Source organism: Carcharhinus amblyrhynchos, chromosome 1, assembly GCF_965287045.1.
Source record: "Carcharhinus amblyrhynchos chromosome 1, sCarAmb.v2.hapA, whole genome shotgun sequence".
NCBI lineage: Eukaryota > Metazoa > Chordata > Chondrichthyes > Carcharhiniformes > Carcharhinidae > Carcharhinus > Carcharhinus amblyrhynchos.
In genome coordinates this window covers 129,519,820-129,808,177 of record NC_137324.1, presented here as the reverse complement: position 1 = coordinate 129,808,177, position 288,358 = coordinate 129,519,820, and the positions used below count along the sequence as shown (strand labels likewise).

The window sequence follows — 288,358 nt, the reverse complement described above, 5'->3', positions numbered from 1 at the left end:
TTGGTACCCACATTCCTGCTTTCCACTCCCCTCCCCTCCTCGTACCCGTCCCCACTATCACCTGACCTGGTTGTAGCCTGCAACATGTTGATCCCGCCTCTATATTCACATATAAAGTGTGAGGAGTGCCACTACCTGAGTAGTAATTGCAAGTGTTAGATCAAATCATCATAGAACCCCTAACATGCAGAAGGAATTGACTTGGCCCATCGCATCTGTACCAACTCTCCATCAGAGCATCTTACCCCACCCCTCCTCACCCCTGCAACCCCATTCATTTACCTCACTAATCCCCATAATCTGCACATCATTGGACTGTGGGAGGAAACCGGAGCACCCAGAGACAACCCACACAGACACAGGGAGAATGTGCAAACTCCACACAGACAGTCACCCAAGCCAGGAATTGAACCTGGGACCCTGGCACTATGAGGCAGCAGTGCTAACCACCGTGCCACTCTGGCAATGACAATGTTTCTTCATCAGGCATCTGCTCTTGATCATGAGACTCCACTTGTGGAAAGCAAAAAGTCCATAGTTACACCCTCTGTAACCTGTACTTCATACCAGACTGTGGGATGAGGTGAAGTACGATTTGAAGTGGGGATTTGAGAACATGCATAACACAGGAACATACTAGCACCCTGGATGTTCTCAGTGTTCCCTGTTTCAATGACCCATTCACTTCCTTACCAATCAATTGCAGAACTGTCTCCTCCAAGGGGCTGAGGAATTGCAGACATGGATTGTCCCCCTACCAGTTCTTTTCTGTTACCCATTATGGGCAAGCTTATCCAGTAAGGGAGAAGGAAGACTATCAGTGAATGTATTGCAAAGTGTTTGGGTGATGCCCTGTCACAGTTGAAAAGCTGGACATACGTGTAAACAATGAGACTCACAGTACTGTTCTTGGTAAACGTGAATTACATGAAGTTTAGGCTGATTGCTCAAGATTATTGATGGGTAAATACTGAGGATGTGTTGTATTGAGTAGTGTATGAGGTTGCTGTGCAATGGGGAAGAGATGACATTTGACCACTCATGAGATAAGTGAATGTTTTGTAGCATTGCAATCAAGTCCTCAGGCTGAATAGTCCATGGTGAGTCTGATGGTGGGGTGGAACTTGTTGATATCATCATACAGTTGTTTCAGTGATTCTTCACCATGTGTCCAAAGGAAGAAAATGTCATCAGTGTATCTAGTGTATAGCATCGGTTGAAGGTCCTGTGCAGTGAAGAAGTCTTGTTCGAACCTGTGCATGGAGATGCTGGCATCTTGAGGTGCGAATTTGGTCCCCATGGTTGTTCCATGTGTCTGGATGATGAACAGGTTGTTGAAAGTGAAGATGTTGTGGTCCAGGATGAAGAGGATGAGTTGTAAAATTGCATCTGGAAACTGGCTGTTGTTGGCATTGAATACTGAGGCAGTTGCAGCAATGCCATTGTCATGAGGGATGCTGGTGTAGAGTGCCAAGACACCCATTGTGACGAGGAGTGCTCCTGGTTCAACTGTTCCATGTGTGCTGAGTTTTTGTAGGAAGTCCGTAGTGTCACGACAAAAGCTGGCGGTTCTTTGTACGATGGGTTTCAGGATGCCCTTGACGTAGCTGGAGAGGTTCTTGCACAGGGTCCCATTGCATGATACAATGGGACGGCCGGGTATGTTTGCTTTGTGTATCTTTGGGAGGCAGTAGAGATCTCCAGATCATCGCACGGATGCCATCATATCATCAGGTACATGATCAAGAGCAGATGCCTGATGAAGAAACATTGTTTTTGCCAGAGTGGCACAGTGGTTAGCACTGCTGCCTCACAGTGCCAGGGTCCCAGGATCAATTCCTGGCTTGGATGACTGTCTATGTCGAGTTTGCACATTCTCCCAGTGTCTGTGTGGGTTTTCTCTGGGTGCTCCGGTTTCCTCCCACAGTCCAATGATGTGCAGATTATGGGGATTAGTGAGGTAAATGCATGGGGTTGCAGGGATGGGGAGGGGTGGGGTATGTACATCAGTACATACTCTTGCAACTTGGCCAAGGTTGTCTACCTGATATGCTGCAGGAAAGGATGTCCCGAGGCATGGTACATTGGGGAGACCATGCAGACGTTACAACAATGGATGAATGAAAACTGCTTGACAATCACCAGGCAAGACTGTTCTCTTCCTGTTGGGGACACTTCAGCGGTCATGGGCATTCGGCCTCTGACCTTCAGGTAAACATTCTCCAAGGCAGCCTTCACGACATACGACAGCACAGAATCACTGAGCAGAGACTGATAACCAAGTTCTGCACACGTGAGGACTGCCTCAACCGGGATCTTGGGTTCATGTCACACTATTTGTAACTCCCATGACTTGCCTGGGCTTGCAACATCTCACTTACTGTCCTGTCTGGAGACAATACGCATCTCTTTAATCTATGCTTAATGCTGTCTCCACTGACATTTCACCTTTAATAAGAACATGAGAACATGAGACTTAATTAATAAGACTTGATTAGCTGTAAAGACTCGCATTCTAATCAGTATTTTGTAAACTGTGTGTGCCTTTATAGGCTCTCTTTGAGACCAGGACTCTCCATTCACCTGACGAAGGGGCAAACCCCGAAAGCCTATGGGTTTACTATCAAATAAACTTGTTGGACTTTAACCTGGTGTTGTGAGACTTCTTACTGTGAAAAAAGTTCCTCACAGATCTCCCTTACACTTTCACTCTCTCACCTTGAACTTGTGCTGTCTTGTAATTGACACTTCTACCCTGGGAAAATGCCTCTGACAATTGTGCCTCTCATAATTTTGTAGACCTCTATCAGGTCTCTCCTCAGCCTCTGTCTTTCCATGAAAACAATCTTAGTTTATTCAACCTTTCCTCATAGCCAACACCTTCAAGGCCAGGCAACATCCTGATGAACGTTCTTTGCACTCTCTCCAAAGCTTCCCCATCCTTCTGGTAGTGTGGTGACCAGAACTGCACGCAATAATCTACATGCAGCCTAACCAAGGTTTTATATAGCTGCAACATGATTTCCCAGTGCTTGTACTCAATGCCCTAGCTGAAGAAGGCAAGTATGCCATGTGCATTCTTAATTACCTTGGCTACCACTTTTAGGGAACTCTGGACCTGCATGCCCAGATCCCTCTGTATGTTAATGTTCCTAACAGTTCAACTATTTACAGTATAACTCGCACCAAAATTTAATCCACCAAAATGCATCACCTTGCATTTGTCCGGATTAATCTCCATCTGCCATTTCAGTGCCCAAGTCTCCAATCTATCTCTATCCTGTTGCATCCTCTGACAATCCGCAGCACTTTCAGTAATTCTACCCATCTTTGTGTTATCCATAAACTTACTAATCAGACCACCCACATTTTCCTCTAGATCATTTATATATACTAAACAATAGAGGTCCCAGCACTGATCCCTGCAGAACACCATTAGCTACAGATCTCCACTTGGAAAAACACCCTTCCACTGCTACCCTGTGTTCTCTATTACCAAACCAGTTCTGTATCCACCTAGCCAGACCACCCCAAATCCAATGTGATTTTAGTTTTTGCACCAATCTGCCATGTGGGACCTTATGAAACACCTAACTTATAAATTACATCCACTGCCCTTCCCTCATCAATTATCTGTGACACCACTTCAAAAAAAATCAATCAAATTGGTGAGACATGGCTTTCCCCATACAAACAATGCTGTCTGTCACTAACTAATCCATTTTCTTCCAAAGGTGCATATATCCTGTCCCTCAGTATCTTCAACAAAAGCTTCTCCGCCACTGGCATTAGGCTCACCGACCTATAATTTCCTGGATTATCTTTGCTTCTTTTCTTAAACAAGAGAACAACATTGGCTATTCTCCAGTCTTCAGGAGCCTGGACAGATATGAAGATATCTGTTCAGGCCCCAGATATTTCTTCCCTTACATCCCACAGTAACCTGGGTAGATCCCATCCGGCCCTGTGAACTTGTCTACCTTAATGCAAATTAGGATACTCAACACTTCCACTTATATAGTTGATATATTGACATTCTCTAGAGCGTTCACACACCAATCCCTGACCTTAACATCTGAAATATTGTTCTCCTTGGTGAATACCAATACAAAGTACTCATTAAGAATCTCACTCACTTCCTTTGGCTCCGCACATAACTTCTCTCCATTGTCCTTGAGTTGGCCTATACTTCATTTTGTTACCCTCTTGGTCCTAACATATGCATAAAAAGCCTTAAGATTCTCCTCCCGTGTTTGCGGTGAAGGAATAAACAAAATTGGAGAATCCACCCCACAGTGTTGACACAGGCCATTTGGCCCAGCTGGTTATAAGGCAAGGAGCTAACAAATTAATAACATCGAATGAATGCTACACATATTTATTTGATTCTTTTCTGTTCATTATTAACCCAGTTGAAAAGAATTAGGTTAATGCCTTCCTTAAAATAGTGGACAGAGGAATACCACAGAAATGATTAATGCTTTTGCCCACTTTTGATTAGAAGCATAATCAGCCAACGCTCAACATAGAGACCTGGCAGAGGGCACACAGGTCAAACCTTTCATTTCCTTTCTGACTTGAAAAGAAATCAGTTTGTTCAAGTTAAATCTGAAAACAAATTGGCAGACGTGAATCTCTTGTTCCAAAGTTCAGTGACTCTTGACTTAAGTGGAGTTTGGCCAATGTGAGGAGCTAGGTTTATTAATTCATTCACAGGCAAGAAGCAATAGGGAGAAGCTGAAGATCAGGGAAAGCTGTATGCTGCTCAAACATATCTTGCCCGTAAAGGAAACCAGTCTCCTGAATTACAAGAGGCCCCATTTCACCAGAATGTTCATCAAGCATCCTTTGAGAAAAAGGGAAACTGCTTGTGGGGCTGTGCTTAGGGTCACAGTATCCAGAATCCACTGCAAGCTGTCTTATTGTCAGTCACAGTCTTTGGCCTGGTTAATACTGTTGTACTACCCAGTTTACAGAGGTTGTGGATCTGGTAACGAGAGAAATCAATGATGCTGAACCCAATCGAATATTTGCTTTTGACCGCAAACTTCACCAGTGACTAATGGAGACTTAACTGGTTGTGTTGTTTTTATCATGTTGGTGCAGGATTTTAAATTATTATCTGGTGTTCTCCCCTTCCCCTCTGCCGTATCTCCAAGCACTGACTGTTATTCAGGTTAGAGGGCTGCAGATGGTCTTTCACTGGGTGTTTATGCTGCTTTATATTTGGGGTTTAGGCTGTATACAGGGCAGCCCAGTGTGTTTGCCTTGGTGACAGTCTGGGTCCAGTGGGACCACTCTCTCCTTTGTCAGAAGGTGATGCACATAAGCCCCATTCCAGAGAACTGAGCGCATATTCTGGGCTGATAATCCAGTGTAACACTAAGGGAATACTGCATTGTTAGAGGGCTGTCCTACAGATGAAACATTAAACAGAGGTGCAGTCTATCCTCATAGATAGAAATAAAATATCCCATATGGTACTATTTGATGAAGAGCAGGGGGGTTTATCCCTCAGTCAACATCACTAACAATCAGTTAACTCATTGCTGTTGTTGGGGCTTTGCTGTGTTCCCTCTTTCACAACATTGACTGCACTGCAGAAATATTTGACTTGGCTGAAAAGTGCTTTAGGATGTCCTGAGCTCATGAAATCTATAAATATATAAATATTTCTTTCCACGACTAATTTTCCCCCTTCCTGGACAGGAGGAACTTTGATTGTTCAGTTATTCCAAAAGCCAGCACAAACTCCCTCTTTGGCAATCACAAGTATTTACGTGTGACATACAGTGATGTGGTGAATTGCATGCATTTTCGAAACTGCTGGCTTTACAGATTTTAAAATAAAATATATCATACTTAGATTGATAAAATGAATTGTTTTGTACTACTCTTAAAATTCCGTTGTTTTGCATAATGTGCACAATAAATTGAGGTCAAATAAGTCCGAGAAGCAGGGCACCTGTAAACTCAGCTAACGTTAACTTTTCCATTCCTTCTCTCACATTAAATTCTTGTTGGTTTCATGTGGCTTTTCACCAGACTAATTACGAAGATTGATTCGAGTTCACTCTTGATCCCAACTGAATATTAGGGGATCATGTGCAGACCTGCTTAATACACCTACCCAAGAAATAACCTTAGTGCTGCTCTGAGTCAACCTCTAAAGGATAGCATACATTCCTCAAATTTTTGGACAAGATAGCAAACTGCAGCTTTCCAAAAATCAATTCATGAAGAAGGCTCAGAATTGGTTATTAATGGTTTTATGTCTTATTAAATGCACATTTTTAAAACTTAAAATAACAAAAGCAAGCATAGCACCATTATAGTTAACCAGTAACACATTTTGGGTTAGAGGGTGATATATTATATGAGCAAGGCATCATTACTGATCACAAATATTAAATATACTTTTTGGACCATTATTCCTAAAACATGTTTTGTGAGGGAACAAAAACAAATTGAAACCAGATACATAGCTATACTCTGCTGAACAGAAAAAAATGACATTTGAAGTAAATAATGCCCCTAATAAATTCACAAGACAGTATTGGCATTAAAGACTTATGCAACCTTGTGAAGTCAGACAAACAGTCTACAAGCTAACAGAAAAAACATTCCTGTCGTTTCATTAATTATCAAGTTTCTTCTTTGTAGTCCAGAGGTTTGATATGTAAAATGAATTCATTGCAACTGCACAGGCAATTGAACAGAGACAACCATTGATTTGGCAGCATGTCTTATGTATTACCTGCTTCTTGGAATGCTGTCAGTTTCTGATGAATTGATACACTCGGCACAAATGGACTTTAACCCATTGCAAGCCACTGTTGCATTCAGGGGCAAAGCAGTTCAGATCACATGGAATGTGCTGGCCACCCAGAAAGAGGTACTCCTTAGTCTTTCTCAAACAATTTAGCTCCAAAAACAGCCAGGTAGAGGTTGTTCAGGACTCTCCTCAGAGACCGAACGTCTGCCACAAATTCAGACTAAATTGGAAACTTCTGCTTGAGTCCAGGGGATGAATTTCATAACTGCACAAAGAATCATAAATAAATAAGGTTGAAGACTCAGTCAGACAATAAATGGATGTATTATTTTACTAGTTTGTTAGTTCAGTATCTGGTTAGTATTTCAATTACACTTTTTGAACACATGAATCAACATGATGAGTGTACAATGGTGAACATATTCAAGTCTTCTTATAAAAACCAAATAGCTTTTTTACTATTTAATAATTATGGCAGTATTTTTTCACAAAAATGAACATAACAGCAAGGGATTTTTTAGAGCTTCATGCACTTCTAACTTCTTCTCCAGACATGCTCAGAGGTCATATGAAAATGACCTTTTTGATAGAAATAGGTCATTTTTAACATTTTTAAAAAATAACATTTAGCATTTTGAGGATTTAGTTCTGATGCTAACAATTGTTTCCACAATAATTGTTAAGAGCCATTTTCAGAAAAATGTCTTTAACTGGGATCTTTGCAACGTCTTTATTTTAAATGAGATTTTTGTGGAATTGATTTTTTTGATGTATCAGCAATAGCTTTTTCAAACTGTACTAAATGATACTCTAAAACTGTTATTGTTTGTAGTGTGAAACTTCACTCCTTCAAATCTATCTTGTAGTCTTAAAATGCATTGCTTATTGTTGTGTGAATCAAGGATGGTAAAAACTTGGGAATTTCTGAATAAAACCTTTGGTATTCTGTGGACTATGTAAATACTGGCCATTTTGTCTGAGAATGTTGGGAATTCCTTGAGCTCCATAAAGTTTTAGACATGGTCTAGTCACAGTGGCTCAAAGTAAATAACACTTAGTAAACAACGTACTCACTAAAGTATGAGTGCTTCCTTAAAAGTAACATTACTCGACAAAACATGTCATGCATTTGTTCATTGCTAACCATTTAATTTGATCAGCTGGGTGCATATCAAAGTGCAGTTTTTGATAGTTAGTTAAATATCATTGTCAAGAATTATCACCCGTTGCTACACTTGCCTACATCTCTCCATTTCTGCCCTGTTCATCCTGCTTCTTTCTTTCTTGACTTGTTTTCTTGTATATATAATTGTAAAATGCAGGGAGAATGCCATGTCTTCACCATGTTTTAGTACAAGAATGTGGTAAAGAAAACAACATAGTGTTGAAAAATGAAATGACATAGCCTGTATGCTTTCTGCAGAGATTGCAATAAATTGAAGTTTCCAGTTTAGTTTTGATCTCTGACAGTAGGGCTGATTAAGATGTCACACATGACTGATTCATTTTAACTCGTCTGCACAACTGAAGTGCTCACCACTGCACTTAGAAAATGCATTTACTTTCCAGTGTTTTCTTTGAGGGTATTCCTTTTCCTGGTGATTAAAGAGATAACAATCTCTTTCTTGTCTTATTCAGACTTGACTCTAAAATAATTATAATTCAAAATGTTGTTTGGTCTAAGATCACAGCTTTCAACTCTGTTTCACTAAGAGATGCATTGTCAATATCGTTAATGATGGATATTCCAGCAGGTTTAATACTGGATTAGGGGAGTGTGCCGATACTTAAAAGGGAACCATATTCAATGAGTTTCCACATCATCCAAAATATTAGGAAGGGGAATACCTGTGCATTTATTGGAGAATCTTAATTATCCCTGGTTCCAGTGTTTTATACTTTAAAATAGCTGGCCAGAGGCAGTCTGAAAAGCAGGCATTTTCTGTTATCTCTCCTGTTGAATTATCAGCCTTCACTCAGTGGTTGTGCTGTTGCCTCCGGGTCAGAAGGTTGTGGGTTAAGGTCCCACTCAAGAGCCGTGAACACTTAATCGACATTGACACTTCAGTGAAGTGCTGAAGGGGACCTTTTAAATGAGATGTTAAACTGAGCCCCTGCCTGCCCTCTCAGCTGGAAGCAAAAGATCCTGTGACAATATTTGAAGAAGGGTTTGGGAGTTCTCCCTGGTGACCTAGCTGATGTTTATCCTGCAACCAGCCTCACTAAACAAGATTATTGGATCATTATGTGGGAACTCGCTGTATGCAAATTGTCTGCCATATTTCCTATTTTACAACAATGACTGCACATAAAAGTGATTCATTGGTCATAAAGTACTCTAGGGTGTCCCGAGGTTGTGAAAGGTGGTATATAACTGCATTTTTCTTTCTCTATGCCTGGCCTTCCTCCCTACTTTTCCCCTTCACTTTCATCTTCCCCAACTCCTCTTTCCTCTTCCCTCTCCCCGCCTTTTCCCATTTGCTGAGATTCTCCTCTTCCACTCATGTCTCCATTTCAGCCCTCCACTCACTCCACTCTTCTCCCACTCCTACCCCTCATGCCCCCCACCCCTCACACCCTCCTCCCCGCCACCCCTAAGCTTGTTTCTTTCTCTTTCCTCTCCCCACTCAGCATTGTTCAACTATCTCCATGCTTAACCTCAAAAATGTCCTTGTTCATCGTGGTGAGAGTTAGCTTGTGTATGTGTGAAAATGAAAACCAGGAACTTTGTGATAGCTGGAGTGTAAATAATTTTCTGATATATGTATAAAGTTTAATGATGACACTTGTATTTCCTCTTCACTTTGATTGTTTGGAAATCAGTATTTATGGTATTAAATTGAAACCAATAATGTATGGTATGAAACCATACATTATTGGTTTCGAGTCAATTCTTTCAACAAGTCTTTTCAACAAAGGCATTTATTCCCTATGTTGCTGGTTCCCTCCATTTTTTTACCCAAAGTCATATCCCCAAAGGGTATTGCAATAGGGGTCGGCAACCTCAAATTATTCCAGCTCCATTCCGAGTTCAGTCTAAATAAGTTTTCAGTGTTTATGACTTGTGCCACCAATTACTACAATAAACACATCAAATGTAACACTCAACTACATGTTACATCCAACATGAGGAGCAGGAAAAACATTCAGGACTCTCATAGAATTCCTCGGCATTCCAAATAGAATATGTACCATATAAGATTTTCCACAGTCCAGTCCAGTCCACTGCTGGCCTGTTAGCTGAAACTTTAAAGTAAAGTTAAAGTTTATTTATTAGTGTCACAAATAGGCTGGTATTCACACTGCAATGAAGTTACTGTGAAATTTCCCTACTCGCCACACTCCGGCACCTGTTCGGGTACACTGAAGGAGAATTTAACGTGGTCAATGCACCTAACCAGCACATCTTTCAGACTGTGGGAGGAAACTGGAACACCCGGAGGAAACCCACGCAGACATGGGGAAAATGTGAAGATTCCACACAGACGTTAACCCAAGGCCAGGAATCGAACCCAGGTCCCTGGCGCTGTGAGGCACCAGTGCTAACTACTGTGCCATCATTAGAGTAATGTTATTGTTCCATTACACTATTTTCTCACCATGCCAGATTGCCTCTTCATCCCAGTTGTTGATCATCCTCGGGTATGCAGTAGGGAATAGTTGAAAAAAGTAGGAGAAACTACATGATATTAATTTTAATGAAGAAAAGTTTTAAAAATTATACCATCTGAGTTGAAACATTAATAGGAGATATAAAAGGTGTTCTGAAAATGATTTAAAACTGTTTTAACAAATCTTCCCATCGAGTGCGAGATAGACAGGAAAACAACTCCTCCTTGTGGTCATGTAGCAGTGTTCCAGGAGCCTGACATTGCACGAAACTTACACAGGTAATTGTAAACTTTTAACTCAGTGTATGAGTGGAACCTGTGATAGAGACCTGAATTTTCTTCAAGGCAGGTCATGGGAGTTGGGCAAATTCCTGACCTGGCCACAGGGGCTACTGGGTTTGGAGGTGGACTGTTTAGCAGGCCCACCTTGGTGGCTGTGGGTTCCAGTTCAATTAAAGGTGCAAACACCCTCCACACACCCCCCCCCCAACTCCATCATCCCCCACACTCTCCTCATGCTCCAGCCATACCATCTCATGCTCTTTACCCACTCCCCATGACTCTTATGCCCCTGTTCCAAATTCTGCCCTTCCACCCAGCCCTTTTGCCCCCATATACGTTCAATGCCAAACTATGCCTCTCAACCACCCCCCATGGCCACTCAAACCCTTAAAAGCCAGGTTTTGACCTTCTACCCACTTCCATGCCTGCAAGGACAATATTCTACCCACTTCCATGACTGCTCATACTCTCTGTGCCAGCTATAGCACTTCCATGCCCATTGACCCACTAATCAATGAACCCTATTGAGATCACCAGGTGTGTAAAAAAAAGAGAAGCAATTCAATCATAACTCTCCACTATGTTTAAAAAAAGGTCATTTCACTTGAAGGCAAGAGAGGTGCCAATCATAAAGTACCAATCATCCAGAACCTCTAAAGTATCAATAACAGAAACCACTTAACCTTGTGTAAATAACCAAGTCAAGTTTTCTATGGGGCACAAGAGTTTCACAAGAGTAAGGTTTAAATTTGGAGCTTGTCATGTGAGTGCGATCAGTAGAACCGAAACTGGATGTGAAATCTGTTCCTGCCAACAATTGGCACCAGAGAACAACTATACACTGGCTGGCCAACTCAGAGCCGAATAGCGTGAAATCCACATGGAGAGAGGGCCAGCGCTGCCGGGGGAGAGATGGCGGTGGGAGGGAAGAGATCAGACACCTGAATCAGGTCGGCTCCAGGTGGAGGATATAAAAATAGATGCAGACATATTTCTGATGATGAACCATGTGAGAGAATGGTATGTATGTTTAAATTGGCATTTTAAACTGAAGACAAAGTGAGGAGGAAAATGTGCAGAAGGTCACAATATCCTGAGGAGCTGAAAGCTATGGTAAAAAGAGTGAAAATGGATGAAGCCAAGCACCCGCCACTTCTCTGATGCCTGCCTACAGGTACTAAGAATGCTATCAGAAGTTGATGGGACACATGGCTTGGTCAGAGACAACATTACGAATCAGTAGCCGGGGGATCATCTGAAGGATCAAAATCCAGAGGATGAATGACCATCTTCACTCTGCCAGGGTGGGTAATAAGGCCCTATTTAACCTTGAATAAATATGTATGTGTGGGTCAGCTCATGGGTGTAGAGCCACCAGCTTCAGTTGACACATCTTTTTGTGTTCTTCCTAGACAAAATGGCAGACATGTATGGAGGGGCAAGTTCTCCAATGTGCTGAGCACATAACCATCAGTATTGAAGAGGAGGCTGCAGTGTGCTGGGATATGGAGGAGACTCATTAAAGCAATATTGTCCTTACAGGAGAAGAAGAGTCACAATGCCAAGGAGGGGAGCTGATGTGGTGGGGAGTACTGAATCTGATGTTGCTAACTCTGATGGAGGAACAGATTCTGGAGCTGCTGTGTGAGTGTGGAGCTAGCTCCACAGGTTGTGAGAGGCAGGGGTTTCAGACGTGGATAAGAATGGAGTGGACGCAGGAGAGATTGATAGAGGGTATAAGAAATGGTGAGCTACAGATGTAAGATCAGGAGGTGAAATCCAGTCATCTTTTACATTCATCCATTCAGAAGTCTTTGCTTAGCCAGATTACCAATTTCAGAACCTAACAGAATGCATCAACTCTGAATATAAATGCTGGTAAATATTCAAATATGTTTTTCCTTCCTCAGATGGAATGTCCTCAAGACCACTAAAGCACCTGGAAGATCCTCCATTGACATGGAAAGATGATGTCTAGCCAGATACACTGACACAACATCCTCTCTCTGCACCTTGTGCCACGTCACAAACAGGTACTTCAGTGGGTGTGAGCACTCTGGCACTGATGGCTGAACACACTGGGGAAGGCATAGTACATTCACTTGAGGAGTTCTTGGAGATGGAGTCGTCAGGACTCTGACAGTCAGAGATGATTGCTGTATACCAGGAAGATGCTGAGCCCCAGGCAGGAACATGAGCTTCTGGAGTTGTCCATTAGGCAGTGAATGCTGGATGTCCACTGGGATGCAAATGGAGATCTGGCAGAGATTCCTGAGAGGCTGTGAGCTATGGTCTCTATAATGGTAAAGTCTCTGTAGAGTATGAGCATCTCATTGATTCTCAGCTCTGAATGCAGAGCTTCCCCCAAAGTGAGAGTGGTGACTCTCATAGAAAAGCAGCTATGAACTCAATCAGTGGTTTCTCAGGCTGTGTTCAGACTTACAAGCCTGAGTACCTCAGCAAGTCACTGGCACTGTGAGAGATGGATCAGACACTTAGTGACTCTGTTAGCTGCCCGTCCATCAATGGTGAACAAGGAGGTTCAAACCAACCTCATGTTGGTGGACAATGTGCAGTTTTATGCATGTGGGACTTTTCTCAGGATACCTCAGCTTCTCCATTCCCCTGGCAGTGACTATTGCCTGTGAGAAGATCATTATGACTGAGGAGTCCCCAGCCTTTGTGCAGGACTTTCCCACCCTGATGGAGCTTACTCAGACCCCAGCGACCAGAGGATATCTGCCAAAGTCATGTAGGCCAAAGAATAATAGGCATGTATCCTCTGGTGTGCCCTACTTGGCTGTCTTCATTTGTCTTGTAGATTTTAAAGATGTCCAGCCTTTTGAACAGTGCATTGATCACAAACTTAATGCTGCTCTGTGCTGTGGATTGATTTGATTTATTATTGTCACAGTGAAAAGTATTGTTTCTTGTGTACTACACAGACAAAACATATCGTTCATAGAGATGGAAAGGAGCGAGTGCAGAATGTAGTGTTAGAGTCATAGCTAGGGTGTAGAAAAAGATCAACTTAATACGAGGTAGGTCCATTCAAAAGTCTGACGGCAGCAGGGAAGAAGCTGTTCTTGTGTCATTGTGACACTCCACACAGATTTCTAACAAACCCCTGGAATGAATCTGTGGCTTAAATTTCAGGGCCACTGTTACCTTCAGTACCACTGGCATTGGATGCCCACCTGCACAGTTGGAGGCTATCTCGAGGCCTATCATGTCACATATTGACCTCACTGCCTCCGTTGAGAGGCAGCGCCTTCTTGTGCTCTGGATCTTGGTCATCTCAAGGTAACTGGAAGTTAGCCTGCCGACTCTCCGAGCAGGGTATAGGTGCTTTCCCTGCCTCTTCTCCATTGCAATGCTTGCTAGCTTTGCTTCAGCCCCTTCAGTTGTGCATCTCAATCTTGAGGACAGACTTTGTGAAGTTGTCTGCAGCCGGTTAGCCTCCTTTTCCTTCTTGCCCTCTCCTCATCTGAGGAAGTCCCTCCTACAGAATAGAAAACGTGTATTTATAACCTGTTTGGCAGAGGTTTAACCTTTATTATTATGAGGTCTGTCTGCAAAAAAATTCTGAAAAGATTTAGGCCTCCAAAACTATTTTAAATGAACAGATCCTTTACAAAATGATCAATAAAGCACAAACTCAGAATTCGCAAAATCGCAATTGCTTTGCAACTCTTACCTCCTCACTTCTCTGTTCATTCTAGCACTACACCCCACCCTGGGTCCAGAAAGTTGCAAAAATGCAATTCCCACTTGCCCGCTTTGCTTTTGCGTGCCAAGTGTAAAAGTGAATGGGCCTCTTAAAATTGAAGCTTGTTGGTCCTTTGATTGCCTCAGTAGGCCCATTAATTGACAGTATGCACATTGCCAACGTTAGCAGATGCCCACCTAATCTCGAGATGCGGCGCAATGATGGTGATCGGGACTGCTGGGAGCCCACATAAGATTCTGGCCCAATAGTTGTCTGGTTTCTCAGCCAAGCATACCACTTCTTTTAATATAATAGGAAGCTATGAATGAGTTTCCTTTTTAAATGTTTTTTCCTACACATCCTATTAGCACTATTGGGTTCATTGATTCTATACATTGGATACAAAGAGCCACTAAGCATGGAAATGCCATAGCTTGGCACTGAGCATATGAGGGACCATAGGGAGGATGTAGAAGGGCATAATTTATCATAAGGGACATGAGGGGCCTTGAGGGTTATTGAAAGGAAAGAACTTGGGATAGAGGACATGAGTAGCCATGGGGGTGGATGGAAGGGCAGAGCTTGGTACTAGAATATAAGGGGACATGGAGGTGGTTGGGGATGTACCTTAGCATAGGAGACATGAGGTGGAGCTTTTGAATGCACCTTCATGCAGACTAAGCTTCATGACTCCTCTGAGGGGTCATGAACCATGACCCTTTAAAAACCTGGCCTGACTCCATGTAAATTGCAGAGGAATAATACACGCTTATCTCTGAAATGAAGAAGCTAGGTCAGGAGTGAAAGATCCAGCTTTCTGACACACCCTTTAAAGGCATTGCTGAAAATCGTATAGTCTGGGGATGAGGTCAGGGATCCTGCAATTGGGATCCCATGTGCTATATTTAGTGGGCCCCTGAGTCATTTCAACTTAGTAAAAATTCAGACCATAGTTTGAATAAACATTGCAACTTGCATGATTTTTTATAAAGTCACGACTGCTATAAATATTTTTCAATAGGGGAAGAGACTCAGATTAAAGTTATATATAATCTTCTCAAACATTGGGTACAGTGTCATCAAAGCTTTTTCAAATACCCCACAAACAGAATATTTATCAGGTCCTTGGCCTGCAAATTGGGTAAGATGTCTCACAACACCAGGTTAAAGTACAGCAGGTTTATTTCGTAGCAAAAGCCACTAACTTTCGGAACGCTGCTCCTTCGTCAGGTAAGTGGGAGTTCAGAACTCCCTAGCTGAACTCACTAGCTTCTGGAGCACTGCCCCTTCATCAGGTAAGTGGAAGTTACCAGCACTGCTAGCTGTGCAGATACATGGATTTGGGCCTGTGTCTGTGGGAGTTTGCGCATTCTCCCTGTGGTTGCGTGGGTTTCCTCCGGGTGCTCCGGTTTCCTCCCACACCCCAAAGATGTGCTCTTAGGCTGATTGGTTTTACCAAATTGACACTATTCTCCCCTGAATCTGGCTAAGTTAGGGGTTCCATTCGTAGACATGCAGGGTAGAATAGGTGTAGGGTGATGTGGCGGCACGGGCTCGTTGGGCCGAAGGGCCTGTTTCCCGTGCTGGGTTGTTCTTTGTTCTTACTGTGTTTACCTCAGTCCAATGCCGGCATTTCCACATCACTCAAATTGGCACAACTGTGGAACAAATTCTTTAAAGGACTATTCTTGTCCAGTAAATTACTTTCTAAGATAATTATGTGGCTGAGTGAATGAGGAGTTAGCACTCCTGCGTTTTATTGTGTTTTATGAGCTATCGAAATACAATGCCAGTTAATTCAAGGTGGTTTGTGGATAACCCCACATCAATCTGGCTTCTTTACTCTTCTGAATCCTATTGTATAGATTATAGAAAAATTCCTGCAGCGCTAATTTGCTCCAGGTGGTTAACGGATTTTCCACTTATATTGCAAGGCACTTTCCTAGTTTAGTAAATAAAGAATGCAATGAGATGATAGCGTTGAAATTAAATCATTGCAACTGCCACTACACATTTTTTCAATCATAATTTTAACTGTAAATGTTTGTTCTGTATAAAATACAGCTGAATGTTAATATGTGGGAGAGCATGGATTTCGGAACTAAGATATTAGCCAACTGCTTGGATGGCCATTTAAAATATGGTTGCTGACAACAACAAGGACTCCAACCAGTGAGGCTCAGGAGTCATACAGTGAAAGCTATGTGACTACCAGATGTGTGACTGAATAAGCAATTGGCTGAAGATGTACTTCAGGAGTGTGGGCAGCTCTGGAGCCAATATACACCAAGGCCATGAAAGGCTAGCTGCACTCTGGACAACACTGCACCTCAGCGAGGTTTGGACCTCCAAGAGGAATAGGGCCTCAGCACATGATTCCATGGCGAAGGAGGAGGAATGTAACAAGGCCATACTATCAGCAGCAGTGTGCATTGCTGTCCAGAATGCACTCATTGCAAGCTTCACCTCAGTTCCAACAAATGGCCAGCCACATTTCCTGCCTCCCTGTTTCCCCTCTTGCAAAGAATCCTTACAAACAGCAATCATCCCTTCAGCCCTCACATCCCCACCACCACCACCCCCCCACCCCATTGCTCAGTATCAATTCAACACAAATGAAAAACAAAACAGATACCAGGCAGAAACTAAGAGAGAAAAGTGGGGGTAAGAAATAATATTTATGTAGTTTGCAAATAAAGCAGAATCTCAAGAAATAAACATTGTGTAATCTCTCACCAACCACCACCCCCTCTCCCCCTTGCTGTTTTGGGTGGTTTTTCCACTTAAGAGCTTCTTTCCACGACTGCTGCCATTTTACTCACAGTAGATTGGCCCTTTATTGTGTGGGGAGGCATCTGGTAACCCCTGGTGGCCTCCCTGTGGGCTCTGTGAGAGCCCTCCTAATCTTTCTCAATGTGGTCCATGAATGAGGCCCTGGCTGTAATAATCACCTCCATATTACGCCCCCCCAAACCAATTTCTCCATCACTGTGGGCTGATGGGCCCAGGACATTCGACATTTCCTTACCATTTGCAACGGCAACCTGCTCCTATGGTGTCCTCCCTACCAGTTGCAGCCCTTCTAGTGGCCACTGCTCCTAGTGGCTCTGCTGAGACTGTTGTGCTGCCAGCCCTCAATTGGCTGGTAGTTCTTGGATGCAGTTTTGTATAGGGATGGAAGCCCAGATGGTAACTAATTAGTTATAGAGTCATAGAGTCACAGAGGTTTACAGCATGGAAACAGGTCCCTCAGCCGAACTTGTCCATGCCGTCCTTTTTTTAAACCCCTAAGGTAGTCCCAATTGCCCGCATTTGGCCCATATCCCTCTAGGTCGATCTTACCCATGTAACTGTCTAAATGCTTTTTAAAAGACAAAATTGTACCTGCTTCTATTACTACCTCTGGCAGCTTGTCCCAGACACTCACCACCCTCTGAGTGAAAAAAGTTGCCCCTCTGAACCCTTTTGTATCTCTCCCCTCTCTCTTTAAATCTATGCCCTCTAGTTTTAGATTCCACCTAGCTAGTATCCTCATAAATCTTTTCTGTACTCTTTCTAGTTTAATAATATCCTTTCTATAATAGGGTGATCAGAACTGTACTGTATTCCAAGTGTGGCCTTACCAATATCTTGTACAATTTCAACAAGACATACAATTCCTGTATTCAATGTTCTGACCAATGAGACCAAGCATGCCAAATGCCTTCTTCACCATTTTGTCCACCTCTGACTCCACTTTCAAGGGACTACGAACATATATCCCTAGATTTCTTTGTTCTGTAACTCTCCCCAAAAGCCCAACTATTAACCAAGTAAGTCCTGCCCTGGTTCAGGGGACAAAATGCATCACCTCGCATTTATCTAAATTACACTCCATCTACCAATTGTCAGTTGCTGGATGGCCATACTAATGCATTTGGGGGTAGATCCCACAAATGCAGTGTTTGTTATGTATTTACAAAGGTTGCATTCTTACTTTAAGAGCTGATCACATGATTTGGTGATGATGTCATTCAAGTGTTTGTTCATGCTGCTGTTTTACTTTCAGTTTTGTGCCCTGGATGTAGTCCAGAGAGAACAGCTGTTTAATAAAACCTGGTGTTATACCTGTGCAAACCACATGCTTTTCCATCTGTTAAAACCCACAAGCCCTAACATTGTTAGGACATTACAGAAAGAAAACTGGTGATGAAACAGGACTTTTATAGAATCATAGAATCTCTATAGTGTGGAAGGAGACCAATCAGCCCATCAAGTCTGCACTGACTGACAGAGCATCCCACCTAGGCCATGTCTCCATAATCCTACAAATTTCCCCTGCTAATCCCCCTAATGTTTTGGGAAAAAAGGGGCAACTTATCATGACCAATCCACCTAACCAGCACATTTTCAGACTGTGGGAGCAAACCAGAGGCCAGAATTGAACCCAGGTCTCCGGTACTGAGAGGCAAAAGTGCTAACCACTGCCACTGCCCCATGTTGCCCGCTGATGATTTCATTTCATCGAGAAAAGATCCTAAGGTAGAAAAACAAATTGTGGGTCCTCACATTGGGGAAAAGCAACTACAAGATTAGCCATTAAACTGCCAGGGCAGGAAGACTCAAGTAAGAGAAAGCTCTCAATGGTTTTAAAAGAGGATTTCTTTTTCTGATCAAAGAAGGGGGAGATTCCAGGCAGTCTATGAAATTTGAAAAGAGTGGCTTCTTTGCTGTGCAAGTGGGGTCACTTGAAATAACAAAATTCATAAAGTCAATGGTCTCAAAATTAAAAAAGAGGAATACTGGGAAGACAGTAAAGAAAATAACATACTGAGAAATCTCAAGTTGCTAGTGCCTGCAAGAGAAATGATGGGTCATTAGAATTGATAGGTACTTTTGGTAAGAAACTGAATCATAGAGTTCCTATGCAGAATGTTTTAAGTGTTCTGTACAATCGAATAAAATTGCAAAGGAGTTGCTTGTATCAGTTTTTTGTGGTACAATAGGATGTAATGTTGCTCTGCAACTTGTTTCGTCCAGGAACTAAAACTTATAATGACTTGACAAAGATCCATAAATATCCAGGAAAAGTATTACTCACCAAAGCCACTGATCGTCATGAAATGGTTCAGGTTCCACTGGAAGAATCAAGTGGAAGGCAAAACCATTGCTCAGTTTTTGGCAACCTTAAAAAGGCTGACATAACATTGTAAGTTTGGCATGACATTAGAAGCTTCTCTTTGCAATTGTCTAGTTTGCGGTATCCAAAAAGAGACTACCAATAGAAGATGGCTTACTCAACATGCTTTGACTTTAAAGACAGCAACAGAAATCGCAGTGTTGATGGAACTGGTTGGCAGTTGGTGACTAGTGGTGTGCCGCAGGGATCAGTGCTGAAGCCTCAACTGTTTACCATATATATAGATGATCTGGAGGAGGGAGCTGAGTATAGAGTAACAAAGTTTGCTGATGACACGAAGATGAGTGGAAAAGCGAATTGCGTGGAGGACGCGGAAAGTGCAGAGAGATTTGGATAGGCCGAGTGAGTGGGCGAGGATCTGGCAGATGGAGTATAACATTAGCAAATGTGAGGTTATCCACTTTGGAAGAAATAATAGTAGGATGGAATATTATTTAAATGGTGAAAAATTACAACATGCTACTGTGCAGAGGGACCTAGGAGTCCTTGTCCATGAATCGCAAAAACTCAGTCTGCAGGTGCAGCAGGTGATCAAGAAGGTGAATGGAATGTTGGCCTTTATAGCGAGGGGGATAGAATATAAAAGCAGGGAGGTCTTGCTGCAACTGTACAGGGTACTGGTGAGGCCGCAGCTGGAGTACTGTGTGCAGTTTTGGTCCCATTATTTGCAAAAGGATATATTGGCCTAGGAGGGAGTACAGAGAAGGTTCACCAGGTTGATACCGGAGATGAGGGGGTTAGCTTAGCAAGAGAGATTGAGTAGGTTGGGCCTGTACTCGTTGGAGTTTAGAAGGCTGAGGGGGGAACTTATAGAGACATATAAGATAACGAAGGGGCTAGATAGGGTAGAGGTAGAGAGATTCTTTCCACTTAGAAAGGAAATCAGAACTAGAAGGCACAGCCTCAAAATAAGGGGGGTGGTGTCAGTTTAGAACAGAGTTGAGGAGGAACTTCTCTCAGAGGGTAGTGAATCTGTGGAATTCTCTGCCTATTGAAGTGGTGGAGGCTACCTCATTGAATATGTTTAAGTCACGGGTAGATAGATTTCTCACCAATGGCAGGGCAGACTCAAGGGGCTAGATGGCCTACTCCTGCTCCTATTTCTTATGTTCTTATGACACCCTGACAGCCCCAAGCCCCCCCAACTGGATGGCCAGCGCCAATCTGCTTCATCATCCCTCTCCCAGTGATCCCAATTGCACAGAGCAGCGGGTTCCCCCCACTGATCGCTAACAATAGACCCTGCTCCCCCATAGACCCCATCCTCAATAGGCCCTGTCCCCTTGGCATTCCCGATGCATTTGGTGCCAGGCTGGCACTGCCCAAGGGGCACCCTCCTTAGCCCCTACTTCCTGGAGGGGTTGGTGGGGGGAGTCTCAGTGGCCTCTGTTCCTTCCAACAGAGGCTGCCTATTCAGTCTTAGTTGGGAGCATTAGTAAACTCTGCTGGAGTGAACCACTCCTGACAGAGTGGAGATGCTAGCAGCTCCAGAGACTTCGGTCCCAGGTCTACAAACCATGTTGAAATGCCATTTTCAATATGATAATCAGCTCCCTGCCAATTTCTGGTGCAGAGCTGATTACACTAAAAAACTTGGTCCTGGAGATGGATAGAGGTCATGGCACCCAGTGGAAAGTCCATGAAACAGCCCCCACTGATGATCTCAGGCCTGCTGTGCTACTCAAGGAGTGCAGCAGGCTGGGAGAGTCACCCCCAAAGTATTGAAATGAATGATAGCTAGAATGTATGATCTGCATTGTCTGCATCCTGATTTGAAAGTGTGTGTCCAAGAAGCTTGAGTTAATGCTGCAAGGTGGGTGTCTATTGCAGGGAATGTGAGTGATCATTCCTCCTAGTCTGTGTGGAAGAGTTCTTGAACAACTACATGGAGGATATCCTGGTATAGTTCGAATGAAGGAATTATCCCATAGTTATTTTTGGTGACCAGATCTTGATGGTCAGAATGAAGAAAAAGTGAGGCTGCATCAGTCCTGTGCACGAATAAGAAATACACCACCATAGTCTCCGTTTCATCCTTAGGATTGGCCCAAAATCCCATGGCAACATTTGCATGTAGATTTTGCTAGTCATTTGAGGGTTACATGTTCTTAGTCATAATTGATGCACACTTGAGGTGGCCCGAAGTTGTTATCATGAGATCTACGACATCTGAACAAACCATTAAAAAATGTGATGACATTTTTCAAGTTTTGGCGAACCAGGACAGATTGTTAGTAAGATCAGTAAGTTGTAGATGGTAGTTGGTGAGGTGGGTAAGTGGGTGAGTGAATATGTGGCTAGGTGGGAAGTTGGATGGAGGCTACAGGGTAGATGGGTGAGGAAGCTAACTGGTAAGTTGGATAAGTGGATGAAATGGGTAAGTGGATAAGTGGATAAATGGTTAAGTGAGTAGTTGGTTGGGGGTAAGTTAGAACATAGAACATAGAAAAATTACAGCACAAACAGGCCTTTCAGCCCACAAGTTGTGCCGAACATATCTCTATCTATTAGGCTTACCTATAACCCTCAATCCTACTAAGTCCCATGTGCTCATCCAGAAGTCTCTTAAATGACCCTATCGAATCTGCTTCCACCACCACTGCCAGCAGCCGATTCCACGTCACTATTCAACGAAGCAACATGGCATTTTCCAAAGTCTCTGAGCCCCATTTTACCATCGTGTTGCGCCCTTTTTTGGGCTCGAGAACTTGGTAAAGTCAGGCGTGAGGTAAGTAGTGTGATCCGCGCCTGCCACCACGCTGGTTTCCCCTTTACCAAGGCCCGAAAATGGCTGTGATGTGGAGCACGCCCAAAATGGATTTGCATGTATTTAAATTGACTTAATGGGCTGCACGCCCAACTTTACCAGCACTCCCTCTTTACCACCGCATTTGCCAATCCAGATTCAGCGCGAAACAGACATGCTCAACAAAAGTCCGATTTGGGCACTCCAGTTAGTGAGGAGGTATGTGTCAAGCGTCCGACACTCTCTGTTTGAGACGGTGGGTGCTGGGGTGGGGCGGGGGGGGGTGGGAAGGATGGCTCTCTGCTTGAGATCAGTGGGGGAGGGAACGGGGTGTCAACTGTCACTCTGCCTGAGATTAGTGGGGGGATGGGGGTAGGGGCCTGCGATCAGTCTGGGTGGCAGAGGGGGGTGCAGGATAAGGGTGTCGCTAATGTTGTGGAGGGTGGGGCAATATCCGTGTGGGCTGGGGGAGGCATTATCCAGCCTGGGAGGGATGTGGCAGGGGAGCCACACTATCTTTTTTTTCTGCACATGCGCAATTGAGGGTTCTGATTGGAGCTGCAAGGTTTCGGACATGATAAGCCCCGCCGATAGGCTTTTACAACATGATTCGGACTTGCTGATATTTTTTCAGACTGAGTGTGTATCAGGGCACCCGAGAATGGGTCTAAAAGTCGGATCTGAAACACTCCCTGTTTCAAGTCCACCCAGCACTTAGAATCAGAGAGGTAAATAGGCCCCCTGACTCTAATTCAGAGTTAAAGATTTCATGGAGGGTCCTGGGCAGCAGCAGAATTACCCATCAGATGTTCAAACTTCCAGGATAGGTCTATGAGCCAGGAACCCGTTACACATCTCCAATGATTCGGGAAGCAGAAGATTTTGCCCAAGATATTCATAGCAAGCCATGCTACATCTTCAGCCTTAACACATACGTTACCTTCGGGTCTTTAATTAGCCCTACTCTTTCTTCAATTCCTCTTTTGATCTTTATGTACTTTTGGTTTTATGAGGTGAGTGTCAGTGGTATATGGACAGATTGCAATGTGAAGAAAGGCAGTGGCTGAGAGGGATAGGTTCGCCTGTCAAGTGAGGTAAAGTGAGGAGTGAAGTAGCCATGAAAAGGCAGATTGAGGGGTTTAGGGTGCACCATCAGGATATAAGTGAATGTACCACAATACACATCCTTCCTGCCTGCTTAGCTCATTAAGCTGCAAGAAATGGTGTCTTTAAGAATAGTATAGAATTAGTAGGCACTGAATTGGGAACCCTCAGTGGAAAGTTAGATGCTTTCTGTTCCTGTCTGTCTTCAGAAGTTCATTAGCAGGCAGGGACTGAGGCAAAATGCAGATATACACAATCCAGAACTGATCACATCCTGTTACCTCTATGAGTGTCTACTAAGAACTAGAAGATGACCCTCAGCATGACATAAGCTATAAAGCGACCTTATGCCAAGTGATAGATAGGGGCGAAGTGAACAGTCTGACCTCCTTGGATACCTGTGCTGTATCCATTGGCGAGAAAAGTTTGAAAAGCTGATTTTTACTGGATAAGCTACCAACCCCGAGATATAAAATGTATTAATGAATGCTTGGAGACATGGGGAAATGTTCATCAGGCATCAGTCCTGGTCAGGCAGCCTTCCTCAGATGGAAGCTGGACCACGGAAGACAGGGAGGAGTTCTCCAGCACTCTGACTTGAGAGAAGAGCGCAGCCATCATATACTTCGGAGATCAAGACACGCTGCACCAACCGTTCATCTTTTGGGATCAGTGAACTGTTTGCCACTGCCACAGGTCTTGTCTATTTGGCCAATGCATCATCAGCTTTTGTTCCTTAATAAACTTAACAAATTACCTTAAAATTACTTACAGACATCTGTGGATCCCAAACTCAAAATCTTTCAGTGTAGCACCACACTCCTACTGCTGACCTCATGGATAATCCCAGTCATGCGTGACTTGTTTCGCTGACAGGCTTTTTCCTTTTGAGGTTTGACGTATCTCCGACAGGCCCTTGTAAACCCCAGCATCACATCCAGGCAGGTGTCATTAAAGCAAGGTACAGTCTTTCTGCATCTGGACTGCATTTTGCCAATTTCATCTGCTTTCTTCTTAATTCCTAAATCCATCAAGTTGAAATTTGGAATGTCCCTTCAAACAGCAGAGTAGAAATTTACTCTTGTGGGTCACCATCTCTCTAGTGCACATTAGAGAGATTCCATGGTCACGCAGTTATTGGATTAAAATGCCGCTGGGAGATCTGCAGCAATTACTTTTGGATTTCTTAGGTGCTGGCAGACCTTCCCTCCTCCCAAGGGAAAAAAAAACTGCCCATAGTATTAACTGCAACTCAAATTTACCAATATAAAAACAGGGCAGCTATGTTTCTGGAGCACATTGTCCCAGATTCTAGCAGGGTCTTGGTCTGTTCAAAAATTCTCCTTTGGACAATGCTCAAAGTCAGCATCTAATGAGCATGTGGTGTCTGGATTTGAAGATGAATGCTCATTTTAAAGATACTTGTCAGCCAGAATGTTCTCACATTTCTTTATTGGGAAACCAGTGACGGCATTGTAAGCCACATGGGAAAATTTTAATAATGACACTTTTTTAAATGGAGGAAACCTATTCTCAATGCATTTTATTAAAGCTAGCATTATTTTTTCATCCCTGCCCTTGTATTTTTTTTTTGAGTAGTCGATGTGCCAGTTTTCAAAATGTTTGGTGTTAAGGAATATACCTCTGAGCTATAAATAGAAATCCTTAGAAGGGACAGAGTCCACTCCTCCACAGTGATGTCCAAGTCAGCTCATTTGGTTGCTGCATTGATTCCAGATAAATATAAACTGGCCCCAGGCTACGCTGCTATCTGATTTTGAAGAACGTCATTTGAAAAGAGAATTCACCAACAGTGATTTTCACACTGCAACAAAAAAGAAATGCATTACAATGTCTCAAGCTCACAACAGAAAACAACATTGTGCCACTGAAATGACAACATAAATATAAAAGTGCCTGAAACAATAAATATAAAACCAGACATAAGATATTGGATTTGAACAAGACAGTTTGCCCAGCTGTCAGTTCTATAGATTTCTCCTCACTAACATCTAGGGTCTTGTTCCAAAATTGGGAGAGCTGTTCCAGAGATCAGTAAAGTTCGACATGGTCATATTTCTGGAATCATATCATTCACCTTCATCCCAAACTCCATCATCACCATCCCTCAGTATGCCCTGTCCCACTAGCGGGACAGATGTACTAGAGGTGGCAGCACATTGGTATACAGTTGGGAATGACTGGCCCTGGTAGTCCTCAACGTTAACTCCATATCATATGAAGTCTCTTGGCATCAGGTCAAACATGAGCAAAGACATCTCCTGCTAATGATCGCCTACCCTCCCGTTCAGCTGACGAGTCAGTGATTTACCAAGATCATTGAAGATCACACCAAGAACAATGACACGCTAGCTCGAGGACATCATCATCGAGAGTGACTTAATGGCACCCTACTGACAAAGATGGCCAACTCCTGACGTAATTGTGCCTGTAGAAACTGGTGAGGGAGGGCAGCATGGTGGCACAGTGGTTAGCACTGCTGCCTCACAGCACCAGGGACCTGGATCTGATTCCCGGCTTGGGTCACTGTCTAGGTGGAGTCTGTACATTACTCCCGTGTCTGCATGGATTTCCTCGGGGTGCGCTGGTTTCCTCCCATAGTTCAAAGATGTGTGGGTTAGGTGGATTAGCCATGCTAAGTTGACCCTAATGCCAAGGTAGGGTAAATAAATGGGGTTCTGGGGATAGGACCTGGGTGAATTGTAGTTAGTACAGACTTAATGGGCCAAATGACCTCCTTCTGCACTGAAGGATTCTATGATTCCATGAACTAAAACATTCCTGCAGGAGTTCATCAGCACAGTGTCCCAGATCCAACACTCTTTAGCTGCATTGTTGATGGTCTTCCCTTCATCATAATGTCAGAGGTGGGGATATTTACTGATGATTGCACAATGTTCTGTATCATTTGAACTTTCTTCAATAATAAAATATGTGCCCACATGGAACAAGACCTGGAAAACACTCAGGCTGAAAAATACCAAAGAATATTTGCACCAAACACAGTATCAGAAATAAGACAAGATTCAAGCACCACACCTTGACATTCAACCATATTACTATCATTCAATCTCCCACTATCAATATCCTAGAGGTAAATCATAGACCAGAACCCAGTTATATCAATACTGTCATTGTTAGTCATGATGTGTTGAGTGCCTCAACTCTTGACTTTCCAAAGTCTATCCGCCAGTTACAAGACAGAAGTCAGGAGTGGGATGGAATACTCATAACTTATTCGTATGAGTACAGCTCCAACATCATTCAAGAAGCTTGAACCATCCAGGCAAAGCAGCCCATTCACTATCTTAAACATTCCCTTCCTCACTGGCACACAATTGCAGCAATGCTTACTATCTAAGGATGCACTGCAACCACCCAGCAAGGCTTCTTCAAAAGCACTTTCCAAAGCTATAACCTATTCCATCTAGACGGAAAAGATGATGCGGAGATACCAGTGTTGGATTGGGATGGGTACAGTAAGATGTCTCACACACCAGGTTAAAGTCCAACTGTATTGGAATCACGAGCTTTTGGAGCCCTGCTCCTTCCTCAGGTGGGTGGAGAGGACTGGGAGGGTGGAGTCAGGCTGGGAAGAGGAGGGGTGGTCAGACAGTGAAGGGCAGGGTGGGAGGACTGGGGTGTTAGACCAGTGGGATGGGGATGTCTGATGTCTGGTCAGACCGAGGTCAGACAGGGGTGGGTGAGTACATGGTTGAGGTGGGAAACTGGGGTCCTCTAGTGTGCTAGGGAGTGGGGGGGGGTGGGGAGGGGAATGGGCTGGTATCTATTACTTCAAGGTTAGAAGCACTTTTTTTCCTTCTCAGTCTTTCAGGATAACTATCAGAGTAAAACTGGCAGAACCATCTGAAGTCAGGAATTTGAATCACTTTGTCAGATGGTTCCCAGCCCAGTGCAATTGCCCAGGGGAAGTTAACACTTCTAGACAATTGCTGGGTAAACCCTTATGTGGGAGCCTCCAAGAGTGATTCCCCAGCAGATCATTGGGGTACCCTTCAAAAGTGACAGTGGTGAGCTAGGAAGTTATGGCCCATTTTTTCAGTACTCAAAGGAGCAGTACATAACTTTGATATCTGTTCAAATGCATTACTTTCCTGTAATTCAATTCCATGGAACAACATCTATATTATTTTCTTAGATTCTAACATCATAAACTAATTGATCAATCTCCAGGAAGAAAGTAAAATTTATTTCACTTTTATTAGTGTAAGGAAGCCTTAAATTTTATGAAAATAAAGAAACATCCAGTAGAACTGGTTAAAGAGAAAAACAAAGGCCTCCACTGGCATACAATCATTTGCGACCTTTGGTGCAAATGTTCCCCAAAGCTCGGTTATTGGATCACAGGTACTGGACTGCTTGACATTTAGTCATTCAGAACACCCTGACCCAGGGACCTAACTATTATTAGTCTGGAATATAAAAGGACAAGGGGTATGTACAGGTCATTTTCTTCACTAATTTACATCCCCAAGCTATAACAAAAATAACATTTCACCCAATCATTTATATTTGAATATAAACTTTGCTCAGTACAGAAGGAGTTCATTTCATCCTTTAAAAAAAGTGAAATCCACTGGAAATATATAATTTTATGACATTTATTTAGTACTTGTGGCAGCTCCTGTGTGTTACCTGATCCAAGAAAAGCACATTTTTGGTCAAACGTAGATAGTTTATTTTCCAAAAAGGCTATATTTTATATTAACGAGTTTCTTGAAATGAAAGATGTAAAGTGCAAACTAAAAACTTCAGGGAGGGCATGGGTTAAGTAAAGGATTCCGGCAGGAAAAAACAGTAAAATGAGGAAATAAGAACACTGGTCCAAACTGGCCTTATATACTTCAAGCTGGAACACCAGTAAATGGGGAAATAAGAACATGGTCCAAACTGTTTTTACTTCATAGAACACCTACAGTGCAGAAGGAGGCCATTTGGCGCCTCAAGCCTGCATTGACAACAATCCCACCCAGGCCCTATCCCCATAGCCCCATATATTCACCCTACTAATCCCCCTAAAATCCCCCAAGACTAAGGAACAATTTAGCATGGCCAATTAACCTAACCCACACAACTTTGGACTGTGGGAAGAAACCGGACCACCCGGAGGAAACCCACACAAACACGGGAAGAACATGCAGACTCCGCACAGATAGTCACCCAAACTAGGAATCAAATCTGGGTCCCTAAAACCGTTAGGCAGCAGTGCTAGCCATTGTGCCACAATCTGATAAGCCCAGGGCCTACACCTGAGCACGGGCCTGGACGTGCATGGGCCCATTTCTTTGACAGAGGGGACTACAGGTTATTGGGGACCCATTTCTGAGCATACCAGCCTGGGCCATTTACCCTCTGGTGTTGGGTTACAGGTTGGCTGAATAAATGGATTCTTTCCTTGGACTTGTTGGCCGTATTAAAAGCAAAAAAGTTTGGAATTGGGTTCTGCCAACTGTCATTCATTTTCACTGGTGACTGAATTGAAAACAAATGTATCACTGACTCGATTTTGAAAACACAATTCATCTTCATATTGTCCGTGTGTAAACACAAAACAGATTCACTTTTTTCTTTCTCTCTGTTACAAGTGGAAAAGGCAGAATGATTTATTAGATATTGATAGAAATGTGTATTATGTTGTAAGCTAATGACAGATTTAAATGGGAACCAGCGACAGGGAGAAGAGAGGGTGTTAGAGGAGAGGAAATACTCACTGGGTATTTGTGGAACTACAAGTTGAGGAGATCCAGAGAAGTGAAATGGGGTGAGGATTAAAGGGGGGCATCAGTCACCACATCAGCAGTTAACACACCATTTCACGACATACAGAAATACAATCCCTCTGATTAAGTGTGAATAAGTTACAAGCTGCATTTCTCCATTAAACAAATTAAAACAAAAAAAATTCTCGAATATGGCCAACTCTAGCAGGCTGTAACTAAATCTTCACACATAGACCTAATGAAAACCTTGTGTCTGGACATAAGGAATGGTGGTGGATTTGTCAACCACCTTCTGTCTCCACCAGTGTTCTTTCTTTGATAACCTATTACCATTTTTTCTGACAATGGCTTTGTTTTTGGATCAAAGCAGCCACAGATTCTTGTCAACAGTTTATATCTAGAGCAGGGGCTGGGATAACATGATTGACAGAACCCCCAGCTTGGAAAAATGTCTGAGGGTTGTTTAGTTACTGTTGTCCATTTTAAACATGTCCTCAGCACGCAATGAGAAAAAATCCAAATCCCAAATCTTGCTTGAACCATAATCATTTTATACTGATGCCTACTGCAGTCAATCCTTCCTTTCAACTCAGTTCAAACAATCCACTCTATAAGCACCACCCTGTATCTTCAGCTTTTTATAAATGTGCCTTTCCAATCTTTTTTTCCCGTGAAATAATTGCGACTCCCACTTTACAATTTAAAAGCCTAAATCCTAGAATCAGCTTTGTTCCCTTCTAAACTCTCCCCGGTATATCAATGCATATAGTTGACAGGCTGGATTTTGCTGGGTCTTTGTCTAGACACATGAGATCACTTGGGTACTGCAACTATTGGAAAAGTGGGAAGATGGGAGAGCATACCTAAGAAACTGGCTGGATTTTACAACATTCATTGCAATGGAAGAAGAAGTGAGTGCACTTCTTAACTGTCCAAATTATAGAATATCACTGCATCCAGGTGACCTCGTGTGGCCGGGCATAGACCTAGGACAATGTCTCTTGGGCAACCTAGAACAGTATGTAGTATTTCCAATGTGGTCTCACCAATCTGTAGAGTTCAATTTGACTATACTCAAAATGATTCATCATCATCATAGTTAATTAGCCTTGTTAGAAGCTGCTTATCCAGGTATTTTCTGTATGTGAACAACTGTAACGTCTGAAAACCTGTCTTATTCCATCTTTACTAAGATGTAAACCTCAAACTAAGATGTCTTCACATTTCATGCATTCTGTTCCAATATGCATGCGTTCTAATTATCGGCAATATAATGGATCTGATAGTTGTTGGTTTCATCTTCCTAGACCAAGTGGTGCACAAAGCAGACTTTCATTTGATTTAATAGCGACTCTTTGTTTCAGGCAAAAGTCAACAGCCTGTCATCAGCGGCTAGTAGCTTGTGGGGCATCATTCCACATCAAACATAGCTGACCAGGAGTCTCTCCTGCCCATAATGATTGCCATTGCCGTGCATTGGGAGGATTTTGCTGATTAATGCGCAACCTGTTTGGTTGCATTATGAACGCACCTTGCTTGGCCATCGAGTCCTGGAATTTCTGACTTAGAGGCAGGGAAGCTATCCACAGCATCACAAGACCTCCTGTATCTAATAGTCTGTCAGTTTAATTCAGTCCATTTGGATGCTTTCAATATTTAGTGTGCCTATTATTATTTTCTTGCATATTTGTCATCCAGCCACAGAACTGGGAATCTGATATGGTAAGAATTGCCCAACACGCTATCATTTATCAATGATTTGAAAATTCTATACTTACAAAGTCCAGGCCATTATGTCTCGTATTTATTTTCTGCTTTTATTACCCTGTAATCCTGCATCTTTGTTGTCAAAAATTCTTTCTTATTAAACAGGGGAACACCTCACTTGAAGATGTACCTATTTGAATGTAGGGATCATCACTTATAGAAATAAAGGAAAGAATATATGCACCACATGAAAATAATAACAATCAGAAACAGAGCTGGAAATGGAAAGTAAAATGGAAATCTGAAAGCAATAGCAGAAAATGCTGCAAAACAGCAAATCAGACAGCATCATAGAGAAACATTAGTTGATATTCCTCAACATTCACAGATATTGCAGCTGAATCGGATATTAACATTCAGATCGAGGAGAAAGGTTAAAGAAGTTCAGTAGAAAAAGAATAGAATGATCCTTAAAGTGTCTGAGCAAAGATGATATTAGGAAAGGAGATATTGGTTTGAGTATAAGGAAAAGCTGGATAGACTGGAACTCCTTTCTCTGGAGCATAGGAGGCTAAGGGGTGATCTTATACAGGTCTATAAAACAATGAGGGGCATAGATCAACCAGATAGTCAATATCATTTCCCGAAGTTAGGGAAGTCTAAAATTAGAGGTGAGAGGGGAGAGATACAAAAGGGTTCAGAGTGGCAAATTTGTCACACAGATGGTGGTGAGTGTCTGGAACAAGCTCCCAGAGGTAGTAGTAGAGGCGGGTACAGTTTTGTCTTTTAGACAGTTACATGGGTAACATGGGTATAGAGAGATATGGGCCAAATACGGGAATTAGGGACTAGCTTAGGTGTTTGAAAAAAAGGGCGGCATGGACAAGTTGAGCTGAAGGGCCTGTTTCCATGCTGTAAACCTCTAGGACTCTATGACTCTATGAGGTCAAAAAGAGGCAAAATGAGAAAATAAAATGTATGTGGTGGGTATAAAGACGGCACTCTTATGAAAAAAATTCCGAAGTGTGAAAATGGGAGAGTTTCTGATCCATTTTTTTGGGTAAGTGTAAATAAATCTATTGCGCACTTAGACCAAAAAAACCCTCAAAAATGGTTACTCACTTGAACGGGGGGGCGGTGGGGCTTTAATCACCCAAATGCTGGCTGAGAGCTGCAGGGGGTGAGAGAAGAACAGAATCTGAAGAGAGAGAACTATTAACATTCAGGTGAGGAGGCAAGTTAGGTGTTTAGTGCTTGGATAGATACCTTAGTACACTGGCATGCCATATTCATATACACTTTGATGTCATTTTATACAAATAAATGTTTTGAGTAGTAGCCATTATATATGCCATGTGGTGTCAGAAGTGTGTAGCTGGGACCGAATGGATTTTGATAGCTATGAGGTAGCCAGCAGCTACGAGAAAATATCAGGAAATAGTTTAAATTTCAGTCTGTATTTTTATATAGGACATCGACTGTTGAATGAGTCATTTTGACCTTGAATATTCCAGTACCTGCTCCTGTGGCGATGAAGACAAATCTGAGAATGCTTTGCAAATTCTTCAAGTGTCAATGGCAGAATTTTGAGATTGATACAGAGCTGAACAGTGAAAACTAAACAAATAAAAGAAGCAACTCTGTAATCAGAGTTAGGGAAGAGTGCTATCAGCTGAATTTCTTCCAAGGCCTCCCTGAGGAGCAGAAAAGCCGAACTTGTGAAATTTAGGTGGCTTTGAAGATCTGCTTTGACTCTTACACTAATGTTATTTATGAATGCTATGTGTTAAACACTGTGACTCACAGAGAAAGGAAGAATATTAATCAGTCTGTGAAGGCACACAGACATCTAGCTGAATCTTGAGAGTTTGGGCAACTAAAGGATGATCTGATAAGAAATTGGATTATCTTAGGAACAATAGATTCTGCCATGAGAACAAGTCTGCGGAGAGAAAACTACTCCCAAGAAAACTACTGATGTGTGCAGAAGCTCTGAGGTTGTTTAATACCAGCTGAAGAGTATTGAGGTGAGAATTGAAAAGGCTTTGCACTGCTGAGGCATGGACCAAGCTTTCCAAGCACAAACCAGTGGAGAAAAGAAAGGACAATTTACAGAACAGCTGGCAGAATGATCAAGGCTGGAGTACTGGATGTAAATACTGTGGAGTATACCACTTGAAAGAAGAGAAAGGATGTCCAGCTTAGACAAAGAAGTGTTTTAACTGCAAGACATTGAATTACTTTTCACCCAAATAGTTTGCTGATAACATGAAAAACAAGTATGGAGAGATGGTCATTGGACCATGATTCTGAGGAATCACTCTACACCTTAGAACAGGTTGGCACTTTTGAGTCTCAAGATTAAAAGAGGTTTGTGACTATTAGGATGATGAAACATAGAAACTAGAAGCAGGAGTAGGCCATTCTGTCCTTCGAGCCTGCTCCACTATTCATTTTGATCATGGCTGTTCATCGAAATCAAACCTGATCCCTCCTTTCCATCATATCCCTTGATCTGTTTAGCCCTAAGAGCTATATCTAATTTCTTTCTGAAATCAGACGTTTTGGCCTCAACTACATTGTGTGGTAGTGAATTACACACATCCACAACCCTCCGAGGAAAGAAATTTCTCCTCATCTCTGTTCTAAAAGGTGCTATTATTCCCAAACTATGACTGCTAGTTTTGGATTCCCCCACCATTGGGAATAATCTTTCTGAATCTACCCTGTCTAACCCTTTTAGAATTTTATAAGTTTCTATGAGATCCCCTCTCATTCTTCTAAATTCCAGTGAATATAATCCTAACCAACTTAGTCTGTCATCATATATCAGACCTGCCATCCCAGGAATCAGCCTGGTAAACTTTCGTCATACTCCCTCTATAGCAATGACATCCTTCCTCAGAGAAAGACACCAAAATGGTACACAATATTCCAGATTTGGCCTCACCAACACCCTATACAATTGCAGCAAAACATCCTTATTCCTATACTCAAATCCTCTCGCTATGAAGGCCAACATACCATTTGCCTTCTTCACTGCCTGCTGTACCTACACCTTACTTTCAGCGACTGGTGCACAAGGGTTCCAAAGTCTTGTTTAGTGTCTACCTCTCACAATTTACACCCATTCGAATAATAATCTGTCTTTCTATTATTGCTGCTGAAGTGCATAACCTCACATTTGTCCACATTATACTGCCTCTGCTATGCAGATGCCCACACACTCACCCTGTCCAAATCACACTGAAGCATCTCTGCATTCTCCTCACAGCCCACCCTCCCACCCAACTTTGTATCATCTGCAAATTTGGAGAAAATACATTTGTTTTCTTCTTCCAAATCATTGTGAACAGTTGGGGTCCTAGCACATAGCTCTGCGGAACCCCACTAGTCACTGTCTGCTAATCAGAAAGAGACGCATTTACGCCAACATTTTGCTTCCTATCTGCTAACCAGCTTTCTGTCCATCTCAAGACATTACCTGCAATCCCATGTGCTTTAACTTTACATCATAGTCAATTAGGTGAGACCTTGTCGAAAACCTTCTGAAAGTCTGAATTAACCACATCCACTGGTTCTCTGACTGAAGGAGGAGACCATCAAGTTAATATGAACTGCCAGATGGACACTGATGCTATGTTCAATATCATGAGCTTTGAAGACCTGTGTGAAGTTGCTCAAGTCGATGACCCAAAAATGAAGGTATTGAGAGTAAAATTGAGGGTATATGTCGGAGCAATGCTCACGCCAAGAGAACAATCCAAACTAAGAGTCCGTTACAACAGGAAGGAAGAAGATCTACAGTTCCAGATAGTGGAAACTAAGCAAGATCCTCTCATCTTAACTAAACCAAGTCAAGAGTTTGGTCTGGCAACCTTCCACATATCAGAAGAGATTTGTAGTATTTTGTATGATACCAAGCTGAACAGATCCTGACAAACTACAAAGATGTCTTCTTGTGACCACTATCTTGAAGTTGATAAGAGTAAAGGAAATGTGTCAGCAGCTTATTCTGCCAGGGGGCTGTTAGCCACTAGGGTGTCACAGGCTTGCTGCTGCATCATACCCTTACAATGGCCTCTGTGTGTGCCATCATGATATCCTGGCCCTTGTCAGCACCATCCCCTTCATCAACCTTATTTTTGGAGGAGGCATTTCACTCCTCCATGTCTCCCTCAGCCAAGACATTTCCCCCTTTGTAGTGAAGGTTGTGCATGGCGCAACAAACAATGATGATCCAGGATACTCTCTGCAGGAAATATGGGAGAGACATGCCTGAGCGATCCAAACATTGGAACCTTCTCTTTAGCAGGCCAATGATCTGCTGAATCATGGCCCTTGTGGAGGCACGTGCATCATTGTAGCAGGGGAGCTGAACTTGGAATTCTGGTGATCTGCCGTTTAATGAGTGTGTGTAACATGTTAACGTGTGCATAAGGGTTGCTACATTGATCATCAGGATGTTCAATCAGTTTTAATTTCCCAGAACACAGCTGTAAAAGATCATCTCGCCATTGGAAATTGATGTTTGGATTAACACTAAATTAAGTTTCACCACCCACCAAACTGCTGGCAACATCGGAACATTCCAGCCAGTAAATTGGATGGACAAGCGTCTTGCTAGATCAAGCAAGCCACACAAAGTGATCCAGCACTCAAAGTGCTGCAGGCAGTAGTGATGAAAGGATGGCTGATACCATCAAATACACACCTATTGCTGTAGGAGAGTATACTGGATATGCAGAGATGAAATGTTTGCCCAAGTGTCATCTTGTACAAAGGAAAGGAGCGGCACGTGGCACAGTAGCGAGCACTGCTGCCTCACAGCACCAGGGACCTGGGTTCAATTCCCAGCTTGGGTCACTGTCAGTGTGGAGTCTGCAGGTTCTCCCCATGTTTGTGTGGGTTTCCTCCGGGTGTTCTGGTTTCCTCCCACAGTCTGAAAGACATGCTAGTTAGTTGCATTGACCCAAACAGGCGCTAGACTGTGGCGACTAGGGGGATTTCACAGTAATTTCATTGCAGTGTTAATGTAAGCCTTACTTGTGACTAATAAATAATCTTTTAACTTTAACTACAACCTAGTCCCCAAGATATGAGAAAAGAAGTGCAGAAGCACATCCATGTAAGCTGTCGAGGAATCAAGCCCAGTCGGAGGAAGGCAAAAGAAGTGCTTTAATGGCCAAACATCAGCAATGATATTAAGGACCATGTCAATCAGTACAGTGCTTGGCAAATAAAAGCAAACTAAAGAACCATTCATAACTCATGATATCCCAGACAGAAAAATGGTGAAATTTAGAGTAGATCACTTCACTCTCAGTGGTACTGATCATCTTGTCACAGTTGGCAACTATTGAGATGACTAGAAGCTAGACCAGTTGACATCAACAACTACAGTTGAGATCATAGAATGCCTAAAAGCACTCTTCAGCAAACATGACATTCCCGATATTGTGATGAATGACAATGACCCTCAGTTCACGAGCGAATAATTCAGGTACTTCATCAAGAAATTCAGCACTACTCTTCAGGCAGAATTTTATGAGAAAAATTTTAAGTGTCCAGCTAGTGTGAAAATGGGAGAGTTGCAGATCCATTGTTTGAGTGAGTCCTTACTCCCAATCTTATGTACTTAGCACATGAAGAAATGGCTTAAGCTTCAGTGGATGGGGCTTAATTCACCAGTTAACTTGCTCTCGCAGCAGAGGGAGCTATTGTGCATGTGCAGACCTCTGCTGCTGCAGCCAGCCTGAACCCAGCTCCCCCACACACCACAATTGCTTGGGCCTACAGCCAATCATGAGCTCCATTATACCAGAAAACATCATCCCCCGCTCCCAACCCCATCTCTCAGACCTATCGCACCCCCCAACCAATCACAGCAGAATGGCAGCACGTACCCCACCTTCCTCCACCAATCAGAAGAGCAGAGCAGCAATAGGCCCCCTCCCCTGCCATCGATCACAGGCAGAGCAGCAGCGAGTCACCCTCCCTTCCCTGATTGGGCTGCACCAGCCTAACCCCATCCCTTTAGGCCCCTCCTTCATAGCCCCCATCCTTTTCAGGCCATGCCCCCCCCCCCCCATAGCCCTCACTTCAGGTCCTGCCCTGACATTACCCAGTGGGCATTGCCAAGGTGCCAGACTGACAGTGCTAAGATGTCAGACTGGCACTGCCAGGATGGCACTGCCTAAGGGGCAACCCTTTTGCACTCAATCTCCCCAAGGGACCTCAATGTCCTGCAGTTCTACTGGCGAGGCTAACCTGACTGCTCCCCATTCATGGGGAGCATATGTTTTCCTCACTGGAGAGAAGCTCTTCCAGCGAGGCCATAATGGTAAGTGAGCTGGAGGATTGCACCCTAGGCTCGCTAATGCTATGTTAATGAGCATTTAAATACATTTAAATAAATTATTCAGCCTCTCACTGGAAATGGGCAAGAGGCTGATCTCACCGGAAATCTGGTTCCGGTAAGATCACGAGACCTGAAAAATCGGGCACAATCCTAATTTTACTAACTCGCTCTGACCATCGATTGGGTGGACTGCACTGGTAAAATTGAGACAATCATCTCCACGCTATTGCCAAAGGGATCATCAAAAATTCAATTGATCCAGTACAGATGTGTGGAAAGGAATCGTAGAGAGAAGATTCTGCCTACTGAAGACAAAGTAGTCTTGTTCCACAACCAATGTCACGCCTCACCCAATAGCTGAAACACTACTGAAGCCAGAAGTACTAGTAGGAGTGAATGACAAAATCAATGGGAAACAGCAGATTTCAGTTTGATAAGGCTGCCAAATCATTGCCAGAACTGAGAATTGGAGAGCCAGTTAGAATGCAAACATTCAACACCCTCAACAAGAAGCAGCCCACTTGCCAACTTGGACCTGCATAGAGAAGTTGTGGCCTCAATCGCACACAGTGAAAGTGGATGACAAGGTATATCATTGTAACCACAGACATATAAGTGTAACTGGAGAAGCTACTCCTTCGCAGCAAACAGCCGATGAGTAGATTTAACTTAACCAACTGAATGATCATCAGCCCCAGAGGTCAACTATTCCCAAACAAATGTGATGGATCAGCAGCAACAATTACCACAGCAGCAACACTCGTCATGGCAACAACATAACCCAGAGAGGGGCCAACATCCCAAGAATTAGCAGAAAGCAGGAAAAACTGTCCATGACAACTCTCTGCATGCCATTAGAAGACATGAATGCTGAGGAAAACTTTAAAGTTCATTTATTAATGTCACAAATAGGCTTACATTAACACTGCAATGAAGTTGCTGTGAAAATCTCGTAGTTGCCATACTCAGGTGCCTGTCTGGGACAATGCCTCTAACCATCAAGTCTTTTGGATTGTGGAAGGTAAATGAGAGGCAAGCTTATTGAGACATATAGGATTCTCAGAGGATGTTGCGGAGTTCTCTGGAGGCTAGGTTACGATAAAACTTCAGCCAACACAAGACTCATGAAATCCAATGTCTGGTTTAAAGACATATCTTCATTAACCAGCAATCAATGGGAGAGATAACATTGGTCATTCCAATGCCTCTGTAAAGAGAAAGCTCTGAACTTTCCAATGTAACAAGGTTTCAATACATTCTACATTTTTCATATCAAACTTTCCTGCCTTTCATTAGTTATGATCAAATCATCTTCAATATAAATCAGTCATTAATAACATCTGTCACATGCTCTAGCCAATTGCATTCTACTCTCTGACATCATGGGATTTCATTGGTCCATAGAATCTGGATGCTTCCTCCCTCTGTTGCCTAGTAACCATTGACGCTTAGCTACAAGGAACAAAGTTAACGTTCCCACCACCTCCTGCTATGTCACTGGCCAAACAAGACAGATGTACATTCTCACGTCTTATCTAGGCAGTGTGAAAAATTCTGTTCATAAGTAGCCCTGAGACCCTTACTGCTAGCAACTTTTGCCAATAAGAACAAACTCATTCTGAGGTTTCATTGTTTCCAAAGAATGTGGTTCTCTTTGCAAAGGATTCATCCCATCACCTCTCACAGCAGCCTGTTCTTGCCTAAACTGCATAATTATTTTTATAAAATACAGTTAATACATTTAACATACCAAAATACATGTTTAAATCAGAAATACTTGTTCAAATCTCATTCTTGTATGCCTTTATACAGACAGTTCCCCTGTTAAGCTGTTAGGCTGATCTAAGTTCGTTTCACTAATTGCTAGCATTTTATTAGTGTTTTAAATCCCTGATTATTTGAAATTGCTCTAAACTACTCGGATTTTCTCTAAGTCGATGCTAAGAGATTGTTCGCCTTGTGGGAGAGTCTAGGACCAGAGATCAGAAATAGTGGGGAACACAGGGTTTAGTGAGAGGGAGAAATTGAAGGAAATCAGCATGAGTAAGGAAATGGTGCTGGGAAAATTGATGGGATTCAAGGCCAATAAATCCCCAGGGCCTGATAATCTACATCCCAGAGTTCTTAAGGAGGTGACCCTAGAAATAATGGGTGCACTAGTGGTCATCTTCCAAGATTATAGATTCTGGAACCGTTCCTATGTATTGGAGGGTAGTGAATGTAACCCCACTATTCAAACAAAGGAAGTAGAGAAAACAAGATTACAGACTAATCACCCTGACACCACTAGGAGGAAAAATGCTAGAGTCCATTATAAAAGATTTTATAGCAGAGCACTTGGAAAACAATGGCAGGATCAGACAGAGTCAACATAAATTTATGAAAGGGAAATCATGCTTGACAAATCTACTGGAATTATTCAACGATGTAACTAGTAGAATTAATGAGGGGGAGCCAGTGGATATGGTTTATTTGGACTTTCTGAAGACTTTCTACAAAATCCCACGTAAGAGGTTAGCGTGTAAAATTAATGCACATGTGATTGGGGGTTGTGTATTGAGATCAATAGAAAACTAGTTGCCAGACAGACAACTAAGAGTAGCAATAAACGGGTCTTTAACTGAATGGCATGCAGCGATCAATAAGATACTGCAGGGATTGGTGCTGGGGCCCCAGCTATTCACAATTAATATTAATGATTTAGACAAGGGAATTAAATGTAATATCTCCAAATTTGCAGATGACACAAAGCTGGTTGGGACAGTGAGCTTTGAAGATGAATCAGAAATGTGGACAGGCTGAGTGAGTGGGCAACTGCATGGCAGATACCATATAATGTGGACAAATGGGAGGTTGTACACTTTGGTAGCAAAAACAGGAAAGCAGATTATTTTCTGAATGGGAGAGGGGAATAAGATCTGGGTGTCTTTGTACACCATTTGATGAAGGTAAGCATGCAGGTGCAGCATGTGATAAAGAAGGCAAATGGTATGTTGGTCTTCATAGTGAGAGGATTCAAAGAAGAGCAGCAGGCTGTCTTGTTGCAGTTATGATGTGGAGATGCCAGCATTGGACTGGGATAAGCCCAGTAAGAAGTCTCACAACACCAGGTTAAAGTCCAACAGGTTTATTTGGTAGCACAACCTTTTGGCGCTTTGCTTCTTCTTCAAGTGAGTGGGTGTTGTGTTCAGAAACAGGGCATATATAGACACAGATCCAATTTACAAGATAATGGTTGGGATGCAAGTCTTTACAGGCAATCAAGCCTTTATAGTTACAGACAATGTGAGTGGAGAGAGCGTTAAGCACAGGTTAAAGAGATGTGTATTGTCTCCAGACAGGACAGTTAGTGAGATTTTGCAAGTCCAGGCAAGTCATGGGGGTTACAGATAGTAAGCGATTCTGCAATGTCATGTGTCGTGAATGCCGCCTTGGAGAACGCTTACCCAGAGATCAGAAGCTGAATGCCCGTGACTTTTGAAGAGTCTGGAAGGGCACACTCCTGCCTGGTGATTGTCGAGCAGTGTTCATTCATCCGTTGTCGTAACATTTGTATGGTCTCTGCAATGTATCATGCCTCAGGATATCCTTTCTGCAGCGTATCAAGTGGATGGGTAGTGGTTGTCTACCTGTTACGCTGTAGGTAAGGATTTTCTGAGGCATGGTACACTGGGGAGATATGTAGATGCTATGACAGCGGATGAATGAACACCGCTCCGTAATCACCAGGCAGGAATTCCCCTTCCTGTTGGCAAACACTTCAGCGATCACAGGCATTCAGCCTCTGATCTTTGGGTAAGCATTCGCCAAGGCGGCCTTCACAAGACAACGCAGAATTGCCGAGCAAATACTGATAGCCAAGTTCCGCACACATGAGGATGGCCTCAACCAGGATCTTGGGTTCATGTCACATTATCTGTAACCCCCATGACTTGCCTGGGCTTGCAACATCTCACTTACTGTCCTGGCTTGAGACAATTCACATGTCTTTAACCTGTGCTTAACCCTCTCTCCACTCACATTGTCTGTATCTTTAAGACTTGATTACCTGTAAAGACTCGTATTCCAATCATTATCTTGTAAATTGAGTTTGTGTCTATATATGCCCTGTTTGTGAACACAACTCTTCACTCACCTGATTAGAATGCAAATCTTTACATCTAACCTGCTATTCAAATCTTTGTGGTCTGTTGGCGAACACTTCAGTGGTCATGGGCATTCGGCCTGTGACCTTCGGGTAAGCATTCTCCAAGGCGGCCTTCACGACACATGTCAGCGCAGAGTCGCTGAGCAGAAACTGATAGCTAAGTTCCGCACACATGAGGACGATCTCAACAGGGATCTTGGGTTCATGTCACACTATCTGTAACCCCCAATACTTGCCTGGGTTTGCAAAACCTCACTTACTGTACTGTCTGGAGACAATACACATCTCTTTAACCTGTGCTCGGTGCTCCTTCCACTCACATTGTTGGCCACTTTACGACTTGAATAGCAGGTTAGGTGTAAAGGTTCGCATTCTAATCAGTAATCTGTAAACTGTCTGTGTGTTATATGCACTGTCTGAGGCCAGAGCTCTCCATTCACTTGATGAAGAGGGAAACCTTGAAAGTTTGTGAGTTTACTATCAAATAAATTGGTTGGACTTAAACTTGGTGTTGTCAGACTTCTTACTGTGTTTACCCCAGTCCAACGCCAGCATCTCCACATCAGGGGAGTTCAGAACCAGGGGTTACAGTCTGAGAATACAGGATATTCCATTTAAGACACAGGTGAGGAGAAATTTCTTCACCTAGAGAGTGGTCAGCTTGTGGAATTCATTATCACAGAAAGCAGATGAGGACAAAACATCATATGCTTTCAAGAGGAAGTTAGATATAACACTTGGGGCTGAAGTGTATCAAAGGATATGGGAGAAAGTGGGATCCGGTTACTGAGTTAGATGATCAGTCATGATCACAATGAATGGTGGAGCAAGCTTGAAGGCCGAAAGGCCTACTTCTCCTCCTACATCTTATGGCCGGAGACCCAACACACATAAACTACTTAAAACTTTAAACCATTGAAACTATGTAACCTCTCATCGGCATCTCATCAATTTCTGCTCTGAAATGCTACACAACTTTCTCTAATGTTTGAATGGGATTTGACTCAGCGGTGCTACCACGTGATCTAAGCTTACATGTTAGTGAAGAAAAATGGATTAGTGGAGAGCCATGATGCCGGAGTAGGGTTGGGTTATTGTTTGTTAAAGGTGTTATATGTACAGTTGGCTTCACATCGACTTCCAAGATGAATGCAATAAAAAAGTGATTTTATTCTGCTTGTTTGTTCTACATTTGGTTGAACTCATTTAGGTCCCAGCTGATGAATTTCAAAATTATTCCAAGTATTTAATTTTGGGTGCACAGGCAGTTGGAGCAGGAATAAGCCATTGTGATTTGATTTGATTTATTATTGTCATATGTATTAGTATACAGTGAAAAGTATTGTTTCTTGCCCACTATACAGACAAAGCATATCGTTTATAGAGAAGGAAAGGAGAGGGTTCAGAATGTAATGTTACAGTCATAGCTAAGGTGTAGAGAAAGATCAATTCTACCCATAGTGTCTGCTTCACTACTCAATTAGATCAGAGCAGGCTAAACACTTGGCTGTATCATTCTTGCTATGAATGTTAGAATTGTTTATTGTTATTCAAATTGATTAAGTTTGATTTATATAGTAATATCAAAGTTTCTATCAATCCACTTAGATGTTGCATTGAGAGAAATACGTATTATATTGTGTCCTTGGCTTATGAGTTTACAATCCATATCCTTGCTTACTGATCTTTTGGTGCTGAGGTTTGAGTTAAACATGAACCCATTCTCAACCTGCAATAATTACAATGAAAGCAGTCTTGTAGATATAATATAACCACTATTAACTCAACTGGAACAAAAGTTAGGTGACTTGTGAATGTACTCACAACTTGCTCGAAGATAAACAACATTTTATTTTGTTAGCCCTGAAAGTAGCGCAATATTTTATTCACTTTGCTAATGAAAGACCTTACTGTAAACTGGGAGAACCCAAATTTCCCGCATAATGGCTCACAATACCCTAGTCTTGCACTGACATTTCACAGCTTTTTCTCCATACATCACGCGACACGGGGGTATAATTATTTCACATATGGTACTGTGATTAATAGTTCAGCCTAATATGAATATTTTCCCTTACTCAAAATGAATAATATTGCTATTAAAGAATTTATGTAGAGTTGCTCTAATATGTCATAGTTTCTACAAGCAAAACCATCTAATTTAAAATTTGATCTTTGACCTTATATACTGGTTGAATTCCTCAGCTGGTTACTGTTAAAAGACACAAATGAGACAGTTTATAGGCATACTTCCCAATAACCTAAAGCCAAGCCTCAACATTCATAGCCAGAATTAGATTGTGCTTGTTGTGGAATAACACATGAAATAGGGACATATAATTGGAGAACCAGGTATCTGTGAATGTATGGTATTGACATATTAAGGAATAGACATTGTAAACCACAGATATTTTTGATAGAAGTCTTCAGGGATAGTCTGGTCTTACAAGTTAGCAAGTTGTGGATTCAAGGCTTAGTTAAAGAGACTTCAACATCTACGCTGACGTTTATGAAAATCTAGGCTGACACTACAGTACAGTGTCAAGGGAATTTAAGTTTATTTATTAGTATCATAAGTAGGTTTACATTAACATTGCAATGAAGTTACTGTGAAAATCCCTGAGTCACCACGCTCCGGCACCTGTTCGGGTACACTAAGGGCAATTTAGCACGGTCAATACACCTAACCAGCATGTCTTTCAGACTGTGGGAGGAATCCAGAGCACCTGGAGGGAACCCACGCAGACACAAGGAGAATCTGCAGACTTCGCACAGTCACTCAATCTGGGAATCGAAGCTGGGTTGCTGCTGTTCTGAAGCTGATCACTTTGCCAGGAGCGCTGTACGTCAGAAGTGCTGGCTTTTGGAAGAGAGTACTGCCCTCTCATGTTGATGTAAAAAACTCAATGGGTGGAATTTTACGAGATTTTTTCTAAGTGTCCACTAGTCTGAAAATGGGAGCATTCCAGATCCATTTTGTGCAATTTTATGCACTCTGTCTCTAAAAAGATGGACTAGTCAATTTCTAGCCAGAGAGGCTGTGGGCAGGGCTTAACGTGGCAGGAGGTAGTGCGCATGTGCAGAGCTCTGATGCTGCACATGTGCATAAGCAGTAGCAAGGGTCTGATAGACAGGGAGAGAGCTATCAGGCCCCTGCTACTGTAGGCAGCCTGAAGCAGGAGTTATTGTGTGCGTGCAGAGCTCTGATGCTACACATGCGCATTAGCAGTAGCAGGGCTCTGACAGAGAGCAGTCAGGCCCCTGCTAGTGCAGGCAGCCTCAAACAGCAACCCTCTGTTGCAATTTTGGGATCCTGTGGTCCAAGACGCAAGCCCCACCCTCCCCCACAGCCCTGACCGATTGCAGCTCCCCCCTAACCCTCCCCCACTGATCGTAGCTTAATTTCCTCCTTCTCCCACTGAACATAAGAACATAAGAAATAGGAGCAGGAGTAGGCCATCTAGCCCTTTGAGCCTGCCCCGCCATTCAATCAGATCATGGCTGATCTGTCATGGCTCAGTTCCACTTTCCCGCCCTCTCCCCATAACCCTTAATCCCCTTGCCTATCAAAAACCTATCTATCCGCGTCTTAAATATATTTAGTGAGGCAGCCTCCACCACTTCAACGGGCAGAGAATTCCAGAGATTCACCACCCTTTGAGTGAAGAAGTTCCTCCTCAACTCCGTTCTAAACTGCCCCCCCCCCCCATCTTGAGGCTGTGCCCCCGAGTCCTACTGTCTTTTCTGAGCAGGAAGAGCCTCTCCACCTCTATCCTATCCATCCCATTCATCATCTTATACGTCTCAATGAGATCTCCCCTCATTCTTCTAAACTCTAACGAGTACAAGCCTAGTTTATTCAGCCTCTCCTCATAGCTCAACCCCCTCAACTCCGGTATCAGCCTAGTAAACCTCTTCTGCACTCCCTCCAAGGCCAAAATATCCTTGCGCAGGTGCGGTGACCAAAACTGCACACAGTACTCCAGCTGCGGCCTCACCAATGCCCTGTACAGTTGCAGCAAGACCTCCCTACTTTTATATTCAATCCCCCTCGCTATGAAGGCCAGCATCCCATTCGCCTTCCTGACCACCTGCTGCACCTGCAGGCTGGGTTTTTGCGACTCATGCACAAGGACCCCGAGGTCCCTCTGCACCGTCGCCTGCTGCAGTTTTTCGCCACGTAAGTAATAGTCCTTCCTACCATTCTTCCTACCAAAGTGGACCACCTCGCACTTGCCAACATTAAATTCCATTTGCCAGTTCCTGGCCCATTCGCCCAGCCTATCTAGATCTTTCTGCAGACTCTCCACACCCTCCGCACAATTTGCCGTTCCACCAATCTTGGTGTCATCAGCAAATTTCGACACCATACACTCGGTTCCCACTGATCACGGCCCCCCTCTCTCCCCAACCGATCGCGTGCAGAGTAGCAACGTGCCCCCCCCCCCATTGGTTCTCCACCCGATTGGCTCTGCAGCTAGCCTAACCCCATTAGCCCTATCCCCACTGGCCCCTCCCCTATTGCCCACCCCCCCCCTCAACTGGCCCCACCACTTTGGCCTTGCACTCAGCCTCCCCGGGGTGGCCTCAATGGCCTCAGGTTTCACCAGCGAAACCAACACAACTGTTCCCTGTTCATAGGAAGCAGGTGTTTTCCATGCCGGAGAGAACCTCTCCTGGTGAGGCCATAAAGTGGGCCCGGACGATTGAGCACTGAGCTTGCTAAACACATTGAAATTAACAAATACATAAATTTCAATAAATTAATCAGCCTCGCGTCCATTTCCACCAAGGAGCTGACTGCACCAAAAATCCAGATGCCGTAAAATCACGGCAGCAGCAAAAACAGGCACCAGTCGCACTAGCCATTTTATGTCCAATTTTCGAACGTTCTCCTGCTGTAAAAGGGCAAAGTGGTTGTAAAATTCCACCTAATGTTTCTTGGCCCTTTGGCTAAAATCAAGTCCAGAATTGAGTTAAATGCCTTTTCTTGTCAGCCTGGATCTTGTATGGCTCTGTTGTGGGGACCATGGATTAAGGGCTTGCCTTGTCCACTCTGCGCATTGGCTTTGTAACTCTTAGAAAGGAATAGCACTTAAAAAAAATCTCAATGCACTATGTGCAGAAGAGTTCTGTCTGATATTGGCCAATATTTTAGATCTTGAACAGTCTGGTTCATTGAAGACCTTAATCTATCATCTGTTTCCAAAGGTACATAATCAGCTTCAATCTTGTGTCTCAAATTTTCAGCTTAGCTTTTGATACAAATATTTTCCTATTTTATGTCTGCTTTTTCTTTCTCTGTGTTCATACTGCATTGTCACTCACATGTTCCAGTTCTGTAAGATTGTTGCATGTGGCTTAAATACCCAATCATAGCATGGAACAGTCCAGAACATTCCTCTCACCCAGTGTCGGCTGACTCAGCACTGCCACGTGTTGTTGTAGTCTGGGAACTGTGTTGCTTTTTCAAAAACATTTATCTGTAAGAATTACAGAATTTTACATACCTCTGGTGCCCTCCTGAGATTTTCTTGGGCAGTGTTTTTTCCGCTTTGTACCTTTACTGGGTGGGTGGTGGGGTGGGGGGGGTGCCTATCCTTCATTTTAAGTTCTGTGCACTCCACAACTTGAAGTTAGAGTATTTGACAATGGCTTTTAATATTTCATTGAAGTTGGCTGAGGCTTCATCAATGCATTAGGATTACTATGTCAGCAAATTCACCAGACCTGTGTAAAAATATATTAATTTGGACATCTTCTGATTTCCTGCATAGAACTGATATACTCCAGTAATTTAAAAAAACTCTCCAGAGGACCAGTTTTGTGTCAGATTTGGCCTTTAAATAAATTAAAATTCAAAAGCTAACGTCATTGGCACCCCATGCACCACCTCCAACATTCACTCTCTCCACCACCAATGCATTGTGGCCACAGCATGTTCCATCTACAGGACGCATTGCAACAACTCACCGAGACTCCTTCAACAGGACCTTCCAAATCTGCAACCTCTACCACCCAAGAGGACAAGGGCAGCACCACTACCTGCAAATTCTCCTCCAAGCCCCACACTCTCCTAACTTAGAAATATATTACTGCTCTTTCACTGTCACTGGGTCAAAATCCTGGAACTCCCCCTCTATCAGCACAGTGCGTGTATCAACACCTCATGGACTGCAGTGGTTCAGGAAGATAACACATGGCCACCTTCTCAAGGGCAATTATGGATGGGCAATAAAAACACTGGCCCAGCTAGTGATTCTCATGACCTATGAAAGAGTTTATTAAAAAGTGATTTGGAAGCGTGGATTTCTGATCCATGATTTAAAAAATTAAATTGCAGGTTTGGTTTTAAAATACAAATCTCAGCGACCTAAGTTCGATTCCCAGCTTGGGTCACTGTCTGCATGGATTTTGCATGTTCCCCCTGTGTCTGCATGGATTTCCTCTGGGTGCGCTGGTTTCCTCCCACATTCCAAAAATGTGCGTTTTAGATTGATTGGCCACGCTAAATTACCCTTCAATGTCCCAGGATGCATTGGCTAGAGGGATTAGCAGGGTAAATATGTGGGGTTATGGGGATAGGGCCTAGTTGGGATTGTTGTCAGTGCAGACTTGATGGGTGAAATGGCCTCCATCTGCACTGTAGGGATTCTATGAAAATGTTTCTGAAAATCCAAGCTGCTATGTGCTTCTTCACAAAGGGTTTTCCCATGTTTGCCAGCTTTGGTGACCTCCCACAGGGATGGTGTTCACTATCTCAGTATTTACATTTTTTCAAAATGGCTGCCAGGATCAACTGATTTTCGACTGATGAGTGACAGACTCCTCTGCTTTAATGCTACGTTTTCAGGTCATAGAAGCATCAATTTTTAAAAAAATTATTTTCAAGATGTGGACAACAGTTTCTGGGCTAGAATTTATTGGCTATCTCTAACTGCCCTCCATTTCAGAGGACATTTGAAAGTTAACCACATTGCTGTGGGCCTGGAGTCACATGTAGGCCAGATCAGATAAGGATGGTAGGTTTCCTCCCCTAAAGGGCATTAGAGAACTTGATGGGCTTTTATAGCAATCAAAATGATCATCTATAGGCTTTTAATTTCAGATATTTATTTACTGAATTTTAATTTCACCATCTGCAGTGGTGGGATCTGAACCTGGGTCCCCAGATCCACATCATCCCCAGACCTTGCCTGGGATGTCTAGATTACTAATCCAGTGACAATGTCATTACACTATTGCTTCCCCAAATTCCAGTTTTTGTTATGTTCTTAAAACTGCCTACTCAGTCACAATTAAGTTGCAATGAGTATGTTTTTCTTTGTTCTGAGTGAGCGCAATCACCGTGTGATCAAATGCTGGCTAAGGAATCAGATTTCTTGGACTGTGATTTAAATGGCAATTTCTGATCACAGCAATATTTAACTTTTTTCAGGATTGATGTTATCCAGAGGTTTTACCTTGATTACAGCAATATTTAACTTTTTTCAGGATTGATGTTATCCAGAGGATTTTACCTTGTTAGCTCCTGCTAGGCGTACTGACACTGCACACTCTGGGTATTAAAGCTCAGCATCTAGGCTATTCAATGGTATCTTCTGTTGCAGTGAAGAATTTCATTTTTACCTTCAGCCTCCAAGATTTTCTTTGGAGCTTTTCTCTGCAATTTCCTTCTGTGCCTCTGCTTCTTGAGTTCCACTTCAGGTCAGAATGCATTTTTGATGTTCCTTCAGCTTTCCAGATTTTAATTATCTTCCGCAATCTCTGTGATGTTTTGAGTTATTCCATTCACTGCCACCATGTTACAAGCTGCTGGGCGTTGTTTTATTGGTCTTATGATGATGTTCGTAGTTTCAATTAGTTCAACAGTATGGTGGCATTGGGGCACCGCAGCTAGCACTGTTGCCTCCCAGCACCAGGGGCCCATATTCAATTCTAGCTTCAGGTCACTGTCTGTGTGGAGTTTGTACACTCTGCCTGTGTCCACAAGGGTTTACTTCAGATGCTCCAGTTTCCTCCTACAGTCTAAAGATATGCAGGATTGGCCATGCTAAATTGACTCTAGTGTCAGTGGATTAGAAGGGTAAATATGTGGGGCTACGGGAATAGGGCATGGGTGGGATTGTATTCGGTGCAGAGTCGATGGGCCAAATGGCCTCCTTCTGTACTGTAGGGATTCTATGTTTCTTTGAGTAGGTATTTAATAACTACTAGAAATGATATGAAGGTACAATTAAGGTACAAGCTAGGACTGTCTCCATGTTTGGTTAGTCACATGGCTCTATCCAACACTGCAGAGACATCATGGACCCGATTTTACCATCAAGTTGGTAAAATTGGTAAAAAAAATTTGATAAAGGCAGGTGTGAGGAGAGTAGCACAATCTGTGCCTGTCTCCGCGCCTCCCCCTTCACCAAAAATGGCCATAATCGGGACCATGCCAGAACTGGGTGCGATGGCCGTTTGCATGCATTTAAATTGACTTAATGGGCTGCATGTCCAACCTTACCGGCACTTCCCCTTTATCCATCCAGATGTTTGCCCATCCAAATTTGGCGCGAAACAGACATGCTCTATAAAAATCCGATTCGGGGCGCTCCAGCTAGTGAGGACGTGAGTGCCGAGCATCTGACAGCTCTCTGTTCGAGATGGGTGGGAGGGGGGAAGTGGGTCCGACGGCTCTCAAGGGGGAAGAGGCCCGTGATCAATCTGGGAGGCGGAGAGGAAAAGGGGGTCAGTAACATTGTGGGAGATGGGGCAATGTCTGTGTGGGCTGGGGGAGGTATTATCTAGCCTGGGAGCGATGTGACGGGGAGCTGCATTCTATCCTTTTTCTGTGCATGTGCAGTTGGAGGTGCCGATCAGAGCTGCAGGGTTTTGGGCATGTTAAGCCCCGCCCACAGATTTCTGCAACGCGATTTGGACTCACTGATACTTTTTCAGGCAGAGTGTGTATGGGGGCACCTGAGAGCGGGTCTAAAAGTCAGATCTGAAACACTCAGTTTCAAGTCTGCCCAGCACCTAGAACTAAAATGGTAAAATAGGGCCCCATGTGTTCTCTTACATCACTGTACTGTACTCAATCCCATGTTAACCATTTCTGTGTCTGATCCTTAAACTTGCTAATATTTTCAGGCATTTATTAGTGACTATGTTACATAGGTTGGCCCAAGGTAATGAAAAACATTATAGAAATGTAAGCTATCTTGTTCTTCAAGTTCAACAGTGAATTCTGCTGCTCTTAATTATAGCTGCCAACCTGAACTCTGCCACGCATCACTGACACTTTCTATAATGGAATAGTTTGCTGAGATCAGAGGAGTGCACTTGGAAATGGGAAAAAACAAGCCAACATATTCAGTTTATATAAAATGAGGGTGATAGGGAAGGTGGCAGAAGAGCTGGGGAGTAGATAAGGGGGTCAGTAATGTTGTGGGGGTGGGGCAATGTCCATGGAGGCCAGGGGAAGGCATTATCCAGCCTGGGAGAGATGTGGCAGGGGAGCTAGATAGCAAATAGATATTACCCAGCTACAACCCAAACCCTTATCGCAAAGGGAACAAAACAAAACTTCCCACAGCATGAACTGTGTCCCGATGCCCTTCATATCTGAAACTTATCCTTCACTCACAATGTCAGCCCAACATTGATGTGTCTGATTGATTACTCTATAAACTCTCGAGCGCTTGTCATCAGGAGACAACCAAGATTCTAACCAAAGAAAACGGAGAAAATTAAGGGACATTCTGGCATGGGGGGTTGCTGTTAGAGCATTTTGGTGAGGGAGGTGCTGTCAAAGCTGTGAAAGCCAGGGATGGGGGTGAGCGGAGCAGTCAGAGTGGGATTTAGTATTGTCCTAGCTTTGAGAGGACACAATGGGGAGGGATCAGGTACTGCACATGCACATGATTTGAAGATCCAAATTACAGAAAAACCAGCCCCATTGCTTGCAGGCCAGGACTAAGGACAGTGCCCTCAAAGATGGGACAATCCCATTAAATATGAGGTGATTTAAGTTTATTTATTAGTGTCACAAGTAGACTTATATTAACACTGCAATGAAGTTGCTGTGAAAATCCCTTAGTCACCACACTCCGGCACCTGTTCAGGTACACTGAGGAAGAATTTAGCATGGCCAAAGCACCTAACCAGCACGTCTTTTGGATTGTGGGAGGAAATCGGAGCACCCAGAGGAAACCCACACAGACACGGGGAGAACGTGCAGACTCTGCACAGTCACCCGAGGCTGGGAATTAAACCCAGCTCCCTGGCACTGTAAGGCAGCAGTGCTAACCACCTTGCCGGTTGGTCATCCTGCAGAAGTAACCCTGATCTTATAACTCTTGAGAAGTTGCACTTTAGCCTACCTCCTCAAACCAGCAATACTTTTACTCCACACTGTGTCACTGGTTCCTACATCCGTACAATCCCTTGATCTGGTATCTGGGAGACAACACATGATGGTAGGACTTCTGGTCATGACTGAGAAGTGGCATGTGCATTGCCTTAATCATAGATTCCCCTTAAATACCCCTGACCTATTGGATGGAGTTTTCCCAAAAAATTACTAAGGCCAGGGATTCTCTCTGTGGTGTGATTCTCGGTGGTGGGAGATAATGTATCATTGGCCAGCAGTGGGATCTTCTGGTCTTGCTGCTGTCAATGGGATTTTCCATTGATTCCAACCCACGCCACTGGGAAATGTGTGGTGGGGATGTGAGGTCGGCGGGATCAGAAGATCCCCCTGGCGTGAAGTGACAGTAGAATTCAAGTGTCATAACGGCGTGCAAACTGGAGAGATCCGTGCTTGACTGTCAGGTGCAAACCAGACTGCAATCGCCCCACACTTAGTCATTTTTTTGGGAGAGCAGTGAGGTGCACACTAGTTCTGGGCGGAGGGGGAGGGCTAAACATGCCAATGGGCCTTGCTACAAAGTGATCAGGCATTGTTTGAAAGGTAGCCCCAATCTCACAGTACATTGGGAGACACCCCCCCCTTCGCAATACTGGTCAGTGTCCCAAGTGGGCACTGCCCAGCCTTGTCCCCGACCACATGGGGACTTCAATGGCCTCCAAGTCCTCCAGTGTGACCATTAAGCTTGGTTTCCCCTAATGGAAACCAGTCGTGATTCTTGCTGAGCTTGTGCTGTACCAGAGAGTCAGAAGATCCTGGGAGCTGGAAGAACCCACTGTCAAACGGGCTAAGTATATTTCAATGTGACTTTAAATATGCTAATCAGCCTCACACCCTTTATGGAATTGGTGTGGTCTGCCAAAGGCACGCTGAGTTTGGAAAATCACCTCCATCCTAATGGCTTGTGTAATTTCTCTAACGGAAGCCCTTGTTCGACAGTGCAGTAATTTTATCACAGCCACCATCCCCTGGATCTCCATTTGTCCTAAGTCTAGACCTTCCAGCTTTCCTCCTTTTCTTTGCAGCTTGTCACCCACTTTTCACCTCAGTTTTTCACATTCCTGCATCAATGGCATAATTTCAATTTTGTGGTTCTGACTTTAACCTGTAAAAATACAATGTTATTTCTAATCTTTAATCAACAACAATTATATTTAATCTTTCTTCAGAAATACCTGGCAACAAGTATAAAGGTACCAACATTTATTTTTGTACAAAGGGTTTATATTGCGTATGTAATAGGAATCCACAAAAGTTAATTTTCTCAAAATCTATTTTGCTGCGCAGGTGGGATTCGGAAACATTTCCAGCTTCAATCTGGTTGGAATTAGACCTTTACAATTCATTCCTTTGGTGCCTATTATTCTGTGTGTGAGATATGATTAAGTGAAATGTGTTCTACTGAATGTAATAATGTCAAACTGTTGGTCTCTCCTGCAAAGTTCTGGTATTTTATTAACTTGAATACAATGCAGTAACCTCAGTGATTTGCCAATCAAATGCACCATCAGTGAGAATGGATGTTTATAAAGTGTCCCAGGCCACAGATGATGTTTACATTGCTGAGATTACTGAACAAGACTTTGGCTGTATGAGCACTTCATTTTTGTAGCACAATCCAGAATTCAATATCAATTCAGTTTTGACATGAGTTCTATCCCATGTGCACTTCTTTTAATACCTGTATACAAGTAGCCAGCTTTCATATCATTTTAACCAATCACATGGGAATAATGCAACTGGATTATAATGATGACAAAACTCTTTCACAATCATTCCATTCAAGCTGACAGCAACTTCAGGAGTCCGCACATGTGTAGAATAATATGGAAATCCAGAAGTGGTCGCTGGAGCGATGACTCTTCTGGACATTGTGTACAGTAGAGTTTCCCATGGACTGCAATCCATGCAGTTATGGATTGACAAGGACATTCACTCTAATAATGCTAGTCTCACTATAAAACCTTGGGAAAAGTTACACTTTGTTAAATGAACTGTAACTGGGCTTTTAATTCTGTACAAAATTCATTGGCTCTGAAAAGCTCATTTTATAATTTGTCAATCTCTCCACATATTTTTGAAACATCTTAAAAACTATTTTTCCCCTTTTAAAAACATCTATTTATTTTAGTTTATTTAATAATAGTCACATATTTAATTTGCTACCTGAGAATTTAAATTACAAAGGAAGGATTTTAAGCGTTATTAACTTTCTAGTTTGTGTGAATGAGTACTTCAATTCGATTGGTTACCTTCTGCTTGCTGTCATCTGCTGCACACTATCTGCTTAGTCTGGTGCCAGGTCTGAACTACATCAAGGGAAGGGGAACTTCCAACAACTGAGGTTACTAAATCTTTGTGGACAGTTATCTTTCAGGATGGCAAGTGCCTTTGGTTTGCAATGGTCAGCAAAATCTGGACCATTGAGTTCTCCCCAATGGAAACCTTTTTTCTACTTCATACTACAAGGGCTGTACTGACAACAAAAATCACTGATGGTGGTTTCATTAAAAGAAAAATGTGACAAAAGGTTATTGTAAGCCAGAGACAATACCAGCAAACAATATGAGCTAATTCAGTGTGTGTCTATGTGTATGTATATGCGTGTGTGTGTATGTATATGTGTGTGTGTATATGTGTGTGCGTATATATGTGTATGTGTGTGTATGTATATGTGTATATGTGTGTGTGTATGTGTGTGCATGTGTGTTTGGGTGTATATTTGTGTGTGTGTGTGTGTGTGTGTGTGTGTGTGTGTGTGTGTGTGTGTGTGTGTGTGTGTGTGTGTGTGTGTGTGTGTGTGTGTGTGTGTACGAAAGGGGGGGATCCATGTGTAGGTCATAATTGCTGACATCATTTATCTGGAAATTAAAGTCAACAATTGTGAGAGCATCCTACTGAGGATGCTGACCTGACTGAAATGGTCAGCAGCAAATCTGTGTCAAATTGAGTTACTTATTGCAGTCTTGTACAAGTGAAGAATGAGAATAAATGGTGACTATTAAACATATCGATAATTGATTGGATTGGAATTGCACAGACAGTGACCAAAGTCTACAACAGACTCAACAATTTGGATTCTGTTTGAATAAATCCTGATGGACATTTGTGATTTCTTTTGGCTGTCTTCGAGTGATTTATCTTCATTCACTTGAAGTGTAGAAAGCAATAATAAATAAACTGCACTGCTGAAAAGTCATTTGGAGAAAGTTGACTGACACCTCATAGCAGACTGTAGCCATGCACCATTTTATTTTGTTCCCTGTGGAACAAAGGTCTGGGTTAGAGCCCAGTAATGTCTGTTTATCTCCCTTTTCTTTGCTTGCTTGCTTTTCTCTTTCCAAGTGCACTGCTATGACCTCAGCTAGCTGTTCTATTAAGAAGGTGTCAGTGAGGTGGCAGAATGCCTGATTGTAGTTCTAATTAAGAGCAGCTAAATTTGCTATTGCTGGTTTCTGTAGAAAGAATGACCTTGGAGTTCATTCAGAGTGATAGTAAATTAATTTTGTCTAGCTTTGTAATGCTCCTGAGGGGCAAACTCAGACCTGAGAGGTCCTTGTAGCATGTGAAAGTCCTTCAACAGGTTTTCCTATTTGTTGCGGAGCTCCAATACTTCATCTATGTCATCCTGCAATTTAGCAAAGCCTCATCCAGTCTGTTGCTCAAGGTGTTCCGTATTTTGTCATACTGCTGAAGGGTAATGGATTGTGTTTGAATCTGGCATGGTGGCACAGTGGTTAGCACTGCTGCCTCACAGCTCCAGGTTCCTGGGTTCGATTCTGGTATTGAGTGACTGGCTGTGTGAAGTCTGCACATTCTCCCCATGCCTGCATGGGTTTCCTCCAGGTGGTCTGATTCTGATTTGCATTAGATGGAGAAGATGTCAGTGAGAGGTGGTAGAGTGAGGTTAGTAGCCCCATTCAAGAGCAGTTAAAGTCACTACTGATCAGTCCTATAAGAAACAAAGAATGTAATTTCTATCGTGTCTTTCACAAACTCAGGACCACTAATATAGTAGTCGCTAATATAAAAACAGGTTATGCTTGAACCAGCAAATGAGGCAATCTCTGTGGAGAGAAAAACAGGGTGAACAATATAGGTCAATAACCTCTCATCAGAATGATATATACGTAAGGTCTACTTCTCTTTTAAAGTGTCGAGAATAATTAGGATAGAAACAAGTCAATGAAGTTCTCATAGAGAACAAAATGAGAAGAGTGTATGATTGACAAGCACCAAGCTGGGCTGTAAGGGGTAGGGAAGGGAAAGTGAGGGAGATGATGGGAAAGGAGTAGTGAAACAGTTTGGAGAATCTTTCTGCAAGAAATTGTATGAATTGTTTAAAATCCATTGCACTGAAGATTGAACATGGTCTGTGGAAGGACCAGGCTTTTAAAAAATAAACACCTCTCTGTAATTTAATGCTAAAAAAGAATTTAAAACAAAGCACTGTTAGTTTTAGCTCCCAAGAAAGGTTTGAAGCATGTGATACATTATGGCCAGAAAGTTTAACATGTTAAAACTCAAAATTAAAGTTCACCTAAAGATAGCTAGGCATTGGAACATTTTTGACTGATAATTCTAGACAAATGCATATGCAGCAAATGTATTTCAGTGAACCAATGATGAATAACCATTCACTGGTTCATGATTAAGCTGAAGAAACAACAAACAAAAGATTCCAACGACAGCACTTTTTGATTAGAAATCTCCAGAGTATTGTAATGTAATCAATCACAAGTTTCACGCATCCCTGAAAAACACTGGGCAAATCATTTAACACATCCAATCATCACCATCTAATGTTTGTATATTATTGTTTCACGTTACCACTCACTTTAGCTAGTTGACCTCAGGAGTAAAATAAAGCCAGTAATAAAACCATATGTAGGTGGAAATTAAGTCCATATCTATTCAAAAGTGTTCATTCCAGCAACATTGCCTTCATAACTACTGAATGAATACATATTTTCTGTCTCCATAAAGATAATTTGGTCGCATGTGTCTTAAAAACTCTTTGCGCTAAAATGAAAAATATTTCAAACCTACAAAATATACTTTCAAATGGACAAAAGAAATCTGCAGCTTTTCTTTAAAGCACTTGAACCTCTGAATATTCACAGTTAGTTCTGGCACTGGGAGAAATGAAGAAAGACAAAGGAATGCTAAGGGCTAAAATTCACATGTACACTTTAGAGTTTATTACTCTGAAGAGAGAAAGGTTATAAAATTGGTTTGTATTTTGCAGTGTTCACAATTTATTTCAGTACTTCATCCAGTACAAAAGAAGAAAAGTGGGCCCTCAAATCTTTTAATGTTGTTGGAAAATGCCATTCTCCCTTCGCGACACTTTATCCTCCATTTATATCTTACCAAAATACTTATCAATGCATAGAGTAGTTCCAGATTTTCAATGACGTTGAAATTGATAGTACCTGACTATCATCTGTGGTCAGGGTGGGACTTACTAGAATGTATAAAGCCAATTCTTCCACCTCATTTTATTTGGCTCCCTGTGAGTGAAAAGCAAGACCAAGAAACTAGGCCGGTGGTGTCATTGGATTTTAAAGGGCTGATGGGAGCCATTAAAGGATGCTACTTTGTTGGCTGTAAAATAACTTAGGTGGGAAATAACATGAAAGCAAGCAGAAATGTGAAGAAAGTTTCTACCTTTTGATTCCAGAGCATTGACTATCCTGCTGCAGGGAGTACAGTAATTCTGGAAAAGAATTCAGAGGAAGATCATTAGTTTAAATGTCCTCAGTTACCACAACATGAAAATGTAAACTTTGAGGAGATTTGATTGGAGGCTTCGAAATAAGGTAATAATTAAATTGGCTCCAATAATAATTAAGTTGGTTATTCAAGCTGCAACAATAATAGAGGACCAGGGAACATGAGTACAGAAATTAATGAATGTTCAAGATTGTTGTAATGTATAAGGGAATTCTTTGGGGTGGGAAATTAAAAATAGAACTGAGAGTTCAATGTACAACTATCTATAAACTATAGTGTCAAGTTCATAACATTGGCTTTTATCACTCATATCTACTGAAGTTTATCTTTGTTTAAAAACATGCAATCTTTCAGTTGGTAAATTTTTGGGTGTTTGAATTTCTCTTTCATAGAATCATAGAATCTCTACAGTGCAGAAGGAGGTCATTCAGCCCATCGAGTCGCCACTGACCACAAACTCACCTACACTGTATCCCCATAAACCCATGCATTTACCCTAACCAGTCCCCCTGACATTAAGGGGCAATTTAGCATGGCCAATCTACCTAACTTGCACATCTTTGGAGTGTGGGAGGAAACTGGAGCACCCAGATGAACCCCATGCAGATATGGGGAGAACATGCAAACTCCACACAGTCACCCAACCCAGGAATCAAACTGGGTCCCTCGTGCTGTGAGGCAGCAGTGCTGATCACTGTGCTACCATGCGCCCCAAAACGTTTCTAGATGTTAATAGTTCATAACAATATCATAACAGCAGACACTGCGTTAGTTAGAGGGTGATAGGAGTGATGTGTGGGATGTGGTAGTCTGCAGTCCTGGTGTAAAGAAATTGCAGTTTGGAATGGGCTTGATGGACCGACTTGCTATTTTCTGTCTATCATTTTTGTTTGTCTTCCTGAGTTGTTTGCAGCCAGGATCTAAGTATGCCACAGCAGATCAGGTCACAGGCAATGGCCAATTGGAAGTTGCTGCCAGGGACTAGCATCCAATTTAGTTGATGGCAGCTCTGGAGCCTTGTCAGCGCCACCAATACAGGTGACCTCTGCTAGGGCTGACTGGGGAAGGAGAGAGCATCTACACATTCAGGTGTGTCACATGTCCAAGTTTGCTCATGACACATAGACAGCATTGTAAGTAGTGTTGATGCAAGTATAACATTGCAAAGGGATATTAATAGATTGGACAAACATATTGCAAATGGATTTCAATGTAGGTAAATGTGATATCATCCACTTTGGACCTGAAAAGGATAGATCAGAGTACATTCTAAATGGTGAAAAGCCAGAAAAAACATGTAGCGATACATGTTAACAGATCATTAAAATAATGGACAGGTACAAAAATTAATCAAAAAGATTGGTTCTAACTAATTGTACTGCAACATGATTCTTTTGCAAATCAAAAGATGACTGGCTATCATGACATCAATATTGTTTTAAATGTTAACACCCAAGTAAATTTAACAAACAGTTAGGACAAAGTAATTGGAGCAGTAAAGAAAAAAACACACATTTGTGTCACAACCCTCACATCTTTAGGACCTTCTGAATTCACAGGCCATGGAAGACTTTTGAAACTAGTCATTGTTGTTATGTAAAGACTAACAAGGTAACCAGATTACATATGGCAAAATTTCCACCAGCAATGAGAAAACTCTCTTTTTGGTTGATTGACCAGGCCACCAGGGAGCTTCCTTGATCAACTTTGATTAGAGCCATGGCAATTTTTATATTCACTCAGGCAGCTAGAGGGCTTTTGGTTTACTCAAAAAATGATACCTATTATACGGCAATGCTCCTTTGGTACTGCACCAATTATGGAAACATCAGGTTACATTACTTGTAAGTTCTAGACTAGATTGGGGTGAATTTTATCATCCGGCCCACCGCAGGAATCGGAGCGGGCAGGGACGGACCACGGAAAGGTCCATTGAGCTCGGGTGGGATTTTCTGGTTTCAGGATGAGTGAGGCCAGAAAATCCCACTCATTGGCTGTAAAGTCTGCATACAATGGCTGGGATTCTCCCAAAAAAGAATTCTAAGTCCCCAATTCACATGAAAACAGGAGTAGCTTCCACTGGTTTTTTCACCATGATTTTCAGAGTGATTCTCCGTCAGTCTGTTCATCACAGAGAGCCCCAACATAATTCACTTTGGAAATCAGTGAGTAGGGTCTATTCCCACCCGAGAGGCCTGCAGCATATTGCTGAGCGGGTCACTGCACATGCGCCAATCTTTCGAAGCGGATTTTGGTGCATGTGGAGTGGCCCCGCACTGCTGGTCTCCAGATCGTTGGCCAGCACAGTAACACTCCATTGCTGGGCTTCTGACTCCTGCATCCTCTGATTGCTGGCCTCCCAGACCTTCCCGGGCCAACCCCAATGTTTCCCCATCCAGTCAGCCCCAATGTCCCGATTCCCTCCCCTGACAGTCCCGACCCCCCTGGCACCCCTGGTAACCCTGACTCTGATCACCTCCCTCCCTCTACCAGCAATCCCAATTGCAGACTGGCAGCAGGTCCCTCACCCCCACTGATCGTCCCCCCCCAGTAGGCCCCGTACCCAGTAGGCCCCATCCCTCTGGCCCCACCCACTTGGCACTGCCAAGTTTCCCATTGGGCATTGCCAGTTTGCCCCTTGGGCAGTGCCAGGGTGCCAGGCTGGCACTGCCCAAGGGGCATCCCCCTTATCCCTGATCTCCTGGGGAATCTCAATGGCCTCTCTTCCCTCCAGCGGGGGCCAGGCCAATTATTTCCTATTGTAAACCATGCTGGAGGGAACCATTCCCAGTGGGGTGGGGGGAGACGCAAGTGGTCCTGGAGATCTCAGTCCAGGCTCGCTAATGAAATGGGAATCTGGATTTCCATATGGTAATCAACTCATTCTCCCCAAAAAAGCACTTAAGGCCACAATTTCCAGCACAGAGCTAATTACTCTGGAAATCTTTGCACAGTGGCGCCCAGCAGGAAGCTCACTAAACAGTCTCCACTTTGCATTTCCCAGTCCACTGTTCAAGCAGCACAGCAGGCTGGGAGAATTGCCGCTGACTTTTTTGAAAGCACTACATAGAGTCAATGAGGACAATTTTGGCTTAGGTGTCAGGGTGAAAAACAAGTGATAATCAACTGTCCATTTTACATCTCTCTCAATTTTTATTTTCATTCACTTTTACGTTCAACATAAATTCAGTTTAACTCACAAAGTGGCAGCCTCCCAACTTGTGATTTTTTGTTGTTTCAAGTTACTGGAAAAATGTTTGAAATTTGGCATACTATATTTGGCAAATATAGACATCCATCAGCAAATAACAAATAAACTGAGTGACTGCAATTTTGCAATATGATGGGTAGGATTTTAAAGCCTTGCTCATTCCAGAACCATAAAATCCAGCCCGAGATCAATCTTCCCATGGTCCGCCCTTCATCTGCTCCGATTCTCATGGTGGGCAGGGTGGTAAAATTCCAGCTGGTGTTCCTGGTGTAGGCCAGGAACAGGCATGCAGAAATTTCTTACAATTTGTTGAAACCAATTGCATCTGTTTGCAAGTGAAGAATCTGCTTTTTTTCAGATTTAAGCCAACTGCAATATTGACTTTAACTTACTTTTCACTTGGTATTACAGACCATCTGGAAGGGAACAATAATAATATCCAGAGTTATCATAAACATCAACCTTTGTGTTCTGTCCTATGCAATATTATGATTACAATATTGGCACAGCACTGGGTTGGGTGATTGGAGGTTCCACTAGAGGCTTGAGTACTCTAAAGTGTTTTAACTGCTTCATGAGCTACTTTCTGGCAAATAGTGTGCTGTGAGTTAGATTTAATGAGTAGCAAGTAGTTCCTACACACAAGTCCATTATAGTTAAATACCTATCTCACCGGTATTACATTCAACTGAACATACTAAATGCAAACACAACTCTATAACCAGCAATCCTCCAATTCTGCCAGTAAAAGCGAGAAGTTAACGCTGCTACCACTACAGCTCGACAGCTATATTTATTGTACTAATAAGAATTGTGATTGGAGACATCCATCAGCAAATAACAATCACATAGCGTGCATTTTCCTCAAACAAACTGAAAGGAGTTATCTGGTACAAAATTCATGCCTGATGTGCAATTGAGAAAAAAAGCCGGTCTTAGCGCTGAAATGTAAAGAACAAACCAACTCAACTGAATAAATAGCTGAAATAAAAGTTTCTCAGTTTGAAATGTAGGACTAAATTAACACTGGAGGTAACCCAATACTGAAGGATATTGCTGCCAACTGCTGTTCTTACTTGGTTGATTTCATTTACTGTTCCCCCAATGGACGTAATTTGAATGTACACCGAACTTCAGCACTTATTCCAGACTGTTTTGCGAACACCACAAATATAGTATGCCAAATTTCAAACGTTTATCATTGTCAAGTCTGCCAAAATGAAGCAATCTTTCATTCTGATATTAATTGATAAAACATAGTGAATTTGCATTTTGTGAAGAAAGATCTCTCTGAATCGAGACTTTTTTTTTCTCTCCAGAGTAACATCTTAATATCACATGGTGATTTTGTGTTAAGAAAACCCCAAACCTTGGTTTGTATCTTAACTGTTCTTTCCCTTCCTCAGGTTTTCATTACTTCTAATAAATAAACCAAACTACAACACATTCAGTGGCCAACTTCCCTCTGTCAATGCCATGTGTGCGCCAGTTCCTGGGGCACTATATGGTTGGAATGGGATCAGAGATTTATGATGTGCTAACGGCCTTGAACTGCATTTCCCAGGACATTTCTAATGTTGGCCATCTGATAATTTAAACTGTATCTAAGTTACATAGCGGTGTCTTTCCTAGCATTTCTGGGGGATTCCACTGAGTGCACACTTGGCCCTAAAGGCTGCTGTGTAAAATGGGCTTTCTGGGTGGCAGGGTTGTCGCTGCTTTTGCCCACCAACTCTTACCTCCCCTAGTGCAGAATTCTTTCTCTCATTTCTCTCCCACCTCCCATCGTGTCGTCTCTGAGATTACCCAGTCACTTCCTGCTCTCTCACCCCTATTCCCACCAAACTGATGACTGCCCAGTTTCTCTTTCACTAAAGTCTGCAGACAACTTTTTTTGAAAACTCCACATAGAATCAATGAGAACAATTTTGACTTGGTGTGATAGGGTGAAACAAATGATAATCAGTAGTCCATTTTACATCTCCCTCAATTTTTATTTTAAGTTCATTGTAAGTTTAAGTCGATATTGTTCCCTCTTTTCAGGCACTATCCCTCTCCCTTTCAAATTTGCTGCCATTACCTTACCTCAGATAATGGCTCTGTCTTCAAACTGCCTTTCCTTTCCAAAACTCCCTTCCCTGACCATTAATTTCATCTGTCTTACCGTTCGCTATCTTAGGCTGAACCAGACCCACAACAACCTTGATATCCTATTTGACCTTGAGGTGAACTTCTTGCCATACATTACCAACTCCACCCACTTCCGCCTCACCAATGTTACCTGAATCCTACTCAGCTGATCTGCTGCTGAAATCTTACTTACGGGGCGAAAAACTGCAGCAGGCGACAGTGCAGAGGGACCTCGGGGTCCTTGTGCATGAGTCGCAAAAACCCAGCTTGCAGGTGCAGCAGGTGGTCAGGAAGGCGAATGGGATGCTGGCCTTCATAGCGAGGGGGATTGAATATAAAAGTAGGGAGGTCTTGCTGCAGCTGTATAGGGCATTGGTGAGGGTGCAGCTGGAGTGCTGTGTGCAGTTTTGGGCGCCGCACCTGCGCAAAGATATTTTGGCCTTGGAGGGAGTGCAGAGGAGGTTTACTAGGCTGATACCGGAGTTGAGGGGGTTGAGCTATGAGGAGAGGCTGAATAAACTGGGCTTGTACTCGTTAGAGTTTAGAAGAATGAGGGGAGATCTCATTGAGACGTATAAGATGATGAATGGGATGGATAGGATAGAGGTGGAAAGACTCTTCCCGCTCAAAAAAGACAGTAGGACTAGGGGGCACAGCCTCAAGATAAAAGGGGGGTGGTTTAGAACGGAGTTGAGGAGGAACTTCTTCACTCAAAGGGTAGTGAATCTCTGGAATTCTCTGCCCGTTGAAGTGGTGGAGGCTGCCTCGCTAAATATTTTTAAGACGCGGGTTGATAGGTTTTTGATAAGAGAGGGGATTAAGGGTTATGGGGAGAGGGCAGGAAAGTGGAACTGAGCAGCGACAGATCAGCCATGATCTTATTGAATGGCGGGGCAGGCTCGAAGGGCTAGATGGCCTACTCCTGCTCCTATTTCTTATGTTCTTATGTTCTTATGTTCTTCATTCATTCCTTAGTTGACTCAATTATTCCAATGCACTCCTGGCTGACTTCCCATCATGCCCTATATCAATTTGAGCTCATCCAAAACTCTGCTGCCCACATCCCAACTCACACCAAGTCCTGTTAACTGATCACCTCTGTGCTTGCTGACCGATATTAACAATGCTTCAATTTTAAAGTTCTCATCCTTGTTTTCAAATTCCTCCACAGCCTCACACCTCCTGATCTCTGTAACCTCCTCCAGCCCTCTGAGATCCACATATTCCTCAAATTTTGGGTTTTTGACCATCACCAATATTAATTATTCCACTTTCCTTCCAAAGCCACTACCGCTACCGTCTAGAAAGTCAAGGGCAGCCTACACATGTGAACATCACCACCTGGGAGCTCCCTCTCCAAGCCACTCACCATTCTGACTTGGAATCATGTTGCTGTCCCTTCACTGTCACTGGGTTAAAATCTATGAACTTGCTCGCTAACAATACTGTGGATGTACCGACGTCTCATGGGCTGCAGTGGTTCAAGAAGGCAGCTCACCACCACCTTCTCAAGGGCAATCAAGGATGGGCAATAAATGCTGGCCTAGCCAATGACACCTTAAGCTCTTGAATTCCCACCTGAAGCCACTGTTTCTCATTAAAAAAAATTTTTTTAACTTATTTCTCTGAGCAAGCGTTTTCTTCTACTATCTCTCACCTGGCCCCGTGTCAAATTTGGATTGATAACACTTCTGTGAAACGGATATTTTTCTGCAGTAAAGACATTTGTATAAATGCAAGTTGTTGTTGTCTCTTTTATCAAGGCTACTGATCATTGGCTGATGTTTCTTACAAAAAAACCAGCAGAATAAAGTCATGGTCAAGCTGTTGAAATGAGGTGAAACTGAAAATAAAGCCAAGCGATGCTAAAGCTAAAGTGAAATCAGGCACTCATAAAAAGCACAGTGTCCCATTCGCCCCAGCCCATAGTCTGAACCTCTTTAACATTTCTAGTTTTAATCACTCAATCTCACTGGCTGGGCCTTCAGCTGCTTCGGCCCTAAGCCCTAGAAATTCCTCTTTAATCCTCTCAATCTTGCTCTCCTCCTTTTAAGATGCACCTTAAAACCTGCCTCTTTCACCAAATGTTTGGTCATCACATGTTCTTTACACGGAAATAAACATTTAATTAGGGGACAGATAAAAGAGACAGAATGAAAAAGTAAAACAAAAACGTTGGTATTTAATTTCTTATTAATTTAAATTATTTTTAACAATATCCAACAATTGGAAAGTATGAGGTTATGCACTTTGGTAGGAAGAAAAGAGGCATAGACTATTTTCTAAATGGGAAAAGACTTCAGGAGTCTGAAGCACAAAGGGACTTGGGAGTCCTGGTTCAGGACTCTCTTAAGGTTAACATGCAGGTTCAATTGGCAGTTAGAAAGGCAAATTCATTTCTAGAAGGCTAGAATACAAGAGCAGGGATGTACTGCTGAGGCTGTATAGGGCTCTGGTCAGATTCCATTTAGAATATTGTGAGATGTTTTGGGTCCCATACCTAGGAAGGATATGCTGGTCCAGAGGTGGTTCACAAGAATGACCCCAGGAATAAAGGGTTGTCATATGAGGAGCGGTTGAGGAGTCTGGGCCTATACTTGATGAAGTTTAGAAGGATGAAACGTACAGAATACTGAGAGGTCGAGATAGAGTGAACATGGAGAGGATGGTTGCCCCAATGGGAGAGACTAGAACTCGAGGGCACAACGTCAGAGTGAAGGAACACTCCTTTAAAACTGGGAAGAGGAGGAATTTTTTCAGCCAGAGGGTGGTGAATCTGTGGAACTCTTTGCCACAGATATATAGGAAGCCAGGTATATAAGTATATACAGAGATAGATAGGTTCTTGATCAATAAGTGGATCAACAGTTATAGGGAGAAGGCAGGAGAATAGCGATGAAGATCATTTCAGCCATGATTGAATGGCAGAGTAGACTTAATGGGCCGAATGGCCTAATTCTGCTCCTCTATCTTATAGTCTTTTGGCCTAATAATTAAAATTTGAAGGAATAAGATTCAGACCTACTAAAGTTTATTTTCAGTACCAAAGAGGTTATTTGGCAGTAGTTAAGACTGTTAGAAGAAACTTGCACTGGGGTGGAAAGCCTTAACTTTTCTGGTGTAGGTAATTTGTATCTATGAGGGAAGTACATCAATGTCACATGCTTTGGAGTATTTGAATGGGAAAGCAGTTGGTGAGATGATGTTTTTGGCTAATTTTGGAAAGACCTCATGGGGTGATCCTCCCAGCCTGCTGCTTTGCTTGAGTCATGTACTCTGTTCCAACTTTCTCAGCAAGCTCACCTCAAAGGAAATTAGTCCTAAAAATGCTTGAGTAGCACAGCGGGCCAGGAGCTATCAGCCGAGGCCATTTCACGGGCTTCCCACTGGGTGCCTTAGCCTCTGTGCTTCTCACAGCTGAAGATTTCCAGCGTGATCAGCTCCGCACTGGAAATCAGAACAGAGCTGATTACAATATGGAAATCTTCATTTCCACTTCATTAGTGGGCCCAGGACTGAAATCATCAGTCCCCTTAGCATCTCTCCACCACCCACCCTCCACAACACCCCCAACCCCCTACCACCGCCACCAACTGTACCGCCCCCTTGCACCCCCCCAACCCCCCGACTGTCCTGCTGCCAGGAGTGGTTCACTCCAGGGGGATTTACAACTGCTCCCACTAACAGTGAACAGACAGCCACCCCACTGGAGGGAAGAGTGGTCATGTTTTGTTGGTCACGTGTATGCTAAAATCCAAACCATGCATTGTGAGGCTCTTCCCCAGCCAAACATGTTGCGGAGGCCCAAGATTCTTTGGGTCACGGAGATACCAACCACAAGAGCTAAAGACGAAGGTTAGTTTTAGTTTAGTTATATGAATTTTAAATTATTTTGAATCATTTCTCACGGGCATGTTTAGAGAGTCTTTATGGCACACCACACCAGTTGAGAATCAGTACCCTAGAAAGTGTATGGGCAAATAAAAAATATAATGGACAACAGTTATTGTTGAGAACAAAGTCCACCCCAGCTGAGGGCAAAATATACTCCACATGTTACTTCCACTTACCTTTAGTGCACGGATGCAATTTTAAGCAACTGCGACCCAGAAATTTGGTCAGGCCCAAAAATCAGCATACAGCAGTGGGACACACATCACAAACATCTGTTAACATCCATTATACTGTATCCAGTGTGCAGCCAGTGTTTGGGCAGGGTTGGAAATTGGGCTTTACTGAAACTATTTAAAAGTTGCCATCACCTCTTAATGGAGGCATTACCATGCAGGGAAATGTCAGAAGAGTCAATATGGCTGCAAGCATTCCAGAGAGAACACAGGGATTCTCGGATACAGTGTTCGAGGCCTTGGTGAAAACAGTGGAAGGTTCAGTTCACCCAGTAGAAAGCCAGTCAAGTAACATCAGTAGAAAGTGATTGCTGAGGAGTTGGCTGTAATGACATGGCTTCACAGCCAATAAATGTTCAATAATATCACTAAATTTGTCGATGTTAGAATTTTATCTCGCACCTCAAAAAGTCTCTCCTTGAAATTTCCTCCCCACTGCCCTTCAACCTCCAATATTCACTGTGCCAATCTCTATTCCATCTCTTTAGCCTCCTACTACATTTGAAGCTCACTTCCCCACCTCTCACATCTTGCAAACTTCCATCTTATCCATGTTGTACTATTTATCCAACACTGGCACATTCCAAAGACAGTTCATAACATCACCAGCATGTTCATGTTTATCTTACAAGAGAAAGTCAAGCACAGCAAGAGGAAAGAGGCACTGGCAGGAGAAGGCTGAATCCATCTGCATACCCTTTCCCCACTGAAGGAGTATATTCTGGAGATCAGAGGCCACATGGCTGTGGTAAGTGGAAAAACAGGAACAGATATCACAAAGGCTTTCTTGACGCCTTATTCATTTTAATCCTTCTTACTTCTAACTCTCCCGACACAATCTGCTTTAAGTTCACTCTCAAAACTAACTCTGGTCTTTCTCTTCCATTTTAGGTACTGAAATTTCGAGGCCTACTTGCCACTTCAGGAAGAGAAGGCCAACCTTCCTGAAGCTGCACTATCACTCAACCTGAACCTAGCAAACACCAGTTTTGAGGTTGGTACCATGAACGCTTTATAGGAGGAACTTCATATGGTGAATCACTGAGCACAAAGGTGCAGGAGCTGTGGCAGAGGTAGTGGTGTGGAGGTTTAGGGTGCCACAGATACCTGCTCATTGGACGTAGCTCATATACTTGTTCTGCTGCAGATTTGGAAGGCCCAGGCTACCAAAGGTGTCTGATTATCATATACCAAGAAATGCTAGGTATACAGTAGCCCACAAAGCCTAAAAGCATAAAGCAGTGTGTGGACGTGATAGATGCCTCAAAGGCCTCTGCTGAGAGTTGCCAATGGAAGTTCAGAGTGATGCCATATTGTATCTGCCAAGGCTTTCATGGCCTCTGATCCCCAGATTATACTCCTTCAGTGGGGAAAGGATATGTTCATCATGAGCTCTGCTTGTTATGTGGAACATAAAGAGGGTTGGGGAGTTCCAGGAGAGTCTCTTTGAAGATGCACCTATTATCCTCTTTCAGGGTGCTTTCCTACCTCCCACGCTGCCACTGCCCTTAGAACCATTGAATCCCTGCAGTGCAGAAGGAGGCCATTCGGCCCATTGAGTCTGCACTGAATCTCTGAAAGAGCATCTTACTCTAGGCCAGGCTGCCCTTCACCGAGATCTTACTATTTGCAGGTGGGTCCTCAAGGCCTCAAGCTACTTGAGGTCACCCACCATGACCATCTGAAATGTCCACATTAAAAGTTCAGCAACTTTGCACCTCTTTGCCGGAAGCTATTGGGGTACAGTTTGCAGGAGCATTAGGATGAATAAACCATCACAGAAATTAGGTTTAAGACTTTGTTCAAGAGTCATTCTTAACTATTCCTGTTAACTATTAGGCACATAGAGAATAAAGTTATTGGGAGTACTTCTCCAGCACCCCAGCCCAGGATTTGGTGATAATATTTGTAGTGAAGTGACCCATGGGCTGGACTGAAAGAGGCAATAAGATGACATTAATAGTACAATAATAATAAAGATTGTGAGATTGTTAATGTATTGGGAATGGGAGGGATGGTCCCGATGAAGCTTTCTTGGATGAGTTGTTCTCTGTGAATTCTGGTAGAATGGAGAATAGACGGTTGATACTGTCCTTGTTCTTCCTCAACCTCCTGATGCTCTGATAACAATCAGGACTGGCCCCTCAACAGAATGAAGTTATGCCACATGCAACACACAATAATAAATCCAAAAACTCAGTCAGGCATAAGTATTGCAGAGCTTTGTTAGAATAAGAACACCCATGGTCTGCTTAGTGATATTTCAAATCATGGCATGTCTCTCTCTGGACACCAACTATGCCCCTGTACCCAGATTCCTGACTGGAGTTACAAACTGGGGGAGATATCCTTTATCACCAAGTAAACAACTCTGTGATTTGACAACTTCTCAGAAATAAAGGTTTTATAAAGGACTGTTGAATGAATCACAAGTACTGTTAGAGACCTGGGTACGGATGTCCCTAATACACTGCCTGTTGTTGCAAACGTGTTGGACATTCAGGGAGTATTAGATACTTGGAAGGATCCAGGATAATTTTGGGGGATGTGCAAGCAATCTTGTGTGCAATCTAGAGAAACTTGAACCTCAGGGAAGCTTGCAACACGGAAGCAGGCTAGAGTTTATTCACCAGACTCAGTCACTGAGAATTTCCTCTTGGCCAGAGATTCACAGTCACCTTTGTTGTACACTGTGTGCTGTCATCCAGAGCAGTCTGGAGCAGTTCTGTGGTGTAAGAGATAAAGGTGAGAATGACTTGACAATCAGAGGCAGTGCTGACTGTTCCCTGCTTTCAGGCTGCAGTTATTATTGCAAGGTCCTAATTGACAGCTCGGCCCATGATCATTGGCTAAATTTACTATGTGACAAGTCCAGCACTCATACAGACTAATTTCTGGAAAGGGTCCTACAACAAGCACATATGAGGCTAATATCATCACAGTGAGGTTTTTAATAATGCCAGCATGTACACGGGTCACCTATGAAGAAGCCTAGTTCACTACTGTGAACACTTTGTGCACACAGTCTGACATATAGGACCCTTAGGTGGCCATTTTATGCCTGTAAAATCGATGCAGTGCAATAAAGTTTCTATGTCATCAACTTAAAACATATAGCATTGCAATAGATATAAGTTATACAACATCAATAATTTATCTCCTACAAAAACACAGTGGAAGAGCCTGATATCAAGAAGTTAAAATTGAAACAATCTGGTTTACTCCAATTCACTCCATGGTCTAGGCAGCTGTTGAGCTTTTTTTGTATGTACCTTAACTGATAACATATAAATCACTGTGTCATTGGATTTAGTGTTAATGTCACCTTGGCCTAGATCTCATTGTAAATAAATTCTCAATAGATTCTTATCTTGATATTTTGAGCAGATGGAATAATTTGAACTTCCACCAGTTCTTTTTGTGTATGTTCCTCAAGCCCTTTAAACACTATCAGTTGATATCAAGTTCATTATTCAAAAATTGACTTGTTTTATTGTCCCTGAGTGGACATGTATGGAGAAATAATAGAATGAAGCCTTTCTTGCCTTCAAACAATACCAACTGTTCAAAGGGTTCTGACAAAGGGTCATCTAGACTCGGAACATTGGCTCTATTCTCTCTCATGCTGTCAGAGCGCTGAGGTTTTCCAGCATTTTCTGTTTTTGTTTCAGGTAACTGAGCCCCCCCTCACAAGGAATCAGAGTCACTGTGCCAATGTACACATTTACATGCACATTGTGGCCTGGAGCTAGTAATAGTGATGGTAGAGACTCCAATTTCTTTCCATCACAGGAATCTCTCCTGTTTTTTGTGCCCACTGTTGGCATGCATTGGAAGGATTTACGAATTGATACTCACTGTGCTTGGCTGCACCTACCCTGACCATCAAGTCTGGAAGTGGGAGTTGATCCCGGAATTTATCCCTCAGACCAGGGATGCTACCCACAAGATCTCCTCGGGACGCCCTCCAAGGTTTACATTCAGGAACTATAGAACAGAACATGGTGTGTACCTTTGGAGGAGGGAAGTTGTAATTAAAATAAAAACAGAAAATGCTGAAAAATCTCAGCAGGTCTGATAGCCTCTGTGGAGAGAGAATAAAGTTAATGTTTCAAAAATATCAGGTTGTAGGATATGGAGAAAATGGGGAAGGAGCCATTGAATGAATTGGACTCCCCTGGAAATTAAGATTCTGGTTTACTCTCTCTCCATTGGGAAAGCAACAGAAAACATTCTGCTGTATTTTAAGCCCAATCCTAGCCTGAATATCTACCTTTCGATTTTCATTTCTGTTCTCATCATTATTGATATTACAGGCACAGTAGTAGCTGATACGCTTCCCAAAATGGAAATCTCTGATAGCTTTGGATTTAACAATCTCACCTGAGCGAGACTATAACATCCTGCCTGGTGTCTCGAAATCAGCATCTTCGAGAGAGTCGGTACCAAATTTTGGATCTTGCTAGTTTTTGGTTGGGTGGTTCAGGTCATGTTGGGTCATACATGTCGAATATTGAGGGTATGTTTTTCAAGTAGGAATTGCAAAGGGCAATTTTGAAAGAAATTGAGACAAGGCTGCAAGGTAAGCCAAGGGATTCTTTACAGCTACTTCAGATCCATCACCGTTACCTTGCCAGATGTGTGGCAGAAGCTCTGCTTTTTTTAACATTCATTTGTGGGACATGGGTGTTGCTGGCTGGCCAACATTTATTGCCCATCCCTAGTTGCCCTTATGCCTGTAAATGGCATTCCTATTGAAGTCTTGGTGATGGAGTAGGAGTCTCTCCAAGCAGTTTCTCAGCCATATAGTTGGACAGAGATGTTGGTGAGGAGAGAAGGTCAAGTGTGGTAACTTAAATAAATTTCCATCGCTGGTTTTCAGATAGCCAGATTCGAGACACTGTACCTGTACAATCAATAAATATTTACCCTAACCTCTGAAAACAAACCAACATACTACATTTAAGTTCCTTTAGAAAAATGCAGAAGAGTGATTTTAAATGTCCCTGCGTTCTTTGCCCAGGTCTTGGCTCAGGGCTCAGTACAAACATATGTGTCACCTGCATCATATGTGTCACTTTGAAATTTGAATATGGGCCACAATATGTTAATTGGCCCATCAGTGCAATTGTTTGAAACAAATGCAGAAATACTGTGCAATGCTGGAATTCTGAAATCAAAACAGAAAATGTTGAAATTATTCAACATATCCGACAGTATCTGTGGAGCAAGAAACATAGTTAATAGGCTGAATTTTACCACTTTGTTATCCCAGCATTAGGATGATATGCACTTGCCAACAGCAGGATCACAATTTTATCATGGACAGCCTCCTACTTGGCTGCCTGCAGGCCTCTATCCAGTTAAGGTCAGTCAGTAGGCTCCTAGTGCTGCCTGCCTAACTGCCTAACTAGAGGGCTGGCACCTGTGAAGCCTCAGCAGCACTACCACCAGGAGAGGCAGGCACTGTTGTAGCAGGCCAGAGATCTCAGGAGAACCTCAATATGGAGGCGCCTTTGTAGAAGTAAATACAAAATAAGATTCAGGATCACCAAGTGCAAGGGTCTCACTGCTCGTAGGGCAAATTCCTGCAGGGGGAAATCACTAGTGTTGCAGGACTGCCTTTCCTGCCCACAGCCTCCTTGTGGGAACATGGGGCCTTGCGATGCATTCCAGATTGCTGCAGGGAGGCTGCCTCCATGAAACCAGCAGCCTTCTAACATGATCATCCCAAAGAGACTCGTTGCTTTTTACCAAATCACCAGTCACTGTTCTCACTACCCAGGGCTGATGAAATTCTGTTTAATATTTTCAGGTCAGTGACCTTTTACCAGAAATCATGAGACAAAAAGGTTAGGACAGTGAAGGGCACAGAACATTGGAACAGAGAAGGTATTGGGGTTCTTGAGAAACATTAAGGTAGACAAGTCCCCATGGCCTGATGGGATATACCTCAGAGTACTGAGAGAGGCAAGGGAGGAAATTTCTGGGGCCTTGGGAGAAATCTTTGTAACCTCACTGGCTATAGGGTAGGTCCCAGAGGATTGGAGAATTGCCAATGTTGTTCCTTTGTTTAAGAAGAGTAGCAAGAATAATCCAGGTAATTACAGGCCAGTGAGCCTTACGTCAGTGATATGGAAATTATTGGAGAGGATTTATTCCCACTTGGTATTAGCGCAAGGCAACTTGGTTTTGTGAAGGGAAGGTCATGTCTCACGAACTTGTTAGAGTTTTTCGAGGAAGTGATGAAGATGATTGATGAGGAAAGGGTAGTAGATGTTGTCTACAAGGACTTCAGTAAGGCCTTTGACAAGGTCTGTCATGGCAGATGGGCGTAGAAGGTGAAGTCACATGGGATCAGAGGTGAGCTGGTATGGCAGATACAAAACTGGCTCGGTCAAAGAAGAGAGAGTAGCAGTGAAAGGAGGGGCGACTTGACAGAAGTCTTCAAGGTTAGGAGGGGCATGGACAGAGTGGATCGTCAGAAGCTTTTTCCTAAGATGGAAGAGTCCATTACTAGGGGGCGCAGGTTTAAGATGCAAGGGGCAATGTTTAAAGGAGACATACAAGGCAGAGAGTTGTGGGTGCCTGGAACCCGTTGCTGGGGGAGGTAGTGGAAGCAGATACTGTAGTGACTTTTAAGGGGCGTCTTGGCAAATACATGAATAGGATGAGAATAGAGGGATATGGTTCCTGGAAGGTTAGCGGGTTTTAGTTAAGTCAGACTTGGAGGTCCAAAGGGCCTGTTCCTGTGCTGTAATTTTCTTTGTTCTTTTGTTCTATTACAGAAATGTTGGGGCACATAGGATTTAGTGAGAAGGAAGAACTGAAAGAAATCGGTCATAGTAGAGAAATGGTGTTGGGGAAATTGAAGACTGAAAAATCTTCAATCTTCAAATAGCAGAACTTCAGAGAAGGAGAATTATTATGTGGCAGGCCCAGTCTCCAATCTTCAGACACACACACACACACACACACACACAGATCTACTTCTCTCAAACAACTCCCAACATCATCTGCTTATTTCTCTGTGTAAGCTTAGTATTATCCAGTCATATGATTTTTCCTGTCAAGCGACCTAATCAAGCTTCACTCTGAAAACCCTCAGGGGGAAACATTAAAATAACAACACTGCATTAGTCCAGATTAAAACAAATACTCTTGCAATTAGGATCAAGTATGCTTCTGCAGTGTTAACATGAGCTGCTGGTTACAGGCAAAGCAGTTCTAGGACAATAGAACAGATTGCTAAAGAAATCCTGCACAAGAAACATGACATAAATACATTTCTTAAGGGCACAGTATTGTCACACTTCATCTTTCAATTAAATCAAACGCTGTCTTTTTATATCAGACTATGGGCAGCAGACACAGAAATTCTAAAGAAGAATTAAAATTCAACAGCAGTGGTTCCAGGAGGGAAACCAAGGATTACAGTTTTATAAACTCAACTACCAACAACAGCACCAAGGACTTACAAACATTCTATTGATTTTCCTTTTGTTATTGAATCTTGATTTTACTAGAAGTTAATCTGCTCTGCTTTGTAATTTTGTAAAAATATGTGTAGTTTACATGTGCGTGTGTGACTGTGCATATTTGTGTGTGTATGTGTGTCTGTGCATGTGTGTGCCCTATGTGTGTGTTGTGATACCGTTTACCCTTTTAAATATTTAAATTACTTTACCTCAGTAGATTTTTAGCACATTTAAAACTAACCCCTTACTTGTTTAAACTCAAGAAAGCCTGTCCGAATTATTTGCAATCAGCATGTAAACAGTTAAGTACATACATCCATACATTCTTTTTAAATTTCCAAACTCTGTTACGTTCAACAAAAGTGGGAAAAAGAGGGGGAGTCCTTCTACCCTTCCTCACCTAATCGTAACAATATATTTGTACAGTTTCTGCTACTTTAACAGTGTGTTAACTTGTTTCTGTTAAATGAACCATTGTATCTTAACAGGACGAAGTTGAGACAGGAATTTGACTCCTGTGCATAAAGCAGTAATATCATTTGTAGTAAGGTCTAGGTTTATACATTTTAACCAAACTCCAGAAAAGCATATCTTACTGCACCATTAGCATTGCCCAAACTAGTCATCCTTAAGGCTTCAATAAGTCCTCCACAAAGGCTCATAGCTGCTAAGAACTGATCTGAGATCATTAAAATTAATACCACACAAGGTCACTGCAGCTAGCATAAGAATAAAGCTTTCACTCCATTGGTCTGGATGGAATTCAAGTCCAGCTCCCTGGGATGGAAGAATATTGTGTCAATCCAGATACAGGGTTAAAGGGGGAAAAAAAGCTAGATAATCCCAGAAAACGGATGCAAGGATCACAATGCCTGTACTTGTTCCTCCCAAACCAGGTGGTGCACAAACTACATGCCGCCTGCTCATTACCATGAACTTGGCATACAGCCAGAATTAAACATGCTGTTGAATGTTACACACTGCCACATGGGACACAGGTTCATGCAAGGCTAACACCACTTAAAGTTAGTCTGCACTACTTAAATACAGACTGCACCTCATAAAGGGGAAGTGCATTCTGTCTGGGAAGGAGTGTCTGAGCAGAACCACGTTGGAAAAAAATACAACAGGGCAGAGAGCTTTCTCCTAAGGGTGTCCAAACACACCACTGGAGGATTTGGTGAATGAGGTATGCAGGAAGGGAGAGAGTGCCTTTTGCCACTGGGGATAGGACAAAAGCCATTAGGGTGCTTGTGAAAAGTCTAGCCTTAAGGACTGAGCAGAGCTACAAGAAATTCAAGGACCACACAGTATGCTGGGGTCAGAAAATGCATCTTCAAATGTTATTGCCTTGCAATGGAAACACTAGCCTCACAAACTGCTCCATTCACAGCTCCACTCCCCCACCTCAACCCCTTCAGTAAACTTCCAGCAACCTCTCAACTCAGGCCTCACACTCAAAGTTTCACTTCACGCTCACATTCTCAGCACTGCTAAAAACCTCACGCTCATACCTCACAGCTTGGACACATTTGTTAGCTTTTCAAACATGACAGGCGCATCAAAACATTGTGCCACATTCACTGACACATTTCCCTCTTGCAGGACAATGTGGCAGCCAACAGGAGTTAACCAGTGAGGGACTAGCACAGTCACATTTACTTATTTCCCAGCAGGAGATGGAACTTATCATTGTTGAAGCAGCCATAACTGAGTCAGTGACCAGTCACGGGGCTGAAACCACTTACAGTGATGGTATGCTGAAATCGAATCTTCTTTTTCACACTCCACACCCTGCCCCCATATTCCACAATCCCTCCTTATTTGCTGCTGATGGTGTAAACACGCATCTCTCGCTTCCCCTCTCTCCCTGCAACAAAATCCTACTTTTGTCCCTTTTTTCCTTTCAATAACTTAAAAACTGCAACCTGGCTGGTCCAGGAAGAAGTGGAAGTGGAAAAAGAGATTGATAATGAAGGAACATGGTCATTCAACCGTTTCTACCACTCTGACATGATATGTAATTTAGAATGTAATTTAGAAACATGATTTGTATCTGCAGAGACATTGGCCACAGATAGTTTGGCACAATGGTAGCATTGCACAAATACTAGTTTGCTGGAAGGCAGGCTCACTGCTGCAGAGGACTCAGATGAGGACTTTGATAGGGTGATGTTCAGAAAAAGGCAGTGCACTAAAAGGTTTGGAGCATTGGGAAACCTGCCAGAAAGGCTGCAGTCACTGTCAAGGAGCATGAAGAAGTCTGACAGCAAACTTGTGCAGTGCTTGGAGCTCATCCTTTCCAGTGATGAAATGGTGGCCAATATCATGTGCACGCCTGTGGGCCCAGCCACGATGCAGTGTCTGATGGATAAACTCTCAGCTCCTATTAGCTACACAGCTTCTCAGTGGGAGCTCAGATTGAAGGCACGCAAACTCAGCTTGTCACGATGCACATTCAACCTGCTGCTATCATGGCCAGGGACACCAGTGCTGTAAGGGGGGTTTCAGAGTCACATCCCTGGGGGGGGGTGTGGCAGTAGCTGGGTGGTTTCTCAGGGCATCCTCGCTCCCAGCACTGCCACTCTGCCAGTGCTCTAGTCAGACTGATCAGACAGGCAGTTCAGGCTGCTGCAGCACATGATGAACTGATACAATCTGAAACAATGCCTTCAAAGCCCAGAGCTGCTTGAGGACATCCTGTACAGCCATCTGCAGACTTTCCCAGTTAGAGTGATCAGCCTCCCACCAGCCATGTTACAGGGAAGGCACAAAGGTGATTAGTTGATCTTATATGTAATATTGAATGGGATGATTCACAAAGTTGGATTGGAGTGTTTATTTTGTGGTGGGGTCTCTTGTCATCCCCTTCTTCGTGCCCTTCTTGAAGGTTCTCTGGATTCCTGCCAGTTATATTACCGGGCAGGGGTCACAACAATGGGATTGCTGATTCCACTTATGGAAGACCCAAGGCCCCCTCGGTGTCCATCCTCTGGTGCACTGGGTGCACATGGTCCCTTTCCATATAAGGAAACGACTGGAATGTGAGATACAAGGGGGTCTGGCCAAAACTGGGGAATACACACATACTGTGCTTATTTGGTCAGGGATGAGCACCTTTGGCCACAGCTTCAAGCACAAATTCAGACTTGCCCTTTATGAAAGCAAATTACTGTGGATGCTGGAATCTGAAACCAAAAGAGAAAATGCTAGAAAATCTCAACAGGTCTGGCAGCATCTGTGAGGAGAGAAAAGAGCTGATGTTTCGAGTTCAGATGACCCTTTGTCATTTGACAACCTCACAGATGCTGTCAGACCTGCTGAGATTTTCCAGTGTTTTCTCTTCTGGTTTCAGACTTGCCCTTGCTCACTTCTGACTTGTGCTTGTGTTTAAACTTGGCCAGCCCAAATTCCCATCGGCCCTGGTTGCAGAGGCTGTTGACTCCAGTTTATTTCAGATTGTCCAATTCTGTGTCGGGCCTAGTTGCTCAGGCCATTGGCCACTTGGCCACAATGTGTTCTTCCCATTTTCCCTTCTGATCCTCCATTTCCATCTCCTCCTCTCTCTTCTCCTCGCTGCTTGTCACATGCCTACGGCTGTGCCCCCAGTGGTGGCAAGTTTGTGTAGGAAACGGCAGATTACAATGAATCCTTTCATGTGATCTGCTGAATACTACAGGGCTCTTCCACATTGATTCAGGATGTGTGGCTTAAACACCCCAATTGTCTGCTCAGTGACATTTCATGCAGCAGTAAGACTTCCATTATGCACATGCAGGGTCCAGCAGATAGCCTTTGTTGTCCAGCAGCCAACTCCCTCTGGTTTGATGTGATAACTCAAGTGTTGATGTACAGCGGAAGGTTGCAGGATAAAGGAACCATAATGGCTGCAGGGAAAGTGGACATTGACCTTACCTGAGTCCTTACCTGTTGCAATCCATCTCTAAATTTACATGGGGTTCCCACAAAGTCATGTGTTCATTCCAATTCCCCCCTGCTTCTCGTTGGCAAGGGAGAATGAAATGTATTCACTTCCCTTTGCATACAGAGCAACAGAGACCTCCCTCATGTAATAGAGGACAGCAAACTGGGAAACGTTACAAATATCACCTGCTCTAGCCTGGAAGGAGCCAGAGGCAAAAAGAAAAATTAACGACCATGGTCATTTTCATAGCCACTGGCAATGCCATCCTTTTCCTGCTGCAGTTGCGACTTCAGCAAGTAGCTAATTTCAGTAAGCATTTTCTTAGTGAAAACAGAGATGTCACACACCTATTGCGCACAGAGGTTAAAACAGGAGCAATTCTTCCTAATGATCAAGTGGACATGTCCAGCTGCAGAGTCCTTCTCCTCCTCCTCCCTCTTAGAACAGCTTATTTGTCTCTGTGTCACCTCTTGCTCATCCTCCCTGTCATGCTGCAGGCCAGCTGGGATAGTAATGACTGAGTTACGAAGAAGAGCCCGTCAGGGTCATTCGGTTTCCATTTGCAGGACTGATTTGAATGCTGCCTAGCAATAAAATCAGAGACAGATGGTGGACCAAAGAAAAGTGTCTTAACATTTAATTGTTCTGTGCCCAGATTTCTTAAGAGCTGTCTGGCAAATCTGTAATATTCCCAAGTGCAAGAAGTTAAATAAAGAGCTAAAAATGGAAATACTCCAAGAATCTGCCAAATGTCCAAAGAAAATAAATATATATGTAAAGTGAAAGCTGGGAATAAACAGTGAAAATTAAAATTAGTTAGGCAGGAATGGTGGTCCCAGTCACAGCTGCAACAACAACCTTTTACAGAGTCTCATTGTCAAAGATGAAAGTGAGAATAACAGCTTGGGCTAGGTTTAGAATTGATATTAAAGGGCAAATAAAGGTTAAGTAGTTACTAATTAGCATCCCTAAGTGAAATTAATTGCTTAATTACCATTACTATTTGCAGCAGCTATCTCGCTGAAACAAAAATAGTTTGCTCGTGTTTACATTTTGAATTAAGTGCTTTGTAATCCAAATCCATTAATGCTGTCTTTGTAAACTCTCAGCAGAGGCTTCAGAAATAGAGTGAAGGCTGAAAGGAATGTTTGCATTGACCAATCAAGTTGTGCATTTTTGGGGAAGGATGGGTCACTGTAAGAAAAAGGGGAAAATTAAACATTTCAGATTATTGTACTTTCAACATGAATGGTTGCATCACGTTGTGTTGTGTGGCACTATCTCGTGTTAAATGGGACAGACTTCGAACAGATCTAGCAACTCAAGACTGAGCATCTATGAGGCACTGTGCACCACCAACAGCAGTGGAACTGTACTCCAGCACATCCCCCATTCAACTATTAAGCCACGGGATCAAACCTGGTACAATGGAGAATGCAAGAGGGCATGCCAGGAGCAGCACCAGGCATACCTAAAAATGAGTGTCAACCAGGTGAAGCTACCAAGCAGGCCAAACAACAGAACCAGCAAGTGATAGACAGAGCTAAGCAATCTCACAACCAACGGATCAGATCTAAGCTCTGCAGGCCTGCCACATCCCATCATGAATGCTGGCAGACACTTAAACAACTCACTGGAGAAGGTGGCTCCACAAATAATCCCCATCCTCAATGATGGAGAAGCCCAGCACATCAGTGCAAAAGATAAGGCTGAAGCATTCTCAGCAATCTTCAGCTAGAAGTGCTGAGTGGATGATCCATCTTGGCTTTCTCTAGTGGTCCCCAGCCTCTCAGATGCCAGTCTCCAGCTAAATCAATTCACTCCAAGTGATATCAAGAAACGGATGGAGGCACTGGGTACTGCAAAGGCAATGGGCCCTGACAACAATCCTCCAATAGTACTGAAGACTTGTGCTCCAGAACTTGCTGCTCCCCTAGCCAAGCTCTTCCAGTACAATTACAACACTGGCATCTACCCAACAATGTGCAAAATTGCCCAGGTATGTCCTGTGTACAACAAGTAGGACAAATCCAACCTGGCCAATTACTGCCCAATCGGTCTATTCTCGATCATCAGCAAAGTGAAGGAAGGGTTTATCAACAGTGCTATCAGACAGCACCTGCTCAGCAATAACCTGCTCAGTGACGCCCAGTTTGGGTTTCACCAGGGTCACTCAGCTGTTGATCTCATTACAGCCTTTGTTCAAACATGGACCAAAGAGCTGAATTCCGGAGGTGAGGTGACAGTGACAGGCCTTGATATTGAGGCTGCTTTTGACCGAGTGTGGCATCAAGGAACCCCAAGCAAAACTGGAATTGATGGATATCAGCAGGCAAACTCTCCGCTGGTTGGAGTTATATCTGGTACAAAGGAAGATGGTTGTGGTTGTGGAGGGTCAGTCATCTCAGCTCCAGGACATCTCTGCATGAGTCCCTCAGAATAATGTTCTCGGTCCAACAATCTTCAGCTGCTTCATCAATGACCTTTCTTCCATCATAAGGTCAGAAGTAAGGATCTTCGCCGATGATTGCACAATGTTCAGCACCATTTGTGACTCCTCAGGTACTGAAGCAGTCCATGTTCAAATGCAACAAGATCTGGTCAATACCGAGGCTTGAGCTGACAAGCGGCAAGTAACATTCGCGCCACACAAATGCCAGGCAATGACCGTCATCAATAAGAGACACTCTAACCACGGCCACTTGACATTCAATGGTGATACCATCACTGTCAACATCTTTGGCATTACCCTTGGCCAGAAACTCAACTGGACTCTCCACATAAACACAGTGGCTACAAGAGCAGGTCAGAGGCTAGGAATACTGCAGTGAGTAACTCACCTCCCGACTCACCAAATCCTATCCACCGTCTACAAGGCATAAGTCAGGAGTGTGATGGAATACTCCCCACTTGCCTGGATGGGTACAGACAAGAAGCTTGACACCGTCCAGAACAAAGCAGCCTGCTTGATTGGCGCCGCATCACAAACATTCAATCCCTCCACCACCAACGCTCAGTAGCAGCAGTGTGTACTATCTACAAGATGCACTGCGGCAATTCACCAAAGATCCTTAGACAACACCTTCCAAACCCGTGGCCACTTCCACCTAGAAGGACAAGGGCAGCAGATACATGGGAACATCCACCACTTTCAAGTTCCCCTCCAAGCCACTCAGCACCCTGACTTGGAAATATAGCGCCATTCCTTTGCAGTCGCTGGGTCAAAATCCTGGAATTCCCTCCCTAACAGCACTCTGGGTCAACCCCACAAGGGCTACAGTGATTCAAGAAGGCAACTCACCACCACCTTCTCAAGGGCAACTAGGTATGGACAATAAATGCTCTGATGTGGAGGTGCCGGCGTTGGACTGGCGTAAGCACAGTAAGAAGTCTCACAACACCAGATTAAAGTCCAACAGGTTTATTTGACACTAACTTTTGGAGTCTCAGGCTCCTTCATCAATAGATGCTGGCCAGCCAGTGACACCCATGTGCCATGAATGAATAAAAAAAATTCAAAGGGTTAAGTGTTTGCAGTTTGCAGTTAAGTTCACTATGTTAGATACATTCTGGAAAGATTTTGAATAAACTGGTTGTTTACAGACACTGCCAGCAGGAAGAATTGGGGTTTGACCACGCAGAAGCAGGACAATGATCTCACAGGCTAGAAGGTGTTATCCTACGAAACATAAGAGATTGTGAAAGATTATAAAGACACTATTTTGAAGAAGAACAGAGGAGCTACCTGGTGCTCTGGCCAATATTTATCCCTCCAGTAACATCATCAAAACACATTATCTAGTCATTAATATAATGCTGTTTGGAAGTACGTGAACAAGCTGCCATGTTTCCTGCTTTACATCATTGACTACACTTCAAGAGTACTTTATGAGCTATAAAGTGTTTTGGGATGTCCTGTGGTCATGAAAGGTGCTATATAAATGCTAGTATTTGGCTTGTTCAGATCTTTCTCCACAATCCCTTGACCTTGTTAGATATTAAAGTGAAATTGTACCTTCCTTGAATATATTTTTATGTATCTGTTCAATAAATATTCATTCAGAATAAAACATTTGTGAAAGCTTATATAACAAAAGGATTGAGAACTTTTACAAAAGTGTCAGTCCTTGAAGCTGATGCCTGGGCACCACCTCAGAATCATGTCAGTAAAGTTAGTTTTATTAATTTTATTATGGCAATCATGCATAATGATAATGCAAAATGATTTTTTGTTGCAACATCCAAAATGAAATGAAGGCCTGGTGTGAGCGCGATGAACCTTTGCAGTTAAGTCCACTAGGCCATGGTCTTGTAATTGCTGCCTTGCTAAAATTGGCTTAATTGCTGTTGTTCAGCTACAGGTGTTAAAAAAAATTACCACTCTGTTAAAGTTGTGTGGAAAAATGTGATCCATTCAGCAAAGTTTATACACAAACTCACACATCATCTGCATGGTGTTAGCTGGGCATTTAAATTATCAGCAGGATAGTTATCAGGACCAGTGTTCTTTAACTGTAACATTTGTACTTAATTCCTACACAAGGCCTTTTACAATTGTTGGCTTGCAATTTAAATTTTATTTCCGATTTGATTAACTTTAAACACAGTACTTAAATGTATTTTCCATAGTTATTGTGGAGTACTGTTCTCATTACGTATTTCAGTTCTGTTCCAAAGTATATTTAACCAACCTGTGTGTCCAGTCTGAGAAGCCAACTTACAAAAGCCTTATATTTGCCAACATTTCTATCTTAGCAGGAGACTTCTGATATTAACTTTGCTCTTAGGTTGAATTTCTGTTTCACTGCCATAAAGAATAATAATGCAAATACCTTGGAATCCCTGAATCTGCAGATTTCATATTTTCAAGTCTCGCTTTTTAACCTGAGAGTAAAACAAAGATGTAGAATGGTGCCACCATGTGATTAACACTGGTAACAGCATCACAATAACATTGGGAGAAGGAATAGAAGGTACAGATCAACAGAATTTTCAGTTATCTAGGGATGCTTTTCCAAATTTCATATTCTTTTGTTCTATAATCCAGCCAACAGCATGGAAGCTCATTCAGTGACAGTTGTAGAAGAAAACACCGTGATGTTACAGAATAAAGCTCCCCCCACCCCCCGCTATCACTAAAATCCAGGGTAATGGCATGATGCTAATCTCCAAACCCACTACCCAAGCACTAAAGTGAATACAATCACCAAATGTTAGGAACCAGTAAAAATAAACACTTTGAACAGAGGGTTAACCAAAACAAATGCAACAACTGGAACAACAAGTGATAACGGCTGAACTATATATGAAGAACATAGATAAATAGCACCACAGAAGAACAAATATAATTTCAACAGACGCAAAGGGATGGGGCACAACAAAAGAGGTTAGGACGGAGTTTAACAATTCCAGCAAAGTCAAGATCTCCTTTTGAACAATTCTTTTTTCCCTTGAAACAGATAACAATAAAATGGCAGTAAAATGGAGTGACCAGGACCTGAATTACAGAGGAACACATTTAAGAATAGAGAAGTATAAAATATACTGTCCATCACATACTGCAGGACTGTAATCAAACCTGACTTGTCGATAAGGCCCAGCCGAGATAATAGTAGGGAAACAGTTACAATAGTTTGAGCCAGTTTTCTACCAAATTTCTACCACTGTTGGCCGGTGCATTGGAATAGTCAAGGATAGAAATAGCAAAGGCATGAATGAGGGTTTCAGCAGCAAATGGGCTGAGACAGGGGCTAATTTGAACAATGTTACAGAGGTGGAAGCAGGCAGTGTTAGCGATGATGCAAGTATGTGCTTAGAAGCTTATCTGGAGGGGTTACAACTGGTTTAATTTCCGATTGTTGTTAGGGAGAGAGATGAAATCAATTGTGATGGAATGATTTGATTTTGAGTTGATTTGATTTATTATTATGATTTATTATTATTTATTATTGATTTATTAATATTATTATTATAATATTACTATGCAGTGAAAAGTTTTGTTTCTTGCGTACTTTACAGACAAAGCATTTTTACTTAGGGAAGGAAAGGAGAGAGTGCAGAATGTAGTATCACAGTCGTAGCTCGGGTGTAGAGAAAGATCAACTTAGTGCGAGGTAGGTCCATTCAAAGGTCTGATGGCAGCAAGGAAGAAACTGTTCTTGACACTTGCTGAGGCAGTGGGAAGTGTAAACGGTTTTAATGGATGGGAGGCTGATTTGCATGATTGATTGGGCTACATTCAATACCTTTTGTGGTTTCTTAAGGTCTTGAGCAGAGCAGGGGCCATACCAAACTGTGATACAACCAGAAAGACTGCTTTCTATGGTGCATCTGTAAATGGTGAGAGTTGTAGCTGATATGCCATAGTCTTCTGAAAATGTCGTTTACAATGGCTGCAATCCTCCCGATATTTATTTGGGGGTATTTGTTCATCCAGTACAGGATACTAGATAAACAGTCTGATAATTGAGCAACAGTGTGGGAATTGAGAGAAGTGCAGTGAGATGAAGCTAGGTGGTGTCAGCATATGTGAGAAAACTAAAGCTGTACTTTTGGATGATACTGCAATTGAGAATAGGAGGGGGCCAAAGATCAATCACTGGGGAATCTCAGAGATAATAATGTGAGAGAAGGAAGAGAAGCCATTGTGAATGATAATCTGGCTATGATTACAAAGTGAGAAATCTCACAGCACCTGGTTAAAGTCCAACAAGTTTATTTGGTATCATGAGCTTTTGGAGCGCTGTTCCTTCATCAGGACTCACCTGATGAAGGAGCAGCGCATCAAAAGTTTGTGGTACCACCACCTGTGTGCATTTAGGTGTAAGCTGTTCCATTTTAAACTGGTATATACTATACCTGGAAAACAGCACAAGTGTCAATTCCTAAATGAGCTCAAGTTTTCACTGCAGGAAAAGAGAAAAAGGGAAGTATAAAATTAAGTGAAAGCCAATGCTGTTTTGTTTTTGGATTCCGTCTTTTTTCAGATGATGGGTGGGCAGATGTTGCTGCTGCCCCAGTCTTTCCACCCAAGGAAGACCCAAAGGCAACTTACATCAGAAGACAGTACACTAGATTCAAATGAGGCCTCTGGAAAAGCTCCACAAGCTCTTTAGATTCTGATCATTGATTCCAGAGGAGATCCATAACTTGTGTTGTCTCTGCAAGTGGATCCAAAGAATTTTATGCCATTGAGTGCTGCCATAGTGTCAGGAGGCCCACAGCAAAGCTGAACACTGAAATGTGGAGGTTTATGTCAGAACCAACCTTCTCCTCCATAGGCTGTTTAAAATCTTTGCTGAAAAATGTGCACAGTAATGATGTGAATTTTAAGCTAATTAACCACTAATCTCACTAATAAAAAAGTTACATTTGTGCAATGGGAAATGTGAGTTCTTGTTATTGCAATCATTGATATTTTTTGAATAATCTCTGTAGTTATTAAAAAAAATTATAACCCACAAACCCTCTCATGAGTCCTATTCCCTAAGCAGAGAAAATGCTGCAGATTTTAAATAAATTCCTTTTGCTTTACTGATTTTTTCTTGTCTCACTTATTTGTTCCTATGTGGCTGCCTCAATTTATAATTTGTTTTGTACATTTAAATGTAATTTTTATTTCCTACATTTTGTATTCTGCCTTGAGTTGCAGTGATGTTTCTTCAGTCTTACCAGTCAGCCTTCCTCTTGCTTGTCCCACTAACAGATGTGGAGATGCCGGCGTTGGACTGGGGTAAACACAGTAAAAAGTCTCACAAGAGGATAATATGTCTGAAGAACTCCACCTGTCTTCCTTTAATATTATTTACAAGTGTTGTGTGGGGGGTTGGGGGGGGGGGTGCATGCATAGGGTAATGTCACTGGATTGGTAATCCAGAGGTCCAGGCTCATGTTTTGGTGACATCAGTTCAAATCCCACCACAGCAGCTGGTGGAATTTGAATTCAATTAAAGGGACGACGGTGGCATAGTGGTAATGTCACTGGAATTGTAATTCAGATTCAATTCAATTGTAATTCAATTGCAGTTCAAATCCCACAATGGCAACTGATTGAATATAAATTCAGTTAACGAATCTTGATTTGGGGGGCACGGTGGCACAGAGATGGGGCCTGGGTGGGATTGATGTCAGTGCAGGCTTGATAGGCCAAATAGCCTCCTTCTGCACTGTGGGGATTCTATGATTCTTCTATGAACTTGTCAGTGAGATGTCCCAGCTGTTTGACATAGTATATTTCAAGGGAGGCATGGTGGTACAATGGGTAGCACTGCTGCCTCACAGTGTCAGGGTCCCAAGTTCAATTCGGCCTCTGTGTGGAGTTTGCATATTCTCCCCATGTCTGCATGAGTTTCTTCTGGGCTCTCTGGTTTCCTCCCACACTCCAAAGATGTGCAGGTTAGGTGGATTGACTATGCTGAATTGCCCTTTGGTGTCAGGGGGATCCATAACTTGTGTAATTACATGGAATTGTGGGGATAGAGCCTGGGTGGGATTGTCATTGGTGCAGGTTCGATGTAGGGATTCTATTCTATGATTAGTTATTTTCTCCCCCCAACTCAGGATCCTAAAGCTTCACCTATAAAAGCTGTTGATTTTCTTTTCTTCCGCTTTTTCCAATCCTCCAAGCTTCACATCCACAATTCATCAATGATCAGACATAATTTTTACGGCCTGCTGCACTGCTCGATTGGTACAGCGGGCCAGGAAATATAAGTGGGAGGGCTGTAGCGGAATTCGCAACTGCTAATAAGCCTCATGCTGGGAAACAGTGAGAAGCTAATTACAATATTGGAATTGCAATGGCAGTACCACCCTGGCACTGTGCACCCAACTGGGAGATCAACACATGCACAGTGGTCCTCTCAGCACACTGATGCTGGTCTCTCAGGTAGGATTAGGCCACTTACTGGCACAAATTTTTTCTATATATATGGGAAAATTGCCCCTAATATTTTCGTACAGATTCTCATTTCAAGATTCAAGCTGAAGTTTTTTAAAATGTTGTGAAACACATTTGGCTCATCCAATCCCTTTTCAGATTTCAATACTGCTTTTGACATCAGATTTAAGCTGCTTCCTAGATAATTGAATTAAAATTTTAAGACCTGCCTCTATATAGTGTGATATTGCTTTTTGGAATGTCCTTTTTCTTTGTCAGTAACACAGTGCAATTGAGTGTAAACCCATATTTACCTTTTCTTTATGACTATTAGGGTGCAATCTTACTGGCTTACCATACCAGTCAAAATCGGGTTTGTGCCTGGTTTCTTGCCTCTCACGACCTTGCTGGCTCGCGCCCTTTTAATGATATGATTAACATGTTATTCATGAGTCCTGGATGCTATTGTCTGGGCTCATTTAATTTAGCCCTTAAGCTGGTCAAGGTTCTCACCAGTGAGGATCACAGATGGGCTCCATCAATGAGGGCCAAACATGATGGACTTGCTGGTGGAGGCCATTGAAGTCCTGGATTGTTGGGGGCTGAGCAGGGCTGTGGGACTGGCCACAGTGGTAGTGCCAACCTGGGATTTTTAAAAAATTATATATTAGTCACAAGCAGGCTTACATTAACAGCGCAATGAAGTTACTGTGGAAATCCCCTAGTTGCCACACTCCGGTGCCTGTTCAGGTATATTGAGGGAGAATTTAGCACAGCCAATTCATCTAACCTGCATATGTTTTAACAGCGGGAGGAAACCAGACCACCTGGAGGAAACCCAACCACCTGGAGGAAACCCATGCAGATACGGGGAAAACGTGCAAGCTCCATACAGACAGTGACCAAGCCAGAAATTGAACCCTAGTCCCTGGCGTTGTGAGGCAGCAGTGCTAACCACTTTGCCAATCTTGGCAGTGTCAAATGGTAGGGCCTGACAAGGCAGGGCGTAAGGCAGCAGGGCCTGAGGTGGTAGAAACTGATGAGGTAGGAAGAAGCTCCGTACGGGGGAAGGGAGGAGTTCTGCAGAAGTGGGAGGGCATTGGCCATGGTGCCAATCAGCTGAGGTGGTGATCGAGGGAATTGGCCAGGGCTTCTTGGGGGGGTAGGGAGGATGTCCAGGGAGATCATACTGGGAGATCGGGGTACTTGCGCAATGGCACCCCTAGAGCTCAACAGCTGCCTTCATAAGTGAGCTCCTTTCCACCCCATGACAAGATTCACATTATTACATTGTTGTAAATTCCCATTACTTCGCTCACTGAAAATATTGGCAAGAAAACCCGCTGTTTCCTCACCTGTTTGGCACTTAGAATTATTTTGTGAAAATTCCGCCCTTAATTTTTGTAAATCTTCTTCATTTATTGCTATTAATGTTGATAGAGTCGACACAAAATGGTTACCTGGCACAAAATGGACTCTGGGAAGAGACATTAAGAAGAACTGACTTTAGGCATAGATATCTGCACGAAGAGTTAAAACCTGTAGTGTTTAAATCACTGCAGGAAACTGGTCAGACCTTGAGGCACCTTAAACTTGAGATAAGAATGCCTTGGCTAAAGCCATAGAAACATCAGAAAAACTGTGGATAGAAGTATTGCCCACTATATTAATGAGGCTAAGTGCTACCACAAACCGGACAACCGGATTAACCCCTTATGAACTGATGACAGGATGGGCGATGCAATTACCAGGAAACATCATAACAGGTGGGACCGATGTAGGTCCATTAAAAGACAAAATCAAAAGATATATTTTGGAACTAAGCACCCAACTAAAAGAGATGTGTAAATTAGTAAAAGATTATCAGGAAGAGACACAGACAGCTTGAAATGCTCCCTGACGTCCCAACAGCAGGAAGTCATGTCCTTGTAAAAACATTATCCAACAAACCAGGGTTTGCACCAAAATGGAATGGGCCACATGAAGTTATAATTAGTAGAGGTACCTGTGATATGACAGAGAAAGGTATATGGAAACATTGGACACAGCTGAAATTATGCAAAGAAATGAATGAATGAATTTAAGTGACCAAAGTGCTTTCCCCAAAATAGGTGATACCTGCAAGCAAGAGTAACTGATGCCTTCAGGTTGACAATATAACTTTTGGAAAATTGTTTAAGATTGATACTTGCTTGTTGCTGTCATGTATAAGATCGTGTATGTAACTGTATTACTTTGTGTTGTCACAACTGTAAACTTGACTGGGCCAGAGAATAACCTATTTTACAAGGCTCATATACATTTACATGGGAATCAAACTGTATATTACCCGTTAGCCCAATCTATAGAAGCACCATTTGTGGTCACCCCTGGGGGGACCCCCCATGACTTATATATAGTAGATACCTCAGATGCAGCCTGTAAGGGACAAATTGGCAAATATAAAAGGGATATACAGGGAAGATGTGTGGAATTTGTAAATCCCACAGATCCTGCGTGCAGGGTGTTCCAAGGGGTGGGAGGAAGAGTGTGCTTGGATAATGCAAGCTATCTGCTTTGTTTTTCGGGGCTGGGATGGGGATGTGCATATGAGTTGGTCCCCAAAAATGATTCCTGCGTACAGATGCAGTATGTCAGTCAGTACTGTCGGGTAAATAGGGGTCAGTTTACTTGCACCTGTGATGACCAGAGATGCCTGAATGTAACTGTGGGGAGGCAGCTCATTTGTGGCCAGTGTAATGGGACTCAAATCAGTTCAGCTGAATGGACATACCAGTGGGATCAAGCAGGGAGTCAAGTAAACCGAGCGATTGGCGGTATACACAAACCAATAATCAGGACACCAAATGCTACTGGGCTAAGAAGGAATTTGTATTCCTCTTCAAAGACACCTACACAACAGCAACACCAATCCTCCTGATCCTTTTTGCAGTAGGAACAATAGGACTGTTCCATGCCCTCAGAAGGGGCATATCTGGAGAAAGATAGTAACCCGGGCCATCAGCAAGGAATTCTGCGCTGATTGGAAAACACCTGGCACAATGAGATCATCACTGGGATACGGGTTCCTTGGACCCCTATTTTTGGGGTGGGGGGCAGCAGGAGTAATTAGTGCAAAAATTGGAACCATATTATCTGTGGACTAACAGTCTTGGGAAACAGTATGTCAAAAGCACTGGAGGTTGTCAACCAAGAAATGGCTGAATTGAGATTATGCACACAGCAGACCTGATATTCAGTAGACTACCAGTTAGCCCATCAGTGTTTGGGGGGGGCGGGGTGCAGAGGGAGGTGGTGTGTGGGCAGGAGAGTGGAGTATGTACAGTCATAGGAGACAAATGCATAACATATGCCACAGACAAATCCTATAACATCACCCAAGTCATTAATAAGGGAACAGCTTGATAACGTCAGACAAGGACGCATGGGATTTGCTGGAATGGCTAGTGGGAAAATCCTGGGGGTCCTATTTAATGCATGGACTGATAATTCTCATTGTAATAATAATTGTCTGTTGCCTAATTGTTGGATGCCTTAATGTCTGTTACAAAGTAATGGTGACATGAATTGTGCCAGGAGCCAGCGTAACCATCAAGGAAGAATAAATGATGGAACCCCCAAAGATATCAAGGGCTATGAGAAAGGAAAGATGATGAACATCTACCTGTGACGATGCTGCTGTTGTAGGTCTGTGGATTATTAAATAATACTCCTGATACAAAGGGGGAGTTGTTAGGGTGAAATCAAAATGATGGACACAAAATGGTTACCTGGCACACAAAACGGACTCTGGGAAGGGACAGTAAGAGGCACTGACTTTGGGTACAGACATTAAAACCTGTAGTGTTTAAATCACTGCAGAAAACTGGTCAGACCTTGAGGCACCTTAAAATTTGAGATAAAAGCAGACCCAGAACAATGAGTTTGATAACGAGATCAGCCACTGATGGGGACATAAATGCATAAATGTATCTATTCTATGTAGAACGATGTGTCAACTGTCAATGTCCGTACCTGTCTGCTTATAGCAACGTGTTAACGGTTGATGTCCAAATCTGCCTACTCAACTTGTAATGATGTGTTAACGGCTAATGTCCGTACTATTATCTAAAAAGTATAAAGATTCTCAGCTACCATTGTGTAGTTGAGAAGGTAGCTGCCAGTACTGCGGAGAGCTAGCGCTTTCCCCAAAGCTTTGTCCGAATAAAACTTTTGTTGAACCTCCAAGTCTGACTCCAAAGTGGTGAATTTCCCACAACAATGTGGAGCTGTCAGCATAGTTGATGTTATAGATGACCTGCCTCTTTTATATTTAGGGGAGAATTTCTGTCTGAAACCTACATGGCTGAAATCATGCCTGCTAATCATGGGGAAAGTAGATACACAGAGGGAAAAATCATGATGACAGGATATCTCAAGAGTGTTTTACAGCCAAGAAAGTATTTTGGGATGTTTTAGTGTAAAAAATATAACAGCCCATTTTCTTTTTATTCTTTTATGGGACATGAGTGTTAATGACAAGCATTTGTTGCTCATCCCTAATTAACCTTCAGAAAATGATGGGGAGTTGCCTTCTTGAAATATTGCAGTCCATCTGGTGTATGTACACCTACAGAGCTCTGTAGGAGTTCCAGGATTTTGATCCTATGATAGTGGCGGAATAATGATAGTTCCAATTTAGGATGGTATGTGTATTGGAGGGGAATTTGGAAATGGTGGTCTTCCCATGAATGTTCTGCTCATGCTTTTCTAGGTGATGAGGTTGAAGATTTAGAAGATGCTGTCAAAGGAGCCTTGGTGACTTGCTGCTGTGGTACACACTACTGCCACTATGCATTAGTGGTGCAAGGAATTAATGTTTAAGGTGAAGGACGTGGCGCCAATCAAGTGGATTGCTTTGCCCTGGAAGCTTCTTGCATGTTGCTAAAGCTGCACTTACCTTAGCAAGTGCAGAATATTCCATTACATGCTTGACATATAACTTGGAGATGGTGGACATGCTTTGGGGAGGCAGGAGGTGCCAATTTGCACACAGCAAGCTGCCACAAAGAGCAATGTGATAAAGGTCAGATAACTTTGTTTTCATGATTTAGGGATACTGGCCAGGAAAAACTGCCTCATTCATCCTCAAAATAATACCATCTAGGGTGTTTTATATCCAATTGAGTGGGCAGAAAGAGCCTCAATTTTACACGTCCTCCAAAATACATCCGATACTGAGAACTATCTCAGTACAATGCTGGGGAGTGAGTTTTGATTCTTTTGTCCAAGTCCTGCATTGAGACACAACATTTCTGACTCAGGTACGAGAGCTGACAGTACGAGAAACTAGAGTCAGAGCTGCAGGAGGTTCCAGCAATAGGGAGCACCAAGGCAGTGAAGGGTTTAAACATGGAGGATTGAGGATGAAAATTTTACATTTGAGACATTAGAGGATCTAGAGACAAAATATCTCAAAATATCGTTGACGAGAGCATAAAGCTTGTTATTTGCAATATATTGGAATATGTACAAATACATGTAAGCCAAGGAAAACAACTTAACAACTTGCACCTCAACTGCCTCAGTTGATTAGACATCTCCAGCCAAGACAGAATGCCAAATATGAAAGTACATCAATGTGCACGTATCCCCAACATGTTTGCCCTCCTGAATCAGTGGCCACCCTGTTGGCTGAGTCGTGAGCTGAATGGATGTTGGCCATAACCCCAAAGGAACGTTCTATGACAAGCTTGATATCAGCATCAGACCAACTGGTTGTCCACATTTGCGATACAAAGACATGTATAAGTGAGTCTTCAAGTTGACCAGGGTTGAAGTTGATGCATGAGAAGTCCTTGATGCTTATGGGAGTGCCTGAAGGCAAACGGTTATGAAGAGAATGGAAAAAGCAGAGGACAAAAGAAACAACCAAATGGTGGAAAAGAAAACCCACCGAAGGAAATAAAATCAGTTGACCTCAGGCTGGTCAGCTGTGGGAACGACTGCCACTCTCAAATCAGCCTCTACAACCACAACAGGCAATGTTCAACATTGAAGTGACATATGCCCTGAACAGTGTCCATTATCTTGCAAGATGAATGGATGTCAAATGCAAAATTTAAGTTTAACATTTTAAAATTTAGACATGGCTTATATTGAACATTGATGTACAAATTTTTACTTTCTGTTAAGAATCTTGTTGGAACAATCCTCAGCTCTCATCCAATTGAAGATGTATTATTTTATGTGGTATATATTTAACACAATATACGCATTTGCTAAAAATAATCAATTCTTTATTTGTGTGATTCTTCCAAGATGCAACAAAGTTTTGAATTCAAGCCTGGCACCTCTCTCATCTTGCTAGACATTATATTGATCATAAAATGCCATTATAACACATCAGTTGTTGTTAATATTCAGTACATCCAAGGAAAAAATGCCTGGTTTAATTTTTACAGTAACTGCAAAATATTGAATGTGAATTCTTCCATGTGCAAATCAAATGTTTACTGTATAACTGATAATCATTGACCATTTTGCTTCTTTAGAAAATGTCATGAACTTATGAACAAAACTAAGCAGAGTAAGAAAAGTTCATATATTTATCTTTAAAATACAAATCATTTAAATGTATAACTGATAAAAAAGATGTTTGAAATCAAAATCTGCAAACACAAATCAATTTTCTTCCACATTTAATGATAATCATTATTTTATATGAATGAAACGTTTCAATTAATTGCAAATATCTGTATTTATTCATTCAGATGAGAGGTCACATTTCCACTTCACCTAACAAAGGAACGGCGCTCGAAACTTGTGATTACAAATAAACTTGCTGGATTATAACCTGGTGCCGTGTGACCTTTGCACACCCCAGTCCGACATCGGCATCTTCACATTTATTCATTTAGGCATTGTACAACCCTGTTAAAGCCAAAATGAGTATCATTCTTTGCAAATCAATTTTCTAAGTTCTTTTAACAAGCATTTGTGGTGGTGTGAAAATAATTTATAAAACAATTCAAGGATGTTTCAGAATCCTTTCCACCTGATCAGATGCTAAGCAATTATGTTTCAGTGCAGTCTTCAAGCTTCATGGTGTTTCACTTACCCACATTTTGCACACGCTATAGCAGGAAACAGGTATCACGCTTGTTTTTAGGTTTCGGACCAGTCTCTGGTGGGAAACTGATTAGTGATAATTTTCATGTGGATGAGCCTTGAATTGATACTGAAACATGTTGCCTGTGTAGTTAGGGACAGTGGAAGCAGGAATGGAGGTGGGTCAGATGAAGCTTGAGGGGGTGGGGAGGGGGGGGCAGAGGGGGAACTGACTTATTTCGTCTCTTCAAGGCAGGCTTCATTGAGGCTGTATCAAACACTTCCACATCACCAGAGGGAAGAAAGATGTTACAGGAGACTGAAGATCTGGCATTCACATCAGGACTACCCTCACTTCATGATAATGCTTACAAAATCAAGAAAAGTTCAAAAAGTCTGATAACTTTAAGTGCCATCAAATAAGTCACAGTGAAATATCATGGAGAACATGTTCTTGGCTATCTAAATCAAACACCAAAACCATTATCAGGAAGCACTTATAAGAACATAAGAAATAGGAGCAGGAGTAGGCCATCCAGCCCTTCGAGCCTGCCCCGCCATTCAATAAGATCATGGCTGATCTGTCGCTGCTCAGTTCCACTTTCCCGCTTCTCCCCATAACCCTTAATCCCCTCTCTCATCAAAAACCCATCAACCCGCGTCTTAAAAATATTTAGCGAGGCAGCCTCCCACTTAGTATGATGACTATGCAAGTGAATGCTAAAAGCTTGTATGCCAACTTAAAGAATTCACAAGGTGAGAGTTCACAGTTTTAATGCAAATTGTACTTGGTTTGAACATTTTGGGAGGTGCTGCAATTTGCTTAAAGTGACAAATGTAGCAGCTAGTTCTATTACCGAAGCAACTGAAAAATTCCATGCTTATTTGAAGAAAATTGCTGAAGTGAATACTCACAGAAACAGATCTTTAATGTTGATGACTTTATTGGAACATGTATTTTCAAAAACGAATAGACTGCACCAGGATTTAGGCCCAAAGGTCATTTAATATGCTGAAAATAAGCCAACAAACAGGGAACTTTGGTGTGTTCTCAATATGTCCTCAAGGGTATTGTCAATATTGCTGTTTTATGGAATGAAACTATGTTGGCACATACGAATAGGATGGGGATTTGATGATGTTGCCCCCAAACTCAATGCAAAATCATCAATTTAACCAAGAAATTTGGTTTGAAAAGGCAGAGGAGGTTGATGTGGTGGAATTGCTTGAATCTTTCAGAAAGTACTTATTGAATGTGGATTTACTGCAATTAGATATTCAGTATCTTTCAATTGCCCATGATTCTCATTTGTCTATATCTCTCAGCCACTTTCTTCTATCTGCCACTCTCTCACTCCAGTCTTTTCACACTCCACTTCTCTCCTTTAACCCTATCTCTTTCCCCATATCTATTCCTCCTCTTCCCCAATATTTTTCTCTCATCACTCTCCAACTTTGTCTCCAGTCTCTTCCACTCTCCCTTTCAGTCTCTTCCTCCCCCGTCTCTCACTATCCCTCTCCTAGTCTCTCTCTCCTCTCCCTGGCACCCCATCTTTCACTGTCTCTCCGTCTCACTCCAATCCAATTATGAAAAATGCAAAAAGAACTTAAAATGCTTCTAGGACATTTCAAATGGGTGGTATTATTAGATTTTAAGTGGGTAGAAACATTAGCTTTTCCACACAACGGAGGCAGCACCATTTTAACTCACCATCACCTTCTGAGGAGCAGGTAGGAATGAGCAACAAAAGTTGGCCTTGCAACACTGGTCACATCCCAAGAACAGATATATATATATACACTATATAAATAACTCTTGAAAATTAATGTGACTCCAGATGCTAGCAAAAACAAAATAAAGCAGCACAGTAACATTTGGCATAACATCATCAGTTTGTCCATTATGTAACATATAACACATCACATAAATATGGAAGTGTTTTTAAAGTACTTTGTAAAACTTTTAAATGATTTTATATATTCATGTAGGTTGCAGCAAATTTGGGTGACAAACCCCCTCACATTGTATAAGGCTCATCTCCCCTTGAATGAAATATGTTTATTTTCCATTAGCTCTTCATGGCCTTAATTATTAACTATTATTCAGGACATCAATCCCAACTTCCACTCCCTGGTCTTGGCCTCAGCCTTGCTTTCCTCTACCCCTGGATCTCATGCGCCCACCCTCACCTGTGTCTTCCTTCCAGGTCTCGCCCTCTATCTCCAGCCCCTCCTACCCTAATGCTCCTGCTTTCTATCCATTCCATCTTTGGCCCCAGAGTCTCTACCCATCCCCAAGCCTCACAATGCTACCGGCCGGCACCCCCCCCCCCCCCCCACCCCGCCACCCAAGTGTGTGTCTCCCTTCCCTCTCTCTCAATGGTTGTCACTCCCTTTGTTGACCTCTTCTACAGAAATACAATCTGTTACATTGGGATCTTTTATCATCTTTTTAGTTGGGATACTTCCACCTCACTTTCTGTCTGGAGAGACAGTCTCTGGTGGCAGTGGGTTTTGGTCATCTCCAGGTAGCTCTGTCTTCACCACTGGATCTTGTGTTAAGGACCTTGTCTCTGTTACCTTTCTGGTCTTCTTTCACCTATCATGCCCTCCTGTCACTGGGGGTTCCTATTGAGGATGATGTCCCCGGCCACTACTGGACCCAATATTTGACAGTCTTCCATTTGGACAGGTGGCAATCCTACTGTAATTGGCGGCCTTGCTTCCTGCTCTTAGTCACCCATGATTACAGAGGGTGATGCTCCCATTCAATGCCAAAGTGCTGACTGTCCACTGTCACTTCCACTGTGCAGTACCAAAAGCACCTCGCTTCCAAGGCTGAATTCCCTTCTACTATACTGACCCTCTCAATGGGTCAGGGAGGTTCTCGGGGGGTGCTATGACTGACTTGCCTGTTTGGCACATGTCTCCCTTCAAGCTGGTCAGCAAAGAACAATTCATGCAATCTGTATGTGTGCTGAAAACTTCAACCTCTCTCTTTACAAAATCAGAATGAGCAACTTTAATAACTGTAATTAGCCTTAATCATGGACGGGATAAAGATGGATGGGATCACTGCCCCACGCAAGTGAACTGCCAGGAACAACATTTCAATACTGACATGCTGGTATTTTTGGGCCCCGCCAGCCCCCTCCCTGCCTGTGGAATCATCAAAATATACCTCTGAGGAAAGTTCTTTCTCTTTTTTGGTAAAATGAAAGTAATGGCAATGCTGATGGACAAAAGATTCCCAGATACTAAGAGTGAAATTGCTAACGATTTGGTGTATCATAGCCTGTGTTGAAAGATCTGTTGTTCTCACTATATGTGTATTATAATAAAATAAATCACATAAATGCACTTCTAGTTATTCATGACAATTGTGGATAATTTTTATAGTCCTGGAATTGCAATCTATTTGCGTTCCTTGTTTGTTTGCTGGTGAACTTGATACAACAATTAAAGCAGGTAAGCAGTTAAGTGAATAAAATTACTTTACAAATAATCATTTAGTAACTCATCCCTATAATTCACACCCAATTTTGAGTTTGTTTCTCTTTTTGAAATAGGCTTGACAATGCTTCACCTACAAAAAATTAACAAGCTTACAGTCATAGCTTCACATATCTATATTTACTTTAAAAGCAGGTATATAATCACATCAGTCTAAAATGTTAATGATTCTGTATCTGTATTTCCTCTTCTACTTTTTGCTTGTGTAAGGACTGCTTTAAGGTAAGTTCAGATAACCCTTTATCTAAAGTATTAGAAGCCAAAGATGTTTGCACAGGAAAAGATGGGGAGAAATCTGGTGTCACAGCTGAAGTGTTGCATGTATTATTGACAAGGGATAGGTCTGAATATTGTGAGAATGATGGATTAAATCTTATGATTGGCATTTGTGGAGGGACAACCCTAATGCCTTGCTGTGGAACTGATGTCATCAATGGGGGTGGGATAATAGATTTTGATTCCTTTTTTATGATATGTTTTTGTAGACTTTCATCTTTCAGTTTTGCAATCTTGGTAAAGACAGAGGCAAAAGGTTGAAATCCAGGTTTCCAGGTAAGTATATAATCACAATTGGAGTTGTTTTGTATTTTGTCTTGTTTGAAAATGAGAGAAGTGCGGGATCCTATCAATGAAGTCTGCCCATTCACTATAACTATGTGATCTTTAGTATTGTCCACCATGATACTACTTTTCTCAACACTTGTATTCTGAATATTCTTTGAAAAACAATCAACAAAATTCACATTGTAACTTTCCTCTGCCTGTACGTTCTTTAGGTTATATATACTATCTACATTTTCTCTACAGATGATTGCATCCGTGACACTGTTTTTACATAATTGACAAGGCGGATAATCTGACTCCCTGGGGCTCTCTGAATCCAGAACAGTGGATGTCCAACCATGCTCACCTCTGCAAAACTGATTTGCATTGATCATTATAATTTCTCCATCTTCAGCAGTTTCCTCTTCTGCAGAGCCTCGCCCACTTGAATCTGAATGTCTGGGAGAATGGAATGACTTCTTCATAGGAATGTCCCGTAAACTCAGCTTTTCCAGTGAACTATCGAGAGTCTTTCCAAGCTGATTAGCATTGACATTCTGATGACCTAATGATACTACTGGATGATTCAGATGGTTAATAATAGTAGATATTATTGGAAGTCTTCTATTCAGATTTCTCGAACTTGAATTATTTTTATCTTTTCTTTTATATCTACACAGTAGGCCACCAAAGCACACAGAAAAGAGCAGGAAAATGACAAATGAGATAGAGAGACTTAAAGTGAGGCTGTCAGTTGACTTATCAACCAAGGCATCGAATGACTGAGAAATATTAATTGCAACAATACTAATAGCTGATCTAGATCCCAATAAAGGACTACTGGCTCTAATCATTAACTCAATTATTTCTTCTCCCTTGTAACTGCCTTTAATTTTGTGAACAGAACCTGAAACATAAATAACTCCACTTGTTTGGTTCAGAGAAAAGTAAGGACAAGGCTGCAGAAATGAGAAAAGCACCAATCCATCCATTCCTGCATCTTTATCTACAGCAGTCACTTGTCCAGCTTTTTGACCGACCTCCACGTGCTCAGGAAGAGTAAAATAATACCGTTCTTGGGTAAAAGTGGGCTCATATTCATCAATACCGTGAATGTCCACTTGAACTGTTATAGTTGCTGTTGCATTACCTTTATCCTTTGCCTCAACTATAAATATGCATTTCTGTTGTTGTTCATAATCAATTAATTGTTTGGTGTAGATCCCACCAGTAATTGGATCAATAATAAAATTATTCCAATTGGTATATGTAGAATAGTCAGTCCAAGACAATGTCAGAATAGAGTATGTCACATAACCAAAGGGACCATCGTCATAATCGAGTGCATGAACTGCACACACTGATGTATAGACAGGCTCATTTTCACTGACTGTGCAATTCAGTGTAGGAAATACAAAATAAGGAACATTATCATTGTCATCCAATACATTAATATAAAGGACTGAAATAGCCATATTTTGATGAGTAGTACTGTCATCAACTGCTTGGATAGTTAATGTGAATTTTGCTATGTCTTCATAGTCAAGAGGTAGCTTTAATTCTATAAAACCAGTTTTAGGATCCAATCTAAAAATTTCTTCCTCATTTCCCGAAATTATACTGTATTTGATATCTGCATTTACTCCCTGGTCACGATCATAAGCAGAGACTTGAATAAGTTTATGTTTTACAGGGGTGCTTTCTAGAACTTCGATATGGTATTCTAAACTGTTGAAAACTGGAGGATTATCATTGAAATCAAGTACAGTTATTGACATAATTGTGGTTGAATTAAGCGGTGGGTTTCCTCGATCAGACGCACACACAACCAAACTATAGCTGTTAGTAAATTCTCTGTCTACTACATTTGTTAATACCAGTTTGCCTACCATACTATACTGATTCTCTGTTTGAATCACGGAGTTCTCAATGTGGAATCTGTTTTGTTCATTGCCTCCAATAATAGCGTAGTCAATGTAAGAATTCTCACGGGTCCAGTCTTGGTCTACTGCTGAAAAGAACAACAGAGTGATCCCAGCTGCTGTCTCTTCATTAACACTGATATTATAACCTGCTTGTGTGAATTGAGGAGCATTATTATTGATATCCTGAATTTGTATCTCCACTAGTGTAATGCTAGTCAGCGCAGGATTGCCACCATCCTTAGCTTCTACCAGAAGCTGCACCACAGAGTTGTAAGTTGTATAGTGAACAGTCTTGGTAAATATTGCACCTAAAATCCAAAAAGAAAAGCAAAGTTAACACCCAGAGAAAAGCAGTGACTTCCTTGTTAAATAAGCACATCAGGTCTGACAATGTCATAGGACCCTCATCTAGAATGTCAGTCCCTGGCTCCCCATCAAGTCAAACCTGCTATGAGTTGGGTTGTGGGTCAGTAAAGGTTCAGAAAGGGTTTTCTTTAAAACATATGTTTCCAAGTGAGCTAGGAACAACAACAGTTCCCTTACTCTGGACTTCAGAAGAAAGTTTTAAGCCTGGTCTGTTGTCAGCTCCCACAGATACCTGTCTAAGGCCCCCACCACTTCAATTGTCCAAGTTCCAGCTCCCATTCTTCAGCCAGGTAATGGGTCTGGGCAGTTTCTGGCAGGACTCCAGAAACACTTAGAGATGAGATCTGGCCATAAATATTAACCATGGCTTCACATTCCTGGAAACCAAAGGTTTGCTGCCTTCTTTAGAATTGCGTACACCATACCCTATAAAGCTGGGGCGAAACTGGAGTCCTCACATGCCACAAAATGAATACTTCTATGTATCCTAAACATCAAAATTAGAATTAAACACAAAACATAAAGGCGATCTGTTGTCACTATTAAAAATAATAGCAAAACAGGTTAATGTCTGCGTAATATATCTCAATATATTACTTTTAATACTATCTGTTTAGACCTTCTGAACTTACAGCATTGTTGCATAGAACAGTACTGCATTGCTGCAGGTCACTGAGCTGGATTTTGGATACCAAAATTATTGCCATAGCCCACGTTTTCTGGCTATATGATCAATTAATATGATGAGTGTTCGATCGGCTCTTAACTTATTATCTTACCACTTTCAGCATTAATATAAAACGCCGCAGTAGTCTCTGGAAGGATTCTAAATGAAACTCTTCCATTCACTCCTGAATCTTTATCTGTGGCAGATACAGTCAGAAGGTAGGTATTGACTGGGGAGAGTTCAGGTAATGTAATCTGAAACAACAGATAGTCAGAAAGCCAATTCTTGTACAGATTAATAGAAAGCTATGTGAAATTATTAAGAAAGAGCATAGTTACTGATACAAGTACAGATTTTTGAACTGCAATTTATAGACTATGGTCTTCTTCTACGCTCTGCTACTGTATTACTGCACCTCTTTCATTGTTTTGCCTTGAAAGGGAAAAAAAACCTCTTATTATTTTGGAGTTTAATTTTATTATGTGACCAACGTCATTCCATGATTTACTTCAATAAGTTACCACCTACTGAGTTTCCTCAGTTATAACAGTAATAATAATGTCATAGATTAGGTACTTTTTTTTTAAACTAAATTGTTTCTACAGCTATAGGGTTCACTTTCAAAAAATCTTACTTGTAGCAGACATTTTTCTGTGATTATTTACTGAAGTACATTCTGCTTATTTTAAAATTTAATGGACGCCAGGACAGTACCAATATTTATTTTAAAATCAGTTATTTTTCCATCAGAACAGATTATTGTAGAAGATAGAAAAATGTTTCAATTTAATAACTGTTAAATAACACAGTCATTCAGTAGCTTTGTCTCACTCACTTGTACACTTCAAATGAAACTCAAACATCCCACATCTATTGTCACCCATATTCAACTTGCTATCAGGTTCCTTCAAACAGGAGGGACTCAGGATAAGTCAACCTCGCAACTGGTGAAAATCATACATGCTTAAGCAAGCCAATTGTTCTCATTCCCTCCTCCCTCAAACTGAAATATTCTATAACTGATTTACTTTATCAAGTGGGTTTGTTGTCTATTACTAAGGTCACTAAAATAACAAGGTCAACCGTGTATCTGACACGCACAGAAACTCCTCAATTTCTGAATCTCCGCCACCAACAAATCTACACAGACAGAGTTTCTATCTGACTGATAAAGCATATGCGCTCTTCCCCTTTAGGAAAGAGAAAGGCGAACTAGATGGATCTCAAGTCATTTTTCATCTATCAACTCCTAAGTTCCGACAAAGTATCCAGCATACACAAATCTAGACAGTGTACGAGAAACCTAGCACAGTCAAAACTTAGAAGACACCAAAATGATACAACATACTGGTAAACTTGCATGATTTGATCAGCCAGAATCAACCTCAGACAAGCTCATTAGCGTGCAGGATAATCTAAAGTCAAGAGGAACAATTTCAATCTCAAGTAACAGATTCCATAGACAGGCAAATTATCAACTGTACTCTGCATCTGCCTGGCTGGGGTATCTGATAAACAAAATCGGTCAGAGGATTAACATGATTCAGTGGAAGATAACAGATTACAGTGTGGGTTCCTGGCTAACTTCTGTCCTAATAAGTGGAAGATTCGGGAATCTCAGCAGAAACTGTACCCCATAATACCTATCATTTAATAAGAGTGAACTTCCTGAAACTTCTTACCTAACATCCCTTTTACAGTAGTCACTCAGACTGCAGCGGTTCAAGGTGGCCCAATACCTCCTTCTCAAGGGCAACTAGGGATGAGCAATAAATTTTGGCCTTGTCAGGAATCTTTATATCCTAAGATTACATTTGCAACCAGATTACAATGAGTAGGTGAAAATTGACTATACTAGAATTTTAATGGTTCACCCATTGATTGGGACAGATATAGAGTAAATAGATAAAAAGGAATGTAGGGCCTGATTCTCCCATCGTGACCTGCAATCCTTCTGGCTGGCCCGGTCAGTAGAATCACATGTAGGCTTTTTCCTGGGATTTGCGCGTGCTCTGGGAACACATGCGTGTCTCTCAGAGCCAGAAAACAATTGCAGTTGAGACTGCACTGGAAACTGGTGGGAAGAGAGATAAGTATTTGAATTTTTAAAAATATATTTTAAATATATTTTGCATATCATCAGGCACGACATGGAACTTGCCAGGCCCGATAGCATCTCCCACCCCATCAGGAGTACTTAATTCTGGCAGGGTTTAGAGTAGCTCCCCATGTTCAGGGAACTAGCAGGAGACTCCACCAGAGTGAAGGGAGAGGGGGCAATCAGGGCTCCCAAGGTGTTGGGCAGCAGTGGGAGACGGGGTTGTACCACCTGGGCATGGGCATCCTGGCAATGCCAGCCTGTGTTACCTGGCACTGCCCTAAGTGCACATGCCCAGAAACCTAGCCTGCACATTTTTGGATTGTGGGAAGAAACTGGAGCACCCAGAGGAAACCCATGCAGACACAGGGAGAATGTGCAAACTGCACAGACAGTGATCCGAGGCTGGAATTGAACCCAAGTCCCTGGCACTGTGAGGCAGCAGTACTACTACTGTGCCATCGTGCTGCCCTTGCTCCAGCCCAAGCCCACCCAACCCACAGGGCCCTTCGATAATCTTCCATTTGCAGCCTGGCAGCAGCAGAGGGGCAAACAGCCACTGGACTTACCTTGTTGCCCCCACTGGGGTTCAAAGCTAGGGTGTCAGGGCTGGGGCAGTGCAACATTGGCATTGTTAAGGCACGGGGACTGAAGAAGCTTAAGGGGGGAGGGATTGGGTCACTCTTATGCTTGCATTCTGTAGGAGGGGATTGAGAGGGTGACCCATTACTTGAGTGCTGGAGGGGAGGATACTCCTCTTTGGTGAAAGGTCAGTGATGCTCCACTGGTCAGAGAGGCTTGTTGGGGGAGGGGTGTCATTTAAAAATAGTGCCCGATCTAATCAGATCCCACCTGACAGATGCCGCCAATGCCAGTGTGAAACTCTGTTTTCCTGCTAGCAGGAGCACTTAGACTGTAAACAGAAGAATTCTGCCCTACGTATGTCACTTCTACAAACATACAACACACTGTACTTATACCCGGGATGACACAAATCTGTTTTGTATTTCAAAATATTTATGTTGTATTCTACCTGATACAAGTCTTGAGAGAAGAAAGGTGGATTGTCATTTATATCCACTACATAAACTCGTAGATCTGCATCAGTTGCATGCACTGAATCAGAAACCTTGATCTTCAACAAGTATTCAGGCTGTTCTTCAAAGTCCAGAGCCTCAGTCAAAATGATGACTCCAGTGTTGTGGTTAATAGCAAATTTACCTTCAGGATTACCATTATGAGTAAAATGATAGGAAAGAATGGGGTTTAGATCCATATCACTGGCCATTATCTGTGTAAGAACAGAACCAACTTGGAGGTCTGAAAAGAACAAATTATTTACCAAAAATCAATTAACCATGACCGCATTTTAGTAGTAAATCCCTGCTATCATATTACAAACTGATTAAACATGTATTTGAAGGATCTTTATTATTTTGTTGCTTTAAATTGAAAGTAGAAACTCACAGAGTGAACAATGGGCATTATAAATACAATACTAAAGCAATTTTTGTGAGGAGAATAGAATGGTTGCACTCGCATCAAACCTAAGCAAGCTCATTCTATGGGAGGGACATGATGAACCTGTCAGAACCTGGGTGGGTAATTACTTGGAGGAATGCCCTGAAATAGAACTTTTGCATTCTCATTTCACAGGATGCATACCTCATAGGAACTATAGAATAATCAACAGAAATATCAGTCTAGAAATTACCATTTGGCATGTTATTGAATTAACACAAAATGAACTTGCATAATAATTTGTCTGCAACAACAATAGAGCTGTTAATCCATTAAAATAAATAAATTACTGTCAGCTGGGCAGGGGGGTGGGTGGGGGTGTATCTCTCACACAAAATAAGAAAATTACCCAGTACTATATTCCATTTCTTTCACGGATTGCTGTGCCTATATCTGACATTTTTGAAGTGTTTCGCTGTATTACCACTAGACAATTTGCACCACAGGTCAATATTGGGAGCCATTATCTTTACTGTCAATGAATAAGTAACAATAATGTTATTTTAGTATTTTCAGATTTGTTCTGGAACCTTGAGTTTTAGAAATAGTGTTCCATTAGCATTATTAGAACAAAGAAAAGTACAGCACAGGAACAGGCCCTTTGGCCCTGCAAGCCTGTGTCAATCTTGATGGCCTAACTAAGAAAATACCTTGTGTCTTTACTCTGTATCCCTCTATTCCCTCCCTATTCATATATCCATCTAGATGCCTCTTAAATGTTGCTAATGTGCCTGCTTCCACCACATCCTCTGACAGCATGTTCCAGGCACCCATCACTCTGAATAAAAAACTTTCTCTGCACAACTCTTTTAAACTTTCCCCCTCTCACTTTGAACCAGTGCTCCCTTGTAATTGACACTTCCACTATAGAAAAAGCCTCTGACTATCCACCCTATCTAGGTCCCTCATAATTTTGTACACCTCTATTAGGTCTCCCCTCAGCCTTCGTCTTTCTAACGAAAACAATCCTAGTTTATTCAACCTCTCTTCATAGCCAACACCCTCAAGGCCAGCCAATGTCCTGGTGAGCCTTCTTTGTGTTCTCTTCAAAGCTTCCATGTACTTCTTGTAGTGTGGTGGCCAGAACTGCATGCAATACTCTAAAAGTGGCCTAACCGTTGTGCCAATATGCAATACCTAAATGTTTATGACTGACCCTACTCATTATCTTTGAGTTAACATTTTAAAATTACTGGCACTTGACTCAAACAGAAGTTTACTTATATGGGCACATCTTTATTTCTTCTATGGCAACATTTATATATAACAGCAATCTTAATCACAGTCTCTTGTAATTATTAAAACATCACTGTTCATGAACATCAAAAGATTATGAGCTGAATATTCAGACATGACATTTAACAATCATAGTACATTCCTTCCTCTACTACAAGAGGAATGTACCCATTCAAAATAGGTACTGTTTCCATTAAAATAGAACGATGTTGTTAGAAAATCTGAAGTATTTATACGCTTAATAAGAATTATATTAATAAGAAGGTATATATTATATTAATATTTATATTATCACAAAAAGTAATTGCTGAACCATAGTCTCATATAAAACATAACTATTCATAAAATGCAGCTATTTTCTTACGCTGTCATAAATAGTTAATGTCAAAGCCAACTTACTTTCAGAAACCCTCACAACTTTCAGTGCAGGAACAATTGGAGCATTATCGTTAATATCCACAATCTGAATCTCGATAATGGCTTTTACTGAAAGCCTGGGGCTTCCTCGATCAGCTGCTTGGAGAACCAATCTGTTTCAAACAGAAGTGAGGAAGTTGAAAGTGCTAACTTGATAATACTTGAATACCATCGAACTGTTAAATTATATTGTGTTAATAGTTCAGTGTGACCAAAATTGGTCTTCAGGCCTCAACACCTCAAAGCAGGCTGCAATTGAGGTGCAATGGCAAAACTATCAATGTCTGTTGCCATTAATTCACTGAAATGGGCATCAGTCTTGGAAGTTTACGCGTAGTCAGAATAAAACCCAGAAGTGGATGTCAGTAATTCTACACTTCTTCAGCAAACATTTTTTAACCCCCCCGCCCCCGCAACACCCACAGAATGTAATTAACAGGAAATTTATGAACCGTCAAGACTCTGCATTCTAATACCCTTGGTCTTGCAGTAGTTATACCTTGTTAGTAAAACTACCTTTATTTTAGCATCTACCTTGATCTAATCGTAAACCATTTAAACCACTTCCCTATTTGAAGTTTTAAATGAACATAAAGGGAATTAGTGGTTTCACCTTCTTGGTTTGCTGTCTGTGAGAATAGTTCACAGCAACTGGCTACTGTCTCTGCTTGCTACCATCACTGTTGCTGTGTGGAGATTCGCTTGACTTGGTGCTAGATGTAAACTGCTTTCAGGAAATTAGAAGTTTAGGTCGTACAGAATGCTAACTGTTTGTGGCCAGCTTTCTTCAAGGTCAGCAGTGACTGCCATTCTTTGACACTGTCTGACCTATCATTCCTACAGGAACATGATTCTTGACATTTTCCACCTTTCCACATCACTAGCACTAACCTTTTGGGTTGATTAAATTGAATAAGTACAATAAGCTCTAGGTATTAGAAATGCCTCTGAAGATCCTATCCCAAGAAAGGAAATAATTTATAGTTCCTTTCAAATCACTTTACAGCCACTGAAGTAATTTTGAGTCACTAATGTTAATAGTAGCCAATTTGCTCACAGCTAGTTCCTAATGACCTGACTGCTGTTTCTGTAATATTGAGGCTAAAACCCCTACTCTTCTTCAAAATACTGCCAAGGATCTTTATATATCCACTGGAGGGGGCAGGTAGGCTTTAATTTAATATCTAATTCGACAAAGGTCAATTCTGACAGTACAGTACTGCACTAGAATGTCAGCAAGGATTTGTGTGTTTAGCCCTTCAGGGGAACTTGAATTTGCAACTTTGTGGGGGGCGGGGGGTTTAAAAAATGCTTGCTGAAGAAGTGTAGAATTACTGACATCCACTTCTGGATTTTATTCTGACTATGCGTAAACTTCCAAGACTGATGCCCATTTCAGTGAAATAATGGCAACAGACATTGATAGTTTTGCCATTGCACCTCAATTGCAGCTGAGAATGCCACCAACTGAGCCACGTCTGACAGAGAGCAGAGAATCTTAAAAGGAAGTGTAATAATAGTGTTCAAAAGCATTAAGGGTTTTGGTAGAACAAATAAGGAGAAACTGTATACATTTACAGCTTTGACGCAATCTCACACACTGAGGAGTTGGGAGAGAGACACCCTACCTCAGAAATGGCCCCTCGGATGTAACTAATAGTGTTGATGGGGCGAGGGGTGGGGGCAGTCAATGTAGTATATTTTGACTTTCAGAAAGCATTTGACAAAGTCCTGTATATGACATTATCGTGCAAGAATAAAGCGCTTGGGATTAGAGGAAGTGTATTGAGATGGATAGGAAGCTGGTTGGCAGACAGGAAACAAAGAGTAGGAATTAATGGGTCCTTTTCAAATTGGCAGGCACTAGCTAGTGGTGTGGCACAGGGATTGGTGTTGGGACCCCATCTATTCAAAATATATATTAATGATTTAGATGAGGGAACAAAATGTAACATCTCAAAGTTTGCAGATGATACCACGTTGGGTGGGAGGGTGAACTGTGACAAGGATGCCGACATCCTTCCGGACTTGTTGGGTGAGTGGGCAAATCAATGGCAGATGCAGTATAATTTGGATAAATAAGAGGTTATTTACTTTGGAATCAAAAATAAGAAGGCACATTTCTACCCGAATGGCTGTAAATTGAGAGACAGGAGTGTGCACAAAGTAGGCACGCAGTGCAGCAGGCGGTAAAGAAGGCAACTGGTATGTCAGCCTTCATTGCGAGTACAGGAGCAGGGATGTACTGTTGCAATTATATAGAGCCTTAGTGAGGCCACAAGTACAGTACTATGTTGAGTTTTGGTCTCCTTTTCTGAGGAAGAATGTTCTTGCCCTCGGGGGAGAGAAGGTTTTCCAGGACGATTCCAGCGATGGCAGGACTGATATATGAGGAGAGAGTGACTAGGTTAGGATTGTTTTCACTGGAGATTAGGCAAATGAGTGAGGATCTCATAGAGACTTATAAAATTGTAACAGGACTAGACAGGATAGATGCAGGACGAATGTTCCCATTGGTGGGCGTGTCCAGAATCAGGGGTCACAGTCTGAAGATTCAGATAGACCATTTAAGACAGAGATGAGGAGATACTTCTTCACGCAATGAGTGGTGAGGAAGTGAATTCATTATCACAGGAAGTAGTTGATGCCAAAACAGCAAATCTATTCAACAGATGGCTAGATATGGCACTTGGGGTAAATGGGATCAAAAATTATGGGGAGAGAGGAGGATTAGGCTATTGAGTTGGACGATCAGCCATGATCGTGATGAATGGCAGAGTAGGCTCGAAGTGCCAAATGGCCTCTTCCTGCTCCTATCTTCTATGTTCGTAAAGCAGTTTATATTCATGTGCAACGAGACCTGGACAATATCCAGGCTTGGACTGATAAGTGGCAAGTAACATACACACCGCATGAGTGCCAAGGAAATGACTAATTCCATCAAGGGGGGGTCTAACCATCTCTCCTTGACATTCAATGGTATTACCATTGCTGAATCCCCCACTTGCACCATCCTGGGGAGTACCATTGACCAGAAACTGAACTGGACCAGCTCTATATGTACCATAACTACAAGAGCAGGCTTGAGTAGCAAGTGGTGATCTAGCCAGTGACATCCACACGCTGTGAATGAATAAAAATAATCTGCTGCTGCCACAAAGAAATCATGTATGAATGTCACAGAGAAGATCAGCAGAAGGAGCATTGTACCTCACCCCGAAACATCCTAATGACCTAACCATGTTAGGAAAATAAGTACAGTTGTGCACTCGCCTGCGTCCTGTTGTGCACATCATCACCACTTCTTGCTCTATTTCCACATCAATCTACCAGGTCAAGCCTATGCCACAACATCACTCCTCACACCCACTTATCTCACCCATAGTTCTGTTTTTACACACCTCCTGACATCACTACATATTCATCTTTGACAGCTGTACCCCCTTGTCCTTAAGCAATTTCATGTTTCCCCAAGTCACCTTCAATTGCATTCATTGGGTACTGCTATTAATAGTAACTCCTGGTTTGTTCTTTTCTTCACTGTCAATGAAGAAAACACTGCTCTAGGAAAATGCAGCAAAACAGAGGTGCTTTTCCAAAGATTTCACAATTTGCAAATTTTGGTGATCAATGAAGCATCCTTGACTATTGCAGGTGAGAATACTGGGGCCTTCCAGCTACCTATTAATACTACAATTAATAAAAGCAATCCTTTTGCAGTCAGAAGTGTTGAGTGGAGGATGCACCTCAACCTCCTCAAAGTCCCTCACTTTTTTTTTTAAGTACTTCAATGCCAAGTCTCTCTGAAAGGTACTGGTACAGCACAGCTTCTGGATGAACAGGCTAATAAGTTCCAGAATTCCATGTTTAATCATTCATATGCCGAAATTAGCAAGTCCAATAAGAAATGGACAACATGGACTTAGTTTTAGAAGATAAGGCTGGGTAGATACACGATGATATCATTTTTATGGTAGTGATCATAATTTGGTTAGAGCTGGTGTACTAAATGGAAAGGATAAAGATATATCTGGCCTGTGATGTCTTTGGGGGGCATCCTCTGGAGGAGCCCATCAAGTTTCATACAAAGAACAAAGAACAACCCAGCATGGGAAACAGGCCCTTCGGCCCAACGAGCCCGTGCCGCCGCATCCTCACGTGTCATTGGTGACACTGTGTTACTTTGTTCTTCCCAATTCCCACTAAATGTGTCGCTTTCAAGAAGGGGGAGTGGGGGATATTTACTAGGCCATGAAAATGTCAGAGTCTCCCTGTTGGAAAGCCAGTGCTCTAGCCCTTCCTTCTCCCACTCCATGGGACAGAGAGGCAATTGGAATCAGTTCCAGATGCCTTAACATCATCTGGCAATGCCAGTCCTGGAAGTCCTCTCATAGTTGGAAAATGTTGTCGGGGGCCACAGCCATGGTCCCGTGTGACTGGACCAAGCCCTGGAGAGCCACTACAATGGCCATCTGGGCCTTTGACATGTCCATGAGAAACCTGAACCTGCTGTCTTGGTTCTCAGCAATGGATAGCACAGATTGAGCCAGGCCTTGCAAGTTGTCAGGCACTGCTCGGACCTCTTGTCCCAGGCTCTTCACTATGGCTGCACTCTTTCAGTAATAGCCAGAATTGAACGCACTGCCAGTATCAACCCTGCAAAAGAAGGCTTCTGGACTCCTCCAGATGGCCATGCAGTTGCAGGAATATTCTGGACACACCCTCCTGAAAAGCATGGCTTTGCTTTTACATCTGTAGTAGTGACAGGATGAGCTTGACCAGAAGATCGACATCTGCCTGGAGGGGGTCAGCTTTTTTTTTGTGGGAGCCAGCAGCTCTCTGAATTCCAGCTCGCCTGAAAGTTCATACCTCCACTTGGTGTGCAGAGTGGGTATGCCCCCATCCAACTTTCCTTACTCTCTCCTTTACTGTGATGTCTTAGAGAAGAAAAAAAGATTTTGAGAGGGTGGCCAGGTGAGTTTGGGAGCTTAACATCAATGGCGAATAGCATTCGTGCTTCTATCACTGCTACATTGCTGTTGTCTCTCAGCCAACCAGTTCAGACTTCCATTGTTAATACCAAGGTAATGCAGCCAAAAGCCAAGAACTCAGAGCTGCTCCAGGGCACCTTGGAAAGCCATTTGCACTCTGCCCTAGTAAATGTCAACAGCCTTCCACTAGTCATGCAGTAGCCATTGGGAGAGCCCTGTAAAGTGGCATGTGAACTGGCAAAGGCACCTGCAAAACAGGCACCAAGAAAATAAGTGTGAACAGTTCATTTCTGTTTGTATAAATGAATGTGGTTTTGGATCAGGATGCTACAGAATGATTATTAATTGTTGCTTTTAGGTTCCTGTCCATCATTTTGAAATTCCCACCACCTCCTTGGAAAGAAAAGAATTGAGGCAGGATCTGATAGAATCTCCAAGATTCTGAAACTGACTTAGGGTGGACTTAGAGAAGATGTTTGCACTTCAGGGAGACTTGGGGACTATAACATAAGATAGTCATTAATAAGTCCATGAGAAACTTCTTTACCCAGGGACTGATGAAAATATTGCGGAGTTGAGGCAGCTGGTATAGATGTTTTCACAGGAAATAAGAAAATAGGAGCAAGAGGAGATCATTTCGCCTTGTGAGCCTGCTCTGCCATTCATTGCAATCATGGCTGATCAACGAATTCAATAGCCTGAATCTGCCTTCTCCCCATGTTCTTTGACCTCCTTCGCTCCAAGAGCTATATCTAATTGCTTCTTGAAAACATACAGGAAGTGATTTTCCAAAAAGCAAATCTAAGTGGCCAACAGGCGGGAAAACGGGACATTTTCCCACTTGTTTTCTGGGTGTCATAGTGGAATGGATTTCTAGTGCCGCTGGTGTTTTCACACCAATTGGGAGTGGGTCGCTATTCCTATCCGAGAGGTCAGCATCAGTGTGCAGAAGAGCCACTGCACATGCACTGATCTGTCAGCAGGGAGATTGCCGTTCTACCAATCGCCAACTTCTTCACCCTGGCCAGCCCTCGTCATCCTCCCCCTTCCCCCAGCAATCGCTAATGCAGAGTGCACAGCAGATCTACCTCCCCACCCCACCGACAGACCCCAAGTAGGCTGTGCCCCATTGGCACTGCTTGATGCCTAGTGTCAGGATGGCACAGACAGCCCCCTGCCCCTGACCTCGTGATCAGCTGGATGCCAGTTGTGACTCTTGCTACGGGCCCCCCACTGACATTTCCCAGCCTGCTGCGCTACGCAGGCAGCACAGCGGGCTGGAAAAATCGCGTCAAAAATGTTTTAGCCTCAAATACTTTGTATGCTGGTGAATTTCACAAGCTGACCACTCATTGGGTGAAGAAACTTTTCCTCATCTCTGTACCACAGTCCAGCTTGTATCCTTAGACTGTGAGCCCTGGTTCTAGTCAGCCCACCCTGTCTAGTCCCGTGAAAATTTTATAGAGACTCCCCCACGACCACCCCCCCCACCAACCAACACACTCCTCCTTCACCTGAACTCCAGTAAATACAATCCTAACTGATTCAATCTCTCCTTATACATCAGTTCTGCCCTCCCAGGAATCAGTCTGATAAACGTTCTCTGCATTCCTTTCAGAGCAAGAACATTATTCCTCAGACAAGATAATGAAAACTGTACACAATATTCCATGTATAGTATCACCAAGGCCCTTGCTAGACAATCACAGAAAGGACAAAGGAATAGAAGGATATGTTGACAGGGAGGTGGCTCAGGAGGACCTGTTGGACTGAATATGCTGTAATTATTACATAACTGGTCATGACTGCTTTCCTTACCTGTCTGGATATTTGAACAAATCAACATAGCTGACATGGAACAGGCTTAAGCCAATAACTAAAGTGATAATTGATGATGTTTGACATTACATACACTTAGGTGATATGATTCAGGTAATATAATTCAGAGGCTAACTTCTACCTTCACTACTTGTGTGGTAAACCAGTGGAGAAGATCACCCATTCAATTATTTAACTCTTCTAATTTTAATTTCCATTTACTATACATCCAAGCAGTGAAAACAAACAAAGAACAAAGAACAACCCAGCATGGGAAACAGGCCCTTCGGCCCAAGGAGCCCGCACCGCCATTTCAACAAAGCATTTTCCTATACCTACCCTGCCCCGTGTGTATGTGAATGGTACCCCTAATGTAGCCAGATTCAGGGGAGAATAGTGTAGGGTCAATTTGGTACACCAATCAGCCTAAAAGCACATCTTTGGGATGTGGGAGGAAACCAGAGCACCCAGAGGAAACCCACGCAACCACAGGGAGAATGCGCAAACTCCCACAGACATAGGCCCAAATCTATGTATCTGCACAGCTAGCAGTGATAGTCACTGAGCCGTTGTCTGCTGGTCCAGGATTAAGCACACACAACGACACGAAGTACTAGGCCACTCTCGAAACCTCCAAGAGCAGCCCATGCACGACCCACCGTGTGCATGCCCCTCATTTGACAACAACGTGGACCGACACCTGTGGATTAAAAGGGACAAAGCGTTAACATGTAATACTACATTTCCAGTGTCATCCCGAGGCTCTGACCCTTTTTAATACCGTGTACTGTAACCCTCCATCCGTTTCGCTCATGTGTCTATCTAAATAAACCATAAACAAGTCCAACGTGCCTGCCTCCACCACCTTACTTGGAAGTGCGTTCCATACCCCCACGACCCTCTGCGTGAAAAACCTTCCTCTAGTATCCAAATTATACTTCTCCCCCCTCACCCTTAGATCGTGACCTCTCGTAATTGTCCCCAATCTAGGGAAAAGCCTACCACTGTTGACTCTATCTATTCCCTTCATTATTTTATACACCTCTATCAGATCCCCCCTTAATCTCCGTCTTTCTAAGGAGAGGAGCCCCAGTTTCTCCAACCTTTCCTCGTAACTCAGTCCTTCCATGCCAGGCAACATCCTGGTAAACCTCCTCTGCACCCTCTCCAGGGTCTCCACGTCCTTCCGGTAGTAAGGTGACCAGAACTGGACGCAGTACTCCAAATGCAGCCTAACTAACGTTCTGTACAACTGAAGCATTAGACGGCAGCTCTTATACTCTACACCCCTTCCTATAAAGGCTAGCATTCCGTAAGCTTTCTTCACAACCTTCTCTACCTGTGTTGACACCTTCAGAGACTTGTGCACCTGCACTCTCAGCTCCCTCTGTATTTCTATACTCTTAATCGGTCTACCTTTTATCATGTAACTCCTCCCTACATTATTCCTTCCAAAATGCATCACCTTGCATTTGTCAGGATTAAATTCCATCTGCCATCTATCTGCCCAATATACCAACCTATCTATATCCTGCTGTGTCACCTGACAGTCTTCCTAGTATCTGCCAATCCTGCCATCTTGGTGTCATCTGCAAACTTGGTGATCACACCATGTACGCCCTCTTCCAAGTCGTTTATATATACTACAAAGAGGAGAGGTCCCAGTACTGAGCCCTGCGGCACACCACTGGTGACTGACCTCCAGCCAGAAAAGGACCCTTCCACTACTACTCTCTGTCTCCTATTGCCCAGCCAGTTTTCAATCCATCTAGCTACCTGTCCTTGTATTCCATATGCCTTAACCTTTTCTACCAGCCTACCGTGAAGGACTTTGTCAAACGCCTTACTGAAATCCATATAGATGACAGCAACGGCTCGCCCATCGTCAACCGTTTTTGTCACCTCCTCAAAAAATTCTACCAGATTTGTAAGACAAGACCTCCCCTGAACAAAGCCATGTTGCACATCCCTAATCAGATCGCAACTCTCCAAATGCTCATACATCCTATCCCTAAGAATTTTTTCCAATAATTTTCCTACCACTGACGTCAAACTCACTGGTCTATAATTACCAGGGTTATCCCTACTACTCTTTTTAAACAGCGGTACCACATTAGCTACCCTCCAGTCCTCTGGGACCTCACCTGTGTCCAAGGAAAAGACAAAGATTTGCGTCAGAGGCCCAGCAATTTCATCTTTCACCTCCCTAAGCAGCCTGGGATAAATACCATCAGGCCCCGGAGCTTTATCTGTTTTTATGCTACCTAAAAACCCTAGCACTTCCTCCCTCGTAATGGATATTTCCTTCCACTGATCTACAGCTCCCTCCAAGACATTACACGACACCAAACCTCTCTCCTTCGTGAATACCGACGCAAAGTATTCATTCAGGATCTCCCCCATTCCCTCAGACTCGATGCATAGCTCCCCTCCTTTGTCCCTAAGAGGACCAATTTTCCCTCTAACCACTCATTTGCTCCTAATATGAGTAAAATGCCTTTGGATTTTCCTTAATCCTATCAGCCAAAGCCATTTCATGCCCTCTTTTTGCCCTTCTAACTCCCCTTTTAAGCTTCCTCCTACTCTCTCTATATTCCTCCAACGCACTCTCCGTTCCCAGTTGTTTCGACCTAACATATGCCTCCCTCTTCTTCCTGACCAAGTCTTCGATACCCCCTGTAATCCACGGCTCGCTAATCCTGCCTTTCCCATCCTTCCTCTTTGCCGGCACATGCCTTTCCTGCTACATTATCAGTTTGCCCTTGAAAGCCTCCCACTTACCAACCGTGGACTTGCCAGCTAACAACCCCTCCCAATCAGTGTCCTTCAGCTCCCTCCTAATCCGGCTATAGCTCGCCTTCCCCCAGTTCAGCACCCTCCCCTTCGGACAGCACTCATCCCTTTCCATTTTTATCCTAAAATAGACGGACTTGTGGTCACTGTTAGCCACATGTTCGCCTACCTCAACCTCAACCACCTGCCCCGGCTCATTACCCAACACTAAATCCAGTGTAGCCCCCTCCCTAGTCGGGCTAGTTGCATACTGCTCCAGGGACCCTTCCAACACACATTTTACAAACTCCTCCCCATCCGTACCCCCAGCTCTAGGCACCTTGCAATCCACTCCAGGAAGATTAAAGTCACCCACTACAACCACCTTATTCTTTCTGCACCTATCTAAAATGCCTCTGCAAATACCTTCCTCCACTGACCTCGGGCTGTTGGGTGGCCTATAGTATACCCCTAGCATCGTAATCTCTCCCTTTTTATTCCTCAATTCCACCCACAGCGACTCAATCCCTAAACTCCTCCATATTATCCTCCCTCTGCACTGCTGTGATGTGCTCCTTTACTAACAGTGCCACCCCACCACCTCTCTTCAACCCTCTTCTGTCACACCTAAAACACTTATACCCAGGAACATTCAGCTGCCAGTCCTGCCCTTCCCTTAACCACGTCTCCGTTACTGCCACCACATCTAACTTCCTCACAAACATCAAGGCCCTAAGCTCATCCGTTTTACCCGTCACACTCCTCGCATTGAAACAGACACAGTCCAACGCACCAGGGCCACTCAGAACCTCCTTCCCCCGATAATTTTCCTTTCACCCAAACCTACCCTATCACCCAACTCACTCCCGACCCCAGTGTCTAATGAGCTATCGGTCTCATCCCCACCCCCCGTCTATTAGTTTAAAGCCTGCCTAAACACTCCAGCTAATCTCCCTGCTAAGACATTTGTCCCTCTCCCATTCAAATTTTCCCCATCCCTCCTGTACAGTTGCCCTTCTCTCACAAATACTTCCCAGTGGTCTACAAAAGTAAAGCCCTCTACCTTGCACCAATCCCTCAACCATGTATTCAACTGCATGATCTCGTTATTCCTAGCCCTGCTTGTACTAGGCAGCAGCCCAGAGAATGCCACCCTGGAGGTCCTGCTCTTCAGTTTGGACCCCAACTCCCTAAATTGCCTGCGTACATCTGCCCTATTCTGCCTTCCTACGTCCCTCTCCCCTACATGTATTATTACTTCTGCCTGGGTCCCCTCCCCTTTCAAAACTCCCTCTATCCTCTCCGATATGTCCTGTACCCCTGCTCCAGGGAGGCAGACTACCATCCTGGAGTCACGCTTCTGCCCACAGAACCTCCTGTCAATCCCTTTGACCCTCCCATCCCCCACCACTATCACACTGCCAGCCCCCTTCCTTCCCTCTGAGTCATTCTGGCCCTCCTGTCTATCTTTTGTACCCCTGTCGATGAACTTTTGGGGGCCACTGGAGTGGTCTTTGAACCAGGACTATTCTTCTTCTTCCTCTTAACAGTTGTCCACCCATCCTGCTCCTCAGCCCCTGGGATCTCCACTTGTTCATGGTTTCTAGCCATTAACTCCTCATTCTCCCTGGCCAGAAATGCATCCTCTAAACGCACCTCTAGTTGCCTGACCCAGGCCCTCAAGAGCTGCAGCTCTAAACACTTGACGCAGATGTGGGTCTTCGGGAGACGTGATGCCTCCATGAGCTCCCACATGTGGCACCTAACACAGCTAACGTTCCTCCCCATGTCCCAACCTCACCTGGGTTTGTATTGCTGAAATGCAACACGGGAAAGATAGAAACTGCAACTCACCTCATCTAAGCCTGCTCTCGCCTAAGCGCAGTGAGCCAAAGCCCTTATAACTCTCACTCAGCTCCCACTCACTCCGCTGCCCGCTCCCGACGCTGCCCACTGTCTATCACTACCTTCTTTTTATATCCCCCGCTCTCCCTTCCCGACTAGTCCCTCGCCTAACTTCTGGTACGGAAGTAAAAAGCACTGACAGAAACCCCACGAACCAGAAATGTAGACAGAAAGCGTTTTAAAGTAAATCCAACACTCACCAAGGCCATCAGGTACACTGCTCCGGAGAACAATGAAAACTATTAATTTAATGAGTTATGCACAAATGCTAAACGTAAGAATTTTAACTACAGAATGACATTGCACAAGAAACCAACACAAACCTGTAGGAGGAAATAACTTCTCGATCTAAAATAGCATTAGTTGTAAGAATCCCTCGAGTTGAATCAATAGTGAAAGCTTCGTTTTGGTTTCCAGATATTATGGAATATTCAATTTGCCCATTAAGCCCACAGTCAGCATCAGAGGCAAAAACCTGTTAATAGTAGATAATCAGCAAGGATTTATTCAAATATTTTATTAATTTATTGGTATCAGCTTTATATTGATTTCTTTTGGTCAACTGTCGAAAACTGTAGACAAAGCAGGGATTTTCTGGTCTCCCCGTAGTGCGTTTCTTGCAGCGGGAGACGCTGAGCTATGTGCCAGTGATAGGCGTTTCTGGTCCTGCTTCTATCAGTGGGACTTCCCATTGACTGCATGCCACCCCACTGGGAAACTCACAGCAGGGGTGCATCGTTAGAAGGACCAGGAGATCCCACCAGTGTGAACAGCCAGAAGATTCCAGACAAAGCCTTTCCCATTCTCATTTATTAATCAACATGCATTTATTGCTCATTTTCTGTTCCAATGTGTATTACAAGGGCATGATAACAATAACTTGTAATTATTTTAATGTAATAAATCATCCCATAGAGACATTATAAAACAAAACATAACACTGAGCCATGGAAGCAGATATCAGGACAGATGATCAAAAGTTTAATGAAAGATTTATATTTTAAAGGAGTTACTTTAGGGGGAAATGTGAGGAAGACGCTAGAAAAGCTTAGGGGGTAATTCTACAGCTTACAACCCATGCTGCCGAGGGCATGGCCGCCAATGATAAAGCAATTTAATTCAGGCCTCTTGTGCCGCCCTGATTTTGAGGAGTGCGATATTTCAGAGGGTTATAGGTCTAGAAGTGATTACAGAGATAGGGAATGGCAAGGCTATGGGGGAGTTTGAAAACAAGGTGAAGAATTTAAATTCAAGACATTGCTTAACCAGGAGTCCATACAGATAAATGAAACAGTATTGTTGAGTAGTGAATTATGTGACCAGCAGAGTTTTGGATGACCTCAAGAATATAAGAGGGTAAAATGTGAGCGATTGTCTAGGAGTGCATTTGAATAGTCAAGTCTGGGGTAACAAAGATATATACCGAATATTAAAGATAGAAGGATGGTAGGAGATGTGGTCCTTAATGCAATTACTGTCACTGGAGAGGTAGCATTTGATAGACTAATGGGACTGAAGATAGACAAGTCCCCGAGACCGGATGGAATGCATCCCAGGGATCTGAAAGAAATGGCAGAAGTGATAGCGGATGCCTTAGTAATTATTTATCAAAATTCACTGGACTCTGGGAAGTGCTGGAAGATTGGAAAACGGCTAATGTTACGCCGTTGTTTAAAAAAGGTAGCAGACAAAAGGCAGGGAATTATAAGCTGGTTAGTTTAATGTCCGTAGTTGGAAAAATGCTTGAATCCGTCATCAAAGAAGAAATAACGAGGCACCTAGAAAAGAACGGTTTGATCAAGCAGATGCAGCACGGATTTGTGAAGGGGAAGACGCGTTTAACGAATTTATTGGATTTCTACAAGGATGTGACTAGTGCGGTAAAAAGTCTGACAACACCAGGTTTTAGTCCAACCTATTTATTTGATAATATACTCACAAGCTTTCGAGGGACACCCTCTTCGTCAGGTGAATGGAGAGTTCACCTGACGAAGAGGGTGTCCCTCGAAAGCTTGTGAGTATATTATCAAATAAACAGGTTGGACTAAAACCTGGTGTTGTCAGACTTTTTACTGTGTTTACGCCAGTCCAGCGCCGGCATACCCACATCATGACTAGTGCGGTAGCCAGAGGGGAACTGGTGGATGTGGTGTTTTTAGATTTCCAGAAGGCATTTGATAAGGTGCCTCACAAAAGGTTGCTACAAAAGGTTAGGGTGCACGGAGTTGGGGGTAAGGTGTTAGCATGGACAGAGGATTGGTTGTCTAATAGGAAGCAGAGAGTTAGAATCAATGGGTGCTATTCTGGTTGGCAGTTGGTGACTGGTGGAGTGCTGCAGGGATTGGTGCTGGGGCCTCAACTGTTTACCATTTACATAGACGATCTGGGGGAGGGGGCTGAGTGTAGGGTAACAAAATTTACTGATGACACGAAGATGAGCGGAAAAGCAAATTGCGTGGAAGGTGCAGAAAGTCTGCAGAGAGATCTGGATAGGCTGAGTGAGTGGGCGAGGACCTGGCAGATGGAATATAGTGTTAGCAAATGTGAGGTTATCCACTTTGGTAGAAATAATAGTAGGAGGGATTATTATTTAAAGAGCGAAAAGCTGCAGCATGCTATGGTGCAGAGGGACCTGGGGGTCCTTGTGCACGAATCACAAAAACCCAGTCTGCAGGTGCAGCAGGTGATCAAGACAGCGAATGGAATGTTGGCTTTCATAGTGAGGGGGATAGAATATAAAAGCAAGGAGGTCTTGCTGCAACTGCACAGGGCACTGGTGAGGCCGCAACTGGAGTACTGTGTGCAGTTTTGGTCGCCACATTTGCGAAAGGATATATTGGCCTTGGGGGGAGTGCAGAGAAGGTTCACTAGGCTGATACCAGAGATGAGGGTGCTAGCCTATGAGGAGAGATTGAATAGACTGGGTCTGTACTCGGAGTTTAAAACGCTGAGGGGGGGGTCTTATAGAGACATATAAGATAATGAAGGGGCTAGATAGGGTAGAGGTAGAGAGATTCTTCCCACTTAGAAAGGATAGCAGAACTAGAGGGCACAGCCTCAAAATAAAGCGGGGGGGACAGTTTAGATCAGAGTTAAGGAGGAACTTCTTCACTCAAAGGGTGGTGAGTCTCTGGAATTCTCTGCCCATTGAAGTGGTGGAGGCTACCTCGCTGAATATATTTAAGTCATGGGTAGATAGGTTTCTGATAGACAAGGGAATTAAGGGTTATGGAGAGAAAGCGGGAAAGTGGAACTGATCCACTTCAGATCAGCCATGATCTTGCTGAATGGCGGGGTAGGCTCGAAGGGCTAGATGGCCTACTCCTGCTCCTATTTCTTATGTTCTTAAAGATATGGATGAGGATTTCAGCAGCAGAAGAGCTGAGGCACAGGTGGAGACAGATGATGTGCAGAATATTATTTCAGAGCAAATGTACGATTTCCAGAATAGGTAGTCTTCACGACGACGGGGATATGGTTGAAAACTCATTTTGGGGTAATATGCAATACGAAGGTTGCAAAGCGTCTGATTCAGTTTCAAACTGGCCATCCCAGTGGCCAGGGAGATGGAATGATAGGAAGGAGGCAGAGTTTGTAGCACAGATTGAAGACAGTTGCTGGGATTCTCTCACCTCCCTGTGGTTTTGTTGGTGGCAGGAGAGAGACAGCATGCTGTTGACCGGCAGCAGGATTTTCTGGTTACATCGCTGTCAATGGGATTTCCCATTAATCCCACCCCACACTGCCAGGTAACACATGGCAGAGGTACGATGTCAGCGAGACTAGAAACTCTCACTGACGTAAAGAACTAGAAGATCGTCCAAATAGCTTCAGTTTTCCCAATATTTAGTTGAAAGACATTTCTCTTCATCCAGTACTGGATGTTGATCAAACAGATGGGCAATTTAGAGGCAGTGGAGGGGTAGAGAGAAATGCTAGTGAGGGAAAATTGGCTGCTGTCAATGTAAATGTGGAAACTGAGGTCTTTTTGGATGTTGTCACCAACGCGAACGTGGAAGGTGTCGAGGATAGATCCTTGGGTGACACCAGATGTAACTGTACAGCAATAGGAAAAGAAGCCATTGATGGATATTCTCTGGATACAATTACTTAAATAAGAATGGAACCAGGTGGGGCAGTCCTACGCAGTTGGACAACATTGGAGATGCTTTCAAGGAAGATAACTTGATCAACTATGTGAAACGCTGCAAAAAAGTCAAGAAGGACAAGGAGGATAGTTGCCTTTGTCACAGTCACTTAAGATATGATTAATAATTTTTATAAGAGCCGTTTCAATATTGTGGCGGGGCACTGTGGCAACCTAATTGGATGGATTCAAAGATTGAGTTCCAGGAGAGATGGGCAAGAATTTGGGGAGGTGACAATTTTTGGAGAGGAAAGGTAGGATGGAAATTCCCCACTTCTGAATATAATTGTTTTTTTTTTAAAGCGATTTCAGAGTTTTCACTTCCACCTGAAATGATCTTTTACTAATTTCAATCTACATTCTTACAATTTAACTTGCAAAGTAATATTCTGGATAGGACATGCATTATATACCCTTCTCCCATTGCGATCAATGGAAATGAAGATGAGGAGAGATGCAGAATGGCTACCTGATGCACCATTATCCAAATGTTGAATTATCTACCCTATTTCTAATTTATGCCAATAATCTAATGCAATAACAACCCCATTGGCAGCATAAAAATACTTCTTGGCAATATTATTAATTTGCCTTTGTGGTACTTTAATGTCTCTAAATTGCATTTTCTTGTTTCATATCCACTGGTTCATGAATCCAGGGTTCTGGCTTTCTGCAGGATTCCTTCTGGTCTCCTGCTATAATTTCGGTAGAGGTTAACAAAGCCTTCAGAGAACTGGTATAAGGAGTGATGTGGCAATTTTCAGTGTCTTTTTTCCAGGATGGGATATGGAGACTGATTGCATTGATCCTTGTTTAAAAGTTAACTGTCGGAGATAGGGACAACCCCCATGAAGATGCAAAGGCCAGTTTAGCATAATTTGAGTATAAATGTATTACTGTTTTCTCAATCTCAAACAAATTTTCCAGTCTTTTCACTCCTATTTCTAATTCAGCCACTGGCATTTTAGACTTATTAAGTTGCTTACCTCGAGTTCCATAGTCTCTAATTTAAGTTACCTTTGTGAATGCCTGAACAGAGTTTTTTAATTGTCAACTTTATTGTAAATTTGCTAAGAATACTGTACCTGTTCCACTGTTTGATAATATCTCTCTGGTCATGTATGATTCTGAGATAAGCCTTACCTGCATGACATATGTATTATGGGTTTGGCCTTCCCACATTGATGTCTTATAATGATTCTGTTGAAAACGTGGTTGGTTATCATTTACATCTTCAATTATAATTGTTAACTGGCTGCATGCTATCTGGTGGTTACTTTCTGCCAACAATACCAAATGCATCTCAGTTCTGACTTCATAATCCAGAAACTTGGAATCTTTTACTACAATCTCACCTGCAAGCAAAAACAAAGAGTCATAACACATTGACATATATGTGCAAAATATTTTTTATTTATGACCAATTTTCAAAGAAAGATATTTTCCTATTGTATTTCACCAAGTCTCAATATTAGCTTCTAAGCAATATGTCCTCCATTTTTTTTAACAGCAGGTCGGGATTGTGGCTTGGGGTGGATATCCAAAGGCAAAGGAGAGTCAGGTTAACTATTTGAAATGGAGGTCCTGGGATAGTAATTGGTTATAGCCTACTTTCAGGAACAGAGCCAATAGAGCCAGACAACGTGCATCCCAATCAAAAGGCAGAGGCTTCGAAACTGATACATAAGGATTTACATCATCTGCCAGAAGCAGCTTGCCCATTTCAAAAGGATTAATTTCAGGCTGCTTACATCGCATGCTGCCATGTTTCTGATAGTCCTAGAAGGAGGAAGAATATTTTAAAGAAAGTTAATCACAGGTTATCAGCAGGACCAGAAAATTCTGAAGCGCCGAAGCAGCACTTGCTCAATATTAAATTTGAAAAGAAAACATTTTTTTTTGTTGTGGCCGCTGCTGAGGTGAACAACTGATAGCTCCTCAGAGAAAAAGGCCCAAGGCTTACTCCAGTCACTGCAAGCCAGAAAAGAGATTCAAAAATAAACGCTTCATTAGGCCCTTTATTGATATATATAGGAAGCCTTCTATCTGTTTTAGACAGCCACCAGGGCCAATTCTACAGCACCCAAACTAACATGGCATGAAATTTTTTCCCCCCAATGCTGTTCAGGCATGCATGTTTAGTTCCTCAAAACGGATCTTTGTGCATCCAGTTTCTGCCTAGAAAACAGGCAAAAGACATACTTGGATGATAGGTCATATGACATAAAATATTAAGTCCAGTTCTTTCAGTTTGCAGAGACCAACAGGTGTGTATGATTATAAAAGCAATGAACTTCCATTAAACCATGTAGCCCATTGATTCAGCCCGAACTGGAGCAGTGTCAAATTCTGGGTACCAGAAGATTTGAACGCATTAGAAACATGGAAATGTAGACATGGCAATGTTCAAATCTTAAGTATTAAGCTGTAGGATGGTTCTTCTGCAACCTTCTGCACATTTAGTAAGGACTTTCAAATTGCATGGCTTCACAATTTTTATTATAAATACTGCAACTTCCTAGGAAGTACAATATCCAGCAAAGTTCCCAGCACAAATCCATTTCACTTCAAAGGTTTGTTGTGGCTCTAATTAAAAATAATTGAATAATTTGAACTGTCTCTCTTTCAACTTCCCTGGACACTTTTTTCTCTTACTCGGAACTATACTAACCACATGCTGTAACCTGTCATCTGGTATCTGGGGTGAGGGGAATAGAAAATTTCCTTTTTATTTTAAACAGTGAGCCAGCGGATTTAGAGGTTAGGAGGTGTGATGGCTCCGGTACCATATTTGTTGAATTCCATAATGGCTGATGTGCAGGCTGATCCTCTACCTCAATGCCAGACTCATGCACTCTCCCTATATCCCTGGACGCCTTTACAATCTAGAAATCTATCAATTTCCTTCTTAAATATATTCACAGACTTGGCCTCCACAGCGTTCTGTGGTAGACAATTTCATAGGATCACCACCATCTGAGTGAAAAAGTTTCTCCTCATCTCAGTTCCAAATGCCCTATCCTGTATTCTGAGACTGTGACCCCTTGTTTTATACCTCTCCCCAGCCAGAAGAAACAACATCCCTGCATCCATTCTGTCAAATGTTGGTAGAATTTCAAACGTTGCAATTGGAGCCCCTCATTTTTTAAAATCCCTGTGAACACAAGCTCAGTCAACCCAATCCAAGCTCAGTGAACACAATCTCTCCTTATATGGCATTGCTGCCATCCCAGGAATCAGTCAGGTGAACCTTTGTTGCACTCCCCTCCACAGCAAGTGCGTCCTTTCTTAGAGAAGGAGGCCAAAATTGCATAGAATATTCCAGGTGCAGTTTTACCAAGGTCCTGCAGTAAGACATCCTTGCTCCTTATTCCAATCCTCTTGCAATGAAGGCCAACATACCATTTGCCTTCCTAACTGCTTGCTGTACCCGCATGCATGCCTTCAGTGACTGGTATATGTGGCACTCAGGTCTCTTTTTACATTGACATTTCCCAATCTATCACCATTTAAGTAATACTCTGCCATTCTGATTTTCTGCCTGAAGTGGACAATTTCACACTTTTTCCCAGAATGTCTGAAAATCTGGTCTAAAAACTTGGCTATGTAGGTGGAGAAATGTGCACTAGTATTCACTCAGAGGCTGACACTGAAAAAACATGGGAAAAATCCTCCCAATGATGAGTAGGCATGGCAGAAGTTATCCACTTCAGGCAGAGAAACAGAAAGGCAAAGTATTACTTAAATGGTAATAGATTGATAGATTGAGGAATGTTCATGTAAAAAGAGACCTGGGTGCCACAGTACGCCAGTCACGGAAATCATGCACACAGGTACAGCAAGCAGTTAGCAAGGCAAATGGTACGTTGGCTTTCATTGCAAGAGAACTGGATGTTGGATAAAACGTAGATGGGTGAGTTAGTGAGTTTGCAAACGACACAAACATAGATGGAGTTTAGGATAGTATAGAAGGTTGTCAAAGGATACAAATCAGTTGCAGATACTGGTGGAGAAATGGCAGATGGAATTTAATCTGGGCAAGTGTGAGGTGCTGCACTTTAATCAAATGTTAAGGGTAAGCATACAGTTAATGGCAGGACCCACTGATGTGCAGAGGAATCTTGGGATTCAAGTCCACGGTTCTCTGCAAATGACAACATAAGTAGATAGGATGGTAAAGAAGGCATATGGCAAGCTTGCCTTTATTGGTTGGGGCACTGAATACAAGAGTTCATGTTGCAGCTTTACAAAACTTTGGTTAGGCCACAATTAGAGTACTGCGTTCAGTTCTGGCCACAATACAGAAAGGATATGGAAGCTTTGGAGAGGGTGCAGAAGAAGTTTACAGGATGCTGCCTGGATTAGAGGGTGTTAGCTATAAGGAAAGTTTGGGCAAACTAGGGTCATTTTCTCTGGAGCAGAGGAGGCTGAAAGGAGACCCGATAGAAGTCCATAAAATTATGAAGGAGATAGACAGATTTGACATTCTGTCAGAAAGTTTGACAGTCTGTCAGAATCTGATTCCCAGAGTCGAAATGTCTCATACCAGAGGGAATGCATTTAAGGTGAGAGGGGGAAGTTCAAAAGAGATGTGAGGGGTAAATTTTATTTTTTTTACACAGAGTAGTAGGTATCTGGAATGCGCTGCCAAGGGTGGTAGTGCAGGCTGACACAATAGGGACATTTAAGGGGCTTTTAGATAATGTGAATGTGTAATGAATAGAGGAATATGAACAAGGGCAGACAGAAAGGATTAGTTTAATTTGGCATCATGTTCCACACAACATTGTGGGCCGAAGGTCCTGTTCATGTGCTGTGCTGTACTGTTCTATCTGCAGCAGAGTGAGTGCAGAAAAGATTCATGAGAATGGTTCCATGGATGAGGAATTTCAGGCATGGAAGAAAAATTAGAGAACTTGGGACCGTTTTCCTTGGAGAAGAGACTTTTGAGAGCAGAATTGAAAGAGGTATTCAAAATTATGAGGAGTCTGGACAGAGTAGATAGGCAAAAACTGTTCTCTTTGGTGATAGCATCAAGAACAAGATGACACAGATTTAAGGCAACTGGCAAAAGAAGTAATGGCAACATGTGGAAAACTTTTCATGCAGTGAATGGTTAAGGTCTGAAATGCACTGCTTGAAAGTGTGATGAAGGCAGGTTCAAATGAGGCATTTTTGAAGGAACTGGATTAGTAGCTGAAAAGGAAGAATGTGCAGGGCTACAGATCAACAATGGGGAAGTGGTACTAAGTAAATTCCTCCTATGGAGGACCCAGGTAGTGACAACAAGTATCCTGTGCTGCATCAATTCTGTGATTAATTTCACACCACTACATTTGAAACCTGTCCTTTTATTTTGTACCCCTTTTTCCTCCATTTTCCTATTTCCTTCCATTTTAGAAAGTGTGACACTCTCTCTAGTCTAGTCGTCTTACATTATTGGCCCATTCTTTTCTCTTCTAATTTTTTTTGTCATCTATCAGTTTACTATTTGCACTTTGAAGGACAACGTTATTCACTGTCTGGAAGGATTTTACAGCCGTGCCACAGCATATCTCCCTTCTCATGGGCAATTTAAATTGCCGTTTACTTCAATGGGATCGGAATATCCCGCCGATCCGTTGATATTCTCCATCTTTGGTCTTTCTCTCCCTTTTTCTAATTTTACTGAAACAAAGGACAAAACTTGCATTTATATAGCAACTTTCAAGATGATCCAAAGCGTTTCACAGCCAATTAAGGTTTTTCGTAATGTAGGAAACTGTGGCTGGCAATTTGCAGAAAACAAATTCTCACAAACTATAGTGTGATAAGTGACCAGATAAATTGTTTTAGTAATGTTGGTTGAAGGATAAATACTGTCGAGGATATCAGAAGAACGCCCCTGTTCTTCTTCAAATCTATCAAAGGATCATTCATATTCAATTGAAGGAGCCAAAAGGCTTTGCTTTAATGTCTATTTGAAAGATGACACCTCATACAACAAACACTCGCTCACTACTACATCTGTCAGTCTAGATTGTGAGCTCAAGTCTCTCAACAGAACTTAAATTCATGACCTTCTGACTTAGAGATGAGAGTGACTGACATTTCTATCAATTAAAGTTGAACTTACACGAAATGTGATTACTTCCCCCTTCTCTTTACAACACTGAATACTTGGTGTTTTCATCTTTGTCTATTTATATTTTAAATTTAGATTAGGTACTGTTTCTGTTTTTTTGAATCAATTCTAGATCATTTCCCTCGAAACTGACTGAAGTAAATGTGGTAAATTTAACCTAGCCCTCTAGGTGGAATTTTGCATTTTATTAATCTCCATTTACCCCAATGAGGAGTAAAGTCAGAAGGGGTGTAAAAGCAGCTATGCATTTGAACCTGTTATTTACCCAATGAACGGGTTTGATTAAAGTTGCCAATCTTATGCCAGCTTAAGTCTGGAATATGCACACGTATTGCAAAATTTTAGGGTAAACACAAGGAACTTTTCTTACCAGTTTTTGAATCGATATGAAATGCTCCATTTTCATTCCCACTAAATATGCTGTATATGACCAGCTCTCCATTTGTGGGGTACTTTTGAGCCACAACACTCAATACCATTGTACCTATACAATAAAAGAACAATTGCTGCTGCAATAATGATGGATTATTGGAATTAGTTAGTCAGCACAGAATTTCTATAACTTATAAATACACCATGACTTGTTAAAATAGTGGGCTGAATTTTCCAGCCCTTTCTGCCAATGACCACCCTCTGTAGCACATTTCCTGGTGGAGTACAACCCTAAACGCCGTACACATTAATGGGACCGAAAGGTCCTACTGCCAGCCAATGGTGAGCCCCCTCCACCACTGGAAAATATGCTAGTGGGGCACAGAAACCCCTGCCCAGTGTCTGCAGACCACAATTATCCTTCCCCCTACTGTCATTTTCTTAGACGTACTCATTTACCAATGCCAGATTTTCACACAAGGTAACATAGAACCGACAATTACAAACTATGATGCTAGGACCCTAGAAATGTTGCAGCCCATCTTACACTAAGTTGCTTTTGAAAAGAAAGTTACATTTGATATTGCCTTATCATGAAATAAGTGAAGTCTGTGCAGCATACAGGAAATCTGGTATCAAACAAAAATGTCAATGCAAAAATCCTTAAATTATGATATTCACAACAGTGTTAAAGCTCTCTCGTGACCAAAAATCACAGGATATTAACATGGCTCCTATCTGAACTAAGCTCAGGTAAAAAACGTCTAAAAGTTAATCACAGAATCCATTCGGCCCATCACATCTGCACCGACCACAATCCCATCCACGCCCTATCCCCATAACCCCATGCATTTATTCTAGCTAGTTCCCCTCATACTAAGGGGCAATTTAGTATGGCCAATCCATTGAACCTGCACATATTTGGATTGTGGGAGGAAACCAGAGCACCCGGAGGAAACCCACACAGACTCATGGAGAACGTGCAAACTCCGCACAGACAGTAACCCAAGCTGGGAATTGAACCCAGGTCCCTGGCACTGTGAGGCAGCAATGCTAAGCACTATGCCTCCCCAGAATTATTTGTGATTACTACTTATGTATATGCATGCATACATGGGTGAGTTTGATGAGATGTTAATACTAAAAATTTCAAACCCAACCCCAACCCACCACTTCTGGGTTTAACGGAGATGGAATAAGGTGCAGGCAGTCAACCTCTCCCAGGAGGTCAGCTAGCAAATTAAATATTTTGATGAGACTGGCAACTTCTGCTTTAACTTACTTTGACTCTGCTCAGTTGGGTCTCCATGGGCTGTTGAAACCCAGCAGCTAAAGGGAGGCAAGAACAATAGATGATAACAACTGGTGAGAAGATAAATCCTTCCCCATAACCCTTAAAGCTCCCCCCTGCACAAAGTTTCTCATACCCCAGAGTCAGGGTTTGGAAACCCCAATCCAAATGCTTCCACAAGGAACAGCAGGGAACTAAGCTGAGGCTACAGCCTGCTTCCCACCCAAGTAGAAGCTAAGTATGCCAATCAGGCTGATTCCACAGTGGGGTTCCTAACAAAGAAAAACTACTCATGTCAAAAGTCCAGAACATGCAAGGAAATACAAACCTATGAGTTTTCCAATAGCAACTCTTTGTGTCAGGGGGACTTAGCTAGGGTGAATGCATGGAGTTATGGGGATAGAGCCTGGGTGAGATTGTGGTTGATGCAGACTTGATGGGTCAAATGGCCTCCTTCTACATTGTAGGATTCTAGCAACTCCAATAACAATAGGCTGTGTATATGGCGCTGACACAGTAAAAAGTCTGACAACACCAGGTTTTAGTCCAACCTATTTATTTGATAATATTCTCACAAGCTTTCGAGGGGACAGCCTCTTCGTCAGGTGAATGGAGAGTTCTGGCCTCAGACAGAGCATATAAAGCACAGACAGTTTAGAGATTACTGATTAAAATGCGAATCCTTACACCTAACCTGCTGTTCAAGACCTGAAGTGGCTGACAATGTGAGTGGTAGGAGCACTGATCACAGTTTAAAGAGATTTGTATTGTCTCCAGACGGTACAGTAAGTGAGGTTTTGCAAACCCAGGCAAGTCACGGGGGTTACAGATAGTGCGACATGAACCCAAGATCCCTGTTGAGACCGTCCTCATGTGTGCGGAACTTGGCTATCAGTCTCTGCTCAGCGACTCTGCGCTGTCGTGTGTTGTGAAGGCCGCCTTGGAGAATGCTTACCCGAAGGTCAGAGGCTGAATGCCCGTGACCACTGAAGTGTTCGCCAACAGGAAGGGAACAGTCTTGCCTGGTGACTGTCGAGCGATGTTCATTCATCCGTTGTCGTAGCGTCTGCATGGTCTCCCCAATGTACCATGCTTCGGGACATCCTTTCTTGCAACGTATCAGGTAGACAATGTTGGCCGAGTTGCAAGAGTATTTACCATGTACCTGGTGGATGGTATTCTCACGTACTGTCTGGAGACAATACACATCTCTTTAAACTGTGATCAGTGCTCCTACCACTCACATTGTCAGCCACTTCAGGTCTTGAACAGCAGGTTAGGTGTAAGGATTCACATTTTAATCAGTAATCTCTAAACTGTCTGTGCTTTATATGCTCTGTCTGAGGCCAGAACTCTCCATTCACCTGACGAAGAGGCTGTCCCCTCGAAAGCTAGTGAGAATATTATCAAATAAATAGGTTGGACTAAAACCTGGTGTTGTCAGACTTTTTACTGTGTTTACGCCAGTCCAACGCCGGCATACCCACTATATGGCGCTGACCACGGATAAGATACACATATATCTCAAGCACATGAAACAGATGTAACAGTGTGTATATAAGTTTTCATTATTAGTGGGTGGAATCATCCAAGAATCAACAGTGTCTGATCGCAGGCAGGGTTTATCTGCTGCATTGTGCAGCGTATAGTTCAAAAAATGAACAGGTACAGGTTCTACGTTGGCAGGGTGGCCTCTGATTCAACTTTCCAACTGTGACTAACATTCTGCGGAAAACCTTTCTAACCCTGCTGCTAATGTCTTCGTGCATCCCTAACATCCACAGTGATGCCTAATGTCTATGATGAGCTTGGCAGGCCTCCTCTGGGTGATCCCAGCCTGCTTTCGGGGTCCTGTTTTATGGCCATGACTCCTCTTCGGCCTGTGGTGTTGTTGAAAGGGGCCATAGGAAGAGGGAATTCAGATGGGCCGGACACTTCCAAAGTTTCCTGTGCAGATGGCTCCAAGAATTGCATCTGCTGATCCTTCTCCCAGTGGGTGCCTGAGAGCACCCGACTGCATCCACCACTGATGGAGGAGTGGGGACAATCGCATCCTTGACTTAGGTCAATGGCAAACGTGTAGGTCTTCTTGTGATATTTTCCAGTCACGCCACCGAACACATCGGCCCTAATCAGGCGCACAAAATCCTGGCCAGTGTCTTTCAATCACTGCAAGTGGCCTTCTTCATTCACAAAGGTAAAGTGTCTTGGGCTGGTGAAACCAAATAATATTTTATCAACATCTTTGCTGGCTCATGTCTCAGCAAATAGAATTATTGCTGATACAAATAGGAAAAGACACTGAGATCTCTTGAGCAGCCAGGTGCCACCGGCCTAACTCTTCTGAAAATGGTTGATGACCTCTTCAAACAAGTTTTTGAAAGTCATAACTCCCATTCCTGATATATGGATAGGGTTAATCTTGTCACTTAAGCCTCTGAGTAAAGAATAATGCAGGAAATGGAAAGACTGGTGTGACTGCAGACATTTTGAAAGTTAAATCTGTGAATAGGAATTAGACAACTAGATGAACTATTCTTACTAATGTAATGGAAGTAAAATGACAAGTTACCCACCTGATTTGATGTTTTCAGGAATTGTGATCTCATATGCATTACGACTGAACCAAATTCCTCTTTTATCTGCTTGCTGCTGTATGAGCACAAGCCCAGTGGATGACCTTGCTGGATTACCCTGGTCCATTGCAACAATGGACAGCTGATTTGTACGGAAGTGATTCTGGGATAATGATGCATTAAGATAAATTTCACCTGTAGTGTTATTTACAACAAATGTTGAATCAGGCTCCAAAATTTGGTAAGTAACAATGCCGTGTTGTCCCAAATCATTGTCAGCAGCTTTCACATTGGCAATAATATGGCTAATCTCAGTGTCCACAGTAACATGTGCAATTATTGGGTTTTGCATAAAAATAGGAAAATTGTCATTTACATCTTCAATATGTATCATTACATTAACTGTGGTAGTTTTTGGACTTTGAATGCTGTTATCACTTGCCACTGCTCTGAAGACATATTGTGATTTTGTCTCTCTATCCAATTCATTTGTGGTAACAATTATGCCAGTATTACCATTAATAGTAAATGCTCCAAAAGTATCATCCATTAACGAGTATGCAATTTCACCATTGGACCCATCATCTTTGTCAGTAGCAATCAGATGTAGTATACTTGATCCAACAGGCACATTTTCATTCACAAAAGTACGATAATAATTTCTTTCAAACACTGGGCTATTGTCATTTTCATCCAAGATAATAATCCAAAGTTTTGCACTAGTGGCTCTTTGTGGGCTACCAAGGTCATAAGCTTCTATGGTAAGGGAAACATTATTAAATTCTTCTTTGTCCAAGTGTCTTGTTGTGGCAAGTGCTCCAGAAATAGAATCAATTTCGAATGCATCAGCGAAATTACTACCTGGACAAAGAGGACAGATAAATCAGATAACCATAAATCAGTTTATCTAACATTAGTTGAAATAAAGTAATTGAGAATCCATATGGCCCATTTTAACTACCCAAAATCAGTGGTTTATTATTTCATGGGATGTGGGCATCACTGGCTTGGCCAACATTTATTGCCCTTGAGTAGGTAGAGCTGTGCTGCCAATTTAAACTGATGCAGTCCATGTGGTGTAGGTGCATATAGTGCTGTTAAGAAGGGAGTTCAAAAGGATTTTGACCCAGTGACAGTGAAGGAATGATAATATTGCTCCAAGTCACGATGGCGGGTGGCTTGGAGGGGAACTTGCAGATAGTGGTGTTTCCATGCATCTGCTGCCCTTGCCCTTCTCAATGGTAGAGGTTGTGGGATTGGAAGATGCTGTTGAAGGAAAGGGCGGGTCCCATTTTGAAATGGACCAACCACTGGGCCCCAAATGCTTGTTTCAGGTGAAAGAATCTTTTAATAGGCAAATAATACTGCCATTATAGATTGCAATTTTGGACTCTGAAATGGCGTGCAATTACTCTTTTGAGTGTTTCACAGCAGCAGTCCATGCTCAACCCTTGGCCTTGAATACCCCTTCTCCATAAATTACTTGAAATTTTCACGTTAGGCAACAATTTTGTGTGAATAATTCTATAGTTCTGGAGACCATAGTTTAGGACCTGCTAGAAAATAGGTATCTCTCTCTAGGACTAGCAGCTTGCGTGCCATTGCATAAGGCTGTTGTTTGCTAACTGATTTTGAAGAGGAGCTTATGTCTATGAGGAAAATTGCCTAAATTGGAACTAATAGAGATGGGCAAGCAGTTAAGAATTGTATCTTGTCATGTTTAAGTATTTCAACTGGTACAAGTTATGCTAATTCTTTTTTGTTATAGTTAAGCTATATTGTTAAATAAAGTTTGTTTTAATAAAAGCTTACTAGTAGCTCCATAGCATCACTCCTGGAGTGAAATATTTTATCATAGAATCTTTATAATGCAGATGAAGGCCATTCAGCTCATCAAGTCTGCACCAACTCTCCAACAGAGCATCTTACCCAGGCCCTATTTCCCATAATCCCATGTATTTATCCCACCAATCCCCCTAACCTAGACATCTTGGGACATAAAGAGGCAATTCAGCATGGCCAATCAAATTAATCTGCACATCTCTGGGGGAGGAAACCAGAGCCGCCAGAGGTAACACATGCAGTCACGTTGGGGAGCCTATGGGGTAGTGGTTACTGTTGCTGGGCTAGCCAGACACCAAGGGTAATGCTGTGGGCATTTCACTGTGACAGATGGTGAAATTTCAATTCACAAAACCACTGTTGGTTGTCATAAAAACTCATCTGGTTCACTAATGTCCTTTAGGGAAGGAAATCTGCCATCCTTACCTAGTCGGGCCTACTCCAGACCCACAGCAATGTGGTTAATTCTTACTGCCCTCAAGTATGGGCAATAATTGCTGGCCCAGCCAGCAACATTCACATCTCATGAACAAATAAAAAAAACACAAAGATGATGCAAACTCCACAGACAGTCACCATAGGCCGGAATTGAAGCCAAATCCCTGGCACCATGAGGCAGCAGTGCTAACCAATGTGCTATCCACTATCCTCACACTAATGCCAAAATTAAAAATAGTTGGGGTCTGGTCTAAATTTAAAACATACCTTGGAGTTTCTGATCCGGTCCCTAGCTATTTTTGAAGTAGTGGCTGACTAAAGTGAACACAGTAAATGAGATGTGTAGCGACTTTCAGAAGGCATTCAATGTGTTATCTTACTGGAAGATTGTTACAAACAACTCAGATGAAGAGCAAAGGGGACCTTTAAGGATTTCAGGAGCGTACAGACAATTTAATATGATGCTGAAACATCTGAGGAAACTCAGTTTGGAAAAGCAAGGGATAGGAGTACATAAACACTAAAATATGTTGTTCTGCATAAGTAGATTCCTAACCATTTAATATATAATTTGCTTAATGTGTAATTATAGGTAGATAAAGCAACAAAAAAGTCAAACAGCCTTATGGGGTTTATTAAAAGAACATAGAGAACATTTTTTACACAGCAATGAGGGATGTGGATTTGGGGTGGAGAAGAGTCCTTTAAGGTCAGTGAGGATCCGTACAATAGTTACCGAGAAGGTAGAAGTGGTTTCAACCTTTCTAACAATGTCTGGGCAACTGTTTATTTAACACTGTCAGAAATTTAAACCACAAATTTAAAAATGTGGTTTAAATTTGTGCAATTTAAACCACATGTTTGGATGGTTCCCAATGCAGGGCAGTCTGCACTTTCCAAGCAATTGCTTTTCAAACTTTACCTGGAAACTTCCAGGTTGTGGGGGGAGGGGTCCCTAGGACATTATCCAAGTAACACCCAGTTATACTGTCCTGGAGCCCATAAGTTACAGTCCAAATATGTTTCTGTCTGCTCCAAATGACTAACTGTTGCAAGATTCTCTTATGGATTTGTAATTTTAAAAAATAGAAGCTTTAGCTTACCAATAATTTTATATCTAACAAGTCCATTGTCCCCCGCATCCATGTCCAAAGCCACAATGGTATGAATAATCCCTGATTCCATATTCTCAGAAACATGCAGCTCATGTAAAGGAGGAATGAATTTAGGCTGATGGTCATTTTCATCCAAGACAGTTATCATAATTGTTGCTGTATCAGATTGAGAAGGGGTCCCACCATCTCGGACCAAAACTATCATGTAACATTCATAGCACAATTATTCGAGAAACTGCATTGGTCATCTTAATATTAATGCTTCTTTATAAGATTAACAATATGCTTACATTAATGTAATAATATAATTAATTTATATTTAAATACAACTAATATTACAATGCAACTTTGCAAATAGGATAAATATGGCAAAACAAGTTTAGTGTTGCTTCAAATTAGTTAGTTTCTGTTCCGTGAAAAATTCTGAACAACTTTCTGTTCTGCTTTAATGTTCGCCTTATAAACTATCATTTAAGTAGAGAATAATTCTACATATATTCCATAATTGGTACAGGAGTAAATGCATCTAATTAAATGGCAACAATGCAGTGCTTCTTACCTTTAATGCCAAAATAGTTTTGCATTTCTCTATCCAATACTTGTGTTGTAGTGATGATGCCAGTTTTGGGGCTTATTTTGAATGCATCATATCCAACCCCCGGTAAAATCTCGTATGTGAGTGCAGAATTCAGATCTGCAATTCAAATTCACAGTGGCCTTTAAAATGAATAGATTTTTAAACTCAATGTTATAAATCAACCAAAATAAAAGTTAATTGACTTAAAGTTCTCCTTACAACATCATCTTCAATATAGATCATTTGAGCAAAATGCAGCTGCTTTTGTGTGTTTCCATGTCATTGCTGCCTGATCCCATTTTCTAAATAGAATTCCTAATATGCAGCACTGACATAAAGTGAAGAGTTTTAACTTCCAAAAACAAGTGGGTCTGGTGGGTGTCAAAATTTTTTTAAGAGTTCAAATCTGAGCCCAATCTATCCATTTCCAGTTTGAATGGAGTTGGTTATTTAAATATTTTAATAAGGTTGCGCAATTCAAATTTTATCTGCATTTTAAATTTGATCCTGGTTGGCCGGGTTTCCCAAACCTTAAAAATCCAACACAAAGAGGTGAGGACGGCTATGTGGAAGAACTAAACACCTTTCCAAAATAGCCTGTAGGCCAGGATTAGCCTCGTTCCTTACGAACATCTCTGGAGAGAGATACCTATTTTCTAGCCCATTCTTTAACAACAGAATACTTCTGTGGAATGTTGGGCGGAATTTACTCAAAAATGTTCTAAGTGTCGAAATCACAGGAAAACTGAAGTAATTCACGTTGTATTTTTCAGTGAGAGTTCACACTAGAATCTACCACACTCTGAGCAATGCAAAGGTCACCAACGTGATTAGCATTAAATTTCAGGGGGCAGGGAGTATTCACACTGGAGAGGCTGAAACCAGTGGGCCTCTGTGCACAGGCAGTGGTCCCAAACTGTCATCCCAGCAGTGACGATATCCCTGCAAGCAGACCACCCCCATGCCCCCTCACCTCTTCCAACAATGGCGATACCTCTGCAGGCCAATCACCCCTCCCCAACAGTCAACCCAATCACTGGCCCTCCTCCAGGCCCTATCGATTGGAATGGCATTGGCACAATGGCAAAGTGGTAGCAGGACCTCCCAACCCCACAGATCGCCCCTAGGCCCTGCCCCAGCAGCTCTCGCCCTTCTTCCAATAGGCCCACCTCCTTGGCACTGTCACATGCCCAGTGGGCAGAGCTAAGGTGCCCCTTGGGCAGTACCATGGGGCCCAGAAGTTATTTTTACCTGAATCTCTATCAGAAGCTTCAACCTGGATAACAAATGCTCCAATATTAACGTTTTCAGGAATTCCAACTTCATAAACAGGTTCTGGGAACTTTGGTGCTTCATCATTTATATCAATAATGACAACCATCAATGTCTGTGTTGAGGACTGAACAGGAATTCCGTTGTCCCACCCTGAAATTGTGAGGATATAGGATTTTTTCCTTTCATGATCTAGATGGGAGGCCAAAGTCAGCAAACCTATTAAAAGATACAAGTTTTCATCATCTCTGTTGCCTGCTATGTTAGCAATGTACTATATAATTCAACAAACTAATTTTAGTACCTGATGATTCATCAAGCTTGAAGGTATTGTCTTCATTCCCTGAGATGATGGCATATGAAATTCTTCTATTTTCACCTGCATCTGCATCATACGCAATGATACGATGGACATGGTACCCCACTTCCTGATCTTCCATTACATAGGAAATATTTTCTGACACAAATATAGGTCTATTATCATTTACATCCAAAACAATAATCTGAGCTGTCATTGAGCCTACCTTGCGTTCATTTATGTCTAATGCCTGGTCCATTGCTGTTATTGTGAGAAGAAATGTTTTGGTCATTTCACGGTCAACCGGCATTACTGTGTTTAAGTAACCTTGATAGGGATCTATGTAGAAAGGATTTTCTGAGGAACTTCTAGTCACAACAGAATATCGGAGATCACTATTTGGTCCACTTCCATCATCATCTTTTGCATCAAATATGTGAACAAGAGACCCAACCGGGAGGTTTTCTTGAATTCCAATCACAACTATATCATCTTTAAACCACGGTGAATGATCATTTTGGTCTTCTACTTTAATACTGACAAAAACAGTCATATTCCTTGAAGGAATATGGCTATCATCTTCTGCTATAATCTTTAGCAAATAATGTGAAATTGCTTCATAGTCCAGTTCTTGGCTCTGGTACAATTCTCCTGTCATACCATCAACTCCAAATTGAGAGTGGTCATCACCTTCAACAATGTTGTAATGTACCTTCCGACTGGCCAACAAATGATGGTCATGTAAACTGATAGAGCCCAAAACTTTTCCAGGCCTTAAACCTTCTGGCATGATAAAATATCTTTGATCATTTAGACTGGTCGATTTTTGTACGAGTCTGGGGATAACCTGAGAAAAGATTCAATAACTGTGGATTAATTTATTCAGTTCTTCATACAATACTTACAAATTGAAGTTAAAAATCATGTCCAGAGATTATGCATCATTAGTATTCATCAAATTTCGCCATTAAATGATCTTTAAACACTGCTGCTAAAAGCGAGGATGGAGAATTTGGCACTCAGCCAAATTGCCATTCATTGCAGCAATCAAAAAACTCCGCTGGCATGAACGGTCAGAAAATTCCACCCATTACCTAATCCTCAAATCATTTTCAGAGTACTTAGTTTGCAGTGAAATATAACAACAGATGAGAGATCATTTCCCAGAGTGCCAAAGCAGAAATCTCCCCTATGTTTTTTCCTAATCTAAGAGCAACAAAATAAAATTCATTATATAAAATAACCAACTTATAAATTCCTGTACCTGTATGTTAATTATTGCAGTCTGTTGAAGAGGAGGGCTTCCTGCATCACTTGCCACCACTATTATTTTGTGATGAGATACATAACTGTGCCTGAAAACCTTGGACGTTCTCAGTTCTCCAGTTTTGGCGTCAATTTTGAAGCTATTTGAATAATCTTCTATAATTAAAAAGTATTAAAATGAGAACTTAAAAGAAAATGTCCATCCTATTTCTTTTCACTTCCATGAGCAGGAAGGTGTGGAGTATTCAGCCCACACTTGTTAGTGATGTCAGCAAATAAAATGAGCAAATTTATCAAATATTAGTCTTATCCTTCAGCTATTTTCCTTCACAAGAGAGATCACTTTAATGTTATGTGGTCTTGATGTCCTGGCAATGGACAGGTTGACATGTCATAATTTTTATCCATGCAATTCAATTGTTGGAGGTTAATTAATTGATGTGTAGTAATGCTTGGCAATTATGATTGACACTTGCAAGCGCCAAATTTTTTAACAATCAAGCACGGAACATGAATATCTCATAGCAGCTGCAATGCATAATGCTGAGAACTGCATTGAACTATCAATGCAATGTCTGCTATTAACTTTTTAAATTTAGATCTCTTATGCAAAACAAGCAGAATACAATTTAGATGAACTACACAAAATCCTTTTCTCAAACATCCTTACCTAATATCGAAAAAGAAACAGTGCCATTTTTGCCAACATCTGGATCCGTGGCAAATAGGGTGGTCAAAAATGTGCCTTCCGGTTGAGCTACTAAAACCTACCATTTCAATAAATATACAAAGATTCAGAAGTTAAATTAAACATGAGTAAATGTGTAGTTTAAAATATTTAGCAATGGTAAATACAAATGGTACATTACGGGCATGAAATTGATGGGAAATTGCAGCACAACAATGACACATTAGCAGCGTTGCTATTACAAATGTGTAAACAAATTCAGCAATTTGTGAAGTAAATGAAGAACCCATGGCTTATTATTCTTCACAAGTTGCTGAACCATTTGCACTATTTCACTGTCAGCCTTGACAAAGCCACTATTCATTCACTTTTGATAGTCAGCTCTCCATTTTATTTAATGGTGATCGTCAATTTGCTGGTTTAAGGCCATTATTTGTACTGCAGCCAGTTATATGGCTTGGATGACCTGGTAATGACAATTTCCAGCCAACAAATGTTCTCAGATTTGGGTAGCCAACAAAGCTTCTACTGAAGCTGTGGAGCATCAGCTTTAGGCCCAACTGTGTAAAAATTGGTCTAAAAATGTTTCTTCTTATATCTCTCATGTTTGGCAATTCATTCTAAATAACTTGTCAGAGTACTTTTCACGTCCAAAGGGCTACACTATATAAGTAAGGAAGACAAAAGTATTTTGATGGTCTACTTTTCTAGCATTGCCTGTTCATGCTTGTTATGAACTACCTGGGACAGAATTATTGCTTGAAACACCTGAAGACTAAACCTTCTCTGTGGCACTGATTCTTTTAAGTCTCGTACATCAGTCAAGGACCTGCATACAACAAGGGATAGATACTATCTTTTGATGGGCACTGGATTTCAGAAAATACATTCCCCACATGCAGCAAAGAAACAAGTTCATCAAATTCCCCAGGTTAGCTGCTTTTTCAGGGTGCAAGGAGCTATAACTGGGATAGTCCAACTAGAGAGGGGGCTATACTGGACCTAGTACTGGGGAATGAGCCTGGTCAGGTCATCAAGTTTCAGTAGGGGAACATGTGGCAAATAGTGACCACAATTCTGTAAACTTTAGGATAGTAATGGAAAAAGAGGAGTGTTGTCCTATGGGTCAGGTGCTGAATTGGGGGAAGGCTAACTACAGCCGGATTCGGCAGGATCTGGTGGCTGTTGATTGGGAGAGGCTGTTCGAGGGTAAATCCACATCCACATGGCACGTGGGAGTCTTTTAAGGAACAGTTGATAGGGCTGCAGGACAGTTATGTGCCTATAAAAAGGAAGGAAAGGAAAGGTAGGATTTGAGACCCCTGGATAACCAGAGAAATTGTGGGTCTAATCAAAAAGTAAAAAGAGGCATACGTAACGTTCAGGCAGCTAAAAACAGATGGGGCACTGGGGGAATACAGAGAAAGTAGAAAAGAACTCAAACAGGGAGTTAGAAGGGCAAAAAGCGGTCACGAAATGTCCTTAGCAGACAGGATTAAGGAGAATCCTAAAGCATTTTATACAGACGTTAGGAACAAGAGAGTTGTTAGGGAAAAAAAAAATCGGACCTCTCAGGGACAAAGGAGGGGAATTATGCTTAGAACCAAAACACATAAGTGAGATGTTAAACAAATACTTTGCATCAGTATTCACAAAGGAGAGGGACATGTTGACTGGTAGAGGCTCAGAGGGATGTGTTGACCAGATGGAAAAAATTTCAATTACAAGGGACAAAGTGTTAGGTTTTTTAGGAAACATTAAGACAGACAAATCCCCAGGGCCTGATGGCATCTATCCTAGACATTTCAGGGAGACAAGAGATGAAATTGCTGGGCCTCTAACAGAAATCTTTGTCTTTTCACTGGACACAGGTGAGGTCCCAGAGGATTGGAGGCTGGCAAATGTGGTCCTGTTATTTAAGAAGGGTAGCAAGGATAACCTAGGTAATTATAGACCAGTGAGCTTGACGGCCATGGTAGGGAAATTGTTGGAGAAGATTCTTAGAGATAGGATATATGTACATTTAGATCAGAATAATCTCATTAGCGATAGACAGCCTGGTTTTGTACGAGGGAGGTCATGCCTCACAAATTTGGTTGAGTTTTTTGGGAAGGTGACAAAAACGATTGATGAGGGAAGGGCTGTGGATGTAGTCTATATGGATTTTAGTAAAGCGTTTGACAAGATCCCTCATGGCATGCTGATGCAAAAGATTAAATCTCACGGGATAAAAGAGAGCTAGCTACATGGATGGAAAATTGGCTTGGCCATAGAAGACAGACAGTAGCAGTGGAGGGGTCTTTTTCCGGTTGGAGGTCTGTGACTAGTGGTGTTCCGCAGGGCTCTGTACCGGGACCTCTCCTGTTTGTGGTATATATGAATGATTGTAGCTGGTGTGATCAGTAAGTTTGCGGACGACACAAAGATTGCTAGAATTGCACATAGTGATGAACATTATCAGAGAATACAGCAGGATAGAGATAGGCTGGAAAATTGGGCGGAGAAATGGCAGATGGCATTTAATCCAGATAAATGCGAAACGATGCATTTCAGTAGATCTAATGTAGGGGGGAGCTATACAATAAATGGCAGAACCATCAGGAGTATAGACACACAGAAGGACCTGGGTGTGCAAGGCCACAAATCCTTAAAGGTGGCAGCGCTGGTGGACAGAGTGGTGAAGAAGGCATATGGCATGCTTGCTTTTATTGGACGGAGCACAGAGTATAAAAGTTGGCATGTGATGTTGCAGCTATATAGAACGTTGGTTAGGCCACATTTGCAATACTGCATCCAGTTCTGGTCACCACACTACCAGAAGGATGTGAAGGCTTTGGAGAGAGTACAGAAAAGGTTTACTAGGATGTTGCCTGGTATGGAGGGTCTTAGCTATGAGGAGGGATTGGGTAAACTGGGGTTATTCTCCCTGGAAACACAAAGGATGAGGGGTGACCTAATAGAGGTGTATAAAATTATGAAGGGCATAGATAGGGTGAACAGTGGGAAGCTTCTTCCCAGGTCGGAGGTGACAAATACAAGGGATCACAAGTTCAAGGTGAGGGGGGCAAGGTTCAACACAGATGTCAGGGGGACGTATTTTACACAGAGGGTGGTGGGGGCCTGGAATGCACTGCCAAGCAAGGCGGTTGAGGCGGACTCGCTGGGACCATTTAAGACTTATCTGGATACTCACACAAACAGACTGGAAATAGAGGGATACAAACGAATGGTCTAGTTGGGCACATGAGCGGTGCAGGCTTGGAGGGCCGAAGGGCCTGTTCCTGTGCTGTATTGTTCTTTGTTTGTTCTTTGTTCTAGATCGTTTGGTAAACTCACAGCACTGGGAAAGATGGCCAAGATGATCCTTAACAGCCTTTTTATAGGTTCCTTTTTACAGTAATTAACTTATTTAAATTTGATATTGGTCAATATTATAAAACTTGCTCCCTTATTTACCTTCATACAATCACTTAATGATTAGCCAAGAACATAAGAAATAAAAGTACATCATATAGACCCCATGAACCTGCTCTGTCAATCAACTTTCCTGCCTGCTCCTCATATCCTTTAATTCCCTGAGACACCAAGGGCCTATCTTGGACTTGAAATAATGCTGGAGCATCAACAACCTGCCAGAACACAGAATTGATCAAAATGATCAACCCCTTATCTTGAGACTATGGGGATGATTTCTCCAACTCGCTGTGCATGGTCTGGATTGTGCTGATCTGCTAAAAGTGTGCTGGCCTAAAAGTTGATTTTGTACCCAATGTAAAAAGTTTGCAACCGTCCAAGTCCTTATCTACTAGCGCAAATCAGATCGCACCCTTTCTGGGTTGCCTGGATTTCAATCTCATGCGTGAGTTTGGCACACAATCGTCCCTCCACCAAGAATGTTCCCACCTCTCCGGCAAGAGGTTACGATGGCACAAATCACTACTGATCTCACTACCGGAGGCCTGGCACGATGGTCACGCCAGAGGGCTCAGAGACCCGTGGGTGATATTTAGTCTCTAATCAGCTCTACTTCTTTTACCATTCATTTACTGTTGATATGCCTATGGAAAACTATAGGATTCCCTTTTGTGTTATCTGCCAGTCTCTTTTCATACTGCTTGCTTCTCTTATTTGCATTTTCAAAATTAGAAGCATGCATGTCAAGTGTTTAAATACTAATCTCAACAGATAATTTTACAGTTACACCCACAACTGTCTTTACCTGTGAACACAAATATTTATTTGGCGGTCCTAACTAGGACTATGGCCTTGACCAAACGCAATACACTTTGCTGTTTGGGTAGGTACCTAGCATGTCAGGATCCAGGCTTAATTTGTGGCCCTTTTACAAAATTACAGTTGACGTGCACAAGACACAGAGAAGAGTAGAAGCGGCACAGCAGCACAGTGATTAGCATGCTGCCTCATACAGCCAGCGACCTGGGTTCGATTCCAGTCTAAGGTGACTCTTTGTGTGGAGTTTGCATTTTCTCTCCATGTCTGCATGGGTTTCCTCCGGGTGCTCGGGTTTCCTCCCACAGTCCAAAGATGTGGGGGTCATGTGGATTGGCCAGGTTAAATTGCCCCTTACTGCCCAAAGATATATATATATAGGCTAGGGGGATTAGCAGGATAAAGTGCATGTGATTACAGATTTTGGAGCTCGGGCCTGGGTAAGATTTGATGCAGATTTGATGAGCCGAATGGCTTCCTTTTTCATTTTAGGGATTCTATGATTTTGCATTCCAACGAGCTCAAATTTTACCATCAAGTTGTGCCTGTTTTTGGGCATGAAAAATTAGTAACATCAGGCATGAGGCAAATAGCACGATCCACACCCAGCTCCGTACCTGTTCCCCCTTTACCAAGGCCCTAAAAGGACGCCATCGGGTCCAAAAAGGGCACGATGGCCATTTAAATGTATTTGAACACATTTAAATGGAATTAATAGGCTGCAGGCCCAACTTTACCAGCGCTTCCCCCTTTCTCACTGCATTCGCCAATCCCGAATCACAACGTAACAGACATGCTCCATAAAGTCCAATTCAGGTGCTTCATCAGTGCGGGTTGGTGAGGAGTTAAGTATATAGTGTCTGATGGCTCTCTGTTGCTCACAGGTATCCTTTTGTTGTGTCCATTTTCTTTCGCGGGTTGGTGGTGGCTCTGCAAGTGTTTGGGAGTGGGGGGTGTTGCTCTACAGGGTCTCTGATGTCCGATTTGCAGCTCAGACCCGGGTCTCAATACTGAACTCGGGTCTTGTGGTGCTGCTGGGTCCTAGTGCACTCAGCTCACTTCCAGCTGACGGAAAGCCCTTGCAAATTGCAATACTGCAGCCTCTCAACCTTGTGAGGAACTGTGATTGCGGGGTGCATGTGGCTGGGGGAATGGGGGGGTGGTGCTGTGATTGCAGGGAGTATGTAGCTCGGGGAGTTGGAGTTATGGACAGTGGCTGTTGCTGAGCTAGGGACAAACAGCGTTCCTTAACCTCTACACGTTCCTCTCCATCTCCAACCCCGTCCACCCCTTCAAAGTGATGAGATGGCTTTTGTGATGCAACCAATTGATCTTGCTGTTCTTTTGATTGTTGCTGGAGCTGAGGAAGAGGAGCTGGAGGAAGAATTGCGAGCACAGGAGATCCAGGCCTTACCACTTGCAGGAGTAGAAGGAAACAACCACCAGAGGCAGGAGGTGGCCACCATTCACCCAGATGGGTAGGGGTGGCGGAGGAGGAGGGAGCAGAGACCCTGGCAGTTCTGTGCACAAGTGTCATTTGAACAGACGTCTGACACCGTGTGCCGCCAATGTCTCTGGCTGCGCAACCTGTTGCAGTACCTGACACCTTGAGGCAGGGGGTGCCACCCACTCTCGGTGGCTGTCAAATTGAGAGCTGCTCTGAATCTTTATGCAACTGGCTCATTCCAGACCCCTAGCGGAAATGTTTGTGGCATCTCCCAGTCAGCTGTGCCCAACTGTGTCAAGCAGGTCGCAGAAGCCCTGTATGCCCAGGCTGGGTAGTACATCAAATTTAACCTGGACCAGGCCCATCAAGAGGTCTGGGCTGCAGGTCCACAGCCATTATGGGGATGCCTATCATAGATGGGGGCCATCAACAGCACCCACGTCACCTTCAAGCCCTCCCCCCTACAGAATCTGTGGAGATTCACCAATAGAAAGGGGCTCCACTCCCCGAATGTTCAACGAGTGTGTAACCAAAATATGAACATTATACATGTGTGCATAAGATATCCAGGTAGCGTGCACGACAGCTTCGTTGTCAGAAGCTCTGACATCCCAGAGGCATTTGAGGGGGAGCCCCGGCTACAGGGGTGGCTCACGGGTGATACAGATTACCTGCTTCGGACATGGCTGATGGCGCCTGTGTCTGAGGCGGAGACTCGCTATAATGAGGCCCATATAGTCACCTGCGCGATAGTGGAAAGGCGCATTGGGCTCCTTAAAATGTGATTCTGGTGCCTGCACCAATCTGGCAGGGCCCTCTAATACAGCCTAACTATCTCTTCCTGCACAGTGGTCGTGTGCTGTGCCTTGCACAATCTGGCTGTACAGAGAGGTGATATATTGGAGGAGGAGGAGGACATGGAGGCTGACCAGCTGGGTGTTGCTGGGGACAATGACCAGCAGGAGGAGGAGGAAGAAGGAGAAGAGCATGCCAAGGAACACCACCCAGGCGCTGGAGGGCTGGCAGCTCAAATGAGGCATGTGAGGGCGCAAGGGAGACCCTGTTCGCCAGGTGGTTCACTCACTAGGGGTTTGTGTCTGTAGGTTCAATCCTTCTCCCCCGCTCCCTCTTTCCCCCCCACCCCCACAAAAATTCCTTCTATCTCCTGCAACATTGTCACATCAAAGTGGTGGGCCTGGGTACTCCCTGTTAGTGAGTTTTTGGGCAGGCAGAAGGATGATGACAACTTGCTAAGTACCATGATGATGATGCCCTGGTACAAACTAGCCTGACTCGTACCTAAGTCCACTTGCATGTTGGCACCTAGGCCCATTGTCTGTGTAGTGGGTAAGGGATCTGAAAGCCCCACTAAGGTCCCTGAGGCAGGTGGGGAATCGCTCGTGGGTTCTGGAGAACCAATGCCTTCCTTTCCTCAGTGACAGCACTGAGGGGCCTCCCCAACTGACATCAACATGAAGCATCGCTCTGGTGATCATCAATGGAAGAGGATTCCTATTCAAGTCAAATTAGTCACAGGTGGGTGGTGCAAACACATTTGACCACAATAAATGTGTTTAAATCAGACGTTCTAACATAAAAACTTGTGAACAGGAAACGTTAAGGTGCTTAAATATCTTTCAAAATAGTGCAGCCCTTCACCTGTGCCATATCAGCGCAACTACAATTTCCTAACCTTATGTGGCCTACCACTACGTCTGACTGACTCCTCAGAATGTACATCGTAGGTGAAGGAGGCCAGCTGCCTACCTCGCCCTGTTGCCTGTGGTACGTGTGTGGGGCACAGGACGGTGCCCGGGATGTTTTCATGAACCCTTTTCCAACCCGCTGCCCGAGATGCCCCAGTGTCAGGAAGAGGGGAGTCATAACGTAGAGTCACAGCTACGGTCTCCTGACTGGAAGGTCCCAGCATGGGCTCGAGCCCTTTGTTCTCCATGGGGGTTCCTGTGGGCCCCTGAGTGACTCCATGAGATAGCAGTACTTCTGCAGTGAGCTCCAGAGGCTCAGACGTCACCTGGAACTACCAGTCCTGGAGGACCACCTGCATCCTACCATTGATGGTTGAGCCCTCTGCAACGGCCACTTGAGTCGGGGGACACCTCTCAATGGCCGCATCAAGTGCCCCCTGAGACAGCGGCATGCTTGCAACCCCTCAGCCGTGGCCTTCTGCGACTCGATCGCATTCTCAAGGACTGCTGCCGTAACCTGCTATGTCTCAGTGCTGTCCTGCTGGGTCTCCTGTAAGGTCTTGAGCCTCTCAGCCATAGGCAGCAGAGCATTGAAAAGCCTGTTCAGTCCCTCAGCTATGGCCTGCTGTGACTCAGCCATCGCTTGGAGCCTGCCACTCATAGTGAGGATCCCCTGCCCCAGGCTTTCCATTGCAGATGCCATCTATGCAGTGTTGGCCTGGGAAGCATGCAAAACAGGCAATATCTGATCTGCCTGAAAGCTTTGGGATTCCTCTCAACAGCCTCACAGTTGGTGCAGTGTGTGTCCGTTAGCCCCTCCAGCATTCGCTGGCTCTGTTGCTGCATCTCTAGCAGCTGAGGGAGAAGTGATTTCAGAGGCCCAGTATGTAGCCTAGGGCCAGCTGAGTCCTTGCCTCTGGCAGGCCCCGCGTTATAGAGGCCGTGGACATTCCCTTCTCCAATCGCTGTAACATTATCAGATGTGTTGTGCTCACCACAGTGTGACCCAGATGCTTCACCACTAACTAGACCCACTGATGTGTCAGTATTTGGGATGGTGAGTTGTGAAGTGGAAGCTGACACCAAAACAGTGCCACCCTTGGAGGTTCCTTCATCCATATCCTCCAAGGACTCGTCTGAGCTGTCTGGACCAGAATGGGCGGGAGCTGCAGTTCATGCCTGGAGCCCAAAAGGTCCCCGCGTGTTCAGATGCATCCCTGCAACACAGGACACAAAGTTAAGTGCAAGGGAGAGACAGGAATCCGGGATGCCAAGTACGTGGTTCAAATTTCTCCACTGAACAAAGCACCAAGAAAATTACATTACAGGAACAGGCCCTTTGGCCCTCCAAGCCTATAGCAAGCAGGCTGCCCATCTAATTTTTACCCCCTACCCTTCTGGAGACCATCTGCCTCTATTCCCATCCCATTCACATAGCTGTAATGATGCCCCTTAAAGATCACTATTGTATCTGTGTCCGCAGCCTCCCCTGATAGCTAATTCCAAGCAGCCACTACCCTCTCTGTGCAAATAAACACGCCTCATACATCTTCTTTAAACCTTGCGCTTGCACCAGAAACTCGTACCCCCAAGAAGTTGCCTTAAAGTGAGTGGAGGAAAGACAGATGCTCATGTCTTAACAGCAGCCTGACCATGCTGTTGCTGACAGCCTACTTCTCCCCTTCTCTTGAGGACTCCAGCGCCTGCTCCTCAAAGGAGATGAGGGCCCGAAGGTCTGGCTCACCACTCCAACTTCGCCCTCTCACGTATGTTATGGTTGGGCTTCTTCTGTGGAGACAGGAGGAGCCAGGAAAGAAATGGTGGTGTGACACATGGCCCTTAGATGGCAAGCATAGTGGGGAGGATAGAAAGGAGGTGCTTGAGGGTCAGAGGCTGAAAACATGCAGGGTGCTGGGGATAGGAGGATCTGGGGGAGATTTGGGGGGGAAATGCAAGATGGGTTTCAGTACTCACCCTTGCTGCCCAGATGAGGTCACTGACTTTTTTCCGGTACCGTTTCCCGGTTCGGGGAGCAAGCGCCATGGCACTGACCGAGACAATGACTCCCTCCCAGGCCGCATTTCCATCAGAGCCCCTGGGTCTATGTCCTTCAGGGGGGAAGGAGATGTCCCGCGTCTGCTGCATCCAGCAGCCTTCCGAGGTCACCCTTAGTAAATCGGGGGGCTGGTCGTGCGCACACTTTGTGCAGCAATGCCTGCCTATCCATTCTTGAGTTTTTAATGGAGCTACCCCTCACGAGGGCAGATCAACTGTGGCAGAGCATTCCAGCAAGTTACATGCAATTTGCTTGTTAGCATTGAGGAGAAGGCGCAAGCAATTACAGGTGTGCTGATGAGGGAGGGCCTTGTGTGGGACGGTCAGGGGTGGGGGATCACTCTGCCTGATAGCTGTAGGGTGGAGGGTGGATCTCTCTGCCTGAGATATGGGGGGAGGGCTGCCACTCTGCCTAAGATTGATGGGGGAAATAAGGGTGTCTTAATGTTGTGGAGCGAGGCAATGTCTGTGGGGGCTAGGGGGAGGCATTAGCTGGCCAGGAGGGTTGTGGCAGGGGAGTGTTATTCAATCAGTTTTTGTCTGTGCACCTGCATTTGGAGGCTCCAACAGGAGCTGCAGGGATTTGGGCGTGTTAAGTCCCATCCACAGGCTTGCGCAGCGCTACTCAGAATTGCTGATATTTTTGCAGGCAGAAATTCTCCCAGTGTAAAGTCTGTCCAGCACTTAGAATAAAAATGGTAAAATAGGGCCCAACATCATCTCATATAGCTATGGTCTCTACAAAGGGGCGATATTTGTCTCTATGACTTACGCGTTCACAAGTTATTTGCCACTTTAAAACATCAGTTCAATTGCAAAGTAAAACTGTTTGTAAAATAAAAACATAGGCATTAAAATTCCAATGGGGTTCTCCACGTATCTCACTATAACTTTGGTGGGAGATTGCTAGAAACCTCCCCAGTTCCCTATGAATTTCAGGGCCACAGAAGTTAAAGTTGTATGTGATTACTACACGCAGATTATTTTGCTCTCCTCTTGTCAATCATTTATTTAGACATCAATATCAAAAAAAAACAGATTTGATACAAGTATTTGTAAAGTGACATCACACATCATTACATCCAGGCATATAGAAATTTCAATAGTTAATGTACAATTTTCAGGCATATCAAGTATTCATATAACGATAAATTTAAGAGATCCAAACATGATTCTGAATAAATCTAGACTCACTAAGTTATAAGGTGAATTTTCGTATTTTTGTTCCTTTTGCAGAATTCTGTGCATCAGGAACACATTATAATTGAGGCAAAGAATGAAAATATAGCCATGGATTTTATTAAATTCTTCAGGAAGTGAAATTGAAAACTATTAAATCTTGACAAATGTTTGATACTTACCAGTACCAATACTGAGAGCATACTGTTTCAGCCACTAATAAACTATGCAGCATATCAAAGTATCAAATGAAAATAATGATATTTTTCAACAAGATAATGTATTGGATTTAAAGTGTACTAGGATTTTTCATTCACAATACTTAAAAATCACAGGTAGCACACATGCTATTTTCAATATGTTGATACAATTTTTTAACTGTAGCCAATTTACCAGTAATTAAATTAAAAATGCAAGGAAAATTATTAGTGGTATTGCTTACGTGTAACATAGAGTCTGTGGTCTACACATGCTTTGTTGGGAATAGTGAACTGTACAATGGCTCTTGGGACCTGAACTTGAGGAGTGACTTTAATCCTGCCCGCCTTGCAGGAACGGGGAAAGCAAATGCTTAAAATGGTGGATAAGTGCTCTGTGCGGCAACACTACCTTAGTTCTGACAAATCTGATCACACCAACTCATAATTAGGTAGGACCCCATCAACATTTAACTGCCAATGGGACCCTGCGGTAATTGAATACTCGCCAGAAGAGACTATGCACACTTTGAGCCCCACAAGAAGATCTTGAATTTTCTTAGTTGGCTCACCCACTAGCTATTGGAAGACATTGGCTGGGATTTTCCAGCCCTATCATGGCTGGACATGCTGTGGGGAATGCAGCAGCACAGTCAAAAGTGCATTGACTTTAGTGGGACTGATGGTCCCGGAGTGGCGGGCACGGTCATAAAATCCCACACCAGAAATGGGGGCAGAAAATTGAGAGAGGATGTGGCTCTGCTTTACATTTTCCCAATATCATAACCTCTGGACCTAGTTGCGTATAATGTCAAATACTCAACTTTGCTTACTCTCTGTGCTTATTGGTAGTTACAACTATAGATATATAAAATATTGTTTAATTATCATACACGGTAAATGTCTAAAAGGGTACCATAGACTTGTACAAACCTTGACAGTGAACTCATGCCTAGGTCCAGGATAGGAAAATAATGGTTCATTATCATTGATGTCAGTGACTGTGACATAAATAGTAGTGGAGGCATTTTGTCGAGGCATACCATGATCCGTAACTAATACTGACAACTGGTGCTGAGTATGATGCTCACGATCTAATGCAACCCAGTTAACAATCTCACCTAGAAAAGACAAGAAATATAACATACATATTTCTACTTAAGCAATATATATATTTCTACATGCATAAAATATCTGTAACCAATTCTGCTTTGGGTCCTAGCTTTCATCCCTTTTCTTTTGAAGTTGAGATGAGCATCAACCGGAAACTGGTACCTTCTTCAAGCAGTTTTGTTACAATGATTAATTGTGGGAGATAACTTAATTGAAGAGATATCCTCAACCAGTGTCCAGTCCAGGCCTTAGAGGGAGGGATGGAGGGGTGAATATGTGAGGGAATGAGGGGTAGTGGGTGTGTGGGACAGAGGGGTAGTTTGTGTGACAGAGTGTGTGTTTTGGGAAGGGAGGGGGCGATTGTGTGTGCAAGAGAGGTGTGCAAGAGCAAGGGGTAGAGTTTGTGTGAGGGGGGAGGGTGTGTGTGGGGTGGGGCAAACGTGTGAGAGAGCAAGGGGTAGAGTTTGTGTGAGAGAGGAAGTGTCTGCGTGTGGGAGTCAATGTGTGTGCAAGAGAAGTGTGAGAAAGCAAGGGGGAAGAGAGGTGTGTGAGAGCATAGTGAGGGGGTAGGGTATATGTGAGAGGGGGAGTGAGTGTTTGTGAGAGGGGGGTAGGAGCCGTGTGACAGAGTGAACGTGCATGTGAGGGGGATAAGCATGTGTGAGAAAAGGAGTGAGTGTGTGTGGGAGAGGGGTGTGTGAGAGGATGAGTATGTGAGACAGGGGATGAGTGTGTGTGTGTGTGTGTGTGTGTGTGTGTGTGAGTGTGAGAGAGAGAGAGAGAGAGAGAGAGGGCAATGTGTGCCTAGAGGGAGTGTGTATGAGAGGGAGTGAGTATATGTGAGTAGGGGGTAGAGTTTGAATGAGGGAATGAGTGTGAAAGATGGAATGAGTGAGAGAGTGTGTATGTGAGGGGATGAGTTTGTCTGATAGAGGGGGTGAGAGGGAGTGAATGCGTGAGAGAGAGGAGGGTGAGTGTATGTGAGGGGTAGGTCTATGAGAGATGGGAGTAGAGTGTGTGACAGTGTGTGTGAGAGGAAGGGGTTAAGTGTGTGAAGGGGGGTTAATTTGTGAGGGAGAGTGCGTGAGAAAGAGGGAGAGAGGTGTGTGTGTGTGAAAGACAGAGAGAGGAGAATGAGTGTACGAGAGAGAGAGACGTGCAGGTATCTGATACCAGCATCACTCCTCCCATTAAAAATTACAAAAAGCAAGACTTAAGTATTCTTTTAATAAGAGAAGTTTTTTGATTATCCATTCCTATAATGAGTACTGCTTCCAGGGGTTCATGTTAAGAAGCCAAGGGAGGGTGGTATTACCAGGGCTTAAATGTAAGGAGGCCATGTAGCTGCTGAATGTATTTCTGACTGTGCCCCTAATCCCAAATATGTGAATACAGCTAGAAAATATTTGTTTACATCTGACTTCTGTGATCGTATCTATTTTGTGACACTAAGGGGCATCAGCATTTTTAGAATGCTTGAGGTTTCCTAACGCACATGGCAGGTTAGTAGGGATTCTGTGGCTCAAAAGTTTGGGAACCCTGCCTTTCTAAATGAAAGCTTTCTTTATACTTGATGATGGTTTCAATAACTTCCTATCACTGATGTTAGGCTGACTAGCTTGTAGTTATCTAGTTTAGTCCTCCTCCCTTTCTTGAGCATTTGTCTAATATTAATAATCTTTTAGTTCTTGGGTATTACTCCAATAAGGAGTGAAAAATTGAGATTATTCCTCTATTTTTACATTTGCTTTTTCAGTAACCTAGGAAGCATTCCGTCCAGACCACGTGACCAACTTTCAAGTTGGATCCATCTCAGACCAGGTGATGGGAACTGATCTCCCTAACCATCTGTTCCCACTCCTTTCTGAGTACAGTCCTTGAGAACATCCGGTGGAGATTCCTGGTGGAACCATACTGTCTCTCTTCCTGTATACCTCTGCCACAGCATCTGTCACCCTAGGATGGTCTCTATGCCCTGGTGTTCCATTTTCAATATTATTTGTCCTTTAAGAGGTACAGACTGCATTTAAGAATGGAATGTTATCGGCATCACAAACTCTCATTTCAAGGTTCTTTGAGCCCCAGAGGCAGCCAGTTGTGCAAGAACTTGGCAATGCCACACTTGCTCTGCCTTACACTACGGCATTGAAATTGGAGCACTAAAAGTGTGTCCCACCCTCCTCCAAGAAACTTGGCTCACAACCAAAATTGGGCCAAACCAATGTTTCAGCCTGTATCTTTATGTTTTGGAGTTCAATTTGATGTTCCCTGCTAATATTTTCTTGTAACCTGTCTTTACCTCTTTTCAATCCCCAGCTCTGCTCTTTATAATCAGTAAGTCCAATTGTTCAGCTAGGTCTCAAGGATTGTGGTCATTTACTGAAAACTGCATTACTTTACCTTATAGAGGTCTCTCCTGGAAAACTAGTGAAAGGCACACAAGCGTAGCAGGTTAGACAAATAAGTAGCAGTAGCATGAAGAGGATGCTGTTGGTCAGCCTATGACTGCCTGCAAGAGACATTTTTGCCAACAAAGGAGGCCAATTCCTGATTGCCACATTTACCAAAGACATGAACAATACTGTCTGTATGTTCCTCTTTCCCACCAGAAACATGTAATCATCAGATCTTCGTTATGAACATAAACTCAGAGGTCCCTTACCATCTCACTGAAACCACCTGAAAGCCACCAGAAAAACAATGTCCGTGTGTGCATCAACTTTCATGCAACCATAAAATCTATACAGCGTATGTCCTAATAACTTTTACATCCGAATTTCCACTCGGTGCAAGTACACTGCGACGAGGCCTCTTTATCTTTCCCTGAGGTACTATTTGAATTTTAAGAGTTCATGAGACAATTAATAGCACTATTTCTATAATAATGTGGAAATTTGGAATCAATTTATTAAATTATCATTCAAGTTATTTTTTAAACAAATGATTTCAACACTAACCCTTGGAGTATTCTGTTCAGTGCTTTGTTCCAATCCAAAAAATTTCCATCTATGACCCTACTGGTTTTCTATGTTTATTCCAATTCCATGTTGTACTCCTTATATTCTAACTCCTTATCTTTGTTATTAATTGCCAATGTGAAATATTATCAAAGCTTTTTATTACCAAACAGTGAGCCACTTTCCTCATTTTTCTGCTTGCTTTTCAAGTTATGCCATCTTTTCTAAGCAACTAAACAATTTTCTTTAAAAATAATTTAACATGAAAAGTGCTTACTTTTCCCTCTGTAATTTAATATTATTCTCTTTAATTTATTTTTCTCACACTTAACTGCACGTAATTGCCACTGGGATTAAAGTTAAACTTTATTTATTAGTCACAAGAAGATTGACATTAACACTGCAATAAAGTTACTGTGAAAATCCGTGAGTCTCCATACTCCAACACCTGTTTGGGTACACTGAGGGAGAACCTAGCATGTCCAATGCACCTAGCCAGCACATCTTTCAAACTGTGGGAGGAAACCAGAGCACCCGGAGGAAATGCACACAGACATGGGAAGAACGTGCAGACTCCATACAGACAGTGACTCAAACCAGGAATCGAACACTGGTCCCTGGCACTGTAAGGCAGCAGCGCTAATGACTGTGCCGCCCCGATGCAGGTATTCTCCCTTGCTATCATCGTTACTTATTTGTTACAATTTCTTCATTCATTGTTACCTGTTCTTGAATTAAGTCTGAAGAATTTTCCATCAGATAACAGCATATATGATAATTGACAATTTTTTCCTGAATCTCGATCAGTTGCTTGTACTTTTCCAATCAGGCCCTGAGGAATGGAGTTTTCTTCAGTTGTGAAAAAATAAAAATTTTGTGCAAACTTAGGAGGGTTATCATTTTCATCAGCAACATTAACCGTTACAGTGGCAGCAGCACTTCGCTTTAAGTGATCCTTTGGATTTATGGCAAATACCTTAAAGTGGTAACTATGCTTGGATTCATAGTCCAGAGCTCCCTGAATGTAGATCCAGCCACTGGATGCATGGATACCAAATGTCAATGAATCCAAATTTTGCTGAAGTGAGTAAACTAAGCCCGAAGAAGCTGCCTGCAGACCTTGTCTGTGAGCATGAACTTGCAAAATTCTCATGTTTGATGTTGCAGCTTCACTGACACCAACTTGATAAACCAGTGTTTCAAAAGTCAAATCACCATCCAAATCGTCAACATTCACACATAACTTGAACACAGCGTTCAATGGTTGGCTTCCCCGATCACTTGCTACAATGTCTATACAGTATTGTTGTGACATTGAGGAAAAGGTTCTGTTGAGATAAAGTGTTCCATGGATGTAATCAATAGTAAAAAATTGTTCATAGTCATTCTGTAAACTGTACACGACTATTCCATTTGATCCACTGTCTTTGTCTTCGGCATGGGCAATGTAGACAACTGTTGCTGGTAAGGTGTTCTTTGAAATGGTAATACTTTCAAATTCTTGATAAAATGCTGGTGGATTATCATTGACATCAGTAATTGTTATATTAGCCTGTGTACTGCTAGATATGAGAGAGCTGTTGGTTTGAAACTCAACAGTAAGCAGCACAAAAGGTTCAGCTTCACGATCCAACTGCTTAATGCTTCTGATGAGACCAGAGTTAGGATCAATAGAAAAATAGCCATATGGATCACCAGAGGAAATTCTATATTTTAATGCTAAAGAATCTGAAAAGAGAAAAAAAAAGTTTAAAACATTTTAGATCAAATATAATGGCAAATACTTAGAGCCATAGAAGTTTATAGCATAGGAAGACATATGTTTATGAAAGCTCTTCATAAAGGGCTCAAAATCCTGCCCATCAAAACTGTGTCTTGTACACCTAGGTTAGATTATTAATATATATCAGGAAAAGCAAGGGTCCCAACACTGATCCCAGGAAATAGAATACAAATTTTCCTCCAATCCAAACAAAATCCAATAACCACAACTCTGTTTCCCATAACCCAGGCAGTTACGAATCCATATTGCTACTGTCCTTTTTATTCTATGAACTATGACTTTGCTCAAAAGTCTGTTGTGCGACACTGTATGAAATGCCGTTTGAAAGTCCATGTACACCACATCAGCAGCATTACCCTCATTGGTCCTCTTTGTTATCTCACCAAAAAACTCTAGAAAATTAGTTAAACACAATTTACCCTTAAGGGAATGTTTCTTAATTAACTTGCTTTTTCCAAAGTGACTATTAATTTTGTTCCTAATTATGAATTACAAATTCAAATTAGGAGCAGGAGTAGGCCACATGAGGCTGCTCTGCCATTCAATATGATCATGGCTGATCTGATTAAAACTTCAACCCCACATTCCTGCTTACCCCTGATAACCATTCACACCCTTGTTAATCAAAAATCTATCTAGCTCTGCCTTGGAAATATTCAAAGACTCTGATTCTACTGCCATTTGAGGAAGAAAGTTCCAGAGACTTATGATCCTCTGGAGAGGATTTTTTTCATCATCTCTATCTTAAATGAGTGACCCTTTATTTTATCACTGATACTTAGTTCTAGATTTGCCAGCAAGAGGAAACATCCTCCCCACATCAACACTGTCAATACCCTTCAAGATCTTAAAAGTTTCAATCAAGTATTTTCTTACTCTCCTAAACTCTAGTGGATACAAACCGCTCCAATCTCTACTCATAAAACAACCAATGCATTTCTGGTATTAATCTAGTAAACGTTCTCTGAACTGTTTCTAATGCATTTATGTCTTTTCTTAAAGGAGGCCAATACAGTACACAATACTCCAGATATGTTCTCTGCATAACTGAAGCATAACTTCCCTACTTCTGTAATCAATTCTCCTTGCAATGAATGGTAGCATTCAATTAACATTCCTACTTACCTGCTGTACCTGTATACTTACCTTTTGTGATTCATGCACTAGGACGCCCAGATTCCTCTGCAACTCAGAGCTTTGCATTCTCTCACCATTTAGATAATAAGCTTCATTTTTATTTATCATGCCAAAGTGGACAATTTTGCATTTGCCCACATTATACTCCATTTGCTAGATTTTCGCCCATTCACTTAATGTATGTCCATTTGTATCCTCCTTCCCGCCTCTTCACAATTCATTTTCCTACCTTCTTTGCATCGTCAGGAAATTTAGCAACCATACCTTCAGTCTCTTCATCCAAGTCATTTATATAAATTGTTAAAAATCGAGGCCTCAGCTGATCCCTGTGGCACATTACTTGTCTCATCCCGCCAACCAGAAAAACCCATTTATGTCAACTGTCTGTTTTCTGTCAGACAGCCAACTCCTTGCCAACATGTTACCTTCTACATCATGAGTTTTTTTTTTCATGCAATTACCTTTGATGAGGCACCTTATCAAATGTCATCTGGAAATCTACGTACAATAAATACACTGGTTGCCATTGTTTCCTGAAGCTTTCACACCACCAGGGGGAACCTGTGGTTGCTATTTTTATCTTTACAACCTTTTTTTGAACAAGGGCGGAACATCTGCATTTCTCCTGCCCTCTGGCACCACCCAAGTCTAAGAAAGACTGGAAACACGCCTCTGCAATATCCACTCTCACTTCCTTCAGGCATCCTTGGATGCATCTCATCCGGTTCTGGTGCTTTAGCAACTTTAAATACAGGCCATCTATCCAACACGTTATCCTTATCGACTTTAAATCCTTCCAGCGTTTGAATTATCTTCTCTTTCATTGAGGCTTGGGCAGCTTTTCTTTGATACCTTAGCCATGCCCCTTGCCTGCAGAGTAAATCCTCTTTCTGGCCACTAAACTACTTTTCCTCTTGCCATCTTTTTACCATTTTTATACCTATAGATTTCAGGATACCTTTTAGGTATGCTGCTAGTTTTAATTCATATTCTTGCTCAGCTTGTCCTATTTGCTTTTGCACCTCCCTTCTCAACCTTCTATATTATGCCTCGTTTTCATTTGTAAAATCCGTGCGTCATAAGCAGACATTTTCTTCTTCATCTTATTCTCTATCTCTTTCATCACTGAAGGTCTGGATTTGTTGGCCCAGCTTTTCCCTTCATGGGAACAAACTTTGACTACGCCCAAATGATCACTTCTTTAAAGGTAGCCCATTGTTGGTCACTGCTTTTCATGCCACTGTTTAGATTCCAATTTATCTGACCCAGATGCATTCTTACCCCATAAAAGTTACCTTTCCCCCAGTTAATTGTTCTTACTCAGGATTGTTATTTTTTTTCCTATGCCACAATGATCACTGACCCCTAAATGTTGTCCCCCACTTGGCCAATCTCATTCCCAAGACGCACATCTGGAACTGCTTCCTTTCTTACTGGCTTGGAAACACACTGCTGTAGAAAATTTCCCTGAACAAACTTTAGGAACTCTTGCCCCTTTCTGCCCTTTACATCACTAGCCCAGTCTATACTCAGATAATTAAAATATGCCATTGTAACTACTCTACAATTCTTGCACCTTTCTGTAATTTCCTTGGACATTTGTTCTTCTAAATTTTTTCCATTAAATTTGGAGATTACTACTTTTGAGGTCCCGCTCGTTAATTTCCTACCGAACTCCCCAGACTTTGACTGCAGGACAACATCTCTCTTTCTGCTTATGTTGTTTATACTAATGAGAACTGCAACTGCTAGATGTTCACCGTTCCCTCTCAACATGCTCTGCAGTTATTCACTGACAACTTGGCCTTGGCGAATCCATTCTGGATTCGCATCTGTGGCCTCAGAAACACACATCTATTCCCCAAACTATCAAACCTCCTATCCCTGATTGCTCCCCCTCTTTTCAGTTGAGCTACATGTGTTGCTATGAACTTGGATCCAGATGAACCATGACTCTCATCAATATTCAGTACCACACAGTGGTTCAAGAGTGGGATGCACTCAAGAGACTCCCGCACTACCTGCACATTTCTTGACTTCTGGTGGTCACCAATTCACTCTACCCTGCATACACTTAAGCAGTGGGCTGACCATACCTATAAACGTGCTAACCACAAACAACTCAACCTCTCAAGCTGCCAATTGCTGTTCAATCTCCAAACCCAGAGCTCAAGCTGCTGAACTGACAACACTTCCTACAAAAATGCTCACAGGATACAAGAAGCATCTTGAAATTCCCACACAGTATAGGATGTACACTCTACAGGTTGGAGTAGCTCTGCTATTACAATTAGATAAGAAGCACTGTTACTTTTAAATGGACCTTATTACCATTAATAAACTTTACTGCTGCCAAGTAAACCTTACTACCATTAATAAATTAACAAGAATTTAGATCGGGTTGGTATAATTGAATTGTACTAACCCAAACCAAATTCTTAAGCTTCCAGTGCCTAATGTGAAACAATTACACAAGTTTCGAGTGGTGAGGGATCAAACAAGAGGGAAAACATAACTGACGTCAGCCTCACATCTTGCATGCTGCAGATGCATTTATCCATGACACATGCATTGGTAGGAGTGGCCACCAGATAATAGAGCAGTCCATGTTCAAACGCAGCAAGACTTGGACAATATCCAGGCTTGGACTGACAAATGGTAAATAGTATTCGTACCACACAAGTGCTAGGCAAAGACCATCACCATCGGTCCCTTGACATATTATATTACTGTTGATGAATTTCCCCACTTTCAACATCCTGGGGATTACAACTGACCAGAAATTTAACTGGACTAGGCATATAATTACTGTGGCTACAAGAGCCAGTCAGAGACTAGGAATCCTGCAGCGATTAACTCACCTCCTGACTCCCCAAAGCCTGTCCATAATCTTCAAGGCAGAAGTCAGGAATGCAATGGAATACTATCCACTTACCTGAAATATTGCAGCACCAAAGACACTTTAGAAGTTTGATACCATGCTAGACAAAGCAGCCAACTTGATTGGCACCAGTACCACAAACATTTATCCCTCCATCACCATCTACAAGATGTGCTGCAGGAACTCACAAGCTTCTTTAGAAAGCACCTTCCAAACCCACTACCACCCATAAGGACAAGGACAGCAGATATATGGGAACACAGCCATATGTAGTTTCCCTTCCAAGCTCTCACTATTCTGACTTGAAAATACATTGTTGTTTCTTCAATGTCACTAGGTCAAAATCATGGAATTTCCTCCCTAACAACACTGTTGGTGTAGCTACACCATATGGACTGCAGCGGTTCAAGGTGGCTGCTCACCAGCACTTCAACGGCACACAGGAATGAACATATATGCTCGCCTCACCCGTGAAGACCATATTCCCTGAATTAACAAAACAAAAGTGAAAAATACTCACCATCAAATCACTTAGCTAGTTTCCTGTGATGACATACTTTGATTTTCTTTGGACCCACCCCCCTCGCTAGTCTCACAGTGATTCTCTCACCAGTTCTTTTATCCCTACTCATCTTTCTTGCTATTCTCACAGCATTTCTCTTGCTGCTTCTTTTATTCAGGCAGTGGTCTCACTTCTCCTGCATGTCTCTCAGTGACTCTCTTACCGTTCCTTGTATCCGCGCTGTGCTCTTGCCTCTCCTGCTGGTCCTGAGAAAACTCTCACTTTCTTGCTGCTCCTTCATCTATGCAAAGCTGCCAGCCTCTCCTGTCAGTCTTGCAGTGACTCTCTCACTTCTCCTTTAATTCCCCAGAGCTTTCGCTCTCCTGCTAGGTCTTGCTGCAATTCTTTTCAATTGGTTACTCACGTAGCTATTAACGCACTCAGGATTCTTCAACAAGTGCTGTCCAGTTGCAGAATATCAGTAGAGGTTTCCAAATGCAGACTAGTTGAATACGATTTTCCTCTACCTAGTATGAGCAATCCAAGGAACATGCATGCTGTTTGATTCAGTCAGTTAGTTGTTGAGATGTATGGCCTACGTGTTTAGCATTGCAGTGGAACTGAAATTCATACTGTTCCCCACAAATTACCCTAGAAAGACCAAGTATCACAAATATTTGAACAGTTTCAGCGAGCCATTTCAGAGCACTGCTCTGTGAAGTGGCTATGCAAGAGATAGTTTCCACTAACAGGATGCTGCTGTCAGACTGCAAAGATGTTCTATCACACTATTGAGCAACGTCATGTAAAAATTTCACTGCTTTTGCAAAGTACACAAGTGGTAAGGTACATTTTTGAACCGTTGCAGTCCACGTGGTGTAAATAGATCCACAGTGCTGCAAGGGTATTCCATGATTTTGATCCAGCTACAGTGAAACAGCAATGATATATTTCCAAGGCAGGATTGTGTGTGGTGGAGAACTTATTGGGGTTGGTATTCCCACGTGTCAGCTGCCCAGGTCCTTCTAACTGGTAGTGGTCATGGGTTTGGAAAGTGCCACCTTTTCAACTTTTGAAGAGTGAGTAGAGGACTGGAAGGCAGTAATCACCACCTAGAATAATGTGAGTGGAGCAACAGGGCCATTCACAGCAAGATGGGAGCACTGGGGCCATTCACAGCAAGAGGCCAGTACCACCCTCATGAACTCACTGCTGCACTTTATGAATTCCAAGGGCAAGTCCTGTGGAAAGGAGGGAGGAGAACAGTAGGAGTACGTGTGCTTGTGTATCCTAGACCCATATAGTGGAACCTGCTCTCCAGTCATCTTGGACCAACTTTCCACTAGATCAAGGCCTCACTCCGTCAAGTCCGTATGGTAACAGATGTGCAACAGCCACCCCACATTTAAAGAACTCATACACAGGCATCTTCCATGGCTTAAAATGAACTTTGGAACCTGGAACATCAGGACAGTCATGGGAATCCCCAACAGTGAGACTGGAACAGTGTACTACTATTGCTGCCCAGGAGCTCAGGCCTTTCCACACCAATATCCCCATACTAAAACGAGACCTGGCAGGCAGGGGAACAGCAGCTCAAGGAGCAAGATGATAGTGACAACTTCTGGCAAGGTAAACCATCAGAAGATCACCGTCTCGACGGGGTTTGCTTTGCCATTAAAAAAGAATTAGTTCGCTGTCTCACAGATTCCCCTTATAGGATGCCTCATGATCCTTTACCTTACCTTAGTCCAGAACCAGTGCTACAGTCCTCAGTGCCTGGTCTTCCCAAAGGCCTCTATAATCAGCACTTGAGGAAACACCAAGACTGTTTGAGGAGAATGACCAGGAGATCCATGAGTTGATAAGCTGAGAGCACAAGGCTTTTCTGAACCTGAAATGGCAGTCGAGAGCAAGAAAGCAGCTCTACTAACGGCTGGTGGCTGAAGTCCAACAAAAAACCCTACAGCCCGTTAGCCGACAATCACGAAGCACAAGATTTCTTGAGTGCAATCAAGACTATCTATGGCCCAGACACCCAAGATCCCACTCCACTGCTGGCCAGAAACAGAGAGGCAGTCAGCACATGCTGGAAGGAGCACTTGAAAGACCTCCTTAGCAACTCTGTCTTCAATGCGGGTGTCCTCAACGCCATCCCACAGCATGCTACCCACCACCATCCAGCACAACCCCAACCCGGCACAGAAGTAGAAAAGACAATCCAGCAGCTAATACTTAAATGGAATCCCTATTTAAGCATTAAATCATAGTGGAGAAACACTATTGGCGCAAGTACACGATTTGGATTTCCCTTATGAGGAGGAGTACATGCCAGGAGATCTCAGAGACTTTGTAATAGTGACCCTCTTCAAGAAAGCAGTAATTATAGAGGAATGTTATAGAGGAACTTCTCTGCTGTTGGCCAGAAAGATTGCAAAAATAATCCTTAAATCACCTTCTCCCTTCATCATGCAACAATTACAAGAAAAATGCAGGAAACAGCACCACATCTTGTACATGGCCTTTTACATTGTCAACCACAAGAGATTATGGAGCGTCCGCCTCTGTTCCAGCTACCTTCAGAGTTAGTTTTCATCCTCCGTCTGCTCCACAATATGATCCTGACGAATGAATCCACCATAATGCTAGTTCACATTTGAACTATGGCCAAGTAAGGCTGTATCATGGCACTGATGCTCTTCTCAATCTCCTTTGTTGTAATGCTCCATTTCACCCTTAGCAACCACACTACTGGAATGGATTTAAACTACTGAACAAACAGGAATCTGTTCAACCTGTATTACGTATAGGCCAAGCTTCAAGCCACTGTCAGCACCTTCACTGAGACAGATGAGCACTTGGGTTTTACATAAATCATCCTAAGAAAAAGCTCATCTGGCAACCTGCCTCCCAGTTATCAAAATCCACGATGAGGCCCTGGAGCACTGGTCCACTTACTGTACCCTATCAACAATAGCAGACATCAAAGACGAGGTTCACCATTGCCTTCGGTCACCTGAGGAAAACTATTTGAAGACCAGGTCCTCAGACTCAGCACCAAGCTCATGGTCTACAGAGCAGTAGTAATATAACTCACAGATGTGGACTATGTACAATAGGCACCTCTAAATGCTGGAGAAATACCACCAATGCTGCTTCTGTAAAGATCCTGCAAATCCATTAGCAGGATAGCAGCACCAACGTCAGTGTTTTTCCTCAGACCAACATCCCCAGCATCAAAGCAGATCCTGCTCGATCAGCTTCATTGGCTGAGCCACATCACCTGCATGCCTAACACAAGACTTCCAAAACAAGTGCTCTACTTGGAGTTTCAACAGAACAAGCAAGAGGAAATGCCTCAAAGCCTCCCTGATAAGGTGCAACCTCCCCACCAAAACCTGGGAATTCTTGTCAACGATGTCTCAAGTGGAGGAAAAGCACCTAAGAGCTGAACTTCTGAGTTTCATTGCTGCGAGCGAGCTGAAGCCACGTGTGACAGCAAAAGGAATGTGCGACAACCTGGTCACTCCACCCACCAGCTCCTCCAACCACTCTCTGCCCACTTGTGACAGAGACTGTAGGTCATGCACTGGGTCTCCAATGCAGAACTCATTTTCAGTGTGGAAGTAAGTCATCTTCGATTCTGAGAGACTACCTAAGAAGACTTCAACTTTGCAAGCGATTCTCTAGATGTTGTGGTCTAAAAGCTCAGGGCAATATGGTATATTGGTTCTGTTATAAAACAGTATATCATCAAACTAACCAGAAGCAATGATATCAGCATACTGGATAAGAATTGTAAATAAAGTCACCAGTCATGTAGGAGAACTAAAATAAAATGAACTTAATTCTTTTGCCAAATGTACCAATAGACAATTGATCTTTAAAACTTAACATTAATATCCACAGAATACACCAGTGTCAGTAATTCAATTGCTTTTCCCACTCATGAGAAAAGCATTCAGTAATTTTCACAATCATGAAAGAACAATGGTAACACAATGTTACTGGGACAATGTCACATCTAGGATGCATGCACACAACAGAAAATTATTAATCATCTGGTCATGCTATCCATATTAAAAATAAAACACAATGCATTTAGTTTAATTTAGTGAAATAACAGCTCATCATAATTAGAAGAGTCTTCGTTGCATTGCTCTTTCATCCAGCATCTTGACAATTAAAAGGACTTATGCATACTCTCACCCTATTCAACTTCCTACCCACTAGATGTATCTACTTTTATCTAAAATATCAGAAATAACAATTTCCCACAAAAAAGCTGATGATTTCTAACACATCTAAAGATGAAATAACAAAATTTTTGTCTATTATTTTATATTTCTAAGCATTTCAACATTTTTTTGTTGCAAATATATAAATGTGTAAGCCAAAATATAAAATTTTGGAAGTAAAAGAGAACTGTTGCTAGCACGTATTGGAAAACAATGAGTGTGTTGCCCAGATCTTTCTTTTATTTGTACTAGCAGTGCTGCACACACAAAATGCTCAGTCTATTATTTAAAACACAATGTATAGACATACAATTTACTTTTCAGAAAATTCATAAATTCTCCTTTAACTAAATGGAACACAATTATTATTGAATCCCCTAGTGCACAAAGTACATCTACATGTATTCACATTGTCACAACTTCAAAAAATACTTTCCTTCCTTCTGATTCTTAGAAGTCATTCTTTCGAAATTTCACGATCTGTTTCTTTCTTTTACTCTTTAACATATTATACAGAATCATTGAATAATTACAGCACAGCAGGAGGACATTTGGCCTCTTGTGCTCTTTCTAGCTAACAGCAACTCAGTTTCTGTGATCCCTGTATTTTTATCATAGCTGTGGAACTTCCTACATCTTTAATTCAGGATCTCAAAACTGTAGAATCTTTTGACTCCCTGTCTTTCCATCAACTTACAATCTTAAGCTTTAAAAAGAGCATCAAGTATAGGGCCACCTTTACTCTCCTGATTCATACTTGCTTTCTTTTTTCAACCTTGACAAAATTTTGCACTATAAGCTACAGAATTACTACCCATTGGTTCCTCAGCCCAGGGCAGCAGACTTCCTTTAGGGAGCTGAGAATACCCCTTATCTCATGACCCAACTGAGAATGTGCCAAAAAGCCACTAGAGCGGGTCAGAACATGGGACAAAGGAACCATGAGGGTGTGCGTAGGGAGGAGATGAAAATGGCATTACTGATGTGACACTAATTAAGTGCCAAAAGACATTTTGTTTATACTTACAGAATATTGCTGGCACTACTGGATTAACAAGCAACATTGAAAAGATGACCAGCAGGACCATGTAATTGAACGTGATGTGGGTTGCTATGCAAATTTGTAAGTAAAGTTTTCACTTAATATTGACCAAAGCTGGGAAATATAAAAGAAAGATATCAAGACTGTCAGTTGATAATCAAAAATGATTGCAAATTTTTCTATTCTTTTATTGTCGAATTTACTATTTTTGACAGAGACATTCCATTGGGAACTGCATGCGAATACTTATCTGTTTTTGACATATACATATGCTAGAACTACCAACTTATCTAAATGTTGGGCTTGCTTGCACATTCCTATACATGCCGAGGGTGGAATACCTTTGCAATCAATGCCTCTGAAAGACTGGAAAAGCTGATCCCACAATCTGATCATGACAAAGATCCTAGGAAATTGGCATCAGGTTTTACTAAGTTTTGCGAGAGGGGATTTTTATGGTAATAGATCTTGTATTGGAGGGCTAAGTCACATGAATAGATATACACCTGTCTTTAACACATCAAGCCCAGCACCCACTCTTATTTTAAATGAAATAGAACCAAAAACAAAAGAGATATTGTGTACTGAAAATAAAAGAGGCCCTGGAAAGGACTTGGGCACAAGCAGATGCCACAGCTCTGAATTTAATCAGTTGGATATGCATGAATCCACCCAGTAGTGATCTATCTTGCAATACTCCATATTGTTTCAGTGGGGAGAATGCTTATCCAAGTCTCAGTGGCACATATTGGATTTGCAGAAACAAGGCATAACTATGGCTATCTGTTGGATGGAAGGGGTCATGTTACCTTGGAAATGTGGTTCCATATATTCATCATTCCCATCTTCCTTTTTGGAGGAATCAACATGCTCTCTTGTGGGAACAGACTACTTCCTTGGTATAATGATTCCCCCTGCATGCATATGGAAGGTTGGCACTTGAGAGTTATGCCATTATCTCTGTTTTGGCAATGATACAGCTACTGCCTTCACTGAAATTAATGATGAGATAGTTGCTATATGCTACAGAATCGTATGGTACCAGACTTTATCTTGGCAGCTAAGGATAGAACATGTGCCTTAATTGGATCATTGTGTAATACATAGATACCTGATACTTCAGAAGTCATAACCAATTTAGACACCCACATTATAAAGGAGGTTGAAAAACTCAAAACAACCAACATGCTTTTCTCTACGGAAATGGGCTACAGACTGGCTGGGTTCTCTGGGAACATCAATTGTACAAGAAATAGTGCTCTTCTTCAATGTCATCTTAATGTTCCTTGTAATTATACAAATATTCAAATTTTTAGCAGAGAAGTCCATGAGGGGTGCAGCAGCAGTAACACCAATTTTTGTGGAAAAAGAGGTGTCCCCAATGCCAAATAACTATCTGGAGTACGAGAATACATACTATCAAACATCTATCTAGTAGCCTATTCTTGGGCTAGCCAAGGGCCAAAAGGGAGAAATATGTTACAGGGATTCAGAAAACCCTGGGATTTAGAAACTGATAAGATTACTAAACAGGGGAAATTAACTTACAATAAGGATTACAATATACTTTATACTTATTCTATACAAAGGTACTACTTGCATAGGCACACACATAACTACTGTTATAGAAATTAAACATGTATTTTAGATATTGAAGACGTGGAACCATTCCACGTGCACTGGGTCAGCTCGAGTGCACGCATCTCCAAGCTCCCCTTGGGTCTTGCTTGCCAGGTGCATGCCTTTTGAAAGCAGTCATACATTGCGCCGTTCTGACATCATGCTTTACTTGATGTGAAGCTATTATTCCAGCACATGGGCCCAATAATGATATGCTGATGTATTATAATGATGTTTCAACAGTGAATAGCGTGTAAAATGAGTCAAGGCCTTCTCGTGATATTTTCCACTCATGACCCCAAACCCACCGACATGAATGGGAGTAGAAAAACCGGCTGAAGAATGGGGATATATTTCCATATCAGCACAGGGAAACGACAGCAAACTGACTGCATACCAAACCATGATTCCACACAGCCTGCACCCTCAGCACAGCAGTAAGACCTGGATTACACATGTTCAACATGAGAAAAGGCTTAACTGTTTCCACCTTTGTTGCTTCTGAAATATCCTTGGCACCTCTCAACAGGCCATGGTCAGCAACTTGCAAGTCCTGGAACATGTTTTGTTACATCATTGTCAATTCATTGACAAGCTAAGTCATCTGGACTGGTTTGACCACATTCATCGATGAATGATGGCTGTATACTTAAGAATCTTTTGTACCATCGGATGTCAACCGTCTGTGCTATTGGAGAAGCTATCAGAAACATGGCGCATTACACAAATGGAGTGAAACACCATGAAATCTGTCCGGAGGAAACTCTAACAAACAATACACGTCCAACAGATATCCCTCAATGGTCATTGTGCAAAGGACATTCCACAATTGCCAAAACAGTTGCCAGCCTACACAATGCACTGTGAACCCTCAATGTCACACATGCAGCTAAAGGCTGTGCTTCTCCGAGGTTACATTCATTTGAGAAGCTAAAAGAAAGTTTAAGCCCAGGCACAAGTGCACATGGTGCCTGCCAACGAACCTCTTGTGTGACAATTCTCTGCAGCTGCAAACTTACAAAGCTTCAGGCACATGAGTTTAATTTCGCATTGAGTAAGCAGACAGTGGCACTCATCTTAGCAGCACTCAGATTGTTCGTTCTCTTCCAGCATGAAGCCAGGTTCTCTTGTGGACCTCACGGCCACTGCCATGCATTGCTACTTCCATCCCACCCACCTAGCTCTGGCAGGATGGCATCTTGCTGCCACTTCTGGGTGGCCAGGAGACTCTGTAGCAAAGCATTGCTAAAATATGGGGCCACACATGGTCTGGCGAGAGACATCTGGCTGTGGAGGGGGGTCACAGACAATGAATGCTCTTCTGGGTGTGTTTAAACATGGCATTTACACCTTCGAGCCTGTTAGGTAGCAGGAGTGGCACCAATCTCCTGCCTGCCCCACTTCAAGATTTTCATCGTGCAGAACTGATATTGAGCTGAGAGGCACATAATGCAGCAATTCTTCCTATTCACCAAAGAGTGGGTTCAATGCCGGGTTCCAGTTCTGTCTCGACATCTAAGACTGAATAATTGAAAGTTCCGCCCACGGTTACAAGATGACCAAGATTGGGAAATAAATAGCTCAAGATAAATAATGTTTTGGAAAAAGACACAGAATTGAAAGGAGGAGGAAAAGCCCTGATGGTAAAGCATTACATAAGGATATTAATGAGAAAGGTTCTGGCCTCAGAAGATTATGAAGTAGAATCAGGATGAGTAAAAATTCAGAATAGCAACAATCAGAAAACCCTGGTGGGAGTAGTTTATAGGCTCCTAATAGTAGTTATGCCAATGGATTGAGCATTAAAGAAGAAATCATTGGAGCTTGTGACAAAAACAATGGAATAAATGTGGAGAACTTTAATCTTCATATAGACTGGGCTGAACATTAACAGTCTAAAAAACGAGTTTATCAAATGTTTTTGTGACAGTTTCTTGGCACATGTATTATGGAACCAACCAGGGATAAAACTACCTTAAATCTGGCATTGCGTAATTAAGCAGGATTAATTAGTAACTTCATAGTGAAGGATTCACTGGGAAAGAGTAATCATGGGGGCAATTCTCCCATTCCGGCCTGCAACTTTTCTGGTGAGTCAAGGTGGGATATGCACGTTGTGAGCCTTGTTCTGGGATTTGTGCATGCGCCGGGAACGCATGCGCATCTCCAAGAACCAGAGGACAGTCAGAAACCAGACCACGCTGGAAACTGGCAGGAAGACAGGTAAAGTCATTTGAATCTTTTAAAATGTATTTTAACTATATTTTAAATGTCATTTTTGGGAGCTTGCCGGTCCCGACTGAATCTCCCATCCCGCCAAGAGTATTTCATTGCAGCAGGGTTAAAGGTAGCATCCCACATTCGGAGAACTGGCAGGAGACCTCACTGGAATGCGGGTGGGGGGGGAATGACAATTGGGGATCCCCCCAGGGGGTTGGGCAGTAGGGGGGTGGTGCCCCCTGGCCATGGGCACCATGATGTGGGTATGCCAGCGTTGGACTGGCGTAAACACAGTAAAAAGTCTGACAACACCAGGTTTTAGTCCAACCTATTTATTTGATAATATTCTCACAAGCTTTCGAGGGGACAGCCTCTTCGTCAGGTGAATGGAGAGTTCTGGCCTCAGACAGAGCATATAGAGCACAGACAGTTTAGAGATTACTGATTAAAATGCGAATCCTTACACCTAACCTGCTGTTCAAGACCTGAAGTGGCTGACAATGTGAGTGGTAGGAGCACTGATCACAGTTTAAAGAGATGTGTATTGTCTCCAGACAGTACAGTAAGTGAGGTTTTGCAAACCCAGGCAAGTCACGGGGGTTACAGATAGTGCGACATGAACCCAAGATCCCTGTTGAGACCGTCCTCATGTGTGCGGAACTTGGCTATCAGTCTCTGCTCAGCGACTCTGCGCTGTCGTGTGTTGTGAAGGCCGCCTTGGAGAATGCTTACCCGAAGGTCAGAGGCTGAATGCCCGTGACCACTGAAGTGTTCGCCAACGGGAAGGGAACAGTCTTGCCTGGTGACTGTCGAGCGATGTTCATTCATCCGTTGTCGTAGCGTCTGCATGGTCTCCCCAATGTACCATGCTTCGGGACATCCTTTCTTGCAACGTATCAGGTAGACAATGTTGGCCGAGTTGCAAGAGTATTTACCATGTACCTGGTGGATGGTATTCTCACGTGTGATGATGGTATCCATGTCGATGATCCGGCATGTCTTGCAGAGGTTGCTGTGGCAGGGTTGTGTGGTATTGTGGTCACTGTTCTCCTGAAGGCTGGGTAGTTTGCTGCGAACAATGGTCTGTTTGAGGTTGTGTGGTTGTCTGAAAGCAAGAAGTGGGGGTGTGGGGATGGCCCTGGCGAGATGTTCGTCTTCATCAATGATATGTTGAAGACTCCGGAGAAGATGTCGTAGCTTCTCCGCTCCGGGGAAGTACTGGACGACGAAGGGAACTCTGTCCACTGTGTCCCGTGTTTGTCTTCTGAGGAGATCGGTGCGGTTTTTCGCTGTGGCGCATCGAAACTGCCGATCTATGAGTCGAGCACCATATCCTGTTCTTACGAGGGCATCTTTCAGGGTCTGGAGGTGTCTGTCACGATCCTCCTCATCTTCAACCGATGCTGTACACTAGCAAGACTTCTTCACTGCACAGAATCTTCAACCGATGCTGTACACTAGATACATCGATGACATTTTCTTCCTCTGGCCTCACGGTGAACAATCACTGAAACAACTATATGATGATATCAACAAACTCCACCCCACCATCAGATTCACCATGGACTATTCCCCAGAATCAGTTGCATTCTTGGACACACGCATCTCCATTAAGGACGGTCACCTCAGCACCTCACTGTACTGCAAGCCCACAGACAATCTCACAATGCTCCACTTCTCCAGTTTCCACCCTAAACATGTTAAAGAAGCCATTCCCTATGGACAAGCCCTCCGTATACACAGGATTTGCTCAGATGAGGAGGATCGTGACAGACACCTCCAGACCCTGAAAGATGCCCTCGTAAGAACAGGATATGGTGCTCGACTCATAGATCGGCAGTTTCGATGCGCCACAGCAAAAAACCGCACCGATCTCCTCAGAAGACAAACACGGGACACAGTGGACAGAGTTCCCTTCGTCGTCCAGTACTTCCCCGGAGTGGAGAAGCTACGACATCTTCTCCGGAGTCTTCAACATATCATTGATGAAGACGAACATCTCGCCAGGGCCATCCCCACACCCCCACTTCTTGCTTTCAGACAACCACACAACCTCAAACAGACCATTGTTCGCAGCAAACTACCCAGCCTTCAAGAGAACAGTGACCACAATACCACACAACCCTGCCACAGCAACCTCTGCAAGACATGCCGGATCATCGACATGGATACCATCATCACACGTGAGAATACCATCCACCAGGTACATGGTAAATACTCTTGCAACTCGGCCAACATTGTCTACCTGATACGTTGCAAGAAAGGATGTCCCGAAGCATGGTACATTGGGGAGACCATGCAGACGCTACGACAACGGATGAATGAACATCGCTCGACAGTCACCAGGCAAGACTGTTCCCTTCCCGTTGGCGAACACTTCAGTGGTCACGGGCATTCAGCCTCTGACCTTCGGGTAAGCATTCTCCAAGGCGGCCTTCACAACACACGACAGCGCAGAGTCGCTGAACAGAGACTGATAGCCAAGTTCCGCACACATGAGGACGGTCTCAACAGGGATCTTGGGTTCATGTCGCACTATCTGTAACCCCCGTGACTTGCCTGGGTTTGCAAAACCTCACTTACTGTACTGTCTGGAGACAATACACATCTCTTTAAACTGTGATCAGTGCTCCTACCACTCACATTGTCAGCCACTTCAGGTCTTGAACAGCAGGTTAGGTGTAAGGATTCGCATTTTAATCAGTAATCTCTAAACTGTCTGTGCTTTATATGCTCTGTCTGAGGCCAGAACTCTCCATTCACCTGACGAAGAGGCTGTCCCCTCGAAAGCTTGTGAGAATATTATCAAATAAATAGGTTGGACTAAAACATGGGCACCATGGCAGTGTTGGCCTGTACTTCCTGGCACTGCCCAAGGGACAAAATGCCCATGCCCAGGGGCACTTTGACACTGCCCACAGGACATCAGGGCAGTGCCAAGGGGCATCACTGCATGGGGAGTGGACATCGGGGTAGTCTGGGGCTTGGGGGGTGGGGTGGGGGGCAGGAATTATTGTAGCGGCTCCGGGCTGGCCAGCAAACGGGGAGACTGACAGATCAGGGCCACTGCGCATGTGCAGAGATCCAGAACTGTCAGGCTCCGGTGCGAATCGGCCCAGCCCCCTGGTTTTTAATGAGATTCACGATCGGGACCTCTGCATTGCACAGAGTAGAGAGATTTGAGTGTGTGAAGTTCAACTGAGAAAACAGTCGTGGTATAGAATACTTTTCCCACCAATTCAGCACTTTTGGAGAATCGCCTCCTCATAAGACCACTGAACTGTATGTTAAGATTAAAAATGATATTCTCCAATCACAAATAGGAATCTTAAACAGAACTGATGACATAGTTATGAGAAGAGAACTGGTTATGGTTAATTGGGTAAATAAACTGAAAGGTATGAAGGTCAAACAACACTGTGAAACATTTAAAGAAAGAATTCAAAATGTTCAATATAAATACATTCGATTGGAAAACAAAGGCTGAGCAAGAAAGATCCATCTGTGACTCACTCAGGAAGTTAAGAATATTAGATTAAAGGAAGAGGCTTACAATGTTGCAAAAAAGTAGCAAATCTGAAGTTTGGGAGTGTTTTAGAAGCCAACAAAGGGCCAGTGAAAGTTGATTAAAAAAAGGAAATAGAATGAGAGTAAACTAACTAGAAATATAAAAACAAACATTTAGCATTTTTAAAAGTATATAAAAAGGCAGAGAATAGTGTAAGTAAGCTCTAGTCCCTTAGAAACATAAAAGGAGAAATTATCATAGAGAATGAGGAAATGGCAGAGATATCAAACAAATATTTTGTGTATGTCTTCATTGCAGAAGACACACATTTCATACCAGAATAGACAAAGTGAGGAAATTAATATAAGAGAAAAAGCTCTTCCTTGAGGCTTTTCCTTACCTGGTTGTAATTACAATACTGAAAAAATATTTTTAATTTTTTTTTATCCACTTCACTGAGAATACTTCATGTCAATCCAAATCCAATCTTTTAGCCTATTTACCCAATCTGCACTAAAAACTCCACATTTTAATAACTTTAAGAAATTGCACAATAATACATGAGCGATTGATATCATTCTAAAACAATTAATAATATTTCAAGTCAAACAATCCACAACTTTCTAAAAGAAAAAGTCACGTTTTCATATATCCCAATGTTAACAGATCAATTCTTTAAAAGATTCCAGGATCTGGATCCAGATTTAAATAGACCAGTTCCAATGAAACAACTCCCTCTTTCTCCAGTACTGGCATCAATACCCAAAACTCCTGCCTCCTTGACCACTCTGTCAGCTACACACTTAACCTCTTTGTCCTGATTCTAAGAATCTTAAAAATCATTACCTGAGCTTCCGAGTTTTAATTTTGATCAGTTTCACTAGCTCTTGCAGCAAACTTCCATTTTTAGTTCTACCTATGTTGTTGGTTCCTATCTGGAACACAACGAAAGGATCCTCATCTCTAGCTACAAGGTGATGTCCTTACCTCTGATTCTGGGCAGGCAACCCAGCCTTCAAAATACCTGACTGCAACTGCAGAGTACAGAGCATACTTGCCTATATCACTACTGCATTCTTTTTCACTTCTGTTGCTTGAATGGCCACATTTTTGTCACGGACCATTTCCTCATCCATTCCTATGCCTTCATTCACACGGACAACAAAAACCTTGAAACCTTGTGCTAGTTGGACAAGGGCCAACTCAGAGTCCCCCAATACTATACCTTAGGTCCTGTCAAATGCCTGACTCACAGTCAAAACCTTCTGTTCCTGACCACTAATCAGACAACCTAACCGAAGCAGTGTGGTTGCTTCCTAGATCGTATCGTCTCTCTTCCAGTTGCTCCACAATGTCTGCACCTTATTTTAGCTCAAGAAGTCATCAGCTTCTTTTCCTCTAGGCTTAATGGGCATCTCAACTAAGTATTGAACAGTAATTGAGAGGTTTATAATGCACAGAAAATGCTGTCAGAACTCAGTGCTTTCGTCACCAGTACTTAAAATTTCAGCTCTAATTTCACTATGCAGCAAACTATCATAAATCATGTTAATGAGCTGACCTCTCATTCAGGGGCAGCCATAGCATAATCAGCCCAACCAAGCTGGTAATCAGTGAAGTTTTACAAGTCCAATGTAGTTTATGAATTATATGTTAAAGTTCATACACATTGAAGAAACATAGCTTGATTTGTCTCTGAAGAAGGTTGTGTATCTAAAACCCACCTTGGATTTTTGCAATTCGTACTGTTCCAACAGCACTTCCTATAGGGGCATTTTCTGTTATGGTAAAGGAATAATAAGATCTCTCAAATACTACTGGAGCAAGAGAACTGTGAAGAAGGTGGACAGTTACAGTTGCGTTGATAGGCGAAGTCAGGTTCCCACCATCTCGTGCAGAAATTTTCAACTGCACGTTAGAAACCTGTAAGTGACTGAGGACAGAAGTTAAATAAACTGCACCTGGAAAACAAAAACACATGAATATTAATCTTTATGTTATCAAGTTTAAACTGACATAGTTCAGAGACTTAACAATAAAATGAAGGGAGATTGTCTCCTGTAGTCCTGTCTTCAGTCCATTTAAATGAATGGAAACTATACCGGATATACCGTTTGCAACTATTCTGGATGTTGATGAGACCACATTTGGAATATTGTGTTCAGTTCTGGTCACCTCACTATGAGGAGGATGTGGAAGCACTGGAGAGAGTGCAGAGGAGATTTACCAGGATGCTGTCTGGTTTGGAGGGTGGGTCTTATGAGGAGAGGTCGAGGGAGGTGGGTCTTTTCTCTTTAGAGCAGAGGAGGATGAGAGGCGACTTAGAGGTTTATAAGACGATGAGTGGGATAGATAGAGTGGACATGCAGAGAGTATTTCCTCGGGTGATGTAGCTGTTACTAGGGGACATAACTATAAGGTTCATGATGGGATATATTAGGAGGGATGTCCAAGGTAGATTCTTCACTTAAGAGTGTGGCTGGGGTGTGGAATACACTGCCTGCTGTGATAGTGGAGTCAGACACTTTAGGAACTTTCAAATGCTTGTTGGATAGGCACATGGAGCACACCAGAATGATAGGGAGTGGAATAGCTTGATCTTGGGTTTGGACATAGCTCGGCACAACATTGAGGGCCAAAGGACTTGTACTGTGTTGTGCTGTTCTATGTTCTATATGAAAAAAGACCAAGTGTGCCAATATGCATTACTGAAGTGATGAGAACAATACGCTCCTGAATTTTTTGCTCTTTCGTTTACACAGAATTCTTATTCAGCCTTGGCCGACATTTTCTATTCCTGACTCTCGAACAAGTTTGTAAATTCAACTTGAAATGGCTCTCCAAATTTTCCCATCCCGCCCACGATGGGGCTTGAAACTCCCACCCAGAGTGGGAAAGGAAAGCAAGCAAAAAAGGTTGAGCTGAGTTTCAGGAATGCCATGGGTATGACATAGAAGCTGTTATACTCAGGGCTGTTTGGGTGATTCGTTATGTGGGTAATATTTCAGTTATGTTGAACAATTTTGTTTAATTTTGCACATTAGTCCAGCTAGAAATGCACAATCCTGCACATGTACAGTACAGTATTTCAGCTGGACATTGGCTTTTCAGGGCAATATTCACAACCACAGCTTTAAAGGAGAACTTATTGTTCCTCATTTCTCAATAACGTGGAGATGTTGAACTGGGGTGCGCAGAGTTAGAAGTCTCAGAACACCAAGTTAAAATCCAACAGGTTTATTTGGAATCACGAGCTTTCAGAGCACTGCTCCTTCATCATTTCTCAATAAAGAAGCACTTTTGACTTGCCTTTCAAGATATATTGGCTGCTATATTCCATCCTTACAATAATAGACTTTGTTTGGGAAGATCACACCCAACATTTCCAAGTATCAGAAAAGTGTGAAAACGGGAATTAACCACGCTGGTCTTTTCTGGCTTGTCATGCACCACATCTCACAATACTTAGTGCAATGAAAGAACATGCATGTGATTCGCACCAGCATGGACTCATCGGCTGCTTAACTTACCAAAAGTGGCCACAGCTGTTTGGCATTAACAAGGGGGAGCTGCGTTTAAATGCTAACAATGGACTCTCAATCACTCACGCCAGGAAAATGGCACCACAGAGCAGCTCCGAGACTCATAGAGGGAGAGGTGGGCCACCTGCTAAATGCCATTGAGGAGAGGGTTATTTTGTTCCTCAGGGTGGGCAACAACCCCGGGGTCAGGCTGGCAATACGGTTTGAAGGAAGCAGTGACAACGGCACTCAGTGTCCATTCACTAGCACAGAGGACTAGGAGCCAGCGTAGAAAGAATTGAACGACCTCCTTCGAGCAGCAACAGTAGGTGTCCATTCAGTCCTGGCATCAGTCCTATCCAACAAGCCTGCAATGTCCACATCAATTCATCTCTTGATACAGCTCCCCAGCACCCGACCCCCTACCTTTAGCCCCTCTGCCATCTGTTCTAACAAACCCTGCTTATTGTGGCAGTCATGATGTGGGTATGCCGGCGTTGGACTGGCGTAAACACAGTAAAAAGTCTGACAACACCAGGTTTTAATCCAACCGATTTATTTGATAGTAAACGCACAAGCTTTCGGGGTTAGTCCCTTCGTCAGGTGAATGGAGAGTTCTGGCCTCAGACAGAGCATATAAAGCACAGACTGTTTAGAGATTACTGATTAGAATGCGAATCCTTACAACTAACCTGCTGTTCAAGACCTGAAGTGGTTGACAATGTGAGTGGAAGGAGCACTGATCACAGGTTAAAGAGATGTGTATTGTCTCCAGACAGTACAGTAAGTGAGGTTTTGCAAACCCAGGCAAGTCACGGGGGTTACAGATAGTGCGACATGAACCCAAGATCCCTGTTGAGACCGTCCTCATGTGTGCGGAACTTGGCTATCAGTCTCTGTTCAGCGACTCTGCGCTGTCGTGTGTCGTGAAGGCCACCTTGGAGAATGCTTACCCGAAGGTCAGAGGCTGAATGCCCATGACCACTGAAGTGTTCCCTTCCTGTTGGCGAACACTTCAGTGGTCATGGGCATTCAGCCTCTGACCTTCGGGTAAGCATTCTCCAAGGCGGCCTTCACGACACACGACAGCGCAGAGTCGCTGAACAGAGACTGATAGCCAAGTTCCGCACACATGAGGACGGTCTCAACAGGGATCTTGGGTTCATGTCGTACTATCTGTAACCCCCGTGACTTGCCTGGGTTTGCAAAACCTCACTTACTGTACTGTCTGGAGACAATACACATCTCTTTAACCTGTGATCAGTGCTCCTTCCACTCACATTGTCAACCACTTCAGGTCTTGAACAGCAGGTTAGTTGTAAGGATTCGCATTCTAATCAGTAATCTCTAAACAGTCTGTGCTTTATATGCTCTGTCTGAGGCCAGAACTCTCCATTCACCTGACGAAGGGACTAACCCCGAAAGCTTGTGCGTTTACTATCAAATAAATCGGTTGGATTAAAACCTGGTGTTGTCAGACTTTTTATTGTGGCAGTGCCAGTCTACACCACCCAGTTGCCCGCATCCCTGACATCCTGTGCTTTTAGCTCTCCGAAATTTAATCCCTATTTCCATTTCCACAGGAGAAGATGGCCCATAATCACTGGGAGTGGGAGAAAACCGAGGTGGGCTTCTTGAGTTGCGTCTCTTTACCCCATTCGAGAGGCACACACTGGAGACTTTGAGGGAGGCTGAGGACAAAGTTATGATGGACAGCCAGGTTGCAGAACGCTATGGAGTCAGGATCCACAAAACCTTTATCCATATGACATATTGCAAATAAGTTGTGAACTGCCCAAATTTTTGTCTCTCCCTTGCACTGAACCATGTGTCCTTTCTTGCAGGAAACAACCCCAGTGAAACTGGCCTGTTCTGGGGTTGTCACCAACCAGTCAGGGGTTGCTGCCCACACCAATGCCTGAAGATACCTACAATGACACCCAGGAGGAAAGCATCATGGAAACTCCAAGGAGAGCATGTTGCATTCGACACAAGCATCAACCGCAGCATCCACTAGTGCGGACACAATCACCATGGTGGAAACATCCGAGGGCTTGGGCAGGCAGAGGTCTCCCGGAGCCATGGACACAGCTGGCCCCCAGCCAGGTGCCAGGTGGCTAGAATCAGTTCTCCCAAAGTTCTGGAGATGCAGCAGCAGTGTGTAGTCAGAGAACAGGGAGGAGTCAGACTTGTGTTGCACCAAGGCCGCTGTACCACATAGTGATTTGTCATCAACCTCCTACCTGAACCAGAAACTTGCTAACATGGCCAACTTGGACCCATCACACTGGTGTAATATCACTGGGACCCATGGCAGGAGGCTACAGGCCCCCAAGGTGATGGGCAAGTGGTTGATCCTGGTGGATCCCACACTTCATGCTGAGAGAACCTTGCAGCAGAGGGCCTCCCTCATCACCCTGCCCTGTCGGACCCTTGCTGCAGCCTGTCCTCCATTTACCAACTTCTCCTTGGCATCAGTCGCCACATCCTCCTGAGCACCCTCCACCACCTCAGCGTCATCCCCCTGGTCTTCCTCCACATCTAGGAAGTCTCCCCACTGCTGCGCCAGGTTGTGGAGTGCACAGGAGACCACAAAGACCACCCTCGGAGCTATATCGGAGAGCAAGACCCGAGTGGTCCAGGCAGAGGAACCATGTTTTGAGTAGCCCAATGCAATGCTTGACGACGGACTGGGTGGGGATATAGCTCTCATCGGAGTGGGTGTCCATCTCAGGCCTTCACCCTGGTGTCAATAGCTATGACATTAGCAGATAGCTCTTGTCCCCAATGAGCCATCCCGACAGCCTGGGCTAGTCCCCAAAGAGGCTAATCATGTCCGAACTCTGGAGGATGTAACTGTTGTGCACACTCCTCTGGTGTTGTTACGCATGCACATAATGCTCATCCACTGGTTACACACAATCTGCATGCTCAGAGAATGGAATCTCTTCCAACTGACAAAGCGTAGTGCCTGATTATGCTGGGAACACAGGGCAATGTGCATACCATCTACAGCCCCCTGCACATGGGGCATCCTATTGATAGTGGCAAAGTCTGCAGTCCAGGCTTCTTGCTGTGCCTGGTCCACATCAAAGTTGATGTAGTGGCCTGCCCAGGCATAAAAGGCTTCATCATCTCATAGACGCACTTATGCACAGTGGGCTGAGGGATGCAGAGGTCCCTGCTGGTGACCTCAAAGGATCTGGTGGCATAGAGGTTGAGGGCCACTGTGACCTTCACCGCCTCCAGGAGCAGGCATCTTCCTATGCCATAAGGTCCACAAAGATCTTATAGAACCACAGCCTGCAGCAGCACGCAGCAATCAACAGCCCACTGCAGGACATGAGGGTCTCCCTGAGTCTCCATCTTTTCTGTCCCCAGTGGGTATCCCTGAAGCATAGACAAGAGTGTACCCACCTGGATGTCTGTTGCAGTAGTTTCCAGGAATGGCTAGCACTCCAGGCAGAGGGTGGGAATGCACACTCATGACAAGCATGAACTGGGTTCCCACTGAAGCGAGCACTGCAGAGTCCATGAATGTGAGGGGCTTTGCTAACACCTACTGAGCTGCCCATACTGTAGCAACAGCTGCTAGATCTACTTCTGGTTCCTGCTATTGGGGCCTGGGATGGAACGTCGGCAGAGACCACGGAACCAGTCCAGCAGTCAGATGGCAGGGTAACCGGTGCAGCATTCGTGGAGTTGGAACTCAATCAAATGTACAACCCCTTGGGGAGTTCAGCAATCAGGGGAATGCACGCAACACGGCCCCTAACCAGCACAAGCACCCCTTCTCTCCCCAATGCCCATGCAAAGTCCCCCACCCAACCCCGCAGCATGATGACGGCCGAGACCTCCCCACTGCACCCCAGATAGTGGTGCTCAGTGGTAATCGCCTCCTTGCGCCCCACCCTCACCCTTTGCTACTGCTGCATCTGATCCAGACTTTCATAGAGCAACTGTGATTCATGCCAGCGTGACATAAGTCACCGAGGTGGGAAGCATCGGGGGAGGGGGTGGTGGTGGTGGTGCTATTGATGTTGATATCCATTCAAATGTAAAATGAGCACCAAGTCTTTCACACCAGGAAAAAGTGGAAGATTGCAAACTGCCTGATGCTGGATGCGATGCTGATTCTTCGCCTCACATCCCATCTTGTCATGCTGATCGATGGGCAAAGCATGCCCAATGTGGATTTAAGAAAATAAAACTATCATTAAAAAATTAGTTTTAATCATGATTAATCTTGGGCACACTAGAAAATCATGTTGTAAGGATCAGTTATCAAATGATGATTACTGGAATACTGGAGAGAGAATTGCTATTGGTAACATGTTAAAATGGCACAGGTATCAAGATTACTATGCCTGTTCTAGACAAGAGTCAGAACGCTTAATGCATTTGTACACAAATGTACAAACTAACATTCAGGATGCACATTAAATTCTTAATAATAGCTAGGTTGTTGGACAGCAATGAGTGGAGGTAAGGTGGTTTTTCAGAGGGATGCAAATTTGGAGGGCTTCAAGTTTCTGGCCATTAGCTAGGCGTTGGTGAAGACCCGCTTTTTCAGTTAGGGATTGGTACATTGGTAACTAAAGACCTTAAAATGAAAAGGTAGCTTTATCAGTTTTATCTAACAAGAAATAGGTTTGTCTAATTTATCAAACAAGCAATTAAATTGCCAGAATTTAATTAATTGCTAACTATTACATTACAGTGTGAACAATGTAAAATCCAAATCAAAAGAAATAAAATTGTACCTGTCGAGGAATCTACAGAGAAGAGAGAAGAGAAATTTCCAGACAGAAGTTCATATGACACCTGCCCATTGATTCCCGAATCCTTGTCAGAGGCAATGACATTTATAATCTCTGTTCCAGGCTGTGTATAGCTGCTGATACTGGTCACATATGTCAATGGGTTGAAAACAGGATGGTTATCGTTGATATCCTGCAGCTCTAAGTGGATAAATGACTGAGCACTCAAACCACCCTGTAGAAAAAAAGGCAATACAATTGACACTAATGTAACATTTATGTAATTACATGCTTCTGTATGTGAAAACTGGGAGTTCTAGTTAACATCAATGATGCCTGCTATGGCATATTAGCATGCTTGCAACAAAAATATGTACTACAATTTTAGTTTAATATGAACTCAAAGATGTTGAAAGCTAAGACAGGACTTTCTTCTTTGTTACCACTTATAATATGTCCGATATTGGGGGAGGGATGAGGACCTGTGATGCTAGATACCCATTTTTTTTTAAATATATATCTTCCGGTACTTTAATTCTAATCAAAAAAAGCAAAAGATCAAAATTCGACCCCAGTTCCACATGAGGGACAAACAAGATCCAAGCTGACAAGACACTGCATCCCATCTTGGGCTCAATCAAACAAAATACAAGCTGACAGGATGAGGCATTGCAGCCCCTCCTGGGCTTACACAGAAACTAGGAGTAGGCCATTCATTAAGATCATGGCTGATCATCAAATTCAACACACTGATCCCCCCGCTTCCGCTCTTCAGCCAAGAGCTATATCGAATTTCTTCTCAAAATGACACAATGTTTTTGCCTCAACTACTTTCTGTGGTAGTGAATTTCATACTTTCACCAACTTCTGGGTAAAGAAATTTCTCACCTCAGTTCTCCACAAATTCCTAAGCTCTGGACTCCCCCACCATCAGGAACATTCTTTCTAAATCTACCCTGTCAAAATTTTAAAAGTTTCTATAAGATCCCCTCTCACTCTTCTAAACTCCAATGAATAAAATCATAACCAACTTTGTCGTATGAGGAGACACTAACTGCCTTCCCAGGGATTAACCTGGTAAACCTCTGCTATACTCCCTCTACAGCATCCTTCCCCAGATAAGGACACCAAAGCTGCACACAATACTCCGGGTGTGACTTCACCAACACCCTATACAATTACAGTAAAATCCCTATTCCTATACTCAAATCCTCTCGCTATAAAGCTAACATACCATTTGCCATCTTTACTGCCTGGTATACCTGCACACTATTTCAGCGACAGATGTATGAGGACACCAAGGTCTCACGGAGTATTCACCTCTCTCAATTTACACCCATTCAAGTAACAATCTGTCTTCCTATTATTGGTACCAAAGCGGATAACCTCACAATTATCCAGATTAAACCGCATCTGTCATGCACATGCCCACACACTCAGCCTGTCTAAATCATACTGAAGCATGTCTGCATCTCCTCACAGCTCACTCTCCTACACAACTTATATCATCTGCAAATTTGGAGACAATACATTTAGTTCCCTCTTCCAAATCATTACTATATAATGTGAACAGTTGGGTTCCTAGCACAGATCCCTGCAGTATCCCACTAGTCACTATTTGCCAACCAGAAAAAGACCCATTTATGCCAACTCTCTGCTTCTTATCTGCTAACCAGCTTTCCTATCCATCTCAATACACTACCTGCAATCCCATTTGCTTTAACTTTACATAGTGGTCTGCTATGTGAGACTTTGTTGAAAGCCTTCTGAAAGTCTAAATAATCCACATCCCACTAGTTCTCCTCGGTCAACTCTACGAGTTTGACTTGATCCAACGCTTCAAGTTAGCCAAAAGGACGCGATGGCTTAGAAAAATTGTATCAGTAAAGCCGCGATTTAACCACATTGGCTACCCTGATCCTTTATTCTACCCCAGCTTAGGCAAATCACAGTCACAGGCGTCAGTGCACCCCAAGCGCAATGGGCTAGCCTCTTCCCCTGCCTGATCATGGTTTCACCCCTGCCAGGTTAAGTATGTGTTGCAATAAAATGCATCCTTTAAATTGTAATTAAACACAGCTGTCCCTAATTGGGAAAGGATTAGGGAATCATTGTAAGAGTACATAAATCAATTCACTCCGAGTGTCTGGGAGGAACTGGAGAGATTTATTGTACAGACTCATTTGTCCTCAACAATTGGCTGCTTTTGCCAAGATGGCATTAACCATTTCTAAAGTCCCTGGCTCAACTACCTGCAAGTGAAAGCAGGTACTTATCTTTTCAGGGTCTGCTTCAGAACTGCTTTGATGAACATGTAGCAGGAAGCTGACGCAGGCTAGAACTCCTTTGATTACCTGCGACCTGAAACTTGGAATTAACAACCCACCTATAGTTTTCCAATGTTGCTTTGTTAAATAAAATTTGATCTTCCAAACTCTATATTGCAGAAGGAGACTATTCAGCCCATGGAGCTTGCACTGACAACAATCCCATCCAGACCCTATCCCCATAACCCTGCATATCTCTCTGACACTAATTTAGCATGGCCAATCAACCAAACCTACACAACTTTGCATGCAGATGTGGACTGCAAACGCCTCAGAATCACCCAGTGCCAGAATTGAACCCATGTCCCTGGCACTGTGAGGCAGTACTGCTAACTTAGAGTACAAACTCATTCCTCCACTTCGTTTCCATTTATTTCATTTTTTTTATCCTTTTCATCCATTTTTATTACGTTATATTCTTTTTTATTTTTCCACTGCTAAAATCGCACTTTCCATCTTGTTTTACTCCTTGCCCGCCTCCCCACCAGGGCCATTTGCCACATTCCTATACTCTGCACCTTTGTTCTGCCATTTACACATTCTGAAACTTAATGGATGCTTTTAGCACCATTCTTATTTTTATCATCACAATTTACAACCCCTTCGTCTTTTTGTCAATGCTATTCCTATCAATTACAGTCCTCCCCGATCCCACAGTATAAATCTTATCCGATTTTCCCCATCTTCAGCTCTAATGAAGGGTCTCTTGACTCAAAATGTTGCTCTATTCTCTCTCCCCACAGATGCTGACAGACCTGCTGAGATCTTCCAGCATTTTGTTTTTGTTTCAGATTCCAGCATCCACAGTATTTTAGTCATCTCTACCAAAGTTTCTTTTCACCTTGTAGATTTCTATTGAGCTTCTGCTCTCCTACTATACATGCCAACAGGAAATGCAAGAGATCAGTTAGTACGCATTCAAAATTATCACAAAAAAGTTGATGGGTTCGCCATCATGTTTTTTGTGGTTTTACACAAGAGGGCAAAATCTAGTTTCTGAATGATTATAACTAGTGCCAGACCTAAATACTGATTAGGTGATATATAAGGTTTCCTTCAATTAGGAGGAAATAAGGATTTACAAATAGAACGCGTAACTTACCCCATCCTCAGCCATAACTAACAAATCGTAATTTGGGGGCCCGTCATCTCGATCCATATCCTGGGCTGTACAGACTTTACCAGTAGAGTTGTCAATAGTGAAGAAGCGTGATTTTTCATAGTTGACAACACCCTCATAAAGAGAATAATAGATGGTACCAAAATGACCACTGTCTGCATCTCTTGCGCTAACCTGCAAGCAGAGGAAGGAAATAATACATTTGGAAAGAAATTGCAGTTAGAAAACTTGTTTGAGCACTTGCAATTTAATTCCACCAACATGTTATAAAGAAGGGCCAAACCACCTAGTAACCCTGAATAAATCTTCCCAGAACTGGCCAGGATTATCATCAAAGAGTTGGTTACAATGGATAACTCAAATGCTTGGGTTACTGTCCATTTTGAAATCAATGAAATTTCTATATATGTTCCTAAATTCTACTGACAAAGTTGGCAATTTTAATCTTCTCTCGGGAGACCAGGCACATTAAATAGCTGCCAATTTCCAGCCTGCTTTCTGCTGATGTGGATTTTAATCCATTTTCCAAGAAAAATATACACCTGAAGCTGGTAAAGCCCTTTTAATACATAGATTGGGATTTGACATAATTAGGTCATGAACTGCAATTCCAACATTGGCTTGAGTGGAGTTGTCGCTAGTGGACATAGAGAATCTGGGAGCAGAAGGGGCCATTTTAAGGCAAGCTTTTACTTTGTGGAGCTAGGACGTGGAGGAGGTGGGAAACTCCCACTGCCCACTTCCACCAAATCAGAAGCTCCTTGGCACACATGAACTATCCCTAAACATAGTGACTGCCATTTTGTAATTTCTATTAGAGAGGACTTGCAGGCAATGAAGATAGGTCTATATGATTCTATTATGGATTAATTTTTTAAACTTTTTTCTACCTTCAAGGAATTAGTCGTCAAAGACAAATGACAACATTCTTGACAAAGAAGAATAATCATAAGATAACTTTCCACAGTTGTAAAAGCAGTGTCTCCTTGGACAAATCAAAAAATAGAAACACTGTCTGATCAATCTCAGTGTTCTAATTAGCTTTGTACAGAGGTTTGTTACCAAATTTTGTTCCAGTGTCACTTTGGGATTCCACATCACTGTCATCAATTAGAGCTCTAGGATGCAATCTTGCTCTTCTAACAGCAACAGGTTTATAGTGGGCCTTGACACTGGAGCAGGATAAATTAATCTACCTCCAGCTCCAATAATAGACAAGTTCAGCTAAATAGAAAAGTATATTAAGCACTGTTGAAAACTAGGCTGATACCAGAGTTGAGGTGGTTGAGCTATGAGGAGAGGCTGAATAAACTAGGCTTGTACTTGTTAGAGTTTAGTAGAATGAGGGGAGATCTCATTGAGATGTATAAGATGATGAATGGGATGGATAGGGTAGAGGTGGAGAGGCTCTTCCCGCTCAGAAAGGACAGTAGGGCTAGGGGGCACAGCCTCAAGATAAAGGGGGGGCGCGGTTTAGAACGGAGTTGAGGAGGAACTTCTTCACTCAAAGGGTGGTGAATCTCTGGAATTCTCTGCCCATTGAGGTGGTGGAGGCTGCCTCGCTAAATATTTTTAAGACGCGGGTTGATGGGTTTTTGATAAGCGAGGGGATTAAGGGTTATGGGGAGAGGGCGGGAATGTGGAACTGAGACACGACAGATCAGCCATGATCTTATTGAATGGTGGGGCAGGCTCGAAGGGCTGGATGGCCTGCTCCTGCTCCTATTTCTTATGTTTACACTTATCAGAAGAGACAAGAATGCCTAATTTCAAAAGGAGCAACAACTGCAAAAGAAAATGGTGCTGACTGGTTGGCAAGTGGACCAACTGGTCAAGGCACTGCCATGAAGAACATACCACAGAATACTCAATGGAATTTCAGCAATACTCAAGAAAAGTATCTCCTTCCGCTCATATTTGCATGGCATTGTTCGAAGTCCACGTACAAGGCTTTAAATTTTGGAAATCCAGAATATGAATGTTCAGCTCCTTTGCTGATATTCTTTATTGTTTCGAAAAACGGTCCTGTTGTATGCCCCAGCAAAATATGTTCCACTTATATAGCAGAAAAAGCATGCTGACACACTTAGCGTATTTAATCCAGATCACAGACTGGTCTGCAGCCTTTTATACAGGTGAAAGTTCCTGCCTGCTGTTTAATAGCCTCAATCTAGCAATCAGAACAAGCCTATTTATAAACACTGCAGTTATGAACAAAAGGAAGTACTTGAGATGCAATTAACTATGAAGGGAAATTAAAAACAAAATTTCTGTCTGTTATAGTGTGAACCTGTCATTCAAGAGGTTAGTTAAAGGTATCGAAGAGTGAAATTGAATGTAAACAAAGATTTTCAAAGTATTTGAGCCTTCCATGAAGGCTCAGAAACTTGAACAGAGATGCTGTGTTAAACAAATAGGGCTGAGTAAACTGCTGTGGTGAAAAAAGTTGTTCTTGAGGCTTACTGGATTATATCAAAAATGAATTGTTTGACTTGATCTGGAATTGTCAATCAGAGCAGTTCAAAGTGGTCAGGCTGCACCCATGCTGCTCATTCAGGCAAGAAAACTGAATCACCTTGTGAAACTAACATCTCCTGTCAGTCAGAGGACTTCAAAAGGATCCACTCACACCTGAGGCTTCAGAGCCAGAGCAAGGGAATCCCTCTGGTGGAATTGACATCGCCTGCCAGTCAGAAAACTTCAAGGGGTCTACACATATCTGGAACTTTTGAGACAGAGCAAGGACAATCCTTTTATGTAGAAAAGAGCGCTGCTGTGATTTTGAAGACTTCCAGGTGTTCAGGAAATATTAACATATTAAAGCGACCAGGCAACTTCAAAAGATTTCACAGTAAACAGACCAGAATGAAGGTTCTGAACAGAAAACAGCTTGAGATCACCATGCCAGGAGTAAGCTCCATTTTTCCGAGGGGTAGAAGGACAGTTCAGCCATGACACCCATTCCAGGGGAGAATCCAGACGTCATCCCAGTCTGAGCCCACCCATTCCCCAGATCCTTTAGGGGAACCCTCTCAGTAGAGGAGCACGTGGGCAAAGCACTTACCTCCTTGCCCCACACCCGCAAAATCCAAGATACCACTCTGGGCAGGACCTGCACCAAATTCAGTCCTCTAGACTTCCTGTTTTGGTGGTGGGCAGGGAGACTCACCTGGTGAGAATCCCATTTTTTGCTGAACGCCCAGTTCAACAGACCTTCATGATTCCCATCTAGGGCTAGTGACCCCAGAGAATCGCCCCCATAGTCACTTATCTCTATAACGTATCTGGGTACTAAGGTAGATCTGAAGTTCCCCCTGATGTAGTCCTCCACACAGGCTAATAATCTTTCAAGACTGGTCACAATGCAGCAATGATGCCTTGGGCTTCAACATCCAACAATTTGTTTTCAGGGTAAACTTTAGTACAAGCACCCTCTATCCAGAATGGGTAAAGAGCACTTTAAGGGTAAATATCCAACAATCAGGTTCTGTGGTCAATCCAGGCATATTCTACTACTAATTCCATCACATTTTACTGATCAGATTTTCCCATCCAAGTTTGTTACGATTCATCTGCTCTTCTGTAGCATTGATATATAAATGTCAAGTATTCAACAGTTTGATAAAAGGATACATATACACAGAACTGGACAAAACTAAATTTAAAATCCAGTTAGGAATTAAGAGATTGATCACAATTCCTTCATCTCACATACTTTGGTAATTTACTGGATAATCCCTTCACAAACCCTGAGAGATCATAAAGCTGAAAGCAGTGAAATTAAACTGGTCAGAGGTTAGTTTCAGATAGTGGAAAACCAAATATATTCTAAGATTAGTAGTATGTTACTGGAGTGGGGGTTAATGCACTACAAGAGCACTGCATGGCAGTGCGATTAGCTAAGCAATATTCAACACAGAAATGTCTGAGGTCAGAAAGAGGTTATGAGAAACATCATTGTTTCCTCTGGCAAATTTTGTACAAGATCCTGGTGTGGCAGAGCAAAATCTTCAGTGCAAGGAAGTTAGCAGATGGAAATCAGAAGTTGCTGGATTGTCCATCTGATAACACCACCTTTAGCTAGGTAAAACATCCAGTGGATGAACATAGAACATTACAGCGCAGAACAGGCCCTTTGGCCCACGATGTTGCGCCGACCAGTTAAAAAGCAATGACCCTCTAACCTAAACCAAACCCTTTCCATCCATAAACCTATCCACGGATCTCTTAAACGCCCCCAAACTAGGCGCATTTACAACTGCAGCAGGCAGGGCATTCCAATCCCTCACCACCCTCTGGGTAAAGAACCTACCCCTGACATCCGTCCTATAACTACCACCCCTTAATTTAAAGCCATGCCCCCTCGTGCTAGCTTTCTCCATCCAACGAAAAAGGCTATCACTGTCCACCCTATCTAAACCTCTAATCATCTTATATGTTTCAATAAGGTCCCCTCTTAGCCGCCTTCTTTCTAATGAAAACAACCTCAAATCCTTCAGTCTCTCCTCATAGGACCTCCCCTCCATACCAGGCAACATCCTGGTAAACCTCCTCTGCACCCTCTCCAAAGCCTCCACATCCTTCCTATAATGTGGGGACCAGAACTGCACACAATACTCCAAGTGCGGCCGCACCAGAGTCTTGTACAGTTGCAACATGACACTGCGGCTCCTAAATTCAATCCCCCTACCAATAAATGCCAAGACACCGTATGCCTTCCTAACAACCCTATCTACTTGATTCCCAACGTTCAGGGATCTATGTACACATACACCTAGATCCCTCTGTTCATCCACACTATTCAGAGTCCTACCGTTAGCCCTATACTCTACACATCTGTTATTCCTGCCAAAGTGAATTAACTCACACTTTTCCACATTAAACTCCATCCGCCACCTCTCGGCCCAGCTCTGCAACTTGTCCAAGTCCCCCTGTAAACTAAGACACCCTTCCTCACTATCTACCACACCTCCGACTTTGGAGGCTGTAATTGGGGTGTTTCATAGTTCTTGAACAGCTGGAGGAAGTATGAGGCCATGGGAGATCTGATTAAAGAGTTTAGAGCGGACACATTCAAAGGCTGGGCAGCCAAGATAGAACAGTGAGTGTAAGGATGGCAGGTGGACACTGTACAAAAAGATGCTAGTGCAGAAGAGTGTTGGATGAGCTCCAGTTAATACACAATGGAAGTTGGTAGACAGGTCAGGAGAACATTGGAATGGTTGAGTGGTTAAGGCATGTGGTAACAGAAGAGTTTCGACAGCTGATGGGCTGAGGCAGGGATAGAACAGTGATTTAAGGGAGGTGAAAGTAGGTAGTCTTGGTGAGGACAGGACACAGCATCAAAAGCTTAACTTTGGATTGAAAAGAACACAACAACTGGTTCAGTATCTGACAGGTCTAGGCAAGGCAAAAGAATGAGTAGCTAGGGAATGGAGTTTGTGACAGAGACTGAAGATAACAGGTATAGACTTCACATGTTTAACTGAGGTACTTGGCAAGTTTCCTTCATAAAGGATTATATAGGTGCAGAAATGGAGGAAAATCGGACAGGGAAAATGATACTGTATTGGAGCCCATTCTGTCTCATTCACTTAAATTGATATAAGCTTTCAGATTGCATTACAAACATGCCACTCTCCCATTAGTAACACAAACAGTGGTACACAATTCGGCAGCAAAATACCTGAACAGAACTTCACATATTAGTCCTACTTTACATGACCAGTGCACAAATTAAGTAAATGCAAAAGACAATCACCTCTTTTCAGTAAATAAAAACTATCAGCAAGAAATCACACTACCTACATCTGTCTGAGAGCAAATGCTCAGAGCTTTTCCATTCCATCCTTCTGTCGCAGTGCAAATGGACAACTTGTTCATTGGAAGTGTATATCAGTAGTCTGTGGGTGCATTTCCCATAACTGTCCAATTAACGAACAGAATATCATGGAAGCAATGTCACCAAAGTCCTAAATCACTGGGAGCATAATTTTGTAAAGGCACTCTCGTTTCTACATTCCTTTCTCATGTTTCTGCTCAAATTATGTCATTACTTCAAGCATTGTGATTGTTAGCAGTATTGAAAATTAGTTGTTATTTCTCACAAGTATGATCATTCTAGATGGTACACAATTAGAATTATTGAAATTGATGGTAATTTACACATTAGAAATCTAGCTACCTTAGTGCAAGGTAGGTAATGATATTTGCAGTCCAGATGCCTTTATTTTAGCTAGGTTTAAACTAGTGAAAGAATTCATATGAATTTGAATAGTTTCTGTTCAGCTGTTTTTAAACTACTCAAACGTATATTTATCCATTTCATGCTGCTGCAGCCAGTCTAGCCATTTAGTGGCCTTAGATTCTGATTTTACCTGTAGAATGACAAAAGGTTTAGTTTGGTAAAATTCTTGCATACACCTGTTAGAGCACATATACTAAACTGACACGATATATTTAAATTCACAAGATCAAAGGCAAATAAGGAGGGCTGCTATTCAGTCTATTTTAATTCATATATCCACCATAAGTTCATTGTGTGCATTCTTTGGGTGAAATCTTACCCAAAACTGGCAGTGTTAGCGCGGTGCGAAAAAACGTGTTTTGCACCAACGCCACCAGTGTGTTTTGGGGCTGAATCTTAGTTTTAATTTCTATTCCCACAAGTTTCAAGCTATTCCAGCGGCACGTTCACTAATTCATCTACAGCGCAATGACTTAATTGCTCCAGGCACTGGAGAGCTTCATACAAATGGCTCCCCAACAGCCTGCAGCACTTGTTCCATAACGACTGCAGGGGACCTACATCTGGCACCAGCACATATACTAACACTTGGTAGGTCCAGAAATTAGGCAGCCTTCTGGGTCACTCACTGGTGAGCAACTAGCAGCACAGCAGGCAGAGGCAGGGATGTCCCAGGGAACCGGCACCTGGAGGGATGCTGGATTCATATCCATTATATAACAAAATAAACTCACTTGTTTACACAAAGCTTTAACACTACATCACTGAATATTACTGGCCCAAATTTCTAACCATTCCTACTGGAGTGATTTATCCAGGCTTAGCAAATAAATAACACCTGAAATCCACACTGTGTGCACAAAAAATGGTTTCTAATTCACCCCTTGACCACATAATAGGGAGATTAACTAAAGCTGTGTGAATGGTTACATTAACTTGACAAGGGGATGGGCACCTGGATGAAACATTAGACTGGAAAAAGAAGATGCCCAGAAGAGTGGGAGACACAAACGCCATTAGAGTAAAAGGTATTCAGAAATAGGAAGGGACAAACGTGACACAGTCTAAAATGGGCTTAGATTACAAGTGCATAATGCGGTTGGCTATCCGTAGACATAGATTGTCACATGCAACCATGATAGTGACAAACTCTTTGATCCAGATCTCTGATACTATGTACAATTACACATGAAATATGTGGAATGCTTGAAAAGAATCTGTGTATTCTTAATTCCAAAAATATTATTCATCTATCAAGCTGAATTCACTAGTTCACACACAGCTTTAATACTTCCCCACATTTTTGAATTTTACTGGCCCAAATTCCTAAGTATTTTTAATATTACCGCTTATGAAGAATCTAGGGAAGATAAGGAAGGTAAGAAAAAAAAGGAGCTCGTGAAGCAAGGAGCAATATTGATCAAAGGAAGTTAATTATCCTAGAATATTTAGTTCTCTTGCTTAGTCACTTTGCAACAACAGCTTGTAATGGCTATTAGATCAAACTAATTAATTTTTCTGTGCTATTAATTCATCTAATTTATTGCAAATGCTTTGCACATACAGACGCAGTGACTTCAGCCTTCATCTTTTTCTAATTTTCCCTGACATCATCTTAGTTACTAGTAACATTTTATTACTTTCACTGTCCTTTTTGTGACCAACTCTGCTTAGGTTTACAAACGGCCATGAACAAAACCCAGCCCATCATTCAATCCAGCTTCCCACCCATTGACATGGTCTACACTTCCTGCTGCCTCGGAATAGCAGCCAGTGTAATTAAGAACTCTACATACCTTGGACATACTCTCTTCCACCTTCTTCCATTGGGAAAAAGCTACAAAAGTCTGAGGACACGTACCAACTGACTCACAAACAGCTTCCTCCCTGCTACCATCAGACTTTTGAATGGACCTACTTTGCATTAAGTTGATCTTTCTCTACACCCTACTATAACTGTGATACTACATTCTGCACTTTCTCCTTCCCTTTTATATGAACAGTATATTTTGTTTGTATGCACAAGAAACAATACTCTGCACTGTATGCCAATACATGTGACAATAATAAAATCAAATCAAATCTAAAACAGTACTCTGCTCTAAAGACTTACTGCATTTGAATTTACCCTTTCCTGAATCCTCTCACTATCACCTCTCCTCCCGACATTTAGTTTAAAGCTATATCTTCAGTTCTGGTTATTCAACCCATGAGGACACTAGTGCAGTCCTTCCCAAACAAACCACTTCCTCCACTACTGATGTCTATGGCCCATGAAGCAAAACCTCGGCCTCCCATGGATTGGGGGAGCGCGTTGGAGGGAGGGTCTGTTGAGGAGCAGTGGAGGATCTTTAAGGAGATCTTTCTTGGTGCTCAGCGGAAATTTATTCCGATGGTCAAAAAGGACAGTAGGAGAAGAGGTAATAAGCCGTGGATAACGAAGGAGGTGAAGGAAAGTGTTAAACTAAAAGCGGAGGAATTTAGAGTAGCTAAGAGTAGTGGGCGAGAAGAGGATTGGGAGAGGTTTAAATGTCAACAAAGATTGACAAAGAAGTTGATAAAGAAGGGTAGGAGAAACTATGAAGCTGGGCTAGCGCTTAATATAAAAAAGGATAGCAAGAGTTTTTATAAATATATAAAAAGGAAGAGGCTGGCTAGGGTGAATGTTGGTCCTTTAGAGGATGAGAAAGGGGACCTAGTGGTAGGGGATGGGGATATGGCTAAGGTATTGAATAACTTTTTTGTTTCTGTCTTCACGGAGGAGGACGTGAATAATTTGCCGGGTGTGGGCGGTTTAGAACAGAGTTGAGGAGGAACTTCTTCACTCAAAGGGTGGTGAATCTCTGGAATTCTCTGCCCGTTGAAGTGGTGGAGGCTGCCTCGCTAAATATTTTTAAGACGCGGGTTGATGGGTTTTTGATAAGAGAGGGGATTAAGGGTTATGGGGAGAGGGCGGGAAAGTGGAACTGAGCCAAGACAGATCAGCCATGATCTTATTGAATGGCGGGGCAGGCTCGAAGGGCTAAATGGCCTAATCCTGCTCCTATTTCTTATGTTCTTATGTACTCCTTCAGCGACACATTTAATCTGATTTGTTTATCGATATTCCAGCTGACAAGTAGCTCAAAACCAAAAGGTTAAGATTTTTAATTGGGACCCTAACTCCTCAAATCCTCTCAACCAAACACCATTTCCAGTTCTACCTCTGTTGTTTGTTTCCATGAGAACTACAGCAAGCGATCTTCCCCCTCCACTTTTTTCTTTTCGAACTGCAAGATGTCTTTAATCCTGGTCTGCATTATGTAACTTTCAAAACATTGACTGTAGCTGTAGAGAAGAGTGTCTATTCCCCATGGATGAGCTTACTGCTAACCATGTTCCTATAGGATAAAGCCATATTAACAATCCATTCAGACCTATGGGCACCCCAGATGCAAAACATATATATATATTCGATATAACACAACATCTTTGTTTAAAATAATATGCAGGCTGATCCTTATTATTTACTCATTTAAGATAATTATAATAAACATAGCAGTCTTAAAAAATTGAGACAACATCTGGAGATTTATAACAAAATACCAACAGATAAACTAGTGTTTTCTCACAACCTAAAGGCTCAGCTCAGCGTGAGATAAAAAATAAAATTTAACAAATGTTTAATGCATGATGTAGCTTAATGTTTCCACTGAGCCAACATCAACAATTTCTTCCTCTCATTTAATATCCAATTTCAGCAAGTTTATAAATACTTCAGGAAATGTTCACCAAATGCTCCACAAACTTTCTGAAAAACAATGCATGTTTACAATAACTTCATAATAAAAACCAGTACATCAACAGATCAAGGACTAACATGTTTTCAATAAGCAGACAAAGCTTTGCATTTACATTTCTCACATTTTTTTCCTCATAGTATGCTTAGGACAAAATATTTAGGAGCTAGATTTTGTATTTAGTTTTTTAAAAATATTTGGCAATATTTTGCTGGTTCTGTCTTGTCCCGATTCATAAATCTGAAACTATAGTGCATCAAGACACAAGGAGGTAAATCCAAAGCAAATGTGTAGTAAACATTCACTCAAGGTTTTTCTTCCAGATCAGAACTTGAATGGTTATCATGATCTGAACTCTGTTTACTACTGGCATCCTAATGGTATTGAAGACATTTATTCATTGTGTCACTTAACAGTACACTGCAAACATCTAATGGTAGTACCAGGCAGAGAATGAAAGATCAGAAATGAAGGGGAAGAGAGAGAGAAATGGAACTATACTGAAATACATATTATTTAAAGCACATACTCAATAGAAAACAGGTCATTAACACTGGCTGAACACCAAATAACACTGACTGCTTTTGTTCAGAGACAATAATTGTTTTTTCAGTCTAAATACAGCTGTCATGCTACAGAAGCCAAGACAATAATTAGCGCATCTTAACCCTAAGTCTTGTAAGCATAATATTGTACGAGATTCCTTTATATTAGATATTCTACAATATTATGAAGCATAATAAAAAATGGCCAGGAAAGTTTAAAATATTTTTATTTTCTTTCTCCTGCTAATTACTTCCAGAATTTCCTCCTTTTTTTAAATTTCAGATTTCTCATATTAAGTTCTTGCAATTCCTCTAAAGAGATGTGGGCTCCTACCAACATTAATTTTGAATATTATTCAGAAATGGTCCCAAGCTTGAGTAGACAATCAGTTTAATGTAAACTAGCAGATCTCCCATTTGCTCAAGGTAAACAGTGGGTATTTTAAGAACACAAACGTGATGCTAACTGGAATTACTGGGATCAAAATCAGCATTGGGTACAGATCAGAAGCCTAGAACCTCTAGGAAGTAGACTCACGGTCTGACAGTACAAGGTGATCTTAGGATATTCCACTATTTTGGTACATGGTGATGTTTCAAGTGTGGCAACTTTGGGAGCACCACAGAAAGAAAACGTGAATACTTGGCAGGGACTGAGATCACTTGAAAAGTCCTGGGACTTGAAAACATTAAAAATAAAGATCTCAGGATGTGGGGACATTGGGGATAGTTGTAGCATCAGGGAGTACTGGGAAAATTGATTGAGAACTTATCAGCACTTGAGAAGAATTCCAATATAATCCAGTAGGACTGGTAAGTAGGTTTAGGCACAGTAAAAAGTCTGACAACACCAGGTCTAAGTCCAACCAATTTATTTGATAGTAAACTCACTAGCTTTCAAAGTTTCCCTCTTCGTCAGGTGAATGGAGAGTTCTGGCCTCAGACAGAGCATATCAAGCACAGACAGTTTACAGATTACTGATTAGAATGCAAATCTTTACACCTAACCTGCCGTTCAAGTCCTAAAGTGGCCGACAACATGAGTGGAAGGAGCACTGATCACAGGTTACCAACACTTCAGTGGGCACAGGCATTTGGCGTCTGACCTTCGGGTAAGCATTCTCCAAGGCGGCCTTCACGACAGCGCACAGTCGCTGAGCAGAGACTGATAGCCAAGTTCTGCACACGAGGACGGTCTCAACAGGGATCTTGGGTTCATGTCGCACTATCTGTAACCCCGTGACTTGCCTGGGTTTGCAAAACCTCACTTACTGTACTGTCTGGAGACAATACATATCTTTTTAACCTGTGAAACCTCGAAAGCTAGTGAGTTTACTATCAAATAAATCAGTTGGACTTAAACCTGGTGTTGTCAGACTTTTTACTGTGTTTACCCCAGTCCAACGCCAGCATATCTACATCAAGTAGGTTTAGGAACAGAGCCCTGACAGTTTTGGAGTGATTGCTGAAATCTAGCATTTATAAGCAAAGCAGAGTCTAGAATCCTGCAGTGATGGAGAACCAAGAAAATAGAGTATAAATTGAGCACGGCTATTTCAACTGTCAGGCCCAATCATGCTGCACAGCACTCCTACCCATCAGTCTTTCCCACTAACCCATCTGTAGCCACTTGCTTCTTCTTAGTCAATCTTCTACCAACCAATTTCTCCAGGCAGTCAGTTAATGTGATTGCATATTTAAATATTAATTAAAAATCACAAGCTAAACAGGTGAATTGACAGGTACAGTACATGGCAAAATTAGTAAACAGCAATCAGCTACTGTCTTTTGGCAAAATGGAGCAGTGGCACGCTGTTCAGCCACGAGGCTGCCCAGAACAGTTTAATGTCACTCTCCCTGTGCTGGCAAGTACGGTTGCCCAATGCATAGAATCACACTTAAGCGAAGTGATAGTGGTGTCAGCCAGCATGTTTTTTTCGCCTATTTGACATGGAAGAGATTTTGAGGTTAATTTAAATTATGATGGGCAAAGGGAAAACTGTTGGCATTGCCCTCTTTTGCTTTCCCTCTGTGGAAAAAAAAGACTTCAGGAGGAACATGTCTAGGACAGCAACAGACAAATAAGTCTCACACTCTAACCAGCCAATCAACTATTTTGACTCCTAAAACGAAACAGGTGCATGTCAAGGGGAGAGTTCGTCTACTTTATTATTTTGAAGCAATGAGCAGTGGTAAGAAATACGTAAAACCTGTTGTCAATATTCTGAAGTAAATCAGTTGTTGGTTTACAGCTGATTTTTTTGTTCAGTAGACCGGGCAGCACTTTGCCTTTGGAAAAACACAAAATGCGACACTCCCAATATAACCTTACCCAGTGCAATACACCCACCTGCAAGAAGCAGGTCCCGGGCTCCGAGTGCTCCCGCACGGTCGCCCTGTACAGCTGTCGCTCGAAGACCGGCTTGTTGTCGTTCACATCCTCGACGTGCAGCAGGACGGTGGCGGTGGAGGAGAGGGACGGCTGGCCCAGGTCCCGGGCCACCACCAGCAGGCGGATGACCTGGTGGCTCTCCCGGTCCAGCCATGAGGAGACGGCGGTGGCAGTGGTGATGCTAATGAAGCCGCTCAGCGGATCGATCTCAACTCCCGGCACCGCCTCGTGCTCCAAGATGGCGTACCTGACCGTGCCGTTGGCGCCGGCATCCGGGTCCTGGGCGCGCACCCGCAGCAGCGCGGCTCCGCCGGCGGGAGGCGGCCCCTCGGGGACGCGCGCTGTGTACACGCGGCGCTGAAAGGCGGGCGCATTGTCGTTGATGTCGGTGACGCGCAGTTCGAGCGCTAGCTGAGTGCGCCGCGGCGGCGCGCCTGAGTCAGCGGCGCGCAGGGTGAGGCGGTGGGCGGGGCGCCGCTCGCGGTCCAGGCGGCCGCTCACACGGAGCAGGTAGATGGAGCGGAGCGGCGACTCCAGCAGCTGGAAGCTGCCGCCCTGCTCGCCGGTCTCCTCCTGCAGCCAGAGCCTCAGCTCCCCGGCCGGGCCCAGGTCTGGGTCCCACACCGACACCCTGGCCACCAGCTGGCCCGGGGCCGCTCCCTCCGACACCTCGGCCTGGCCGCTTGGGCTCAGGAAGAGCACGCTGACGGACGGCTCGTTGTCGTTGACATCGAGCAGCCGCACCGACAGGAAGGCGCTGCCCAGCTGGGCCGGGGAGCCGTGGTCCCGGGCTCGGATAACCAGTTGGTGCCAGGGCTGACTCTCCCGGTCCAGCTGCTTCTGCAGCCAGACCTCACCGCTCCGGCTCTCGATGGCGAAGTGGTCGCTCGGGTCGCTTTGCCTCCGGTCGATCTCGTAGGTGATGAAGCCGTTGCTGCCCTGGTCCGGGTCGCTGGCCTGCAGCTGACAGACCCGGGTACCCGGAGCCGCGTTTTCCCAAATCCAGGCCTCATACTCAGTCTGGTTAAAGCGGGGAGGGTTGTCATTCTCATCCAGCACCTTAATGTCCAGCTGCATCCTCCCCGTCCTGGGAGGAGTGTCACCGTCGAAAGCCTGGACGGTGAGCGAATAAAAGTCCCTGATCTCCCGGTCCAGGGGGCCGTTCAGAACCAGGTCCAGGCGGAGACTGTGGACCCCATTTTCGGACTGAAGTTGAAAGATCCCCGGGTTTCCTTGTGTGATCGCGTAGCCTTGGGTGCTAAACTTGCCCGTGTCAGGGTCCCAAGCTTCGTCCAGTTGAAATTTTGTCCCAGTCGGGGTCGTTTCCGAGATATTGAGCTGGACTTTCTCCCTGGGGAAAACCGGTGTGTGGTCATTGACATCCTTGACCAGGATCTCCACCTTCACCACCTGCCCCATAAAAGTTACGGCCACAAACTCGTAGCGATCTGTCGTCTCTCGGTCCAGGACTTTGGCTGTTTTTATAATTCCGGTGTCCACACTGATTCTCAGATCACGGAAAACAACCGATTCTTCGCTTTCCGAAATGAAAAAACCACTGGCTGGTGTCCCATCGGATAAAACCGCGCTAATATCCCCCACTATAGTGTCCGGTGGTTGTCCCTCCTCTATCGACAAATTCAGTCTGTATGGTAGGGCAACCTGACAAATTCCTCCAAATAACAGAGTTTGAATTAATATTCTGAGGCATTTTTTCCGATAAAGACAAAGTTTTATCATTCTTTCTTTCTTCGGTGCTTTTGATATAACTAAAATAAATAGAATAATATTCTGCACGATGAATCAAATCTTCGCATAAGCATCTACATGATGTTCACGTTTCTGTTAATACAACGTGCCAAAGTTGACCGTGGTGCAGAATTCATGTGTCAAAATCCCAGGCGATTGGGCTACGGTGGAAACTTCAACCAAGTCTACAATTTGCGTCTTGCGTCTTCGACAAGTCCCAATGCATCATGATTACAAGTTTTGTTCCTGAAACTCCAAGTCTGCTCGGACACTAGATTTTAAGACTGATTGTATTGGGTACCGAAACTGACACCACATCTTATTGTGATCTGTTCGATTTCTTGTTTTCGCTGGCTGTCCTTGCTATTAATTAGTGCCTGGAACATGTGACGAATCCCAGCTGGTTAAAGAGCGAAGCACAAAGTTGGACTTGTATCGCTTCTGATGAATTCAACTCCCAGTTTACAAGGGAAAAGCTAATCGTTGCCCAGAATCAATCAGGACAGGAAAATCCCATTCTGTTCATCATATCTATCTATTTCTACTCCCTTTTACTCATCTTTCCCCATAGCCTTGCAAATACTTTCCTTTTAAGTATATATTCAATTCCTTTTTGAAAATTACTATTTGACGTACTTGCATCACCCCGTAAGTCTGTACATTCCAGATCGTAGCACCTCGCTGTGTGTAAATAAAAATCCTGATTTCCTCTTGAATTTGACAATTATTTTCAATGTGCCTCTTGTGGTAACACATCCTCTACCCCTGGAAAGGTTATCTCACTATCAAAAGCTCTCGATATCAGTGGCTGCAATTCACATTTTTCATCCTGCCTGGAGGAAAGAGCCCCTTTGATTTGGTGTGTAGAAAGCTTAATTAGAGTGCGTCTGAATAATAGTGTTTTCCCTGTTCTGTAGTTTCATTATTTCATGTGGTAAGAAACAATGTTCGAAAGCTCTGTTTAGAGGTTTCAGTTGGACTTTGATTTTGACATTATTTTAATCTTGAAATTATTTTTTACATCCCGAATTGTTCTGCCAGGGTGATATAGGCTAACCTTGAACTGATGCAGTCCTCATTCTAAAAGCTGTTGGACAACAATGAAGCAAAATGCGTCGAATTTGAGAACTTTTTGCGAGGTTGATGTTGTTTCCATGATGTTTTTCTCAACGGTAGTCGTCCCATTGAAATAAACTTGATGGATTGTTGAAATACATCTTGTAAGTAGTATGTGGCCTTTTTGGACAAGCTGGATGTTGAGTTTAATCGTGAATGCACCAACAAAGCTGACTTATCTACATCTCCAGCTTCGTGAATGTTGACTCCGCTGCATAAATCCAAGCAAATGGTCACAGTGCTGATTTGAGTTCTGTAGATGGTGGCAAAGTTTTCATAGGGGTCAAAGGATAAGCACTGATCAGAGAGGTTCAGGCCTCTACCCTACTGTTACAGCTACATTGTTAAAATGACTTATAGAGTCATAGAGCAATTCAATTAAGATTGTAAGCAACATTTAAGTTAAAATTGTATTGAAAATTATATCCTTTATAATCGTGGTTGCATAAACATTTTTTTGCATTCTCAGGATTGCAGTATTGAAAAGGCTAGCATTTATTGGGAATCCATAGTTGTCATCAAGCGGATGGTGGTGGACTTTGTTCTTGAATCACTACTAGCAGTTTGATAGAACTGAATGACTTGGGGGGAGGGGTTAACAGCTAGTGGTCATGGTCCATTTTAGTATCAATGACAAAGATAGAAAGGAGGATGATATCTTGTAGAGTAAAGAGAACCAGGGAAGAAATGAGTAAAGAAGTCCATAAAAAGTAGTAACCTCCAGATTACTCCCAGTATCACATGCTATCATGACTATTAAAATAGAAGAGCCAGCAGATAAACGTGTGACTGAAGAGGTAGTTGGGATATTGGAATTTGTTCTGCAGAAGATAGAGCCTCTACAGATCGGATAGGGGAATGACAATGGCTCAAACAGGAGAATGGTCTCAAACAAAAACACAAAATGCTGGAAAATCATAGCACGTCTGACAGCATCTGTGGAGAAAGAACTGAGCTAATGTTGAGTCTGGATGACCTGTGCTGTAACTAGTCTGATTCCATGCCAGTAAGAAATCCCTAAAAATAAATTAAGACTTAAGAGTGACTTGCAATGGACCTTTCCAATGGACCTTTATAGTGTCTGTAATTGCTGTATCACATGCTTCCTTTGCCTATTTCCAATATCTTCAGTTAAGTGGTTAGAACCACACTCTTTAGCTGAAATCCATTTCCCTATATACTGAGCATCTTTTTAGTAACAGGAGTTAACCTTTTCTCTGAGCACATCACCTACCCACTGAACATCACTTCGTTGATGGGAACATCCTTCTTCATCCTCCCTAATATCTTTCCTCCACCCTTCCCCTCCATCTCTTTGCCAGTATTCTCCACTACCTTTTCAATCAAAATTATCTAATTCCAGATCTCATTACAGTCTTGGTCCAAACACTGACAAAAGATTTCAAAAGTTGGAGTGTGCCCATGACGACACAGCAGCAACTGAGACATCAAAAACCCAAAACAAAATTGAAGTCACTGGGCATCATGAGGGAAGCTCTTTGCTGTAGAGTCATACTCCCATGAATTATGATGGTTGTGGTCGTTGGAGGCTATTCACCTCGCTGCAAAAACTCCTCAGGGTAATGCCCTAGGCCCAGCTATCTTATCAATGCTCTTAACCTCCACCATCAGGTCAAACATGGAGGTGTTTGCTGATGATTGCAGTGTTCCCACTGGCAATCCTCAAATACTGAAGCAATTTGTGTCCACTTGCAAGACCTGGACAACATTTAGGCTTGGACTAATAAATGGCAACTAAAATTCACACAGCACAAGTGCCACGCCATTACCATTCTATAAAAATAGAGAAACTAGCTATCTCTCCTTGATATTCAATGGTATTCCCATTGTTGAATTTCCACTATCAACATCCTGTAGGGTTACAACTGGAAACTTAACTGGACCTATATACTGTGGCTGCAAAAGTAGATCAGAAGGTGGGAATTCTGCAGTCACTCTTGGGAAGCTCCAGGCTCTTAACATTTTTTAACCAAAGCTATTTTATTTGATTTATTGTCACATGTATTAGTATACAGTGAAGAGTAGTGTTTTCTCTTGAGCTAAATGAGTCATATTTTCCTTATTCTGCAATAAAATGTGGGTGAGGTGTAGATACTCATTTATTCACCAACTTTCTGCTTGTTTTACCCTGACAGTTACTCTGAAAGTAAAAGGGAAAAAAAACTACTTACTCCACAGTATCTATCCAAATACCCAGACTCAACTTTGGATGGTTCATCCTGCAAACATACAACACCTGCTCACCGCACCCCCCCCCCCCCCCCCCCGCTAGCCAGGCCAGGGACTCATCACAGTACCTTCACCCTCCCCCTCTATCCAGTCTGCTCCTGAGTCCACTAATGCCGTCAAAAGAGGGAGTAACTTACCTCTCTACACCCCAAATACTCCACACCAATGCTGCTAGGGCATGCTTTGCTGCTCCTCACCCACCCCGAGTGAAGAGACTTCAGAATCCCAGCAAAAGTACGTTCATTCAGAGTGGCAATCCAATGGAAATTGCCAAAGTTACATGCCACAACTTTCAGACTGAAGGCTAAAAGAATAGACTGCTGAAGGGTGTCATGGCCTGCTCTCTCTCTATCAATGCTGCCTAACGTGTGTTTCTCATTTTATATTTTTATTTCAGATTTTGGGCATTTTCAATCTTTAAGTTATGGCTGAAACAATCTTAGGATACATCCAGTAACACACTAACTCATCCAAGAACATTCACTTTAAAAGTTGAAAAGTGAATGTTATTTTATTTTGTATTCAGTTCTGTTGACTTCATAATTGATGTTTGGCCTTATGTCTGGATCATCAAATACTGCACTTTCCAGATATTCTCATAAAATTGCTGTTAGAAATTAATAACCTTCCTGATTTATGCAATCATGGAAAAACACTATGCACAATGTCTCTTCCTCTGACTGGTGAGGTACATCTGACCTCACATTTAGTCTTTGGTACCTTGATACAACTGAGGTTCATGGTTTGCTTGTTCATCTAACAGGTTATATTTCTGGCCAAATAACCATATTTTCAGATAATCTGGAACCACTCTCAACATGAGCAATGATCTTTTTATGTTATCACTTTTTACAGTTTCAAAATCTAATGAATGAGTAAGGATTAGGAGACAGCTGTCCTCAATTCCTTGTAGTTTTGGCTGTATACTTATGACAGTCATATCAGTATAAGAAGCACATGTTCATTGAATCCCTATATTGCAGCAAGAGGCCATTAGGCCCATTAAGCCTGCACTGGCAACCACCCCACCCAGGCCCTATCCCTGTAACCCCACACATATTTATCTTGCTAATCCCCATGACATTAAGGGGCAATTGGGCATGGCCAATCAATCTAACCTGCATATTTTTAGACTATGGGAGGAAGCTGGAGCACCCAGAGGAAATCCATGCAGACATGGAGAACGTGCAAACACCGCACAGTCACCCAACACCGCAATTGAAACTGGGTCCCTGGAGCTGACAGTCAACAGTGTTGACCACTGTGCCACTTTTAATATTGTAGTTACTCTTGGATCTATTAGGAAAAGCTAACCTCAAGCAAAAAAGAAAGTTAGAAACACTTTTCCATTGAGGAGCAGCTGATATTCATTCCAAATACTTGTTTTGTTTACAATGGTCTGTGAATAATTTAAAAGCTAATGTAATTATCAATATTCTCTCATTTGATATTAAAGACCCTATTAGATTTGCAAAAATTTATTCCAGCACAGAAATTGAGTAAGTGACCTATACTGGGGTTTCCCAAACTTTTCCAGCCTTTTGACCTCCCAAGAGTACTGAAATACCTTTAAGAAACGTTATCTTGAAGAATTAAATGACATACAAAATTAGTGTAATCGGTACAAACATACAGAAAATTCTATTCCTTATTTGTCTACATTTATCATTAAAAAGTTCTCATTCAAAAAATATAGCCAAATCATACCTTTTTGTCATTTTTAATGGAGGAGTAATGCTGATTATACTGACAGTACTGCTAGAGAGCTGGATTTTCATTTCAGACATGCACACATAGACTTGCACCAAAAGAAGCACATGCATTCACTCACCTCTTAGAGGCACTCGCTTGCTCACTCATCTCTTTTGCATTTTCTCTGCATGCACGATGCTCTCACCATCCTACCCCACAATTTGCATATGCCCCCATGTACACAACACCCCTTGCAAAGCTCCTTACCTTGCACGTGACACCACTCCCCTACAGCCACCATCTCCGTCTCCCCCCGCCCCCGCCCCCCCCTTTGCCCAAAACCATCCCCTACCACATTCACATCATTTTGTCTCATCACTTTCAAACTGGAATGTGTTAGCAACTTATGGCTTCTTCCTCTGCAATGTAAAGAAAGGTGGAAGACTGTACCCGTTGGTATTTCTTATTGCTGTCGCTGTAAGGTACAGCCCAAGGAGCTGCTGGAATCTCCTCCAGTTTTATGCGAGATTGCCCTCCAAATTGAGCTCTGACAGTGATTTTAGAACTTCCATTGTTCTGTTTAGCTTACCCCTGCCACCATGGGTGGAATTTTGAGAAAACTTCGAAGTGTCCAGTAGCATAAAAATGGGAGAGTTGCAGATCCTAATCTTGTGCGCAGTGCGTGAAAAAATGAGCCAGACTGTTTGTAGCTACAAACAGGCAGTGGCTGCACGTGTGCAATTGCAACAGCAGAGCCTGGCAGAGAGAGAGAGACATCTGTTAGGCCTTTGCTGCTGCAGCCAGCCTCAACCCAGCCCCCTTCTGGCCCTGCAATTGTGGGACCCCGCAGCCAAGTATAAGTCCCACACCGCCTGAAAATATAGCCCCGTCCCCCCCACCAATTGTAGGCAGAGCAGCAGCAGCCCCCCCGCTCCCTCCACCACCGATCGTTGGCAGAGCGGCAGTGAGCTCCTCCCTCCACCGATTATAGCTGCAGAGTGCACAGCAGTCACCCCTACCTCCCCAATTGGGCCCCCACCCATACTGCCAGGCTGCCAGTGTCATCGATGGGCTGGGTGAGCCGGCAAAATCATGGTCTATGTCTTGTTTTTATGCTGTAGGATGAATATCATTACTGTAAACTAACTTTATTAACAACAGAACAGGAGCATACAACTGAAGGCTTCTGCAGCCTTAATACAACCATTTCATGTGCTGTCTGACCTTTGACTCTCAGATCAGGTGTCCCCATGAAATACACAATATCGCATTTAACACTGAAGCGCACAATCACCCTATTATCACGACAACCATTTCAACTGTACAACTTCCTTCTCAGATTCATACTTGTTTTTTCTCCATTTCATATCTTAGCAACTCTAGTTGAAACTTTTGTTCTTTTACTATCTTTCACAGTGAAGAAGGGAACGGGTTAATGAACTTTTTAATACTTAAAGATTTGTGCAAAGCATTGCAAAACTTGCTTTTGCACTCCTGTAACCTTGTATGCCAGTTAACTCGTTTGTGCGAGCTTGTAACCTTGTATGCTGGCTAAACAAACCACACGTGTCAAGATGCGATAACAGCTAATCACACTAGAGGAACAGAACAGAGACAGTCGCTGCCTTGAGACAGCTACAATCACAATGGACTACGCAAAGGACGAAACCACTGAGACAGCAATAACCACATGATGGATGGCAAACCATGACAGACATCCTGGAGAATTGCAGACGTGACTAGGGGCAGGCATCAGGATGTACAAAAATTTACTCTTATTTGTGTTTGGGTAGAAGTCTGGTGAACCACTTTAGGAAACAGGCTTCTCCCAAAAGCTTTTGTAGTAAACCTACTGTACTTTGACTCACAACTAGTTTCAGAGGTATTATTTACTGATAACACGCAGTTACGAGCTTTTGCAGTTACCAGATCACTATCTTTATCTTGAGTGCACAAGATTATGACTGCAATCTGTTCATATTTTGTTTGTCTTTAGAAGATCTTAAAAAAAAACTTGTATTTTTATCAGTTTTAATTAAATATTTAAGCTCTCACATCACAGAACAATCTGATAGATATTTTTCTGTGTCCTTGGACAATTTTGGCCAGTATTTATTGCCTTGCTAGTTACCCTGTGAACACTGCCAACGACATAATTTGAAATAGGGTTACAATGAAGAGTGCTGGTTGAATTTTTAGAACAATCCAGTTTTGGCTATTTTCTAATGATGGATCAGAATTCAGATTTATCAAATTCTTCACTGTTTCCCTCATTCCATAAGCACTCTATTCTCACAACAAATAGCTAAAAGTAGATTTTACTAGTTTTGATTGCTTTAGAAAGCGATGGCACACAACATTAGAATTCTTTTAAGCTTAAAACGTATTAAATAAATTTAATGGTGAGGCAGAAAAAAATACATTTTTTACAGTACAAATCCCATCCACCACCTTAAAAGAAAAAGAATTATTTTGTAAATATCTTCCACACATTTACTTCCACTGTGGGAACTGTGCCAGTCCAAACTATACATTTTTAAAGTTCTAACTCACTCCAGGTTCAAGCAGCTCCAGTTATTAGCACATCTTCAACAGTATAACTTTCAACCTTTCATCACTGACAAAATATTTGTACAATGCCATAAAACAAGATACAACTTGAGTTACAAATGCTCGAAACACTGCCTAGCCACTTAGCCATCTTCTGGTTGTAAGCAAAATTACACTTTAAAACACATTGGTTCAGGAGCAGTTCACGGATGTATTCTTGTACATGGTTTGATAGGATACTATTTCGCTCCTGTGACATGACATGGTCATAATCTTTGTTGCGTGTTGACAAAATGTCGTACAGAGGATCTACCAACATTCTCTTCTCAACAGGTTACGAAGTAGCATTGATTGGTGGTCAAACAGAAGTCTGCATCTCAGCCAGTGAAAGATTTTGGATCAGGGCAAGAGTACAGGGGAATATTTAAAGAAGGAAGATTACTAAAACCATTAAAATTCACCATAATATCCATTATGATTTTAAGATTAAAGTCACTTAGAATCTCTTCCTTTTGATGATCTCTGGTTTCCAGTTGACGGGATGAGTTTCTTCCGTCTAAGCAAAAAAAGATAAAACAGTTAAAATTTTGTAGACTACCTCTGGAGTCCCTCAAGGATCTATCCTTGGTCCATTCCTATTTCTCATCTATGCACGCTCCTTCTCAGCATCACCTATAAACAATACTCATTTCCAAATATACGCTAACAACACCGATCGCTCGTGACCCCTCCACTCTCTCTAAATTATTAGACTGCCTGCATAAGATCCAGTACTGGATAAGCAGAAATTTCCTTCAATTGCAAAGGCTGAAGCTATTGTCTTCAGTCTCAGCCACAAATTCTTTTTCCTAACCACTAACTCCATACCAATCCCGGGCAATCAATCTGAGGCTATTACAACCTGTGAAGCATACTGAAATATTTTTCACATTAAAGATGCTGCATAAATACAAGGTCTTGTGGGTTCTTGAACGTCCCAAAATATGTCAAGGCTTGCTCAACCCATCATCGGCATGAATTTAAGCAAAATAAAGCTGACAAATTGAAAGATCATGTAATAATACAGCTGAATAATTACAACTTTTAATGTGCACTTTAATCTAACCATAACTGGGTTAAATCAATTAAAATTTTGTTTCAAAACTTCTTATTGTATTTTTAAAATCACATTTTCTTCTCATCTTTAGATATTTTCTGATTCAGTAGTGAGAGAAACTTAAAAACATAGCCAGAGAATCACTTGCAATATCTTCTCTTCCACCCTAGCACTTCTGCCATCCTAGAAGATATATTTAGCCACCTATTTCACATCTACACATTGGCTGTTGTCATCTGTAAATAAATCAAATTCCCTATGTGCGCTGATGCCATCCTTATTATAATCGCTTTTCAACCACTCTGGTTTGTCATGCTGTTCAACATTCAATTCTGGATGAGAAGTTTCCTCTCCACAAAAATATTGGGAAGACTGAAAGCATTGTCTTTGTGCCCCACTACAAATTCCATTCTCCTCTCTGGCCACATACTCGTGCTGTGCCAGGCTATTATAATATTGCGATCCTACTTGACCCAAAACTGAGTTATGACCCTACATCTTTTCCATCTGCAAGACCGTCTCCTTCCATCTCTGTAATACACAATCACCTACCTCTGTCCCTACTTTAGCCCATCAGCTGTTGAAATCCTCAATTATGCTTCTGCTACCTTCTGCAGGTTTGAATTTAGATACTTTTGGCCAGACCCTTATCTTCCACCGTGAATAAATTACAGATCAATTAAAATTCTGCTGCCTATATCCTAATTTATGCTGTCCCATTCACTCTATCCCTGTGTTCGCTATGCTGGCTCCTGGCCCAACAACACCTCAAATTTTAAGTTCGTACCCTGATGTTTAAATTTGTCCATAACCTAACCCCTCTCCAGTTCTAATCTCCTTCAGCTTTACAATCTCATCCACTTCTGACTTCTTGTGCACTCCAAATTTCCTTCAGCCCAAAATAGGTGCCACGCCTTCTGCTTTCTGGGCCCTTAACACTGGAATCTCATCCGGGCATCTCTCTCCCTGACCAAACTTTTGACTTCCTATCCTAATAACTTCGTATGTCTGATAACACTCACATGGAGCACCTTAGTTCCTAATTTTGTTAAAGACATTATATAAATAAAAGATGTTTTGCTATTGACTGAAGTTTCAAGGTACGTTGCAGTGGCTTGATTACTATTCTATTGCTGTTTAATTACATGATTTATATTACACCCAAAGACAAAAATGATATGTCCCCCTTTGTTTCACTATGTATTGCACAATGAATTATTTCAATTTAATTTCTGAAAATTTAATGTGTTTCACATTTATTGTGTAATAAGTTACCTAGTTCATTACAAAGAGATCTATGAATACAGGTTCATAGCTCCTTGAAAATGAAGTCATAGGTGTTTATTACATAGTCAGAGGTTTACAACATGGAAATAGGCCCTTTGGCCCAACTTGTCCACGTCGCCCAGTTTTTAACCACTGTTAGTTCCAATTGCCTGAATTTGGCCCATATCTTCTATAGCCATCTTATCCATGTAACTGGCTAAATGCTTTTTAAAAGCAAAATTAATACCCACCTCTACTTATTATTACCTCTGGCAGCTCGTTCCAGATACTCTCAACCGTCTGAATGAAAAACATTGCCCCTCTGGATCCTTTTGTACCTTTCTCCTTAAACCTATGCCCTCTAGTATTAGACTCCCTCACCTTTTGGAAAAGGTGTTGACTATCTAGGCCCCTCATTACTTTTATCGACCTCTATAAGATCACCCCTATTTCTCCAAGGGAAAAAGTCCCATCTATCCATCCTCTCCATATAAGTCAAACCATCAAGTCCTGGTAGCATCCTAGTAAATCTTTTCTACACTCTTCTATAAAAGGGTGACCAGAACTGTACACAGTATTCCAAGTGTGGCCATATTAATGTTTTGTACAACTTCAACAAGACATCCAAACTCCTGTATTCAATGTTCTGACCAATAAAACCAAGCATGCTGAATGCCTTCTTCACCACCCTGTCTACCTGTTACTCCACTTTCAAAAAGTTATAAACCTGTACCCCTAGATCTCATTGTTCTATAACTCTCCCCAACAACCCATTAACTGAGTAGGTCCTGCCCCGATTCGATCAAAATGCATCACCTCACATTTATCTAAATTAAACTCCAACTGCCATTCATCGGCCCACTGGCCAAATTCATCAAGAACCCTTTGCAATCCTAGATAACTTTCTTTATTGTCCATTATGCCAACAATCTTGGTGTCATCTGCAAGCTTACTATCCATGTTTCCTAAATTCTCATCCAAATCATTAATATAAACAGTGGACCCAGCACCGATCCCTGAGGCACACTGCAGGTCACAGGCCTCCAGTTTGAAAAACAATCCTCTACAACCTGTCTTTTGTCATCAAGCCAATTGTGTATGCAATTTGCTACGTCACCCTGGATCACGTGAAATTTAACATACGCAATAACTTACCATGCAGCACCTTGTCAAAGGCCTTGCTAATATCCATGTAGATAATGTCAATTGCATTGTCCTCATCTACCTTCTTGGTTACCCCTTCAAAAATGCAATCAAATTCCTGAGACATGATCTGCTCACAAAGCCATGTTGACTGTTCCTAATCAGTCCCTGCCCCTCTAAATACCTGTAGATCCTGTCTCTCAGAATACCTTCTAACAATTTACCCACTACAGATGTTACTCACTGGGCTGTAGTTTCCAGGCTTTTCCCTGCAACCCTTCTGGCACAACATTGACACCCTCCAATCTTCACCTCACCTGCGGCTGTCAATGATTCAAACATCTTTGCTAGGGGGCCTGCAATTTCCTCCCTAGCCTCCTATAATGTCCAGGGATACATTCCATCAAGTCCTGGTGATTTATCTACCTTGATGCGCTTCACGACTTCCAGCACCTCTTTCTCTGTAATATGCAGACTCCTCAAGACATCACTATTTATTTCCCCAAGTTTCCTAATGTTCATGCCTTTCTCAACAGCACATACTGATGAGAAATATTTAGAATCTCACCCATCTCTTGTGGATCCGCTTAGATGACCTTGTTGATCCTTAACAGGTTTTCTCTCTCCCTAGTTTTTTTTATTCTTTATTCTAATTCAATCCAATCAAATCAAATCCAATTCAGAGTCCCAACAAGTTGAGACTTTCCTGATCCAAGCTGATAAGACAGGGCTCTCACCTCCTGTCTTGCGCTTGGTCTACATGATCCAAGCTGATTGGAGTAGGTATAGCTTCTCCTCCAAAGCTTGGTCTCATTTGCATCGAGATGCAGCTTTAAAAAATTGCTTCAAATGAAGCTAAAATGTAACCTAATGACTTCAACCAAGTATAGCATGTCGATACTACATTTGATCTTAGCCAAAAGGCCGATACTACACTTGATCTTAGTCAAAAGACTCCCTAGTTACTCTATGTATTTGCAGAAGCTCTTTGGATTCTCCTTTGCCTTATCTGCCAAAACAATCTCATATCCCCTTTTTGCTCTCCTGATTTCTGTCTCAACTCTACTCTGATAACCTCTATATTCTTCAAGGGATCCACTTGATCGCAGCTGCCTATGCATGTCATATGCTGCCTTCTTTTTGACCAAGGCCTCCTTTTCCCTAGTCATCCAGGGTTCCCTACTTCTACCAGCCTTGCCTTTCACTCTAAGAGGAATGTGCTTCCCCTGAACCTTGGTTAACACACTTCTGAAAGCCTCCCACTTACCAGCTGTCCCTTTGCCTACCAATAGATTCCCCCAATCAACTTTTGAAAGTTCCTGTCTGATACCATCAAAATTGGCCTTGCCCCAATTTAGAATTTTAACTTTTGGGCACGACCTATCATTCTCCTTAGCTATCTTATAACTAATGGAATTATGGTCACTGACTCCCAAAGTGATCCCTCACTAACACTTCTGTCTTCTGCCCTTCCTTATTTCCCAGAGGAGGTCAAGTTCTGCCCCTCTCTAGTCGGGCCATCCACATACTGAATGACAAATTCCTCTTGAATACACTCAACTGCTGTCCAAGTCAATGTTGGGAAAGTTAAAGTCCCCAATTATTACTGCACTATTTTTCTTGGAGCTATCTGGTGAGACAGGTCCTAGATGTGTTGCTCATGAGACAAATCCACCCAATTTACACTTTTTATACATCAATACCCATAAAATATTTCTTTTCATCAAAAATGTTATTTTCAACACAGCTTTAAGAATTGCCCTTAAATTTCCCTTTAGTGGTGCCATTTGGCAGAAGCATGGACAATACTTAAATTGTGAGAATGTGTCAAAACATGACTTTAGGGCAACTCTCATGGTTAATTCAAGAATGCCCCTGGGCAACAGCCCGAAACTAAGTCATTGCCCTGCTTTTATATGGTGACAAGCAATATGCCACAAGAGAACTTTACAACAAGGGTAAAATAAAAATTGTAGAAAAGAATGGACATCATCTCAAAATTCATCTCAAGTTTGACATATTTTTAAAATAAATACCAATTCCTTTTTTAGAATATGGTATTAAATTTGTGTACATCAGCATGGGCATTGTTGCAGCTATGGAATAGCACATTCTCCATTTTAGTCATTTCATGTCAGCACAAGAGATTCTTATATGCAAGAGATGTTATATATCTAAATCAAATAAGTCACATTAGTGATTTAATACCACAAAGGATAATTTAATGCTATTGGTTAATATCCCTACAAACCAGATTAAAACGTCAACATATTTACAGCTAGTAGATAAGGCTTTTACCACAGTAGTCTGGATTAAATTTGACTGAAGTCCTAAAGGCAAAATGGTGGTGTCTACTCCTGCAGTCCCTAGTTATACCTATACAGAGAAATAAATACAGAACTACGGCCAATTATTGCTTTAAAAAGACAATCTTTTTTACTAAATAAAGGATTATTAAAATCTATACATACAGCTGTGTCATCTTCCTTGTAGACTTTGATTGTTTTATCAGCCTCTGCTGTAAGTAATCTGCTTTCTGACTGGTCAAAAGTACATGCAAAAATTCCAGATTCACTGTCTAGGGAGCCTGGCTGCACAGCAGCATGTATTCGCTGGAAGTTGTATCCAGTTCTCCAGTCCCATAGGTGCATGGTACCATTATCAGCTGTTAATATAAATTTAATATAAAGACTGATTAGACACAAGCAGTTAAATGAAGAATTGAAACAAGTATAATAATTTCTGAAATTACACAATTTTATTTAAAGTCTGACATATTTGCCAGCAAGTTCCTTTTGTATTATTTTTTGGAAAGACAACATTCTTTAATTCACTTTTAGAGACTGCATCAACATAATAATAATGTATAGATAAAGTAAACCTGTCCACTTCAAACCACCATGAGACAGATCTGTGTTAATTCTAGTTAATATTAATGAAGTTGAGTGATCTTTGAACAATTCATTTTAACCACACATTTTACAAAATACTGTACTTCATTTCACTGCAATACTGTGCAAAATTATGAATTTTTAGTTTCATTTTCATTGTTAATGAGGCAGATTATATAAGTATATGGTCAGATAATTAAGGTACAATTAAGAATTTAATATAAAAACATTATCTAAATTCTAATTATCTTACTCAGTTGCAGTTTATCTCCATTACATCTTTCTCTGAAGCTTACCTCCTGATACCAGCACACCATCTGAGTTGACAGAAAGTGTATTGATGATAGCATTATGACCAGGTAGGTTCTGAATAAAAATACCATCTGGGCATTTCCACTGCTTTATATTATCTGGAGAACCAGAAGCAAAAGTGTATCTATAACAAAAAGGAATACTTTGTATTAAGCATGGAACAAAAAAAATCAAAATGTCAATAAAAAACAAAGAATTTCAATCTTTGCACATCACCATGACTGATATGATGTGATAATCCTCAGCTCCACTTTCCCACCATATCCCCACAACTCCCAATTCCCTTACTAATCAAAAATCTGTCTATCTCAGCCTTGAACATACTTAACAACTTGGTCGTTATGGTAAAGAATTCCACAAATTCACTACCTTCAAAATAATTGTCCTCATCTCGGTCTTAAACAGACAACCCCTTCTTCTGAAATTATGCCGTTTGGTCCTATACCCCACCAGAGAAACAGCCCCTCAACATCTACCCCGTTAAACCCCTCCCGAAAATCTTGTATGTCTCAATAAGGTTGCCTCTCATTTTTCTAAACTCTACTGAGTGCAGGCTCAGCCCATTCAACCTCTCCTCCTAAGAAAATACTTGGGGTCAACCTAGTAAATCTTCTTTGGACTGCCTGCAATGCCAGTCTGCCAAGTTTTGCTCACCTACCTGCTCTGTCTATATCCTTCTGTAGGCTCTGTCATCCTCACCACTTGCCTTCTCATCAATTTTTATGTCATTTGCAAACTTGGCATAGTACATTCATTTCCCTTGTCCAAGTCATTAATATATATTGTAAAAAATATTGAAGGAACAGATAATCTTTAAAACGTACTGTCTTGGATGTAAAATGAGAGAACGAACAGATTTCTTGTGATTGGTTAACGTGACTCTAGTTTTCCCTGCTACCAAGTCCCAGAGTCGTATTGTCGTGTCATGGCTTCCTATAAGAAATAAACAGATGTCATAATGTTCACATTTATATTGTATAGAAAGGGCAATTCTTAAAATAAACAGAGTCGAAATAAACTGAGAAGTACTTCAGCTTACAGCAGCATAAAAGTTACTCTTTAATAGATCTTTTATGATTTGTACAGTCTATAATAAACATACATTTCTATAAACAAAGAAATCAAGATAAAGAAGGTGTTGCACAAGTTTTGCCAGTTTGTGCAGTTTATGATAGACCATTTGTTGATTTAACATGCATGCCAAAAATAAAGCCTGGAGAATTCAATTCACAATTTTAAAATGTTTTGGAAAAAGCAAGGAAACTCTCCAATCCACAGGATGAAGAGACAATCTTCAATCCCTTAGATCATTCTGATGCACAAAATACTTTTTGGGAAACTCAGCAAAATACATGATCAATAAGTGCACCTAAATATCTGGTCAAATCTATACTTTAAGTATACTGATTCTTTAGAGATATTAAAATTCTCAAAAGACAAGTCTGTCAAAGATGTAATTATTTAGACTTGTTGGTACATTCCCGATTATTTCCATCATAGAAATGAATGTAAAAACATTACTCACAAATTAAAGGACAAACAGTAATTCAGTTTGTGAATGGGAAGTGCACGTCATATATAAGACATACAAGTTAGTCCATGTCTTATATCTGTGCATAATAAAATTCAATAATGTTTTGTGTCTGCTTCAGATATATCCCTGGATTCAGCAATCAGTGCTATTTACTCCCATAAGCAGTCAACAGAGTCCCCCTGCACCTTACAACAGCTCATATTGCCCAGCATCATAGTCTGAGAATGTAACACTAGCACCCTCCAGTGATCTGTAATGGATATTGTGCCTGTTACATTTATTTTCACTTGCACTTCAATCTTTCACATTAGCTAAATGACACCAAATAGGAATCAGCGAATTGATTTTACAGACAAGATCATCTACACTAAGCTTCTGGTCACCTGTCATTTTCATTCTCCATCTTGCTCTCACATTTATCTCTTTGCTCTCAGCTTCCTGCAGTTTTTCAACAACGTTCAATATAAGCTTAATAAACAACTTTCATTGCAATTAGGCACTCTAGAGTGCTGAACTCAGCTCAGAGTTCAACTATTTCAGACCTCACATAATATAAGAACATAAAAAATAGGAGCAGGAGTAGGCCATCTAGCCCTTCGAGCCTGCCCCGCCATTCAATAAGATCATGGCTGATCTGAAGTGGATCAGTTCCACTTTCCCGCTTTCTCCCCATAACCCTTAATTCCCTTGCCTACCAAAAACCTATCTACCTGTGTCTTAAATATATTTAGCGAGGTAGCCTCCACCACTTCAACGGGCAGAGAATTCCAGAGATTCACCATCCTTTGAGTGAAGAAGTTCCTCCTCAACTCCGTTCTAAACTGCTCCCCCCTTGTCTTGAGGCTGTGCCCTCTAGGCCTGCTGTCCTTTCTGAGCGGGAAGAATCTCTCTACCTCTACCCTATCCATCCCTTTCATTACCTTATACGTCTCTATAAGATCCCCCCTCCTCCTTCTAAACTCCAACAAGTACAGACCCAGTCTATTCAGCCTCTCTTCATAGTCCAATCTCCTCATCTCCGGTATCAGCCTAGTGAACCTCCTCTGCACTCCCTCCAAGGCCAAAATATCCTTGCGCAAGTGCGGCGACCAAAACTGCACACAGTACTCCAGTTGCGGCCTCACCAGTGCCCTGTACAGTTGCAGCAAGACCTCCCTGCTTTTATATTCTATCCCCCTCGCTATAAAGGCCAGCATCCCATTCGCCTTCTTGATCACCTGCTGCACCTGCAGACTGGGTTTTTGCGACTCATGCACAAGGACCCCCAGGTCCCTCTGCACCGTAGCATGCTGCAGCTTTTCGCCCTTTAAATAGTAATCCCTCCTACTATTATTCCTGCCAAAGTGGATAACCTCACACTTGCTAACATTGTACTCCATCTGCCAGGTCCTTGCCCACTCGCTCAGCCTATCCAGATCCCTCTGCAGACTTTCTACACCCTCCGCACAATTTGCTTTTCCACTTATCTTCGTGTCATCAGCAAATTTCGACACCCTACACTCAGCCCCCTCCTCCAGGGGTGGCACGGTAGCACAGTGGTTAGCACTGCTGCTTCACAGCTCCAGGGTCCTGGGTTCGATTCCCGGCTCGGGTCACTGTCTGTGTGGAGTTTGCACATTCTCCTCGTGTCTGCATGGGTTTCCTCCGGGTGCTCCGGTTTCCTCCCACAATCCAAAGATGTGTGGGTTAGGTTGATTGGCCATGCTAAAATTGCCCCTTAGTGTCCTGGGATGCATAAGTTAGAGGGATTAGTGGGTAAACGTGGGGATATGGGGGTAGGGCCTGGGTGGGATTGTGGTCGGTGCAGACTCGATGGGTTGAAGGGCCTCTTTCTGCACTGTAGGGTTCTATGATCTATTCAGATCATCTATATAAATGGTAAATAGTTGAGGCCCCAGCACCGATCCCTGCGGCACTCCACTAGTCACCAACCGCCAATCAGAATAGCACCCATTGATACCAACTCTCTGCCTCCTATTAGACAACCAATCCTCTACCCATGCTAACACCTTACCCCCAACTCCATGCTCCCTAACCTTCTGAAGCAACCTTTTGTGCTGCACCTTATCAAACGCCTTTTGAAAATCGAGAAACACCACATCCACTGGTTCCCCTCTAACGCACTAGTCATATCCTCATAGAATTCCAATAAATTTGTCAGACACGACTTCCCCTTAACGAATCCGTGCTGCGTCTGCTCTATCAAACAATTCTTCTCAAGGTGCCTCGCTATTTCTTCTTTGATGACGGATTCAAGCATTTTTCCAACAACAGACGTTAAACAAACTGGCCTATAATTCCCTGCCTTTTGCCTGCTACCTTTTTTAAACAGCGGCGTAACATTAGCTGTTTTCCAATTTTCCGGCACTTCCCCGGAATCCAGCGAAGTTTGGTAAATAATCAGTAAGGCATCTACCATCACCTCTGCCATTTCCTTCAGAACCCTGGGATGCATTCCATCCGGTCCTGGGGACTTGTCCACCATCAGTCCCACTAGTCGATCAAGCACTACCTCTCTAGTGACAGTAATCGCATTCAGGCCCTCAACTCCTACCATCCTTCTATCTTTAATACCCGGCAAACTATTCGCGTCCTCCTCCATGAAGACCAAGGCAAAAAACTTATTTAAGACCTCTGCTATTTCCTCATCCCCCACCTCTAAATCCCCCCTCTCATCCTCTAAGGGTCCAACATTTACTCTAGCCAGCCTCCTCCTCTATATATACACACACACACATGTGCAAAACCTAGCGCATTTCCCAGTCTTGCTAAAATGTTGACACAATTTCTCTCTTCACAGACATTGCTAGGCCCGAGTATTACCAAAAAATTATATATCCCTTGTTTTGCAAAATTATTTGCTTCTTAATACATCAATCTCTTTTTTATCTCCAGAAAACAGCTGAGAAGAATTTTAAAATTGAGTCAACTTTGACTTAAAATATATATTTTAAATCAAACTAATTCTAAATTTATAACCGACGCAATCAGAGAAATAGTCAATACCAAGAAGGGCATCAGTAAGTTACAAAAAGATGTAATTAAACTTGCAGCATTATTAAATAATTAACAAATGATGTTCAATATGGATAAGTGTGAGGTGGTACATTTTGGCAGGAAGATCAGGGAGAACACATTACCTTTTTTAATTCATCCATGGGATGGGAGCTGCTGGCTAGGCCAGAATTTACCTCTCCTCCCTAGTTGCCCTTGAGAAGGTGGTGGAGAGTTGCTTCTTGAACCGCTACAGTTAACATACAGTAGATATACCCACAATGCTGTTAGAAGGTAGTTCTGGGATTTTAACAGTGACAATGAGGGACAGCAAAATAATTCCAATAGAAAGAAAATAAGGGGAAGGCAAACAAGCATATGAGAGTTGGTAATAGATGATTACAATGGTAGATTTAGATGAGGAAAGATAGAAGGAAGCTCAAGTGGAGCAGTAACACCAGGATGGAGTGGCTGGGTTGACTGGCCTGTTCTGTGCGTATATATATTAGGTAATCCAATATAAAAATTTCCCAAAATATTTGGGGAAAATGGTCAAAAAAATTCAAAAGATTAACAAAATCACATTGGCTTAGATGGGATGGTGAATGGCTTGGAGGGAAACTTGCAGGTGGTGATTTCTCATGTATCTGCTGCCCTTGTCTTTCTAAATGGAAGTAATCGTGGGCTTGGAAGGTGCTGTCTAAGGATTTTTGGAATTTTTGCAGTGCATCTTGCAGATAGACAGATTGCTGCTATTCAGCATCGATGATGGAGGGAGTAGATGTTCGTGGATGAGGTGCCAATCAAGCAGGCTGCTTTATCATGGATGGTGTCAAGCTCCTTGAGATGGAACTGCATCCATCCAGGCAAGTGTGGAGTATTCCATCACACTTCTGACTTGTGGCTTGTAGATGATGGACAGGTTTTGGGGAGTCAGGAGGCAAGTTACTCACCCCAGTATTCCTAGCCTCTGACCTGCTTTTGTAGTCAATGTGTTTATATGGCAAGTCCAGTTGAGTTTCTGATCAATGGTAACCCCAAGGATAACTGAAGTAATCTTCCCTCACCAACAAGTTTAAATTAGGACTTTAACTGTGTCTGTGAGCTTAGAAGCACCATTTGAGATCAAGCATTTTCAAATTCATCTGAAGTTTCCCATTTAGAAAGGTTTGCAATTACCACTAAGTGCATCAAGTTGAATGCTGAACTTCAATCAAGGTAACAGGGGGGTGAAAATACTCAGTCACTACAAAATGTGTAATCTTAAGTATCAAGGGAAGCTAGATGAGATGAAATATCTTTCTTCATTCAACCAGCTAATGTTTAAAATAAATATACAACTACATTTACCTGTAATAATCTGTGGTTCTCCAGCTTGACATTTCACAGTTGCTACTGTATTTGTGTGCCCTATTAATGTGTGTACATTTGCTTTTGTTCTAATATCCCAAACCTATGCCAAAAACAAAGGAAAAAACATTCTTAGAGGAAATACAATCTGCAATGCAAAACCAAGCTTCAGTATTTCTGATAGAATGGAGAAGAAAGTTTTATACATCACATTAACAAAAGACATTAATCAATGATCAGGTTAATAACTGATTTGTGGTACATGTATCACATCTGTACTGAGTTGCGTAATGATTTTAGAAAATCACTTACCCTTGCAGTTGAATCTCTGCCACATGTTATCAAGACATCAATGGTTGGATGCAAATCAAGCCCATACACTGCACTTAAATGACCATGATAATGTCTGATAACCTAAGTTAAGAAACAGAAATAAGAATGTACAATTGTTCAGAAATTTACAAAATATGCATATTCAGTGCCAAGAGTGATAAGCCAAACTGTAGAACTTCAAATTAATTTTAGTAATGCCCATGCTGTGAAAATTCATACCTTATTGTATTCCAGATCCCAGCATTTCACTTGTTTATCCTCTCCACAGGAGAAAAGGTATGGGCTACGTGAACTGACCGCCACTCCTCGTACAGTGCTGATATGCCCAGTCAAAGAGAGCTTCAGCTTACCGCTTGCCAGATCCCAGATCTATGCAACAAAACATAAAACCAAACAGCATTAAAGACATAAATTAAATCAATATAGTCCCTCACATTTCAATATTTGCCAGATTTTACAAGGAATCATTTCAAGTTGCTAAAACAGTAGCGTTGTTCTACAACTACAGAATTATTTCCTCTGCCATAATAAGCATTACAAACTTCAAGTACAATTAGACAAATGCCGCCAACAATAAAAAAAATCTGATTTTAAAATAGTATTTAGTGCTAGTAACAAAATGCAGTGAACATACAGATTAGTCAGCACTTAGAGGTTCACTTTTCAGAGAAATACCCTTCAGATCCAGGCTGCAGCAAAAACATCAAGCTTTGTTCTCTACAAATATTGACTGCCCTATATTTCCAGCATTATATATTTTTGTTTTGAATTTCCACCATCTGCAATATTTGTTTTACTTCAATATCATCTATTGGGTTATTTTTATTTGATGAACTGCATTCTTAAAAGAATTATGCAATAAAATGGAGTCAATTATAACTGCAGTATTCACTATATCATATTGAATCACTTTTATGTGAAGTCTTTTTCTTTTCTTCTGATAGTAATGCCCATTCAACTATTTCCAATGATAGATGTTTTATTTATTTCCTATACTTCAACAGTTCCAGTTTGCCTCTTCACCCCCAATCTCTCTTCACAGCTTCTTTTCCAATGTTTCTGAAACAGGAAAATTGCCTTACTGATAATGGTAAATGGATTTGTTAATGCTGTTAAATAAGCATCATGGAATTACTTTCTGTGCATCATGAGCTCTGACATGAAGTAATGTCTGCAAAGACGCCATTGGAAGTTTAATGATATTGACCACCAGAGACGTCCAGGGAATTGGTCAAGTCAAAGCCAAATGCAAAGTCCAGTAAAACATGGACAATCTGTAAATCACTCCAGTGAAATATCTGAAACCGTGAATCCCCAAAAATACAATAAACAAAATAAAAATGGTACTTTACAGGGAAGACTGCAGCAACTCCTAGAAAGTGGAGAGTCTGACTTTGCCAGTGTCATACTTAATGCTGGGTCAGTGTTGTAAGACATTTTTGTAAGTTATAACAGCATCAGGCATGCCTGCTGCATCAGACAAGGAAGGAAAAGTAGGACTGGAAATAAAGGAGTTTCCAAAGAAACAAAATCTCATTTGAAAATTGCACTTTCAACATCCAATCTTACCTTAATAGTTCTGTCAGCTGAGCCAGTAACAAACCACTGATTTCCAGGTTCAACTGCAAGACATCTGACCCAACCCAAATGGCCACTGATGACCTATAGGTTAATGAGAGATTCAAGATTAGAAACACTAAATCATACTTTTTCGACCATAAAGGAGCTCCATCAAATATACCAAAAGACGATACCAGACCAAACTAGAGTCTTAGGCTAGCCACACCGACCTCCACTGACTATGGCAAGGTCTGCAAGCCATAACAGGATACAAGATGAATGCATGTAAAATCGCCTGCTCCAACCCTGATGAGCTCAATGCATCTTATGCCCATTTTGAGCAAGAGGTCTGCAATAGTATGCCCTCCAGCCTGGAAGAACCTGTATCTGGGGATCACCACGGCAGATATCGGAGCAGCTTTCTCGACGGTCAAGCCGTGGAAAGCAACTGGCCCAGATGGGGTTCCTAGATGAGATACAAAAGTCTAAGGTCACGTACCAGCCGACTCAAGAACAGCTTCTTCCCTGCCGCTGTCAGATTTTTGAATGGGCTTACTTTGCATTAGGTTGATCTTTCTGTGCCCTAGCTATGACTTAACACTACATTCTGTACTCTCTCCTTTCCTTCTCTAAGAACAGTAAGTTTTGTTTGTAATAGACCTCAAGAAACAATACTTTACACAGTAATTTAATACATGTGACAATAATAAACCAAATCAAATGTGAAGAATGAACAAAAAGATAAAATTACAAATGTGTTACTTGGATAATCATTCCTAATGAAAAACAAAATCTCTCATGTTTTTGACTAAATGTTTTTGCACAAGATTTCAAGAGCTTTTTATACCACTTTTCCAATTGAAATATTTCTATTCATGTTTTTATCAATTATGTTCATAGATTTAAAAAGAATGCACAATCATCCCGATTTTGCTATTGCAGGGCATCTAAATAGCATCTGTCATTAGACTGGCTCATGGATGGGAAAGTTGAACTGATAATAGCATGACGAGGGAAATGGAGGCCATGTGGCCCATCAAGTCTGCACTGACTGACTGAAGGGGCAACTTCCGTTCACCATGGCTAATCCATATGCCTCTCGAGCTGATCCACCTAACCTGCACATCTTTGGTCTGTGGGAGGAAACTGGAGCACTGTGCAGACATGGGGAGAACATGTCGATGCCAGCCAGTGACTCAAGGCTGGAACTAAACCCAGGTCCTTGGTACTGAAGCCACCATGTCACCCCAAAAGGAAACAGTCCCTCCACGTTTAAATCACACATCTAAAAATTTTAAATCTGTTCAACTTTCTTGCTCAAGTGGAAAAAACACCAACATCTCAAGTCTTTCTTTATAACTATAGTTTCATATACCCAAAATCATTATCTATGGCTAATTTCCATTCACAAATCGGTACCATAATCTATAAAGGAACTATATAAAAATGTAGCCTTGTTCATTAGACACTATTTAAAAAATCCAAAATACAGTTAGGTTTTTCTCAATGGTTTTATCTACCAAGTTTCAGGTATATACTTAAACCCCAGGTCTTCCTACTCATTCACATCATTCAGCGTCTTTCACATTCCTCATTTTACTTAACACTAACTACATTAATTTGCATCTTCCACTAGTCTAGCCATTTTATTGAGCTGTACTGCTCTCCTGAAATCGTTTATAGTCCTCCTTGTTGCTTGCAAACACAGAACCTCACCCCACCCCCAACCCACTGTTTTTATGTGGTCTCCAAATTTCAAATTTGCAATTGAGCTTCTCTTATACTTGCTTGTCATCTCTTCTTATACGTGCCTATTAATCTTAGAAGAAAAATTCACGTATTTGCCTAAGACAATTTATTCAATGCCTTCTGAAAATCCATATCCACTACTGCTGCACTCTCTTAACCTACTTAATCAGTCACTCCATCAAGGTTGTTGGTTCCCGCTGATTAAATAATTTCTAAAAGTTCAATTTTATCACAAATTAGATTCAGAGTTTGCCCATAACTGACAGTAAAGCAAGTCCATATTTTCACGATTTATTCTTCCCTCCCTGAAAAGAGAATCATTCTCCTAGCTCACCTCTAGTCTCCTGGCACAATTTACATATTTGAGGATTCAAAAACTGTGGTTCAATCACTGTTTTCTTCCCTCAGAAGCCTTATGTGCTTGCCATCAGGGCAACTGACTGACCCACCTTGAGTTCTGCTAATCTTTTTTTGTACAAGTCACTTTTGATTTAAAAACATTTTTATATGTAATTAGGCAAAAACAACAACATTTTGTCATCATAACCTGAACAATTTTTAGCTGAATATCTAGAAATAAGTTATTTATACAAAAAGTTCACACAATCATTTCCTCACTCTGTACAGTTTCCAAGGTGGATGCCATTGTGGTTTTGGCATTGTAGGAAGTTTCCTTGAAATTAGTGAAGAATTCTTTGTGCCTCCAACTTCCATTAGAGCCTATAACATGTTCAAACATAAGCAGAGGTAAGAAAAGCCAAATTTGTGTATTTTTACTCTTTTAAAATCTATCACTTCATCATAAGCAATCTGTGGTAGCATTTACAATTTCTTGTACCTATCATAGAAATCTTACCATGGAAGACACTGGAGGTTGTGACCGTTCAGCAATGCCTGCATGTCTGTGGATATCAGCAACACTGGCTGCATTACGATTAGCATCCTGTCTGAAATGGAAATAAAACGTATCCCACTTGATGAATAAAATACAAAGATGAGTCAATATTAGTATGCAATTAGAAACAGAAAATTACAAAAGTCACTCAATATTCCCTCAAATATCACTTAATAACTTTTCTTAAACAACAAATGTTGAAACATTCAGTGTTCAGCCAAGGAGCTCACGCTTCAAATTTGTAGGTCAGTTTCCTTACACAGCTACAATTAATAAATACTCCAAATCAACAGGCAAATTAATGGAAACAACGAATTAAGAAATCTTACTGCTTTGCACAGAAATTAGTTCTTTACAGACTCAACTGAAATCTTTGGTTACTGAGCTCCTAAGCCATTGGATTCACAACTTAATATATTATAATTACATTTGGACTAGTATTCATACCAGATTGCAATGTCCTCAATGATTTCACAGAGAAGAGTTTTCTTACCCAAATGCTCCATTATCATGTAGAGAACGTGCTGGAGTTGGAGCACTTGTTTTTACGACAACATCATATCAAATGCAAATAAGCTTATTACCCAAAACTTGTTTATTAGCCAGTTAAAATTCGTGTTTGGGTTAGATTTCCTATTCTTTCCAGTACATATAGGAGAAAAGAACATTTAAGTAATGGAACAGCAACCTCAAAATTCAAAAGTGATACATATTTCAGAAGTTATCAATAGCCTTGATCTTGCTGTCAAATAACAGAAACACCAAAGCAGCATGTCATTATTTATGCATAAATAGTACACCAACTTATGGCACAGGAGTTACTGTCCAATTTGTACCACTTTGTTCTACCATTAGTTGCACAACAAAAGCATTTTGCAGTCCGCCTCATCACTGACACGCATTAAACTGCATGAAGTACAATATGAATGAAACCCACCAAAAAAATTAAGTCAATATTTCTAAGTAACCTTCTTACAATGTTCTTACCACCAACCTCAAAGCTGCTGAAAAATTATTACAAGAATGGTGTCTTATTCCCTCAGGTATCAATGGTCAGTGATTTTAAAAATGGAACCTTTTATGTAAAGATGTATTTTTCCTTCGTCTCTTCTCCCTCTCGATCCAATCTTTCTTCCAAATTTCTTTTGATATCTGAGTTGACATTGAATTCACCCATTCTAATTGATATTTCCCTCTTAGTTGTTCCTTTTAACTTTCAATCGGACTGATTAAGGCCACAGTTAATTACTATGATCAGTCAGGTCATAGATGCCTGTTTCCACCTCTAAATTACTTGACACTACCCGACTCAACTCATCTGCTGCTGAAACCTTTATCCATGTCTTTTACCTCTAGACTCGACTATCCCAGCATATCTCTAGCCAGATTCTGAGCTTCCACCCTGTGTAGACAGTTCCCTGTCTCTTGGACAATCTTTAACAAACTTCATTAAAATTCTGGAAATGTGAACCATTTCCCCACTATAACACATTTTCCATTATATTGTCCTATTCCTCATATTTTAATTGATCTTATTAAAAGATCTGTAAGAAACCAAACCATGTTTCAATTTAAAATAGTTATTTATGGCACAGTAGGTCATTGAGTATTGTCATTCACACTGAGGGCAGGATTTTCTGACCGGGCTTGCCCCAAAGCTGGAAAATCCTGCCCAAGATCAATGGAAGTTCGCAGCCTGTGGAAAAGTTCTGCCTTGAATGTATGCAAGAATCACATTAAAAAAACAAAAACATAAATGTCAAATGTCTATTCCGCAAGATATACTTTCGTAGACTTGAGGAGTTGACCAACGATAAGTATTTAACATAACTTTTTCAAAGTTTGTTATATATTTAGTTGTAAAAACCAGTAAACTGCATGCGACTAAACAGTTTCACAATGATATTGCCAATTTAAACTCCAAAATGTTAAATATTCCAAAGCAACTATCAACTCAATTTCTTCTTTGCTTCAAAGAAAAGATATTAATTTAAATCAGTCAATGCACTAACAATTGTTCCCAGAATTTTTTAAGCAAGGAACTTACCTAGCTTGTGAAGGAGGAAGTGCCAGAGCCAAGGCCTGAGCACTTGCCTCACTGGGCATTTTCTGAACTTGTGTATCAGCTGTTAGAGAAACACCTACAATTCACAGAGACTTAATAAATAATTACATATTAGAGCAGAATAAGTATATACTTTATTTCTAAATTATGCTGCTGTGTCAATAAATACTAATGCAAAATCCTTAATTTCAGAACTGTCGACTGTTACCTTGAAAATTCTGCAGTATTTCTGGTTACCAAGCACACATTTATAACAAATCCCTATCTGTAATAAGCATATTTAGAAGAGATTTGGTTTAATAGAAGTTCATAGTAGCGTTACTTGAACATCAAGACTAGACCACCCGTTTGCAAAATTCAAATTAAACCATTTTAAACAGCAAAGCAAAATTTTGTTTGCATCCTCATTTTTTTCTGCAGTTGCTTTATTTTGCCCCACAGATCAGCTCAGTAACAGTGAATCAGGCAGGCTGATACATAGAACATTGCTGGAACTCACTGCAGATTATAAATCTCAAAAAAAATATATTTTTAAAAAAATGCTACTGACCTGGACCCGATGGATATGGATGTGTACCAGTTATAATGTATTCAGACTCCTCACCTAAAACATAGCACAGCCAAGACATAAAATTTTTATCCTGGATTTCAGAAAGTCGTTCAGGTACATTACTTGTCTGGCAGGTTCAGGTAAGTTTGCAACTGACATATAATTCTAGTATTGCTGGTTGCACTTTGCACTCTGAAGTGACCTATCTTGGTCTGAAAAGACTTCCTTGAATATCATGCAGAATGCAATTTTTTTAAAAATATCTTAAGGATTTTAACTACAAACTAAGATTTGTTTACACTCAAGTGGCTTATATTGAAGTGACAATAATAAATTTAAAGGTACATTACTTTTAATAGCTGTTATACATAATCCACATTGCTACTGCGCAAGAAAATCATTTAAGGCAGAAATTTACAATTAGTAGCCAAAACAGGGGAGAACAATACAACTTATAACTCCATGAAATCCTCCACTAGAAACATTCATTTTACTGATTTCAGAGCCCAAGTGTTATAGTTACTAGAGCAGTCAGCTTTTCTTAAGTTACAAAAATACTTTCATCTTAGGAAAGCATTACTTTTATATGCTTTCCTTTATATCAATTTGGTTCCAAGCACTACTGAAAACTGTTCCTAAATCTCTCTCATTTCACAGTTCCAGAATAAAAATTTATTTAAAAACAAGAGTTTTCTCCCAGAAATACAGGCACAGAGATCAATTAAGAAATAGGGGACAGCATTTCACACTCCAGATGTTAAAGATAGATTAGCATCTTAAGTTGTGTATGAAGTCATAAACATACAATCACATTCATTTCTATAAAACTAAAAACATTTTCTCCATTGTGAAGTAAAAGCATACCATGATTAAGATCATAATGTCCATGATTGTAGGAATCAGATTGTGAACTTTTTTCTCTGATTTCTTTAAGTATAGGCATATGAAGCACAGGACTATACTCTGTTTGAAGCTTCACATTCATCTTGAGCTTGTAACTAATTAAATACAAGTGCAAAAACAGTGAATAAATAGAAAAAAAACAGTTCTCTGAAACAGCTACGTATTACAAACATTTTCATCAAATAGTTTAAAGCCCTTTATTGCTGATACAGTACGCAACCTCAGCCATAATTTTTTTTCAATATTTCTTCACGGGATGGGAGCATTATTGGCTGGGCCAACATCTGTTGCCCATCCCAAACTGCCTTCGAGAAGGTGGTGACCAGCCACCTTCTTTAAATGCTGCAGTGCTGTTAGGAAATTCCAGGATTTTAACCCAGTGACAGTGAAAGAATGGAATGTAGTTCCAGGTCAAGAAAGTGTGTGGCTTGGAGGGAAACTTGCAGATGGAATTTCCAAACATCTACTGTCTTCCAGGGGTCACAGATTTGAACGGTGCTGTCAAAGGAGTTTTGCAGGGCTTATACAAGTGAGTAACCATAAATTATAAAAGTAAATCCTCTTAAATTACTATTGCACTGACCGTTACTTCTCTTTTTACTCATTTCATCTACAGAAATATAAAAAGGTGTGAAATGGAGGAAATTAGGAATACAGAAAAGGCATTTAAAATTATTGTCCAGAAGGACACAAGGGAAACATCTTTGCCTGTCAGCTACTGCTAATGTGCATGTGCAGCATCAGAGGCCTGTACCTCCTTCTGCAGACTGCTGGGCATATTAAGCCCCACCAACAGACTTCTGCACAACAGGCCCGCTTAATTTCGTAGGCAGAGTGCATATGGGGGATGGCTAAAATCACATCCAAAAGAAGGATCGGAAACTCTCCCAGTTTCAAGTTCACCCAGCGCTTAGATTAAAAAAAGGTAAAATACCACCCATAATTGCTGATTCACAGAGTGATAAAGAATGCATCGTAAACAGTGTAACAGTCGGAAATGTGGTAGAGAGAGAAGGAAATGCTAGTTTTTGCCTCCAATATTTGGTGGTGTGTGTTACAGATAAACATTTAATCAAATTCACCTTTTACCTAAATTGGATTAATTACTGTATTAAAAGATGAAAAATTATAAGCCGAGTTCAAACAGAGGAAAGAAGGTCTGAGAAATGACTGCAGTATATATTCAGCAATTCCAAAAACAACTAAAAGAATCAAACGCGACAAGACAAAGATAGCAGGTAGGTGATTGGTTGGAGAATTTTTTTTTTCCTCTCCAGAACACTACAATCCTGGAGAAAAATTATTTGGACATTGAAAAAAACTTGTTTAAATAATTTTTTTTGAGTATTTCCTCCATCATCCATCCTGCTCCTCTCCTACTTTGCAATTGGTTGCAACATTGCAAGTGGCGAGTCTGTGAATTGCAGGACCGACTGAAAGAATTCCAGACAACTGATGTTTTTGGATTTTGGATTTCCAGACTGGAGTGATTACAATATCTGACACAACACTCCTTTTTTTAAAACTTTTCATATACTCTGCTCTTGACATCCTGCTGGACCTAGATTTGGGAATCTAACTAATTTTCTTTTCAAGAAGGTATTTGTTGTGAATCCCATGTATCTCCTCACATGTCTCCCAAGAAATGGTTTCTGTCCACTTGTGCCAAATCATACCCAAGTTTAGTAATATTGTCCATCTCCAATTTAAAACTTTTGGCCTGTCGTTGTCCTCCTCCATGACTGCTAAATGGAATGCAATTATAATCACTGTCACCAAAATACTCTTGCCTGAGATCCTGTTAGAGAAATTTCAAATAATCAGGAATTTAAGGCATTAACAAAATTACTAGAACTAAGTGAAATGATTCCAGATCAGGTTTACAGACTAGCAGAGATACTGTCTGCATAAAGACACACATGATCATAGTATGACATTTGAACAGATATTTCTGATTTAAACATGCATTTGGATTTTAAAATGTATTTCATATGTATTTTTAAAATGATCTGTGCACTTTAGCCAAAAGAAGGCTGCTCCAAGGGCACAATGGGATGAAGACTTAATGAGACAAACCACATTCTTTGGAACAATGGAAGCACAGAATGTGTTTATTCTTATCAGCATAAATTATGGACAGTATGGGTTCCCAAAGCCATAGTATGAGTAGTTGTTCAATTCGTACTGATCAGACAGTGCTCCTCAAACTTGGGAATATCAACTGTCTGACTCAACCATTTGATGTCATTGACAGTTGATGGAAACAGTAGCTTTTAACCCTATCGCTAAGCATCAGGAGCTGCTAAGCAACAGAGGGAGGAAGCATCTGGATTCTACAGACCAACGAAATCCCATGATGTCAGAGGGTAGAATGTATTTGGCTAAGGTATATGACAGCTAATAACAATGATTTGTACTAATGATGACTGGTTCATAACTAATGAGAAGGTGGGAAAAATGAACTTCAAAACATATAATTGTCCTGTCTGATGTATTGTAACTTTAGAGTGGTATTGGAATGCTCAGAGTCTTCTTCAAAGCGAGGTATTGGACTGCCAAACTCTATCTCTCCCAATGATCATTGGCAAAATAAAGATACATCTTTCACCAGGATACTGAGTTCACATTATTTGTGTTAGCTGAAGTTTCTTCTTCGCAGCTTTGTATGAGCTAAAGTTTCTGCATTACTAAGTTTCTGAAAAAAATTCTCAAACAGATCACTTCCACATGCCCAACTTCATTTTCTAAAACTAAACCCAGATTTTCTACTCATTGGCTAAGAAGAGTTCTCCTGAATGTGTTTCAGCGAGTGGCAAAAATTTGGCAGATGGAGTAAAATGTGCGAAGAACTGTGCAGGATGAACAGAAAAAGTATACCATTTAAATAGAGAGATATTACAGAACTCAGTAGTACAGAGATTAGGCTGTTTTGGTATATGAATCGCAAAAAAATCTTTATGGTATAGCAAATGATCAGAAAGGCTAATGGAATGTTGACGTTATTGAATGGGGAATGGAAAAAGTAGGATGGTTTTACTGCAGCTGTCCAGTGCCTTGTGAGACTAGATCTGGAGTACTATGTCCAGTTTTGATTGCCTTAAGAAAAAACGTAACTGCATTAGAAGCAGTTCAGAGAAGGTTCTCGTGACTTTGAGAATGAAGGAGTTAAATGAGAAAAGGTTGGCATTGTGACCACACATCAATCATGATCTGGCTGAATGATGGAGCAGGCTTGAAGGGCTGAAAGGCCTTCTCCCAAGTCTTATGCTCTTATCCATCCTGCTTGTTGCACCCTCAAAGAACGCGAATACATTTGTCAAACATGATTTCCCTTTCATAAAACCATGTTAACTCTGCCTGATCTTCGAAATGTCTTGCAAATATTTTATACTGTGTTCCAACATTTTGAAAAATGATGCACGTTAGGATAACTGGCCTATCTGCTTTTAGTCACGACCTCCTTTCTTTCTATGAGTGTTACATTTTCTGTTTTCCTACAGCTGGGACTTTTTTAGAATCTAGGAAATCTATGGAAGAATGCACCCAATGCATCTACTATCTTTGCAACCACTTATTTTAAGACCCTAATACAAGGGAACCTAATAAGACCTTTTCTCTAATGATTGTTCTCCAGGATTGTACACAAGTGTCCTGGCGACTGATCTTTAATTCCTGTAGACTCCAGGCCAAGCACGAAGGATTGGCAATCCTACATGAGTCAAGGAGAAATATTTTTACCCAGAGGATGGTAGAAGTAGCAAGAGAATAGAAGATAAATAGATCAGCAAAACCATTTCATACAGCGGGATTCAAAAATAGAAAATTCAGAACTCTGCCAAACAATGGAAATTTATCATCCCTGGGGGATCCAGAACTCTGGTTGAAAGGCGGGTAGAGGCAAAAAGCCTCACTGCAGTTATAAAATGCTTGGATACATACTTGAAATGCTGGAACCTACACAGCAAGAATTGTAAAGTGGATTAGTCAGGATTTCTCTTTTCTGGCTGGGTATAGACACAATAGACTAAACAGGCTCCTGCTCTACTGCAACTTTTCTATTTTTCCTGGTTAAGCTGACCCCAAATCCTGAGAATTCTGACAGTATCTGTCTGCACCTCAGGATCTTCAAAAAATAATTTACAGCCAGAGATATTTTTGAAGTGTGATCACTGTTTTAACGTTAAACATGCTGTAACCCATTTGTGCACAGTGAATCTCCACAAAGAACTATGTGACAATGGCCAGAAAATGTGCTTTACTGATGTTGTTTGATGGATAAAAATCATTTGGAACACTGGGAATAAATCTTGCTTAATATGTTATGGGATCTTTTACATTCATCTGAGAAAGAATGGGCCTTGGTTTAATATTTTATCAAAAGGTTGTGATCACAAACAGTGCAACAATCCATACTTGGATTGCTAGCCTTGAATTCTGCACTCAATTCTTTGGAATGGGTCTTGAACCCGAAACCTTTTGCTACCAACTGAGCCATGGCCGATGTGTACAACCACAACAAAGTGGATATGGGCTTTGGAGAAGTGATGCAGAGTATGGAAGTTGATTTCATGTTTGCAGATGATGTTGCTGACTACGTAAGGGCAGTCCATGGATTTAAACGGAGTACATGGTGGAGAATTATGGTATGAATATCAATACAAATAATAAGAGGTTTCAGCATATAAAATTAAGGCATGGCAAAGGGAAACAACACAGATGTTCTAAATGTTCTGCAAAACTTACACATATTATGCACCAAACATAAAACAATTGGGCTTTTGACATTGATGCTAATAAGGTTAGGTGTCTGTTGTATCAATGCACTTGCAGCCCAATGAGAATACTTACGCCTTCAGCAAAAATGATACTTTTAAGATCAAAATAGGTACTCACCTTTTCTCATCTACTGCAATGGGCTTAGCATGATCACTAACAAACATGTCATGGGTTCTCTTCAGAGATCTGAACACCAGTGTGTGTACAGAATGTTTCTGCACCTCCTGCCAAGAAAGAAAATCATAACATATATGAAATTCCAATAGTGAAACTTAACTAAAATATTTAAAACAAATGCAAAATGAATGGAATCACTGAACAAAGTGTATTGATCAATTTCACATAATTATGCATTTAAATACACCATGTTACTATACAATATATCTTGCAGACAATTCAACACCTTATTGAGCCATTATGATGTATTAGTACAATGACACGTTATCACTGGTAATAGAATTAAAAACAAATTGAAAAGATAATTCACCTCCTGCTACCAAATTCTAATGCGACATGTGTTTGGACAGCGACAGTAGATCCATGTCACAAAATTATCAAAAAGGCAATTTCAGACAGTCTTTAGAAATGCTTGGCATAGAAAATTGGTATGCCCACATTGTGAGAATTTCCATTGTTTGGCAGAGTTCTGAATTTTCAATTTTTGAATCCCACTGTATGAAATAACAGTGCTCCTGGAGAGCAGAGATAACTTCACACCATTACACTTCTTTTTTCTGGAATTCTCTATTCACTCTCTGTTCTGGCAACTTCCTTTTTGAAATTATTTCCAACCAGGTCATCGGTTCTCAATTTTAGTATTTCCAACCAATCCTCCACTTGGCATGTCTGCAACTTTCACCAACTTTTACAGATGCACCATAGAAAGCATCCTTTCTGGATATATCACAGCTTAGTATGGTCCGAAGACCACAAAAAACTACAAAGGGTTGTGAACGTAGCCCAGTCCATCACACAAACCAGCCTCCCATCCACTGTCTCGGAAAAGCAGCCAACATAATCAAGGACTCCACGCACCCTAGGCGTACTCTCTTCCACCTTCTCCCGTTGGGAAAAAGATACAAAAGTCGGGTCATGGGTCAACCAACTCTAGAACAGCTTATTCCCTACAGCCATCAGACTTTTGAATGGATCTACCTCACATTTATCATTTATATTAATGATTTGGTTGGGAATATAGGAAGCATGGTTAGTAAGTCTGCATAGTGGACAGTGAAGATGATCTCGGATTGCAAAGGGATCTTGATCAGTTGGGCCAGTGGGCTAACAAATGGCACAAGGAGTTTAATTTAGATAAATATGAGGTGATGCATTTTGGTAGATTGAACCAGGGCAGGACTTGCTTGGTTAATCGTTGGGCATTGGGGAGAGTTACAGAACAAAGAGATCTGGGGGCACAAATTCATAGCTCCTTGAAAATGGAGTGGTGGACACAATGGTGAAGAAGGCATTTGGCACGCTTGGTTTCATTGGTCAGAGCACTGAATACAGGAGTTGGGACATCTGGCTGAAGCTATAGAAGACATTGGTAAGGCCACACTTGGAACAGTGTGTACAGTTCGGATCACCTATTTTAAAAAGGATATTATTAAACTAAAAGAGTGCAGAGATTTACTAGGATAGTTTGAATAATGAGGAGAGGCTGGATATGAAGCATAGAAGGCTGAGGGGTGATCTTATAAAGGTCTATTAAATAATGATGTGCACAGATCAGCTAGATCGTCATTATCTTTTCCCAAAGGTAGGGAAGTCTAAAACTAGAGGGCGTAGATATAAGGTAAAAGGGGAGAGAGATACAGAAGGGTCAACTTTTTCACATGAGCATCTGGAACAAGCTGCCAGAGATAGTAGTTGAGGCGGGTACAATTTTGTGTTTTAAAAAGCATTTAGACAGTTACATGGGTATGATGGGTATCCAGGGATATGGGCCAAACTTGGGCAGATTTAAAGACAAAGGGTGGCATGGACAAGTTGGGCCAAAGGGCCTGTTTCCATGCTGTAAACCCCCATGACTCTATGTTAAGTTGATCTTTCTCTACACCCTAGCTATGACTGTAACACTACATTCTGCAACCTCTCCTTTCCTTCTTTATGAAAGGTATGCTTTATCTGCACAGCAGCAAGAAACAATACTTTTCACTGTAAACTAATATAAGTGACAATAAATCAAATCAATATGTTTGGTGACTACTATACTCTTTTTTTTGTCAAAAGCATCCTGATGCAAATTTCTGTATGTGTTTTGGACTATATCTTCCCAAGTTGTTGTCACAAAAGCAGACTGCTGGAGAGAGTCAAAGAGTTTTATTTTGCCTCTGATGATACTGTAGCTAACCTGAAATGTTCAATATTAGCACTGTGCAACTCAAGTGGAGTAGAATCCATTCCTCAGCACTGACTTTCCTAATTTTAGCAAGTACCATATCTGAGTTAGGCACAGGTATAAATGTAACACACTCTTACGCATAACAACTAGGAAAAGTAGGCCATATGGCCTCTCAATTCTGCCCCATTCAACAAGATCTTGGCTGCTCTGATCTTGGCCTCAACTCCACATGTTCCCCAAACACTTGACTCCTGTACAATTCAAGAATCTATTTGAACCTTGAATACATTCAACAACTCAGCTTCCATAGCAGAAAATTTCAAAGATTCACAACCTCTAATAAATATACAAGAATGCATAACACAACCCTCCTGTAAATCATTCAGAAATCCACTGTTCCCTCATTCCAAATCTCTAAAAGATGGACTGTTTCCATCCATTTCTTTCCATCTCTTTACAAATATCTCATTAACAGTTAACATCCTCTACTTCAAAAAGGGCAGTCCCATTTTTAAAGGTTTACACATCTGGTGTATGATCAATACTTATTCAGACAAATCTTAATTTGTGAGTAAGAGATGAATTTAGATTAAAAAAGAAAAATGTCCAATAATTACAAACTTGAGTATAACTGAAAGTTGGCTAGAAACATATGAATAGGAGTAAACATTTAGCATGCAGTAACAATAATCCCACCGAGGCCATATCCCCATAACATCAAGTATTTAACCTGCTAATCCCCCTAACACTAAGGGGCAATTTAGCACGGCCAATCAATTTAATTGGCACATCTTTGAATCCTGCTCGGCCATTCAGTTAGGATAAGATCATGGCTGAATATTTATCTCAATACCCCTTTTCCACTTAATAGGATCAGGGAAACATAGGATCAACAATTAAGTAATTATGCAGAGTGGGCAGCACAGTGGTTAGCACTGCTGCCTCACAGCACCAGGGACCTTGATTCGATTCCTAGCTTGGGTAACTGTCTGTGTGGAGTTTGCATGTTCTTCCCATATCTGCATGAGTTTCCTCCCACAGTTTGAAAGACATACTGATTAGTTGCACTGACCAGAACCGGCATCAGAGTAGCTTCGTTACAGTGTTAATGCAAGCCTTACTTGTGACATTAATAAATAAACTTTGAAAGAGTATGTGTGAGATCACTCCATTAAGAAGGTCCAATGCATCTCCCTCTTCTGTGATGGACCACAGTCGGGGGTGTAAGAAGTATATATTGTATTTAATCAGCATGCATTTTACTTTCAGCATGACATGGGGGAGGCCTGCAAGGTAAGGTTCCCAGACTTCCTTCCTTTAGGACAGGAAAGGTTTTCTCTCTTTTATCTTCCTGGGCCACTTGTTGAGGGTTTTCCCTCTTGTTCTACAGTGTAGAGTATTCGGCAAGGCCCGAAATACTCAAGAGACTCTATATATTACTGCAAGGCCCAGCAGCCTCAGAACAAACAGAGAGAGAACTCAACTTTCTCTCATTTAATACAGAGCAAGAGCCCATGTTCGCACCTCCACCATGACTGCAGCTCGAGCCGGTTTCCCAAAGCGGGTTCGGGATTCTAGCACCAACCGTCACCTTCCTCTCCTCGCTGGCTGTGGCCAACACGTCTCGCGAGATCAGCCTCGCCTACCCATTGGAGTAGGAGGGACCGCGAGATCAGCCTTACCTTCCCATTGGAGGAGGCGGGACCGCGAAATCAGCCTCGCCTTCCTATTGGAAGAGGAGGGACCGCGAGATCAGCCTCGCCTTCCCATTGGAGAAGGCGGGACCGCGAAATCAGCCTCGCCTTCCCATTGGAGGGAGAGGGAACGCGAGATCAGCCTCGCCTTCCCATTGAAGAAAGTGGTACCGCGAGATCAGTCTCACCTTCCCATTGGAAGAGGCGGGATCGCGAGATCAGCCTCGCCTTCCCATTGGAGTAGGGTCGACCGCGATATCAGCTTCGCCTTCCCATTGGAGGAGGCGGTACCGCGAGATCAGGCTCGCCTTCCCATTGGAGAAGACGGGACTGCAAAATCAGCCTCGCCTTCCCATTGGAGGAGGAGGCAGCGGAACCACAAGGAAAGCTTCAACGATGGGTCTGGCCGCCAGCAACAAATCTGGTGTTGTCAGACTTTTTACCGCTAGCAGCAGGGACAGTCCCGTTTAGCGGTAATGGAGCATATAGACAGTTCTAAGCACAGATGCATTCATAATATTAAGTGACAATAGTATTATGTCCATAATAGTATTATGGACTTGCTGCATGTTATGAAGAGCATTTTAATAATCTAACTTCCGAGCAGTGTACGAGCATCAATCCCAAGGATGAGGCTGCCCAGCCACTGGATGGTCATGATATGGCGAAGTCGGCGTTGGACTGGGGTAAACACAATAAGAAGTCTCACAACACTTTAACCTGGTGTTGTAAGACTTCTTACTGTGTTCAATCTCCCAGTGTCCAGAATCATTCTTTAATGAATGTAAACCTACTTATGACTAATAAATAAACTTAATAAAAGGTTTCCTACTCTCCAGAATCATTCTGTAGCTACAACCTGGCAATTGATGGGAATTGTTCAACAGGGCGGTAGCACAGTGGTTTGCACTGTTGCTTCATGTGTCCTCTTTGCTGGAACTGGGACTGCTGAGATTGCCAGAGCTGCCAGCTAATCAGATCTCCAGGGTGGGAACCACATCCTGGTAAATCTTTTCTGTACCCTCTCCAAAGCCTCCTCATCCTTCTGGTAGTGTGGTGACCAGAATTGAACACTGTATTCCAAGTGGGAAAATTACAGCACAGGAACAGGCCCTTCAGCCTGCCAGCCTGCATCGACCATGCTGCCCAACTGAATTAAAACCCCCTACCCTTCCAGGAATCATCTCCCTCTATTTCCATCCTATTCATGTATTTGTCAAGACACCCCTTAAAAGTCACTATCGTATCTGCTTCCGCTACCTCCCCCGGCAACGAGTTCCAGGCACCCACTACTCTCTGTAAAAAGCCTGCCTTGTACATCTTCTTTAAATATGGCCCCTTGCATCTTAAACCTGTGCCCCTAGTAATTGATTCTTCCACCTTGGGAAAAAGCTTCTGACTATCCACTCCATCCATGCGTCTCATAATCTTGTAGACTTCTATCAGGTTGCCCCTCAACCTCCATCATTTCAGTGAGAACGAGCCAAGTTTCTCCAACCTCTCCTCATAGCTAATATCCTCCATACCAGGCAACATCCTGGTAAATCTTTTCTGTACCTTCTCCAAAGCCTCCACATGCTTCTGGTAGTGTGGCAACCAGAATTGAACACTATATTCCAAGTGCGGCCTAACTAAAGTTGCAACATGACTTGCCAATTTTTAAACTCAGTGCCCTGGCCAATGAAGGCAAACATGTGGTATGCCTTTTTGACTACCTTCACCTGTATTGCCACTTTCAGTGAACTGTGTACCTGTACACCCAGATCCCTTTGCCTGTCAATATTCTTAAGGATTCTGCCATTTACCATATATTTCCTATCTGTATTAGACCTTCTGAAATGCATTACCTCACATTTGTAAGGACTCCAAATGTTTTTTAAAATTTTATTGTCCCATCCTCTTCTTGTAACCCTGCCCATTCGTCCTTTTCAGATAATAATGTCACTCTCTCTTGAATGCCTCAATTCTTCCTGCCTCCATAATACTGTCAGGCAGTGTGTTCCAGGTCATAACCACATGAAAAGATTTTTACTCATATTGCCATTACTTTTGCCATTTTCATTATATTTATGTCCTCTGGTTCTCAATTCTTCCACCAATGGAACAGTTTCTATCCTGTCTGTCCTGACTCCTTATGATTTTGAATATCTCTATCAAATCTCCTCTCATTCTTCTTTTCTTCAAGGAAAATAGTCTCAAGTTCTCCAGTTTATCTATATAATTGAAGTTCCTCATCCCTGGAACCAATCACTCTTGTGAATCTTTTCTGTACTATGCCTAATGCAGATTTTGCCACCATAATTGTACAAAATGGCTGCTGAGTTTTGCAACTTTCTTCACTTTGTACATTTCTATCAGGAATCTTTCAGGCCTGCCTGCAGTGAGAAGCTTGGCGGCAGGAGAACCTAATTTGGCATGAGTCCAAAATTAGCCTCCCAATAGCATAGAGTCATAGAGATAAACAGCATGTAAACATGTCCATCAGCCCAACTCATCCATGCCGACCAGCTTTCCTAGTCCCATTTGCCTGGATTTGGCCCATATCCCTTTAAACGTTTACTATCCATGTACTCGTCCAAATGTCTTTTAAAAGCTATATTTTCGACCGCCTCCTCTGGCAGCTCATTCCATATACTCTCTGTGTTAAAAGTTGCCCTTCATGATAGTCAGAAGCTTTCTCCCAGGGTGGAAGAGTCAGTTACTAGGAGACATAGGTTTAAGGTGCGAGGGGCAAGGTTTAAAGGAGTTGCATGAGACAAGTTTTTTACACAGAGGGTGGTGAGTGGCTGGAACTCAATGCTGGGGGAGGTAGTGGAAACAGATACGATAGTGACTTTTAAGGAACATCTTGACAAATGCATGAATATTATTATAGGAATATAGTTCCCGGAAGGGAAGGAGGTTTTAGTTCACTTGGGCTGCATGGTTGATGCAAGCTTGGAGGGATGAAGGGCCTGTGCCTGTGATGTACTTTTCTTTATTCTTTATTGTTTTCCCTTCTCAATTTTTCCTCTCTCACTGTAACCTATGCCCTCTAGTTTTGGACTCCTGTACCATGAGGAAAAAACCTTGGCTATCTATGATCCCCATGACTTTATAAACCTCTATAGGGTCATCCCTCATCCTTCTACACTCCAGAGAAAAAAGCCCCAGCCTGCCCTGTCTCTCCTTATATTCCAAACTTCTAGCCCTGGTAACATCCTTGTAAAATCATGTTGGCACCCTTTCCAATTTAATAACATCTTTCTCATAGCTGGATGAACGTTTACATTAATGAATTTTGCAGCTTGCTTCTACCTCTGGCTGGAATCTTTCAGGCGTTCTTGAATGTCTTGGTCACATTGTAGGCTGGTGGAAGACCTCTGTGAGGAGTGAGCATCATAAGCAGTGTGGATTGTGAGTTCTTACATTTAATCCTAGAGATTGAAAGGAGGGTCTGGAACTCACATGGACAGTCACAGTCAGAGGGCAGATTTGTGTCAGTTAAGGTGGAAGTACTAATCTTATGGATTGTTAGTGAATGGTTAATGCAGGCAGATGAGGGAGCCGGTTGTGACAAGCCAGGGTACATCTGACCTCAAGAATAGATGGGGTCAGGAGGGGCATGAGCACGTTGACAATAAAGGGAACAGAGAAGTGAGCAGGAATGTCAACATTAATGAAAAGGGGTCCAGGGTAAGGCAGGGGTAGGAAGAGGGAGGCAGCTGAATGGTGAGAGGAGGGAGAGGAATAACAAAATTCTGGAGGGGGATAGGAACTTGGTGGGTAACAGGGTGTTTTGGAAAGTGCTTGGTTTATTGGCAAACCTCACACACACACACACCATGCCGAAACTCTCAAGGTGTTGCTCAACTATCCAGTTTGTAAAATCTTTCAAACACCCCATGATATGGTAGGGCGGTGGGGATTAGAGATGATCACAGAATGAGTACAAGGAGTTATTACTTCCTTCTTTGGGCTGAGTGTAGCAGCTCCCTCCTAATTATTATTCCGCTCTACTCCAAGCTTGGCTGAGTTCTGCTGTCAAGGATCTGATACCCAATAACCCAGCTTTGCTCTATGACTAAGGGGTCACATTCCAGTGAGAACACAGCAAGGTCTGGAATTGATATTCGTTCTGTACAATTTGGCAACTGCTGCTATTAGGGGCAGGGATGAAGGGAGGGAGCTGGATTGCAGCTGGAGTACTGTGTGCAGTTTTGGTCACCGCACTTCCGGAAGGATATATTGGCTTTGGAGGGAGTGCAGAGGAGGTTCACTCGGCTGATACCAGAGATGAGGGGGTTGGACTATGAAGAGAGACTAAATAGCCTGGGTCTGTACTCGTTGGAGCTTAGAAGGATGAGGGGGGATCTTATAGAGGCGTATAAGGGATGGATAGGGGAGAGATAGAGAGATTCTTCCCGCTTAAAAAGGATAGGACTAGGGGGCACAGCCTCAAGATAAGGGGGGAGGCAGTTTAAATCGGAGTTGAGGAGGAACTTCTTCACTCAGAGTGGTGAATCTCTGGAATTCTCTGCCCATTGAAGTGGTGGAGGCTACCTCGCTAAATATATTTAAGTCACGGGTAGATAGGTTTTTGGTAGACAAGGGAATTAAGGGTTATGGGGAGAAAGTGGCAAAGTGGAACTGATCCACTTCAGATCAGCCATGGTCTTATTGAATGGCGGGGCAGGCTCGAAGGGCTAGATGGCCTACTCCTGCTCCTATTTTTTATGTTCTTATAATTCACCGCTCACTCATTGACTAAAGGAGAAGCTGGAGCCAGTCTTTCTTTAACATTGTGTTATTCACATAGTCCAGAGGACACAGGCATAGACTCCCTTTTTCTCACCTTCCCTATCTTAGGTGCAAATTGGCTCTTTCATATACTGAAGAATAATGCCCTAACCTTTCATTTCACTTCATTGTGACAGGATTGCAACATGAAGAAATTCCCCTCTATCTTAGCGCATATTTATAAACAAAAGTTTCTAAAAAATTGAAGAAAGAGAAATAAACTGTACACACACAAGAATCACATTAACAGCCATCCTCCTAAGACTGCCAATAACTTTTCACTGGAAGGTTTTCTTTTGGTGAAGCAATTGGAGAATTGATGGCTTGTATCTGCCCATTTCTCTCATGTGAAATAGGAAGTCTTTAACCTGCATCATAAAGGTGCAAATAAAAATGGCAGGATCTGCCTTCAGTTGGAGACCACCCTATTTTAACAAACTGATGTAACTGAAAAATACCATATTCTGGAAGCATCATTCAAACTTAGACACACATTTAACTCCCAAAGTCGTCCTTCTACATCTAGTAGCACCTTAGGAAATTGGAGAAAACCTCCCACTGGAGATGCTCCTCCTGTAGCTTTTATCTGCATGCTTACATTTCCAAAAGAAGTGCCAAAGAAAAATCAAAATGACCTTTCCCTCTATGGGTGAGTCCACCTTAATCTCTTTGTCTCCTAAGCATTCTTCAAAATCCTGGGCCATGGACCTAGTCGTCGCTGTCTAAATTTCATCTAGTAGCATCTTTTCTGTGTAAAAGCATCAAAGTAATAATGATATTTGACCCCTAGCTCCTAGCTGGGATATCTGTATACATGCCAAACTCTCTCCAATTGCCTAACTCTTCCTGTTTAGCTTCCCGTACTGCTTCCCGTACTAATTTGTTGATAGCTACAAAAATGGCTTGGTCATGGGGACTTGGAATCATAGAATCATACAGTGCAGAAAAGGCCCTCTGGTCCCTCGAGCCTGCACCAACATCTGCTTCTGCTATTTTGCTGTGATGGTTCTGCATTCTCCTGTGTATACTGTGTTGTCTAGTCAGACTGTGACCTCTACTCAACTGCTGAAGCCTTTTTCAGCTACTGCTGTTAGATCCCCTGTGTGTCCTACTGAGGCCCTTCCCACATAGGTGAACGTTTCCTCAACCAGAATTCATCACCCAGCCAATTACTGTAAGTCAAACCACGCTTCCTTTTTTACCATTCCCATGCTCCATTGTCCCAGTCCATGACCTTCACTGCTTATCCATTATTCTGGAAATTCAACCAATTCTAATATTTTCCAGTTGGATTTTCCTACCCATTCACTGTTCTTACATCCCTCCAGTTATTCAATCAGTAGGACTAGGGGGCACAGCCTCAAGATAAAAGGGGGGCGGTTTAGAACGGAGTTGAGGAGGAACTTCTACACTCAAAGGGTGGTGAATCTCTGGAATTCTCTGCCCGTTGAAGTGGTGGAGGCTGCCTCGCTAAATATTTTTAAGACGCGGGTTGATGGGTTTTTGATAAGAGAGGGGATTAAGGGTTATGGGGAGAAAGCGGGAAAGTGGAACTGAGCAGCGACAGATCAGCCATGATCTTATTGAATGGCGGGGCAGGCTCGAAGGGCTAGATGGCCTACTCCTGCTCCTATTTCTTATGTTCTTATGGACAGTTTCAGCACCAGGAACTCTCTTTGGGCAGTTGACCTCTAGACAAAATATCCCTCCCTATTCAGTTTCTCTATCAGCATCTAACTCCTGATTGATTATCTATTGTCCCACTGGCTTTTCCCACAAAATACATGAGTATGTGATGAATAGGGTGCTTTGTCATAATTAAAGGATCAACGTTTTAGTGCATGAGGAGACAGGGAGTAATGGGACTGTGTGCTGGTCTGTGCCAAGGACTGTGAGCCTGTGCAAGAAAAACATCTGCAACTCTGCAGGCCTCTGAAGTGTTCAGGAAAGAAGTTTACCTTGGCTGAGGTGTCCACAATGTTGGGTTGCACTCTTGCACTAATGCCAAGGCCATCTTAGATTGAGACTTATAGGGATCTCTGTGACTGGCTGGAGTGGTTGCACCTCAGCATAGTGAGTCGATTACAAAATTGCCCCTGATCAATCTGCATGAGCTAATGTTGACTAGCCCAATGCTGCTCCTCCCCTGAACGCATCTGTCTGGTACTGCCTGAAAGAGCTCTTTGCCATAACCCTTTGGGAGCAGATGTGAGGTTGACATCCCTGCCAATTCTAGATTTGATACTTCATCCAATTGCCACACACACAGACTTTCTGAAGGCCTCAGTAAATTTGCAATTCCACTTGCAGGCCTCTGAGATCACAGGAAAACTGAATGCTTTGCAGATTCTGATGCACAAACTTAGCACCAGGTCTTTGCATATTAATATAGTTTGGCAAATGCAACTCATAGAATCCTTACAGTGCAGAAGGAGGCCATTCAGCTCACCGAGTCTGCACCATAATCCACCCAGGCCCTATCCCTGTAACCCTACATGTTTACCCCGCCAATCCCCCAGACACTAGTGTTAATTTAAAATGGCCAATCAACCTAACCCACACATCTTTGGACTATGAGAGGAAACCGGATGATCAAATGAACAAACCAAAAGCAGGGCAGACAGTAACTGGTCCAGTTTAATTCAGCTATCATAAATCCAGATATATTAGAGAAAAATAGTGTCCATTACCAAAACAACACTGGGACCTTACAGCCAGCAGCGAATAGAAAACTAAAAAGAAATGTTTCAGCAGCTTGTTCTCCCTGGAATGTGGTAGTTGTTAGATTGGCACAAGCGTGTCTGCCTCACTGTAGCCCTGCTGTGGCCTCTGTATGTGGTTTCACAACATCCTGGCCTCCTTCAGCTCCATCTCCTTCATTGTCCTCCTCACGCAGAAGACATCTCACTTCTCCTCGTTTCCCTCAGCCAGAAGACACCCATCGCGTAGAATTAAATTGTGCAGGGCACAGCAGGCAATGATAATCCAAGACACTCTCCATGGGTAGCATTGAAGTGCTCCACCTGAGCTATTCAAATATCTGAACTTTATCTTTAGGAAACCTAACATTTGGTCAGTTGTGGTCCTTGTGGAGGCATGTGAAGGCAGCATTGTTGTTCTCCACAACAGCGCTGCGGACAGAATCATCAGTCAGGTCTACTGTTGGTATCCCTTGCCCCAGAGGAACCAGCTCTGCAATATCTGAGGTCCTTCAAAGATTTGAGGCACCTGGTAGTGGTTCAAAATGTAGATGTCGTGGGACATTTCCAGGAACTGAGCATAAACATTTGAACTGCACACTTCAAAGAGTGGAACCTCTGATGATGAACCTGACTGGCTGTTGCCAGCGATCTCTCAAGGTCACATGCATACAATCAATAGCGCTCTGCACTTGCCAGAAACCTGAGATTGGTGCAAAACAAAATCCTTTTGCAGGCTGGCTTTCAGTATTCTGATGGAATTGGACAAATTGTTATGTTTTTATGGACTCTAAAGGCATCAACAGGTACAGGAAAAACAAATGAGTATGGCAGTTAGGTAGAGGACCAGCCATGATCATGTAGAATAGTGGAGCTTGTGTGAAGAGCTGAATGACCAACTCCTATTTTCTATGTTTCAGCATTGTTCTCATCTGTTGTCTCTCATGTACACTTCTGTGTCACTGACTGGCAAATACTACACTGGCCCCATCAGAGCCCTAGAAGGATCCACTGGCAAAGAATTTCCAGGTTGTGGCAATCTTCAATGCCTTCAGCATGAGATTCTCTACAAGTTCCTGCAGCCTCAGTCTGTTGTGGCAAGATTATCAGATACGAGCAACCACATTCTCGGACGCGTAAAGATGCCTCTAGTATTGCCTTTAGCTAAATTGTCGATAACTTTACCACCTTTGTTACACCTGTGGTTGGACCAATGCTTGCCATCAATGTTGGCATCCCCGCCCCACCTTGAAGAACTTCTTGGAGGACCAGAGATGGATTTTCCTTCAGTTCATACATGACTCTGCATGGAGACATTGCTCTTTGACCACAGGTGATAAGAGCAATGTGCAAGAAGCTTTCCTCTGACACTATATTGTTGCCTCTGCTACACTTGAGACTCTATGGCGAGATTATTGGCTTGGCAGCATAAGAAGCCTAACCACATGAGCTCTTTTCAGTCATGACCATTCATCCTTGAGCATGGAGGCTTAAAGTCATGAGTTGGCTGCCATCCACCTTGATAACATTCACTTTCCTCCCTTTTCCCCTGCCCTGAAGGCAGTTGATGGCAAACAACACAGAATAAATAGCAGCTCCATCTCTGCAGTGAGACCCATGGCTCAGGGACAAACCTGCTGTTGTGTGTGATTCACCACGTGAAAACAAAAATGTGCATGTTGGACATCCAATTGCTTCATGATTATTAGAGTGTTCCATTTGTCAGTCAATTGTACTGGCATTGAACTCCATCCACCCAAAAAGTTTCTCTACCCACTTTGAAGGATTGCATTTACTGACTAACTGTGTTCTCCAGGTTAGATTAGGAAAATGAATGGTGTCACCTTTGAAACTCACTGTACCATCTTTTGGTTGTATCATGGCTTGATATGACCCCTGCTCTGTCCAAGACCGCAAGGAACTACAAAAGGATCGTGAACGAAGTCCAGTCTATCACTCAAACCAGCCTCCCATACATTGACCCTGTTTACATTTCCCGCTGCCTCGGAAAAGCAGGCAGCATAATTAAGGACCCCACGCACTCTGAACATTCTCTCTTCCATCTTCTCCCATCAGAAAAAAGGTACAAAAGTCTGAGGTCATGTACCAAATGACTCAAGAACAGCTTCTTCCCTGCTGCCTTCAGACTTTTGAATGGGACCGACCTCACATTAAGTTGATCTTTCTCTACACCCAATTGATGACTGTAAAACTTTCCTTTCCTACTCTAGATACGGTGTGCGTTGTATAGCATGCAAGAAACAAGACTTTTCCCTGTATACAAATACATGTGACAATAATAAATCAAATCAAATTATACATCTGAATGTACTGATTTCTGATAGGTGGGGAGCTTAGTTTGGAAGAAGAACTTAATTCTGGCAAGGTGGTCTTTTAATGAGCATGTGTGATATGCTGATGGATACTAAAAGGTTTCCTGACATAGTTCGTCAGGAGGCTCAACCAGCTTTAAAAGTCCCGAGAACAAAATTTTAAAAGTTTGTCCCAACGTTGGGAAATTGGGATTTTGGTCTCGCATCAAAGTAAATTCTTCCCACATGTCATTCTTACCACTGATCGCCAAACATTCCAGCCTAAGTGATGGAGTTTGTGCAGGAGAATGATGCTGTAACAAAGTTTAACTTTGGCGACTCAGTCACCAAGGAGGAGGGAAAGCAGTTTGACCCGAGCGAGGACTAGGTTAATGAGTGATTTGCTGATTGATGAACTAGCACAATTTCAAAACCTCTCATGAAAGGAAAATACAGCAAATGTCAGAAATCAAAATGGAAACAGAAAATGCTGGAAAATCTCAGCAAGTCTGGCAGCATCTGAGAGAAAGGTACAGTTTTGAGTCCAGTATGACTCTTCTTCACAGCTTCAAATTCGATTTCACGTTAAAAATGCTGATTTTTTAAATTACTGTTTGCTTTGGCAACTTTGCACATCAAAATAGAATCATGGAATGATGTAACACAGAGGCTATTCAACCCATTAGGCCTTTATCAGCTCTTTAAAAGATATTCAATTAGTCCCAATCTAATGCTTTTCCCCAAAGAGCAACATTTTTTTCTTTCCAAGCAATTATCCAATCCTATTCAAGAGTTCTACCTTTGAACCCTCACATCCATCAACCCTTTCCAATGTTCTAACAGCATCTTCAATCAATCTCTTTTGGAAATGTCAGTAAGAGAACAAAAACAAGACTCCATTCTGCTGTAAAATATTTTATTGATCTGCATTTGGTGAACATCCCTTCTTAAAGCAATAAGCAAAATAGGAAGATTGCTGCAAAGAGCTGGAAATCTGTGTAGATTTGCTGCAAAATAGAACAGGGGCACATTGAGAATTTAGACAAATTGTATTGCACCTAAGAAAAGCTAAAAAAAGATGCAATTTCAATATTCAAAGAAGAAAAGGCATCAACATTTATCCCTCACCCAACATCGCAATTAGTGATGATAAATAGGTGATGGTTAATTTTAATAAAGCCCAAGAAAATTTGAGGCTAAGACTGAGTAGGATATCTGGAATTGGATTGTACTTTTTAAGCTTTACTTTCTGTTACTACGCCAGCAGTTTATGCTTGAAGAAAATAGTAAATGAAAAAGCTGAATGTGGCTGTTTACTTAATATTATTTTGATTCCAATGTAAGCAGTATGAAAATGTACGTGGAAGTCTCTGTTTAAACAAAGTATTAATCTTGTGCAAATATCAAAGCTCCTCATTTTGAAAACTAAAATCTCAGAAGTCATTGGGTGCTTCTTTAGAAGAGTGTGAAAATGTCTAAACTTATTTTTTGAGGTGACAAACTCACTGTCGTACCTAAAAGTACAACATTCAGAGGAATGATACTCCATAGATTGAGCCATTTGGCCCATCTTGTCCATGCTGACCCAAAGACACCCAGGTGCCCTTTCTAATACCATCTTTTCTACATATCGCCCATAGCCCTGCAGTTTACAGCGCTTGAGATGTTGATCCAGGTACTATTAAATAGAGTGTAGGGTCTCTGCTTCCAACGCCAACTCATGGAGCCAATTCCAGACACTCAGTACCCTTCTGTAAAAAAGCTTTTCCTCATGCTCCCTCTAATCCTACCACTTAGCTTGAATCTATGACCACTGGTTTTTGAACTCTGTGCCAAGGGAAATAGGTTCCTGTCTATTCTATCTCTACCTCTCACAATTTTATATACCCCAATCATGTCACCCCCTCAGCCTTCTCTGATCCAAGGAAAACAACCCCAACCTTCCCAATCTCTCCTCTTAGCTACAATTGTCCAGCTCTGGCACATTCTGCTAAATCTTCTCTGCACTGGCTCCAGAGCAATTACGTCCTTCCTGTAATGTGGCAAACAGAACTGCACACAATACTCCTGTTGTGGCCTCATCAGTGTCATACAGTTCCATCATTATATTGCTACTTCTGTACTCCATACCTCTGCCAGTGAAGGAGAGCTTATGCCCTCTTTACAACATTATCTACCTCTACTGCTGCCTTTAAGGACCTGTGCACTTGCATACCAAGATCCCTCACTTCATCTACCTCTCTTGGTATATTCTCATTTATTGTGTATTCTCATTTTACTTCTTGACCTCCCTAAGTTACACTTATCAGAGTTGAACTTCATCTGCCACCTTCCTGCCCACTCCGCAGACGCATCTATATCGTTTTGGAGCTTACAGCTATCCTTTACTATCCACTACACAGCCAATTTTTGTGGCATCTGCAAATTTCCCAATTGTGCCCCCAAGTTCGAGTCCAAATCATTAATATATAAAACAAACAGCAAAGGGGTCCCAACACCAAGCCCTGTGGAAGATCACTTGAAACAGCTTTCCGGTTACAAGGGCAACTGTCGACCATTATCCTTTCTTTTCTGTTCCCAAACCATCTGTCAGCTTTACTAAGGAAGTTAATGCAGTTTCCATTGATAAATTTTCACTCCTGAGTTTGCGCACAAAGAAAAAGCAATTAGTAGTTTTTACTGCATGAAATTATGCATATTAAACCCACCTTTTGCAGTGTTATTTTCATTTCATTACTTTTCGCTGTGAAGAAGTAAGGCGCTCGGATCCCTTTCTCCAGTTTCGTCATCAGAAAGACGGGCAGGAAAAGTACCTGAGCTACTTTTGAATCCCTTGGAAAAACCACCCCTGGAATGCTGTGTTACAAGAGTTCGGTGTGAGGTGCTAGCCCCATCTTTTCGGCTAAATGGCAAGTCAAACCGTGTAGTTAAACCACTCCCTCCCTCTCGAGTTAGAAAACCTCTATCTGAGTCACCACCATTATTTGTATCTATTCCCTGTCCAAAAGAATGATGAAAGCCAGCTAATCCTGCGCCACTAGTTTTACCATGTCGTACTTCACTTGTCCGAGTTACAGTGGTAACAGAGCCTTTACTCAAGCCGCCTTTTATTCCGAGCCTTTTTAAAACATCCTCCAAATAATGAGGACGAGAAAAGGACAATTCAGACGTATTTCTAGAGAATGTTTCAAAAACAGCACCATGGCCAACGTCTTTTGTGAGATTAAATTTTGGATGTTCTATTTCAGAGAAATGCGTAAATGTGTTTCCGCCACTTGTCCTGCTGCCTTCCATACCTGCATGTTTTCTATCTGCATATTTAGTTAGACTGCTTCCTTTTCTATCGCTAACAACACTACTGCTTGGACTAACACTTCCACCTGCAGGACTTGATTCTAGGGTATATGCGTGCGCAGTTATTTCTTTCCAGAATTCAGGGTACTGTGTTTTACCGAGTGGCCCTGCTAATGAAGCAGCTTTATAAAGGCTGTCCTTTACATTTTCCTTTAAGGGTTTCAATTTGAATACCCTTGTTGTACTTCCATACTGAATCCTTTCCGAACTGGTATAAACCACTGATCTAAAATTTTTCTCAATGTGTACATTTTGTTCTCTGTTAATGTTGTAAGTAAATGCTTGTTTGCAAGATCCTTTGCAAGCCCGTATTTTCATATCAATGTCAACCTGAAAATAAACATAGTTTAAAAGTGTTTTAAAATGTTGCAAAGAATACATTGACAGCTTATTTTACATTTCAAATTGAAATATTGTTCTTTGCCAAATTCCAACATATTTAAAAACACTTAATTCCATTCAGACAAACCAAGCTGATGTCGGGTCCGAAAATCTGTGATCACACCCTACTGCTATGAAGATAATAGGGCAAAACTTATACCTCGTCATGAACTTAAAAGCTGACCCTGGCTGAATTTACAAGACCAGGAGGAAGTTTGTATCGTGAATGGGTACTACAATAGCTTCAACTCGGAATTTGTGCTTCTTGCAGTGCTTGGTTGTAGAGCTAACAGCTCCTCCCAAAGGAGATGGAACCTAAGTTCAAATTGCTCCCACTCCAGGAAGGCCTATTTTCCTGACAGCAGGCAATTTGTGAGTGATTGTGAGGAAATAGACTTATTAGTATCTGAAGTTCCCATTTGCGATAGCATTGAGTAATGCTTTGTTCCAGCCTCATTTCTATTCCATGTGTTTGCTGCAAAGAGAGCGGACACTAAAGAGATTTTTTGACATCACTTGCCCAGGCACCGGGCACTACTAATTTTCCAAAGGATGGGGAATGTCATTGATGATGTGGTCAATGCAGTCATCTTCAAGGCAGACCAGTGACAGGTTGTAATGCCCATCTAAGGAAGGTGATAGACCCTGTTAATGTTACTGGGCCCAGTTGCCAATTCAAGATGGTACCGGGCAAAGCATTCACTCCACACGTTCCACTCTGTTTCAGTCAGCATTCTAGGTGAAGGTTTAGGTCCCACAATCTGCCCCAACTCCTGTTCGCGACCCCAAAAGTGAAAATCCAGCTCAATTTCCTTTTTGTTGCTCAGCTTTGAAATTATAATGTTTTCATCATTGTAAGTGCTAACCTGTAAACCTCCATGAAGATCCAGTTTCCTGCATCTAACAAAATTAATTCTGTCTTTGGTTATTTTAAATAGTAAACAACAATCTGTTAACATTTTACATTTTGTATTACAGCCTCAATTGCAAAAACTATTCATCTGTATTTTTTCCTACCTTGAGCAGGAAGAGATTTAGAATCATAGAATTCCTACAGTGCAGAAGGAGGCCATTTGGCCCATCAAGTCTGCACCGACAACAATCTCACCCTATCCTCATAACCCCACGTATTTACCCTGCTAATCCCCCCGACACTAAGGGGCAATTGAACACCGCCAATCCACCTAACCCGCACAAGTTTGGACTGTGGGAGGAAACTGGAGCACCTGGAGGAAACCCACGTAGACAGATTTGCACTTAACCGGGTGGCATGGAAGCACAGTGGTTAGCACTGCTGCTTCACGGCTCCAGGGACCTGTGTTCGATTCCCAGCTTGGGTCACTGTCTCTGTGGAGTTTGCACATTCTCCTCTGCGTGGGCTTCCTCCAGGTGCTCTGGTTTCCTCCCACAGTCCAAAGATGTGCGGGTTAGGTTGATTGGCCATGCTAAAATTGCCCCTTGGTGTCCTGAGAGGTGTCGGTTAGAGGGATTAATGGGTAAATATGTAGGAATATGGGGATAGGCCCTGGGTGGGATTGTGGACAATGCAGGCCAAATAGCCTCTTTCTGCCCTGTAGGGTATCTATGATCTAATGCATACAACTGCAATTTTGTGAGTGCAAAGTTTGAAAGCAGAGCCTCGTAAAAAAAAGGGGGAAACTATCTAAGGTTTAACAAAACAAGACGGGTCAAAATCCATAAATTTTGTCAATACGTCACAGAAATAATTAATTTAGCCTAAAACATGAACTGAACCTCCACTTCCCCAAAGCAAGGAATTAATTGTAGCATTGAAATGCTAAAGCAAATAATGTGCTTACCTCCAATCTTGTAATCTTATTGAATTGTTGGATCAACATAGATTTTATCAGATTTAGTTCATCAATTTGGATATTGACTCTCTGCTGCAGGATGGTAAGTCTATTATTCAGGAGTTCCACCAGCTGATTGTAAGTGTTCCCATATGCTGAAAATGCAGCAAATGATACAAGGATTCTGTTAGAAATAATCATGGTGGAACAGCTGCAAAAAGCCCTTCATTTATTTAAATTCCAGGAGAAGATTAAAGTTAATTTTACAGATATAAAATTATGGATTTTCATGGGTAGCCTTACTTACACTAGAGAATACCTAAACTAATCTGATAGGTTGACTTAAGGGCTACATCTGTCGATAGATCTATTTGGTGCCTAGTACCAGTCGCACACACAGGACCGAAGCACATGACACACATGTGGCTGCCAAGTGTGGAGGTGGAGAAAGAAAAACAGACAGGTGAGGAGAGACCAACAACAAAGTTACCCTAGCTGGAGGGATTGTGTCTGTGAGGGCTGAGATGGGACTGAGGGATAGGTAAAACAATTGTGCATTGGGAATAGCATGGGAGAGATCAAAGGAATGGAATGGGGATGCCATGAGAAGGATGGAAGGGCAAGAAATGGTTAGAGCATGAGAGGGAGGGGAGGGTGTAGAAGGCATGGCAATGTGAAATGATGGAACTGGTTAAGTGTGGCAAAATGGCTAGAAGAAGTTTTCAGTTTTTAGAAGAATGAGGGGGATCTTATAGAAACATATAAAATTATGAAGGGAATAGATCAGATAGAAGTAGGGAGTTGTTTCCACTGGCAGGGGGAACTAGGCGGAACAGATTTAGGACTGAGTTGAGGAGGAACTTCTTCACCCAAAAGATTGTGAATCTGTGGAATTCCCTGCCCAGTGAAGCAGTTGAAGCTGTCTCATTGAAAGTTTTTAAGACAAAGATAGATAAATTTTTGAACAGTAAAGGAATTAAGGGTTATGGTGAGCGGATGGGGAAGTATAGATGAGTCCACGAAAAGATCAGCCATGATCTTGTTGAATGGCTGAGCAGGTTCCAGGGGTCAGGTGGTCTACTCCTGCTCCAAGTTCTTATGCTCTTATATAATTTATTATTTGAAAAGTATACTTTGCGCTAACAGTGAAGACTGACTAGATTTAAAAGGCTATCAAGTGAGTTGAAAGAATACATCAGTCTTGATTCAATAGACAAAGATGATAATAAGCCCTGCAGAATGTCTAGACAGTCTAATGCCAGTGAGGATTCCACTGCTGAGTCTCAAGGAGTGGTTATGATGATGTAATGCAATAAAATTGGCTAGCAAGTTGTTTTCTATGCTGAAAGATGCTGAAATCAAAGCAGATGGAATGACTATTAGCAGTCACAATACCAGGCAATATTAGCTAGAAATTCTGCATTTAAAGAAGCACCATTGCAATAAAGATACTAATCTGATAGCGGTTCACATATTGTGCAGGAATAGGGGTGGTAATTGAAAGAAAACATGGATAACTGCAGACGCAGGAGGAAAAATTCACCAGTCACAAAAATCCATAAATTTCAACAATTTGAGTCAGGTAGCAATTCGAGTTTAAGGCAAAACCCAGTAACTAGCAAAAGTCAACAATTTTTAAAACTTTTAGATGTGGAAATAAAAGCTGAAGCCTTTTTTAGGCACCATGAACACAGCAACCACTTACCTCCCACTCCATTCAGAGTCCGCCTGATTCTATTAACAGCTTCATTCACAGAAATATGAGTTTTCCCAAAAGATAAGGAATACGACTCCAACATTCGTCGAATGTCCGTTATTCTATCAGCATTTTTCTGATTCTCAATGTTCATTAGTCCTTGCACTCTGCAGCCAGATGGACATTTAGGGCCCTATTACAATGAGACAGAATTAGACTCATTATTTATAATGTATCATTTCACAAATAAATGAAATGACAGTTGTACTACCTACCCAATCGCCATCTGAGCAAATCGGCCATTCCTTCTGTAAACATTGCTTGGATTTATACTGGTCACGATTTTCGATAGGTCGAGGACCACGAGGTACGAAGGCAACGCTTGTAAGAACCTTCAAGTGTAAGAAATCAAAGAATAGGGCATTAGTTTAACACACACAACACTGACTCGCCAACATTAAACTCGTCAAAGTTCTCTAGATCAATTTAAGCTTGGGAGTGCGAATGAAGAATTTGCTGGAGAAAAAATTTGAATAACTGACTCATTTACTTTTAGCATGTGGAAGAAGCAATTTCCAGAAATTAACACACGCGGTTTTGAGTTACTGAATGGTTAAATTTGCATTTTGGTCAAAGAAAGTAAACTTACCACATTAACGAGACAAAGCTGCAAAACCAAGGCCAGTACTGCTTTCATTTTACCAGCTCTGTGACAACCACTTGAGGAAATGTCTCTTCTCCCTTGTTTTCATCCAATTTCAACCCTAAAATCACTGCCAATCATGCATGGACATCCTGTTTACTCAAAATGTGGACATCCTGTTAATTATTTACTACTCTGATGTTGCACAAAGCTCTGTCCCTATCTCAGGCTGTTCCAGATTGCTATTGACCATTTAAGGATCAGTGCTCTTGCATGGTCTCAATGTACCTGTGCAGTTTCAACAAACACCTCCTCAAATTGCTAAGTTGAACATTATATTCTGAAAGAATCATCAAGTACAGAAAATAAATTAATGAAGCAAGGCCCAGTCAGAACACAAAATGAGGAAGTCATGGGTGGACTTCAGATCTTGTTCATCTGCAGAGAACTCCCTCTTCATTATGACCTGCAACTCAATAAGAGAATTCTATAGCACTATGGTGTGGGGACCTCCAGATGCACCAAATTATACTAGCCACTTGGTATATTGTGAAAAGACGGCATGAACAGTTGATGTAGATGTACCAAACTGCATTGTTAATGAGTCACAGCAGGTTCAAATCCCTGGGCCCAACAACTATACGGGCCTTAGAGAAAGCCTTGGGCCCATAAGTTGTATGTTCTTCACTGTTTATTGCACATGCCTCATTTCATTCTCTATTTTACCAAGTCATCCCTGCTGTAACCAAGTCTAATGATCTGAAGTCTAAGTTATATGAGGGGAAGAGGAAATTGGAGCAATTTTTCTTGGAGAGCAGGATGGCTGAACGCATGCAATCTTGTACTATTCAGCTCATTACTGCATCCATTTGGAGAATGGAAAATCATATGGTTGGCGCTGCAGGAAGTTGCCCTCCCTACCCTTACCTCAGGGAGTCATCCCGGATGTCACAGAAACATGCAGTCCCACTGTTCAACACAACTTCCCTGGAGACTCTCCAGGGGTGGCCTGAGCTGCTGTTTATCCGGGACAGCTGCAGGAGGCCTTCCCATCTGCTTAGTAAGACTTGGGCAGAGGCCACAGCAGAGGTTTGCTCCTGTGGGGACCAGTGTAAAGTGCAGGAAGAGAATGAATGACCTGCTGTATTCCACCAGGATAAGTGCACCTCCTGTTCACTGGAAACGACATTCCTAAGGACACCAGGTAGGCTAAGGATACAAGTAAGCAAGGATGCCACACAGGAATTTAGTCTGCAACAATCACCAGCAGATGGGACATAGACCACAATAACACAAGTAACAAGAGCAGGAGTATACCTCATGGCTCATTGAGTCTGCTCTGCCATTCAATACAATCCTGGCTGCTCTGGGGCTTAAACTCCATTTTCCCACCCTGTTCCCCTTAATTTCCTGTAAGAACAAAAATCTGTCCCAGTTTTAAAGATAATCAACCATGAAGCATCTACAATTCTCTGGGGCAGGGAATTCCAAAAATTCACAATGCAAGACTGAAGTAATTTTTCCCCTTTGTCCTTATCCTTAATCTATGCCCTTTGTTTTAGACACTCTCCCCCCACCCCCACCCCCAAACTGGCAGAAACAATCTGTCAGGGCCTTATTTTACTATTTTGATTCAAGTCCTGGGCAGACTTGAAACTGGGAGTGTTTCAGATCCAACTTTTAGACCCGTTCTCAGGCGCCCCCATACATACTCTGCCTGCAGAAATATTAGCGAGTCCAAATCATGCTGCAAAAGCCTGTGGGCAGGGCTTAACACATGCGAAACAATGCAGCTCCCATCGGCACCTCCAACTGCACATTGGCAGAAAAAAGATGATGGAGTGCATCTCCCTTGCCTTATCCCTCCTGGGCTAGATAATGCCTCCCCCTGGCCTCCGCAGACAACGTCCCAGCCCCACAACATTACTGACCTCCTTATTCTCCACCCTTCTGCCATCCAGACCGATCGCATTTTGATCTCAGGCAGAGTGACGGTGAACCCTCCCATTCCCCCCACCGATCTCAAGGCAGAGTGGCAGCAGACCCCCCTTTCCCTCCACTGATCTCAGGCAGTGACAGCGGACCACCCCTCCTCACCCCCACACGACCAATCTCAAGCAGAGAGCTATCAGACACTTGGCACTCACTTCCTCACTAACTGCAGTGCCTGAATCAGACTTATCTGGAGCATGTTAGTTTCGCGCCCATTCTGGATGGGCGAACATGATGGTAAAGGGGGAAGGGCAGGTAAAGTACCCATTGCTGTCACACCTGTTTTAGGCACAGTCCCGATCACGGCCGTTTTCAGGCCTCGATAAAGGGGGAACCGGCACAGAGGTGGGGGGCGGATCACGCTACTCACCTTACTGTCGACTTTACCAAGTTTTTGCTCCCGAAAATGGGTGCAATGTGATGGTAAAATCTGGCCCTCAGTTTGCCCTGCTTGGCCAAACGGGCCACCTAAAATGGCGATTTATAGAGCAATTGGGCAAGAACTGAAACAGCAGCTTAAAAGACAGGGATAAACAGGCTGCAACTCAGACGACTGAACACACAGGATGTGGCCCATCTCCACGGCAAAGGAGACTGCCTGGTCAAACTGGGTTGTTTACCAGACATAGGAGCACCTTAACCCTTTATTTTGGAGGGAGATTAGTGTGTCCTACGTGCCTCCAGCATCTACAGACATGGCTGTTGGGGACACACCCAGAGATCGGTGTGGCAGCGCATGATTAGACTTTATCGATCGGGGTGATCAAGTCCTGATCGATTGATTGGCAATGGCCAAAAGGGGCGCGAAACCCAGCATAAAGGGCATTGCGCAAACAAGAATCTCTCTCTGACCCCACGAACGAGGTACAACAACGGTGACCGTCGCCAACAATGGCCAGCACGAGGAGAGCCACCACACCTGAGAAGGAAGGAAGACCAGAGCCAGAGTGCCAGACCAAACCAAAGGACCAGACTACACAGAGGATGACCAAGACCAGCGCACAGATAAAGACCAATATCTGCCTAGGTACTTGCCAGTCAGGCAAAGTTAAGCCAAGTCTAGTATTAGACTTGAATTTTAGTATTTCTGTATGATAATTTACTGTTGGTTGGGTGGGTGATTACTGATTGTGTATTTAAATAAATATTGTTGCACTAATATGGTGTTTACTTGCAATTCTTTGTCCACCATATAAAGGTTAAAACAGACTGCGGCAGGCACAACAAATTGGCGGCTCTGATGAGACATGGGCAAGAAGTAATTTTGTTGCTCCGATATTGAATCCAACAGAACTTAATGCTCCTGGAGATTTAGCCTGAGCCCGAATTAGCATGGCAAATGCCCCATGTGACGGCCAGGATTTCAAGTATATCAAAGGGAGCGAAAGGTCTATGTTGAACAATTATTTAAGACTCGGAGCCAGCAGGTGTAAACTCCTTATTGAACAAATCACTGCTTTCAGAAATTGTTATTGTCCATGCGTTGTTACTAACAAGGAGGATAGGGGAACTACATAGGTTTACATTAGAATATGGAGGGATTAGTACCGGAACATAGCCCAAAGCTGTACTTGCAGTCCAGTCAACTCCCTCACACTTGTTGTTGAATATAGAATGGCAGGAAACGGCACAGAGATGGTTTCATATGGGAAACAAAAATCAGGGTCTATATTAAAAAGAAAGGGTGGCCCCTATGGGCAGAATCTTGGGGCAATACTGAGATGGGACCAGGATCCCTAGGACAGAAGTATTGAGACGATCTGAGGAAAGTTCAGGGAAAATGGGCAGGCAAATGTGAGAAAGCAACTGCCGTAATGAGCTGCTAGGAACAGAGAAAGAATTAAACACCATTCATAAGAAACTGGAGGAATCGAAGCAGGCGCAGGAGCAAGAGGAGGAGATTAAGAAACTAAAGGAACAGCAGGAGGAGAAGATAAAGCAAATAAGAGCTGAAAAGGACAAGGAGATAGATGAATTGAAAAGAACCAACCAGGCAAATTTATTACATCTGGGCAATTTTCAAACCCAGTATGGGAGAGCCTACCAAGATGCCAACACACTGTCTTGGTGAAAGGTAAAGCTGAGCGAGCAGTAGCACAATTGGAAGCTAAGTGCACTAATCTGCAGGCGGCAATAAAAGAGCTACATCAAGCCCGTAAAGAACAGAGACAGGCAACCGCTGACCACTCCAAATACCAGCGAGAAATTTCACGGCTGGAATCTCTATCATCGGTCCATCTGTACCTTTGGGACAGTAGAGGAAGAGGAGATAGAGGACGCAGATTGGGGAGAGTTGAAGGAGAATGCTAAACTTTATGTTACATGAATCGAGGACTGGGGTCCAACATCATCTTTCCCAGGGAAAGTCATACCCACTGCACCCCCAGATTCACCTCTAGTACCAATGTATCCAGTAATGACTGAACATCAGGTAAGAGAGTCTCAGGGCCCAGCTATTACATACACGACCCTGTTTACAGTGGCACAATTGGCAGAAATCGCAAATAAAATCACTGGCTTTTACACTGGCTGACAACTGCCTGTTTCCAGATGCAATTTTACAACTCATCCGCTTCATCTTGGACCACAATGTCTTTACCTTCAACAACCAGTTCTTCATCCAGGCACATGGAACAGCCATGGGGACCAAATTCACACCTCAGTATGCCAACATCTTCACGACAGCACAGAGTTGCTGAGCAGAGACTGATAGCCAAGTTCCACATGCACGAGGACGCCCTCAACCAGGCTCTTGGGTTCATGTCACACTATTTGTAACCCCTATGACTTGCCTGGGCTTGCAACGTCTCTCTTACTGTCCTGTCTGGAGACAATACACATTTCTTTAACCTATGCTTAATGCTATCTCCACTCATATTGTCTGCACCTTTAAGACTTGATTAGCTGTAAAGACTCGCATTCTAATCAGTATTCTGTAAACTGAAGGTGTGTCTTTATATGTCCTGTTTGTGATCAGAACTCCACTCACCTGACGAAGGGGCAGAGCCCCAAAAGCTAGTGGCATTTGCAATCAAATAAACTTGTTGGACTTTAACCTGGTGTTGTGAGACTTCTTACTGTGTTTACCCCAATCCAACCTCCAGCATCTTCACATCTTAAATAAATGTAGACAAAGGAAAGGGGAACATCCGACTGTCTTTGCCGGTTGTTTATGGATCCACTTCACGGGAGTATATGGGGAATTAGATCGGGCTAGATTACATGAAACTTGTTCATCCAAATGGTCTAGGACATTAGTATCGCATACCACAGAGGAAGGCAAGAAAGCCTGCTCTAATTGTGATCCTGCAGAGACCACACACAATGAAGCAAGGGTTCTTCCACGGTTAGCTTGAGTTTGGGAACAGGAAATTCAGGGAGATCCAATGTCACAGTCAGGAAGGGAAGTGAGAATGCTTCCGACAAGGGCTAGCCAGGATCCAGTATGGAGAAACGAGGGAAGAGGGGATCCCCAACACCAGAGAGGTACAATTCAACCTTACACAGCAGCCCTGGGGAGAGATAGAGGGACATGCTTTGCCTGAGATTGTAGGAGATTCCCACCACCATATACATGGTCTCTGAGACCACCAGGACCACTGGCTCCACCAGTTAGGCCAGCCCCTGGGTTTGAGAGAGAGCACTGCCCACCACTGATAAAAGATCCTGTCACTCCACTATATCCAATTATCCCCACCTATGGAACCCTAAATTGATGGTGTCCGGCTTCCCCAACCTGGGTCTATAGCACCAGGTGAGATAGCATAGGGAGACCCCTAGTTAACAGCAAGGTACGAGGCCACCTCGTAGAATTCCCTTGGGATACCAGAGACTCCCAAACTACCCTGAATATATCAAAATTAAAAACAGGCTTCTCCTGGCCAACTACAGGCACAATCATGCTCAGTGGATTCACAGGACATATGCAGGAGGGGGGCACTTCAGCCCCGATATAGGTCCATCCAGGCAGCATGACGTGTGACCATCCGATGGTGTTAGTTGACCTTCCTCCAAACACTGAACACATTCTTGGGTCCAATTACATGAATAAATGTAATATTTCATTTAATCCAGCTAATGGATGCATTTGGCGGATAGTTACAATTAGCAGAGTGCCATCACCCATTCAAGCTAAGACATATGCTAACTGGGTTAGCACAGTAGGGGAATTCTGGTTTGATCCCTTAGTGATTAGCAGTGATCCAGCCATCAGGGAGGTGCTTCAAAGAAACAATGGGGTGTTTGCGCGGCATAAATATGATTGTGGCCAGATAACTGGAGAGGTGTTAATTGAAGGACTGGATCTGAAACCACAGAGACATTACGGTTTCCCCATACAGGCAAATGGGGAGGTGGCCAAAGTAATTGATAGTCTATTTCAGCAGGGGGGGTGTTGAGACGAGTGGCATCCACAAACAATGTGCCGATATGGCCTGTGAAGAAAATAGATGGATCATGGAGGTTAACAATCGATTATTGCGAATTAAATAAGGTTACCCCACTTATGACCCCCACAGTAGCCACAAGCCCCATCACCATGATGACGCAGGGAGCCCAGGCAAAGTATTGCTGGATATCAATAATGGTTTCTGGTCCATTCCTTTAAATTGGTCCTGCCAATACAAGTTTGCCTTCACCTTCCAAGAACAGCAATACAGTTGGACTTGCCTACCATAGGGTTTCCATAATTCCCCATCCATCTTCCACAGACGACTAGCTACCAGGCTAGAAATGTTTTCCTGACCCGAGTGCCTGGTCCAATATGTGGATGATTTATTGTTACATACTAACACCAAAGAGGAGCATGTAACATTGCCGGATGAATTGCTCACACTGCTCCATTCACTAAGCTGCAAAGTCAATCCTAAAAAGACCCAAACTTTGCAACCCCAGGTCATATACCTAGGTAAAGTTAGCCATGGGAAGAGGGAGATCGAACAAAAAAGGATAGACTCCATTGTGCACCTCGCACTGCCCTGAGATGTGAGTGCCCTCCAATCTTTCCTAGGTCTAGTAGGGCACTGTCATGTGGATGGGTTCGCCACCAAAACAGCCGCACTGTCCGAATTGCTAAAGAAAAATGCAACCTGGAAGTGGTCTGCGCAGAACACAGCTGCAGTAACCAATTTAAAGCATGCCCTCGCCACAGCGCCAGCCTTACTAGTCCCAGACCCAGATATACCATACGCCTTAGAGGTTGCAGCCACACATTTTCAGCAATATTATTACAAGAAAGACACAGCAGAACAAGCCCAGTAGCCTACGCCTCACGAGTATTAGACCCAGTCAAACAGGGCTTCTCCAGGTGTGAACGAAATACCAGCATTTCACCTATATCACCAGACTGAACCCCATAACCATTCTCACTAAACACATCCCAATCCAGCTTCTGCTGGATGGCCACCTTAGAGACGGCTCAGTAAGTCAGGCCCATGATGCCCATTGGACACTACTACTGCAGGGCAGGGACATCACTGTAAAGTGAATCAAAGTGTCCACGTTCCTGGCAGATAATTTAAATGATGGGGGAGATCCACATGAGTGTCAGGTTATAGCCACAGAGGACCCCACAGGTCTGTTTATCCTGAAACAAGAGAAGACACGGTCAGGGAAAAATCAGACAGCCACCCAATGGACAGACTCAGCCATGAGAATTTATTTAGACGGTTCATCCACCATAGAGGATGGGACCAGCATCACAGGATGTGGCATTTATGTGGAAAATTAACAGAGGCAGCCACTAACAGAACTCGCTCTCAAACTACTCAGCCATTTGAGTGCTCAAGCTGCCGAACTAGCATACATGGTGAGCCACCCAAATTTATTTCCAATCTCCGCCAACATACACTCCGATAGCATATACATATGCAGCAGCTTCACTGAGTTATGGGAAGCCAGAGGTTTTATTTCTGTGGATGGAAATCCCCTACCGTCTGCCCCCTTATTAAAATATATTCTGCAGGCCACCAAAGGGTGTACACGAAGAATTATTAAAGTTAGAAGATTTCCCTCTACGACCCTAGTTCTTTCTTGTCCCCGAGATATGCAGGCCCGCACACCATCACTGACAAAATAAGCCCCTCAGTGTGTAAAGCCCTGGTCGCCAACAGAAAAACCGATTGGTTCCACATCAATCAACTGAAAGCTTATGGGACTCAGAATAATCACTTCCGCTATCTCTCATTAGAGATAGGAGAGGAAGATGCTAGGCAACCGGAATGGCCTCACCCAGAAAATGTATTTCCCCAAACACCTCATCCACTTTCAGGTTCGGATCAGACCCTTACCCCTACCACTCTATAGCCCACACCTGAAGTGCCCCTAGGGGTACTGATCGACTCAGACATAACAGGAGACTTGTGCACCCTAGAGAACTGGCACGACTCGCTAGATATTGGCCCTCACAGCATTATAGGCTCTCCCATAAATATAAGACTTATTAGCCCCAGACCCAACAATGAGGCCCTGACTAAAAGACAGCAGGCTATTTTGATGGAGACACCCGATGCTGCATCCCCCACCTGGGTAAGGGACCAGGCACATAGATTAATTAGACTGGAAGGCGAGGATAAAGGACTGCCGAACCCTGATCCAAACACAGACTCCACAGAGCAGCCCAACAAACAGATACAGATATGAAGGCCAGGTGAAGAGGTAATGATGGAGCCCATGAGACAAATGATTCAGAGGATGAGTCTCCGTTGGGCAACTTGTTAACGGAAATGCTGAATGAAGGAATTGAAGGTGCCCCAAATGATGAAATTCAGCCTATGATGCAGACCGATACAAGAATCTCTGATGGAAGCACCCACTTAAAACCATTCAACCTGCAGGCCATGACCGACCAACAGTAAAATGTCCACAGTTAAATACAACCAACTCATTCCCATACCATTTGTATACTGCTAGTACGATCAACTGAGTTATTTACACAGGCCAAAAGCCATGCTCTTTGGCCACCTTTCTCCTGTTAAGACCAATCATTTAAGGCAACTGTGCCAAACTTTGAGATCATTAAGACAACTGTGCTAAAATTTAAAATTATGAAGGCAGCTGTGCTAAATTTTAAAATCATCGCGGCGACTGGGCTACATTTTAAATTCTTAGAGGCAGTTGTGCTAAATTTTAAATTCGTTCTGCCTTCAAACTCCAAGACACTCATGGAATGGACACATCTTCAGGTCATTACAGACCAACTCCAGTGCTATTCGAATCCCTCGGGCTGCTGCTGGAATAAACAGGCCACCATGACTTTGCTGGCCAGTTTAAACAAGTTCTTTTCCGACTACTCTGCGACTCGTCCACTTATCGATCTGAACAAAAATTTGCTCGGCAGAGGTTCGCAATTAGAATAAAAAGCTACAACACGCAAGCGACAATTGATATATCCGGGTCCTCCTGACCACACCACTGTCGATAATGTTCAAAAAAAAGGGGGACATGGACAGTTTAAATACTTGTATATACATCAAATATTGGAGGTGATAACAGCAGAAATTACATTGATCTCCTCAGGACAGCGGCAGACGACGACAAAGATACAACCTGGGATCTACCTCATCAGATTTATCATCAGGACAAGCACGCAGGACACTCCAAGCAAGATGAACTTTTGGTATCCCGGTTATTTATGGTTTGCCCCACCTGACGCAGGGGAATGTGGGGATGGCGTGTTATGGGTGCATCCTGCTAAGAGTATAATGTTTGGGTGTAACAACTAGCGGCTGATATACAGAAAACCAAATGGCAGCTCAACTAACTGTTATCTGAGTGTCACCGTAGCAGGGGATTGGTGGGGATTTTCAAAGAATGGGTGCCCTGAAATTGGGTGTCTGGCCAACAGCCCAGAAAAAGGATTAGAGCTTGAGCAGTGGTGCCCAGGGATGCTCATAGAGGGGACCTTCACATTGTACGAAATAAGAAAGGGGCTGAAGCCAACACCAAACCCATCCTACTTGATATGTCCTGAAGCCACCCCCGGACCACAGAATGGATTGATACTAAAACACACAGGGAAAGCCCTGTATAACAACATCCACCATGAATTGGTGGATATAGCTGGGACTCAACTGCCAGAATGGTGCTTTCCCCAACTTAAAAGATTATATCTCCGCTCGACTTGCAGACTGTTAGGACGGAAGATAGGAATGGACGAAAGTCAGGAAAGATCCAAGAGGGAATTAGTCAATGACATGGCCTCAGCATACGGGACAGGGGTAGCAACCATCAACACCCTTGATTTAGCTGATCTGGATAATAAACTTAGGATTCTGACCCAACAGGTTAAACAGACACTAAGTTCCATCAATGAGGATGATCAGCAAGATGTTGAAGGGGAACTGACTGGGAACGCAGCCAGCAGCCACATGGTAACTGTATTAGAAGGACATGCCAAGACAATCATCAAATTATCAGGGAAAAATTAGAGGATGATGACTGACTACAGAACCGGATTTTATGTAGTGCATATGGACAGTGGATGATAGAACAGCTAAGGGAAAACCTAGAGCAGGTACGCAGTGGACAGGTTCTGTTTTGGATTAGTGACGAACACATGGAACACCTATTTACGGCTACCAGGCAGGCTTATGGGTGAGGAAACCTGGCAGGAAGGAGGAAAAAAGAAAATTAATCTTGGTGCGAGCCACAATTTTGAAAAAGACCTCCAATCTTGTTCTCCATATCCTCTAATGCACCTGAGGGTATTAAAATTAAATGACCCAGTAACCACTTTCCCTGGTAGTATCAGAGTTAATCACCCCAAAAACTGTGGTCTATAAATTGAGCGTCTATTTCGAAAAAATGAGCATCTACAAAATATGATGCTACTTGCTTCAGGTGTCCATAATATACATTTTTCACACTGCATCGCACTTTTCACACTTTCTCTACACATAGCAATTGTAATTTCCTCAAATGATGTAATGAAATTAATCAAGAAAGGTGTGGGGGTGGGGAGGGCGATCTTACCAGCTCGTTGTGTCAGTCGAATGGTGTGGTGAGCTGGTAAGATTGAGCGGGAGGTGAAAAACCAGGTTTGTGCCCGATTTCTTGCCCCTCACAATACTACCGGCCTATCCTGCCAGTGTTATCAGCCTCCCACCTGGGAGGGGCGTGAGGCTGATTTAAAGATTTATAAGCTTAGTGTAACACCATTAGTGAGTCCTGGATGCAATTGTCCAGGCCTCTTCTTCTAACAACCTCATCAGTGGAAGTCCTCGCCAGCAAGGTTCACAAATGTTCTTACCCCCCAACAGGGATCTGATACAGTCCACTAGGAGATTGGAGTGTCTGCACAATGACGGTCCTACAGCTCAGCAACCAGCTTCCTGGCATGAATAGGCTCTATCTACTCCTCCGACTGGCAAGAATCACATTTTGCCTCATTTTTTTTCCTAGCGCCGCATGATTGCATCTGAGAGCTTGCCCAAAAAAAGGGTGTGATTCTCTACGATTTTCACGCTCACTCAGCACTTAGAATTTTTTTAGTAAGATCACCCTCCTGTTCTTTATAAATCCGACTGGTTGGTTAATGCATTTCTATATATCCATTTTTGTTGTGCCATAATATGGTTTTACTTCATTTTCCTGTCATTGACAAAAGGCTGACTGGTTTACAGTTACCTAGCTTATCCCTTTTCTCTCCTTTGAACTGACACTGTCTGGTCAATCGGGACTCAAGCTTACTTATTCTGACACAGAAGTAATTTTCTGTGCACAGTTCTTGTCAGTTGTCCAGCCCTATTCAATTTTACCCATATAGGTCCAGGATTTCCACAACTGGAGGTTTTCTTACAAACTAATTTACAGCAATTGATATTCACAATTGGCCAACACTGATCTGAAGCGATTGAGGGGAAGGATTTCTTCTTCAGCTCTAGATGAAAAGGGAATTGTGATGTAGGGATATGGTGGGTAAGTGAAGTAGAAGTAGAAGAAGAATTTTTGAATGTTTACAGCATAGAAGGAAGTAATTTGGCCTGTTGAACTTGTACCAATACACAGCCAGGGCAATTTCACTGATGGTTCTTGAACAACAGCAATGCTATTGAATATCTTGGGCAGGTTTTATTTTGTTTGTTAATGGGACATGGGTGTTGTTGTCACTGGCTGGGCCAGCATTTATTACCCATTCCTAACTGTCCTTGAAATGAGTGGCTTGCTAGGCCTATGCAGAGGATTTTAAGGGTCAACCATATTGCTGCAGATCTGGAGTTACATGTCAGCCAGAGCAGGTAAGGGCCTTCCTTAAATGACCTCAATTGCCCTTATTAATGTTTTTCCCATTTCTGAATTGCTATAATTATCATCATGCTTTAAAAATTAACCTTTCTGAAAAATCTAACCATCTCTTGATATCTCCAACCAGTGCATCATATCTAGTTCCCCAGCCCATTTATGTATAATTGACAGTCAAACATGCCCATTTCTCTAATTGCTCCCTATTCACATCACTTTGGGGTGGTTTCTCTCTCAGAACTATGCAGCTTCCCGATTCATCTTGCAGAACCAATTTTTTCATGGTGCCATTTCTTATGTCTCATTCATAGAGTCAGCGCACTTCTAACAATGACTTCTCCATCATTTTCACATGATCACCCTTACACTCTCAATAGCGAGATCACTTTACAAGTGGGAACTTAGGCTGAAATGTTATAATATTATAAATTAGGGGTTAATTAGGGGAGAGGGCTGCTGTTTCTTCAGCAGCTCTCTCGCTCCAGCCAGCAATATGGCAGGGAGAAGGACGGTGCTCAGATTCCTGGAAGCAGAGGTGGAGAGGATGCTGAATCAAAACCACTCCGCCCTCTCACTGTGTCAACTTTATGTCTCCAGAGACAAACATCACCATCAATAAGATGGAGCGGGTGAAGTTGGGCAAGGAATCCCTGAAATATGAGTCCTCACCCCCTCTGAGGAGAGGGCCCTGGAAATACTGAATCAGGCCCAAGAATGAGCTGTCGCTGACTGCGAGGTCAGTAGGTCCCAAGCAATTAAGAGTCCAAAGCATCCAGATGACTTAACTCATGTTAGTCTATCATCCCCGTCATCTCCACCAGCTGACCCCATGTCCTTTGTCTTGCAGGACCTCAATCCGATGAGGCTGGGCCATCCAGGTTATATCCTGCTGTGCCACACCTCTGAGCATCCCAGGCCACTGCTCAGGGGGAGGACACAAACACGCCATCACTGCATTCACCAGCACCAAGCGTCAGCGCAGAGTCAGCATCCTAGTGAGAAACATTAGTGGACAGGCTTCTGGGGCATTCTTTGATGCATGTCACACTGCTGATATTTCACATCAGGTGAAAGCTGGAACGTCCAAGAGAGCAGCTAGTGGAGGACTGATGGCTCCTAGAGAATTGCTGGCCCCAGGCAGATGTTGCGCCTCTGGAAACATTCAACCCAGATATGGTCAACATGCAAAATCAGAGCCAGTCTTTACTGAAGGGGATATTGGCAACCTTCCAGCACATGCAGACATAACTGCAGGAGTCCGGAGTCTCACCTTGCAGGAGATGGTGCCAACATTGAGTGGTACCCAGGCCAACACTGCAAGTGTGACATCCACAATGGGAAGCCTGGGCCAAGATGTCCGTTCCATGACTAATGACTTCCAATGCGTGGCCTACTCAGTAATGTCGTTGGCTGCTGTACTCAGTCACACACGGACACATCGCTGGCATTGAGGAAAATTGTTGACACGCACATCAGAGCTTGGCCCAGTCATGTTGGACCGTGGCTGAGGGCATCCATAGCATTGTCCAATTGCTAAGAGTCATGGCTGAAGACATGGGAACCATGGTGCATACAATAGCGAGCTTCCAGGACAGGCAGCCCCAGATGATGGAGAAGTTTCTGGAGCTCATTCCAGATGTTCATCCATCACAAAGCTCATTGCTCGGGGGCCAATGAGTACCCGAGGGAAGAGGAAGTGCTGGAGCCAAGTCCAGGGCCTTCAACAATGGAGACTCAAGCTGTTACCTGTCCTCTGACTCACCCCTTCCTGACTTTTCTCTTGGGTAGCAGGCAGAACAGGGTGGCATGTTGTCACCTGAGACAGCCAAAAGTTGGCCGGGTCTCCTACAGGTTCAGCCCCCCCAGAGAATGCCCACATGAGCATCACAGGCCAGAAGGCATTGTCATCAGCATCGACCTCCACCTCTGATGTGAAATTAGGGACAGGCATAGAAGGAGTTGGAGGGAGCAAACGAAGAGGAGGATAGGGGACCAGTGAGTAGGCACAATGAAGTTTCACACTTGTTCATGGGGGAAGTACACTTGTACACTGTAGCATATAAACATATGTCACCACCATAATGACTGGCTATCAGTGTTACATCTGTAACTTAACGGGACGGGATTCAGGGATGGGAGGGCTGTGTTGACTGCTTGGTTCTCTGATTTTCCCACAGGATTCTGCACACATTCCTAATTGGGGGTCTTTAAGGGCAACGGTGTCTTAGATAGCATCACCAGCCTATGACCCCAAAGACCTGACTCTTGAGCCTCCCCACCCCCAATCCCTTACTGTTATGTGGTCTCAAGTAAAGCCCTCGCTCCAACAGTGCTGAGCTGAGTGGTCAAGCGGACTGTCACCAGAGAGACTGGAGTCAGACTTCAGATGCATCATAGCTTTCTTCACAGCGAGTCATTTTCATTCCCAGCCTTGTGATGAGACCAGCTAACACTGCCAAGCCCATCACCGCGGTGTGATGCCACACTGATCCTTGGTGTGGGGGAATGGGCGGAATGTTGTAGGAGTGGAGAGGGGGAAATGGAGCGGAAGAATTGGGTGAGGGGAAGTGGGAAGGAAACTAGATTGATGGAAAAGGAGAAACAAGGGCCTGGCCAAGGCAAGGTATGAGGATTGGGATTGCTACCGTGCCATCCTAAAGTGTTCATTCACTTAATTCTCCTGGACTAACTGCCTCCTTCCCCAGGTCTGTAGCTGTGACTGAGAGGCATTGAGAAGCTTTGTACGTGGGCCACAGCCAGTCTTGAAAGGGTTAAATCCCAACTCCACCTGACTGCCCCACGGAGAACAAACAGTTAATGGAAGTGTGTCTACAGGTCTTGGTTACTGAGCGAACCATGGGCAAACCCAATGTGCCCATGGATTCCTTTCAAAGTAATGCAGACTCTCAGATGGACGAAGCACATGACATTATCACTGGGGCGGCACAATGGCACAGTGGTTAGCACTGCTGCCTCACAGAGACCTGGGTTCAATTCCCTGCTCGGGTCACTGTCTCTGCATGTTCTCCTCATGTCTGCATGGGCTTCCTCCAGGTGCTCCGGTTTCCTCCCACAGTCCAAAGATGTGCGGGTTAAGTTGATTGGCCCTTAGTATCCTGGGATGCGAAGGTTAGAGGGATTAGCGAGACAAATATGTGGGGTTATGGGGATAATGTCTGGGTGGGATTGTTGTCGGTGCAGATTAGATTGACCGAATGGTTTCCTTTTATAACTATAAGGATTCTATGATTCTATGACATCACAGGTGAGATATGCCATTGACACCAAGGAACATGACAGCTCAGTTGTCCAAGAGTGGTGTTTTAGCGATTTCTCTGAACTCTTCCCCCACAGGACGAGGATGTCCAGCCAGGCCACCGCACAGCATGTTGATCTTCAGCCAACCCACTTTCATCCTGATGGATGGTGGGGGGGAACACCAAGATCACCACTCGCTATCAGCACCAACACCCCGACCTTGCAAGAACCCCTTTTACACCCTGGTATGACTTTAAAGTGGTTCCCAATGTTCCCCCCTTGGTGCTCACTCTGCTGGGCCCCCATTTTTCAGGACCTGTACCAATTCTCAACAGCGTGACTCCAGCAGGAAGGACGGGACCACCTTGAGCGGCTGTTGAATCGGTCTCCTAGCCCGCTAATGAGATGCTAAGGGGGAAATTTGAATATTTATCGGGATCTGGCCAGGAACCCAATTGGGCCTGGCGGGGCGGGGTCCAGGAGCATCAGAACAGGTTCATCCTGTTGTGGAACCTGCTTATTAATGGCCCAATTCTCTGGGCCATTGAAATTCTCACTGGGCGCACGCAGGACCGGAGAATTCCTTCTCCCCTTCCTTATGTTTTTATGATTTCTGACAGTATACTTACGGTGGCATATTCATTAATTTCTGTTAAAAAAGATATTTCACTGGCAAATGGAAGGAATAAGCTTTGTAAATGTATTTCCTTGCAAATTTCTTACTAATTTACTTTTTCACGTTGACTTGGAAATCAATGACCTTTCGTACTCTTGCAAAATATATTAATCATGCTGTTTGAATCAAGTTAGAGGAGTTGGGGATAAAAAAAAACAGGATGTACCTTTTAAATATTGACAAAATGGTGGGTTTTAGCTTGTGTAGGAAAGGCAAATTTACCTTTGATTGACCAATGTTGTAGAAGTGAAATTTCAGTTCCAAAATAATTAAATATGGACTATAACCTTGGAAGCCCTTTGGCAATAATTACTCACAAAAATAGCTAAATTTACAAACTTAATACTTTTTTCTTTGAAATAATAATTTGGTTGAATACAAGAGTTGCAGTTTCAATTTTCATTACCCTGATTTGAAGTTGAGGCAGGGATCAAGGTTACTCAAATTCAACATAGTAGTCGGGAAAATATATGTTACAGGATCACCCAGCATGGATTTAAAGCAGACATTTCTTGTAACTGACACTGAATAAATCTAGATATTATTGGGAACATAGGAAGGAACATAGAAGAAAGATTATGTTGTTCAGTCACTTGTGTCTGTTCTAATATTCGATCAGATCACAGTTGCCATTATAGTTGATGATGCTGTCTACATCCATTGATGTTTGGTCTGGTCAGTGCGACATGCATAAAATACATACTTAAGAGCCATTGACTTATTTCTCAGTTTCTGAGAAATCCACAGTAAATGTGAACATTTCTCTAATCTCTCCTGATTCAAATCATTATAACATCACAGAATTGGGGGGACATTTCTCACTTAACAAATGTGCAAAGAAGATGCAGTGCATGTTCTCTCCCCATTGGGGCACACATCACTGTCCAGGATATGTTGCCAGGACAGTAACATGGAGCACCCCTCCTTGGGACGTGTTGGTGGACACCAGGGTTCGTTAGGCGCTCTCCCTACATGGCTACAGACCTTCCTGGTGAAGGCAAATGCCTACAGAGGCATGAGATGCCCCTTAATTGGCCATTTAAGTGGCTTAATTGGCTACCCACTGTGGCTTGTCACCAACTAGTAATTTGTCAGACATGTTTCCTGCTCCGAGGCTGACTCCCTTTTACGCTATACGCTGTCTTCCAAGGTACACATTGATGGTTTGGAACAGGCCATGAACTTTAATCACCTACAGCTTGCTTCCTTTTTTTTTACCACAAGTCTATTTCCCAAGTTTCTTCTGAATCTTGCAGATGGGCTGGAAGTTGCCCTTTTGTTATATGACTGGGGTCTCTGAACTATAAAAGAGAATTGTTTGGACAGCTATCTTACATGCCATAACTTCAATGTGCCTTAAGAAAGAGTTTAAAAACATTTTCATGTCCTTTTTGCAATTTGGTCCCCAAGGAATTTCGACCAAACTGAAATTGACATCCATCAGGAACACATATATGAATCAATAGTTGGGTTATTTGCCACATTGATCATATCTGACATCAAGGCAGCATTCGAACAGAATCCTGACAATACTGAAGCCAATGGGAATCAGAAGAAGACTTCTCCACTGGTTGGAGTCATACCAAGAACAAAAGAAGATGGTTGTGGTTGTTGGAAATCAATCACCTGAGTCCCAGAATGTCACTTTAGGCATCCTTCAGAGTCCTAGGTCCAACCATCTTCAGCAGCTGCATCAGTGACCTTCCCTCCATCATAAGGTCAGAAATGAGATGTCCACTGATTGTGCAACATTCAGAACCATTCACGACTTCTCAGATACTGAGTCAGTCCATATCCATTTGCAGCAAGATGTGGACAACATTCAGGTTTGAGTGGGTAAGCAGCAAATAACACTCATGACCTTCTCCGTCAAGAGATGATCTAACCATCACTCTCTGACATTCAATGACATTGCTGAATCACCCACTATCACCATCCTGGAAGTTACCAGTCGTATGAAAGCAGGTCAGAGGCTGGGAATTCAGCAGCAAGTCATCTCCAAACTCCCCAAAGCCTGCCCATGATCTGGACACAAGTCAGGAGTGTGATGGAGTATTCCCCACTTGCTGGATGGGTGCAGCTCCAACAACACTCAAAAAGCTCAACACTATCCTGGATAAAGCAGCCTGATCGACACCCCATCCACCACCTTAAACATTCATTCTCCCCACCACTGATGCACAATGGGATCAGAGTGTACCATTTACAAGATGCACTGCAGCAACTCACTAATGCTCCATTGACAACACATTCTAAACCCATAATCCATACCATCTTGAAGGACAAGAGCAGCAGATACATTGGAATATCACCACCTAGAAGGTCCCTTCTAAGCCACTCACCATTCTGACTTGGAACTATATTGTTATCCTGAACTGACATTTGGTTGGAATCCTGAAACTCCTTTCCCCTCAGTATTGTGTATGTACCTACGCTGCATGGACTACAATGAGTCAAGAAGGCAGCCCACCACCACCTTTTCAAGGGCAGTTCAGGATGGGCAATAAATGTTGCCCTATCTAACATCCAAATAGCTTTGAACACCTATAGGAAGTATGATCCAACTCATGTGAACCATTACCATGCTGTAATAAACCTAATCTAATGAAGTGGCATAGCTAGCATGAGAGGCTGTGTAGCTTATTCCTTCTCTTATCTTATGCTCTTTTAGGGGTGGCATGTTGACACAGTGGTTAGCACTGTTGCCTTACAACACCGGGGACCTGGGTTGAATTCTGGTTTTAGATCACTGTCTGTGTAGAGTTTGCACATTCTCCCTGTGTCTGTGTGGGTTTCCTCTGGGTGCTCTAGTTTTCTTTCACAGTCAAAGATGCGCAAGTTAGGTAGATTAGCCACGCTGAATTTCCTCTTAGTGTCAGGAGGATTAGCAGGGTAGATACTCTGCCAGTGTTGGGCTCTAAGGCAGGACAAAGGAAGCTTGAAATTACATAGAAGGGAGACTCTCTCTGGGATACTCCCCTCCCCAACATGGTAGTGATTTTATGCTGGCACAGGCAGGGCCTTGGATAGGTAGCCTGTCCTTGCCCCAATTAAGGCCCTTACTGGCCACTTAAGGGTATTTTCCCATCCAGCCTTAAGTTTTAGGTTGGCAGACAGAAAAAGAGAACAGAGTTTGACTGTGGGAAGGAAAGTGGGGACATCCACCACTTAAGGCCCATAAACTCCCACTATCCTGCTCCATCCATAACTTGTGGCAACTTACTCAGTGCCTCTTTCAGCTACTGCAGCACTGTTTCTGGTGGAACTGGAGAGCTGCTAGCCAATCTGAGTGGTAAGCAGTTCTTCTAGGTGGGATGTAAGTCCCAACTACTGCCAATCAGCACTGCTTCAAATTGCATCCGGGCTGCTGGACTCATGTGTTCCTCACCGACAATGGTAGAAGCTGAGACATGCTATCCTAACAATTCTGGCCAATTGTTTCATGAAATGGGAAGATGTGGACCCCTTAGAAATTGAAAGAGATTGTGAACTATTTCCCTCAAAGCCTATAATCCTGTGGAGAATGTATTTAATGTATATTTATGTGCAATGTGGTTATTGGTCGGGTTCAAGCAGTAATGTCGGTTATGCTTTCTGTAGGCATTCCTGGCTACTTTGACAAAGGGTCATCTGGACTCAAAACATCAGCTGTTTTCTCTCCTTACAGGTGCTGCCAGACCTGCTGAGATTTTCCAGCATTTTCTCTTTTGGTTACATTTTTTGTAGTTAGCTGCTTACAAGATAAAACTTAATTGTTTTTCGTTGGTTTGTTACAGTAAGTCTTAAAACTTGAAATCTTGTCATGCAATTCCTTTAAGTTGGTAACAGGGAATACAAATTTCTTGTTTAAGTCATTGCTGTCTATGGGGATTGTAATAAATGTTATTCCTTGAGTAAGGTAATAGGTAGTAGAGAATTGCTGACAACCATGGAACCACACCCTGGTGTGGAACCCAGCAAAAACACAAGAGTTGGGCAGAGAGAAAATATTAATGGAAAAAAAAACCTGTAAAGCAATATGGGACTTTTCTTTGTCCAAACTGTCCTGCAGTTGGTTTTATTCCCAATAAACAAACCACCATGTTCTCATCTTGAATGTTGCTTTGAAGTTTATGATACATGACTAGATCCTGTTGCTCAAAAGTTGCATTTCATGATGCAGTTGTAAAAAAAACTGAATATAATTCTGTGACTCTGTGGTAACAATGAATCATATTGGGCAAAACAGTGCATATTTACTCAATGGCAGTACATATTGATAATTCAGATAAACACTGATTGAGTTTTCATTGACTTTATTGATTAGCAAGCTAAAATGAGTAATTTCAGCTTAAAAAAATGGTGCTGGTACAGCATGGTCAAGCATTTCTATTCATTGTTTAAGATCAACTGGTCAAGCGGAAAACTGACATAGCACTGCCCTTTTAACAAACATAGAATCTTTTTCTTCAAATTTGTCTATTGCACAATGGTGCTCTGGTGAAATTTTGGAAAACATTTACTGGTCTGAGAGTTTACTGATGAAATTCTGGTAAATCAATGACAAATACTGACCTTGTGCTAGAAGGAAAATATTTGTTGTGATTTGCCAATATTAAAGGCTCATTCTTGTCTTCAATGCACCTTATATTAAATTAAATCTAATTAATAAATTAACATGAAACTATAGGAGCACACATCATTCCTGGGATAGCTATGCTCATTTTTGTTCTGTCAAGATTCTCATCAATAACCGACCAACTTTTAATTCGCTTCGCTATATTTACGTGTTTATACTATTTATACAATTTTAGATTCTGCTAAGTAAAACCACAGCCTGCATAAAATATCATTGCTTCCCTTAATAGTGCAGACTATGTCACTGTATAAAACCCTTCCCTGGTTTGCAGAAGTTCAAATTCAGGAAAAGATCATTACTTGGTGAATTAAGGTGATTGTAGCATGGATTAGACTGTGAGAAATGTGATTGCCACATTCATCTGACTATAATTCCTCTAAGCAGTGGAAATTGCTGTGTGTAGTGTTACATAAATGTGAAATGTGCTAATATCAAATCCACTTCCCATTAATTTAAAGAATTCCCATTTATTTGAAATGGTTTAATGTTTCTGATGAAATTATAGAAAAAGGAATTTAATATGAAGATATTAACTTGTAAGATGCTTACACTGCTTATAATAATTTCCATGCTTATGTATGTCTACCAGGCCTGGAAAAATGAGTGGCTTCAAACATTTAGCATCAGTGGTGGCAGAAGATAGAAGTATAAGAATGGAAATTAAGCAATAGTTTAGCTCTGGTTGGAGTAATTGGAAGAAGTGAGATAAAGTGCTGTGCGATAGAAAAGCGTTGCTGGAACCGAGAGGAAGAATTTATAAGACAGTTGTGAGACAACTCTTGTCTGACAGAACAGAAATCTGAGCAATGTAAAGTTAAGAGGAACAATGAGCAGAGACTAAGGAGATGTGAATGCTGGGTTTGATGTGTGAAGTAACAAGGATAAGTTCTGAAACCAGTACATCAGGGAGTTGAAGAACATAGTGGAATCATTGAAGAATGTAGCTGAGAAAAGATTAAAATGATTTGTGCTAAAGGGATAGCACACTGTGCCTTCTAGTGATGGCATGTTGATATCTCTTAAAAGTATAATCTATCAGTTTGCCCTCTGTTATGAAGACAGAGAGTGATGTGTTGAGGTGAGCAATGGGCGTGGGACTGCCAGGAAGGAGAAGAGGAAGGTCTGATACCAGTTGGAAGGATGTGGTGCTGAGAAATTTTAAATGCAGTGAGATTGGAAGAGGACTGGATGCTTGATAGCAGGAGATGAAGAAGAGTGGCTAACCAGCATTGTGGTGACCCCAACTAAAGAAGCAAAGAAGAAGATGTACATATGAACATACATATGTAGAGCATTTGAGGACTCTGGATGTGTTATCAATGGAGTTTAGAAAGATTGTGGGGAGGAGGGATCTCATTGGAACTTACAGAGTATTGAAAGGCTCGGATAGTGTCAACATGAGGAAGATGTTTCCATTAGTAGGAGAGACTAGAATCCATGGGCACAGCCTCAGAGTAAAGGGCTATCCTTTAGAACAAGATGAGGAGCAATTTCTTTAGTCAGATTGTAGTGAATCTATGGAATTCATTGCCATAGAAAGCTGTGGAGGCCAAGTCATTGAGTGTAATTAAGACAAAATATTGATTGGTAAGGGGATCAAAGGTTACAGGGAAAAGGTGCGAGAATGGGATTGAGAAACTTATCAGTCATGACTGAATGGCAGAGCAGACTTGATGGGCTGAATGGCCTAACTCTATATCCTACATCTTGTCTTATCTTACATCTTTTTGGGTCAATTTTTTGCAACATCTGTGTGGCTTCATCTCTAGATAAACCAGTTGCAGTGTGACTTAACATCAAAAAAGCTTAGTAGTGGTATTAGTTCAGATTTTTGTGATAAAAGTAACATTGAGCTTATCAGAGCTAACTATCATGAAAGTGCCAATCAGACTGTAGATTTCAAAACATTTCTAAAGCTTTTCTTTCGGTTCCTTTGGGTGGGATTCTGAGATCTCTCTCATTCAACCCTCTATCGCTACCAGCGAGAATGGAAAATTTGGTGCTCAGCCAAAATTTCATTTACCGCAGCAACACTGGAGAATCCCAGCCATGAACAAGGTTGGAGAATTCCAGTGTTTATCTGTCCGATGCCATTTTTCTTTCTCTCTAGTTTTCTTCCCATGTTTGATTTGACATTAAATTAAACATTATAATTTGCAATGCATCATTGTAACTGCCAAGGAGGTGTGTGTATTGGTGGTGATGAGGACAAGGGGAATGGTGGGGAGTTGTGTGTGTGTGGGGATGGGGGGTGTTGGCAGGAAGTGTCTGGGTGGTGCCTAAGGGTTAAGGCCACAAAGAAGTGCTAATTGCCAATTTAATTCAGAAGCCAATGTACAGGATTCCCAAGCTGTGGGGAGTTTGCCAATGTTCAAGGCAAGATTACAGCCAGAAGTCATTTTTCAAATAAACTCAGGCTGGGAAACTTTAAGTGAAATTATATAGTCACTGGCTGCCAAATTGAGAGGTTTGCACTTCAAGCAATTGTTAACAGAACCAGATTTCATTGCTGTGCAGGTGATTTCCCATGTTTCTGAAGTCACCATGTTGAACTTCATTCATGCTGATCTGATCTGATCTTCTTTGTTGTCAGCCTTCACTGCAGCTTAGGAGCAGCTTATGATGGTGAGAAACGAGAGGAACAAAAACACAACCAGCAGTACCAGCTGCCTTCTCCACAGCCACATACTACTCCACAGAACAGAGTGTATGGACACAGAGCTCCAGCTCAGAGTGGATGAGAATGGTAACTCTAAGGTCAGCTTTGGTGATGTGTCTGAGCGCCTGTACAATATGTGGAATAGGTTTTCATGGAAGGTTGAGGCTGGTACCTTCAGTTAATTGGAACTAAACCTGCCTTTTTGTGGATCCAATGGGCACTCAATGTAGCCATCCCTATCTCCTAACCATCTTGGCTCTCGTCTCTCTTGCTCTTTCCTGGAGGTCCCACTATGGGAGCTGAGACATTGAAGGGAGGTTATATTTTTCTTGATGACAGGAAGAGACTAGCCATTAAATCAATCAGGTATAGATGGATGTGACTGAGGAAGTCAGCAGCAGGAATTTAGTCCCTAGAACCTGGATACAGTGCCTCAAGAGGGAGTGTGCCTTCCTGCAGGAGGAGAAAGTGGAGGAATAGAAGTGTGAGGAATGGATTGTGTGAAGATAATGCAATAATGACATTTGTGGAGGGTGACTGACCTTGAGGCACATCCTGGTTCAAAGAACTACATTTCTGCTACTGACTTCCCTGGCCATTTGCACCCACACCTGCCTGCTTTAAGAGGCCAGCGTCTTCCTTCCATTGGGGAAGTAATCACCTTCAGCTTCTACAGCAGGATCTCCAGGGAAGACTGAGAGACTGGGAACATCCTTCCCAGGTCTCCTCTCCACTCCTAGAGTTGATGAACATGTCTGCACTGGCCAGGAAACTGGGTATAAGCTGAATTAGAGAGCCATGGAAAATTCTACTTATGGAACAATTAGGTTCCTGACCCATCACCAAGTTGCATGTTGTCCTCCTATCCCTAAAATCACACACTCTGGGCCCTAACCTGCTGTAAGTGTGCATACTGAGGTTAGGTTCTGTCCCAGCAGCAAGAATTCTTGGATTTGATTGGTTAATGAGCTACAATTGCCCAGATCCTCTGGACAGCGCTGTTCTTTTAATCACAGTAAAGACTGCTGCAAAATCCCGTGGAATGTAAATGGCTAAGGGTAACATAGTAATGGCTGAATGGAAAACAAAAATCCAGGCTTTTATTTCTTATACTCAAAGGATACTGAAAATGAAAAAGGTCTTTGGAAAGCTTCACTAAATACCACACTGACTTTATCAATCTAGGCAAACTGAAACATAGAATCATAGAATTCTACAGTGTAGAAGGAGGCCATTTGGCCCATCGAGTCTGCACTGACCGCAATCCCACCAAGGCTCTATCCCCATAACCCCATACATTTACCCTAGCTTGTCCCCCTGACACTAAGGGGAAATTTAGCATTGTCAATCGACCTAACCCGTACATTTGTGTCTATGGGAGGAAACCAGAGCACCCTGAAGAAACTGTTGCAGAGACGGGAGCCGTGCCACCTATAAACATTGAGAAACTGGATACCATTTTAATTTTATTCATCCTTAAGTTCTGTTAATTGATTGTCATGTTTCTGAAACCTAGCTATATTTACGTTGTGCCATTAAATATAATGCCACAAATGGGAATTTTAAAAAAATCTTTTTTATGTTATGGAAACCAAAGCATTGGCCAAAACCCCAAATGTTTATCAGTTTACATCTCTGTTTCTGACACTATTGGTTATGTTACTATCATGAGGAATGACAAGTATTCTGCACCTCAATCTGATTATAGTAAGCAAGTGACAAGTGTTTAAATATTAACTTATTGATAAAAATTGATCACGTGGCACTGATTGCCACAATCTCTGACCTATGTTTCCAACATCCGGTGCTTGAAACATATAAAAAGCATAATAAGGACTTGAGAAAGACTTTGAAAGGACAAGATACGTGGTGAGAAATCAGGAAAGCAAGCTCACTACTTTAAGCACCATGAAATGGACTTTGGTGCTCTTTTTCTGCATTGCAGTGGCTCGAGCAGTGGTTATTGATGATTATGAGTATGATCATGATGTTGATGGTCCACAAGAGGTAAGAAGTTTGATTTAAGTTGCGCAGTCGTGGTTGTAATGTCACTTCATTGCACAACACACAATTTTTACAACTTTCAAACATTTATTTGTTTCAAACATTCAGAAATGAGGACCATGCCACATAATCTCCCACAATTTATCACGTTAAAATTCACAGAGAACACAGGAGAGAAGAACACTGATAGGTTGCCCTTGTGTGACTTAAAATTGTTTTTCCACACAATAGAACATGCAGTATAATGGCATCTAAATGGATGGTTCTTCATTCAATAAATAGGGTAGTTCCTTCAATAAGACAGTAAAGTAACCACATGCAAAAATGTTAATCATTCATGTACTAGTGTCAAAAGGCTTAATTTGTAACCTAATTTTTAACATCAATAAATTAATACTGTTCTGCAAAATCAAAAATCACACCAACATTCCAATGTTAGTTCAAAGATCCCCCTGAACATGTTTAAATATCCAAGGGCCAGATTCTAATTTTTCTTGATGGGAGTACTGCAGAGCTGGCAGTATAGCTCATTGCCAGCGAATTTAGTTGTCAAAGCAAGTGTTGGCCTTGTGTATCTGCAGACTCAGTGCAGACGGTACTGTGGCAGTCTAGAGGTCAGGGAAGTGTACAAGAGGAAATAAGCAGACAGCTTTGTATTTCTGACTCTCAGATTTCTTCTGTTAATGCGACATGTTCATATCTTACAAGAATGTTTTCTCACTGTTGCTGCCAGCATTTCCAGAAACCTATTCTAACCTGTTTTTTCCTTCCCATGGAGTAATGAAAATCATATTTTAAAAGCTGTATGGCTCTGAATTTCATGTTTCATACTATTTAATCTTAGGGGAATGGGATAGACTGACCAAGCTTACCATGTAACTAATTTTAGGCATGTCCATCTGTTCTCACTGTATGAAGTTTAAAATCTCTTGTATATGTCAAACAAAATTAAAATGTATTAATACGAAGAGCCAAAAATAAGGGCTTGCTTTTCTGTTCGACGTTTCATCTCCTCAGGGGATCCTAAAGTACACCACATCCAATGAATTACTTGTGAAATGTAATTACTGTGCTTATGTAACATACACAGTAACCAATTTGCACACAGCAAGGCCCTCTGACATGGATGTTTTAATTTAGATTTTTGGAAATGTTAGTTTCTTTCCAGAGAAACCAGTTGGTTTGTCTCTCAAGATATTACGACACTCTGCCAAAAGAAAATCAAGTGGTATGTTTCACACCATCATATAGGGGAGCGGGGTCTTAGCAAGTCAGAAAAACCTGAAATTGGGGAGTGATCTTTGAATGGTGACCCAATCAGAACCTGAGTAATCCTCCCTCCCCATCCCACCAGCTCACCACAGAGGTCTTGGGGGCCCCACTATCGATCAGAATCAGCACTTCTCTAACCTACCCGCCTGATCATCAGCGCCTTCTCCCCACTCTCTCCTCCCCTGCCCTGATCATCACATCATTCCCACCCTCTTATCCCACTGCCCTACTCACAGTCTGAGCTGGCAGCCATTTCCACTTCCACCATCCCCCCTCCCCTCTCAATGGCCATTGCTGGCATACCTTGCACCTCTGTCCACTGCAGGCCATCATCAGGTCTAAATTCAATCTGCATGTGACCCTATTGTGAATGGCCTGGTGAATATCTGGTGCGGGGGGTAGGGGGGGGGGGAGCGGGGGTGGGGGGGGGAGCTCTGGAGACAGTACTCACCAATAACATGCTAATATATTAAAATGAGCTTTCTGCTGTTCCACGATCTGTTTCGTACCACTACATCGGCGAGGGGCTGGTAAAATTGGAACTCAGAAAATCACCAAGCGCAAATCGCGCTCTCCACATTTTGAGCGTGCAGTGCCATTCCCACAAAATCAGCCCCCTCAATGTTATCCAGGATAGCTGAATAGGAGCTTCTCACCACAGCAGGTCAGCATTTATCTTCAGCTTGGTTCCCTTGGACCAAAAAAAGTGAATCAAAATAAGAAATAAATAAGTTCGAAAGGAGAAAGGCATAACAATGCACTTTTGTGTTGCTTAATATTCTTTTGAATGTTCCACAGCCTGGACCCCGTGGACACAGATCTGATGTTGCTGGCACTTACACAGGAAGAAGAGATCCATCAGATTCCACTGGTAGATTCAGATACAGATTCAGACCCCAGCCAACGCCCGCTACCTCTCGTTCCAGACTTATTCAGGATACACAGCCTAAGGATGACGGCGGATGCGAACGCTTTGGTGGAGATTGGGTAAGCCGAGAGAGAAGGGAACAGAATAAAAATGAAAGGGTGTGAAAATACAAACATTAAAGACATTGCAGAAATATAGGGCCCATTTTACACCATGTTATTCTGAATCCCAATTACATTTAATTTCAGGGTGCAGAGTGGATTAAAATTGGGCCCATATTTACAGCTGTCCCTATTTCTGTAGCGCTACCAATAGAGGTGACCAACGCTAAGGCTGTGGGGAGAAGGAGTGAGTGCCTCCACTTTCAGGCATTCCTGAAGGATAGATTAGAAATTTGTTCCGCCTGTCATAGTGATCAGAAGTCAGGGTGGCCAAACCCTGTGGAGTATAGTGAAGCACTTTGGCATGGGTGTCCTTTGGTGGAAGGGAGATGCTGCTAGAGTTGTGATGGTCGGGTGGGGGTAGGGGTGAGGATGAGGGGGGGCGCGGTGCAGGGGGGTTGTTGGCATCATGGCCATTGAGACTTGGCAAGGGCCTACAGGGGGACTGGCTAGAAATGAAGGTCACGCTCTGCTTCCCAACAACTGTACCCCGCCATCCCCTCCACCACCACCCCCACCCCCCCCACCCCACCCCCAACCCTTCCATCCTCAGAAGTCTAGATACTGGGTTTTGGCCCTGACTCATTCTGGTGTCATTTTATGACCCCCCTCCTCCTCCCAGGCTGACTCCAGAAGGCTGGTAAAATTCAGCCCCACTGTGTGAGAAACAAGGATTAATATTTAAAGTGTATACTTAAAGGCACCAAATGATGTCATTGATGCCCATGACTAACATCCCTCCATTTCTGCTGTTTAAGTGTGAGGAGGACCAAAGAATGTTATATTTTCAGATCTATTTTCCCTTAAAGTGACAGGTTCCACTTTTTCAACCCCGAAGTCTTACTTTGGATCAAAGAATTCCTGACGTGAGACATTTTTGTTCCTGGTGGAGGGGTGTGCACTGATCCCAGATACCATGGAGGACTGAGAGTATTCCACCCTCACCCATGTTAAAGTTATAGCAGTGCAACTTGCAATCCCATTTTCCCCTGAAATATGTGGAGACAGAAAAGGAAATTGGAAAGATCGTACATTTGGTTGCCAGCGATGCTGAGGAGTCATTCAGATGATGAGGACACTGATTCTCAGTTGGACCAACCAACTGGATCTTCACAAAAGTATTCAACTCAAAGGAAAAGCAAATAGGCACTAAGCTAAGAGCAGAGACGTTATCTGGGGCAATCAAATACTTGGTCAAAGAGATAGTTTTACAGAGGGGCCTAAAAAGAGGAGAAAGAATTGGAGAGATGGGACAGCTTGGAAGGAAACGCAAAAATGAAGGATCCCTAGAAATCCTACAGTGCAGGGGGAGGCCATTCAGCCCATCAATGCTGCACTGAAAATAAGCCCACCCAGACCCTATCCCATCACCCCATATATTTGCCCCGCTAATGCCTCTAACCTATGGATCTTAGGACACCAAGGAACAATTTAGCATAGCCAAACAACCTATCCCGTACATCTTTAAGTGCGGGAGGAAACCGGAGCACCCAGAGGAAACCTATGTAGACATGGGGAGAATGTACAAACTCCACACAGGCAATGACTCAAGCTGGGAATTGAACCCAGATCCCTGGTGCTAGCCACTGTGCCACCATGCTGCCCAGATCCATATGAACTGCCCTGTTCATTACACAATACCAAATCCAAAATAGCCTGCTCCCTGGTTGGTTCCATCCTTGGAATCTAGTAATAACCTTAGCCTTAAAGTAAAGGTGGGTTCAGGGTATGTCAGCAGAGCACACCTTTTGGGTGAACTCTGTCTTGTTTGCCATCTTCCTTCTATGAGTCTACGAAGTGCATGGAAATTGATTACATGTATTCATATTACAAAATTCTTGTATCTAATTAAGACTAGCACATGTATAATCCTTGAAAGTTACATGACAGATGTAAAAAAATGAACTGGCCATTTTTATCACTGAATAAACAACTTTTAGAAAACAAGTTAATACATCATTCTAAATGCAAATTATACAGGTTTTCACTCAGTTATATTAATTCAGATTTCCTGACTATTTTTATCCTTTTATCAATTTCTGTTATAAAGGGAGTGCTGTGTCCAAATGGCTGTGAACTGAGGACTGGTCTTTTGAAGGAGGAACAGAGTACACAACCAATCATTGACGAGTTGAACCTGAAAGTTTCAAATCTTTCTCAGTTAACAAATACCGTCCATGTCTATGTGGATAGGTTAGATTATGAGATGCGACAGAGACAAGCACAAAATTCAGGTACAGAGTTCATATATTTTAGTAAGCAATTCATCCATTTGAATCAAGTTTGTTCAGCTAATTTCTGGACCTCCGAGAAATCAAACCTGTATACTGCCTGTCGGGATGCCAAGTGACGGCAAGTTTATGTAATCTGCAGTAATACACATATGTTTCTGCAGGTAATAATCAAATAGTGGATTCGTACAATGCGGAGTTGGAAGAGCGTTTTACACTGATAAAACAAAAGGTAGAGACAGCACTTCCCATAACCATCCGCCTGATGCGTTCTCTTGTGGACAGTCTCAAAACTAAACTGCAGACTCTTGAGCAAGCAGTAGAGACTCAGAGTCAATACTGCAGGGATCCGTGCACGGTTACCTGTAATATACCAGTAGTATCAGGCAAAGGTACGTTCGCTCAAAAACCATTTCAACCAGTCTTCTTTTATTGTTACATATCTTTCCATTTTCCCCCATTACAAGATAAATTCAGTTGCATATTTATTTTGCAGAATGTAATGACATTTATGAGAAAGGTGGTAGAACATCTCAACTCTATATAATCCGGCCACATTCACTGGCGACACCCTACAAAGTTTACTGTGACATGACAACAGAACAAGGAGGTACCTATTTTGGCAGTTCATGAAATTATCTGTTTGCGAATAACTTCAACTTCTGCATGGCATTAAATGTTGCTACCTTTTCATTTGCAACAATATAAATGTTTTCCAGGATGGGCACTGATTCAAAACAGACAGGATGGTAGTGTAGATTTTGGCAGATCCTGGGATGCCTACAAAAATGGATTCGGTAACATTGCATTTGATGTGGGAAAAGGCTTTTGCGATACTCCAGGTGAGATGGTTGACGTGACTCAAAAAGATCGACTGTTCTTTCAAACAAGTATGACATAGATCACTGCAACACAATGAGCCGCTTGAAGCGAAAGATTTAAAGGGAAATCGCGCAACAACAACACTGATTTGGTTGCAATAATTGGGTCACGTATAGTTCTTGAGCCCTGGCAAGCAGGCTCATAAAAGCCCGTGATTCAGCTTTAATTGAACGTATCAGGGTGAATTTTCCATTCACCACGGGAATCATAATGAACAAGGGGCAGGTTTTGGAAAGGTCTCTTTACCTCGGGTGGGGTTTTTTGGTTTTGGGGCAATCGCGGCTGGATAATTCCACCCATAGAGTTTATTTCATAGAAATATTACTCTCTGTCAGGAATCTGGCTGAGTATGACAGTTTTACTTCATTAAGCTCATATTTCTATGAAGACCTGGGGGTAAGTTGCCTGTCGGCCTACTTTCATGTCCATTGCTGCTCTGTGTCCTTTGGAGCCCGGAGACACTGGGGGAAGAAGTATAAAACAGGAAATATAGGAGCAGAACAATGTTCTTCAACTGATTTAATTCATTATTGTTGACAGTAAATACCTATGCTTCAGAAATGAACAGGCATCTGCTAAACTCCAGTTTGAGTGCACTGAAGGACCAGGAAATAAGCCAGCGTGAAGTCACACTCAGTCTTAGCCTGCACCAAGGGCCTTGCCTGGGTTGGACCTTCCATCCCTCTAAATTGGGTGGCACAGTGGCGCAGCAGCTAGCACTGCTGCCTCATAGTGCCAGGAACCAGGTTGGTCACTGTCTGTGGAGTTTGCACATTCTCCCCATGTCTGCGTGGTTTCCCCAAGTGCTCCAGTTCCCTCCCACAGTCCAAAAGATGTGCTGGTTAGGTAGATTGGCCTTGCTAAATTCTCCCTCTGTGTCTCTGAACGGGCGCCAGAGTGTGGTGACTAGGGGATTTTCACAGTAACTTCATTGCAGAGTTAATGGAAGCCTTACTTGTGATAATAGTAAATAAACTAAACTAAACATGATCAGCTTCTGAGGAAAAAGTGTTGGGGGCAGGGGAGGCCAAAAATAAAAACCTAAAATGTGAGAGCAAGTCTGGTTAATATTTCAGTTAATTATTCATCAAAACTAATAATCACTGAGTTCTGATTCAGGGATGCACCCAAAGCATTAATTCATTTTCTCTTTCAGGTACGGATAGGCTTTTTGCAGGTTTTCAGCATTTTCTATTGGAGCTAAATTTGAAATACAACTTTTTAGTAGCTAATAATTGAATAATTAAATTGCTGTGTAGATATTTTTTAACCAGCTGAGATCTCAATGGAGTAAAAATGCCTCTTTTCATGAACAGAAGGCTGTGTCATGTCAGCATCTGGCAGAGTCGTGTCACCAGCTCCTAGGTTTGGCAATCTGATCATCAACTTGAATATGCTTTCAATTTCGCCCTACCTTCTTTGCCATATCTGCTTCAAAATCCACCCAGATATTGATTGAAAACAAACAATATACTTGAGTTTATCTATCTTCTCAAAGTCTGGTGAACTCTCTGCACATTTCCAGTATTTTTAATTTCAAGTTTTTGTTTATATTATTGTTCAGGAACTTAAAGGGGGGGGGGAGAGAAATGTGGTAGCATGGCCCCTTTAAGAGATGGGTCTTTGTGGGTCATTACCCTCCTGGGTTCTATCAGAAGGAAGTGTGCAAATCATTGGCTACCGGGTGTTAGGTTGCAGATCCTGGTTGGAGGAAACCTTCAGTGTGACCTAGGAATTGACGAGAATAGCCTATATCTGTACTGAGCTTGCTTGTATATAGTTTTATCCTTCGTTATATAATCACCATTGTGATTCAAGGCTTCCTCACCAGATTACCTCACATTACAATAAACTTTTAAAATCTTCTCTGGCCATTTATATTTTTAAAAATTACTCATGATCAAATAATAAGCTTTCAAATAGTACCTTCCTTTCAACATTAGCGTCTTTTAAATTCAAATCTTCAAACCAATACCTTCCCAATATATGAAATATATAATTAACTAAATAGAAATGATTAATATTTTCCCAATCCTTTTCAGTAAAAATACTTTGTTTTGACAATTGTCAGTTTTCTCAGCTTCTCTGCTGAAGATGTTGACTGCCTACTATAGTTTGGTTCTATAGGCGTTTATTGTATAGTCACCGAAGTGATCTTTATTCAATGTGAGTTTGACAGTTTATTCATTTGAAGCAGTGATTTTTAAACCTTTTTCAGGCGATCCACTTTAACCAAATGGTTCACCCAATAATTTGCAGACTGTTTACAGAAGATCTTGGTGCTTTGTTCATAGCTAGCATTAGTGCTACTCTTGTCTTATTGTGTACTGGTGGAGCAGCTAATATTATCTCT

At 42.4% G+C, this 288,358-nt stretch overlaps 4 protein-coding genes across 4 annotated transcripts in view; 1 reads left to right on the top strand and 3 right to left on the bottom strand.

Moving 5' to 3' along the window:
- Window positions 1–96,739: 96,739 nt before the first annotated feature.
- On the bottom strand, window positions 96,740–191,578 carry dchs2 (dachsous cadherin-related 2). Its single transcript, XM_080186033.1, has 18 exons — window positions 191,504–191,578; window positions 185,678–185,869; window positions 182,252–182,483; window positions 175,692–175,928; window positions 155,760–156,764; window positions 151,900–152,087; window positions 138,205–139,045; window positions 137,880–138,119; window positions 136,611–136,745; window positions 136,040–136,249; window positions 132,657–133,517; window positions 128,788–128,901; window positions 123,437–123,648; window positions 118,470–118,621; window positions 106,643–106,773; window positions 104,520–104,806; window positions 101,501–101,642; window positions 96,740–100,663 (listed from the first exon to the last, which is right to left on the bottom strand). Exons 1-18 carry the CDS (start codon window positions 191,576–191,578, stop codon window positions 98,049–98,051), a joined length of 7,869 nt encoding a protein of 2,622 aa, XP_080042159.1. The 3' UTR covers window positions 96,740–98,048.
- Window positions 191,579–191,994: 416 nt separating this feature from the next.
- LOC145341067 (protocadherin-16-like) lies at window positions 191,995–203,755 on the bottom strand. Its single transcript, XM_080185901.1, has 2 exons — window positions 198,617–203,755; window positions 191,995–192,072 (listed from the first exon to the last, which is right to left on the bottom strand). Exons 1-2 carry the CDS (start codon window positions 200,396–200,398, stop codon window positions 191,995–191,997), a joined length of 1,860 nt encoding a protein of 619 aa, XP_080042027.1. The 5' UTR covers window positions 200,399–203,755.
- Window positions 203,756–207,846: 4,091 nt separating this feature from the next.
- Window positions 207,847–237,399, bottom strand: plrg1 (pleiotropic regulator 1). Its single transcript, XM_080192549.1, has 15 exons — window positions 237,301–237,399; window positions 233,550–233,656; window positions 228,618–228,751; window positions 227,754–227,807; window positions 227,186–227,279; window positions 225,100–225,190; window positions 224,862–224,963; window positions 222,504–222,596; window positions 221,154–221,303; window positions 220,914–221,015; window positions 220,602–220,704; window positions 215,548–215,656; window positions 214,708–214,847; window positions 213,992–214,185; window positions 207,847–208,571 (listed from the first exon to the last, which is right to left on the bottom strand). The coding sequence occupies exons 1-15, from the start codon at window positions 237,307–237,309 to the stop codon at window positions 208,512–208,514; spliced, it is 1,542 nt and encodes a 513-aa protein (XP_080048675.1). The 5' UTR covers window positions 237,310–237,399; the 3' UTR covers window positions 207,847–208,511.
- A 43,096-nt stretch (window positions 237,400–280,495) lies between these two features.
- fgb (fibrinogen beta chain) overlaps window positions 280,496–288,358 on the top strand; it is a 13,124-nt gene continuing 5,261 nt past the window's right edge. The window contains exons 1-6 of the mRNA XM_080185757.1: window positions 280,496–280,594; window positions 282,662–282,850; window positions 284,943–285,126; window positions 285,288–285,515; window positions 285,620–285,733; window positions 285,843–285,965. Of these exons, the coding sequence (XP_080041883.1) occupies window positions 280,496–280,594; window positions 282,662–282,850; window positions 284,943–285,126; window positions 285,288–285,515; window positions 285,620–285,733; window positions 285,843–285,965 (937 nt within the window). The remainder of the gene's footprint in view (window positions 280,595–282,661; window positions 282,851–284,942; window positions 285,127–285,287; window positions 285,516–285,619; window positions 285,734–285,842; window positions 285,966–288,358) is intronic.

What these genes read in the sequence shown, in the direction of transcription:
- dchs2 (XM_080186033.1), bottom strand. Translation starts at nt 191,578, where the DNA reads ATGAACAAGTTGTCCATTTGCACTGCGACAGAAGGATGGAATGGAAAA. An exon ending in AAACTATTTTGGCATTAAAG is followed by an intron (nt 136,250 to 136,610) that starts GTAAGAAGCACT and finishes GTTACATGATAG; the next exon opens with TTTTGGTCCGAGATGGTGGG. An exon ending in TCCTGAAAACATCAAATCAG is followed by an intron (nt 128,902 to 132,656) that starts GTGGGTAACTTG and finishes TTTATTGTATAG; the next exon opens with GTACAATGGTATTGAGTGTT.
- LOC145341067 (XM_080185901.1), bottom strand. Translation starts at nt 200,398, where the DNA reads ATGATAAAACTTTGTCTTTATCGGAAAAAATGCCTCAGAATATTAATT. An exon ending in CCGGGACCTGCTTCTTGCAG is followed by an intron (nt 192,073 to 198,616) that starts GTGGGTGTATTG and finishes GTCATTCTACAG; the next exon opens with GTAAAATCAGAATCTAAGGC.
- plrg1 (XM_080192549.1), bottom strand. An exon ending in ATTGCAGTAGATGAGAAAAG is followed by an intron (nt 228,752 to 233,549) that starts GTGAGTACCTAT and finishes GTATTTAATTAG; the next exon opens with TTACAAGCTCAAGATGAATG. An exon ending in GCAGAGATTCAACTGCAAGG is followed by an intron (nt 220,705 to 220,913) that starts GTAAGTGATTTT and finishes TTTTTGGCATAG; the next exon opens with GTTTGGGATATTAGAACAAA.